The sequence below is a fragment of the Telmatherina bonti genome (genome assembly GCF_933228915.1).
Source record: "Telmatherina bonti genome assembly, chromosome: 23".
Classification (NCBI taxonomy): Eukaryota; Metazoa; Chordata; class Actinopteri; order Atheriniformes; family Telmatherinidae; genus Telmatherina; species Telmatherina bonti.
In genome coordinates, this window is record NC_136632.1 from 10,434,251 (window position 1) to 10,685,622 (window position 251,372).

Below are 251,372 nucleotides of genomic sequence, written 5' to 3' on the forward strand. Positions count from 1 at the left end.
TGCAATGCACCAACTTTCTCAAAAAGACCAGCAACGTCTTCAACTATAGTACAACTACAATAGTAGTTGATAATTGAATAGCTCACCTTGTAGTTGTTGGCCTCCCTGTGTGCCTCCACCTCATTATCAGCTCTGATTGTGGTCTTTGAGGTGCCCTCATGCCACCCTTCTTCTCCACACCGTGAAGGAGTGGACCGGGCTGAGGTGCCATGTGCTCCTTGGGGGGAGAAAATTCCTTTAGTGAAGTCTTTAGTCTGTCTGCATTTCACTCTAAAACACGTTAGTTGATCCACATGCCAGGAAGCAGGAAGCTGTAAAAAGCAACACAATTGATCTTATTCACCTCTGTGGACAGCGAGGAAACATTTTGGCGTGTAGTGGCAGAAGTGGTGTGAGGCATCAGGGGACGGCGTCGCAATGCCCAGCTCTGGATGCTGGGGCCCAACACACAGCCTCTCATGCTGAGTTTGTAGTCGTGGAAAGCGATGATGATGCTCAGGATCCAAACAGTTCTCTGAATTATGAAATATAAAAGGTTAGGGTTGTGTATTCAAAATTAGCATAGCATATTTAATATGTTGAGGGTGACTGACATGCAGGACTAATGCCCTGCTGTGGAAATGTGTGTGACTAACAAAACTCTCATGAGCGTCATGCAATGTCCCCTCCATGCCGTCAACATCTGTCTGCCAGGACTGATCACATTTTCAATGCATTTCAACACCAGGATAAGAGATGCAAAAAATAAAAGCATGCTGGTTACTAAATGAAACCATGACTCTCAAAGTAGCTAATATGGTGTAAAAGGTTGGCTTAACTGAGGCAATAACTTTGGAATTTTACTAAAGAAAAAATATGTCAGTAGTTGTCTGATATCTAATAGCTTAAAGAGATTAAAGTGAAAAAAGAAAAATTCCAACAAGTCATCAAATGATCAAAACAACAGATTCAGATAAATTGAGGAAAACTAGTTTCAGAAATAAAGGCAAGGAGCTGCAGACAGGAGTTACTTTGTGTGAGCTTCTCATATCTGCACTTCTGCTACTCAACATGAGCAAAAACGGTGGTTAAAATGGTGTTTTATGGTCTAAAATAAATTCAAAACATTTCTTTTCAGGGAATAAAAATGCTTCTGATGAGTCTTAAATCCAACAAAGTTCAGATTTCAGCTGACAGGAGTAAAGCTTGGAAGCGCAGGTGGTATTAATGAACACGCTGAAGACAAGACACAGAAAAACATGGAAAAAGTGTTCATTTTGCTCTCACCTGTTGAATCAACCACGGATCTTTTGCGCAGGTTTTCTGCATCAGCAGGCGCGAGTGTGTGGGACATTTTGTCTGTTTAGTCCCAGAATAGTTGCTCTTACAGCATCATGTGTTCAGCGACACCTCACCTCCGTCTTTATGTGTGCTATGCAGCGACTGGCTGCTCATCACGGGGAACAATCAACAGAAGGGCGAGTGGAGACGGCGAGAGATAAAGTTCCAATCGCGTCATGTATAAATGCTGTATTTTAGAAAATGTATGCTTAAACTGAGTTTGGATTGTGAATATTGTTGTTTACATAATAAACTTTCTTTTTAAAATACTAAACAAAACATAAAAAAACAACTAAAATGAAACTTTTTAAAAAAAAAATAGCGCCCCTAGTGGCAAAATGCAGACACAGCAACAGTAACTCTTGTCAGCCGAGAGGTGGCGCTGTTGCAACCGTGAGACAAGAATACAGAAAACAAAGTATATATATATATATATATATATATATGTATATATATATATATATATATATATGTATATATATATATATATATATATATATATATATATATATATATATATATATATATATATATATAAAAATTATGTTATTATTATTATTATCAATAAAAGTGAACAGGTGATCAATGCAGGGGAATGGAGCATGCCATACACAGCTAGCAGTGTTGCATTTTCCACAGAAGCACACTAAGTTATCCAAGTTATACCTCACTATAAAGATAACTAATCAGGCTTTCCAACTTTGTATGATACAATTCCAAGTGGTATTCTTAGAAGGAAAAAATAATCAACCAAATCAAAATATATTCAAATCTTTTGTGCCGTTTATTTACAAACACACATACACTCACAGTCAGTGAGTGTATATATATACACACTCACAAACACACACACACACACACACACACACAAACACACACACACACACACACACACACAAGCACAGCTGCACAGTTAAGTTGACAACACTCCCTCCACCCTGTCAACCAGCTGGGGGAACATGCAATACAATAGTAAATCATTTGACATCATACACGCACAAAGTTAATTTCCAAGGTATAAAAATCCACTTAATACCTTCATCATTTTTGGACACAAACCACTATGGTGGAAGTAAGCTATGCAATATTGATATTGTTATACTGCCTACAGAGTGGTAGCTACCACCATAAATAATTCTTTCATACACATGTCCCTCAAATTTGACATATAGCCAAAATTTAATTGTGTTGCGTGAGAAGCAAAAAAACTCTTTACTCGTGCATCATTTCACCACAGTGAGTGTAAACCCACTCGACAATACTACAGAGACATTTGGGTTACAAAGAGACAGATTTATGTGAATAAACATTTTCCCCTTCCAAGTCCGCAGAAGATTTACATGATTTATAAATTTGTCCAAACTACAGCCACATTGTGGAATCTAAACAGGCTAAATATGCCACCCACCATGTTGGCAGAAAAAAAAGTGAAGGATCTAGAGTAAAAATGAGTGTAACGCCGAAGAAAACAATACAAAAGGTTGTTTTTTTCTTTTTCTTCAACTAAAGAAGTCCCACAGATATGAAGCGCAGTTTAGTCTGACTTTATACAATAACAGCAACAGTTCTTTAAAAAAATAAGCCTTATATAATATACATGGAGTAAGGAAGAAATATACAAGAAGGATTTGCAGAAAAGAGGATTCTGCTTAATGAGGCATTAAAGCCACATGCCCCCCCCCCCCCCCCCCCCCAAACCAAACAAACAAACTAAAACAAAGACAGCTGCATCATTGCACCAGGCAACAGAGTGAATAGAAAATATCAATATGTATTTCAGTAAATAACTGCCTTTTTTACCAAATATCTGTAAAATTGCGATGGAAAAGAGGGCATAGAAATGCTAGTTCAGGTAAAAACTGAATGAAATCATGAGTATGTGAAGTTGTGAAACTGAAATCTTCTGTCTCAGTGAGTCTAACAAATACTTAAAATCTTTCAGGCTTTGTTTTCGTGTGATATTAGTACGAAAAGGCACTAATGGTTACTTTGATTAGTTTCTAAATGGTATTGTGGAGAGAGGAAAAATAACATTTTTACAAAAATAATATATTACAGGAGAAAACTTGAGTTCAACAGCAAATATGGAAAACATTTCAAGATGAATTCACAGAGAAAGAACTCAAACATATTGAGGGCTGCATTTATTTTTGCATGTTGGTTAGTTGTAGGATGTGCATCTTCTTCTCAGTGGGATCCAGCCATCATACAAAGACTTGTTTTAATCTAGTAAAAATGATTTAAAAGTAAAAATTAGACTGGAGTCCATCCATAAAGTTGAAATACTAAATTTTTAAAAATGACGAAAATATATTGACCAAAATCTCCATGTTTTCCTTTATGACATCCAGAATTATTTGATTGTTACTGGGGGTGTTAATATGCTGAAACTGACACCAGCTGATGAACGTATTGACCTTTCAGTAAAAAAAGTAACAGTTGTTTCAAGCCTTGTATAGTTTAGCTGCCTTATCTGTTTTGTCATCATGGACTTGCACAAAAAAAAGGTTTAAAAAATAGATTTTTTTCATTAACTTAGTCACAACATATTTTTCCACCTTCACTCTTTAAAAAAGAAGCACAAAGAAATGAAAAGAAATTCAAAACTGACCATCTGTGTTTGAGCTTGACAACATCAGGAGTTTGGTGCACAATATTAAAAATCTGTGAAAGTATCCAGCACTTTTTTTTTGTTTTAGTTTGCTGTGTGTACCAAAAAGCTGTAAATCTGAGGAATTATTTTAGAAGTCTGAGTCGGCATCCATAAGCTCCGCCTCCATTAAATTGGTCCTGGAGTGGATGGGTCCATAGCCAGCCCTGCGGCCTGCCGGTACTCGAGCTACATGAGCCATTCTCTCTGAAAGCTCGTCTGGGAGATTCATCTCTCCTGGATAGAGTGAAGACCCACCAGGCTGCCAGTTGGAACCTGAGAGGCGGCAGCGTGGTCCGAGGCCCAGATCCTCTGGACGATCCATGCAGGTCATGGTGTCGGACTGCAGGCCGTTGCTACACCTGTTGTGGCTGCTGTAGCATTGCATGTAGGGACACCTCTCCTCACGGGACAGACGCTGTGGAGGTGGAAAGTCTGGACAAGAGCCTGGCAGGACTTCCTCCTCCATATTATGTCGCTGCCTCTGCTGCTCACACAGATTAGCGACTAGGCTCTGGTGGCAGGGCAGCTTGGGTAGCCGGGGCACTGAGCTGCGGCCAAACTCACGCTGCTGATGCATCTGGTGCTCCACCACCTCCTCGACCGGACGCACCTCCTTCCTCCTCTTTTTCTTCTTCCTTTTTCTCTTTATCATCTCGGGTGTGATCTCCGCTTCCACCATCCATAGCCTGTTCCTCTCCTCTGGAGGCGGCACTGTGAAAACATACAGCATGCATCATGAAGCCTAAAGGTGAAAGAGAAAAACCCATTAAGCCACAAGGTCTCACCTGGTGTACCAGTGGGAGTGACAGAAATGTCCTGAGGGAGGATGGCGCCACGTCTGGCCACCATCTTGGTCACATGCTGCGCCCATGCTGATGACATGTCATTGGATGGCTCATTTAGGTCAAAATTGATGCCAGCTTTAAAAGGAAAAGAAAAACACCTTTTAGTCTACTAAACTTTTCAACAGTGTCTTAATGGTAATGAAATGCTTTTGCATGGCAGCCTTACGCATATTATTATGCATAAGGCTATTATGGCTGCCATGCAAAAGCCAAAGTCGAGGCAGAAGCTCAGAGGGGAAGGAGCGTTTGCAGTTGCTGCTCCAAAACTGTGGAATTCTCTGCCGCTACAAAGTAGAGAAGCCACATCGCTGCCGACTTTTAAAACACGCCTAAAGACCCATTTTTATGATCTGGCATTTTATTCAGTTTGCTTTTCTATTCTCTCTTATGTACTGCTTTATTGTTTTTGTTTGAATGTTTTAATTTCTTTTACTTTTGATTGCTTTTATTGTTTTATCTTTTATTCCCTTAACTTTTATTGTTATAATCTCACTGCGTGTCTTTACTGTTCATCACTTTGTTGCAGCTGGCGTTGTGTGAAAGTCTCATATAAATAAAATTAAGTTGAGTTATCAACTTTCAAATAGACTAAGTTAAAAAAGAATTTCCAGAAAAAAGTGAGTTTTGCTCCCATAACCAAAACCAATAAAGGTTCAAATAGACATAGTAACCATTTCCCATGGATTAAACAGGTACTGTAACGAAAATTATAAGCATACTATAGAAGCCAATTGTTTGACTGTAATTCACCTCATTGCCGTTATGGGAATTCCGTATTGTCACAGGTGACGTGCATATGTATATAAGGGAAGCCATAACTGGGTCATCAGATGTTTGGCCCCATAGGGCAAAGCGGTTTTGACCATGCAAGGGTGTGAGTTAATGTATTTGTTTGCTACAATGACGACTGAACCTGCAACTAAAAGAATCCTAGTGGAAAATCAGTTATCGACAGTGTATGATGAAGAGGTGTGTCAAACTACTCCTGGGTCAAGGAATCTCAGTAACTTAGTATAGACTTAGCTCCTTCAATAATTACAATAATCTGTATGTTATTAACATGCAACTGGATCGTCACTAACAAGCGTGCTACCGAGACACTTGCAGTTACACATTTTTGTCACAAGATGGAGCTGTACAAACTAAAAATGCCTTCCATCAATAGTGATCACTATAAACTCACAAAGAAATGAATAAATAATGAATCATGTTATCAGTTCAACCCTCTATAATCAGAACAGTTTCTAATGACTTCTCAAGTACTGACCCACAGGTCCATCATGGGACACAGTGTGCATGCTGAAGGACAGCTCCTTCTCTGGGTCCTTGTGGAGCTCCTTCCTCATCGCAAACGCCTTGGCTATCATCTTGCTCTTCTTTATCCTTTTGGGTTCGTTGTCACTGCGACCGATGATCCTGGCAAAGACACAAAGGGAGAGACACAGCTGTAGACTTCCTGTCACTGAGGATCCTCAATCAATGACAAAAGATGGTTGGATTAACTCTGGTTCAGTAAAATCATGTTTACAGGATTAGACACTGCAAAGTGAAACACAGAAACACGACAGGCTGAAAGCCTAAATAGAAATCTTTACATTTTTCCCCCCAAAACAGTTGATTTTATCCCGAAAGATATGTCTTATTGCCATTTTCTGTTTGCTTACTTGCACCAGGTGCGTTTCCAGATGAGGATGGTGGCTTTGGTCCAGACCCAGGTGCTCATCGCGATTCCAGTTCCGAACATGGAGAACAGGTTAATCTTCTCCACCAACAAGCTGGGACGGTTTTTGATAATGCATTCTGGGATGGGCTTGTTTGTCCGAGAGGCAATCGTCACATTGGCTTCACACCTGTTAAAAGGATCACAGAAATCATCAGTCTATGACTGAAACAAGCCATATAACTAAAGGCCCATTCAGTCCCTGGGTCTGCTGAACAAGAAGGTCTTTTACGCATCAGGGTGGGAGAAGGTGGTTTACATTTTTGTGGTTATTTTAATTCCAATCCAGCCAGAGTCAACACTGCGGGGAAATAAGGCCTCATTCACTTGCCATTAGCTGAGCTGTTAAGCAGCGGTTTGGTGCCCCAACAGCATCAGTTTGTGGATTTCTCTGAGTGACTGCATGCAAGTGGTGAACCTAAAAAAGCGACCCTAACAGCAGAACTGACTTGTGAAGTAGTTTGGAAGTAAACAGGTGTATTTGTCTGCCTTAATCTGATTAACAAAGTTGCACAGAAATTCCTGAACAAAAGATTTGTGTTTTATCTTCACCAGGTCCGAAGACTCGTTTCCATATCCACAAACTTCCAGCAAGGAAGCAAGTAAGAAGCATATTAACTTCAGATAAACAGTTCAACACCACTCCAGAAGCTGCTAAACCAGGGGTGCCCAAAGTGGGGTCCGCGGGACAAAATCGGCCGCCTGCACTTTGCTTTGGGCCTGCTAGTCGTTGTTTATACACCCTATAGAGTTTGAAGAAAATACTTTCAGTGTCATGAAATTGAATAAGACCAGACTCAGAGGGACCCTGACACCTCAATGACATCCTCTACTTGTCAGTGATCCAGGTGCAACCTAACATGGAGAGACCGGTAATGTCCAAAGATCAACTTCATGTGCCCCACTAAGCATCAGCAACTTGCCTTATTCAACATGTACTGTTTCTTGTTGTTGACATGTTGCACTTTGTTGCCGTTTAGTGGCTATAATTATTGTTTCTTGCCCTTTTAACTATGGCTTTATTGTTCCATTGCTACATTGATTATTTATGTAACATTTTATCTGTCCAGATCTGAAAGAATATACTGTATTAATTATTGGACAATAATTAAAATAACTCCACGCATTTACTTGTGTTTCATCCTTAAAGCTGCAGTGTTTGGCCCGTGGCTCACTGGATCATTTTCAGTTTGGCTCTTGGAGGCAAAAAGTTTGGGCACCCCTGTGCTAAACCTTCTTTAGGATTTTTCATAAGCAAAATAGGACTTGGGTGCAACAATAGGACAAGCTTATAGAGTTTTTAAATATGCAGTCTGATCCTAGCTATAAATCTGAATAAGTCTGTCCTGACAAGCTGATCTGGAACGGAGAGTTCAAGGAAATTTCTCTTAGAACTCACAAATCACGCTGCAAATGTTTCACCCATAACCATAAATCTTTCAGAGATCACATTGTCCCCATGAGATGACAATTAGATCCAAATAAACTGCTAAGCTAACTCTTGTTGCATATTTGCATTTGTGCACTTGTACACTGTCCCCTTTGTGAATGAATAAATTAATTTAAAATCCAATTACTCTCTGAACTAATCCCAGAAATGGGGGGTTTGGATGTTGCAAATCATAAGATGTCTGCCTAAAAACTTACAGCACATATTCTCTGAAGCTCCTCTCCCATTCAGCCTGGTTGAAGAAGTCGTAAAAATGGCAGCCGAAGGTGATGAGAACAAAGCCAAAGGCGAGGAATCCAAATATACCTAATGTTCAGAAATAAACCAGCACATAACACAACATATTACACATCCTCCCCGTCTCTAAACGGGACTGGATTACATCATGAGTTAAGGAGTAAAACTATTGTAATATAAGTATATTTATATTTCTCCTTCAGTTTTTGTCAATTCAAAGACATGACCAAGGTATGTCAAGTCAAAAAGATGCAGCTCATCCTGTGCATTTGCTGGTGTAAACAGGAAATTCTTGTCATCATATCATATGGAGCCATTACTGGTGTTTACATTCTTTGCTCTTTTTGCCAGCAGCTACAAGCAAAACATCTGATATCCATGACAAGTAGTTAAGCTCACGTTGCAGCTCAGATGCGGTAAGAAGAAGCGGTAAGGCAGATGACAAAACTCACCAAGCCTCAGCATGGTCTCGTTGATTTTACTGGCTGCTTTCTCACTTAACAGTCCTGGGTGGTTGCTCTTGATGGAAAATAACGTCATAACACCTAAAAAAAAGAATAAAAAAATATAAATGCATACGGCATGGTTAAAATTTGACCATAATTTAAAGTATAAACTCACCCCGAATGAGGAAGTAGCCGCCGACAACAAGCACCACTCCAATGGGCGCCAGTACAAATCCAGCGCGGTACCTGTAGTTCTTGTAGCCGACAAAACAAATCCCACTCACTGAGTCTCCATCCACCTTCAGAGCACCAAACATGAGAAACATGAGTTTAATGAGGTGGGAAACTACTATTTTATCCATCTAATAAATGTCAGAGGCTTGTTCCACACCTCAGCGATGGCCAGGATGGCCACTGTCAGGACAAAGGGGATGGACCAGGTGACCATATGGAAGTAGGAGGTTCGACCAGACAGCGGCTGGTGAGTGGTTCCCAAGGCTTTGAAGGACGTGTGCCAGGCATAAGTCAGCATGACAAACCAAATCACACCTGACATCAGGGAGTAGTAGACGATAATGAAGATGGTGACGCATGAAAGCGTTTCCGAGGAGCTGCAGAGAGAAAAGCAACAGAGAAGGAAATGACGACTTCATGTTTTGCTTACGCTGAGCAGCAAATGCAAAGTCTTTCCACTCACGAGGGCTCTCCGAGTCGCATGGTGTTGTCGCTCTTGCACACTATCTCTTTGCGTGCACCATCCAGGAACTGAGCCAGCCAGCCAATGCTGCCCACAAAGAAGCAGGCATTGATGTAGAAGAGAATGACAGCCGGGTAGCGGTTGGAGTTTTTCCAGTCAGCGAGAAATGTGGCCTGAAAAAGACAGAGAAGAGAGATGGTGGACGAAATTAATCATGTCGGTGAGAATATGATCATGCCAACTTAAAAAAAAAAAGCTGCTTCTGACCCATTGACAGAAAATCATTGGCATTTTTTCCCCGGTCCCATCGTTGAACCAGCCTCATAAAATTTGACTCAATAGATTTAGTAGAGTTTTACTGATAATCAGGTGAAAAAAGAGCGACACCACGCTCCCTCCTCTCATACAACTGGTAGAAGAATTGTTGATGATGTATTCACGTCTCACCAGAGTGAAGAAGGTGCAAAGGAGGGTGATGGTGCCAAAGTAAGCAATGTAGGCATGCATATCACTGTGCTCCTCTTCGGTGAATAAGGGGTTGTCACACTGGATACCGCAACCCTCCACATCCTTGTACCAACTTGACTGAATGTCCGTCTTCACCAGGGGAGCTTCACACTGGCCTGATGTGTTGAACTTCAGCTTCTGCACTTCATTCTGATCACAGAAGATGCAAAGTAAGTGATATGTAAGCTCATGGCTAGTAGGAGCATCAGTGAAATGTTCAAGTTTATTTAAGTGAAATTATGAAATGATCTGTTTATGGACAGTTGGAAAATGCTAAAACTTTTGTTTTCAAGCTAGCAGGGCAAAGTATTTGCTCTTTGCCCTGACCTTACACCTTGACCTCTAGCAGTGGCTAGAGAACAGAGATCAACAAACAAACTGTTAGTCGTACCGAACAGCCCACAGGGAATTTGTCACATTTTAGGAAGCTGGGCCAGCCTCTCTCCTGATCCACGATGCTGCATGGCCGACGTGTTGCCAGACACAAGCTTTGGCTGGGCAACTCAACACGGCCATTCTCACATTTGGGCATATAGACGGCACAGAGCAATGGCTGGATGACCGACCAACAGCGTGGGGCGTTCCGCAAACCTGGGAAACATAGAATTACGTTATGAGTTGGATCTAACAGCTGATGGTGGAAATCTGGAAGCATGAAGGTCGACAAATGCACCTAAAGAGCGGTCAAAACATAAAACATGTGGTTTAATGACTGATTAGTTGCTGTTTGTATGATGGCAACGGATCAATTTATCTCCCAACTAAGATTACAAAATACATACAATCCAAGGGTAGCACATAAATAATTATCATCCTCAGGAGATTTTTCATTAGTTTAGAGACTTTTTAAAAATGCCTTTAAATATGGAAAATGGTATCAGTTATGATATTTCAATGGGGATTCTTGTTTTGAAGAATCAAAACTTGATTAGTTAAAAGCCAACAGCTATAAAGGAGGAAACTCTTACATCCTTCAACTATGTAATAGTGCTAAAAAAAAATTACGGTTACAACAAATTTAGCTTTGAAATTAAATTTTAATCCAATCACAGAGGTGTGTCAACATTGTCACATAACCTAAAAGTAAAAAATAAAGGAAAGAAATCTCCACTGTATACCAGTAAAAGTGAAAACAGGGGCTTTCCTCTTGTTAGGAAGAGCTCACAATGATTTTACAGTTAATCACCAGACTAATTTCCTTCTCTAACTGTGAAAACACAGGAAGACAGTAAAATTACTCAAAATATTTATTACAAAATGTACTTTTATGCCTACTTTATCATTAGAGGATAAAGGACCGCAAAGTTCCCTCTTAGATGAAGTGAAAGTGACATAACATGACAAAACTTCATTACAGCCTGCACTGACAAAGAAAACTAAACTAAATGTAATTCATTAATGGCTGTTTCCCCTCCTAAGTGATAAGTTATATTGATCCCTCCTTACAAAATGAATGAGGTCATTGTAAAGCAGCCAGCATCTTGCAGGTTAATGATGAGGTTTTCCCAAAGTGGGAATCTTCTTGCGGAACATCTAAAAACAGTGAGACTATTGTTTCCATTATAACGCCTTTAAACAATCCCATTTGTTATCTTAATGGGTTTTAACCCAAATTTCATGAGGTTTTCTTGCAATATCTATCCCCCATAGTATTTAAGACTTCTCATCACAGGTCATTATTACACTAATTACCCTCTTATTACACCATAATGACAATACTTTATTAGATTCATCCAGTTTGCTCAAGTAAATTGGGTTCTGATTTATATTTGGCATCACAGTGCAGATTATTAGACTGTTTAGGGAGTTTTGTGGTCTTCTTTATCCCACAATTTCTTACCAGACCACATGGTCAGCTTTTCGAAAGCTTCTTCTTGGGAGCTGGAATCCTCAGCCAGGATCAGAGAAGTGTGTGTGTACGGTAAGGGAGACCCCAAACATGTGTTGTATTTCAGCGCCTCGCAAGTAGTTGTTTTCTTGCAGCTGTCTTCAAATATCGTCCCGTTTGGAGACAACACGGCCCCGCAGCCTGAGAGCCAGGCAGCCCAGACGCAAAGCATCCTGTAAAATCCAACAAAGGGGCTCCCAGCCTGGGAAGACATCTTGAAAGAGGGGGGGATCAGCTGTGTTGGATATTACTTTTAATTCTTAAAGACTCCGTTTTGTTACTTTGAACTAATCCTGGAAAAGATGGGTCCGTTCTGAGATTTAGAAGAAGTTTCCAAACGCAGCATGATGAGGGAAAGTTGCAGAGTGCGTCAAAGTTTTCTCGCAGTCTTCCCAAACTTTTTTCATTCCGCGCTGCTCGTCAGGTCCCCACAGGATCAACCCAGATTCCTTCATTATCCAGACTACAAGCAGCCTGGAAAAGTGTGCTCAAGTACAGAAAAGGTGGACTGAAATCCGTAAAACCATATATAGTACTCTTTCGAGGCGTTGAAGCAAACGCGTAAGGGAGAAAGTTGCAGCTTCGCCCTCCCCCCACTTCCAAAAAAAAAAAACCTTGAAAAAGTCTGGATCTCTGTAATAGGATCTCTGGTTCACATGCGCCACCCCTTCTTTTTTTTCTTTCTTTTTTTTTTATATGCCTATGTGTAGAAAAATGAGATGAGAAATGTTCCTATGTCGCTCCGCTTGTCCCATGTTGCGTGTTTTTCCCTCCTCAGTGTTCCTGAGTGATGCATTCCCGTGATTTGCAGCTCGGTGTCTGGTTGTTTTTTTTTTGTCTCTGGTATGCACATGGTGGGGGAAAGCCAGAGCAACAAAACCTCCCTTCCCATCCCCCCGCTGCAAGTGGAAGAATGTGCCTTATAGCAGACCCTTTCAAAGTTTCTCATCTCAAGGACCCTGCAAAACAACAATGGACCCTAATCTGACAGGTTTGCTCTAATAGTTTGTGTTGATGAACGCAACAAAGTGACCTCACAGCAATATGTCAAGATATATAGTTTTTAATTTTATTTTATGCACACATAAGAAGCTAAAAGCCCTTTAGGTCTTCTGAGAACTGTTGAACCACATAAAAAAACAGCCAATATCCACAAGACGTGTGTAAATCAGTATAATTTTGATATTAGAACACAAAAAAAGTGTCACGTGTTGAAAGTGAGATATTTGACTTTATCAGCACCTCTGAAAGAGTTTAAACAAGGCAACAAAAGATTGGAAAAGTAATTGGTACTAAAAGGAAACATGAAGAAACACTCAACAACTCAAGTTAAATGGCAACAGGTGAGTGACATGCTTGGACACAAATAGAGTCTTTCAGAAGTAATAATGAGCTGAAGCTTTATGGACAAAATGTGTGGAGCAATTTTACATGGCAGCAAGTTCAATCATCACACACACCAGCAATTATTAAAATTCAATGCAGTCATCTTGAGATAATCATTTAGTTATTGTTATATCAGAATCACAAAAGCTCAAATGAATTTCCATTGAGAACATTGCCATAGATCACATGAGTAGGAGTGAGTGTGTGCAGGGGAGGCAAAGGCTGAGGGCAGCAGTTAATAACTCCAAATCATGTTAAATTACTTTCCTATGGGACGTTCATAATAGCCTCTACTTCCTCCTCAAGGTGGCTGCACAAAACTACGTCTGAAATAAAATTGTAACTCAGAAAAATAGCTAAAATCACATTGTTTTATAACACATCCAACATGATTTCTTTATAGACCTTTATGCTTATGAAGAAGAAGAAGAAGTTCTGTAACAGAACAAATGACCACATTTGGTGTTGTTGTCATGGCATTGATTCAAAGGTACACTTGCGGTATTTGTGTGCATGATGATTTTTGTTTTCTTGCCTGCTGTTCTGAGAGTAAAACGAGGTCAACTGTCTTGTAAGTGTGAGTGCGTGTGTGTATGTGTGTGTCTGGGCTTCTTTAACATGGAGCAACATGGCCCGCCTGAGTGAGTCAGAAGCTTAAAAAAAAAAGGGGGGGGGGAATAAAAAGGACCACACACAGAGCCCTGGTCTCCAGACCCACACACACGTCAAATCATATTCACTACGATGAAAGACTCTAACAGAGATGCATGTCTTTTTAACATCAGTTTCTCTTTCTAAAACAACATTTTCCTCTTGTGAATGATCAGACTGGTGATTCAGAACATTCTGGTTGGTCTTAGCAGCAGCTCAGCCAGGAGGAGTTGCACCGCAGCTGTAAAGTAACAGACAAATGTCATGTTTAGATTGAAGACTTGCGTCACACGTTCGGGACTGTTTCTGCTCCCAAAAGATTACGAGCATCAGGTTTCAGGCTGAAAGCTTTTTCATTTGCTGGGAGAAGAGATGGGGAGCTTGGGTGATTTATGGTTCACAGTTGAACTTCCATTACTGATGAGGGAAACAAATAGAATCCTTTCTATTTTTTGACACATCTGTTTTCCTGTGTTACACAAGAAAATGAGTTTGCAGTAAGATGCTTAATATATCATCCCTGACAAACACATGAGCAAGAATATGAAGTATGTGTGCTTTGGAAAACATTTATTTGCAATGGCAGCATGTTAAAACCACCCACTCCACCAAATTCTGTTGATCTGCAGCCACACAGGCAGTCAGCTGGCTGAAATGTGAGTAATGACATAATGTGCAATGTAAGGTTCTGATGGGATAACCAAACTAATACAGAAGGTTAAAATACCAGTGTAAACTATTCAGGGATTAATTGGCCCCGAGATGCAAAAACACATGAACATAAAGAAAAACTGTGCAACACTTGGCAAAATGTAAAAATGCAACAGAATAAAAGCATCACAAAAGACAACCAATAAAACAGAAAACACTTGTATATGGATCGCAACAAAACACTTCAATAAGAAAAATAAATTCTAGCACACTATTAGAAAACAGAAAGTACATGAAGCATAAAAAGAACAAACATTTAAAAATATTTTACAAAAGAAATCCAAACAAAAATACTTGATGTTTTACAAATACAAAGCAGAAAAACATTCCAGAAATTATTTGTGGCTTTTTTGTTTTGGTTGAATGAAACGCTGATTTTTAATTTTCTTTCTTTAAAATATTTGTTTTGCTCTGTTTGTGTTTTCTCCACTGTTTGTTTAGCACCTTGTGGTCAATTCAATTCAATACTTTATTAGGTCCCCGTAGGGCAATTTGTGTGCAGCCAGTAGCATAAAAGTGCAATCAGTCAACAACAACAAACAATAAAAATAATAAAATAATAAAAGGCAAGTTAAATAACAGTGGAAACACGGTAAGATGAGAACATCACAGCACATGAAGCGACGCCAAAAGTAGCAAATTAACAACTATGATTCATTTAAAAATCCAATGGCTCTTGGGATGAAGGAGTTTCTGACTCTATTAGTTTTAAACTTAGGCACGCAATATCTCCTGCCTGAGCGCAATGGCTGAAACTGCCTGTGCAGAGGATGGGCAGGATCTGCAAGGATTTTCTTTGCCTTGCATACAGCCCTGCATTTGTAAAGATCCCACAAATCACTTAAATGACAGCCAGTAATTTTACTGCACTCTTTAACTATGCTTTGTAAGCGGTTTCGATTTTTAAGATTTAACATGCCAAACCAGCAAAGAAAAGCAAAGGTAAGAGTTGACTCCACAAAACAGGAATAAAACATTTTCATAAAAACATTGTCAACGTTAAAAAATCTCAATTTACGAAGGAAGTGCATTTTCTGGTGAGCTTTACTACAGACAGCATCAACCTGGGTGTCGAATGTTAATTTACTGTCCAGTACTGTTCCCAAGTACTTGTACTGATGCACCACCTCAACTACCTGTCCATTTATCAGGGCAGGAGGGAGGGCAGGAGTGGATTTCCTAAAATCTATCAACAATTCTTTTGTCTTTGACACATTTATGTGCAGGAAAGAAGACTGACACCACTCAAGAAAGTCAGTCAAGACAGGGCCATGATCAAGAACATCACCAGAGACCAGGGAAACTATGACAGAATCATCAGCAAACTTAATGACATGGCGGTTCTCATGGAGGCTTTGGCACATATTTGTGTACAATACAAACAACAAGGGAGACAAAATGCAACCCTGAGGTGCACCAGTGGAGGAAACCAGAGAGTCAGACAGAATGCTGTTGACTCTAACTTGCTGAGTCCTGCATGTTAGAAAGTCAATTAGCCATAGAATCAAAGTTCCATCCACATTCATATATTTAAGTCTCTCTGCCAGTAGATGTGGCTGAATTGAGTTGAAGGCTGAGGAAAAGTCAATGAAGAGCAGCCGCACTAACGTCCTTGCACCTTCGAGATGACTGAGTGTCAAATTTAGGAGGGTAGCGATTGCATCATCTACTCCTCTACCTGGCCGATAAGCAAATTGGAATGGGTCAAGGATTGGATTGACACAACTCAGCAATTCAGACTTAACTACTTTTTCAAGGGCTTTCATGACCAGAGATGTAAGCGCGATGGGCCTGAAATCATTAAGTTCTTTAGGTGACTTGACTTTTGAAACAGGAACGATGACGGATTTTTTCCACAGGGCAGGTATCTGACAGAGGTCAACATGGATTTTATTTTACACAATATGATTTTAACTTTGCAACAAGGATGAGACCTAGTATTGAAATCTAGAGAAAACAGAAACCTGTAGCAGATAAAAGTCTTAAAATATGACACAGTATGAATCGTAGATTCATGTAAAGAAACACTTTCTCTTGCTTTTTTCTTAATTCATATAAATGAAACCATTAATACAGTGAATGAAAAACAAATTCAAAATTTGCATGAGTGTTTCAACGATACATAAACAGATAAAAAAAAAAAACATGTTTAAAATTCTTTCATTTTGTCTTGATAAATAATTAGGGGTGGGAAAATCTAATAAAAAAACTGAATATCGGTAATTTTGCTTCACAATTTCAAAATAGATTTTGTTACAAAAAATACAAAATACCTTTTTGATTTATTTACATTTAGCCGTAAAATTCATTATTTATATTTTATTACTCTGTTATTCCAATATTACATTTTTATGTATTCAGTACAATCCAGTGCATCGCTTCTTGACACCATTGACAAAAAAAAAAAAAAAAAAAAAAAAAGAGATTTAAAAAAAAAGGTTTTGTAATAAAAAGTTTATTTTAAAACCTTATTAATTGTCCAGAATGTGGCGGCAGAGTTTCATTTCCCCATCAGAGCCTTTTTAGCGATCCATTTTCATCTCCATTGAAAACATGTTGTCATTTCTCACCACATCTTTGTTAAAAAACTGAATTTATCTCATCAGAAAATGAACGTGGATCAGCTCCAAGGGTCACTGCGGTGTCTAACGTTGTAGTTCTGCAGCTCAATCTGGTCTTTTATCTGATTTATCAATATCTGGCACAAAAGCATGCCAACCAGCTGCAAAAGAGTAACACAGCAGAGGATAAACATCTTGCTACAGCAATAAACCTCTACTCCCATGATGTTTGGTGTGCACCAGTAGTTACCTGTGGAATTGCCAGTCCCAGTGCAATACCTCCCAGTAAGAACAGATTGCTGTGGATCCAGTTAACCAGCTTGTCTATGCAGCCATTGGTGTAGATGTGGTTTCCAGCTAGCTGGTACTCCAAGTTCTGCACATCCTGGCCACACATGGTGTTGATGACCTGCAGGTGAAACCAATACAAGAAAAACACATTAAAAAACAAAAGAAAAACAAAGCAGACTATTATTGGTTACTGAGGTCTCACAGAAAGGCCACCTCATCTTTGTTTTTTATGCAACAGGAGAATGGGACAGAGCAGCGCTCTCTGCTGGGGTTGTCCTTGGAGCAGTTGAAGTACATGTTCTGGGTCCAGTCAGTGTATGTCACAGCACCACAGCAGCTAAACTGGAAAAAAAAAGTTGTTTAGGTAACTACTCTTCTGGCACTTGTTATGAATAAATGTGGTCTGCATTTGGATCAAATTCTTACCTCCTTCTGCCCAAAGTCAATCAGGTTTTGCAGATCAATATCATCTCTGTAGTGGACGATGGCATCGTTGATTATCTCGGTTACTTTTTGTCTTGCCTTTAAAGAGCATTTCAAAAGCAGTAAGTTCACAAATTCTTAATCTTCCAAGTTTAATTACACATAATCATCCTAAATAAGAAACCCTGATCCAACTCTGCTGCAGTTATACAGACAATAAACAGCAGGGGGCAGCGTTTCCATTATCTACTGGTACATCCAGGACCATCCACTTCCAATTTAATAACCCTCCAAGATCATGCTGTACTCGCTTGCAAATAAATATGAATATATTTATCTCTAAAAACGTTGGAAACTTTGGCGTTCCTTCATTTTTACTACTCATCTAATGCAATTCAAGGTGGTAGTCTGGTTTCACCAGGATGGACGAGTCGGCAATCCATCACAGGTCCAACACAGACACAACAAACAACAGTGCATGCTCACACTCACTTCTATGGTCAATTAATCATGATTAATTAATCTAACATACATGTTTTCACCTACAGGAGGAAGTTGGAGTACCTGGAAAGAACTCACACAGACACTCAAGTTTCCCACTCAAAATTCAAACCAGGAAACTTTTTTGCCTTTTACTGTAAAACAATCAGCAACAGCTATTTAGTTGAAGATTTTCCTGGAATTAACATGGATCTTTAGTGCTAATTTCAATCCCAACTAGTGGAAAATGCACTATTGCAAAGTTTACGTAAAATATTCAAAGGGACAAATTCAGTTAAATTTACTCAGAGAAAGAATCAATTCCTGAATTTAGTTCAAAACAAACAAGGAACAATATTCATCATAAGAACTACAACAAAACTATCAGCAAAATAAAGGCAAATAAAATCCCATTACAACCATTAGCTGTATGTTTGCATTTACACCATCAGATTACTCTTGTCAAGTCAAAAAGCCCTTCTCAGCCAGCTCGGACAGGTAGATCCTGCTAACAGGATGCTGATGATGTCATCTGATTACCTTATCTGAAAAGATGAAGCCCAGGATACCAGCAGCCAGCTGCAGTATGAAGATCACGGTCAGAGAGACACAGAACTGGAAAAAAAAATGGGGTGGTGTGACAGCTGCTTAAAACCAGTCTGTTTTACAAATAACAGACTCAACTGATGCTAAACATTACAACTAAAGAATATAACCGTATGACTGGTACTTCATAATATCCTGCACTGCTGGAGCACTAGCAATTATAAGGAGTAAATATATATGTTGTTTTAGAAAAATAAATCCTGTTACTATCTGCAGGAGGCAGATGTTTTCCCGTAGGGAGCCCACACAGCCAAAGAAGGTGATGACAAACATGAGGACCCCCACGACCATCAGCATAATGGCAGGGTCCACTGACAGGCACGCCAGAGCCGTCTCTGAAGCAGAAAAGAAAGGAGCTCTTCAGAAACTGGTGTGGAAAGACTCCATTTTTTTTTTTGGAAATGGAGTTACTAATGAAACTACATGAGCAAACAAATGCATTGTGCTGATAAGTGATGTAACTCCCAGTTTCTAAATGTAAGGAGAAATCATTTACCTGCATGTTTTATTACGCGGGCATACACACCAATTGCAACCATTACCAGGGAGATTATCTGAGAAGCAAGGGAAACAGTGTTCTTTTTTAAAATATTATAAATAAGACACAAAGTGGAAATATTACTCATCACTAAGCTGAGGAGGTTTTTCTTCTGTGTTCCTACATGAGGGACTGTCACCATTCAAAAGAAGATTCATAAGTCAGATTTTGCTTTAACAACAGAATAGAGCAAATATTCATTCTAAGTCCAGTATCAAATAATACAACCACAACATTACTATTACTGATTAAGTTATTTCAAGTAGTTTTCTACATACTCTGCTTTTATTCAACTAAATCAACCTGACAGCAATCTACACCCTTCTCTTGAAAAACAGACTCTTTCATTCGGATGTCCTTTCCGAGTCTCAACGGAATAATAGGTAGGCCTCAGAAACTCTTCCCACCCTGAATGAAATGGATCCAGTTTCCACAGATGCTGCACCCTCATGAGGTGGGAGGGGAAGCTACATTGGTCTACCTTGTTTTGCAAAGGTTTAGTTTTGTGAACAAACTAAAATGGGACTCATGAATTAGAGGCTCTGTTCTCATTCACAGATATTTTGCTTGATCTTAAACTGAGTGGTCAATAATCACCATGGTTTACAATGAAATCAAAAGATAATCTTGAACATAAAAGAATCAAATATGCAGTAATAATCATTTGTGTGAAATACAGAACTCACTGTAGCTCAAGGCAACAGAAATGACAACACATTCCACACTGCAGAGCTTCAAGTTCCCACACAGCCTCATCATGTTTGTACATGGCTGAAGGTCATGCAGGAACACTCATGCAAGTTTGCATCCAGAAACTATTAAAGGTTTAGTCATAAACAACTCTACAAAAGAATTTCTGAGATAAAAGCTGTCAAATCTGATTTTCAGTGTCTTACATTCACATTTTATGGTAAAGTAAAACACACAAAAGGTCTTTTTTTTTTAAGCTTCAGCAACTTTAATCACCTCTAAAAATGCTTTAAGAAATCTCCTTTTGTTAGTCAGCTGGCCCTGAAAGCCACTAAGCTGAACTTTGGTTTGCTGACTACTTGCTGCTGAGGTGTGCCCAAACTTTTAGCTGAGTTTGTGTTCACTTTACCAAAAAGCTGCACAATCATCATGTTCTAGTGAGTGACGAAATGTTCTAGTAAAACAGAATAATGTTATGTAGTTTTGTTATGTAAATCAAATGAAAAAGTTTAAATGAAATATATATTATTTATTAGTAATATCATCCAGATGATGTGCCTCTATAACACATTTAACAGGTGTGAAATCTCACACACATCTGCACCGTCATGGATGAAGGTTTTTACATGAACTTTGTCCACCTCGTTTCTCTGAACTCTGTGGCGATCAGGTTAAAAAGCAACTAAACCCAACAAAGAAGTGAATGCTCCTGACAAACACAGACCGCATATGACTGATATGTTTGGGGACATAATCAGGAGACATAATCCACCCCCCCAAAGTGTTAAACTTTGTGAAGGACAGCTCAAGTTAATCACACAAAAATACACGACACTAACAGTAAATCAAATAAACTGTGATTACTACTCACCCAGAATAAAAAATTAAAGATAAACAGCAGGTATTTCACAACTGGACTAACAAACGAGAATTCCGCGTCGGATCCAGGTGCTTTCCTGCGACTTCTTCCCATGGCGATCACCAAGAGAAAAAGCCTTTTCCAAGTTTGCGGAGAAGTTTGTAAGACTGAGCCTAGTCAGCACCTGAAGCTCGCCAACATGATATGATGAAGAGGGAGAATCGCTGCTTTGATCGAGGAGTGCAAACATTGCCGTCACAATGAGCAGCAACTGCGTGCGTGGAAACTGGGTGTTACCTTTACGGTCTCGCGCCTTAACTATTGATACAAACACTATTGAAACATATGATACAAGTTGCTGCAGGGGCCCCATTTGATTCCAGGATTTATCGTCAGTGTGTTCTTTTTATTTTTATTAGTTGTTTCTTACTTTTTTCACTTGAATTTTTCATGGGACAAAATTACAATGGTACTTTTAAAAAAAAAATAAAATTTTTTTTTATACAGGTTCCCCTTTTAAAACGCTGTCAGGGCAAGTCTAGAAAGATCTTAATAGCTGGGGTGGTGGCATTTATTTTTAATGACAGGCATGTATTAATGGCAACTTTTTAAAAAGGTGGTTTTAGATTTTAGAAAATAATTAACTGATCATTTATTTTTAAAGTTTGTCCATTTGTGAAGTAACTAAAGTCTCATGTAATAAGTAGAGAAGAAATAGTAAAAACAAACAGTCAAATATATAAACATACTTTGTAGCAGTTGTTTACTTAGAATTGGGATATTTTCGTATTGTATGGATTTAACCATTGTTTTACAAAGAATAATACTTATTAACACACACATACATGCACACACACACACACACACACGCACACACACACACACACAACTTAACTGGAGAAAAATCACATTTTATTATTGTTTATTTGGCATTACTGGCTGTTAAACTTTGCACAGCTGTCAAATCTGGTAGTCTTATACCATTTACACCCTTTTGATTATGGTTTGTACAAACAGCTTTTATCAGCCACACAGGTATTTGAAGATATTATGTTGTATGAATGGTGCACAATGATCTAGAATCTAGTGCTGTCTATGTTTAATAACATATCGAAGTACCATAGACTACATGCTGCATTCACTTACACTTAGGTATCTAAGTTTCACTCAGTTAAAATTCAGTGTACACTAGAAATTGATTAAAATTTGAATGTCTAAAGTTGGAGTGGTACCTGGTATGCCACCCCAGGCTTTAGAGGTGGCCTTTGTACAACCTGGTCACAATTGTGGCCCTGCCCTCGGACATTTGTCTCATTTTTAAGAAAGCCTTGTCAGCTTCAGTGTAAGAAAATTACTTTTTGTTAAGTTCACGAACAGAGATGACAGTAAAATTATTTGAATCCAAACATGACTTATGGCTTCAATGCATGGATAATATGTTAACATATAAAAGGTCTAATGCAGGGAGTAGGTAGATAAGATTTCTAAATCTGTGCATAGACCGCAATGAACAGCAATAGCTGCAGGAATGATCAACAATAATCTTATTGTAATGTAGACGCTTTTAAATCCAGGTTAAAAACATCTTTTCTTACACGCCTATGCCTGAAATAGGCAGGGTAACTTTTAATTGATCCTGCTTTTAATTTATTTTCATATAATTGATCATTTATTGTTAGTTTTGCTATTTATTTTTGTCTTTCATGCTTCTTTACACCATCTGTAATGCTTTTAATGTTTCACATGAAGCACTTTCAATGGTCTTGTACATGAAAGGTGATATAAAATAAACTCGCCTTGCCTTATTGCTCCATCCTCAAACAAGTGAAGAGATTGAGCAGACACTTTCATGATATCCTCATAATTAAGGAAAGGCATGAAGATTGGACAAAAAGCCATTTTCTAGCATTAGAAAACTAGCAGAATTTATTTCAAATTTTAATATATTTAAAAAGGCAATCAAGATGGACACTATTTGTGAGACCCACGTATTGGTCACAGGCTTAGAAGAGTCTATTTTGAGCAGAAGTGATGCAAAGCTCTCTTAGAACATTCTCCATATGCAGCAACATCTTTTTAAAATCTCCTATTGTAAAGATGGGAAAACAGTGTGGAAAAACTCCAAAGACTATTCTGTGTCGATGTTGGACTGCAACACTAACAAAACAGCATTCTGAGAAAGAATTGCATATTTTGACATTGTATTTCTCCTCTGAGTCACAAAATAATCTTTGTGTTTGAACCATAGACCGTAAATGAAGTATCTATATATAGTCTCTGGTTTGAACCCATAAACTGTATATAAAAAGAGTTTGAACCACAAACTATGTAAGTAGAACTAAAGGCTCCAAATTTTATTTTGAAGGACATCGGAAATGGCACGACATTTTCATAACATCCGACTCTAACCGGAAGTAATTTGCCAACACTGGAAAATGCCCAGTTTTATGATTGTCTTCTAGGCTTTCAAAACTTATTTGAACGATTAAAATGGCTGGGATTACCAAAGGTTTGTGCAGCTGCGCATGTGCTACCACCAATAGTGGCTTTTTAAATGAATATTACAACTGTTAAAACACATTGGCCACAAAGCTAACATTAGCTTGTCTGTACCACGTTTAGATCTGCACTGGATTGATCCCCCGTTTGTTTTCTACATTTGTTTCATCCTTTTATAACAAAACGCCTGTCTGGTGTCGTCCACAGGCTCTCTTCTTCCTACAGCCTCTCTACAGCTGCTTGTTCCTCCAGTGAGAGTCATGTCAGCCTTCGTCTGGCAGGTGGTGCAGCAGCACAGCGTGTTGCAGTTCGACAAGCTGCTGGATTTCATCAGCTTGGTCACTGAGATGGTTCCCGAGCTTCTGAGTCCGACCCAGAAAGCTCAGCTTGTTCTGGGTCTGAGAGCAAGGGTGAGGAGTTTTACAGTGACCTCAGACATCTCATGCTCATTGGGGTTCATTGGGTTACAAATGAATGTGTAATGGAGTAAACAAATTGATAATGTGGATAGAGGTATACTAGAAAATTTGAATAGATAAGCAAATATATAGGTTGATATCCAATTATAAGTAAGCGTATTTTTTGTGAATGCATAGTTTATATCACTGTTTCTCAAATGGGGGTACTTCAAGGCATTCCAGGGGGTACGTTTAATTTTTTTTTTTTAAACATGTTTTTTTTTTTTTTTTTAAATGTTTTATTTAAAACATCCTTAGATAAAATAATATAAATGTAATATCATAAAAATATTTAATATATTCCAATAAATGCTAGTGTACATTCATAAACTGAATTTACATTTAGATTTACACAGTTTCATTCCTCCCAAAAATCCCACATTTCGACGTGACTTGAACCCCACTGTCGCCTTGACAACGCAAACAATGGAGTCTTGGTTGAAGCGTATGGTAAATATGTGCAAAACACAACTAAAGTTTAAAAGGCCAAACACAAATGATAAAATGCTGTATTTCATGTTTTTTCTGAACCAAAAGTACTTTTCACTTGTTGGGGGGTACTTGGCTGAAAAAATATTTTACAAGGTGTACTGTGTTGCAAAAAGGTTGAGAACCGGTGCTTTATATGATACGATATAACATGAATGGACATGACATGCATGCATTTCGTGTGTAAAAATGGATGTTAAGAGATGGATTTGAATATGTAAATTGCTTGTATTCTAGGAGTGAACTGAAGTGCTGATGTGCTGTGTAACTATTTACAAGTTTTTGTTTTGGTGTTATAATTGTGCCGGACCCCAGGAAGAATAGCTGTAGCTTGCTACAGCTAATGGGGATCCTAAATAAACTAAACTAAACTGATTGTAGGGCTGGCTCAGATAGAGAGATGTAGGTTTTGTCAACCATTTGCATCTGACCTTCTTTAAATTGGTCAAACTATTATAGTTTATTTTAAATATGTGTCATATCTGCAAAAACAACCTTTATGGATGTGAATAAGCATGAAATAATAAACATAAAGAACCAGTCAAGAACCTTTCAGTCTATATGTAAAACGATTTACCTACAAAGTTTAGATTTAACAAAACCTCCATGATGCACCTGTCAGTGATGAATTTATATTTTTTGTGTTGTCTTATATGGATTGTAATGAATACCACAAACAAGTCAATCTGCAAATCAGTCTGTGAGAACTTATTCTCATGAATTGATCAATACATATTTCACTACTTAGCAATAATCAAAGATCAAAATTATCAATGATAGTTTAATTTCAGTTTAATTTAAAGTGTTCCCCCATTTATACAATACCAATTTTTTAAACATTTACGTTATGGTTAGTTAAAGTTTTAATAATTTGAAAAGGGCACCAGACACCAGTTTAACTATAATGTAAACCTCAAAAATGTACTATTAAATTAATCACTGAGAAAGGCTGAAAGTCGCTCTCTTAGTTTTATATTATTTTTGGCTTTAATGGCAGAATTAGAAGATAAAACGATTATTAATCTTTCCATTGGATGTAACTGTAGAGATACTCTTAATTTATTCATTTTTGTCACTTGGATACAAGTGTTTTCAACCCACTTTGTTTTCCCGTCCTTATTTCACCTTCCTCCAATCTTTGCTTTATTGCAGTTGGTTCTGGAGCTGTGTCGTGGTGATGGTTTTACCAACCTGAAGGCCATTCAGAGTCACTTGGATAAAATCCACACATGCAATTCTGAACTGAGCGCCAGTGATCAGATGGTGAGGTTTTATAAACAAAAAAAAAAATCTTTTTTGAATTTAAAGCCCTCGTTATGGAAGGATTTTTATCCTTTCTCAACTTCACTGTGTTCACTTCTTGACAGGAAAGTGCTGATCTGCTGAAGACCTTCTACAGCAACTTTGCCAGCCTGGTGCAGAACCTTTTGAGTGTTCCCTTTGAAAAGGAGTTCTTCTTCCAAGTGAGTGACTGTGTTTTTAATGCCAGTAGATAAATTACTTTTTTGCAAAAAAAAGGCAAAGATTCAATTTTGATGACTTTAAACACAAAGTCAGAGGTCACTCAGAGTGCATCTTCTCTTGGCTGCTTCCGTTTGCTCATTTTTTCTACTAAATGTAAAACATTCAGTTTTTTCCCCACTTCCTTTTGGTGGAAGAAGTGAGGAACTTTGTGTGTATTTTACAAACCCTGCAGCATTATCTTTCATCTTATAAAGACAACCTGTGTTCATCCCTTCTGCTGATCTGGATGTGTCTGTAGGAGGTTTTTCCTGAGAAGTATGGCTCCGCCTACAATCAACAGATCCAGCAACTTGTGTCTTTGTTCCTGTCCAGACTGGAGCAGCTGCTGCCCATACCAGACCTCCAGCAGGTATTCCAGCAAGTCACATATCTGTGCACTGCTGGCTAAGATTATTTACTCTTCTGTACACAGAAAAAACTTATTAACTGGCAGTATTTTTGTTTTGTTCAATACAATTCTTATATATATAAAATTTAAAGAATATTCTGCAAGGGTTAAGAGTTACAGTGACCTGAGACGTCCCATGCTTGTTCATTAAACAATGTGATTACATAAAAAGGACATCGTGTCTTAGATGTTGAATTGTGCAGTTGTTTGGATCTTTTGTTGTCAGTGTGAAATGTTAGAAGACAGTACTCTTTTCCACTTTAAGGGCCTGTCTGTGTGCGTTACTGACCAGCCTGCATACTTTGTGGTGTTTTTCTGTCTCAGACAACAGCTTGGCTCACTGAAACCTTTGCGTCAGAAGAGTTTGGACTCTACATGTCTAGCCCAGAAACTCTGAAAACTTTGCTCCTTCATCAGAGAGAGCAGAGAACCCTGAGCTCAGGTGGGAACCAAGATCTTTCTCTCTTTTCTTACTAAGGAGACAAGAACATGCCATGGATAACGTGCTCAAATTCTTTCTCCATCACAGCACCATCAAGCAATGAGGAGGACGTCATCTTTTCCACGCTCGCCCTTTCTACTCATCGTGGAGCGGGGAGATACGGTGACCTGTACAGTGAGTGTGATGATGATGATGAGAAGGAATATGACAGTAATGAAGACTCATTGGCACTGGAAGGTTTGGAAGAAGACTCAAGGCAGAGTTTAGATGAGGCCTCAGCTGACGGGGTACCAAAAGAGAAATCAGGTCAGTCACATATCAGAATCATTCAGCATCCAGAAATCTTACCACACTCATTTGTTGCGTTCTGTTTTCAGGTCGGCTATCTTACTCATTAACCTGTCCTCGGTGTCCATTCACTCACCGTACGAAGAGGAAGGTTCAGGAACACATGAAGAACGAGCACCACATGACACCTCGCATTCAGAAGAAATCTTTAACAAACGCGACAAAGACGACTCAGCAGAAACGTCAAACTCTGAAGGCCGAGAAGAAGAAACGATGTGACTCAGATAAACTGAAGCGATGCAAACAGAAAGATGGGAAAAAAGTGCAACAAAGGCTGAAGGACAACCTAGAAAACAAGAAAGGACGGAGACAGAAACAGCCTGCAGGAGAAGATAAACGCTTCCTGAGCACACGACTTGTGAACAAAAACTTCCCAGAGGAAGAAACCAGATGCCCAACATGCGAGAAGGTTTTTGAACATCCAAATCAGCTGAAGACCCACTTGAAGTTCCACAGCTTCCGCTACCGGTGCAGCCAGTGTGAGAAGGGATTTACCAGTCAGTCAGGGTATTATCAGCACCAGAGGCTTCACAAAAAAGGTCGGAGATTCACCTGCAAACAGTGCGACAAGGGATTCCTCTGCAGTTATTCACTCAAACAGCATGAACGCCTTCACAACGGTCCCACCAATTTGTGCAACATCTGCGGGAAAAACTTCAGCAAAAATGGCTTCATAAGACACATGCAGATGCACCGGGGGGAGAGGAATTACCTGTGCACCACCTGCGGGAAGTCATTTTTGTCCTCAGGGGAGCTGCTTCTGCACAATCGCTCCCACACAGGCGAGTTGCCGTACACCTGCGAGCAATGCGGGAAGGGTTTCTCCTGCAAGAGTCATCTAAACGTGCACTTACGCTCGCACACAGGAGAGCGTCCGTATCTCTGCTCAGAATGTCTCAAACGTTTCCTCACTCTGAACTGTTTGAAGAGACACATGCTGAGCCACAACGGGGTGAAGCCTTTTAAGTGTTCAGACTGTGGGAGAGAATTTTCCCAGCAGGGGAATTTGAAGAGACATATGACGACTCATAAAACTGACACATAGTGTGTTTTCCTCTTCCTCACAAAGCTGAGTCTGGCTGTAAATACTGAGTGTATTTGGTAATTCTTTTTATTTGATCTTTGATAAATAAAAAAAAAAATACATGGAAACATGCTTTTTTATTGTGTGGATTTATCTAATTATTTTATGAAAAGAAATGTTTCATACAAATGACACACAAATGAGTTTGGCAAAAAAAAAGTTGGGTCATTCGGCTGGAAAAGGTTCAACCAGTCCACAGTCAGGTTGTGTCCAAATGATGGAAATTTAAAACCTTTATCCAACTTATAGAAATGGTTGAACAAGAATGAAAAATATTTATGAACAGGTGATGTTACATTAACCTGTACACGAGAGGAATGTTGAAAAACATTGCATTCCTGCAGAGGAGCCATGCTGGTGAAACATGGTGATGTGGTGTCAGTGTCATGGTTTGGGCCTGTTGTGTTACATCTGAGGTAAAACTTCTGGCTCATCTGTATGATTTGAACCTGGATACACCCTTGTAACTAAAGTGAAATAAATGATTCCCAAGCCTTGGTAGAATTATTTTAACATCTGACGCGCAGCCTCACCTTTCAGCTGCACATGAAGATTCCTTTTACCTCATCTGGTTAAGGCTAGAAATAAAGTCAGTGTGAAAAAAACTGCTTGGTTCTTTTATATGTAGATGATTCTGTTAAAAGATCAGAACAAATCCTAATTATTGCATGCTTGCTTTGTTAAGGAGCTGCTGAAAATCAATAAATTCAGGATCTGACTCTAAATTAATCCACAAATACACTAATGTTGCACATCAACTAACCACTCCCTGCACAAAGACATCCTTTTTATGTTAACCATTAACTTATTGAGTTTATTGATTCAACACTGAAATCTGATTACCAACAGACATCTGATCAAGTTAGGTAACTGTGCAACAGAACTTTTGTATTTTTCAAGTTTTGTTTTGTAAAACTAATCTGATAAGTGCAGAATTTGCACTGTGTCTTTTCAATTAATTTGCATTGTTAAGCATATATAAACAAAAAACCCTCTTGCAGAAAGATTAAAATATTTAGATCAAGATTCATCTTTTTAGATGAATGCAGATGTTCAGAGTTTCAGGGAAACATGTTTTGACTCCACACCTGAATTTGGGGAATATTAAAATTAAAGGCCACGGTAAGTGTAACTGTGTAAATATGAAATCAGAGAGTGCTCCATGCAGCCAGAGGCCACAGTGACGAAGGTGAGGTAACTCTTTCAAACTCAGAGTCTTTGTTTAATTCAGACAGGGCTTATTTGCTTTTAATTCAGAACAGTAAAACAAGAAAACTTTGTCTTTATTATACCTTTATGGATGGAAATTATTCACAGAAATATAGCAGATAGCCCATTCTTTCTTCTTAGTAACAACCAAAAAATAAATTGTATAAACTTTTTATATTGTGCCTGGCTGAAAGCAGCGTAGTCCTGTGATGCGATATAAAAACCTTTAAAAAAAATTGACATTATCGCCTTCATTTACCAACAGTGATGTATTTTCTTAAAGAAAGGGTCCCGTTGCAGACCTTCCATTAAAACCTCTAGTTCTGTGAGCCACTGGGAGCTTTAGAGCTGTACAATAATTATGTTTTGTGATGCAGGACCCACAAATTTATACATTGACTAAACCTAAATGAGCAGTTTATTTAGCCCTGTCAGCTACCTGACCATGTGGGAAGGTGAAATATTCCGGTTTAGCTCTGGTTCAGGACGCTGCTTCAGGTGAAACCGATTAACACAGTTGGAAATCATTGATAATCATGCTGGCAGTCTTTATTGGCTATTGACTGCTATATGCCAGCTTAAATCAAGTCTGCACATAGAAGGTAACCAAGGTGACCCGTTATGGCGTAGTGAAGTTGCCACATTGGTGCATTTAACTTTTATCATTTATATTCACAAAGCATATTTGTAGTTTTTATGCTCTGATGGTTTATAATGCATCCACTATTAGCTGGCAGCTGCCATAAATAATATTTGTGTGAGAAGAAAGTGGAAACAGCAGCTGGACCTGCAGACTTTGCTCTTAAGATTGTGAGAAAGAGTGAAAAACACAGCTGTAGGAAATGCAATTTATTTGCAATTTTTTAATAACATCATTCCTCAGATAAAAATGCAATGTTACAGGAATATACATCAGATATTAATTTAAAACTTGCTTTCAAGGGACCATACAGTCTAAATATACTTTTTCCTTTTTTATTTACTGGTAGCGTGCGTTATAAGCAAGACAGACTCTGTCACCAATGACAGACTGACAAGTTACAGATACAAACTGTACATGACGTATTTACAAATCAACTTTTTGTTTGGTTTTTCGTTTCACTTTTTATTGAAAATAGGAGTAGAAAAAGTGATTGAATTTAATATTCTGATTTATTTAATTGTATTCTTTCCCTTTCTAAAATCTAAAATGAAATTAATGAACAAATAAGGAGAAAAAAAATCAAGAAATCTGTTTTAGAAAAATGAAAAAGAAGGAAAGAAGAGTGTGTCGACTCTGAGACCATGCAGTCCTCACCGAGGAGACAAATGGTAACCGGGGGAGCCAAATGATGTTGGGCCTGTGTCACTTAGCAACCTTAAAACCAATGAAATTCCTCCTGCAGTGGAGGGGGCGTGGCTCATATTAAAGAACCCAGTTACAAAATGGCCACCTGCCTCCACAGCTACTGCAAGCACAATAACACACTAATTCATTAGTTTGACCATAAATAGTGCTGTCATTAAGTACTACATTTAACAGTAGCATCACTACTAATATTACAACAAATTGGTCTCTGTGTGAACACCTCCCTCCAAAGAAAAGGATTAAAGACAGACGTCTCCCTGACGTGAAACAACAAAAACGAACTGCTCAGTCCTGTCAAAGGCCCTTTAACACTTTGCATGAGTTGTGACTGAAGACAACACACGAGCTCATTAAACACCACTGATGAACAGAAAACAGAGCCACAGAGCTCTGACATTTACTCCACCGATGAAGAAACAGAGACGCTCTGGTTGAACACAGCTGCGTGTGAAACTGTGCATCTCCTGCTGCTCAATACAAGAAGGAACTAATAGAAGAAAACATGTTGATGCTCTCATTCTTTAAAGCCGCATTTGCTCACACAGACATGCAAGACGCATTCGTTTCTAACTCTGTGCTTTAGAAAGGACAAACCACTTCTGGATCACGTTTGGCAAAGAGTTGAATCCTTCTGTGTCTATACTGGTCAACATGGCGAAATACTTTCTTCTTCTTCCATTAACAGCTGCTAAAAAGTAAAAAAAAAAAAAAAAAAAAAAAAAAGGCCAAATATAAAGCCAATTCTAAACTTTAGAAATCAGTAACAGTGTTACTGTGTCCTACATTCAGGGGGATGAATTTCTCATTCGCGGTGCAGTGTAAGAAACAAAGTGGAGGCAGAGGTGGGCAGAGACATTCATGGTTCTGATGAGGACCGGCTGTTCCAAGACTAGAACCACTGCGTCATCAAGCTGCTGCCACACCTCCAGATCCATTTGTGGAATTACATCCAAAGAAAGTCACTGTTAGAAACACTTAAGCATTAAAACTGGCCATGGGCGTGGCACTCCTCTCTTAAGAAAAAAAATAAAAAAATCACAAGCTTGGTGTGAACACTGTGGGATCTCCGCTATGGGGTCGGTTATAACGTTTGCATAACGATAAAGAACAAGTTTATCACTAGGCTTTCAAGGAACTATCAAAACAGTCTTTCTAAGTATTCACATAAAGGTGCTGCCGTGTGTGCTGCTACACAATGAGTGCATTATATATAGCTATTCTATATGATAGTTCTAAACCTACCGGGCAAGAAAATTTCAGATCTATCAGATCAATCAATCAATCTTTAAAAAAAACAACCCCCCCCCCCCCCCCCCCCCCCCCCCCCCCCCCCCCAAAAAAAAACAAGGAGGACACTCCTCATCATCAACTTCTGATCTATTCAGTGAAGTCTTAACATGCTGCTATGACAACGGTCAGGGCGAAATTCTCGTAAAGACAATAATACAGCTGTCTGAGTTCCAATAAACCAATTAACTAAATAATCAATTTTCCGCTTGTAAATAGAATGTGCATATTGTTTTTAATGCCAGTGTCCTCACAAAGCCTACAAATGTCATCCTAAACTAATCCTAGAACCCATCCAATGCTCTGCTCTCGCACCTTCTTTGTAGTGTTTTATATGAAAATGACAACTGTGCACAAGCAACAAACAAACCTTCGCAAAAAGGAAACTTATATGTGATTATCTCTAAACCCTAATGGAAGTCTCTTGTAGAAACCAGTATTCATAATACCTTTCCTCTTGGTCAAATAAAGAAAATACCAGCACATGTAGTTTCATCAGTGTTAATAGCATTGCACCTAAAAACCTGATCTGGACATGTTTTTGTTTAAAAAATAAAGTTCTTCAAGCCCTCTTGCAACATCCCATATCCAGCTGTCATTTAATACATCGTTTAGATATATTTCTATTATTTAATATCTAAAATAGAGGATTTATCAACCTGTATTTAATAATAATAATAATAATAATAATAATAATAATAATTATATATATATATATATATATATATATATATATATATATATATATATATATATATATATATATATATATATATATATATATATATGTAGACCGTCTTTTTTCTGTTCTCTTTCCAAAAGCCTTCATCACGATTGAGGTGAAAAATAACATCTGTACTACGGAAAAACGAAGAGGTGATTGTGTTTCCCCAGAAAGAAGAGAATCAATGCTTTATGTAGACTTCTTCATCAACATGCTATGCTAACTTTACCTAGAAAATATAATAAAATCTATATTCAAAATAGTCATCTTAAAATACTTTTGTCAAGATCAAATATGATCAACAAATATTTTAATTTACAAGAAAATATAAGGAGCTTCATTAGCGACAATGAGATGAGGCCTCAATCTCTCTGATCTGGCAAAGCACTCAAATCTGTGTTTAGTTTAGATCAGCACACAACTCTAGTTATTTTAAATGGCATGTGTGTGTACAACATTAAACAGTTCAAATCTTACTAATGTACAGCAGCACCTGTGCAGCATCCCGACCATTTGTGGCACCTCACTGTATCACATCATGCAAAATGTTAATGCGTTCAAGTAAAGTTTGCCAAAAGAAATTCAGCTTAAAAGATAGTTCTGGGTTAAATCCAAGAGATTTTCCTCTTCCTTTTTTTTTTTTGCATAAACATGGAAAATACCCCTTTAAACACATTTGAAATAAATGACCACACTGCTCGCTGCACATGTGAAGTTTTAAGTGTTAATAAGATTTAACATCATCACATCTTGTTGATGCACAAATAAAATAGCCAGATGCTGAACTACTTCTTGCTTCCTTGTCTGCATAAAATGCAGGTAAATCATTTTCTCCACACAAATGTAGTTGAAATCCTCCAAATTCTGTATTAAGTAAAGTAAAAAAAAAAAAAAAGCTACACAATTTTAACGACTCAAAGCAAATAGATCTAGTCCTTTATAGGTTCAGTTTTTGGTTTGTTGCTATAATAATGTGTGTTTTTCTAAGTGTACAGTGTGTTTTGCTGATGTAGGACTAGTTCTAGAGAGACTCATCTCTCGGTGCTACAGTAGGAGTATGACCAGACTGATCTGCTCTGACAGGCTGCTGGTAGGTTGACATGTTTCAGAACAAACACAAGCAAAAGCATGTCAGACTTCCGATCTGTCTACAGCATCATTTTAATGATCTGAAAAAGCAACCTCTCATCTCTGGAGCCATAAATCTCTAGCGGTTTTACTCTCCTGATAATTATAATTGTTAAAAATGGACAAAAAAAAAATCCCCAAAGCTGCCAATGATCCAATCTTTGTATGAAATATACCAAAAGCCACTTGTGTATATTTCATAAGCTAAAACAAGGAGAGCTTTTAAATAAAAAAGGAAAAGAAAAAAAAACTCCTTTTGGCTGCCAATACAGTCCATTGGGACAGACTGTCCCTCTGCAAGTAGGCCTATATAACAAATGTCCAATACTTCACAAACTACATTCCCAAATAAGTGTCCACCTTGTTCCACCACATTCTGGTGATTAAATATTATATATTCATATATATATATATATATATATATATATATATATATATATATATATATATATATATATATATATATATATATATATATATATATATATATATATATCTTGCTTTATATAGTATATAAAAATATACAATCATTAGCTAGAGGTGAGACAAAAGATATCAGTTACACAGGACCAATACTTCATATCTCGAAAGAGAGAAACCCATGCACATGAAACATTGCTTGAATATATAATTCACCATGTCAGAACGCAAACCACCCTAAAATCCAAGAATGATGAAATAAGATCTTTAACAATCCCCTCAAATACTCTTCATCTAACAACCCCAAGGTTGAGTTCTTCCCATTGTCATCAACCGCCATAAAGATTGTCATCCGTCCGTCAAAGCATAAGCCTCTATTACTTTAATCTCTTCTTTCTACTGATGAAATGACTCGGTTTTGAACTCTTTGCTGCAGAGGGAGTGGTTTTTACTTTGATTAGCTGGGGGTAGAGATACAGGAAAGCAGCCTGATAAGTATCTGCAGCACAGGTACACAAAAACAAACCTTAGTAAAAACATCTGCAGAAATAATGTCACGTTAATGAAACAGCTCCATGGTCTTAACTTGCTGCACACTGGTTAACCGGTACACAAGGACAAACAATGATCAATGATTTAAGTAGCTAATAATCCTATACTTGTACCACAAACTGGTCAAATGAGCTGTTTGGATGAACTAGAACTGACAGGGTTAACATAAAACTTTGTGAGCTTTAGAGTCCTTTTCACAGAAACAACTCCAGCTGGTTCGTCTTCTACTCATAAGCAGAGGTCAGGGACAATATGGCAACACACAGGTATGTTTTAGTGACAGATGTATAACCTTGGGAGTAAACACACTCAATTTATTGTGTGTCTCATAATTTGATAATCTGTCCCTTTCAGGGTTTTAAAATCAGAAAAGAAATAAAAGCCAATAAGACACAAGATATTCAAAATCCTCTTCCAAATGCTCCTCTGCTGCTGTAAAGTTTAATATTTATCAAAAGAAGATATACTGACTTTAATCACTGTATGTACATAAATAGAAAAAGCTACTCGGTAATAACGTGATATGGTACTTAACCTGGTCGGAATAAAACGGCAAAACCTGCAACGCTCAATCAACGTGAACCTCATGCAATACTGATGGTACACCCACAGAAGTCAACCCATTAAAAACTGGTGTAAAAGGATGCTGTCAAAAAGTATTGAGACAGGAAGAAAACACAGTTGCCACTTGGTTTGGCCACGAATTTAAGAAAAAAAGAAAAAAAAAATTCACTGGCCCTCCACTGTCTGCAAGGTTATCCACCAAGTGGTTGTAACTGTCTCAATAACCGTTTGACAAACACCCCGGTACGAATAAGATCAACAAATACATCTTTACCATACTGCACTGTCATGTACCTGATTTCAAGTATGTTAGGTTTTTCTGCTGTGGAAACCACTGAGTTTACTTGTCACAAAAAAACAAAACTAAAACAAAACAAAACAAAAAAAAAGACTTCATGAAGCAGATTTTTATTTCTTTTTTTTTTTCCACTCTCACAAGTATTTTCACTCTGGGAACCTACACAGTCGTAGTTATTGCATTGTTTTTGCATATCTCGTGGGCTGCAGGATTACACCCACTCATGTTATGACACTGCAGCAAAACACCTCATAGTTCATGCTAACCTGCAAATCACACAAAAAAAATTTCCACACGGGGGCACCACAGGGCTGTGAATCTCTCTCAGGGGCCAGACCCAGGAACTGCAAACGACATGCAAGCGGTTCTGACACAAAGGGGTTACTTTGTGTACATCTGTAATATGTATATGAACTTCAGTTCGGATGAAAGAAGTGAATGATTTGAATGAAACTATATTGTTTGTAATTGATAGAAAACTTTGTGGAGACTTTACAGTCCTAATTTTACTTCAGCCAGTTCTCAGAGTGGTATTTCTCTGCAGCCACTGACAGTCATTCATTTCATGGTTTTTATTTTGCTTTGAATGAGTAACTTGAGTCTAAACTGAGATAAAAATGAAGTAACTTGAATACAAAATCTACAATTTAGATGAAACTATGTTTATATTTGAGAATTTTTTGCAGAATAGTCTTCATATTTAACATGAATTATGTCAGAGAGGAATCCAGACTGCCTTTTAAATTCAAGTTTACCAGATCGCATCCTGGCTGATCCATCTAAGTGTTGAAATAAATGCAATAACGTAAACTGCGCTACCTCCCACACATGCCTAAACTTGCCCCATACACCCAAATCTGCATCTCTAGGGTTTAGATTTTTAGCTAAAATTATAACCTGAACCTTTTGCGATCCATTTACCACAAAATAGTCTGGTAGCGTATATTATTTATTTGTTTTAATACAGAGTCGGAGCCTTAGAGCAAGTAAAAGAGATGCTGAGGGATTTATGGATGGGCTTGGGAGCCGTAAGCCAAAACTACACAAAAGAAGAACCGCACTGCCACTTAGACATATTTAAAATTCACATTTAGATTGCATAATAACATCAGAAGTCTGGTACTGGCACAGGATGCAGAGTGTATGGCAGTGTGTTTATGCATACATTTCCTTGCCACGAACTGGCTCTGCTTTAAATTAACACAGGAATTAAAGTTGAACAGAAATGGCTGATAAAAGGAAATAGCATTATTTTCTTTATATTCTCATTCATCCCAGAGGGAAATGGAATTAACTAAAACAGAGAGATCAGATCATTTTATTTGTGATAGCGTTTCTTCATGGGGGCTTTCGGTTTGTTTTAAATTATATTTTTCTTTCGTTGTAAAAATGTGTCTCTAAAATGTGCCTTTCACCTGCAAAAAAAGATACAATTTTCTTAGAACTTATAAGAGAGAACACTGTTATCATATCAAAACATCAAGATGAATTTCTTACAGCTTCTGCTGTTTTAACATACTGAGATGCATTTACATATGGAGCATTAACACTTTCCTTCTTCCTGGTTGTTTCTACTTTATACTGGCCACAAAATCAATCATGTTCATCCAAATTTTTTACAATTTCTAAATAGCTGAGGTGATTATTTGAGTTTTAAATAAAGCAAAACTGTCAGCTTGATAACGTGGAACTGCATACAGATGATGCCACTGTGAAAGCAGGAAAGCTTTTTGGAGAGAAGGTAAAACCTGTGATCTGGACAGACGGAGGCTTGGACATCATACCTTGCTGTGGTCTTATCTAAAAAAAATCTGGACTAAAAAAAAGAAAATTCTTAGACTGCTACTTAAAACAACCCGATGAAACTTTCCCTCCAAGCTGCCAGTTTTCTGATTCTCATGCAATTATTTATCACCTTAACCAAACCCTTATCATGTCTACTTATTAATAGCCAGCCAATCCAATTCATACTTTTTATAAGACACACAAAGTCCATTCTGCTTTTTCTAATTGGTGCAAAGAGATTCAAAACTAATCATAACATGTTCTGTGGTACGATGAGAGGTGATTCAGAAGTCTTGCAGCATCAATAGACCAGCCCTAATAATTCATTTAGGAGTTTAAACCTCCATTAAAAGATGACATTATGTGGTACGGGTGCAGTACAGCCAAGCGATCTGTGCGCCACGCTCCTCCTTCAGTTCTTCCGCAAAGCATTCCTATGGCAGTAAGACTTTTAGTGCTTTTATCATCTAGAGCAACCACTCGGCACGAATCAGAAAGGCAGCAGTTACCGAAAGACCAAAATGCACAAGAGTACCCCTCCCCCTGACCTCGCTGGAGACCTTACGCCTAACTATGTCTCAACTTGGACGTGGATGAAGAAACATTATGCGATGGCTAGTGTTGAAACACAGAGTGGCTTCTCACGCTGCAGCTTGGCTGGAAAGTAAAAACTGTGCTAAAGAAATCACAAAGCTTTGGAAGCATGCCTGTCCACGGTAACCCTGTGTTAAGGAGGCCCATTGTTACACACACACGCACGCTCTTTGCACGCTCACACCACACAAAACATCATACTTGTAATGCTACCTTAATTTACTTTCTAAGCTTATAATCAGCTTTTTAGAATACACAAGGAACCACTCACACACACATACACACACGCATTCTCTCACAATTTTTTCTCTTCTGGGAAAAATAAATAAATAAATAGATACAATCTGTAAAAGGTGCATACCAATAGAGAGAACCCTCCCCTCCCCTTTAGATACACACACTCGCGCGCATTCATCCTGTACTAAAACGCAGACACGCATCTGCACGCACAAATATAGTTATACACTTGCACGCAGACACTACGCCCTGCTTCAATACTTAAAACATCTTAAAATACTCCTAAAATAAACCAAGCAAAAATACATTTATAAGACCAGCACCCCGATTGTGCAAACAAATCAAGGATAAATTAAATCGATAAGGTCATGAATATAAAACAAAATAGTCATGGCTAGCCAGTTTAGCACAATATCGAACTGTTAAATACATAGTGGGCGTGGTCTGTAGAAAGAGTATGTGGCAGCAAATCCAATAGGATTCCAGGCTGAGAGGAAGAGGAGGGTCTTGGAGAAGGAAGTGAGGTTGACTGATGGCAGATCCAGTATGGACCTGAGTCTTATCTTTTCAGTCATCACTCCCTGTCTCTCTGCCACCCTGCCGTCTAAGTTGCCCTGCATGACGAACTCGTGCCTCCTCAAGGGCAGGAAAAGAAAAACAGACAAGAAAATAAAACACCAGTAAAAGGAGAGGGATGGTAAAATAGCCAAAGGGGGGGGGGGGGGGGGGGGGGGGGGAGGATAGAGGAAGGGGTGAGAAACGGTGAGGTATGAGGCAGAGAAAGGAGCTGGTTGTCTCTACGTAGCCACCAAACGCTCCTCTCACCTCCTGTGTGGGGTAGCAAGCGGGCCAAACAAGTAAAAAGTGATGGAGGTGGTGAAACCACATCAAGGTGCCAGGCGAGGTCAGCTTGTCTCTTGCTGGAGTCTTACTGACCAGCAGAAAAAAAAAAAAAATCAAAAAGCTGGCTAGCTTCCTGTTGGCCAGAGAGTATGTTTCTGCTCTGGCTGTTCCACCATCCCTCAGATCCTTCCCCCCTCGGCTGGGGTTGACGTGTCATCTTAATCCCACCCCCAGGCTGGCAGGGATGTGCTCCAAGGTTCCGTAGCTTTGGAAGAGGAGGATAAAAGAGATTTCAAACAGAGTTTTTCTTGCCTCTGTTCGACAATACAGCGCTTCGTCATCAGTGAACCAAGACGGAGGAGTTGACCTCTGACCTCGAGTGGGTGTGGTCAGATGGGAATCCTTAACTGACCTCTCCACAAGCTGGTCTGCTGTCCCCTACCTGGCATTATGGCGGCCAGACAAACAACAAAAACACTCCACCAAAGTAGGCATAGGACATGAAAACATAATGTACCATGTGATTAGCAGAGAATCCGGAAAAGGACTTCCTGTGTTTGTTGTTTCCCGTCTACATTTTTCCTTCAATCCGTCCTTTGTGAATTTTTTTTTTTGCTTGTCTCTACTTTTCTGTACTTCACAATTTGAGGACATGAGAAAACTGTGAGGCACTTTAGAGCCACACTCAGACACGTGTGGAGAACACACACATACACATACAAATTGAGAAAGTCATACAGAAACACACACCGCACACACACACACACACACAAGCACTCGGTCAGATATCATCTGGTATACTTTACAACAAACATTCACACACATTCTAACTCACCAACAAACCAACAAGGTCAGAACCATGTGTTGAAGGTTGCATCACTGGCCGCCATTGTCCAGAGCGACAGTGTGTTTAAGTGAGTGTGTGACGTGTGGGGACAGACAGAGCCAGCCGCGGCACTGTTAACCAGCACTGACGTACGTCAGTCTCTGATGATGTCAGAGGGGCCAGTCCATTGACCGAACTCGTTCAGGTGACACCTACAAGCTCGTCACACATTCTATATCTTCGTCCTCCAAAAGCCCGCTGTTTCTCTGTTGCACTTCTGCAATCACAACTGAACTCCTGTTGTGCTCCTCTTCCCCTCCACCTGCCTCTTCCTCCTCCTCCTCTCTACCTCTTTCCCTGGCTAGCAGCTCCTGCCGCTCCTCTATTGAAGATGGTCCATGGACAGCGCCTCTGCTTCCTCCAGCTTCTGCCCCACTTTCGCTCGGACTCAAGCCCACCACTCGGTCCCTGTGTGTTGCTGCTGCTGCTGCTGCTGCTGCTGCTGCTGTGTGGAAGGGCAGGAGGTTGCCGTTGGGGCTGTGCTGAGAGGTGGAAGAAGTACTGGGTGGGGTGTTTGTGGTGGCATTGCCGTTGAGAATGTTGTTGGCGGCCTGCTCCATCTCCTCAATAGTCATGTCACAGGCATCAGCCAACTCGGCTTTGGTCACCTCAATGAATGACGGGTCCTGGGCGAAATGACCCAAACCTTCTGATATCAGAACCTTAAGGAAATGGATAAGAAGAACAGAGAGACAGGAGTTAAAGAGAATCCCTTTCTGCTCAGTATGTTGCTGACTGCAGCGTAAGGATAAAGTAGTGCTCCAAACTGTACACACATACATGTAGATTATAGGACACTTACCGCTTCCACCAGACTGCCTGCACTTCCATGAGACAGTGAGCTGGGGTCTTTTCCCAGAAGTGAGGGCACTGTGAGTGATACCGGCCGTGGTGCTCTTTGACTGGATACCGACGTGCTGGGACTGGGTGCCCGGCTGTTCCCGTTACTGTCGCTGTACCTGGGAGACGAGACATGAGCTTATTGTATCAAGCAAACTCTCACTCAGATAACTGTAGCAGCTTTTTTATTTCAAGGCACTTATTCTCACCAGGGTCCGCAGTTGACTGAGGGCAAGCTGGTATTGAGCTTTTCATGGGAGCTGGAGCCCTCTAGCCTCAGAGAGGGAACTCGCTGGTAAGAGGCATCACTGCAGTGAGCTGTAAATACAAAGACAAGATGAGAAATTTATGCCTGAATGGAAAATAACAAAACTTTCAACCATTACTTGATAAGTGCAGGTGTAAATGTGCTTGCTGAGAAAATGTGAGTTGATTTTTTTTCACATCTTTGGCATCTGATGTGTGGCATGGATGGGTTATACCGGTGGGGCTGGCTGGAGGCGTAGAGCACAGCCGGCTGAAGAGGGTCGGCGAGTGACTCCTTCTCAGTAAAGGACTCAAACCTGCCACTGCCAGGGCCTGGAAGGAGGGCAGGCAGACGGTTACTGGATGTCTGCTGAAGAAGGTTCAGAGTTTAACCACATATCAAGTATTTAAATGTAAGTTTACCACCTGGTGATGTACAAGATGTAAGGGTACAGTCGTCTTCTGGGAGATGTCTGGCCTTGACTGTCTCCTGAGACACTCCAGATGGAAGGATGATCTTCGTCCTGATAAATTAAACACAATAAGGTACAAATATGTTCACCACAGATCCTAAAATGGAATGGATTGGTGTAAAGAAAGGCTTTTATTTGTGTATTTGCGTCTACTAACCCAGAGAGGTTGGGCAGAAAAAGACTCGTCGTGGAGACTGCCGTCCACCGCCTCCTCTTCTGTCCTCTACTTCTTCTGCTTCCTCCATGGGAGTCAGCTGTTTACACGTGTCATCATGATACACCAACCTAAAAAATGGACAAAAACATGCAAAAACAAATCAGAAAAACCAACTAACTGAATTGATAAAAGTTTGGGGTGAAGAAGAAATTCTGAGATTTTTTTTTTCAGCAGTACATGTCGGAGGAAAGCGAGTGGTCTTCGTCGTGGTACTCCCTGTCGTCACCATAACTCTCATCGTATGTCTCCTCTGTTGACCCCTCCCCTCTCCGGATGATTGGCAGATGACTGTCACTTGAGTCCGAGCTACAGATAAACAGGCAAACGACCAAAGAAACGAGCAAACAAACAGAAACACAAAATTAACATACGACACACGACGGATGGAGGAACATGTAGACAATTAGTCAAACTGATGTCAACACAGAAAAAAAGCAGCTGATTAGCAAAAAGTCAGCGAGGAGCTGAGAAAGAGACTGCAAAACCCACGGAGGCGTCACTACTATGAATAGGAACTAGAGAAAGACTGAGTAGAAGCAGGCGGAGATTGCAGCAAAATGGTGACAAGCTTTAAAGGCAACATAAGGAATATGACAAACGATAGACAGACTGAAGTTCAGACATCTTTCAAAAAACAAAGAAGAGGACGAAGTAATGAAACACTCTTTGAACTTAGCTAATACCCAGGGATCAGAAGCCTTCCTTTATCACCTGCCAACATGAGTTGAAGTAGCCTTCAAATTTCCCTGTGAGGTTTCTGGAAGGGAATCAGCTTCAACTTGTCAGCATTACACTAATGTTTTCACCAAACAGCTAAAAAAAAGCTCTGCCACTTTGCATCCCAAAGATGTCTTCGCAACAGTCACATCTATTTCATACTCCGGACTGAAGCTTGAAGGAATCATTCAGACATTTGAATTTTAGTCTTTTCTTCTTCACCAGATTGTCTGATTACTATGAAGACTTTGGAAAAACCACGTTTTAAATAAATAGACATAAAAAAAAAAGAAGCTTGCAGTACCTGTTATACTTAAAAGATAAACTCCAAATACACTAAATATCATCCCATATTTCAGGACAGGAAAGCTTAAATTACTGGTGAAGAAAATCAATAAAATGTCAAAACGCCATGATGTTCCTTTAATCAGCCTTTTAAGGGCTCCACAGCAAATTCTGGGTTAGAGTGGTTTTTATTTAAAACCTAACATGGACTGTTTGTGATACCTCTGACCACGCCAAGATAAACTTATTGTATACAAAGAGCATAATAAAGCTTATACTTTGCATGTAGTGGATTACCTAATACTCGATCATGTATTGTCTTAAACAAGCGGAAGTGATTGAGTACACCTCTCCAACAACAACCCATTAATTAGGGACATGCAGTACAAGCTAGTAAAGACAGTAACTAACATTTAAACCTCATAAGGATAAAAAAAAAAACCTTGTTAAAGGCTTTTCTAGTCTTTATTAATAGTGCTTTAAAAAAAAAAAAGAATTTAAGAGTAGGCAACCCAGTTGTCATAATAACTTGTCATGGAAGTACGCATTAAGCCCAAACACACAGCAAGTTTCCCAGGAATTAAGACTGAAGAAGACAAGATGTTGCTCTGGACCAAGTACTGGACAGACAACCAAAGAGACCAAATCACTTTATTCACTATATCACCAAAAGTATTCGCTCATCTGCCGTTACATGGATGTGAACTGAAGTGACATCCCTATCTTAATCCATAGGGTTTAATTCGATGTCGGCCAACCCTTTGAAGTTATAACAGCTTCATGTTTTCTAGAAAAACTTTCCACAAGGTTTCACAGTGTTTATGGGAGTTTCTCACCACTCTTCCAAAAGCCCATTTGTGAAGTCAGAGACTGATGCTGAACAATAAGACCTGGCTCGCAGTATCCACTCTAATTCACCCTAAGGGTGTTTTATCCTGTTGAGATCAGGACCCTGTGCAGGTCGGTCAAGTTCCTACACACACATCCATGTCTTTTTGGGGCTTGCTTTGTGTCCTCATGTGCAGTCATGTTGGAACAGAAAGGAACTGTGACCAAACTGTCTCCATTAAGTTTGGAACATGGAATTATCCAAAAGCTCTGAGTTTACTGAAGCATTCAGAGTCCTTCTCACTGGAACTAAGGGTCTGAGCCCAGCTACTAAGAACAACCCCACATCATCATCCTCCCTCCATCAAACTTCACACTTGGCACATTACCATTGTCCTGGCAACTGCCAAACCCAGACTTGTCCACCAGATTACCAGACGGAGAACCATGATTTGTCACTCCAGAGAATGGTTTCACCACTGCATCTGGTGCTTTTTAGTGCACTTGGTGACATGTGGCTCGGGTGCTCCAGCTTCGCCATGGAAACCCAACCAGGAAGCAGTCTGTGGGGGGAGTAAAGCGATCTAGGCACTGTTGTGGAGCTAATCTGAAGACCACAGGAAGTTTTGAGGTCTGTAGCCATTGAAAGTTGGCGTCCTCTGCACACTGTGCACCTCAGCATCCGCTGACTTGACATGACAACCACTTCTCGGCTGAGCTGCTGATATAATACCACTGACATTTGCGTGTGGAGTCTTTAGTAGAAAGGAAGTTTCATGAGTGAGCTTGTTGCTCAGGTAAGCACCCTACCAGGTTATCACACGCCGTCATCATGGTGGAATTCAGTGACCTCCTCAGAGTGACTCATTCTTTCACGAATGTTTGTAGAGGCCGTCTGCATGCCTAGGTGCTTGATTTTATACACCTGTGGCCTTGGAAGTTATAGAAATACCTGAATTGAATTATTTGGATGGATGAGTGAATACTTTTGGCAATTTAGTATATGAAACACAGCAGCGCTCCCACAACACATTATTCACAGCGTGCATTTTATCTGCATTTTCCGGTTACGCCGCAAACAAACTGAGCCTTTATGATATGTCAGCAGCAGGTTAAATATGAGTTTTCAGACGTTTGTGCAGGCTAGGGCTTTTGTGTAGATGAGGGACAAGCGGTGGATGTTTGGTCTAACCCAGAGCTGCCATAATATACAATATAAGAGCAGCAACAGAAGCCCTTGATAGGAGAAGTTTGGCCAGCTTGCACCAAACAGTCTATCTTTGGCTTTGGCAGCAGCATGAAGCTGGATTTTTGCTATAGCAACTGAAGCATTATATGCATAGCAACAAGTGCCACCTCTGCACCTTGACAGCTATGCTATTTTATACAGCATCATGAGTTCATTTTGCACACACTGGGGAACTAAGTGAACACACACACATTCTCTCTCTGTCCCCTGGTAACATACCGCATGAGGGTGTCAAAAAACATCCTGCTTGCCACCAGAAATAAAAGACAAGGAGAGAAAGTAGGTAGTAAAAAGAAAGGGAAGGAAATAGTGGAATCATTTATGTCCATTAGGAAATGTATTATGTCAACTTTTTAAATGTTGAAAAGAGGAAAAGAACAGTTATGAAGTAGGAAGAGTATCTAAAGTTAGAAAATAATCAATCATTCCAAAGCAATACTTGCATAAAGGAAACCCCAGTTTTAACACTGTAGAAGAGGCTGCTCAGTGTGCACTTACCTCTTCGGAGGGAAGCACCATGCAGACCTTGGCAGAAGGATGGGGGTGAGCGGCTGCCCAGTGTGCCCGTCCACAGTGCTTATAGATGGGCTTGGGAATCGACTGATACCCTGGGTTGTCACCCCAGCCATGCCGGTGTTGTTGGCATTGTTGATGTTGGCATTGGAGCCCGATGAGGAGTAAGACGAAGGGGTAAAGGTGGTTGAGTCCATCAGCTTCTCGTGAGATGGGCTCTCGCCTTCACAAGGGGAACCTTTCTGGCTGATGTGCAACGGACGCTGGGTTGTGAAGGACTGTGGGAAGGAGCCACGGCCATCGCTCTGGTTGTAGTAGCTGACATGGTTGCCAAATAAGCCACCAGTACGCTAAGGAGCAAAACGAAAGGGAAAAAGATGGAGGATTAAGGCAGGAAGCAGTTTAAGTAAAGTTCAAGTTAAGGTATCTTTCAGGTCACAGCACTCAACAGCCACATTCACTGCTTGCATAAACTAAATCACAAAATGCAAAGCAAAGGCATTTTGTCATTATCTGAACTGATTTTTTCAAAGAAAAAAATGTAGAAAAAAGACCTAAGAGACCTGAAAAAGGTTAAGCACCAATCAGGTAACTCACTGTGCTTAGCACAACGAGTTAATGTGGAGAAAATGCAGCAAATAAAACATTGCATTTGAAAGCTGCAATGATGGATGGGGAAAATGGGAGGCTGATCAACTCACCCACTTGGCATTAGCGTGGAAGCATCCTTGTGCTTCAGGCTCGACGTGAAAGTGCTCACTTGATGTGGTTTCACTGTGATTTCATTTGTTTTAAATATAAATACGTCTGTACTTTAACTACAAACTGATTAATAATTTGATGACCACTTTCAAAATTGTATCTCAGCATCTGCATTAACACGCAGCCAGGCTTGTAGTGGAACATGCAGTATTTAATTATCTTCTAGACTTGGAGCACATGCAAGCATGTTCATGTGTTGGCATGGAGCTTCAAGCTGGTGCTGATCTGCAGTTTCTCTCGCTTTCTCTCTCTCTCTCTCTCTCTCTCTGGAGAGTGACTGAGGGTGTGTGTATCCAACCTTTACCCTGAAGATATCATCCTCAGATGCTGCTGACACAGGCTCCTTTAGGCCTTTATCCAGCTCCTCCTCCACGTTCAGGTCTCCAGAGATGGCCCTTCTAATCTCTGGACCGATGTCATGCAATGTCCGCAGGCCCGCCTACACGGATCAAATGCCATTGTGTGTTCATGTTTGGTTATGGCCTATTAGATTAACCTTTGTCTTCTAGATGTCCTGACACCATCAACAATACGCCACATTTACCTGCAGAGAGAGGGCAGTTTTGGGTGGCACTTTTCCCACCAGTCCTTGCTCTTTCCTCTTCTTAAATTTGCGGAAATATTCCTGGATGAGGAAGGTAGCGTAGAACTTCCCGACTGTTACCTCATCATCTGCAAACAATGATGTTATTTTAACTAAGAATTAGAAAAATAATGCAGCACAGTATATTTTTGGAAAAGGAGGTTTGAGTCATGATGTAACAGGTTCGCTGTGTTGGAGAGTAAACATACCACCAGCAGGAGGCACTACTTGATCCAAAAGCTTCATGCTGGTTCTCTTCCAGATCTTTTTCACAATTGCCCTCAGTTCCTCATTAGCTTGCTCCAGGTTGCCTGCACATGCAACACACAGCATATACACTGAGATTTATAGTTGGGGGGATTAAAATGAACAGCCTTGAGCTAATAAATGGAAAATTTCCATGATTAGAGAAGCTGTACTGCAAATGGAAAGTCAAGTTTGATTACACCAATATAAATCTGGATGGGAAAACTCCTTTCCATCTCACTCCCACTACCACAATACCCTTAAACCTTAATTATGTCACTTAATTCCCTCCTAGGTAAACCTATTTTATTCACACCATGGCAAGCCTGTTCATGTGAAGCTTGTGTTTGTGCATCTGTATTTAAGTTTTTACCTTCTGTCTTTATCCTGAGTGCGGTTCTGACCAAGGCAAACAGTGTGGCGTTGAACATCACTGTTCCATCGCTGTTCAGTGGCATGTTCATCGACACCAAACGCTACATGAGGGGGAAACACATATACATGAACTCACACAACACAAACACTCAAAGTGATGCATGATCACACAAATGACTGAATTTTCCACATTTAAAGATGGTAAATTTCTTCCACATCTGCCAACCTACACTGGTAACCAGTAGTTTGCTGGAAAACAAGCAGTAAGAAGCATATCCCTCTTCACTGAGTCATAGTGGAGAGTGTCCATTTGCTTCACATTATAATAATTCAAAGTAAGTACAAAAAATACTATTGTGATGGTTCGTAGTCTTCAAACCATGTTGAGGAATATTTAAGACTTTATTGCATATTTTTCTTTACCTTGCAAGCCACCCTGTGTGGACAAAGCTTTCCAAACCCGAGAGGAGGCTGGATTCTCCGCAGCAGAGTGACCACATCAAGGTGTTTTATCCTCCCTCTGAAAGGAGAACAGAGGTCACATTGTAGAGTCTAAAGCCACATCATGCTGATGAAATATTTTGTCTCTGCTCTGCAAACTTACTTAGCTTCTGGGTCATATTCTGCCCAGATCCTCTTGAATTCGTCAAGATGATGTGGTCCCAGAATCGACCAATCACGTGTCAAGTAGTCAAAGTTGTCCATGATTACAGCCACAAACAGGTTGATGATCTGTAGATCAGCAGGAGTCAGTTACTGTACTTTAAAACTGCATCTGATAATAGTTACAACCTGCAACATCATACACTGTTGAAGGAGAATTAATGTGTGTTATTGTGTGATAATTAATAAGTCAAAGCTTCATTTTTCTTTTTCACATACTCACCAGAAAGGCACAAAGCATGTAGAAGCTGACGAAGTAAATGATGGCAAATTGGCTGCCACAGTCCTCATTGGATGTGTTGCTTTCATTAGTCGACCCTTTTTCGCAAGGTCGATTGGGTGAACACGCCAGCATGATCTCCTGCCACGCCTCACCTGTTGCACATCTGACACACAGAAGCATGCAAACCCAGATGCACAAAACAAACACACAAAAGCACACATGCATAAAGAAATACATATATGTGGATGTATGCATCAAGGCATACATGCAGGAAGTAACACACACACAGTTACAAAGACAAAGAGAGGAGGACACAAGTGTAAACAGTTAGTGTGGCAAATAAAAACTCAGATCCTATACAATGAATTTACAGGGCAACGATAAAGTAAAAACAAACTAACATATTCCTTAGTGTCACGGTAGCATTAACGTGCTCAAACTACACTGCCTTCCATTCTGAATACTTCACTGAAAGCAAGCCAAAGAGTTTGCAAATTAAGTTTCAACTCCTTACTGGATCACAGCGATCTCACACAACAAAATAAAACTGATGTCTTGATAATTCAGGTATTTATGAAGTAGGATGTGTTTCTGAATGGAAGCTCAATACTACAATATGTTCCATGCAAGGGTCTGTCTTGCATATAGAGCAGATAAAACTAGAACTTTTATAAATGGTGTTCTTGGAAAATGATAAAAAAAAAAAAACAGATTAGAAAAAGACTGCAAGTTTTCCTGCAAATCGGTTGCCACATTTTTTTCAATAATTTTGTTGTTGTACAAACAAACCAAAAGAAAAAATACGTAACGGTAAAAGGATGGCAGACATATGATTTTAATATGTACGCCAGGTAATATGTACAATTCCATCCTTGTCATTTTTGCTCCCCTGCATGGAATCTTACCATCATATCAACCACACGGCTCAGAGAGGTTTGTGGGTGGGGGTCTCCCTTCACAGCTGTGCAGAAGGTGTCCTCCTCAGCTGGATCATAGTTTTGTTTGAAATAAAGCCTTAACATACCCTACATTACATGTCCCTTTTGCAAATTCATTTAATAAAATGTTTCAGTGTTTGTTGAAAACTGCTAAAGTGTTAGCTCTTCTGTTGAGTCACGTCACAAAATCAGATAAGTTTACATTTATAAATAAACCAACAGCTGACATAAACTGTCAGTGAGAGTGGAAACGATACTCATATCTTTATTCATATTAGAAAATAAGAAATAAAAAGCTGACTTGAAAAAGGAGCAGGAGGAAAATGTTAATATAGAAAAAGAAGAAAAGCAGGAGCAGAATGCTGAAGAGCAGAAAATGTCTGGCTTAATGGAATCATCAAAGACTGGTGGAAAAAAAAAAGATGAAAGTGAAGGATAATGATGTTAAATAAGGGCAGTGATCTTCCTCACCTGAAGAGTAGCAGCACTGCCTGAGGGAACGTCTGGAAATTGTTGTTCCTGTTGATTTGCGTATGGTCCCGCAGCGCTATCTTACCAAACATCTGCACAGGAGGTGGGGAGTAGTCACAGCACACAGCAAATAATGTCAGCATTGGCAAGAGGCAGTCAGTTAGAATTAGAGGCCAGCTGTCTTCAGTAAATCACATATATCTCCCACTCATGGTCAATGGAAGGAACCATACAACAGCTTGGAGAAGAGAGAGTGACAGGCAGAGGCAAAGACCAACAATCACTAGAAAACAGCAACAGGAGGAAGAAAAGTGGGTGAGAAAAGGAGGACGAGACCAAACAGGAACTCTGCATGACAAGACTCCAGGAGGGTAGACGTGGGACGAAGGCTTGCTATAGGAGAGAGAACAAGAAGACAACTACAAACAGGGAGGGAAACAACAGGATGAGACAACAGCTTACCTGCATGCCGATGACAGCGTATATGAAGAATAGCATCACTATAAGCAGAGCTACGTAGGGCAGAGCCTGAAGAGAGGAGAGACGCATCAGTGACAAGTCATCTGGAGTCATATTCAGCACCAAGCCTGGAGTCCATTTACTGTCACTTGAATCGCAATCATCCAACTATTTTTTTTAACAAACAAATTGTTGTTTAAATGAGCAATTCATTTCATATTTGCATTTTTTTATGTTTTTGTCACCTTGACAAAACAGTAGCAACTGGTAATTTAATTAACTGCTGCTTCAGGAAGTGAAAGTAAATGGATCTGAAGTCCTGTGAGGCACAACACCAAAAACAACTCAGCATAAATCATCTGACTTTAGAGTGAATAAAAGCACAAACTGGTCTCTGGTTTTAGGCAGGAGACCAGTGCTGACATGAACCAAACAACTGTGGGAAACTTTGTAGAGCTGAGCTTGTCTGATATTGCTTCTGAGCCCAAGAGAGTGGGGCAAAATCATGGTACATTAATGAAACATGTCAAATTGGGTTAACTGTTAACACTGTATTTATTAAGCCTGCTTAGGTAAAAGTCAACAAAAGTTGATATTCATCTGAATTACTTTTTAAATGATCATACTGGCCCAGCTCAACTAACAAAAGAAGGAGAGAAGATTCTTTTCATCAACCTACAACTCTCTATCAAATGATTTAATGTTTTGGTGGAGTGCTTTGTTCAACTTTTCTGCTGCTTAACTTGTCTACAGGGAATGGTGAGCTCTAAGGGTTAGTAGAAGGGTGTGTGAAAGTAAAAAGAATAAAGAGAGAAAATGAGAGTGAAGAGAGATTGAGAGGAACAAGCAGAAGAAAAGTATTTTTAGTTACTCCTTGTTTCCTAACTTCACTGCTCTACTTTTCTCCCCGTCTCCACAGTGAGACTCATAAACCATCTCTCCATTATCTCACACTATCGCCTCTTTTTGACAAACTTTGAGTACAAGAAGGAGCTAAATAGCATAGAAGGAAAAGGTGGTTTATGAGGCTTCCACAGTGAATTTACACGAAGGACATTTACAGTACTGCTCAAAAGTTTGGGATCACTTTCCTAATAAATCCAATGAGAAAGTGATCCCAAACCTTTGAGCGGTAGTGTAAACTCTGTGTTTTATGTAAAAATAGAAACTAAAATGATCAATATTAGATAAGAATATACCAGGTTAATTAAACATCTTTGTGCAAAGTGTGGAATTGAACATTTACAACTTAAAATAACTTTTTTCCAAGTCTGGATAATAAAGTATTTAATGAATGAAAACTACTGCCTCTAAGGAGGAGAAATCTAGGTCAGATCAGAGCTAAAACTGCACTTCCCCTCTTCCCCTCCTGTCCTGTGTAAACCCAACTCCCTGCACTCGCATGTAGTGTCCGGTTCTCCCCTCACTTGGAAAGATTTGATGAAGGTCCACAGCAGGGTCCGAATCCCTTCCCCGCGAGACAGCAGCTTCACCAGCCTCATCACGCGGAACAGCCGGAAGAAGGTGATGGAGATCCTGGCGTTCTCTTCAGAGTTCTGCAGTCCCTTTTGGTGGGGTTTGGTGTTTTTTTATGTTTAGAATAAAAAAAAACACAGGACGCAAGGGAACACATGCAGATAGGTAAGGAAGGGCAGGACACACGCACACACACAACCATACACATACAACACACAAACACACACACAGGTATAGATGATAATCATACACACAAACACGCATATGCACACAGACATATGCAGAAATGAAGACATAAATTATTTTATATATATTCCCATCCACACATAGAAATGGATGTAAATATGTATAACATCAAACATACACACACAAAGATACACACACACACACACACACATACTGAGTTAATAAAAGGAAATCAGCGTCCTACAAAATCCCATCAAAATCAACTGACAAAAGATATCTGGGAGAGAATCGGGCAGTCATGCTTATTTTTGACTTCATAGAAAAATCACATGGCAACAAGGAATCCAACAAACCTCTGAGCCTCTTTCTACTTTCCCTTCTGCACCTTGCAATCAAACATCTCAGGCGTCTTAAAGCTATCTGCTGTTACTGCTTCCAGTTCCTGTCACACGCTGATATGACTGTATTTTCACTGCATTTTCTAGTTCAATCCTTGCACGCATATATTGCAAGCATACGCTTCAAGAAACATTTAATAATGTACAAATCATATTGTCTCACAAAGCTGAAGAATTTTCTTTTTTGGGCCAAACCCCAAAGACACAGAGCAAAAAATTAGAGACTACATGTCGTAATGCAGGTAGGGAACTTGTTAGTCTGTCGCAGAGACAACTGGTCACCAGGAAAAACAACCTAAAGATAACATCAAGATAACAAAATTACTGCCAAATGCAGTTACTGTCATGTAAGTAAACATCAAATCAACACCATCTGATGATTAAACTTCATGAAACTCCTGCAATCTTTTCCATCTGCAGAGTGTCTTACATCTACTGTACAAAACTTTGCCATTATACAATCTATTATTTGTCTTGCTTTCAGCGTTTTGCTCTACATCTAAAGTACATTTTTGCAAACTTCCTGCTGCCAGCAGTCACTCACAGGAAAGAACGCTACAATGAAATATTTAGCCATCAAGTTAAGTGCTATTCTAATACAGATTTATTTATTCATGCTGCTCCTGGTTGCTTTCTGGGACAAAAAAAGGAAACATCAGTTGTGTACAACATGATGCCGCTAATACACCAGGAATATAGTACATATATGTACCCAGTTAGGACTAGAAACTGGACATGCAAATTATGCACAAACTATCTACATTTATCACCCAAGTACACCTGTGTAGTACAGTGAATAAACCTGAAAGCATTCAACAAGACATCTTAGCAGTCCTAGCTTGCCTGACCTCTGAGTCTGTTTAGCCATGTGAGTTTTTCTAAGAAGCCATGGATTCTTTAAGTTAATCCCACAGAGAATACACATTGAGCTCCGACAAAGAGCGTGCCATTCTCCACATATCTTAATGCAGTTTGGGAAAATATATCTCACACTTTTGTTTTACTTCTAACACTGATCTAAATTATTTCTGAAATGTTACGTAAATAGTTATGTAAATAGTAATGAAACAGGATGGCGGGGAATTTTGTTTTTTTCCTTGTCTATTATTGACATGACACTTCCAAGCATGAGTTGTCCCAAACTCCACCGACAGATATGTTAAACATGGCATGTCCTTCTGAGGAGTGGAAATCAGTTCTGCACTTCAAGTAATACCACAACTGGACTCCAGTGGGCATCACTGCACCGTTAAGAGAAAGAGGGCAGTGAGCAGAAGAGGAACAGTGACAGAAAGTGTGACAGAGAGGAAGAAAGACAGACTGAGGATGAAGACTTTCAAATAATACAAGAAAAATATACTAATTTGTAAACAGACATGTAGACAGATAGACAGATAGACAGATAGATAGATAGATAGATAGATAGATAGATAGATAGATAGATAGATAGATAGATAGATAGATAGATAGATAGATAGATAGATAGATAGATAGCAACCAGTGAAGACGAGTGGAAGAAACAGAGTCAGCGTAACCATGATGGCTTGTACCAGTGTGTCAAAGCACGGAAGATATTACACCCATAAGGAAAGGGGGCAAGTCATGAAGAGGGTGGGAGGCAGCGGGTGTCATGGCAACAACAATAGCCACTCCAGGAAAGTCACAAGACTCTGTTACACTAAGCCTGCAAAGTGCAGTGTCCTTCACTAAAGACAGACACACACATATATAAAAAGCATATATATATATATATATAAATGAAGATGTAAACAAACACACGGCAACAACATAAATAAAACTCTGAGCATGCTGCAGAAGATCACAGCACGAGCGACAGAAGGGAGATGACAAGTCCAATGGAAAGCCAAAAGTTTTGGATCATACCGTGGATGGCATAGCAGAAGGAGGGATGGAAGGATGGAGGGATGGAAGGATGGTGGAGGAGGTAGGGAGGCGGACGAGGTTACCGTCGGGGCGTACCATTGGCCTTACCACAGGGGGGTGAGAGGAAGAAGAGGAGGAAGAGGAGGACGAAGAGGAGGAGGACGAGGACGAGGAGGAGTCAGCTGGCTTTAAGGAAAGGCAACAAAGATCAGCACCAGAGTAGCGCCTTCATGTGTCTGTGTGTTTATGTGCATGTGTGAAAGCTTGGCACCAGCCAAGACAAAAAGAACCTACAGAGCACCGGGTGTAGTAAAAGTTCAGCCCTGACATGCTAGTGACAAATGTTGTTTCATCTGAGCAGAAATCTGTGTGATGGCATCCTCTGCCATTGCAACAATAAGCTGAATCACTTCATGTGTGACAAGTGGAAGAATGACATACTTTAGACCTGTGTGGTCTTTATCTGTCTAACCTTAATAAACAAACAAACAAATAAAAAAGCAAGCAGTGGAAAGAACTGTGTGTTTTTGTGGGTCAATATCTTGAGTCATGGGTCTGTGCACATAATGGGGCGCCTCTGCAGCTGTCTGTTTCTTTCTGCCAACTGAAGCTACATGACACAAACTGTATCCTCTATTACTGCATCTATTCTTTGACCTAAAAATAGCTCAAATCAAACAGGAATTAAAATGGCTTGTACTAAGTGTACACTCGTGCTGAGGTGTAAACAACTGTGTCTATGATTTCATTGATCTTTAGGTCAAAGAAGTGGAAAAAAATCCAGATCAGTTCCTTTGATGACTACAATGATATGGGATGATTTTACATGTTGGAGCCCACACGCGTCTAAAAACCACATTCTATAGTGAGACACCAAGCACTCATCCCTACCATTGTAGGATTTTAAAACCCTGAAAGTGATTGATTAACTCAAAGTTCAATCTATGACTAAGGAGCTGTATACGCTGCAGTGGTACTGGCCCTGTTAGAATACCTGGCCACAAAATAAATGCATCATTGCTTCCTGTCTTCGCCTGGAACAAAGTAGGTCAGATGTACTTTGAAGAAAGGAGAATAAAGAAACGTGGAAAGAAGCAGAAAAAAAAGAAAGGAGAATGACTTTGAGGAATAAAAGAGATACTGAGGAAGAAGATCCAGATAAGGAAAAGAGGGAATGAAAAGTGAGAACAGAAGAAAGAGAAGAGAAAAGCAAAGAAGGAAGGAATGATGCATTAAAAGGGATTTTAACTGGGCCATACACATACTTTTATAAGCATGGATGTACACAAATCAGAGTTGAAATCAAAACAACTTTGTATTACAACCCTTTACTCTGCACACATTTCTAACAAGCAGAATCCGAACAGATTACCTTCTGCTGATGTGTTGAGAAATCTTGTAAAGCGAATATGCTGTTTGTTTGGTGAGTGAAGGGATGTGTACTGTATGTATTGATTAAAAAAGTATAATAGTGAGGGGAAGGAAAGTTGAAGGGAAGGGAGGGAAGAAGGATGGGAGGGACTGAAGGGAGGGGTTTTGACAAATAGGAAAAATGAAGGAACAGTTTGGGGAAGGAGGATTCTCTGATTGGAATTAATTTTGAGCTAAGTATCAAATAAGATATAGAAAAATATCAGTTTGAGTATAAAACCAGCATGTTGAATGTGTTCATCATTAAATGGCAACTAAAACTAATAAAGTATTTCTATCCTTATTATAAACTGATCCCATTTGCATGATGTGTCATTTTAACCAAAACAGATTCAGTGGAAAAACAAAAGAATGAATATCGTAGTCCTTTTAGGCTGAACCACAGTGCAGATGTGAGTTTCTCTTTTAGCTGCTTAACAAAGCTCTTCTCTCACATTGCACGTAATTTTTTCAAGCAAAAATTTCAACAGTTCAGTCAGTTCAATGGGTAACATGAGTATCACGAAGACATTCGTACTCCACGTATCAGGATCTTTTTATTTCTCAGTTCTGATCTGTAAATTGCAATTTGTAAACTATGACACAGTAAAAAAAAATCCACCAGAACTAATATGAAAGCTCATTTAACAAAATGTAGAATTTATTTGCAAATCTTCTTGAAAGAGAGACCCATGTTACCCAGCTTGCATGTCAGGTGAGCAAGCTGCACCGCAAACCAATGAGAAGAGACAGTAACAGAGAGAGAGATAAACATCCATAAAAGAAGAGTAAAGCTAACTGAAAAGTCCAGTAAGAGAAGGAGAAAGGTCAGGAGAAGAGGAGGCATTCCGAAAAGAGAGGAGAAATAGATGCAATCCATACTGGCATCGTCTGCAAGACACCGGTCCGAGCAAACCACTACCCATCTGTTCATACTTGCTCTACTCAAACCAAACTAAAAGGTAAAAATAAAACCATACAAGGTTTAAGAAGCACCCGCAAGTTGCTGGGGGGGAATTCGAGACCCAGGATATCACTTTCTGTCACAACAAAAAATATTAATGCAGCTAATTGTGAGTCAACAAGCACCCGGCAGAGCAGCAAAGCAGGTGCAGTCAGGTGGGATATTTTGGCCAGGTAATGTTTACTGAAGTCAAAGTGATAACATTTTAAAAGCTAACCGGTCACAGCACTGCACCAGTAACAAGGTGGTAGCTGGTTAACTTTATACAACAGTCTAATTACTGTACTGATCAGCAGAGTTGTGTGACTGATGAACTGCAGTGACAGGCTAAAATGTAAAATGTCACAAAAACAGGGTCCCGGTTCAAAAACAGTCAAGAGTTCTCTAAAGATTGAAGTGCGGAGGGTTTCTTAAAAAAGAAAGAAGAAGAACAGAAGAACAAAGTAACATGGGCATCTCATCACCCAAAAAAAACATCATCCAACTACCAGGGGAGAAGAAAAAAAAACAAAGCAAAAGAAAAAGATTGGGGCATGCGTTTAGTTTAGAGGTGAGAAAAAACATAATGGCTCATTCATTTAAAGAAAATCAGTCCGTTGCTGAACAAATCAATCAAACCCAAAGCAAACTCCAAACCAAAGTGTGCAGTGCCACATCAGAGAATTGTATAGATGACAAAGGTGTATATCGCAGACTGAGGGAACCTCTTTAATCATTTTACATTTTCTATATCATCAATTTTTCATAACCGTTTATGGATAAAGTTCTTTATATATTTATTTATTGGTTGCTTGGCACCGTGCTTATGCAAAATGACAGTTTATAAAATTTGTTAGCTACATATTCTTCTTTAAAAATGGAATAAAACATGCACAGTAATATCAAGGAACACTTCAGGAATTAACCAGTTGCTTTTACAAGCAGCTCTGTCAGCCTCTCATGGGCACAAATGGACTTCCTTTGTAAAAGCATGAGAACAAGTGCCAAACGCATACACCCCTGGGATAAACCAACCTTATTTGTATTCCTGACCACTGTTGTCTGAGGTGAAACACACTGCATTTCAGCACAGGGGGATATAGCACATTCTCTACCAGCTTTACATCCTCAAACCAACTAAATTCTGGGAGTTTGGGATGATTTTTGTCCCACAGCTTAAGATGCATGGTCAGCCTGGTTACATCTTAATTTAGACTTAAAAGTGGAAACCTCAAAAAATGACTACATGGGTCGAATGTTTATGCAGTTAATAACAACTTATAATTACATGGAAGAAAAAGCAACTATCTAACTGTGAGATCAACTGCAAGTGTTAAAATGGCATCCATTACTGCTGCAGGGACATTATTAAATGCCTGCTCTTTTAGATTAACCTGTACAAGTGATGCTTGCTGGTGCCAAAACCCAACCAGGAAAAACTAAAAGCATGTTAGTAAAGTATTACTATGCAACTGATTTAAACATAACCAAGAGTGGAAAAATCCCTCTAATATCTTCTGGTTGGGAGGACAACATGTTTGTGTTTTCTTCAGGAACATTTTTGGCTTCTTCTTTCACTTTATGTTAGAAAACAGCACCAAAGCTGGATAAACATGTAGACCGGGATCCTCAGTCCTGGCCCTCGAGGGCCAGTGTCCTGCATGCTTTTCAAGTGTCCCTGCTGCAACACACATGATTCAAGTCAGTGTGTGTTTAGCAGACATGTACAGATCTTGTCTGAGTCTGTCTCAGGTATTTTCCAGCAGAGACACTTGGAAAACCTGCAGGACACCGGCTCTCGAGGACCAGGATTAAGGATCCCTGATGTAAATCATGAAAACATTAATTATATCCTAGCAGGAACACAAAGGCATTATATTCTAGAAGCTATCTATTGAAAGATCAGAGACAGTCGGGTTTATATGCTCTGCAGAAACCAAACAGGCCAGGTCTGCAGCCTTTAAGCTGTCATACAGATAATATATCAATTAACACAGACACATAAAAGACGACATTCTGTCCCTTCAGGACTTTTACCCAGATATTTGCTATTTGAAACACAATGTGTTAAAGCTGGAAACCAGCTCATCTAATGGAATTTATATATATTCTTTAATAAAAGAAAAATAACCTCATTCAAGAACAACAGAAAAAAAAGCTGCAGCATACGGATCTTTGACCAGTTTGATCAAAATATGGAAATATTGTTTTCTTCACAGCTAAATAAACTCCATCAAGTGTTTGTTGTTTTGTTGTCTTGTTTTAAAACTGTCCAAAGAGCACTCTCAATACCACAAGACTAAAACAGGCAAAGTGTAAATACGATACACTCAACATTTGACTTGTGTTTGGGCTATTCATTCTCATTCAGTCCCTTGCTGACCACAGGTTGATAATAAATGAATTCATACATACATTTACATAAATTTCATGGGCGCTGAGTAAATCCATTTATTGATTAAATTCTTCCTCATTAATGCATATTGTGAGAAAAGCACCTTGTGTTTTCTCATCTGTGCTTAAAGTTTTCTGATTTCTGGCGATTTATTAACTGAGGGTGTTTTTGACCCTTGGGTTAAAACAGCACTCTGAAAAAATGAGGAAGTCTGGGTTTGATGTTCTCCAAGGTTACATCCAATAGCAGGCCTGGATATACCACCTTTGTATCTGTCATGCTATACAGGTTCCATCATGCCAGAGGAAGGCTTCGTATCCTCCGTGGCACTGATGACAGAACAAATAATGTGGAACCAAACCAAGTGCTGTGTAAATGCAAATGCACGAGTCTCTGATGCTACTGATGCTCAGCAGACCGAGGCGTATATACCGATCTTAAGCTGTTTCAAATATTTAGATATCCAAACAAAACACTTGTAGATAAAAAAAGAAAAAAGTTTGTTTTATGCTGATGTGTGAAAACTGACAGGATGCAGGCATGAGAAAGAGAGAAATCTCAGAATAAAGAGGTTAAGGATGCAAGCTGTTTTTATAACCTCTTGTTATAATGGCTAAAACAAAGCAGTTGTGTTACCACAAGTTGTTCAGATGTTGGGAAGGAAGCACAACTCTTTTGCACATGTTAAATTACTCAAAGCCTCCAGAGGCAACAGTTGTCTGGCTTGATTTTGCCACATCTGGTTGTTTTATCTGCCAGACTTATTCAGCCATTTCTTCACTCCAAATACTGTGCAGACGAAGTTTCTCAATCATTTGAAAGCATGCGAGATGGGTATCAGCACTCGGTCTGTTTGTGTGTGTGGGAATGGCAGATCAGGCAGGAAGGAAGGGAGGGAGTTGGACTACTTACGTTAACCTCAGTGATTGCTATGTCAACAATGCTACCCACAACTATCAAGGCATCAAATGTGTTCCATGCATCAACAAAATAATGCTGCATTTGGGTGGAAAGGAAACAAAAGAAAACAAAAAAAAAACAAAAAAGGACAGAACAGAAGAAAAAAAAAAGGACAGAACATAAGACATTTAAAAAATGGAAACGACAAGAACAACAAAAAAGATAAAAATCAAAGGAGAGAGGAGAAAAATAAGATAAAAAACATTACATACATGAGCACTGGAGGTTTTAGTAGGAGGAGAGAGGGAAGTAATCAACAAAATTAAATGAGAAATAAAAGAAAAGAAGGGGCAGTCTGAAAGAGATGGACAGCAGAGGAGGAGCAGCAGCAACCAGTCATGCTTGTCCATGAGAGGAAATGTCAACAAGAACAACAGTACAGAACAAATTGCAACAAAATCACAACAACAACTAAAACGTGCCCACTGCTGGTTAAAAAGCTGTGTAAGGCTGTTTGTGATTGGTCAGTGAGTTAGTTCAGTTAGTTCAGGGATTAAACTGGAGTTTATGTCACAGTGCAGCCGAAAAAAACAAAAACAAAAAAAACAAAATGAAAGAAGAAAATCAAGAAACATTTCAGATTCTGTGAAGAATAAGAAAGAAGGACGCAATTTAGAGAGCCTTCAAAGCTAAACCCTGCCTGTGGACTCTCCACTTTCTGTGAAACCTGGGAAACAGCACTCTCTCTTGCTCAGGAGCCCTCTACGTTGGGGGCAGGTGAGGGGGAATGTCCCCCTGAGTGTCAGTGGCCATCTTGGATTTAAGGAAGAAGGGGAGAGGAGAAGGAAGAGGAAAGAGAAAGAGGAGGCTGACAAAGGAGCCAGAAAGATGAGGAGGAAACGCAGCACAACACAGAGGAGCCATAAAGGAAGGAGAGCGGAGGAAGGATAGAGAAACGAGAAGAAACACAAGACTGAGACAGAGGAGGTAAAGACAAGGAGAGTGAAAGGGGGGGTCGTACTTACGTTGATTTCACTGAGAATGACGTCTATTATGCTGCCAATTACGATGAGGAAATCAAACACATTCCAGGGATCACTAAAGTACCCCTACACAGGATGAGGTGAGCAAGAGGAGGAGGGTGAAAAAGGTAGGTTAGAAGGAAAGCAACATCTGCTGCCACTTCGCAGCCCCCATTAAGGTGGTATGAGACTGTACAGCGCACACACAGACACATGGGAAAAAAAAAAAAATCAAGAGTTTCCACTCTGTTATCTGTTCATCAAGTACAGTAAATTCCTGGCTCTGTTGAGGATGGTGTGTTCGACTGGTGTTAGTTAAGCTTTCCACTCAGTCAGGCTTTTTCTGCAGTGGTGGACACACCGCACCTTGCTCACTTAACCTCTTGTGGCCAATTCACTATCTGTGTTCATGCAGAGGAAACATTTATGCTAAATATCCACATAAATTTAGAAATTTTCTTTCCTGCTGCACAGTAACAGCTTCATTAATCTCTTGGCAAGTTAGCAAATATCTTAAAAAACTGCCCTCATACAGGATCCAACACGTCACCATGCTGGTTAAGTTATTCATGTCCCTCAAAATAGCTTTCTAATCAGATCAGAGTCTATCAGATCAGAGTACAACGTATCATTGCTTACTGACACATTTTTTCTGCCAACTACGGTAATAAGCCAGCAGATAGATGTAAAACCTGTAAAAATACACAAAATACTAAGGCGTGCACATGTCCCTTATAGCTGTTTGCATCTACTTGTAAACTGGCAGCTGGAAGAGGATGGTGTGAGAAGATCAATCATCCTGATCTGTTTTAAGCAGCATCATCTGTCAACAGTAGCTGAAGTAATTTATCTACACAGTGACATTATGCACATATTGCATATTACCCCTGGGTACCGTAGCCATAATAAAGCTGATTTCAGTCTTAGGAATATTAATACAGATCCAGAGTTAAAAAATTAGTAAAAGAAGGTTTTGTATTAGTGCCCAAATGCTGAAGTATGGGTTGGTTATATCAGACAATCTAAGCATATCATAGGCACACATGACTTTAAAAACAATGAGGAAAAAATAAGAAAAATTACCACAAACTTAACTTTTTATAAGCTAATCAACCATCAAACATTTCAAAAGGTAAAAAAACATGAAGGCGTCCACACGACTGCTTTCACTGCTGCAATAAAGAAGCCTGTCAAAGATTAGAAACTTAACAGACAAAAACATTAAACACAGAGCAAATTAAACAGGAGTGACGGACAAAAAGAAGGCTTGTCAGGTGGTCCCTTCTGTGTGACGGCTGTTTAAGAAAAAGTTTTATTGAGGGTAAGTCAAACCACGCACAGGAAGACATTTTCTTCCCATTGTGTGGAATGACTTGGGAACGGGCTGCCATGCTGCACTACAGAATTGTAGAAAGAAACTTTGTTTTTTTATCTCATAAAGATTCAGAACTCTGTTGGAAAAACCTTGACTTGCTCACCTCTCAAAAAAAAAGGGATACAACACTGCATCCATAATGCAGCGCAGCATGATGTACATTCCCAAGTCTTCCAAGTTAATTACTCTAACTGTGAGCAGTGGTGCTGAAAATACAGTAAAGCTTGAATGATGCCACTCAAACTAAGTGCTTTAAATAGTTCATTAATCTAAGAAGTTATTGCAATAAAAGCATATTTCATTCATGCCAATAACAGCACATTGTACAGAACATCATTTGGATCCTGGAGATAAACCAAGAAACAAAGAGATTTAGTTTTTTAGACAAAGTTACAAACTTTAATGCTGGGTGTGCAAGTAACACTAATAAACTTCAAAAGGTTTTCAACAATTAATATTAAATGTGAAGAAAAATACTACAAACACTAAAAGTTTTATTTCTATCTCCACAGGTAGGTGGGTTGAAGTGAAAGTTCAGACTAAATTGTAATGTATTGATATAAAACATAAAGTCTAAAGGTGAGTGGTGCTGCTGTTGCTATGGATCCTGCAGTGAAGGCTATAAAAAGAGAAAAATTACCTCCAGCAGGCAACTCAAGTTCACATTCATAATTCTCCTGCTCACTTGAGTACATTAAAGAAGTCAGACAGATAGCTGAAGTTTAAACATTTTAAGTCTTTTTTTCATGCAAGACCACCAATGACTGGAAAAAAAGTAAAATATGATGTTAAGTTGTCTATTTTTTATCTAAAGTTTCTTTTAAAGAATGAAACAGTCTGTTGCTGTTCAAATAGATGACACAAAGGGAGATTATTAGCTTGGGCTGATAAACCTCATGCAACTACATTGCAACAGCAGCAGTGCAACAAAAAAATCCAGGAAGATTAAACCACATGATTCAGAAAAATAATTATATGTGAAATTATCATGGGAAAAAAATCAAAATTCAATATAACAGCAGCAATCGGTCAACTTTCATTTATGCAGTTAACAGCCTGACTTGTTTTAGCATCATCTACAAAATCAACAAATTTCTGCGAAGCAGATATACTGTACCTACCCTGGGTTTGAAGGCGATCAGTTTAAGGATCATCTCTACAGTGAACAATCCAGTGAAGAGCATGTTGAGGATGTTCATTGCATCATTGAAATTTTTGGTCTGTCCATGATGCTGAAACAAACAAACAAATAAACAGAAATTCCATAATTCCCATAAAGAGTTCACGTTTTTTGGAAGCTTGTCCTTTGCACAATAATTCCTCTTTTCGTTTGAGTGCAAAGCAGCCGTGTTAGTTTATTCCTGAACATGTGTGACTCACCTGCATGGCCAGACAGATGGTGTTGAGAAGGATGAGTGTGAACATCAGGTACTCAAAGTAAGTGGAGTTGACCACATACCACACCTTGTACTGGTAAGGGTTCTTGGGGATGTAGCGACGCAGAGGACGTGCCTTCAGGGCATATTCCACACACTGCCGCTGTGACACACATCCACACAGGTGAGCATACACAAACCCTGGCTTCTGTCTAACATACGTCAGCTGAGTTCTTAACCCCACAGCTTTCTGTGTGTGGGGATCTGAAATGACGTAGAATTGCCTTCCAAATGACTGAAAATTTCTGAATTTCTATGCAGGAAAGTGGCAGAACAAACAGGTGATCCTTCTCTAGTTTCAGCTTACGTCATTTCTAAGCAGCTGCAGCTCTCTCAAGGCTGTACTGAAATAGTTCTGTCCTAAAAATCTTATTCAGCCTTCCTAGAACTATCCATGTCTGCCTGACCTCCATTCCTCTGTCAAACTTTCAGTGCTGCTAAAAAAAAAATCAGACTAAAAATCTCCTTTACTGACACAAAAACATTACCTGGTTCTTGTCCAGCTCACAGTTCTTATATTCTTGCTCTCCCTGCTCCTGGAATGTGACGATGACGAAACCGACGAAGATGTTCATCATGAAAAAGGCAATAATGATGATGTAGATGATGAAGAAGATGGAGATGACCACGCGGTAGTTGTAGATGGGCCCAACATCTTCAGTGTGTGAGTCTATGGCTCGGTACAGCAACCTGACAGAGAGGAGGGTAGAGTGACAGGAAAAGGGAAGGGCAAAAAAACCAATCATTAAAAATGGAGGGATAGAAGCAGAGAAGGTGCATATTGATTGTATTTGCTTGTGGATACACACCCTGGCCAGCCCTCAAATGTGGATACAGCAAACAGAGCCATCATTCCTTGCAGAACATCATCAAAGTTGAAATCACTGTTGTCCCACACCCTCGGGGCTCTTTCAGGCTTCGCAACGTCACCATCTTTATACATGATGTAGGATCCCCTTTAACACAAAAGCACACACGCACACACACACACACACATATGACTTTGTCTGGTAGTTTAAAAGTAAGGGAACGGATAACAGGCTCTGAGTGGGTGGATCTATTACCTGCACTCTGCCTGAGTCTGTTTAGAGCTGTCCGTGCAGAAGAAGAACTTCCCCTGATGAAAAGACGTAACCGATGTCAACTCACAAAAGCAGTAAAAAAAAGTCTTTATTTCTTTCAGTCTGGTCCTTTTTTCTTTTACCTTAAAGAGCTGCACTCCAATACAGGCGAACATGAACTGGAGCAACGTGGTGACGATTACAATGTTGCCGATGGTCCTGATGGCCACAAACACACACTGCACTACATGCTGTAAGACACACCAAAGATGACAGTGAATGTACAGCAGCTTTGATAAAAGGTGTGTATTTCATGTTTTAATCAAACAAGAGGAATGTGTGAACCTTCAACCCTTTGGCTCTGTTGATGGCTCTCAGTGGTCTCAGCACCCGCAGGACTCTCAGGATCTTTACCACATTAATGGCACTGGACCTGAAAGACACCAGAGAATAAACTACTAACCAGTCAACCAGCCTGAACACCACTAACTTATACATGAAAGAAAGAAAAGAAGTTTAGTTGCCAGAGTTTAAGACAAGAAAATTCATATAACAAACAAACAGGATCTTGACATAATTTAAACGGACGACTAAATATGTCAACATTTGGACTCAACAAGACAAATGATGCAAAATAAAGAAACATTTACAAAGAAAATACATTTTTAAGTAATGTTGTCAAGCCTATATTTTTTCCTGTTTCTACTTACGTGTATGCTAAAAAAAATACTAAAGCATAGCAAACTATGATGAATATTTTTATGGATTTAATTGAATTTCATCACTATTTTCTCCCTTTAGCTTATCATTTTACAGAAACAACAACTTAAAGAACCTATAATATAATATTGTTTTAAAAAAGGGTCATGGTCATGTAAATTCTTCATCAATGTTAAATCTATTAAATCATTAGTTGTCAACATTACAAATCCTTTTCAAATATTCTCCTCAACATAAATGATCAGATTTATGTATATGTTTATGTACTATAGTAGAACACACAACACACAAGTACATAAAATACATGGAGAGCTTCACAAAAGTACAACACAGACAAAAATTAAGACATGAACTGACATTTACAGGCAAACAGAGAAATACTGTGCTGTAAGAGAGTGTCAGTACAAGCCATCAATCAAACTGTGGAACCCTTAAAAAAAAGACGTTTTGTCACATACTAACGAAAAACATCAAATTAACACCTTGACATTTTGAATTTAATAATCACTGATTGGAAAAAGTTGGAACTTTAGTTCTGTGATCTGAACTTGGCTTCAGGGGATGATTATTACACCCTAAAGTTGGCACATTACCAATGTGCTAAATATCTCACTCCATTCCTTTCTGCATGAAAAGACAAAAAGCCTGCTGCTCAGATAAATGAAGAACAAACACAGATACTTTTTCCACTGTGTGACAAAGCCAGAATAAAACAAATAGATTCAAAATGTCAACGTATGTTATTCAAAGGGTGACATTTTAGGTGGTTAAGGGAGTGATTTAAAGGAAAACATTATTTGGAAAAGAGAAAAGAGGGAGAACACCCGTTGTGCAACTCTTTACAGGAGAAGGAAAAGTTTAAAGGCAGTTAAAGGTAGTTCCTCGTGGAGTGGGATGTTATCAGCCACATATCACAGTCAAACTAGCTGTGACCAGATGTTCTAGTTGTAGTACAATTCACACAAAAGTCAAATGCAATTAAGTTGTATGTATTGTTGAAACGAGGCCTCGGTTGACAGGGCTGACAGGAAAGAGAAACACTATTTACCAACCACCTGATGACAAGAAGTACTCTATCCATCTATAAGAAAACAAAAATAAATACGAAGTCATAAGATATGGATTTTTATATTGGTCAGGTTGCTACTGCAGCCATATTTCATGCTGAGATTTTTCCTAGATAATAATATATAATATATAAATATATAGTATAAATATACATGTATGTAAAATTTCCTTTTTTTATGAACCCTGCATGTTTTTGGTCTGTTTCTATGTGTTAACATAGATGTTTCTTTTTATAGTACATTATAATTTGGTAGCAACATAAACAAAAGTGCCTCAGAGAAAAGTGTGCTAGTTAAATGAATAAAACACCATCACAAGTAATTTAACTGTGATACATTCAAGAAAAATCCCACACACTCACTTGTTACCTTTAACAGGCAAAAACCACTGAGTTTTAGCATTCACGTGTAATTTCTATAAGCCAGGAGAGTTCCATTAATCCAGAAATATGAGAAATGAATTTGACCTATTAACTGGATATGAAAGGTGACAGGAGAATTGCAGACCCATTTATCCAAGACCCAATGAAACTTATTTTATAGTTTAAAACCAATTATGCTGCCATCTGTGAAGTGACATTTTGGCATGAATCTATCACAAAAGCACACTACTTGTTCATGATGGGAAATCATCTCTTTAATGTCAGAACGGTAAAATGCCATAAAACTGGGCATTTCCACAGATTACAGATTTGGTTTCTTTTAATATTGTTCTGATTGCGGCTTTGACTAAACTCTCCAAGACCATAGAAATATCAAATCAAAACAGTGACAGCTTTTCACGGTTAAGGTGAAGGTCTGTTAAAGGGGTTATTAATAACAGAGTCATATGGACTTACGTCGAGAAGTCTAGTCTATTAAGCATTAGAGACAGAGAGTGTAGTATAGCATATTAAACATCACAAATGTCACAGCAGTTTAAGGAGTTATTTGCCACAAGAAGCAGAAAACATTTTTATTAAACATGACAAAGAACAAAACAATTAGCAGTGATGTAGCGTAAAGTTGGTGAGTACTGAGAAGTGTGAAGCGTGGGACAATTTCCAAACACACATCTTTCTAGTTGTTAGAACTTGAGTGTATGTGAACTTCAGCTCACGTAGTAGCCTCTATTTGTGTAAACTATTTGGGGTTTTAAGTAAAAATAATACAGTTATGCTATTAATAATATTTGGATTTTCACCAAATCCTGCTGGAGGCATATGTGCTTAAATTTCAGATAAAAGGCTTATGTAGGGAATTAGAAGACTGTAACACATGCAGGAAAATTAACATAGTGTTGCACTCACTGTATTCCAGATGAGATGAGGGACACACTGACCACCACCAAGTCCAATATGTTGAAATAGTTTCTACAGAATGAACCTTTATGAAGGAAGGCTCCATAAGCTGTCATCTGCAAATAAACGCAGCTTTTAGTACGACACTAATGATGAACCATGATTGTATCATCATATCATCATAAACATGACCCACTACCTTGAGAATGATTTCTATGGTGAAGAGCCCGGTGAAGACGTGATCAGCATAGCCCAGGATCTGAAAAGCAACAAGGATCACATTTACTTACAGCTGACTCTTTCTGGACAAATAAACCCACACCGTGTGATTCCTGGTATTTGCAGAAATGCTTTTATCCAACATTGTTCCGTGACATTTTCCGTTTGTTAATGGTCAGAAAATAGAGGCGTTACATTATCAGCTGTGACTGAGTTTACATGCAAGTGTTTTACGCAAATAAAATACATAAAGAAACTGACGTTCAGTAAAGTTGTATAATCTTAAAAACCTGCGACATTTGTGTTTAGTTGACTTTTTTTTTTTTTTTTTTGCTATAACAAAGCTTCTTGGCACTAAATCTTATAATCATAGAAAGCCTGCATTAGTGGGATAAGCAGCAAAGTTGAGAATGTGGATTATGGCTTAAATTAGGTCTGTTTGGTCGAGAAAATGTAGACACTTTTTCTTTTGAAAGGAGCAACTCACGTACTCAGCTCTACTGTTCATCCCACAAATGCATTTTCCTTACAAACGTGACACAGTTTAAAAGGAAAAAAACAGAGGACAAGTGATATGGATGTGGTCATTCCACCACAGAGAAAAAGCATCACGGAGTGAAAACAAAGTACAATAAAAAATTATTGCATTACCCCAGTAAAACCACACACTACCCGGAGATAGTTACTTATACATGAAAAAGCTAAAATACCCACAGGAAAGAAGAATCAGGTCACCTGGGTGATGGCCTGTTTACTAGGTGAAAAACATACTCTGGTGAAACAGGAAAACATTTTGTCATATGAAGAAAATAAAACCAAACATTGAGGAAAATGTGAAAAAGAAACAAAAGTGAAATCAGAATGAGAGAATTTAACACTGACTATGTCTCATCACTGCAAACGACAAAAACCACATCTTGAACTGGACAGAAACCAAAGTCATTTGTTGAGAAAGCTACAAGTACCACAGCTAGATCATGGAAGCAATGGAGCAATGGAGACCATTAATAAGATGAGGGATCCTGCAGGTAATACATGATACCATGCTTCACAATTCACCAGGATGTAGGGGGGCGTAGTTGTCCTCCACTGCCTGACAAACTTCAGTAAGAACAGCTGATATGACCCTTAACAGAAACACCATGTAATCCTTCGAAAGACGGAAGTAAATAAGAAGAAATTCTTGCTTTACAACATAAAATCTGAACATAACTGAATAAGTTTAGAGACAGTACAAACCAGGGAAATAATCACGGTTTCTGAAGGTGTGAGATTGGCAAATTTTATCTCAAAGCCATGCACGAACAATTAAACAATTTTTAATCAGCTTTCTGACAGAGAAAGCAAACATTGTGCCCTGTCTTTCCATTAAACTAGAGTTCAATTAAAGCTATGAATACTAAATTAATAATCCATTGCAGGTATGTCCTTCATATGTCCAAACAGTAAATCTTTTGTGGTTTTACAGTTTATGCTTGAAGTTCTGTCTTTGATGCCATCTCACACAATTTTACACTTGGAGCAAAAACGCAGTGTGTCACCACTGTATGTAAAGTCTCTGAATAAAACAAATACATTTTCTTGTTGACAGAAGCAGATGTTCTTTTGGTATAAGTACTGAAATATGATGTGTCACATCTGAATAAAGAAAGCAAAAGAGTTAAAAAGACACTAATCTTAATACAAAGATAACAATAGCTGCCAAAAGAAATCTTATTAAGTAGAACAGGCTAGTAATATTAGGCTTGATTCTATATGTTTCATTCAACTATAATCCATTTAGTTAAGAATAAATGTGTGGGCAGCTAATGATGGCTAAAAAGTCCCCAGTCAGCTTTAATGTGATGTAGCCCACATTTGGCTTCATGTCTACAGTGTTGATCCAAACCACAATGGAAAAACTAAAAATTAAAAATCCAATCACTAACAAAAGAAAAAAAATAATTAAAAAGCCAAAACACAGATTATCTTTGTCTATTCATCTGTTTACTACAGTTTATATTTCAGAGTGTGTTACCTGGTTTCTGAAGGAGTCATTCTTGACTGGATCCTCTGCTGCCAGACTGATGCTACTGAGCAAGATGAAGAAGAGGATGAGGTTTGTAAAGATGTTATGGTTGACGATCTTGTGGCACAGAACCCTGAATCTATAAAAGAAGAGCGAGAGTAAGAGAATCTTGTGTAAATCTTTAAATCACATGAATATTTCAACAATCACAGCAGGAGGAGGCAGAGGACAGGAAAAAAAAAAGCAGACAGGAAAAGAGGCTGGAGAGGAAGGTGAGGAGCAGAACTGCTGTTTACTTGTTGGTGTGGCTGAAGACGAAGAAAGCGCGGGCCTCAGGCATGGGAACAGCCTTCTCCTTCAGCTGGATGTCAGAGAGTGGCCGCGGCCTTGGGCCCACTGGCATTTCTGGCTCATCTTCATCATCATCTCCTGATGGGGAGGATGGAGAAGTAGAGAGAGAAGGAGACAAAGAAAATAAAGAAAAGGAATATAATTTTAAGCACAATTTATCTCTTTAAAACACAGATGATGACCACTGACGTGCATCTGCATGTTAGAAATGCTATGTTATGAGCTTTATATTAAGAGATAGCAACATAAAAACAAGAAAGAGTGCATTTGGATAAAACTTTTTAGTTTAAAGTTCTCGTTTTGATTTGTTGATCCATCTGATGTTTGTGTGTTTTACCTATGTAATCATTTGCAGGATATGGGTTCTTCTCTTCGCTCTCATCTCCACAGCAGTCGTCCATGTTGATCTGCACACAGTAAATATTCATCTTATTCATCAGCTGTTTAATTTTAGCACACTTACTCAAACCTTTGGCTTTCGTCCTTCTCTGGCCACATCAACATGTACCTTAGTAGCAGTGTTGGTCTCTCCATCAGAGGTAATAGACTTCAGCTCTATCTTCTCACTCTTCTTTTCCTCTATAGGCGGCTTCTCGTTGTCATGGCGTTTCTCTGGACTGGCAAGCCTTGTGAAAGATGGAGGTTTTAACTTTTATTGTCTTTAACTTGCTCTTAACTCGAACACATTTACCCGCATGTTAAAACACTGATTTCCACTGAATTTCACATAAATTCACACGAGAAGGCTAAAATAAAGAAACACAGTGAATAAGTGAATTCCAGTCAGGAAGGGAAGCTGTGCTGATATGATCAAACCCAAAGGAAAACGGGCAGGGAAATGAATGTTTTCCATTACGCTGTGTCCTCAAATCGATACAGGTTGAAACCAAGAGGGAAACATAATGATTTGTTCCCCTGACGGGAACACTATCTTCCCTGGCTGCACTAAAATCTCACATAATTATTGCAGACAAATTACTTTTATAGACGCTAAAAATACCCTATAAATTTGTTTTAGAGAAAAAGCGAAGCAGGGAATTGTCAGCCAGTCTTAAAATCTAAAGAACACTATCATTATTGTTAGACTATTTTACTGCTTAGATTTCAAGGTACTGCTTCCTTAATCTATCTGAAAGAAATACTGACTATGGGGGATGTTGAAGGCTTAAGGTCTTCTTCAGAGCTGTTCAGCCCTTTTCCTTCCCTTTTACAACCTTTTTTGGTGTTCGCAAGATTAAAAATGTTTTCTCCTTCGTTGCCCTTTGCGTGTTCACTGCCTGCTCCCCTCAATAAATTTTTCTCTGCTTTACCTGGCCAGTTTTTTCCTCTCTTTTGCCTCCTCTTCTTCTTTCTGGGCTGATGTCAGGCTCTCAGCATCTGCCAGATTGTCTACAGCAATGGCCAAGAAGACATTCAGCAGGATATCTGTTCAGAGCATTGAAGTTAAGGATACAGCCGACCAATTATATTAAACTGCACGTCAGAGGAGCCACAAACCATCTCAACAGACTAAAAAAACAAACAAACAAAAAAAAACCACCAATAACTTTTAATACAGTGAAGATGCTGTCCTCTTACCTACTACAGATAAAAAAATTATGTATACTTTAATAAAGAAAATCCCAGTCAGAAAATAAAAAAACTTGTATTATTGTTAGTTGTTGCCTCTTCTGTGTGTATTTAATGTGAACATCTGCTGTTAAAGGATACAGTTTCCGCATATGAAGAGGATGATGAAGTAGATGCAGACCAACATGCCAGGAAAAGATGGACCACCATATGCCATGATGCCATCATACATCACAGAGTTCCAGTCCTCTCCTGTCAGAATCTGTGGAGAAGGAAAGAAAATAATCTGATTAATCATTTCATAAATAAATTGCATTGTCATTTTGTGAAAAAAAAGAGAATTGAACACAAGATAAACTGCTACTGGGCGATGAATTGTTTCACTGTCATTACCTGAAACACAGTGAGAAGAGACTGGGGAAAGTTGTCAAAGGTACTCCGTCGGGTCTCGTCAAAGTTGAATTTCCCCCCAAAGAGCTGCATGCCCAGCAGGGAGAAGATAATGATGAAGAGGAAGAGCAGGAGCAGCAGGGAGGCAATGGAGCGAACAGAATTGAGCAGGGACGCCACCAAGTTGGACAGAGAGTTCCAGTATCTGCAGGAAGGAAGCCAAGTTAAACTCTATCAAAGCACATTTATGTCCTCAAAAATTTGTTGTTTTTTGTTTGCCATCAAAACCATTCATTACTAACCTATTATAATTGCATACAGCATTTAACATGAATGCAGAAAAGGTCGTAAAATCATTGTAACCTGGTTATTTTGAAGATTCGGAGCAGGCGTACGCAGCGTAACACAGAGATGCCGAGAGGAGACATGATCTTTGTTTCAACCAGAATTGTCTCAAGAATTCCTCCACACACCACGAAGCTGTCAAACCGGTTGAAGAGGGAAACAAAGTATGCCTGTGGAGAGCAAAGAGCAGTTAAAGCAGTGAGCTCTCAGGAAATATGTAGAGTTTATGCTGCATTTTGCAAAAGTATTGAGCCACCTCTTATTGTGTTGTGGAAATAAATGTGAGGACTTATTACAATATGTGCAACAAGAAAACATAAAGTAAAAGTCCAGCCATGTTTTCGGATCTACCTGTGCATTTGGAACAAGTGTTAACACTAACAGGCTCAACTACCTTGCAGTGGTGCTGAGCTAATCAAATTCAACTGGTTTAGTGACTGGTTGGAACAGCTGCCATTTTTTACTTCATGGCACCTGGACTATATACACCTCTGCTAGAAAAGTACAGACCTCCACCAAGCAGCTCATTTCCACCCATACTGTCTGTAGCCTCCAAGGCTTTTCCAGGAGGAATAAAACAACTTTTATTTCCCTTTTCTTTTTCTCCTTGGCTGGATTAAATTATGGGCTCTTGATCTCCTCTTGCAGTCAGAGGGGTGTCATCCTAGAGGACTGGAGAAAATGACCTTTTTGACCCGAAAGAGGAGGACGGCTTCGGGTGTATTAGTTTTCTTTTCTCTCCCCCCCCCCCCAGATAAACACACAATTCACATTTACCTCCAGATTTCTCTTTCAGGACCTCCTGCAGACCCCAAACCAGATGGTCTGAACAAAACCTCTAACACAGTTTACAGTCCCTTAGGTCAATAGATACGGAATGTCACATCGAACTAAGCAACTGGCCCTTGTCAAAATGACACCTTTACACCTCCAGATAAGACTCAATGGCGCCAGGAGAGAGACCCGGCAACTCTGCTTTGATCCTCCCCGAATATACATTCTGGGTGACAGATCCACCCCTCTACCCACAGGAAGAAACTCCAGATGCACTTCTTTGTGTCTTCTTTAAATTTCCTTTCACTAACTGGTTTAATGTAGCCTACATGATTTTTGTTGATAGGTTTGACTGAAGTTTCCCTTTTTATTCATTCTCATATGTGATTTAAATCCTTGAACTGATCACACATCAGAATCAATCATGAACACTTTACTACATAATGTTGGTTATATCTTTCCAAGTTTGGAACCCCTGTTAAGCAAATAATAGGAATGGATAAGAATGTAACTCTCTTTCAGGATTCATCGGCTGAGGAAGACAAGTCATGCCAATGGATTAATCCACACTTGATAAGAAATATGTGAAATATGCAACAATTGGGTTTCATGTGTAAAAGTATTACTATTGGTAAATGTTCCCTTTTCAAGCAAACAAAACATCTGCATGAGTCCCCAGAATGTTGATTGCCATGCTTAAAGCTAGGAAACAAAGTTAATAATTTGATTATCATGATCATGTTAATGAAATGGGAGAAAGGAACCAGGGCCCGCAGTGAAATAAGACCTGAATCACTCCTACCCTCTTGGTTAACAATCAAAGCTGACCTGATTGGGTAAGACTGACCAGCCTTCTGACTATTAGTGGTTTGTGATTGGTCAGGACCTAGGAGGAAGGGTCCAGTTAAATGGACCCGCGCTCTGGACTTCGTGGGTTTTTTGTCCTCCCTTGTCTTCTCTCTCGGCCCTTGACTCTCGATCGCCGTGATTCTTGTACTTTGACTTAATTTCGTTGCCCTCTCGCAACTTTCCGCTGTACGCAGCTGTTTCTTTGCTCTCATAAGTTTACTCCATCTCTCTTCTTTTGTGCGCGTAAGATCTTAACGAGATAAGTTCGAACAGAAAAGTAATATTTGTGTTGAAGGCGAAACAAGCCTTGTTTAAGTTTACCCAACGAACATTTTTATTTTTCCTTTTTGAGATCAGTAATTCACCAGAACCGCAGTTCCACTAATTTTTGCGTCTGTACAAGTACTGCCTACCCTCAGACAGTACGCGTGGAACACAACCATTGGAATAATTTGAGTACGAGAAACACCGCCCTTGGTTCTGGGATTCTGCTGGACAGAGATCCCAACCCGTTCATCAGAGCAGCTCCAGACCTACTTCTCCCGACGCCAGAAGGTCCATTTCCCGGAGACTTGCAGTCCAGGACAGAACCACCCGGTCCGCCGGCTCCATCAACTGACCCAGCGGGAAAAAGTAGGATCTTCATAGCGCTTTGATATCACTTGTGGTGTTCAACAGTACATCAAATTTAACCAAAGTATAAATTTGAATTCTCATCCAAACACAATATCACTAAGTATAATTTTAACAAAGATTTAAGTGAAATAACGATACCGATTTAATTGCTTCAATTCCAACCAGTTCCTTTCTGCCCCATTTCATTCAATTCATTTTTACCTCTCATTATTACTGTCATAAATGAAAATCCCTGTAAACAAATTCACTTGACCATCTCACCAATAACCTCTCCATCATTGCTCATTTTCACTGCTGTATGTTTACCATCATTGTAATAAATATGTATAATCAATTCATCCGTTCTTGTCATAATTTCTGAATGTACAATTTCTGGTTCATTCGTTCTGAGAATTTACTACTTTAAGTGAGACTGTGTTTATTGAATTAAGTATATTTCAGGTTTTCTCATCCTCCTGAATCTTAAGTTAAGTAAAAGTGATGAGTGGTGCTCCGAGGTAATTAAAATTTAATAAGTAGTAATTGATAGAGGCATAGTTTTACTACACTGTCATTGCCACCCTATAGTCCTACATTTATGTTATATGGATCCACTATTAGGTTCTAAAATCACTGATAATAAATCCACAGTGTCTTTGCTATATTGTGAGATTTGTTGCATGTTTATATCTTTATTTGTTCTCTTGCAGTGATGAAAATTCCCAAGATCCCCTGCTTTTTCCTGTTTTGGAAGTTAGTATCCAGATCTATCTTTGATATTTTGTAAAACCCGTTGGGAACCTCTCCTGTATTTTTGGCCGAGTACCTTGACCATTTATTGTGGAGTTATATGCATATATTCTGCAAATATCATCATGATAAAGAATTTGTCAAAAGCTTCCTGAATCCAGATTATGATCCAGATCATGACCAAAATTTAACTGAATCTAAGTTAGTAAACTTAAAAATCCCTAACCCAGTGTTTTTTGTGTATAGTTGCAAACAGAGAGACAGAAAGATAAAATGCTGGCAAAAACATAAAACCTCCTTTGCAGAAATAATAAAAATACATGAAAATGCACTATTTAAGGCTAAATAAGTGTCTTTATTATTTAACTAGCCTGAAAATGATCCCACACTACTCTATCACATTAAGGTTTAGGCTCTTACGAGGATTATTTACGTTGCACAGATCTGTTGCTATTGTTTTATTTGGCCAGATCTTGTGATGTGTGACATACTTAAGCCCTTTCTCCCAGTTTCCCTTCCTCATGAATGACTTCTATCAGGTACACTTCCATAGAAACCATTACTGATTAGGTGAACAGTGAATGTATCAATACAAATGTCCGATCCATCTCTTCTTACCTGGGTCAGATGTTCATTTTTTATTTATTTTTTTTCATATTCTGTAGGAAATCACATACTAAACATACTGCTTGTCTGTTACTGCTCTGGAGACAGCTTTCTTCTTTTGTCCTCAAATTCTTCCCTTTTCTCAATCCATTTAACGTCTTCATTATCACTGGGTCGCCGGTGATGATGAAGATGTTTATCATCATCCGGTGGTAATGAAGAGGTTAAGGACACACTGCAAAGATGTGCCAAGTTTATAGCCAACAGCTTTTTGGGAATCACCTTGTTGATGCAAAAGTAGACCCTTACTTTCAAAATTTACAAGAAAATCTGGCTCCATGGAAGCAAATCATAACTAAACAAGATTTGGCTCAAGACTTCTGCACAGAACTGTATTTCACTTATGAATCATAACATTTTCAAAATGCTTATTGCATTACATAATGACATGAACTCATTTGCTTCTCACCTGTAGCCCGAGACTGTACATCTTCAACAGCATCTCACCAGTGAAGAGTGCTAGTAAAACTTTGTTGGCTATATCTATGGAGAAATTAAATAAATATTTAAAAAAATAAACAACATCAGGTTGGAATGAAAATAAAAAAGGCAACCATGCGGGATCAGAAATACAAAATTTGTGAGAAGGTCAACAATTTAGTCCATTTCCCACATAAGTGTGAGATGTACCTTGTACATCTGTTAGCCACTGAGGTTGCCGGTGATGTTCAGAGGCAATGGTCAGAGTGTTGAGGAAGACGAGGAAGATGACTAGCCAATAGAAAACCTGGGATTTGACTGCTGCACGACACTTCCTTCTGAACAGCCTGTTCCACCTCCGAGAGTAGCGACTGCGAAGGAAGGACAGATTGAGAGGTAAAAATAGATATAAAAGAAGCAAGTATAGGGGAATAAAGAAACCGTTTAGGGAAGTTTAAGTGACAGTGGGATAGTTTGGAAGGAAAGGATGGAAAGACAGAGGGAGAGAACAGAAAGGCATTAAAGTCAAATGAGAAAGAAAATAAGAATGTAGGAGTGAACACCTACCAGAGGAGAAGAAAAACGTAAAAATAAAAAGATTTACATCAACAAATGAACAGAGTTAAAGGTGAATAGTGGAGGAAAAAGAAGAAAAAAAGAGTCAGTCAGTGTTGAACAAACTGATGACATCAGCTCTGAGTCCGTGTTTTTCTCTTGTTTTAGAGCAGAGCTGTGGAACCGTTAGTCATCCTCAAAGGCGTTTAACACCAACGGGAAGCCAACACGAAGCACTTTGCTGTTCACTGAGTTATGCATCCTAACATTTGCTCTTTAAAAAGATGTTTGAAGGTACAATTTAAAGTAAAATGTGCTCTATTGTGATCCACACCTCCAGCAAATCACATCAAGAATACCATTTTAAAATGACAAAAGAGCCAAACGTGGTCAAGTTCAATATGTTGCTCAGTGTTGAGCTTAACAAGCTACTCTGCACGTTCCTGCTCTCTGCTATCAAAAAGTTATTGTTTCTAGTAATTGCTTCACACCCCGTAGTCCCATCTTGGTACATCTCTCGCTTCAAAACATTGTTTTATTATTATTATCTTTTTTTTTTGATGTACCAACAATTTAACAACTCTTTTTCATAAATGTCCTCTTGTGAGTAAGTTGCATGAAAACAACTGAAAGCAACAACCTGAGCTGTTGTTGCTCTAGCAGTAGTGAAAGTAGTGAAACATGACTTTAAATAACAGTTTGACATCCACATGCTGCTCATAAATTATACTATATCGTAAAAATATAGTACTTCCTAACTTCAAAAATAACATGGAAATAATATTAGAAAATAAAGTAAGCATCAAATTTCTGGACAAGGTAAGAAGGAGGTGATCATTTTAATTAAACTACATAAATATAAGATGGTAATAGTTGATAGTCATCAGACAGCATCATTTTACTCCTGAGTAAACACTGTTTCACGTAACATGTCTGTATTAATACAGAGATGTATCCCCGATTTGTGCTTGACCAATCGTCTTTGACAACAGATGCATGACGCGATTCTTCTTCCACCTCATCTGTCAATCAAAGTGTTGAACACGGCTTTTTTCTTTCTTTCTTTCAGTCAATACAAAAATAGCCTCGTCCTCCGTTTGTGTGAGAGCTGTTTAGTGTCAGTTATGGCACACGGCGGCTTCTGCCATGATGCTCACACTCAGTGTTACACGAGACATGACTCACAACACTACGCAAGCAGATCTGGGTTCTGACACCATTTCCTTACTTTACAGACAACATCTGCTAAAAGGAACACAAATTTGTACAGAAGTAGTAGGATGCTAAATTTTTTTTACCCATCAGATGATTCAGAGTCATCAAAATCATAATGGAGAAAAGTCTCATTTTGGAAGTTTTACAATGCTGAACTATATATTAGGCTTTGTCTGAGTTGCTTGCATATGCTTGTACACAAACACACAAGCAGCATCTGTATAAATAGCACTGGATTAGAGACATTGTAGCAGATGAACTGGAAGACTACAGTAAACATGTACTAACCTGAACTTGGATTTGGAGATCCTAATTCTGGAACACAGAAAACAAAATGGATTATACATAAACACATAACACACACATAGACTGGTACACACGACAGGGGTGATTTGAGGAGGATAAAGGGGGAAAAACTTCCCTCATTATCGCAGACATGTGGAGAAACATGTTTCTCGACCAACCTGCATGCATTATGTTTGCACCTTTAGGGACCATTTGTTTTTCTGCTCAAGTTTTTAATAAAATCTTGCAGATGCTCAAAGAACATGTTTGTCCATTTTAATGCACCACTGACAACAGTTTTGTATACAAAATAACAACATGAACATTGTTCACTTTTCTTGTGAACAGATCACCCCCTTTAAACACATATATGCATACAGTGGCATCCAGTCAAAAGAAGACACAGTTAGTTTGGGTTTCCTCTAATCAATCTATCCTGGTGTCAAAAAACACAACTCATTAATGGGAAAGAATGTCTGTTGATTGTTCACCACTGTAAGAGCAAGAGGTACAAGACGGAGAACTGAGGACAAGAGATTATGGATGACATTTTGAGAGAAGAGACAAGGAGAGAAGAGGAAAGGAGAAGACAGAAGAGACGAGGAGAGGACAGAAGAGAAGAGAAGAGAAAGGAAGATAATAGAAGAAAAGAGAAGAGAAGAGAAGAAAAGAAAAGATGAGAAAAGAAAAGAGAAGAAAAGAGAAGGGAAGAGAAGAAAAGAGAAGAGAAGTGAAGTATTTTTCCTAGAAATCTAAATTCATTAAAGCATTTAAAATCATGTAATTTGTCGCAATAAATCTGGCTGAATGTGTGACTTTAGAGAAGAGAAGAATAAAATAAAAGAAAAGAGAAGAGAAGAGGAGAGAAGAGACGAGAAGAGAAGAGAAGAAAAGAGAAGGGAAGATAAGTAAAGAAAAGAGAAGAGAAGAAAAGAGAAGGGAAGATAAGAAAAGAAAAGAGAAGAGAAGAAAAGAGAAGGGAAGATAAGAAAAGAAAAGAGAAGAGAAGAGAAGAGAAGAAGAAAAGAGACGATAAGAAAAGAGAAGAGAAGAAAAGAAAAAAGAAGAGGAGAAGAGAAGAGAAGATAAGAAAGGAAAAGAGAAGAAAAGAGAAGGGAAGATAAGAAAAGAAATGAGAAGAGAAGAAAAGAAAAGAGAAGAGAAGTAAAGAGAAGAGAAAAGAGAGAAGAGAAGAAAAGAGAAGGGAAGATAAGAAAAGAAAAGAGAAGGGAAAATAAGAAAAGAAAAGAGAAGAAAAGAGAAGAGAAGAGAAAAGAGAGAAGAGAAGAAAAGAGAAGGGAAGATAAGAAAAGAAAAGAGAAGAAAAGAGAAGAGAAGAAAGGAAGAAGTATTTTCCCTAGAAATCTAAATTCATTAAAGCATTTAAAATCATGTAATCTGTTGCGATAAATTTGGCTGAATGTGTGACTTTAGTTTTTAAGGGCATTTAAATCTCCCAATAGCTTTACTTGACTACATGCAAAAAAAATAAATAAATAAAACACCAAAAACAAAACAACTCTTGCAGCATTGAATCTTCTTGAGAGGTATGGTAATCATTGAATTGTGTTTTGCAGATAAAGTGACTGACTGGCTGACCACACAGCTGACTGAAGCAATGAAATGTGTCACTGACGGCCTGAAAGAAAAAGAAAGTGAGTGACTGGCTGGATATGGGACCTGACAGTACATACATCTCTTCTCCGCATGTGCCCGTCTCAATTAAGAGATTAGCAGGTGCTGAAGTAGCTGGTGTCCCGGGGTGTGCTTCCACAGTGATTGGATGAAAAACCACTAAACACCAAAAGTCTGACTCCTACAGTAGTACGTAAAAACTTTCACATAGAAAGAGACAGACGTAAGACTTTCTTGTCCTTAAGAAGACTCCCCACAACATCCCAAGAAGGAGTACAGTTTCCATGAAGTTTACAGAACCAGTCACTAAAAGTATGCTTTTATATATGCTTAAATGCAGCTTATCTTAACAGATGCTCTGACTGCTTTGTCATACATACCAGTGAAGTCATTTTGGTGATACATATCGTATTTCAGATGCAGACTTACATCTAACATATGTTTTTGTTTGACAGGGTACAAATAAATACAAACACCATAAAAAAGACAAAATAACTTATGGACAGATAAACAACAGCGTGCCAACCAACTGTATTTTCTGCCCCTGTGGTCAACAGTTTTGTTTTTTTCCCAATACAGCTTGAAATTGTAACTTTCTTCTGTTCTGCTTTGTTCAGAGTGATGAACAGCTTTGTATGTGGGTGTTTGCTTGTGCGTACTGAAGTAGCGGCCCGCTGGGGTCACGTCTCCTTTGAGGCCTTGAGTCTAAGAGAGAAAGCAACTCACTTGTTTGAATAATGTAAAAAAAAAAAAAAAAGAAAGCAGTGGGAGATCAGGAGTGGGTGAGTCAGCTGTTTGTGTGCTCCCACAGGAAGGGAAGAAAGCATTATACCAGCAAACACATGAAGGGCAGAAAGACACAGGAAACAGAATCAGAGAGGCATGAAAGAGGAAGAAAGCTGGATTGTGATTCGACATATTTCAGATCCACATCAGATAAGGTAACAAGAAACCAAAATCCAGATCGAAAACAAAATATGGATATGATTGTGTGATTAAGCAACTACCCTTTTAATGCTTTTTAGTCGTATGGAAGAAGTCATTTCCACATGTAGGAACAATGCATGTGCTGACCTATCTTTTCAGACATCCCCAACTTCACTTAAAGTTCTACCTGTGAGTGTATTCACAACCTACGGTCACTCCACTGCAACAACCTTTGGGGCATGAATGCCTGCAAATCTCAGAGAGTTTGATGAGGTGGAGGGTGGCTTAGATAGATCAATGGATAGAGGCAAGAGGAGCCACTCGGACTGTGGCTCACACTGCAGGACTAATAGGGAGAAAAACAGAGGCTCATCCATGAGAACAGCAGAAGGGGGCTGAGGGAGCTCAGGCAGCAGATGAGGTGTGTAAGTGAGAATGGGTGAGGTATACTCACGCTAGCCTGGTGCAGCAGGTCTCCCCCTCCACGTCTCCCCCGGGGGCATTGTCTGTGTTGACTGATTCATTCTCACTGGCTGGCATGCTCACTATGAGAAAGGTGTGAAGAGGAAAAAAAAAAGAGAAAAAGGCAAATTATTAAGTAATAAAAGGAAAATTAGTTGTGCATCTCAATGGAGCAGAATTTTACTTTTTGCCCAGGTATTTATAAAACTGTAGACTTTAAGTGTGCTAAAAGACACTTGAAAACTACATGCTACTGCATTCAGTTCTCTTTACTGAAGCAATGCACGGACCAGTGAGTAAAAAACTTAATTCTGGTTTCTTGAAGATAATTTACCTAACTTGTCTTAAACCCACTTCTACAACTGCTGACACAGGGAGCCCATGAAATCACTGCAAATATTGCACAAATTGCCTAAACTAATGACATATTAGAAATAATTATCAGTGCTGGATCCGAGGACAAAACATCTTAAACAGCTGTTTGAAAGGGTTTTGATTTCTGAAGGATTACTCAACAAAACTTGTTTGTGACGATAACTCCTCATGGAGATTTTATGAGTATGGAAACATCTGCAGATTTTAGTTTTGGGTCTACAGACACTACAGGAGACGTTGCATGCCCATTGGAGGCATGGGTTTCTTTTTGCAGATGTGTGGTGGAAATCTCTCCCAGACCAATTTTTCTTAGTTTATAAATCCACATGGAGAGTGCCAATGTGTCACCTACAGACATGTGTGACGGATGATGTTCAAAGGTAGAAGGAAGGATGAATACTGAGAGAATGGCCGAAGAGATTGTAATATGATTAATACGAATTGGTGGGTAAGAATGAAAGTGTTTAAAAAGGGGGGGAAAGGGAAGCTGACTGGAAAATATTGAAGAAGGATTGATGGAGAAAATAATGTAAGCACTTAGATGGTGGAAGATAGAGCGAGAGAAAAGGAAGAATGTAGGGTTGGCTGGGCGACAGACTGATAGGAGATGATCCATTGGTTTTTATTGCATCTGTCAGTATTTGCTTGCTGGCGGGAATGAGATGCATTCCCTTTACTTTCACCTGAAACACTTACTGTAATCCCTGCTGGGTACCTGAACCTGACTTCACATGCATTTGGTGTTCGTTTGTTGTGCTCTTTTTTCTTTTCTTTTTTCTTTTTAAGCTACCATTCTTCTAACCCCATGTATCTCACTGGTATTTCTTTGAGACTATCTCATGTTAAACATAGAAATTGAAATAATGTTTTGTTTTATTTAATGGCTTGTAATTGCTTGACTACCATCATATCTGACAGCATTTTATGATACTGAGCAGCGTCAGTCCACTGTATTTTGACACATGGGTTATTCATGAATTAGCTCAGTGTTGTAAAGATCATGACAGTCTCTTTGAACATTTCAGCAACAAATGTGAAGCTGGATGCTTTCTCACCTCGGCACGTGCCACCTACTACTATGTTACTTGGTTAAAAGCACTTAAGGCCCTCCAGTCTCTCCTAAGGCTACATCCTTTCAAAAAACGTACGACATCAGCGCGGTGCCCTCCCCTCAATAGAGTTCTGAACTAGTTTAATACCTATTGTTAGAGCAAACCCCAAAGACCTGAGACACAGGGACAAGGAATGAGATGAAGGAAAAGGAACACAGAGAGTAGGAGGGAGAGAAATGACTAGAGGGAATGAAAATACATGATGGCAACAATGATCACATTTTTTTTCAGAAGAAAAGGGATGTTAGTTTAGTGTTCTGATGCTAAATATCTATTAATAGTGCAATCTCTAAAAAATAAGTAAAGCTCACTGTTGTACAGTTCCTGTACACAACTCTTCTGTACTAAAAGCACGGTACAAATACAAATAAACCAAAAAATATTTAAGCATGTTTAAAGTTAATGAACAATGGCAGTAGAAAGCATGAATAAATAAAAATGAAAAGGATCTGACTGAATTAGCGTCAATTCTTCTTCTCTAAAATTAATTGACAGAATATATGGGCGCAACAGCAGTCCTCAATAATTTCCTATAGTCGTCTAAAAGTTACTTCCATCTGAAGTCTCACTTAAAGGTTTGCAGGCAGCTGTGTTGCATTAGCTGATTTGATATTTTGTGAAAGGTTCTCCAAGTTTTTAAAATCAGACCTGTCTTCTGTGTTTTAAATAGTTTTCCATGTTTAAATGTTTGCTGTTTGTTTGTTTCAGATTGTTTTCCTCTGATCAGAAGATGCAAAGCAGACAACATATGATAGCGATTTTACCATGTGTAACTGTGAACATTCATGTCTCCTTGGTTGAACAGCTCATTCTCAGACAACTGTCTTTGCTTTCCTCTGGATGTTCAAAGTTTAAAAGCAACAAAGACTTTAATTATCTTTAAACATTGTTCTGTTATAAGAGGTTTTTAAAAAGGTCTGTGTTCATTGCAGGTGTGCAGCAACTTTTAGGTCAAATTTGAAGTCTTTCTTGGTTTTTCCTGCGTCATATAGTCTGACTTAAATCAAGATCTTTGATTAAAACTTTCACTGCACTGTAACTTCATTTCATATTAATCTTATACAATTTCTTCTTTGAATAAACAGAAATATTATTTGTGTGTAATTGTATGTTTTGATATTGATTTAATTTGTAGTAAGTTGAACAATTTGAATACATTTTCCTTACTTTTATCATATATGAAAAACAAACAAAAAACTGATGTATTTTTATCCATTAAAACCATAATTTACAAAATAATTCTGAGCCAAAAAAAAAAAATCTAAAAAAAAAACCTAAAAAAATATCTATTTTTTAGGTATACCTACAATCCTACAAAATTGGTTCATTGGTACTTATTTCTGGGGCCATTTTAAATTCTGTGCTTACAGTGGAGCGTAACAGTCTAACTAGGATTGTACATACTCCATTTGTTAGCAAGTTGATAGATCTTTATGCCTATGTCTACTTCCTATGTTTTTCTAATACATCCAATGAAATTACATAAAAGTGAAAGAAAGACTCCAACCCAAACTTCAATATGATGTAAAAAGGTTGGAACTACACTGCACTGTGAGCCATTTCTCTTGCAGTTGATTAAAATGACTGGAAACCGTTTGTTTGGCAGCTGAAGTTGACATCCAAGACATGCTCCCCCAGCAAAGATAACTACCCTCCATTCAGTCAAGCACCTGGGAAAAGTTTTTAAAAAGGCTCATATTCCATTTTTAGTCTTATTTCTCATATATATTTTATCATAAGAGCTTGCAGTGATGCAGGGGGGACTTTAGGGAAAGGAATCTGAAACAACAAGAAGAGGATTGTGTCATCACAAATATAAATAACATATTTTGTCGTCACGTTCAGTATTTAAACATATTAAAAGTTTCTTTCTGTGGTGACATTTTCCTCTTGTTATTTTTTTCAGACAAGTCAAGCAGTTGCACATTGTTTCCTTTCCTACAAAAAGAATAGTTTCATCTCAACATGGTAAAGCTGTTTTCTCTCCCTGCTTCCTTTCTCCACATGCTAATACTTTCAATTAGACATAATTAAAGGTTAAAGGCCAAAAAGCATTTTTAGAGGTGGTAACGCAATAAAGACATGTAATTTTGCCTGCAGCCGGGACAGTAATTGGGAGCAAAATTTCATGTCTTCACTATAAAAGAATATTGAGATGATCATTTAATGGCAGCGGTTCAAAAGAAGAAAGAAGCACAAAGAGAAAATACAATTTTACAGTGTTGAGATTCTGTTGCTATCCACTAAAGGAACTGAAGCCCGAGAAGGTGCAGAGAAAGATGCTTGCTCCAGTGGAAGGGGAGTGGATAAACAGGAGAGGAAGAAAGGCAAAAAAAAAGAAAAAGGAAACAGGTATAGGCGCAGAAAGGAGCAGAGAGGTTGCAGTCTGCTTGCAGTTAGGAATCCAGTAAATCTTTCACTAGTGCTGGACCATGCAGACAGACGCACACGCCTTACGAAGGAAAGCCGCATTTTTCTTCACGGCTCCACGTAGAGACAGAAAATGATGGCTTTTACCTGGGGACAGAGAGCACGCCTCAGCGAGAAACAACACACACACACACATTTACGTATGGCCACATGTTGAGCACGCTCAGAGCACACGACAACAGTAGGAAAATGCACATATATATTACATGTACAGAGTTCATTCTGGCCCAGGAACCTGTGGAAAAGAAAGGATTTTTTTCTGCAATAAACAACTCCATGCAGTCACACCCTCATTACTTCAACTACAAGTTTAATTTATATTACCGTCCTTATCGCCATAAAAAGCCTTGCAGACAGCATCATTCTTGCACCATTTAGTCTTTTGATCTCTGTTGAATGTATTGGCTTAGACATCTGAATCTTAGAAAGTTTGTGATCAACCTTGTCCGTACACATTTCAAGTTGCCATTTTGCTTTTTTGTTTCTAGACTAAAATATTTCCAAATTAGTGACATTTGCAATAATCTACTTTAGCAGAGGCAGCTCATTCCCCATTCGAATTGTCGGTGAAGGTGTTCGGGAAAGTTGGGTCCAAACTAGACACTCTGAATAAAGAACTCAATAAAATAAAATTATTTTTATATACAACTTCTAATATTTTATTAACTCGTTCTTTATCAACATATTTGGTTTGGCTTAAACCTGCATCATGAGATTTAATAGACTCAAATACATACATGAATACAGTTGGAACCATTTGTAAAAGAAAAAAAAAACACAGGCAAACACACACTATCCTGAGTGTCAACAGAGTGACAGAACAAAGCAAATGTTCTGATCTTACAAATGTATCCAAGAGAGAGACACACTGCAGAAAAATGATGACATGTGATCTTCACTAACACACAAATTCAAAAATCTGATACCATTTCCTCAGAATTGAGTATCCAATCAGCTAAGTCCAACAAAACACCTTTGGGATATTATAAGACAAAAGTTTGGATCACCCCAGAGAGCTGCTACTAACAGCTAAAGTCTCTTAAAAATGTCAGATAACCTCTCTAGAAATGTATGCAACTCTTGCACCCTGCATCCTGAACAGTGAAACTGTTCTAAAAAAGGAAATTGGACATATTAAATAGTAATATAAAAATAAAAGAACAAATAAACAGAAGTAAGATCAACTAACCTGTGTTTTTATGCTCTTAAGTACTGCTTCCCTCCTACTCTCAGTTCTCTCACATACTGTATTTTAATACAGCTGAACACCAGATGAGGCTGTTCTTATTTACTTATAATCATCACGCAAAAACAAGAGTGCTAATAAAAAACATTCAGATCACATGATCAAGACATTATCTAAAAGAAATAAATCACAAAAAATACTGGCTGTTTTTACATCTACAGCACCCAGAACATTTAAAAGGCCCAGGGTTTTCATCAGGGAGATAAAAGCTTATTTCAGGACTGGGCCATAGGCCTTGCTTCATCCAGATACACACCTCTTGTTTCATTTATTCATCTTTAATTATCTCTTCTCACAGTGGACATGTGTCCTCCTTGCTGAGTGGGGTTCAGTTGTGAAGTTATGTTTATAGTCACAACTTCTTTTGTTCCTCTGCTTGTGGGGAGCTGCTTTTACAAGCTGAGGTGGTGTCTGGCACAAGAGGCAAAAATCAAAATACTTGGCAAATCTGAAAACTTGAATTCTGCAAGCCCTAAAGGGCCTGTGTGATCTCAAGCAGAGGTATTTTCAGGGGTAAAGTTTGTCCTTCAGAACTCTGTAAAGGCCCTGTTCCCCACACTGAACGTGAAAGGGGTTGAGAAAAGGAGCTACTTAAAGCTCTGGACCCTGGAAAAAGGTTCATGTCGGCAAAAAGCAGCTGTAGATAAGCAGCAAATGGGGATATTATTTCAAACGACGGCTCACCACTGTGTAAAGAGCAAGCTATGCACGGTGCAAACTTACACAGAGACTCACAAAGATGGTCTTCACATGGACAAGTCCATTACACCATATGTTATCATTATACTTCTTTGGGACTAAAGATGGAGAGATAGATTACTGGTATGACATGTTAGCATGGTGAAATACTACGGACACACATGCTTTCAGCTTTGTCTTGTCTTAGTTTATCCTTTCTATCTTCTTCACTACTGTCATAGTCTCCTATCACTTCCTAGGACAAGTGTGCTGTGCATGCACCAGCCTATGCAAAATGTCCTGGGCAGCAGGGACAAACCGCTCTCATTCATCTTCCCACAGGAGGATCCATCCAATGAGGAGAGGGAGGCAGAGCAATTGAAAGAGCGAGACTATATTTTTTTTTCCACTTTCACAAATGGAGGAATGATTGATCTGTCCCACAGAAAACTCTGGATCATCGGTATGCATCATTTTGTCACATCATTGACACTTAATGGCCGAAGAAATGCCATTTAATATACATAATCTCTCAACTGACTGATCCTAAGAGTTTTAGTGTCTTCATATCATTATAAATCTGGCAAAGTTCCTGGATTTACAAAAACAGATTTACATGTATTCATTTAGGAGTAGTAACAGGTGAGGACAGGTGCTTTTTTCCATGTGAACTGGGGAAGTTCGCCAATAGATTTTTTTTCTCTCTTGGTGGTTGTCCGTGTTTCTCAGAAACAAGACTGGAAAGACTTTAGTTAAAGTCACGGCAGGCTGTGTGCAAAACGTATATACAACAGTGCCTCTGCACATTCAGTCTTCATTATTCATTCATTCAAAATGTAAGTAAGTTGGTCTCCAAATAACTATAAAACAAGTCATAGTACTATATACTTTTTTACTGTCCTGTCTCATTCTGTATTTAGTGTCTTGGTGTGACATTTCCACATTAACCGCAGCTCAGGCATGGGGAGACAGGTGCCATGTGTGGCTGCCTCTCGCTGGAGGAGTTGTGGAGAGAGACAAGGTGTTAATTTGTGCATGTACATGTCTGTCAAAACACAAGTGCAAATATTCCTAAGGGTATATACCTAAAGTGTGTATGTTTACATAGTTGCAGGATTGTCTGTGTGAAAGTGTGCACCCAGAGGCTATTAGCTGTAGTCTGACACATTCGACTAATATCTAAACAGGTTTAAAACCTCTAGAGGATTCTCAACTAAAGCAAGCAGGTAGTACTAATATCTTCTGAGTCCACCGGTCATCCTGCTGGTAAGTCAGCTGCTCATTTACTGACTGTGCCCTGTGAGCAAGACCGCACTGAGCCCAAACAACAGATGTGGCACAGACTTGGGCAAATCCATTTCCATGCACAGCTGTTCCCAAAAATTTCTGTTGCGTTTAACATAATTTATCCTCAGGTGCAGCCATTCCTCCGAGCCTCCCACAAAAATACCCAGTTTCCTAATCAAATATCCCTACCAACAAATCATATATCATACTCATACACATATGCCTCACACTGTGGTACATCATCATGACAGACTTTCCTCTATTGATAGAAACACATACACACATGTAACATACTGTAGTACTCACGGTTTCTGGGTTTGTCATCATCTAAGCCCTCCTCTTCATTCTCTGGGTCAATGTCTTCCGCCTGAGTGATCCAGTCTAAATAGCCCTACATTTGTACACACATGCACACACAGAGAAGAGCAGCAGTGATTGGTAAACACTAATGAAAGCTGTTAGAGTTCTTACAACCAAAACAAACTACAGTAATTAGTGCATACATGCCCCTGTTCAGTGTTTTATTAATGACACATTTGACCATTTACTTTGTCGAAAAGGGTTCTTGTACTTTATCCTGATACCCAACACTTACAGAAGATGCAAGAACATACAATCATAGCTTAAATAGTAGCCCTGACTCAATGTCTTCATTTAATGATGATCAATTTTATCTTGAACACAGATGCATAAAGCACACTACCTTGAGGTCTTCCTCCAGTTGCTGTTTTTCTCTGAGTTTCTGGAAGTCACCACGAGCCTTAGCTTTCTCTCTCTCCTTGGAAAACTCTCTGGGAGGGGGGGTGAGGGCATGGAAAAAAGCATGGGGAGGGAGAAAGACAAGAAACAGGGGAAAGAATCTGAAAATCTATACGTATAGTTGTGCCAAACACCACATTATTGTAATAGCAACGAACATTCAACTTTAAGAAATGAAGGAAATCCTGCAAAGAGAAAAAAGGTAAAGAGAGAAAAGTCTTGCCAAAGAGGAAGGATGCTGGTGTGAAAATGAAGATGAAAAACTGGTGCTTTTAGTTTCCCTAAATGCCAGTTCTGAAGCATAACCTCGAAAAGAAGAAAGGACTTTGCTTGAATATTTAACCAACAGAACTTGGAGGTCACTTCCTCTCTGCAGTGCATCAGTTCTGTCTCCAAAGCTCCTTTCTGCAGACCAGCCTGTCACACATGCACATATGTCCCAGTAACTGTAGCAGTGATCAACACCAGTTAAAGACCTCAGCTCTGACAAGTTTTCCCTCCATCACGGTGGCTTCTTGCAAATCAAATTAAGAGCAATGAGTGAAACCAGATTAACTTGACTTTTTTCACAGTCTCTTCCTCATGAATTTCAGCGTGGACAAAATAAAAGTTTCAGATGATGTGACAACATTTTAAAATGTTTATGATGAGTTTATTATGTGGCACAATTTTACATAGTCCAAGTCAGCTTAATATTCATGCTAATGTTTTATAAAAAAAAAAAAGCGTCAACATGAATCTTATTGACCGTGGTAAATACTGAATTATTACTTTTTTTTTATAAAACACATTTTTATTTGCACTATAGACTATACTTTTCTTACTAGTTATATTTTATACACAATCTAAAGTAACAGCCTGCCTGTGTAGGGATGTACCACTTCTACTATCGACAGTCTGGACACCCTACATCACCGAGCTTCTGACCTTTTGTCTGCTAAATCAATATCTCAGACATAATCTTATTTATAGCTTTTATTTTGTCTCCGTTTAATAACATAAAACTCTTCATTAGGAAAGTTTTTACTCAATCCAATTCCAAAGAAAACAGTACATTGCCAAAAAAACAGCAGGAAACATGCATGTGTAAAATGTGAGACAACAGTGATATATTTAGTACCATTACATAAAATTCATTGTGTGCATATGTTTCTACAGTCTGTCTGAAAGAAAAAGAAATGATGTGGACATAGAGTTAAGTTAGTGTTATTATTATCATACTTATGTGGGCTTACGTTGTTTTATAATCCAAGAATCCACAGAAATGATCACTTGTAATGCTTCTGTTAAAACACTTTAAAACCTTTACTTATATGAGTATTAGGGGTGGGAAATCAAATTGAGAAAATCAAATATCTGAATTTTTTTCTTCACAATTTTAACATCAGGTCTTTTGTTAAAACATCGATTTTTTTTCCAAATAAAGACAAATAATCCATTACAAAATATTTGTCATTTTTATTGCTTTTATGGATCTTTTTACTTGTTTTCTTGGGCAGCTTAGCAGCATAATGATGGTCATGCTACTGTGTTGTTTTTTCTTAATTAAAAAATAAAAAGACTAGCAAAAAAAGTTTTGTACATTTCTTTTGCTTTGTTTTTAGTCTACAAAAATCACCAATATTGATGAATTGTGAGAATCGCAATTTAAATTAAATCAGCACCCAAAAAAATCAGAATCTGCTTAAACAACTAAAAAAACAAACAAAAAAAACCCCAAAAAACTGGTGGATTTTGTGGGTTACATGGTCAAAGAGGAAATTCCTATAATTATTAAGACAATTAAAACTAGAACATTGGGTGTGAGAAATAGTGAACTTTTCTCCAAGTGTCATAGCAGAAAATAGAAGGGATAGAAGGGGGGTTTGGAACGTAATTAAAATTCACATTTTAATATCCACTGAAATATTAACTACAGCAAAAGCCTCATAGCCTGCACGTATTTACTAAACCTGCCTTGGAAAATATATGTTTCTTGATAATCTGCTTTCTTGTTCATTGCAGGCTTTGGTTTGATCAGCCACTTGAGACTTTTTGAAGCTTACAAATCTCCAAAAGTTCCCCATGAAGGTTTCAGGTTTAGTTTTTAAATCATTGCTCAGATATTATGCAATTCTTTCCAAAAGCTATAGGTCTGAACTTAATTTTAGTGTGTCACTCTGTGAAATTTAGAGGAATGATGGGAGCCCAGATGGAGCTACAGGGCGCACACTCAAACACCCAACAGAGATCAATGAGCATTAGGACAACCTGCTATTGTCTCGCTTGTCAGAACATTAGCAGGAGACCCAGTCCTATTGATCTGTGTTTGTGTGTTTCAGTGTGCCAACACAGTTTATGTGAAGCTGACTGCAGCTACGAGTGCCGAACTCAGAGCCTTCACGCTTATTTTTTCCTTCTCACTGCCTCACCTTTATGTCCTAAATCACATTTCATCCCCCGAAGCCGACCCATCTCTCTATTCCTTCAATTTACATATTACATCAAAATCTGACAAACAGAGTCACACCCTGTGTTTGTGTCCCCACATCTGTAGCTCTCCATGTTCCTGTTTAGCCATTAGTTATTATGCCAATCTGAGACCCACAAGCACACACCATGGAGGAATCGGTTGGTAAAAGGTCAGGTTGTGTAGTGTGCTGACAGCATCATTAGTCAGAAGTCAGACAAAGAGGCAGACAGGCAAACCTCCCCAAGCTGTTTGGACCAGATAGACCTCTATTACTTTTTACCACAATGATACTGCCACATCACCAAATGTAACGAATCAGTCAGGTCAGTCAGTCAACTCACACTGACCTTAAAGTGTACACTGGCAACATCGCTGTACTTCAGAACACAGAAAAAATCAAAGTATCAGGCATTTATTTATGGTGTATCTTAAGCTTCTTCGTCCTTTCCAGAGTCCTTGGAGCAGTCTACTTTTATTTGTTTCCTGCTCTTCTCAATTTATGTAATAATTCCTTTTGTTTAAATGGGATGATAGCGTGTTTTGCAACCACAGCAGTGCTGAGAACGCAGCTTTTCATGATCGTAGTACTATTCTTCAGAAGCAGAAGTGTAGCCTTGTAGTTACAGAGACACAATACCCCAAAGGTCTCAATGGTCTTGGAGCCAGATGCTCTAATAATTTCACTACAGTCAGCTAAAATGTACGTGTGCATTGCTCACTTGGAAGAGCTCCAAGATCTGTGACAACACAAGTGTCTGCAAATGTTACTATATGGGAACACATTTTCATACATGCTTTGTACTCATCCAGCATAAATGCTAGCACATGCAGGAAAAAGACAGGAGAAATAAATAAAGATTTTCTTTTGAGCAAGGAGACCAGGTGCATAACTCTCCAAGAACAGTGACAAGAGGAAAAAGAAAAGTTAGTTTCCAATCATCTTTGACCCTTCCCTTACCCGCTCAACACCCCTAGAACCAAGTTTAGCACAAAGAAGGATCCGATGATGATTAAGGTGACAAAATACACCCAGGGCCACTTGTAACCTACTGCATCATTCACCTAGGAGATGGAGGGGTAGAAGAGAGGGACCGCAGAGGGGAGAAACGACAAAAGAGTGAGTAGAGATGGGTGGGATTGTGAGAACAGAAACAAAAGTGAAGATGGAGCAAAGAGTAAACAGAGGGAGAAATGGGAGGGATGGAGGGAAGGAGTTAGATCTCTGAATACTCCAAATTGATGCCGTCTTCAAGGTTGGCTTCATATGTGCAGGAGTAGTTTTCAAACAATATATGTAAAAAAATAACATGAAAGATGTTTATTTCATCTCACAAGCTGCCCTTTGGAAAGAGCGATGATCGTGTGAAGATATGAAACCGTTTTTATGACAGTGTAGCTGAAATGATAAGGGTGAGTACATGTTTAATGTAAAAAGAGAAGTGTAAGTTCAAGAGCATTTGCACTCAAATCCGCCTATTTCAGGCTTAATCTCTGTGGGGAAAACAAATCATTTTGTTAGACACATGAACAGACTGTGCAGCAAGACTCCCCAGGACTGGATATAATTACACTCTTCATGATAAAATGTTATCTCTTCATGACTTTATGCTTTCCAAATAATTCAATTTATGGAGCAAAAACACAAAAGGCTGAGTTTATGTGTAATTAAATTAGTGGAGTTTCATAGCTAATTTGATATAATTTTTTAAATCTTAAATTTAATCTTGATGTAACTATTTATTATTATCTGTGTTATGATTATCAAGCTGTTTTTCAATATAAAAATCTCTTTTTTTTCCCGCAGGAGATCTGGAAACTCTTAAAAACTGAATGTTTTTGTGGAAAAAAATTAATTCTATTCTTAGTGCGGTCTTTTATCCCATAATGTCCATCTTTAATGCCACATTTCTTCCAGACTCCACTCTGGCCTCAGAAGAAATTCTTTTTTACTTGTGTTCCTCCTGTTGTGCAAGACTTTTTTAGTGTTCTACCTCAACGGCTGGCCTGAGGGGTGAATTATTTATACCCCCCATGAGTCCCTGCAGACCGGGAGGTGGTTGCACTAAAACAGCGCAGAGCGTGGTAAAAAAGCACCCAGCTGGCCTGGTGGAGCGGCACTTATTGAAACAAAACACACTCATAAACAAAAACTGCAAACCATCCCACTAGCATACACACTGTACGCACGTGTGTAAATGTCAAGAGATGAATTTCAATTTTTACATGAAAAAAGCAAAAAGAGACAACACACTTAAACACACAGTTATGACCTTTAAATTCCACTGGGTGTTTATGTACAAAGCACTTACTTCAGTTTGAAGCAATAAAAAGTTTACTTTGTTTTCAATCAAAAATCGCTGGGAAGATGAAATTCAAGCAACGCTTTGGGACACGGGTGGGTTTGTGTCCATCTGTCCATCACTGACATGCTATGACAGGACGTGGACCCATGTGGCTTCTTGACATGCACATTAAAGATAGGACTATGGTCCATTTTTGCCATTTCCAGATACAGTATGTGTGTGTTGGTGCATGAAGCTTGTGACAAAGGACTGACTGAGTGAAACACAAAGCAGAAAGAGTGAAAGATTTTGTTCACTTCATTAATTGTCAGTTGATCTTTTATTTGAGGACAACGGACATTTACCTACACTTTTCCTGCTCATCTGACAAGTTGACAGTTTTCCATGGACGGCTCTTAGTGGAATTCAGTTTCCTCTGCGTGCCACATGGCTGAATCTTGATAAAATACTTTATATGTGCTTTATTTTACCATAATTTTGCACTAATATATAATTAGGTTTCATTAAACTATAAACCCCTCTCATAATAATTATGTCCTACATATTGTAATTCCTTGTGGGAGTCTTGATACATGGTCAGTTATCCAGTTATCACATTTAAAACAGTACAGTCACGTCACAAACAACACGCATACGTACACACATGACAACAGCATAAGCTCTTACCCGCTCAACACTCCCAGAACGAGATTGAGAACGAAAAAAGAGCCGAAGATGACAAGAGAGACAAAATAGACCCATGGCAGCTCATAGCCCATAGCATCCTGCATCTGAGAGAGAGAAGAGGCAGAGGAAAGATGGAAAAGGAGAAAAGGATGGGATTAACAGGCAGATGGAGGGTCAGGTGGTGGAGAGAGGAGAGATGAGGGAGGTTTTACAAAGGGGTTGATGAGAAGAATGGAGAATGACGAATAAGGGAGTGAATGGGGTGACAGAGGAAGAACAAGGCAAGAAGTGTTAGAAAAGGCAAAAAGAACATGGCAGGAAGAAAACAAGACCAAAGCAGTGCATGTTAAAAAGAACAGCAGCTAACCTGGCGGAGCAAAGCAGAAGTGAATGATTAACTGTGTGAAAGAATCCTTTTGTCTGACTTTGGAGGATTTATCATTGATGGTCCACCACCAAGGACACCAAACATTTGCTGCTGGAGCCAAATATAAAATCTCATTTCTTGATCAAGCAAGTTTAAAAAATGACTCAGCCCTTTGAAGAAAAGCTGTCTTGGAAAATCACTCTCAGTCATTTCTTTATAGAGAAACATGTTTCACATGTATTCAGATATGTCATCCAGGACTGACCAAACAGGGGCAGACCATGTGGCTGACATAAAGGGGAAAATCAGACAGAGATTGATTATGCAATGTCTTTTCTGAAATACCCTCATTAGCCTCTTTGTAAGATAAATGTCAAGCTTTTAAGCTAAATTTCAGATCTGCCAATTACATGCCCGGCATTCAACATGGAAACCGGTTATCTTTTGCGTGACTTTCCAGATTCCTGAGATGCAGCAGGTATAATTTCCAATAAAGTGTTGCGTTTATTTATGTGTGTATTGGAGGTTTAAGTTACCAGAAAAGCAGTAGAAGAGGTGTAGAGCTGTGTTGAGCTGTCAAGCCATTTGCTCCATGTGTATACATGTGCACATACAAACCCCCTACACACACATTTACATTCACAAGCTATGAAGAGCTAAATGTCACTGAAAAACTGTCCAAACTATCTTTTAAAAATCAAAGGAAATGCATTTAATATCACCACATGAGTGCTTTAAAGTTAATACTCCATTAAACAGCTTTCTGTGAGGATTGTAATGGGTCACAGTCGTGTGGAAATCCTGCTGAGTTAATATTAACTTGCATACATCTTCTCTGACAAAGCAACATAAAGCAAAGTAACATAAAAATCTTTAGATAAATCCCAATTTAAATTTGGCTAATATTTAATCTATCACACAAGTTGGTTTTAACACTGCATGAATGAGAACAGGACATTAAGTCTATTCCTGTGCTTATAAATCTGCAGGTATTTTGTGTAATTTTTTTAAATAACTTTTTTCTCAAAAGCAGGTGTGTGTGAGACGCTGCTGTTACAGACAGTACATTGGCTACATTGCACACACACATACACGCACACATACACACAGTTGTGGTATCCGACTCACCCAGTACAGCACGTCTGTCCAGCCTTCCATAGTGATGCACTGGAACACTGTTAACATGGCGAAGGCAAAGTTGTCAAAGTTGGTGATGCCGTCGTTCGGGCCCTCCCATCCCATCTGGCACAGCGTTCCATTCTGCGAACAGTGTCGACCATAAGCACCATCTGGTGCGCATGGTGCTGGTTTTTCCTCTGCATTGGTGCCTATGAGGAAAGGGAGATGTTCACCAACACAGAAACATGACTTTTGTCTGGGATCTCTTCAACTTTATACTTAATTTTGACAAACTCTTATTTATTTTTTATGTGAAACAACTAAACTCTACTTTAATTAAAAAAATTGGTGTTGCTACAGATTCTTGTATAGGGTCAAAAGCTGCACCTGGACAAGGTTAAACCAAGCGGCAGCTTCAGGTGGTTAAAAGGGAAGCCTATGCGGAAGTTCCCCCCTCTCCCGCTAGGCGCACCAAAACAGAGCACACCCTCCATCCCATGTTCAAAACGCAAAGTTCACAGCAGAAATAAACCTATTTACAGCTTGGTACAAAAAAACATTTCGGTTTTAATAGGCCATGTTTACCTTTATGACAACTGAGGATGGAGTGAATTTTCTTTCATTTATAATCAATTTCATCTAAAACTTTAGTATAATTATGATCAATTTGCTTTTGATTGACAGGTACCCAATGTCCCTCTACAAGAGGGCAGACTGTAGCACAACAACGTGATTTAGCCTGCCTACCTTTGTTAGCACGTTAGCTCCCGTTAGCTCTGGGTTAGCTCGGTTAGCGCTTAGCTACAGGCAGTTTCGAAGCTTGATAGATGTCAATCAGCCACTGTCATGATCACAGCCACAGCCACCCTTGCCCATTTTTGTATTTTCCAGGAGATAAAGCTGCCACATTGCTGCCAAAATGACGACGGTAGAAACCGCCCAATAAGCCTTTTTTCTGTTCTTCAAAAACGGGTGCCATCCTGGAAGCTCTGTCCATCTTTTGGAACAGTCTTATGCGTTATTCAGTCTTAACGAACACCAAACAAAGCAACTACAAAACAATCTATGTGAAAAAGTGTTAAACTAATTATACAAAATAAGCTCTCTAGGGCAATTTATAGAAGCGCTTTGTAACACCACTTAGGCTGTGCAGAATAATGCATCTCATGGGAGCAATAACACCACCATAATAATGCTCAGGTCCATTTGTACCTGATGCCCTTGATGGAAACTGTTTTAGTCATTCAATCATTTATGAAAGCTGCTGTTTTATTAATTGCTCAAATCATTTATGTCTAAAAACAATCAATTACAGTGTTAATAATTTATTTAGGTCATAATGTGATTGTTAAAGTTGTACATTCTGTTTTCATCTTTGTACATCTTAAAAATTGGAGCGTCTGGTTATTAAGGCTTTCTTTTAAGAAATGAAGTACAACATGCCCGTGCATGTGTGGGATCGCTCATGCTCACATAAATTCATTTTCTATGTCTCTTCTGTTATTTTTGTATGTACATACGTGTATGGTTGTTCACGCAGGTCTTGTGCATCTTGCCCATGAAGAGCTCCAGGCCGATGATGGCATAGATGATGATGACGAAGAGGACCAGCAGGGCAATGTGGAGCAGAGGAACCATGGCTTTGATTATGGAGTTCAACACTACCTGTAAACCTATAGCACACACACACATTCACAGCTGTTAAAAATATGCCCAAGATTAGTAACATACAACCACGTGAAAACAGAGTACACATTCTGTTAATACACAAGTTTTATGCATTGAGATATAATAAAAAAAAAGTAATCTTATATTGAAAATGTAAGATTTTCAATATTTAAAAAAAAATTAACTAAAAAATAACTATGATCATAATCAGATAGTTTTTTTTTTTAAACATGTAGGTTCCAGTCTGTCCATATTTGATGTGTTATTAAATTTCAAGTTTAATTAATGACAAAGACCCTTCTTAAATGTTTGCCTGTAAAAAAAAAGTGCTTTTTGTCATTTGTCATTAATTAAACTTTAATAACACATCAAATATGAACAGACTGGAACCTACATGTTCAAAAAAAATTCTAATTATGATTGTAGTTATTTCATTAGTTCATTTATTTTGAAAATATTGAAAATCTTACATACTCCACCTTTAAGGTAAATACAGTCTCTGATGATGAACAATATAACAATCAACAAAAACTACAACAAAGTGAAGAGGTAGTGTACATCCTCCGACTCGGTAGCTTGTAGATCTACTAGTAGCACCAATACACTGTAATAATCATATTCTTCCACTGTTGGCCCGCTAAGTTTTACATTATTTCAGTTTGTGGACCTTGTTTAACCCATTATTTTACTTTGATCTTTAAAGCCTCGCTGCAGCATTGTAATCAGGTTGAGATCTGGACTTTGACAGAGCCATTATCACACTTTGATTCTTCTCTTTTTCAGGTATTCCTTTGTAGATTTGCCGCCATGTTTGACACCACTGTCATACTGCATGAAGCGATTTCAGTATAGCTTAAGCTGTCAGACAGCAGGCCTCTGGAATATTTTGCAATATAAAGGAGGTCATGGCCAGCTCAATGAGTGCAGGGTCCTCTGATCCTGTGGCTACAAAACAAGCCCAAATGATCAGCTCTCCATCACACCACATATGTGGTGTTTCTGTTGATTTTTTTAAACCAAACTTGGTGCTGTGCATTATGTCCAAAACTTTCTGGTCTCCTCTGTCCAAAAGGTATTATTAGACTTGTCTTCAGCTTTGTTCCAGTTTAACTCAGAAATCTGAAGCAGTGCTACCACATGTTCTTCACAAAGGAGCAGTATTCTCCAGCTACCAATCCAAACATCATGTCCTTGTACAACAGAATTAATGAAGGTAATAATTTGCCCCAAAATTATTAAGACACCGGTGATCAATATTTAAGGATCAAATCATTTTCTCAGATCACTTCATTCATAATTAATGTGTAATTTATCTTTAATATTTTCAAATAAGAGGTCTATAATTCTCCTGTTTAATGCAGCTGTAACAAATAGTTTCCTGTAAATAATATGAAATTATACCTTAAAAATGTGAAAGTAATGTTATTTGTATTGTATTTGATCAGAATACATTTTACTCCTTGTACTAATAAAAAGAAAACACACATTTTATGTAGCTCAAATAAAGCAGTTTGACCTGAATTAGCGTAGTTGTCGTCTGCACTTATTTGGATTAAGGAATCTTCTTACTGGACTGGTTCGGAGACTTGTTGATTTAGTTACATGCCACAGGACTTTTTTTCTGTTGTGACAAATTAAAATCTTTTGTAACTGCACATCTTGGACAAACTGTTTGGTTAAAGATTTCGTGTACGCGTGGTTGGTTTTTTGTAAATAATACACTTTACAGGACATAAGCATCAGTGACTCTTGAAGCAGTCTGTAAATATGTTATTGATGAGTTGCCATGACATAAACAGGCCAGAAATGTTAAACAGGATCTCGTCTACAGAACGTGTACTACAGCAAATCCTAAACACCAAACCAGAGATCCAGCTGTGCCAAACACACACACACACACAGGTACAGGTGCACACTTGCACCTCTTTCATCTGCAATATCTGCTCTTTTAGTGTCATCTGCCAGTTTAGATTATTGATTTCTGTGGTCAAAGACAGACAGACCAACAGAGAACTCATCTACTGCTCATATTGTCCACATTTTTTTAAATAGGACAAGAGAACTTTGTGTGTGTTAGTGTACTCTGACCATGGTATGGAACATCAAAAACCAATAACAGGTCCAATATGTGCTTCATTTTCTCTGTCACCATACCCAATAACCATTCACACCTGATCCCCAGAGCATCCTCTCCGTTTTGTTTCATAGTACTTACTTGGTACTCCAGAGACCAGTCTTAGGGGTCTGAGTACTCTGAATGCCCTCAGAGCTTTGACATCAAAGCCCGCTGCCTTCCCACCAATAGGAGTGGCCCCATCCCCCTTTGTGGCCTGCTCCAAAATTGCACTGAATAACCTGGAAAGACAGAATGTGTTTATTTTAGTAACCATCATTTTCATAATGACATCCGATCCAATCTGAGAGAAAACAACAAAAAAAGTACAGGTAAAAAAAAAAGTACTGATCTGATCCATTTAAGTAAACTTTGTCAGAATCTTGCCTTTGTAAATTTAAAAAACTATTTAACTTAAAAGATCAAAATTCAGGTCACAGTAGAAATGAAAACTGTTAAATAACTTCCTGCTGCAGAACAATAGAAAGTGTTTTAACTGCTCACTCTGACTTTTACTGATAAGGACATGCAAAGCTTCTGGCTTTAATAATTTGACAGCCAGGTGACCAGGAGACTGATGTCTGTGGAGAAGGAAACTGTCTGTATATGTTTTGGTTTTTCTTTCCAATTGTGTGTTTGTATATTAAAAACAAATTGAAATTTAGAAATATATAACAGCATGTGAAGTTTTGCTGTATTTAAGAGCTGTAAGTAGAAAAACTGCACATGATGAATGTCACACTTCAATGTTCAAAGCTTAATGGAAATTAATGACTTTTTGGTAGATATATATCCTTTTTAAAGTTATGCACAGATGTATAAAGTAAGGGGTGGCATAAATGAACAAGTGGCAAATATATGCAAACACCTATGCACATGTCTATCATTGTAATTTTAGTCTATGACAGTCTGATATAAAGTGATTGTTATGTTTAGAGCATGCAAACTTTCTGTTCTTGGTTTATTCTATGTACATACTTTACCCTCTGGTTGAACAGAAGCGTAAGCATCGTAAGCCATTACAACTGCAAGCTAAACTAAATTGCTCTCCTTGTACTTAATGCTCATATATCTGGAAATGAGGTAATTAAGAATCACTTCATCTGACAAAGACATTTATCTGCAAATGATGGTTGTCAAAGTGAGTCAAAAGTGCATAAAAGCATAGATATAATTTTCAATCAAGTGATGTTGCCCTGTATATGAAGTTGCTTTTTGTGAGCTATTATCCTTTTTGTTATTATTTACAGGCATCTCTTTGGAGCAAGTGGCTGACAAGCTAGAATAAATGCACATCCAGCTGAGCTTATCACTCTGCCCTTCTTCTTTCTGGCTCGAGATCCTTTAGAAATCACCAGCTAGCGTGGCTCAAAGGCCAGTCAGTGGCGCGTTAGTCATGGAGAATTATCAATTAGCACAGATGAAATGGCCACTTGAAAAGGCCTCTCAAAACATATCGCCCTCTCTCCCTCTCACTCTCTCTCAGCCTCTCTATTTCCCACTACCTCCCTCTCGATTTGATTAACTCTCCATGTCTGGTTGGAAGCACGCCTTTCAAATAGAGTATGACAGCCACGTCAAGGATCTACAATTCTGCACCACCAGCATTTTATCTCAGTGATAATTACAGCTTTTGTGTAGCACTACGCAATGGCCTGTGTACATGTAAAGCTAAAGAAAGCACCAACTGCTTACGTTTATGAAGAGAAAAGAAGCTGTGAAGTATTAAAGATGCAAGATAAAGATGTAGATATAGATAAACTTATTTATCTTAAATTTTTTTGGAAACAGACTTTATGGAAATGAATGTTCAACTACAGATTATTTAAAAAATATATATTACTTTAATATTATTTTATATTATTTTTAACCTATCTCAATATTATTTTATATTATTTTTAACCTATCTTGTGCTTCCACAATTGATGCATGTGAGAGTAAAGAAAAAAAAATTATATATATGCTCACACATGCAAAAGTGTACGGAACTTTATTTAATAACCTCTTAGGTATGTGTCAGGAAGAGTGTCCTTTAGCAGTTGTGTGCATGCATGCTTGTGTGCATGTGTGTGTGTTTGAGGGTGCATGTGTCCCTGAGGCGGCTTGGCACCAGGTACATGCTCCCTCACCCATATGGTGAATATTCCAGAGGGAGCAAACTCTTGTCACTTCTCATCTATACACACACACTGGTGGTTAGACATGCACGTACACAAAGATGAGCACTCAGTCATGCGCACAGGGATATGCAGCTCTGTCACAGCTGAAAATCTCCTCACTGGACGAGAGACTTGTGCATGCATTGTGCGTTTGTGATTCACAACCTAATTAATGAATTTTTTTTTCTAATACTATAGTTCACTAATAGCTATATTCAAATGACAAACTGTGTGAAGGGAAATCTTATTACATTTAATGCATAATTTTTAATACTTTACCACCTTTTCTTGAATTCATGCAGACGCTGGTTCTTGTCATACTTTCAAACAAACGACTAACACTAAAATTTATCACTTTTAAAATATGAAATGGTTTATAATTTTTGGATGGAAGGGAGGAAATATAAAAGTAGTTAGAGGGGACATTGGTTCAACCAGAAAAGCAAGCTGCCATTCCCCAGAAATGTGTGTGAATAAGAAAAAGACAAAGTGATGCTGCTGAATCTTGAGCCGCAGCTTTTATCTGACCTCCTGAACTCCCTCTAGCAGCGTTGCAAGGAAAAGAAAATCCACTCAAAGGGATCAATAACATATTTCTGCACATTAAATGATGCCACATCACAACAAAAGCCACAGTTAAAGAGATAGAGACAGAAACAGAGAGAGACAGGGAGTAGATAGCAGGAGTAGTAAAGGTTGTGTTTATGCCAGGGGCACTGGCACCATGTTGTTAGCCAATGGTGTGTGTTGGTGTGTGTTTTTATGGGGTGAATCCAAACGTGTACAGTTAGGGCTGGCTGATGTGTGGGAACACTTGACTGGCAATGAACAGGACTCTGAGTGTGTGTGGTGCCTTCCTTCAGGCTGAAGGCTGCTTTCTTGCTGGCTTTCGCATGCACACGCGCGCACACACACACACACACACACATGCACACACGCACACACGCACACACAGTCAATTAGACCATTTATATAGCATTAATGTAACTGTCAGGTCCACTGGCTGCAGCGCCATTACCGCTCACAAAGCTGTTCTCAAAGCACAGCTGGCAGGCAGAGCATGCATGAAGGTAAAAACGTGCGTGAGGAGAGCACGCACGCACACAAACACACGCACGTATCTTAAAGCAGAGGATTTCAGAAGCATGGCCACGTTGCTGAGTTGCAGATTAAGAAAAATAGTGCGGGGTTTTGCTATCAGTATCATACAAGCTAATCAGTTTAAGCTTCACCCATCTTTTACAAGCCAAAGTTCATAGAGGTTTTAAATAGATTATTTGGCTTTTCTTTTTCTTTGTGTGAAGTATTTCTTACAAGTCAGTTTCTTACCTGCAGCGGCAAGAGAGTTGACAACGTGGAGGAACTGTGACGAGGCAACTAAGCTACATGTTAACGACATACGAGCCTCAAAAGGCCGAGTTTCTTCCATCTAAAACAACTCAAACCGAAAATATACAAACATAATAAATAGTGCATTTTACACCTCTTCATTTTGAAATAAGACAGTTTCTTATTTTGTCACTATTTACCGAAGAGTGTGGAGTGTTTCTACGCCTCGTCACAACCAACGTAGTCGCTAAGTTAAGTATCCTTCTGCTGGTCAATTGACTCCATCAGTTGCGTCAATACTTTTTTTGGGCAACAAAAGGTTTCCTTTCACAAATATATAGAAAATATTTTAACAGGATTTGTAAATGTTCTTACTCTTATGTCGTAGATATAGTGCGTATTTAGAAATAAGTCCAAAACAATTGTTTTATCTACAGGCGATTAGCAGTGGAGCAGTAACACGGCACGATGCAGCCATAAAACTATGTTTGTTGCACATGTGAGCATTTCAAGCTATGACTTATTTTAAATGTTGAAAAACTCATAATATCCTTTTAAGGATGATTCATTTATATCTAAATTTCATTCAAAGTTTGCATAGAATAGTAGTAAATACTTCAGAAATGATTTACTATGTGCAAAAATAAACTCATTTCTGGAAATCTGTAAAATTATGGGTAAATTAAGTTACATACTCTTGAATAATAAAACCTCAATTTAAGTAATTTCTTCAATAAAACTAAAGTGAAAAATACTTAATTTTTGCACACTACAGTAATTACAGTAATTTAAAAATATATGTATCCCAATTGTCAGACAGGGTATTAGTTGTCTTGTATGTATTTTGTTAACAACGATGGAATATGATTAATTGAATCCCTGATATTGATGTTGAAAGTGATGTCAGGTCACACTTGAAATCAGACTGAGAAATGCAGCTAAGCAGGACTTGCCATCTTTGTTTCATTTGTCAAGCTTTATAAAATAAAGCTGACAATCATATTTCATAATTTCATTCTTTTTGCCTATTTCAGTTTACTCACCCTACAACTACGATAATGAAATCAAGCAGATTCCAGCCATTCCTCAGGTAGGCGTTGGGGTGGAAGAGCAGACCGTAGGCTATTACCTTCAGAAACGCCTCTACCGTGAAGATGATGAGGAACAGATACTCCACACGCTCCTGCAGAGACACAAAAGGGACACCTTAATCCATTCTTTTAGAACAGCATCATTGTAGGACATGATCAGAGAAAAATAATATTAAAGTAAATGAATGACAGATTGAGATAATTGTTGCTGTTTAACTTTATGACAGAGGAAGGTTAAATAAACACTAAGTGCTATTATAAACATACAGATAATATAATTTCTTTTTCCTACATCACCCCATGTGACATTTCCATGAGTACCTGTATAGTGTCCACTGTTGAGTTTAACAACTTGGACAAGATTTTTATCTTATTGTGTATGAAGCTTTTGGTGTTTTGTGTGTATGTGTGTGTGGGCATTTAATTATTTCTGTGTGAACATCATTTGTCTAATTTGTAGTCGTGTACACAGTCAAAGTGTTTTGATTATTTAATCAGGGCTGCTCTGTCCAACAAGGCCAATGTCACACAGATGCAAACACACGCAAGCAGCATTTCTACAGTTTGTTGTTATAGTGACAACCTCCTGCCAAGGGTCCTGGGAAATGTCCTGACATGACTTTGAAAATGCAGACTCATCTAACTTTGTGACATTTTGGTTGTGCTGTAAGGAGTTAATTCATCATCCACCCAATCGTCTGTCATATCTGCTCTTTAATGTAGTTGAGAAATAAAATGAGATAAAAGAAATGTGCAAAAATATTTATCCTTTGCTTCTTTGCACACACTAAATCTCCATATTCAGAGGCATTTCATGTCCTTTGAGGAACAAATAAACTGTATTTAGCTGAGTCTATCAATCTGTCAATCCATGTCAGCTCTTGATCTCTGTCTTGTTCCCACTGTTTTCCCATGAACACACATGCTTAGGGGGGCAGGGGTTTGGGACAGAAGGCCAGCCAGGTCTCCATAGGCTATAGCCTCATCCCCTGGGAAGAAGCAGTTGAACCTGAAACTGGATGGACATGGCCTTTGTTTGTGTTCAAGTTTGTTAAATTAGCTTAACAAGTTTATACACTTGGCAAAAAATCAAATCAATAGAAATTTTGATAGCAGATCAGAATGCATCTAAGCATTCAATAAGCAATGTCTAAATATTCAAATAGAATATAAACAGGTTATGTTATATCAATCCTCTTAGTTAAACAGGACAAAAAAAACAAAAAAACAACAACAATAAAACACTGATAATGCTTGTGCACTGCAAGAAAAATGCAGCTTTTAAATTAAAGCAATTGCTTAGCTGAATAAAAAAAATAGGAATATTAAATGAAAACATTTAAGCATGATTAGCAAATTAAATTGCTGACTATCATAACATTGACTTTCTTCAAATGTTTTTATTAAAAAGATCAGTATTTAAGCTAATAGGAAATGTTAGTTTTCTAAAAGCTTCTGGATACAGTTGCTCCGTGAAGATTATCTATTTATGCTGCTGTGTGTTTAAAGCAGAAGCAGCTAAACAAACAATCCCTCAGCACACAGCAAGACTGAGTCACACTACCATGAAGCCAGTTACACTCACGCACATTTATACAGATGTAACTGGGACTATTACAGTCACATGCACCTTGCTCTCTGCGCTGTGTTTAGTAATACTTTGGTTTTTCATGATGTAAAAGCAGTTTGCCACATCAGAAATGCTTTATGAACCAAAGCTGACATCAGATTACAACTGATAGATATTTGTAGGCATTTCAGGCTCAGATTTTTTGTCCTTAACAAAGCAAATCTCATTTCAAGTGAAAGTTTGAGGTCTTTTCCAATATTTACATATAGAAGCATTCAGCTGAAACGTGACATGAATTAAAAAGTGGGAGTTTTATACACTTTGAAAGACATATAAATGGAAGCCTTTATTAAACTTCTGCATTTGCTCTCTTCCCAGCTAGTCTCTTCTCATTTCAGTGCAAGTCCATTCATCTTTTTGCACAGAAGAATCCAGCTTAAAGATATAGATCAAGATTTTTTTTACTATTCACATTCGCCTTCATTTTTTATCTGTGTGAATGCATATTTCAGATTCACAATCTGCAGCACTGATTTTATTGTTAATATTCATCATTTATTCTGTAGGCCTTATAATATTGGCAATATGTGCAGAAGTAATTCATTTCACAAGTACGCGAACACACGCACACACACGCTCATACACACACTTGTCCTCCCTCTTACAAAACCTCTCCATCACTCTCTCATGCTCTCAAACACACAGATACACACAACCAAGCTATGTATCTGCTGGTGACAGGCAGACAGTGCAGCGCTCAGAAGAATAAAACAAAGAAAAACATCTGGTAGGAACAGCTTATCCTGACACACACAAACACACACTTCCCTTCCTCTTTTCATTCCATTCATACAGACCCATAAAGGGCAAAATCCATAAGGGGCACAGCTAATTTGGTTAGTTGCGGGAATGAAATGAGAGATAAAAGATGAGAGACTGAGAGTGAAGAGGAGAGAGTGCGAGTCGGAGAGAGGTAGACTAAAGAGGAGGAGAGAGAAAGAGAGAGAGAGGAAAAGTAGGCAGACAAAATGACCGAAAGGTGAGTTTGTGGGAGAAATAATTCAGTTAACTGTGATAGGTCAACCAAACCACCTATCCATCAACTAGACCAATCAGATTATAGTATTGACATTCTACCATACAGCGGGCAATGCTTCCATTTGCAATGACCTTCTGTGTTTGTGTGTGCTGCAAGACAGGATTAGCCATTAAGCTGCTTTTGAAAGATCCCACAGATACATCATAGTCTGCGTGTAGTGTGTGTGTAACTTTTATGTACGCTGAACAATCTAAACCGGATACTCAACCATAAGAACACAAAGCTGTAAGAGCATGTCAAAGAAACAGTTTTACTCCAAAAACCTGCTTATTCAACAATCCACAGCTCGTAAATGTTAGAGCTAAATACTACAGCTAATTTAATCAGTTTATTATTACAGAAAATACATCCAACTATCTATAACTGATTAATTGTAACTAACCAGGGAAGTATAATCTGCAAACCTGACAATTAATACTAAATATGAGGCCTTAATGAAGAGGAAAGTCTTTATACTATTTACTCATAATTGGAGACAGAATTTCACTTCAACAATAAAGAACAAAGATCTATCACAGCCACAGGGACCTATTGCTGCATTATACTGGCACAATTATTTTGGTCATACTGGGATGGCATTATACACATCAGAAAATCTTCATTTGCATTTTAATGCCTGTTCTCTACCAATGTTAACACTGAATGTTGTGATTTCTAGTTGGTCAAGTTACCTTTTCATACATTTGTAAGTTGCTTATTTTGAAATCTTTTCGACAATGTATTCAGATAAGAGCTCTAACCCCCCAGTGCAACAAAAAGGACTGGAGGGATATTGCTGGTACTTTTTCAGAGAAATGCTTTCTTGACAAAAGTTGCTATAAAAGTCTGAAAAGCTGCTTTATATTGTTATATGTGATGTTGCCAGCAAGTTTTGTTCAGTTCATGATCAAATATTAATTTTTTGTACATGTGTATGTGTGTGCGTGGCTGTGCATTAACAAGGGAGAAGACAGTGCAACAAGTCTGTGCAAGGAGACAGAAAGAACGTCTAATGTCTGAACATGCTGGTCTACAGTAACATATTATTGATTCATTTTTGGGGTAAATTAGAAAATACATAAGGGAATGGCGCTAGACATAAAGTTAATACTGAGCTGCTCAGGATTGACTGAATAAATATCAAAGTATTTATGCTGTGTGGGAAACACTGTGGAAAAGAAGGTCAAACAAAGATGCTCTAAGATCTTCTCTTGCTCTGATTGCTCTGTAAGTTTTCTGAATGACTTTTGATGTGATGCTTTGACAGTTTCATTGTTAGCTATTTCAGTGTAAATTGTCTTTGTTCCCTGTGTATGCTCTATAAATGTAGTGTACCTGTACTCATAAATATTTGTATGCATTATTTGAAATCTACCTCCCACCCAACAGAACCTGAGGTAGTTTTCTGCTTAACATGTGATTAAGCTTAGTAGAAAATTAATGGATGGATATTTGCATTTACACATGTATTTCTTACATATGATAGGAGTAATGTTTATTTAGTGTTAAAAAAGATTAGATAATTTAATACAAAGAGTTAAAGGGTTAAATTCTACAAGAGTTTTCCATCATTCCTTATAATTTAACTACTTAAAACTGAGGTGGGTACTGTTGCTCAGACATTTTTTTTTTTTACTCTGGGTGAAGTGGTTCCCCGTCCTGATAGTAGTCTATATATTTTGTCATCATGAACAATAAGAAACATAGTTAGACCCCTCAGTTTACTGTAAATCTGTAAAAACTCTGACCAATCCAAACGTTCGGACCGAAATGAAGTTGTTCATTTCTTATATTTTGTAAGCTTCTTCTCCCGATTCCCCTAGTGCCCCTCCCAGTGCATACCTGATAGCCACACCCTGCATATAAACAGTGTGTTAGGATGAAAATACAAAGTAGTGAAGAAGAAACTCGGAAGGCAAACATGGCTGAGAAAATGGAGGAAGGATTTCCTCGACCCGACTCAGTTTATTTGCTTCCTCCTGCTAAACAGCCAAGAAAGGAAATTGTTGGTGGAAAAAGCTGCGGATAAAAAAGCCTTGGATCACACAAGGAGCAGAACCAGAGGGGGAGGAGCCAAGACAGGGTGCCACTTTCACATCTTGTTAGCTCCCCAACATTACCTACTCCAGCTTTAAGAAGACTGAATCTGCAAACTTCTCTCTCACCATCTCATTTTTCCAGCCTCACCCTCTTTATCCTTTAGTGTGCTGCAGCAGGTTGTCGTCTGACCCTGCTTGTTTTGAGTGAAGGTGTGTGTGTCACCTGGGACACATCATAAGTTTATTGTAGGGTTGGGGACGATGACTCAGGTGAACTGGACGGGGGAAAGCCGGAGAAAACTATCAATTTTGGGCAAGAACCGTTCTTCCTTTGCAACTCATGTGAGGCTAGAACTTAATAATAATAAAAAGAGGCAGATTTGTTAAATTGGCAGATAACTCTTCCCACTGAGTAAAGTTACATTACACTGTCATCTCCTCCTGTCTTACTCCTTGTCTCACAGTTCTTTTTAACTCTCTCTCTCTCTCATCCCTCTCCTCTGTCTTCACCTTCTCTTTCTTTCTTCCCCTCATCTGTCTTTCCTCAATCTCCGTGGGTACCAACCAGAAGTTACCATAGAGACCAGGATGGGTTCTGATGTTACCATGGAAACTGAAGGGTACAGCAGCAGCGGCAGCAGTAGACTTCTTTTACACACAAACACACACATACAAATGTACCCCCACACACGTGCACACGCGGATGACACTGATCGGTGCTGTACCAAGAATATCCTCAGCACATAGTTCTAATTACTACTCTACTGTCAGCATAGGCTTCCTTTTCTGTGTGTATGTGTGCAGATGTGTATACAAATAACAAAGTGTGTTCATGCACATTTGTGGAAATGTGTGGTTTTGTTCTTGTGCCTGCAACAGTCATCCTAATCCACCACTTGTTTGCCACTTACCACTTGTCACCAGTTCACTGTACTGAGTTTAGTCTGCTATGAAAGATTGTCACTTTGTTACCAGATCCTGTTAGTTGTGAGTAACTGTTCGAGAAGCAGGTTCCACAACTCAAAGGTAACATGCCATGTCATTGTTAACCCTCAAAACTTGAGCAAAGGCAATTCGACTTATTTTTCTAAAGTGATTTTTTAACTTAGAGATCGGGGGAAACATTTTTAAGCACAATGACACATGAGTCTTAAGAAAACCTTGACCTGGGTGAATAAGAATCTAGACAGGCAGCTGTGGTCCTTTAGAACCACTGTGCAGGTTTTAGATGCCCCTCAGCTCTAACACACATAATTAAAAGTAAATGGATGCAAAAGCTTGACAACAAGCTTTATTGTCAAAACATGAGAGTTGCCCACCCCTGATATACACCAATGCATCTTCTGTGCTGCTGCCTGCTCTGTCTTCACACACCTTTACACAACAGCACCCTCATCAGAATGCTATTTGTCAATTTCAAATGCATGACTAATACTGATTCCCTCATAAAATAATTTGAAAACTGAATGTTTTCTAACTACATTTTGGGCATTATTACTTCAGGGAGTTCAGTTTGGCAGTCACGGCTCACCCCACTCTGGTGCACCTGCGCCCTGCAGAGTTGCATGCTCTGCCTTGTCATTCACTCATCCAAAACTCTTCCAAACTTCTACAGAGACAGCATTAGTAGCATCTTAATTGGAAAAATGCCAATTTGATTTCTAATTCTCCCAGTCCAACAGGGGAAAGCTCAGTGGTAGGGGAGTGAAACTGCCCAGAAATTTTCTAAAAACATCAGAGACTTTGCTGAGGTGTCAGCAGATAGCAGAGGGCACCTAAAGTCCTTCCAGGCCACAGCCTGCAAGGGAGGCTGTTTACTATATTTATTATAGTTATCATGACTCAGTATCTGCAAAAATGTCTCCATGCATGTTCAGCAACACAAATCCTATACTGCTTATATCTGCCTGCTAATCAACCTGCAAAGCCATGTTATATCCTTAACTTAATATCATTGACTTCTTCACATCTTATTTAATTAACTAAATTTTAGGGTTAAGTTGAGCTTTTTTAAATTAAATAACTTGTAATCAAAGCCAACGACACTCAAAAGAACAGTGATAGATTAATAATGTCTTACCATCTGTGACTGTCTGAAAACATAACAGCCCTCCTGAGAGTTGATCACAGCTAACAGCCATAAAGAAGAAAACTCAATTCTCCATCCTTACATTTTGCCCTTCGCTAAGGACACTGAGCACACACAGCTTTTCATAGTCAGTCAAGAGGATGACACTCACCTCTCTCAACAAAACCTGCTATTGAAGATGTGTTGAGAAAGGCTCTTAAAGTCATATTTCATTTTGATAGTGCTTTGGGTTATAAACCAGATGTATTGTCAGTCATCTTTGTCAGCTTCTCTGCTTTGCGAGTGGAGAACGGAAAAGTCTTTTTTTCCTCCTCTCTCCATTCACCCGAAGTGCCTGGTGAAACAGGTCTCAAAGCATAAATAAAGGATAAATAAACAGGCAAAAGTATTTTCTGGCATACTCCACAGTTTTAAGGGCCAAACAACATCTCTGCAAACTTTATAGCAGGAAGTGAAAACCGACAGGTTCTACCGTGAGTTCAACATTGCTTTATAATCTCTGTAATTGTATGTAGTGCTGAAATGGAGCATGAATGCTCATTTAACATTTACTACATCAATAAAGGATTAAACAAGGGAGGAGGAAAAAACGTGACAAACAAAGGTCTGCATTTAAAACTATTCAGTCAGGAAGGTCTGATATAAAATAAAGGACAATAAACACCTCTCAAACTGATAAAACATAAAATAAATGACTTTTTTTAAGGTTGCATCAATTGAGAAAAGGCTTAACTTTGGCCTGGAGACAAGTTGAAAGAAGCTTGCTCTGACAACACAATCAGTCTGTTTGTTGAATTTATGCAAAATGAACTATTTTACTTGTTTTTTTTTTTTACTTAAAAAAAACTGGCAATGTCATTGTTCATCTTGAAGAAAACCTTGGAAAACCTTAGCTTTATCTCACTCAAACAGTTTAGCAGAAAATAAGATGTCGCAATTTCATCAGCATAACAGTGAAACAAGTATTTCAGGTTATGACTGGGCCCAGTGACAGCCTGTACAAAGAAAACAGGACAGGGACAAGCATGGAGCCTTGTGGTACAGCACAGACAAGTGAGGGACATTATGAAAAAAACCTCATCAGTCATAAACGACGAGCTTCTGGCTTTCAAACACAACCCAAACCAATTTAAGACAGAGCCACAAATGCCCACATAAGGGAGAAATAAGGACTGTGCAGTTCACCATACAAATGCTGTGGGAGATCATTTACAGAACATTTACTGCAGCATCAGTCGCTGAGGTTGAGCTGAACTTTAAAAAACAGCTGAGTCTGTGTCTGTGTCAAGATCTGGACACTGGCAGGAAGCCCTAAACAAATGATCAAGTTAATTAAATAGCACAAAGATTCATACATACATTGAATAACCTTCTCAACTGAGAGATGATGATTAGAAAACAAAAACTAAAATTCACACAAATTAGGACTAAAAGTAGAATAATGAAAATATTTAGAGAAAAGTGAGATAGACAAGAGAAAGAAGGGAACATAAAAGCTGGAAAGACAAGCAGTTGGGAAATGGAGTGAATGGGGGAACCTACCCCTTAAACAAAAACAAAGGAGCATTAATCATCCGTCATAGACAGCCAGCACTGCAGGTATGTATATTAGATTGTGTGCATATATATATCAATGTGTGCATATGTTAAAAAATATCTGAGGGAGGTAATTGGTTTCCCTGAGAAGGGAGAAGAAGAAAAGAAAAGTTGAAAGAAAAATACTAAAATATCTAGTTCATAGGAGGGGGGTAATAATAAAAAAAAAAAAAAAGCTGTGATAAAACAGTATACAAAAAAGTCGTGATGCTGTGTAAAATGCTAAGTTTATTACTTTTAAATATCATAAACCAATACTTCATTCAATGTAGAATTTAGTCATTTTTCATTTAATGACCTTTTGTTTAAAATGAGACATTTTTTACTCATCATTAACTTGATGGCAGCAACATGCATCAAAAACACTGGAGGGCAACAAATAGCTTGAGTGCTAAAATGAAATACTTACATGAACATGTTGTAACACATTAGTGCACTAGCAGCGTTAACTAATTTTTTCATCTGATTAAAACTTGCATTAATGTGGTTCATGTAAACACAACCTGTACCAGAAAAAGATAATTCACTGTACCATCTACAAATACAGTTAATGTAAAGAAAATAATACAGAAATTCTACCATTTTTTGTCAACCAAAGCAAATTTAAAATGGACCAACCAAAGCGGAAAACTGTTTTGTGCTCAGTTAACCCGTTTGGGCCTAATCCAGACTACACTTGGCATTTCCAGATCAATTACGGCACTGCCAAGTGTCGTTTTTACTCGATGTGGAGTCATGTCACTTGCCTGCTTGGCTATAGATTATGGCAAAAGTCTTTGTGGAGGTCATCCGGCTGAGTTTCAAACTCTCACAAGGAGTCAGCGGCATAAGTCAAGGTAAAATATGGGACATACAAAACAGCAGATGTGGGCAAAGACTGAGCCAAACATTTTTTTGCTTTTTCTACATGGGCAGATGAATCAAAATATAAAAAGTAAGACCTGGAGATGTTGAGTATCTAAAATCCCATCAAACGTTCCTCTTCCAAAAGTCCAGCCACTGGTCCTCTAAGTTGTCATTAAGAAGTAGGGGTGCAACTTAGAGGTAAGCACGACCCTGTCCCATGTTTTTATGAAACCTGTTACATCTACCAAATTCAAAATGACCTGTCATATTTCAATAAATAGTAAAATATCTAACTTTCAAAACATTAGCTTAGTGTTTTTGCTTAATCATGAATTAATAATTGGGTTGTAAGATTTACAAAACATTAAGTTCTTTTCTGTAAAAATGATATATTATTTCACTGTTTCTGTATTCAGTACATCTGAGATCATACATCATGCATCATATGTAGATACTGCTGCCATAACCGTGTATACAAAACATGCATAATTAACTAAATAAGTAATTATTGGGAAAAATAAAGGATTATGAGCAATGGAAACTGTTTGCTGTATATGACTCTGCAGGTTGAAATGATTAGTTATCAAACCAAATTATTTCTGTTTTTATTATTTCTATTTTTTACAAAGTAGCTCAACACAGAAAAGTACGTTTCCTCCTCTGTTTTCATCCATCCCTGCCTTCCAGCAAACATACTCCCTTATGTCTTTTCAGCTGTAACTAACTTCCTCTGCAGCTCTGCATTCTGTTGTGTGTGTTGTCTGACTTATCACGACTTTCCTGCTTCACCACACCAGGAAACAGATGCTGCACACACACATATACACACATACAGACACATGTAAACCCACTATCCAAAACTTCAGTTAGTTATTCACCTGTATTCGTGCCCCTTTTCATCACATTTAACTCGTAAACATTTGGAAAGGTAAAATTGCAGGAAAACTCAAGTAGCATGCAGATGCACAGACCACTGCGGAGCAGCCAGATTGCTGTCGCAGACATATAAACTAAAAGAGTGGATAGATTACTATACTCCATAACTTACCGTATGACTCATAATGCATGTGTCTGTGTGTGTGAGTCATATAATATGCCTCTTGGGCTGATCGTGCAGTGGTGACTGAGAAGATAGACACTGCAAGGTGGTGGAGCTGGACAAGAAAACATGGTCATTCATCATAAATTTCATAGTTACAATGTGACTGTGGCAGTTTTATTCCTTTAAATAAATAAATAAACCAACAATTTTCAATACAACTGTCACCTTTGTCACCTTTTGACTTGGTTTTTTTTTTCATTTATTGCACTTTCCCAATCTGTTAATCTTACAAAGCTTTTGCTACAGAGGGTTTGATGGCAGGTAGTTAGGTAAACAATAATGTTTTTTATATAACTAGTTCCCATAATCACTAATAATTAAAAGAGTTTAAACAAAAATGGAAAAAAACACGATGAATAAATGAAGACCCAAAGTGGAACAATGACATTAAATACTCTAATAAAAAGGAAAACAATGCAGAGCCAAGGGGGTGGGATTAGGAGTACACTTGAAAGCCCCCAAAATTTAGAGAATAAATAAGTACATTCAGCTAATAAGTAGTATCAACTGTGCCATGGGGAACCCATAAGAAATATAGCAGCAAAGATTTGCTGGAATCACCATGAAATATTGATTCACAACTTGTGAATCAGAGTTACTTGCACGTTCTGCTTGTTGGAAGCATGTTTCTGCAAGACAACAAATAAAACACACCATCAGTCTCCCTCTCTCGTTCTGATGTTGAATAGCTGCTATCAGAACCAAACACACCACTCTATTTCCCCGCAGAGAGCTGGTGAAGCCATGTCTGCAAATGTAGGTTTGTTAAGAATTGCTCCATCATTCTCCCTCTGGTTAATGTCCACTGGAGCGAGACCAGAGAACAACACAGAGAAAATGTAGAAACAGAGATACAATGGGAAAATACTGACATGTGTGTCGGTTTGTGTGTCAGAGAAAAGGGAAAAAACACACCAGTGAAGTGTGAATACAATGACATCTGTTGCTTTAAGAGGCTGGAAAATGATACATAAAGCCCTTCCCAGATTTACAGAGATGCATTAATGGGTTCATCAGTCTGGCAAAGGGATGGCGTTCAGTAATTCACACATTTGTCATTGCTGTTACTTTTCTTCAGGCTTAATTCGGGCATCCATGTTTGAGTGAGAGGAAGGAACAATAATGTGTGAGCAATATTTGCAAAGTGCACAAAACTGGGCACTTCCATAAAGAGGAACATAAAAGTCTGTAAAGAGTCACAGTTTTCTTGTAACATTATTTTATATTTGATTAGCATGCCAAGTGTGCAATGGTTATTTAAAACATAGTAGTTCTGAAGGAAGCAAAATATTTCTTTTCTTACTGAGTTTTAAGTTTGAGTCTAGTTTTGTGGGATTGCAAAATAAAATAGTTATTTCACCTCATCTGATCTTTTTCCTGTCACTGCTATCTGTCAGACGAGGAACCACATCACCAAACAAACTTTGTAAGTCCATCTGGAGTTAATGATTTCTTATAACAAAGTATTGGTTTTCCACAATAATTCATATCAAGCTAACAAACGTGTATTATTGTGCTACAACAAGGGTGGATGCTGATAACCGCCACACTGAGATTAACTGATATAAGCTGCAGTACAGACACCGAATCACAGTTTTCTTTGTCCATGTGACTCAGACACTAGAAAAATAACAACTCTGCTGCAGCTTTTTATCGATGAAGAGAAATTGGACAGTACTGTTATTTCTTAATTTAATAACACTCTTTAACGGTAAATCTGCTGCAGTTCACACTTGTGCTCATTGAAAAAGATGTGTAACTATTAGATGTGATTAATCACATTAGTCCAACAGAAAGGCACCAGAGGGGTGATTCACGTGACACTGACATGCTCAGTTGCCACTAGATTAATGGAGCACAATCAATATCTCAATGACGCTTAATTTATTTCTAATCTTAGATCTAATCAATGGCAATATCCACAGAATACAACAGAGTTTTAACAACAAAAGGTCTTAATGGACTTACATGTGCATTTTAAAACATGTTCTCAGTTCATTAGATACTCATTTAATGAGCCATCTACTCAGCAGGTACCACACCTTGCAAAGAGGTAGGCAGAAAAGTCTGTTATGACTTCTAAGTACCACAGGAAAACTATATATCCACAATTCAAGGCAAAGGAGCCAGTTGTGATCAAAACAACCTACAAAACCAAGTTCTGTTGTGGTTCTGGCAAAACAGCAAGATACTTTTCAATTTTAGACAACAATGTTATTTGTTTGGGGTCTTAGGTAACTTCCAACCTTAAAATATCCTGGTTGTGCCTAATACTGATCCTTATATGATAACAGCTGACACTGTGCATGCATTGACTCATGAAACACTTACACATTTGGATGATGTTATTGCACTTTTTTTCCTCTCTAAACATTCAGTTACAGCAGGAAGAGGAAAAAAAACCTAACAGCTACAACACTCTGGCTCCTTTCTCATATCAGAGTCCATTTCTCTCAGCTGAAACCGAGGAACTCTCTGTACAGTAAGATACAGTATGATGACTTGAAATTGAAATCCAATTTGTGAGAAAACCCAGCATCTTACCCTCTGACCTAACAAATCCTTCCTGATGAAATATGATTAAAAGGAAGGAAGCTTGTGTCGTTCTTCTTCTGGTACCATAGCAATGTCACCATGACATCCAAACAGGATTAGCTGCTAACACCCACTCCCCTGCTGTTACCATAGTAGCACTGTTGAAACTGCGACCCACAAGCTATAAAAAGACTAACTTAACTCCAAGAAAGAGAAAAGTAAAACAGAAAAAGAGTGTAATTAAGGACTGATTATCACCTCATCTCCTCTTGATAGCTATCATTGTCTTTATTTACTTATGTTTCATAAAACTACTTGACAGCTTTACTGATGAATTAAAATGACAGCAAGAGTGACAGCGGAAAAAAAACCTAAAGACTTAAAAGAAAGGAAAAAATAGTTAAAAATCAAGATGGAGGAGAGGAAATATATTTTTAGACTAAATGCCTAAAGTAAAGTCCTTGGGTTTGGATTCTGGCCTCTGATTCACTTCATTGTCTTTCCCCACATTAATGTCTCTTGTTTTTACTCTGTCATATTCTGCGTGACTGCAGGGCTGCAAAAAATATGTCTCATTATTAATAAATGTTTCCGATATGTCAAATCTGGTGGGCTGATTTCCAGTGACAACATAGTGTAGTAAGTTTTCAGACTCATCATCATGCACTGAATCTACCAATGAAAAGAGTAAAGTACATTGAAAGTAAGTGTTTTAAATTCAATGTAAATCATTTCTGATGTTTCTAATAGCTTCAATTAAACTGAAGGTGGTTGTTTGGCGATATGAGAAACAGCTTTAGGGTTATGTAGAGGAGGAGGAAAAGGCCAAAATACAGAAAAGATAGATATAAGGAAAGGTTTCTGCTATAAATGTAAAAGGTTAAAACAAGATAATCTTGGAAATTATTTATCCACAATTCTCCTGCAGAGTAAATCTAACATCACAATTACTTTTAATTATATTATATATCAGAATTGTTTTTTATTTATTTTCTATTCTGTCTCTGAGTAACTCATTAAATGCGTACATTTTCATTTTCACTCCTACGAATATTCTATTTTATATTATAGTTATCTATTTAACTTGAATAAAACAATTTGAATAGTTTATTTTTGTATCATTAAAATTTTTTTAATTGGCAGCAGACAGATTGGCAGCAGATAATCGGATGATGTGCAAAGATCCTGAAGGGAAAAAGTGAACCTGCAGTGCATCACATAGTTTATGCAGAGCATCGAAGTTGCACATGCTCTCAGCTGACTAACTTTATTTAAATCGACAAGCTTCCTCTCTTTCTTCTCTGATCATCCTGCCTTGCTTAATCATTACACTTATTCTTCAGCATATTTCTGTTAAGAGTTTATATTAAACTTAACTTGTTATATTCTGCATCTCTGCTACCTTCTCTGCTAACATCAGAAGGTTTTACTGTTATCTGCAGAGCCTTTTTGCAAGCTGCATATTACATAAAGATAAAACATAACAATATAAAACTAGGCAATATAACTGCTATACCACGGATACTTCTTACTCTTCTTTCCCCTCAAATTATGGAAAGGTTTTCAGTAATGAAGGCAAACAAAAATGTAAAATATGTTTTATTCTGTGGTGTTTGCGTGTACTGTATGCATGCCTGAAATCAAAGACAAAACATAGCACACACACACACACACACACTCACCACCTACACTTTTCCTTTCAGCTCAGTGGGGAGCGCAATGGATGTGGCTTGTGGCCCAGTACAGACATGGCCATAATTAACAACATGAAAGACATGCAGACACACGGACATCACATACATAACACGCTATCTCAGACCACACAGAAATTCAGCTCCCACGTTCAACAGTCAGCGTACTTAAAGGAAACGTCGGCTTATGTGGGTTAAGCAGGTGAAGCAAAATGAAAACTGCATCAGCTGGAAAAAATGGATTTTATGAATTATTTTGGGGAATGTTTGAACCATCCCCAGCATTGCCCCCTTTACAAACTTCAGTAACAGTAGTGGCAAAGCATTGCAAACAAAAACACAGCACGTGGTCAGCTGTTGGTCTGCGGTGATCAGTGATGCAACTTGTAGGTGATTTCTGTGGAGTGGTGAAGAAGACAGCTTGGTGTTGAGTGTGATGTTTGTGGAAAAAAACATTAATAGCTGGTTTGTGTGTTTACTGATTCAGCTAGTACAACAGCAGAAAACGGCACACCTGTTTGGTTTACTTTATGACTGCATGTGTGATCACATTTTTAAGTGCCTATACACTGATTTTATAATCTATGTGCACGCCTAAAGAATTCCAACCTTTCTGCATCACATGTTTACATATAAATGTCAGATAGTGTAACATTCTTGCTTGAATCTCATACATGTGCATGTATGGTACTATCCAGACGTTTAGACACACCTATAGATTGTAATTTAATAGATAATAGTGTGGTAGTGTGTCTGTCTGCTTGCAATTATTCCGTTTTATTCATTACTCGACATTCACTTTACTTTAGAAGTCATTAGAACGACACACCCTGTTCTTCGTGTTGGGCACTGGGAGGTGAACAAACTAATACAGAAGCCTTGATTAAAACACTGTACAAACACTCTGGCGCATCCTCACAATTCCTACATGTCGCTGTAATTTCACTTCCTAAAATGTTGTGGATTTATGAAAAGACAATGTAAAACCTAAAAAAAGATACAGGCTTTCTTCTTGTTGGGTGTAGGGCTGAAATCAGACGTGTCCTGAGCATCATTGTTCTTTACAAACTAATGACAGTTAGGCTGAAGGATAAAATGCAAATAAAAACATGTATTTTTAAGAGCAATATAACTTTATTGCATATAAAAGACAGCAAAGATGTATAAAGTGTTGAAACAGAGAATTTTTGGTTTTTTTTAATCTGCTCATTTTAAATTTGACATTGTCAGACATTAAAATAAATAAACATACAATCATAGTCTGTTGGTAAATAAGTATGTATAAAAGATTGTTGCAGAGACACCTGATCTCTCACAATTATTAAATTTATCATTCCATAATACTGTGGGGGAAAATTGTTACATAATTTATATTAAGTTAAATTTTTCAACACCTGCTGCACAAAATGACAAGATGAACAAGAACAGGGAGATTTGTATTAAAAAACACATTATGTTGTGATCTCTGCAGGGTCATAAATACGTCTGAAAAAATACTCTCACTGAATTTAGTTCGTATTTCATCTATGAATTATTCTTAAGTGGTATATGTAAGAAACATGCATTTATAATTACATTAACATTTAAAACATTTTGTCATACTCTTCATCTAAATACATCTAAAGTGAATATCGATGTAAGCTGTAAATAATTTAGTTTGATTTTTTATAGGATGCAAACATCATGCAGGCTGTTTTGGAAACAGACTTGTATGTCTGTATAATGAAAGCTGAGTCAAACTTGCAGTTTACACCTAAATCAGTTGCTTTATAAGAAGGTAAAAAAGACAGAACATATAAAGAAATGAAAGGAAAGTCACTTGAGATGTTGACATGAAGCAATATTGATTTGAAAACAACTGCTGCAATTAAATGAACCATTTGAATAATCCATCTATTGCTTGTGTATACTCGTTTATTTACATCCAGGGTCACGGGGGGCTGGGACTACTCCAAGCTGCTATCAAGTGAGAGGTGTGGTACAGCCTGGATCAGTTGCCAGTCAATTACAGAGTCAACACAGATACACAAGCAGCCACTCACCCTCCAAACCCCACAAGTAACCTAGTTTTTAGCCTGTGATAGGATAACAGAGTATTCAGAGTGAATCTATGCATGAATTTGTTAAAGAACTATGCAAACTGCCCAAGAAATACCACCATCACAGCTCAAACCAGGAATCTTCCTCTTTTTCAAGATGCCTTTACTTTAGCTGTCACATATTCCACATATATCAATCATATGTTTACCAACAATTTCAAGTCTAATTCTGGATGTTTATTATCATTATTAATAATATTATTATTATTATTATTATTATGCTATCAACACTGGCAATAAGTTTCTCTGAAACAGATTATTCTTTTTAATCAAAGGATGTAAAATTATCCTAAAGTCTTGGATAAGAATGGGTTCTGACAGCCCATGTTTCTCTTTCTTTTTTTAAATTTAACTTAATTTAATTTTATTTAATTATTTTGTTTTGTGAAATTCCTAATAAATAGCTATTTAAAGTCAAAACCCAAAACAAAGCAACACAGCCATATAACACACGATTACTGATAGAGAGATGATCAGATGTTTATGTTTTTCTCCATTTCTGGCCACATGGACATAAAACCTCTGCATAAAGACACAATTCTTTTCTTGTTCACCTCCATTAAAACTTTCTTTAGAAACTTTCTCTGTAATGCCTTTGCTTTTGTGCAACACTGTCTGTGCGTCTTCACGAGTGACTTGTGAAAGCTGGGTTTGCACGCCAGCATTAGCTTTTGATTGAATCATTAGGATTAGCTCAGCTCTGGACCCCGTGTGAGCGTGGGTCTACCAGTGACTGTGTGAGAGTTGGCCTCTCATTAACCATCCACCCAGTGTTGCAATGTAAACTCCCGCTGAGTCTGGCGTGTTGACCAGCTCTCACATTCCATCCCTTCATCATTTGTATCTTCTGCTTGACTTTTCTGAGCAGTTTCTCACTTGCGATGCTTAATCGCTTAAGATGCTTAATAATAATAACAATAATAATAACAATAATAATAACAATAATAATAATAATAATAATAATAATAATAATAATAATAATATAATAAATGCACATTTATCCAGCTTATTCTGATTTTCTCAGCATCTTTAAGAACTGTAAACATTTTAGATCTAGTTAGAAATAAGAAAATAAGAAACCAAATCATGGCACTGAAAATGATTTATGTTTAGATTTATATGAGAGCAGACTACACATACACTACACATTTATTGACTACACATAGAAACTATGTGTAGTCAATAAAAAATAAGTATGACAGTGAAAATTAAACAGCAGCACACTGTAAAAGCTTTGTTTTATTTTGAAGTGTAGTAAGGTAGGCTACAGCACTTATATTTAATCAACGGTTGAGTTGGTTTGATGTTCAAAGCCATTGATCCTGAGTTTGTTACAGTCATTATGAGTCACTGATCTGGAATGCTGGTGAACAAGCCTGGAATGGACTGACTTTTGCATATTGCTTTGTGTTTATCAATGTGTCTTGAAATTTCCATCTCTGAGTGAATGGAACAAGATTTCTGAGTAAAAGCTCTGAAAAGTCTTCGATTTTGCTTAAGATTCCATCTGCAAAATGTCACTGTTTTTATGAATATCGTCAGAGCAATAACATTAGTGAGTCACAGTTTATGCAAGAATGCTTTGCAAAATATTTTTTTTTGGAGTTTTGGACAGTATGTGAAGTTGATTCCTTAACAGGATATATCTATATTATTGCATACTGTATTTGCAAAATGACTAGGCTGTTGCAGTTTACAGATGTTTTATCAAGTCTCTATTCCTGTGATGTTTGGCATTCAATTATTTGCAGGGAATCTTTTCAATTTTAGAAGTTTATTCTCACTAAAAACTGTGCCAACATGCTTTCAGTGTGTTGTTATCATTCCAGCTTGCAAGACTGCTTTGTGATCATGTGGCATGGCCATTGTAAGTGCTGTTACATTAGATATGAGCTTGTTGTTGCATCATGAATAGAATAGAACTATTTCACATTTCATGTTCTGTTTGTGATTTCTATGGCATGTATGTGAGAAGCCATTACAGAGATTCTAGGGTCACATTTACCCCTACATTGCCTCAGTCAGGCAGGCTTTAGCAGCTTGAAAGTAGATGCTCCCCAGTTTAACCTGCAGCTATGTGCCCGTCACACTAAGGATTAATGTCAGTGACAATCAATAGGTATTGAACATCAATGGAAACTCATATATTAGACCAGGGGTGTCCGAAGTCGGTCCTCGAGGGCCGTTGCCCTGCAGGTTTTTGATGCATCCCTGTTCCAACACAGCTGGTTTCTAGTAAATGGTTACAGCAGCCAATGAAGTTCTGCACAATGAGGGATATATGGAAAACCTGCAGGACTTTGGCCCTCAAGGACCGGAGCTGGGCACCCCTGTATTAGACAAATCTGCATGTTGCCTTGCAGCTGCAGCTTGTCTTACAAAAACTGATCTTGTTAGTGGAAATATCAAAAGGATGAGGGTCAAATCAAGAATACATGTACTCCCATGTTATATCCATGTGTGTGCAACAATATGTTCCAAATACTGGCATGACAGTTTAAAAGAGCTAATCAATCTGTTTAGAAAAACTTGTTAACAACATTTTGATCATCAGTGAAAAAATTCAAGATACATAGCTGCTTTACAGCTTCTCTGACATTAGGACCGGGCTGCTGGTGTGTATGTAAACCTAGTCAATTAGCTTGGTTGGGTTGCTTCCCATGTAAGACTTTGGAGATCAGCTTGTCACCATAGCAACCTGAACCTGCTTTATTCATAGGAAAAACATCTGTAGGACAAAGAGTCCTGATGGTTTGCTAGAGGGTGATGTCACAAGGTTGACCAGACACAGAGACACGCCTCTGGAGAGAGGACATGCTGTACTCGTCTGGACACAATGACATACAAAAATATACGGACTTGGTCATACGAGCACAGAGCCATGGCCAGATATGGACATGTCCCAACAAAGTAACATGTAGAGAGATTGTAAAAAAGAACCTGCCCTTCAGTCTGTACTTATATGTGAGGACAAATCAATGAGAAACACTGAAGAGGAGGAAAGAAACAAGAGCAACAGAAAGAAAAAGCGGGCTTAAAATGAGGACAAGATGTATAAACTGAGACAGAAAAAAAAGAAATGAAATGTTGGGGAGCAACCAAAGAGCACAGGCCTAAAGGATAGGAGGGTTTATGACAACTTTAGATATGTTACATGGACTTATTACGTGTAGCATAACATTAGCAAAGGATGTTACCCTTATCTTTGATATTAGCATCCATCTGACTTTGGGATTAGTATCAGTAAATCAAGGAGCTCTCAGAGTCATTAGCATTCAAATAATGTTTTTAATCATCACCTCTTGCTGTCTTTCTCTGTTCCCTGTCTGTCCTTCAATACAACACTTCTACCTCATAAATCTTATTCTCATTCTACTGCCTGCCCTTGTACTGTATCCCATCTGAGCTTTTTTAACCGTGCTGACAGCCTTATATCCATGAGGAAAAACAGCCTTTTTAAATTTTCTTTCCTATTACAAAATTTCCCCAACCTTTCTTTGTATCTTTCAGCTTATCTGCCCAACATATTCACCTATATATACGCCAGCTTCTCCTTACATCCTTCCTTCCCCCCTTTTCCTCCAGAGCATGCCCATTAGTTCTGCTTGCTTGGTGTTCGATGGAGCCTGTCCGCCACGCCGGCCCCCTCAGAGATGCCGTTGAAGCTGCCATGGAACCTGTGATTCATCAATCTTCCTACAGCTGGCAGGAATAACTGACCCAAGGGGCAAGGTCTCTGCTGGCCACCTGGAGCCAAGATGGCTTTCAGGGCAGGAGAAGCAAGGAGAGGACAGGCAGGCAGATAAGGGTGTTTACAATTAAAAAGAAGAAACAGATTAATACAAAGAGGCGGAGCATAGAAGAGCAGGTGCTTGTGGAACATGCATTACAGGGGTGTTTGTGTAGTGATAAGCCTTGAAGATCACCTGCTTTTTCTCTACTTATTCCAAAGACAAACACTTTACTGTTGTTTTATTAAGCGACCATCTCTCATGTGTGTGTGTGTGTGTGTGTGTGTGTGTGTGTGTGTGTGTGTGTGTGTGTGTGTCAGAGAAAACAAGACACAAATGTGATGCTAGATAAGAGATTTCATGGTATTGCTGATGCACTAAACGTGCACCAAGGTTAATAACAGTTGGACAAACTGATTTATTGGGGTTCATATAAAACTCCAACATATCTTTACGCACACACAACAACCATACACACAAGCCAGCTGCAGAGAAACACAACTCGAGTCCACTTAAACTGCGAAAAAAACATAAGAAAATAGATATGTAATGCAGAAAATATGAGGATGAGCAGTGTTTTTGTCAGTAAAGCTGTGAAAGAAAATAGAAAATGTGCCAGCAAGCTTCATTGATTCCTTTGCCTGAAGCTTACTCTTTGAATGCAGATTTGCTTAAATTGTTTGTGCCAAAAATACTGATTCTGGCACTGAAATTAAAAAAAAAAAAAAAAAAAAAAAGAATCTGTATCTGGTCAGATTGTTATCACATCAGACTCCTTCTACAACCTGGTTTCAACATCATGTTGTCACATTACACTCCCAGCTAACCACAGGCCTTTGTGTTTGGCCTCGTAGCAGTGTGACTGAAGAAGAAGAGGTTAATTGTCTTGCTGAAGGGGCCCTCAATCACACAGAGGAAAGATTTAGTTTGTAGCATGGTGCAGACTGGGCTTTCACAGCTGGTACACCTGATCCAGTCTGACTAAGAAATTTCAGCCCCATCACTGTTAATTGATTTCCATACAACCAGAAAACCCCTTTAAGTTGTAGCTTGTGGTTTCACAAGGAAATATTTAAGAACACATTCATACCTGAGAGGCCAGGGACTCGGTTCAATTGGGTGAGGAATTCCCAAAATGTGTCTTCTTTTATTTTGGGTTAACTTTCATCCTGCACTTTACTCAAGTGGAGCAAAACACCTCAGCCATGTCACACAGTTACAACAGCTGCTCACTAGGGGGTGACATTTCACGAAATGACCACCAACCCAGAAGAAAGAAAAAGAAAATTAAGCTCAATACCTGACCAAGGCCAAACGCGGCTCTTTTCCTGCAACTAAACAATGGAGCAACAACACATTTATTGAGTCTTACGGTTTCCATTTTGACATTGGTGTCAAGACCAAATGCAGTTTTCACAAGAATCTGTCCAGCAGGAGAGGCAGCGAGTGTTCTGACATGTTGCGCTATGTCGCATTCTGCGTCACTTCCTGTCTTTGGTCTACTGGATAGTCTGCCAGTGCACCAGGACAGAATTCACTTGCATGACAACCAAAGTTCACTTCTTTGTTCAGCACCAAAGTCTGAATGTGTGTTCATACTGCTCCAAATGGACTGGACTGGAAGCAGACCAAACAATGCATCCTAACTGTCTTTTTCTGCAAGTGAAACTTTTCAAAGCACGTCCTTTAAAATGTTCAGCACGAACTACAGTGGTCATAGTTAATAAATGTATAGTTACAGTTTTGGGATTTGTGTTTATTGATATTTAGGTTGTCATTAAGTAAAAAGACAAACCAAATTCAGGAAAGCACATCAATAAAAACATGCATACCCACACATACAAGTCTGCATGAGGACACCATTATGAGACACACACATAAAGAAGTGAGCAGTAGAACTGGAGCTTATTTCATACAAGTGGAAGGGGCTAACAATGGGTTGCAAGACCTGAGGGATGCACAGTTTCACACATACAAATAGACTCTGTCTCTTGCTTTCCTCCTCCCCCTGTGGGCAGGGACTCACAGTACATTCTGGGCTCTTGTTCAAAGCTTAGCAGGATTAGCGCCATGATCTTGCCACTTTTCAAAATATATATTTTCATGTTTGTAAAGTGGAATATCAGCTCTATGAAAAAGCTTTACGGTGTCTTCATCTCTTGGGAAGCTTTTAATGTACTATAGATATACACATGTACACTTTTCTTCTGCACTGCAAAAAATAAAGTAGATAAGTTTGCAAACACTTTATCTTGGCTTTTACTTTGGCTGTTCATTTATTTCTTGTTTTTTCTGGGGGCCTGTTAAAACTATTCTGAAAGCTAATATACAAGGAAATATACTGATTTGTTGTGCGTGTGTGACTTTTAGGGAATAATCTGTTGAAAATTTAACCTGCCCTGTGATGGACTGGACACATGTCCAGGGTGTCCCCTGCCTCTCGCCCAAAGGCTCCTAGGATCGGCTCCAGCTCCCCACGACCCTTAATTTAATTAAGCGTCTCTGATAATGAATGAATGAATGAATGAATGAATGAATGAATGAATGAAATTGAATCTCTAAATTCAACTGAATAATCATTTTTAACACAACTCACTAATGTATTTTGGACTCAAGAAAGATAAATGTCAAAGACTGTTAGAGTAGCATGCTAATGCTAATAATTTCAGAATTAGATTTTAGCACATGAGTGTCTAATCTAATCTAATCTAATCTAATCTAATCTAATCTAATCTAATCTAATCTAAATTGTATTGCATACAATCACTGCATTTTCTCTCAGTTTTTATTTTCAATACATCTTGAAATAAAAAACTTTCTTCTTCTTTCTCGCAGACAGTCACACCTCAGGAACACACGCATATGTGGTAAAAACCTTTAACTGCGCTGAGCTCACTGCAGGTCGTTTTAAACAGCCTCCTTGGAGAAGGTTAACTTCGCCTTTTAAAACCAGCGCGGTTGATTTGTGACTCTCCTGTGATTTGGTAGGGCTCAGTTTCAGTCAAGCAAGCAGTAGCAAGATGTCTCTGCCCCATGTTATTTTGCATTTCATACACTTTGTGTCATTTTACTCCTCCCTCCATAGTCTCACACTATTATACATCTTGAAGCTATCAGCGTGTTGGCAGCGAGAAAACAGACAGAAAACACAGCACGTGGAGAGAGCATACCCACAATTCCACTGCTGTGCCCGACACATATACACACACTGACACACACACGTGTCTATAATTCCATTGTGTTAACTAGCTGGCAGAAAGCCAAGTTTAGTGTTTCCAAGGTAACAAGTTAGTAAATTTAGCCATATTTGTTGTGCATTGTCAGTGTGGATGTGTGAGTATGAATTCTCAGTAAACAATATTTAGGACACATGTAAAACTGTTGCTTTGTCCTGTCTGTCTGTAGTTGCAGCTCTAGCTTCAACAGGGTGTCACAAACTATTGTTTATGTTTGTGCAAATAAAAACCGGCACATAAACGATGGGATGTTGGTTTAAGGTATATTATTGCTTATCTCCCAGATAGTACTACAAATTCAACCTATATCTCAGTAAGATGGAAAGATCTATTGTCATTATTGCATTTTTAGTTCATGACAGTGGTTTATCTTTATGGACACAATATATTTAAAAAGACTGAAAGTAACGCTACTAACACTAAGGAGACTAAAAAATCTCTCTCTCTCTCAGCCAAGCTAAGTGAAAACCCCCAAACTAGTGCAATTGTATTTAAGAATGACTAATTGTTTTATCATTTACTTGACCACAACCTTTCCCATGCAAATATAACAAGCTGCCTCCTCCAAATTTCCACTCTCACTTAGCTTAAAACCAAAACGTGTGCACAATGATGCAATGGTACTGCTTTGAAACTAAATCCACAGTCAACAAAGTTCCTTCAAATGCAAACAGTCATTTTTCAGAAGCTAAGCTCCCGAAGATAAACAGCTGAGGCCATTAAACCACATCGTGGTGGTGAATGAATCGCAATCGTGAGTGAATCGCAAACATGTAAATAGTGATGGAAATATGACATGTCTGTTTCCATGATTCAGTTACACAACAAAATTATTAGCTTAAACAACTTCAAGCAGATAGTATTTCTTCAGTGTGACAAATTGCACAGCCTTCAAATGTTATATCATGTTTTAGTTCAAAACAGTTGAGCGCTGTTTTTTTCTTTCTTTCACAACAATAAGGCAAGATGTTGCAGAGAGAGGAAGAGGGAGGATGCGAATGAGAGGGAGAGGAAGAATGAGAGGTGTGTCGAGCTGATAAAGGAGTTAATGGCCAAAGAAGTCAACAAGTTTCAAAAGAAATCAGAGCAACCTGAGTTGATCCTGTCATCAAACATGGGCAATTTGAGGGCTGGACAATGAATGCCCCTCAACTTAAACTGCTGTTTCACTGTTGCCTCTGTCATCTGGACAGAGGCAAAGGAAAATCAAAGCTATGATAAATGAAGAGCAGATCCAACTGCTTTTCCTGGCCTGTGAGTGTGCATGTGCATATAAGTTTCCAAATGTGTTCAATTATTGGTGAATCAAGTTCACGGTATGGTCAGCCAATTGAAAGAGAGTCCAGCAGACGTGTGTGTGTGTATCAAAGTGTGTGAGCATATTTAAAACCTTAAACCGTCTTTGTTTCCCCAAGTAGTAATAGAATTAAAGAGTCTCTACTGGAAAGTTTGGGACATTCTCAAAACAGGAATTGTCCTTTTCTTCCTTATTTCTACAACACACACACACACACACACACACACACACACACACACACACACACACACACACACACACACACACACACACACACACACACACACACACACACACAAAGTCCTCTCTCACTTGCACACATTTGGAATTAAACTACATTTATCAGGTCTTAGGCTCCCACAAGCATAGATGCGGCAGGCTATTATGTTGAACACTAAGGAAAAAGCAAACATTTCACAGTGTGTACAGTGTATTCAAAGATTAAGGCAACAGAAGAATGTACACACTTTATTTCCACTAAAGATGCATGGGATGTGAGTACATTGCATTATAATGTATCTACTCTGCAGAATGTCATATCCTGTAGATACATCACTCTTGAATCAGAGCTGTGGTTGCTTCTCATCAACCTTCCAGAAATCCACGGAACCTCTTTTTGTGTGTTTGTGAGTATGCAAGTGTGTATACACCTGTGTGCGAGAGTGTGCATGCACCATGTCCTGCCCTGCCCAGCTGTCTACCCTCTGATTTCATTTGCATATACAGGCAACAAGGAAAGCATGTGTCTGTACTCAAAGCAAAGTCTGCTTCCATTACTTGAATTTTTTCCTTTGCATCAGAGCAACCAGAAGAAAATGTGACGACAAAAAGGAGGGTATTTTTTAAAGAAAAAAGGGAAAAGGAGAGAATGATGAAAGAGAAGAAAACACAGCTGATGTTTCCTGCTAAAATATTCAGATTACTGCCGCATGATGCATCATCCTGTCCTACGCATGCATGTGCACTTGCACGCTCCGACATGTACACACAAACACACACACACACACACACACACACACACACACACACACACACACACACACACACACACACACACACACACACAGACGCAGGAGCCATTCCCAGCCCCTCTACTCAGTTCCCCACAGAGGAACATGCAGAAGCTGGCAGCCATTTTTGACCACGATGAACTTCCTGTTCACTTGCTTTTCTGACTCATGGTTGGTTAATAATTCAACATAAGGAATACGAAGGGAAAGTCAGGAGAAGGAGCATGTTTTGCTGCTGATTGTTTTGAAGACTAAATCATCTCAGCCTTCTCAAGATGGTAAAATATTGTTAAAAACAGTTCAAACGGAGTAAAAATACGAATTAGCAAGATGAAAATCTTAGAAAATCAGTAGTCGGAGGCATTTACATTTAAGAAAACCACATTAGAGCTGATGAGTTGAGATAAGCACATAAAATAACAAGCTCTAGTATAAAAAAAAACATTGTGTGCTGAGAAGTTTCATCATCTTATCTCGAACTGGTGGTCCAGTAAACAAAATGTTGAAAGCTTCTGTCAAGCCAAGCAGATAGAAAGAAGGAAGTGGAAGAGAGATAAGAAATTGATCAGTAAGGCTTTGACTGACAAAGCTTAGACAGGAACATAATAAATCTGTTGCAAGGACCAGTCCTGTGTGTTAAGTCACAGTAGCAACTCATAGTAAATACCCTAATTCAGTGTTTTAACATGCATTTTTCTGAAACACCGTCAAAACGGTGCTTTAAGACGCGACAGAAATTTATCTTTCAGCGATGTGGTCTCAACAAGTCATTTAAAAATTTTGATTTATAAGGTCTTTTAAGGGTAACACATGCAGTGCAAGCTGTTTATTTCAGCCTATAATGATCATCACAGCTTGTACTGTCACACTTGTCACACCTCAGCTCTGCTAGCAGACATGGCTGAAAGTACTAAATCTATCTGTAAATGTTAAGGGCATTCCAGAGTGAACAGTAACCAATACAAGCACAAAACATATTCCCAATAGTTAATGGTATTGTGTCCTCAATAAACAAAAACACAAACACCTGTTTACCAGCAGATCCTTTTTGTTGCGCTCTCCTGTTACACTGCATGTTTTCCATTACAGATCAACTCCTCTTGACTGTACAGTCAATGCTGACCATACTTCCTTTCTTCCTCTACTGCTCCAGATAGTGATCCCTCAATCCAGGTGGGATCACCCGATAATCATAGTGGTGCCCTGTGAAACTGCTGTGATAGATACGGCACACCAAAATGTAGCATGTGTGTAACTCTGCTGTTGAACAGTGGAGGTGTGTGACCAGTTCTACAAAAGTGGGGGACCTCTTTTTTGAGTACAACTGGAGAGTAAATACTAAATAACACACACGCTAATGTGCCATTTGTTGGATATTACACATTAACACCATGTGCACTGACTTGCAAACAGCTGTATTGTTAAAGAAAGAAGTAAACAAAGTAGAGGTATAAAATTCAGTGAAAAAACACAACCCTGCCGTCATTATATGTTTGTTTGGTCCTACTGTATGTACTCACTATCCTGGCCTGAACAACAACTACAAAAACAAAACACTTTTCTATCACCTTCAGCATATTTTGAATATCATCTTTATGCATTTAAAACTTTACAAGGTAGTGATAGCATTTATAGCTTTCCAGATGTCTGTTTTGCCTGTAGTTCAGACTATTGACTGTTTACTTTTGATCATTTAACCCCATAAAACCAAATGTATGATATTTGACACATACAGTTTCTGAGACATTTTGCATCAACTAATGGTAGAAATTTTAATTAAAACCCTGTTGTAAATGATGAGACACTGGTCTCCTGCACCCTGGTGGATAGCATCTTTGATCACATGGTAAATAAAACTTGTGGCTAAATTGAATCAAAAATCGAAAATCTGGATTTTTTTGCTTTACAATTTAGAAATTGATATTTGTTAAAAAATCTTTTTTTTTCAAATAAATAAAAATAACCCATTCTAAAATTTTTTGTCATTTTTATTGTTTTTATTGATCTTTGTACTTGTCTTCTTGGGCATTATAGCAGCAGAGTGATGGTCTGGCTTATTTTGTTGTTTTTTCCTAATTGAAATCAAGAGAGATGACAAGCAAAAAAAAAAAAAAAAAAAAAAAAAAAAAAATGTATACATTTATTTTGTTTTTAATCTGCAAAAATTTGCAATATCAAAGGATTGTAAGAATCGCAATTTAAATTGAATTGGCACCCAAAAAAATCGGAATCGAATCGGGACAAAAGCATATCGTCACAGCCCTAGTAAATACAGTGAATGGTGAAAATACCCCGAAATAAATTGTTAATATTTTTTTTTTCAAAAGTTTGTTTGAGGGTAAAATAAAGACTTCAGTAGAAAAAGACTTTTCTTCATAGTTGTTCTTAGTTTGGGTTTTAAAGAGTTAAGTCTTTCCCTATCCATTATAAGGTGTGTTTTCTTATTCCTGAGTTGTTTGTATGTATTTTTGTGTCATACGTGTGCTTCATCTTAACTGTTATCTCGTCAGTCTTTCTCCGACAAATTTGTGATGACAGTGGATTGCTGTGGCGCAGGATCAATTTTCAGTCGGCAGACATGAAATACATACTCACACACAGCAGCTTGATGGAGCACAGCATGTTGAATATTACAAGACACACAGAGGACAAATTGCAAGCCTAAATGATATAAATGATTAAAAGAACCCTATAGGATGCATGTTGAGTTAAAGACAGTAGAAAACATTATGTAAAAATAAACAAACATGCTGCAAACACACACTCACACAGTCCACTGCAGCTGTGACAGTGTCCCTCTAGAGACAAAGTGTGTCCAATCCTTTCTGTCTATCTAGGTCAGCCTCATATAAAACCCTGTATACCTCTCTCTCCATCTCTTTTTCTTTTTTTCCCCCTTCTCTGTCTCAACTTCTGGTTTCATTCTTTCTTCTTCTGCGTTTTTCCAAAGAGCGCAGTCAGTCTTTCTTTTTTCATAGTGTGTTTGTGTGTGTGTATTTGTGTGTCTATCAGAAAGGCAGCCAACAGTTTAAGCAGAGTTCCATTTATTCTCCTGCCAGAGGATAAGGTTGCACTTTTAGGGAAGGAAAAATAACTTAACACAGAAATAAAGCATAAAAATGTCCTCATGTTTATATGAAAAGTGTGAGAACCTTGTTGATCAAAGAAACTTTGTTGTATTTGAGCACCAAGACTTCCATTGAAAAACAAAATAAACAAAATTGGATATTCAGATTCTTAAAGATGAACTTCACTCTGGGTTTTCAACTTGCTATATGAGTCATCCTGGATGCTTTTGTAAAGTTTTCCTTGTTTCTCTGACAGAAGATGTACATACTACAAATGACACAAAGTGAGTCTACTTTGTCAAAATGTTGGTGCAGGGTACATTTATATAACAGGACATGAAGTTTTTTATGCCCACTGGGCAAAACAGTCAGAAGTCAAAGCAAGTGACAGTAAATCAGAGCTGATGGAACAACTGGTCCCACACAGGGTCACTGTTCACACAGCTCAGTGCACTACAAAGACTCAGAGACACACACATTTACAAATGTCACACCTTGAAGCATTCAAGCAATTACAGGGGTTTGAAAGGCTAAAACTGATGTTGTTTCCAAGAAGAATTTGTCACTCTGTTGAGGAAAATGAGTGTGTTTGGTTTACATCAGGTAGCCTGCATTTTTGTATTTGAAATGTCTGTGAAGAGCAGCACTGTGTGTCTGTGTATATTTATGGTCAAGTGTATTTGCAGTTTTTAGTTTTTATTTTTTTAACGTGATAATTGTGGATTTGTGGGGAATCAATTTGTTGCCATGAAGCAAACAAACTTCTCTTTCCTGGAATGTTTTCACTTTAGACAAATACCAAGACATTATTTGATAAATGCAAAATTTAAAAGCATTTAAACAAATATGGCATGATATTTTTCTAAAAAAAAAACATTTTAGGATGACAGTCATATATGAACATTTTAACGGGCTGAAATGCAACACAGCCGCTGAAACCATAGCAGGAAGGAACGATAAGAAAAAGTTTAGAATAAATGCATAAATTAGTGCGTTAAAGTAAATATGTGTTGTAGATGCATCAGTGGCTGTTAGAAATCATTTCAATGATTAAGACAAAACACAAAAGTAAATAAATTAGTGGGTTAAGAGACATCTAGACCCAAAAAATTAAATGTGAAAGACTGAAGGCGGCCCGTGATTTGAACAAATTTTATATATATAAATATATTAAAAAAATGTCAATAAATGTACACCTCATTTGATTTGCTATGATGTACACAAAAACTGCAGACGACAACATAGAAAATAAGAAACTTAACAAAACTTTAAGAAATGCAGATGGGGGATAACATTGTTTAACATTGTCTTTTCTTTAAATATATATTTTTTTATCTTTAAAGAGAGCAGATTGATCAGAAGAGTAAATGTGGATCTATCATTTCAGGACCTTATCCAGAGCAGGTTAGGTTTCCAGGTGATAAAAAAAAAACACAAAAAAAAACAAAAAAACAGTTTACTTTAGTCCCAGAATTAAGAAAAATGGGAAATTGTTGTAATTATCAAACCTTTCAAAGTTCATTTAAAAAGCTGTGAACCTGACCTGTCATTTGATAAACTCTACCTGGATAAATGGAGCAGATTTCAGGTCTGGAGTGGCTTTCTACCAGAAGGACTATTCATTTTCTTTCTAAATTCAAAAACCATCATGATGAAATCATTGGAGAGCAAGCGGAGAGGTCCATTTGGCTAGCAGCCTAGACAGATGGACTACAACACCAGGCTAGGACAACAACAGGCCTTCAGGAGCGTTCAGGCGAAGCACAGACATATACCACATGCAAAACACACACACCACAGGGAGATGGCCAATCATATCGACTTCTCTGCCAAGGTCAGGGACCAGCTGAGACTGAAAGACGCAGGCAGTGTGAGTGAGTGAGTGTGTGTGAGGGTTTTCTATATTTCTTTTGAATATGATTGTAAAGCTAAAAAGTTGTCAATGTAAAAATAAAAACTTTGCTTTCTGCCTGAATGGTATCATCATCACAAAGCATACAAAGTCATTTTAAATATTTTAGGTATGAAGAAAAAGTATTTTAATTTCTTTACTTGTGTCTCCGTCCACTGCTTTTCCATGTACAGCTTTGTTAAAAACCTTTTTTCTTAACCTATTAATACAATTTTATGTGTTTAAGAACGAGGTAAATTATAAAAAGCCACTGAGGACTGGTGAGAATTTGACTCATTACGGTTATACGAGAGCACAAAGTGCCTTTCACTCACATGCCATTAAAACTGTTGGAGATAATTCATCCACAATTAGCCTCTCTGAGATATGAAGTCCAGTTAAAGAGCATGCAATAGCAGATAAAGCCACTCGGAGCTGAAGCCACATTACACGCAAATCTGATCCTGCTTAAGCACGGCGAGTCACGGATGCTCTTAATAGTACCACTACTACATCACAAGTGCTGGAACGATGTTTCTCTTTGCAATTCACAGAAATAATCCTCTCCAATTGACTAACAAACACTTAATGACAATTATGGAAGCAGTGGAAGTGGTTACCACCCCCCACTCATCTTTTTAAAAAAAACTCAGACCACTTCAGGGGCATGACTGACAATTACTCTTTGTTACTGCCTGACTATTTTTAATTAATTAATGAATGAATGAATTAATTAGTCTATAAACATCAGATACAATTGTTTAGTATCAACCCCAATGCAAAAACATACACTATTTTCCTTAACTACAACAGCAAAATGATTTACCTAATAGAACAATGATGCCTTTAGTGAGTGTAAAACTAAATCTGGTCGCACAGCTTTACATGCGCAGAGACGAGACAATCTCTTCTATCTCTCTTTGCTTTTGACTCATTAAAATGTCATCGTGAAGAGACGCTCCCTCTCTTTCTCGCTCTCAGTCTTCGTGTCACTTGTTCGCCTTCTTTCTCCAAACATGGTAAACAGAACAGAGCTGCACCACCACGGTCTGAGAATATATGTGTGTGTGTGAAGCTGCTGAGTGGTAGATAAACATCTCTCTCTGCTTCCCTGCTCACTGCAACTAAACCCATCTTCCTTACAGCCAATCTCTTTCCTGCAACAAAAAACTTAAGTGTGCAACTTACAGAAGGAAATCATGTCTTTTGAATATCGGCTAAGAAAAAAAAATTCATGTGTATTTCTCAGAAAACTGATTTGAAAAACAGACTATCATTATCTTAAAAACCAAGCAGGCAAGCTGGTGTGTAATCTTACATTAGAGGGCAGAAGCTGAATCAATTATGGGCTTTGATAGTTATGAGAAAATCACAAAGTCAACCATCAATAAATCTGTATAATAAGCTGAACTCATTCTCGGATGTCTGGATGTTGTGTAAATTCTAAAACTACGGGAATGATCAGCTGATCAGTAAGCTGTACAAATGTAGCACATATAAAGACAGAAAGATTCGTTTATAAGAACATTTTTACTTCACAAACAAACAAAAACTAACTGTTTAACATTTTGAGATGTTTAGTAATTTACAAGCACAAAGAATTTAGGGATTTTCTAAATAAAGAGTGACATAATTGAAAGATTAAGATAATGCGAGCGTGTCTCTGGAAAAAGGCTGAAAACAAAAGTGAATGGTCATGATCTCTGGGCCTTCAGGCAGCACTGGGATAAAAAAAAAAAAAAAAAAAACAATTCTGCAACTCATTTTATGAGCTCAGAAAACTTCTGAAAGCTACTGAAAGTAAAGACAAACTGTCCCAAGTGTTGGATCATTTGAATACTTATCTAATAAAAGTAAACTAAATTGGGTATTGGGTGATACAAACTGGCCCCAGGTAACATTCATCCCACTAGTGATAGATAGGGTTGTATGTTAATATCAGCTGAGAAAATACTTTTTTATACACATGACTGTAACACTATCAAACTTCCAAAAATTGAACTTCTTCAGAAATTATTATTATTATTATTATTATTATTATTATTATTATTATTATTATTATTATTATTATTATTTTAAGACATTAAAATTTAAGTTTGGCCCCTAAACCAGAAAAAACAATCAGATGTCCCCACAATATGATGTAATTTTATTTAGGATTAATAACTTGACTGTCAGCTGTTATTCCGTTATGCTGATGGCACATTTTCTTTCTTTCTTCCTATTTTTTAAAAACATATTCACAAAAAATACTGAATTATTCTGTACTATTTATGTGGTTAAGCATGGGTATCAGTATGTATTTGCTACATGCTCTCTGTGTGTACCAGTTGTCACATACATACTTCCATCTCTGCAATTGTGGGGCTACTAAGTGCCATCACCAAGGAAACCAGCCTGTTGCCAGGTAGCAACGCAGAGAGACAGAGAGAGACAGAGAAACAGAGAAGAAACAAGACATATAATTGAAAGAATAAAAGAAAATTAGAAGTGAAGGACTGTCTGAAAATGTGAAGCTTATTTGCTCCTTAAAAGATACTTTTAAACTTACTTTTTAAACAGTCTGCTTTGAGACATGATGAAGTTGTTTATCTTTTCTTTAGGTTTTTGGCCTTTTTAGAAAAGTTTCTCCCTGTGGGGTTCTACATTTTGTGTTTTTGGTGATGCTTGTGTACAATAGAGCTGACAATATGCTAGTAAGTGAGTTCATCTCTTCGGAGGGTAAATTAAGAGGTATTAACCAGATGAAACGGACACCTGCAGACTTAATCTGTCTGCCTTCCCTTTTTTGTCACGATTTCTAAAGTTTGCAAGGTCTATAGCCAATAAATTCCTTCAAAAGCTGTGTGACAGTTTATCTTTGGAATTAAATCTGACTTCCAGGTTGCTTTAGTATTAAAACTACATTAGTTTAACACAGCAAAAGCTCAGATCACAGAGCTTAACTATTAGCAATGGAGGCTCACCCTGTCAGTCTGTCAGCCTTATAGGATATCATCAGACGAATACGGTGTGGTGAAGATGGTGCTGTGCTTGCAATGGGATTATCTCACAGCACCTCTATAAGCTTCGCTGATCTTTAAACACTTCCAAACATATGTTTACTTGCTCAGATGGGGCAGCAGATACTGGGATACAAGAAAGAAAGGAACTGTTGCGTGTAAACCACATTGTTGGTTTGCGTTACTTCATGTCAGGAAAAAATAAACACATACTAGAAGAAATCAAAATTTCGTTCAGTTTAATTTCAATGTGATACATGAGTTGAAGAATAGCAACAATAGCCCACAATGTATCCTAAAACCTCAAGCCTTAGTGCCATCTTTCAAGAGACAACCAATTGTCAAACATAGGGGATCAACCATTGAGCTACCAAAACATGACACAGCGGATTTAGACTTTTAATATGACACAGCATGTTTACACTGCAGTAGAGCACAGAGAGAAGGAGGGAGGGGACCCACCAGTGAATTTAAGATGGCATTTTAATTAGATCAGGGAGCAGGCAGGGAGAGAAGTAAAAAGATAAGAAGCAAAATGAAGAGGGGATAGGAGCAGGAGGAGAGAGAAGAGATGGAGCCTGCTTTCAACTTTATATTACCCTGTTAGCCTTTGGCTATATAATTAGTGGAAAAATCATATCTTTTCAGAGCTCTGCGATTATCAGTTGTAACATTGTATTGGACCAAACAGTTTTTTTTTTTATTTTTATTTCAAGCATCTCAAATTATTTGTACAATTTCTTAAGAAAAATAAACTAAAACACAAAATTCTGAAGCCGTCGGGGCAATGATAAATCAGTGGTGGTGCTCTGTAGTGTTGACTACAAGACGTGTGGATAGAAAACACATCTTTAATCACATTTTCCTTTTACACCATCAGATCAAACCTGACCACTGACTCTTAGACAGCTTCATTGATTTGATTCTCAGATGAAGTACATCGCCACATCCCACTAGCAGGAGAGTCAAGTGAGGACCCTGCACAGACGGAGGGAATATGTTTCTTGGCCAACAGAGGAGCATTCCCTCAAGATGCTCCCATGCAGCTGGCTGCCTGTTTTAGCTGCTGGCCCACAACATGACTCTGGATAACCAGAAAAAAAAAAATGAACGAGTGGATACACTTTAGCTAAGAATTGACACACCCATACACACATGACATTATTAGCAAAAGCTTCCTATTTAACTAAGAAAGTATAACTTTTTTTCTCCTAACTTTCATCATGTGAAGGAATACTATCTATAGCAGAGGTCTCTAACTCGGTCCTACGAGGTCCGCAATCCAGCAGCTTTTCCATGTATCCTTTCTCCAACACAGCTGATTAAAATTACTGCTTGTTTGTGCAGAATCTGATAGGCTGTTTGATCCATGTAATTTGATTCAGGTGTGTTGAAGCAGAAATACCTGCTGGATTGCTGTTACAGTCACAATTTTTCAGACTAAAACCACAGATGAATGAACAGCCTGCACCTTGGTCTCTTGTCTTGCTAGAAATTAGTAGAAAATGCACTAAATGTTGTTTATAACGTTTTGTATGATGTTCTAAATGTGGTAAGGAGGTGCTTCTTCACATAACTAACAAGCTAAACGCTTAAAATGATCTAAATGTAACCCCAGAGGGCTTAGACCTCTTGTATATAAATACTACCTTTAAATTTGCAATCAGAAAATAAACCCACATAAGCAACTATACAGATAATGCAGAATTTTCACACAAAAAAAATGACTGAACAAAAGCAAATTGATCAAAAGATCTCCCAACAAAGAATAATTATTTGTCAAAAGAAAATAATGCCTTTTGTAATGCTTTAGTTTTAACTACATTAGACATCTCAGTACTTCAGTTCCATCATCATTTTATGATCAGCAGAAAACACCTCACTGTAGTTAGATAGAAGAAAACATCCAAAGAGCATTAAAAAAAAAAAGAGGGTCACACTGAAACGAAGTCTAGAACAAAGACACAAACAGAAATATCCGAATATGGTCATCGATGAAGCACAAGTTGCCTGGCAACCAAAAAGTTTGGCTTGAGTCTCACTGTCAAGTCATTAAGGTTGTGAAACAAACCGTATCCTTTTATAACTTCAGTGAGATCAGAAGAAATATGGAGATCACTGCAAAGCAACTCCACACAGTGAGGAACCTGGACTGCTTTTAGGATAACACACAACAGCTCATTAAAAAGACAACAGTAAAGAACATGATGCTTTGGACGATGTTTGTTCTGTGGACACAATGTCGCACAAAAAAGATCACTAATACATATTTACCCTTACAACCTACTTTTAAAAGTTCTTTGACTAGCTGGAGATAAGAAACACCTTTATTTCTTCATATTCCATCTTGTGTGATTGGCCAATAAGTTTCAGAAATATCAGATTCTTTGATGATCAGATTTACTCACAAGAGCATGATGGTTATCATTGTATATAATGATGCAATCACACACTAATATGCTTTCAGCCTGGAAATGGACACCAAGCTTGCAGTTTGCTCAGGCGCTTTGGTTAATCCTCGCTCCTGAGATAAGGCAGAATAATAGAGCCACCTTTCTCTTTAGAGCATGAAGTGCACTGCACCTCCTTCAGGGTATTCACACATTCAAACCTCACAGATCAAAAACTCAAGTGGCTAAAACTTGTTACAACTCCAATAACATCTCGATCCATTTGTGTGCACAATGAGTTACATATTCCTCAGCACAACAAGTCATCTTCTGAACTGGACAAAAACCACAGCGGTCATCCGTTAGCTGAACAAGCAGGACCATTCACAATGTACACCATAAAGCAGAGTAAAGCAGCTGTTGTGTCTTGTGCCAGATAAGGTGTTTTGGTCATTAATGTGTCATATGTTCGTTAATTCTACTAATTAAGTCTTCAAGTCCTGTAACCTTTGTTTTTTTTTTTTGCTTGGGGGTATTACAAAAGCAATATTAAAAAAATATGTTAACCTCAAATCTAAGTAGATCTGACTAATTTCATTAATATTCACGTGCAAGGGTCAGATGGAGATTTGCTTGTAGGACAGTGGTGATGCATCCCATAACGGTAGGGGGAGCCCTAAAGCAAAGCCTTGGCAGACTGTCAAGTGCAGGGGTTTTAAACGCTGGTTCTTGAGGGTTACTGTCCTGCAGGTTTTAGGAGCTCCATCACACCTGTTCCAGTGAAATGGATCAAAAGTCCTGTTCTACATGCTAACCTATTAGTGTGAGTCGGGTGTGTTGAGGGGAAAGGTCTAAAACAGGCAGGAGAGTTCAACGATTCGGGTTTGAGATGTCTGCTACAGTGAGTACAAATGACAAGAAATTGTTTAAATACATTGTAAATCAGAACGAGTCAAGATCTTTTTGGTAATGATAAGTACTTTTTTCAGTTGATGTTTTTATTGTCAGTTGTTACAAGTTTATAGACAATTTCTGATCCAACTTGGATTATATTTAAAAATACTTAATACTTCAATAATCACTCTGAACTGTTTCAAGTTACATAACATGCACTTTTTAAAGCTTGCTCTATAATATCTCAATCATCCTAATCTGATCATCTTAACCTCCCTCATTTCCTCTTTCTCATCTAATATCTAGTTCCCAAAATTCAGCGATGTACTATCTGCATGCCATTCTTTAACTCTCCCACACACATCAAAGTCTTAGTCAGGCACTTGGTGATGCTAACAGCTAATTGCTAACATGTGACGCTATGTGCTGTTTAACCTTCATAATGAGGAGCTGTGAATATGTGCAGGAGAACAGCTCCAGCAAGTAAAATGCATTGGTTTATGCTGCAAATGTATTTGAAGAAAATCCTTGTGGGTTGAGTCTTCTTTATGGAACCATAGTGAAATACAGGTTTTGCACTGTAAGCCAGACGGCAGCATAGCTCTGAAAGTGTGACAAATTTCAGAGATCCACCTAAAGAGTCGGTTACTACTAAACTATAATGCATTTTAGAGTGGAAAATAAGCAGTAATATGTTTAAATAGGAGGTTACCCATGTTTCTTTTGGGCTTATGGGAAACAAAACTGCATCGTAGACCTTTGGTTACTTCTTTCATGTGAACTCAAACATCTGAATGACACTCTTTCTTCATGCAGGTCCTGGTTTGAAGCGCAGTCCTTACAGACCTACAGCTGGCTCCTCGTGCAGCTAACACAATAAAAAATTTACTACAGGAAAACTGGGAGACTAAACATATTTTCAACCCCCCACCCAACATCTGTTCTGCAAGCATGGTCAGTTGGTTGCATGTTGCAGTTTTTTTGTTTTGTTTTTTTTAAATCTTTTTCCCTTCTTTTTCATTGAGTAAATGTTTGCATGCCAGTGCTGTGCTCAGCTTAGAAGTGAAACGCTCTGTGGGCACTTAAAAGCCTTTTATATAAAGTAAAATCTATTATTCACAGCAGTTAATAAGAGAGCGCTTTTGCTATATGTGTCTGTGTTTGTGTATTTGAACGAACTTTTTTGCACACTCAGTAGGCCTCTGTGAAATGAACTCAGCTAAATGTGTGGGTAGTGCACATCCAAAATATGCCAAAATCTGCTGCATTATTCATCTGTTGGTATTCACTCTGACACCTGATTCGCACCTAATTGTTGGACAGACATATTGAAATGGAATTCTGCAGCCACTGGCAATCCCTGACCTTCCCACTCCGACTCTCTACAGACAGGGTTGCATCAGATGACCTGCATAATTTGGGAGTGGAGAAGATGCTGCAGACTTTAACGCAACTGAACACTTGTGGAGTCAGCTTTGGTATGCTGTAAACGCCAATATGACCAACACAACCATGCTGGTTGACCTTCAACAAAACCTGGTTGAAGAATGGGATGCCATCGGAGTGCAAAATGTGGCCAGGCTGGTGACCAGTTTGAGGAGGAGGTGCCAAGCTGCTGTGGCGGTGCATATCTTCTACACACTGAAGTCCCAGAGAATGTAAAATGACTGAAGTGCAAAAATGGCCAATATGTGTTGTTTTTTTCATTATAACTGTCAGAGAGTGCAATCTTCAAATCCACCAAGCAACTCAAAACTTGAGTGAATATGAAGAGGTGAATATTGCAGGGGCTTTCTGCATATTATCTGCATTTTGGGGGACACCATTCAACTCCCAACTCAGCTTTATTTATAAAGCACTTTAACAAACAAAAAGTAGCAACAAAGTGCTAAAAATTGTTTTCACAACATCAAAAAATTTGAAAAACAGCTGCTACAACATGCTAACTTGTTTTTGATTCCACAAAAGCAGGATCCTTACAAGTTAAACCTCGTAGAGCTTATTTCATGAGATGAAAAATGCACATATTATGAGAAAATATCAGGATTTGATCTGTTAAACTGAAGTCGTCAGCTTTTAGTTCAGCTCAGTTTGAACAGAGATTAATTCTTTTAATGTGGGTTACTCAAGAAAGTATTGCAGCGCACTCATGATATAATGACAGTCCACTGTGTGAAATGCTGTTTCTTTCCACTGATCAAGTCTTTTCAAAGCCTAAACCTCTGGTGGCTAAAGAAACCCAACCAATGGTTTCACATCTGCAAAGCATTCAAACCGTGTAAAAGGTATAAAAACAATGGTGTCTATCTGGACTTCAGAGTAAAGCTCATCCAAATTATTAATGAGATACACACATGCATGTCACAAGAGCAACAGAGTCTCTGTCAAATTCTGACAAATCATAAAGACACCAGTTCTGGTGACAAACCTCTCTGTTAGCCCTGTGCTACCTTGCAACAAAAGTGCTCCAAAGAATCCTTATCGAATTAATCACTGCATCCACAGAGGTACCAGCTTTTATTTGTGGTCTTTGAGGTTTCCCTGTTCACTTCTAAGCCACACTTGCACAGATTTTTTCCACTTTGTATATCTTTCTTTCCCTATCTCCTCTTCTCTATTTTCTCTGCATTTTTGACTGATCTTGCTTTTAGTTAATTAATTTATGATTTTTTTTTTTTTTTTGCTATTTGTTGTTGTCTTTTGTGCTTCTTCACACCATCTGCAATGTTTTGGATGTTTTATGTGAAGCACTTTGAATCATCTTGTACATGAGAGGTTCTATACAAATAAACTTGCCTTGCCTTCCATCTCCACTTCATCACTCTTGCATTTATCTGACACTTTACCCATCTCCAAACTTTTCTAATATCCCAGCTCTTCCCTGTTTTTCCTTCATTATAACTTCTCTGTTCCTTTCTAGATCTCTCAACCTATCTTTTCCTCACCCCCCACCCTCTGTCTAATACTCTGTCACTCTTTCCATCCATTATTCATGGTGCAGTCACAGTCGGCATTAAAGGACCTTGCAATATTGCTACGGCAACAACGCAGCAGAAGCAGCCGCAATGGATCATGGGAAACTGGGTCACCTCCCAGGAGCGGGAGGGTGCAGGGGGTGCAACATAGGGAGGTCGTTGTCACACACACGTGTGTGTACACGCAAGTGGACACACCTGACAGTTCCCCTCTGAAGCAGTACTACTGGAAGAGGGAGGAATGAAACATGCTGAGGAGAGATATAATAAGTGTGATCATGTTCAGGCAAAATCACAGGTTAAAAACAGTGTGCATGAGCTTCATGGTTGAATAAGACAGACAAATGCACTTATCTTCTAATACTTATTCCCTTTGCTCACGCTGCACTGTGTAAATCATGCAATGTTAACTATGTTAACTTTCTTTGGCTGCACAGCATCAAACTGGAGTGCAGAAAACAAAGGACCGTTTTACCCAATGCTCATTCAGACTTAATATTCCAAAGCAATTTGTATAATTTTACACACAATATTGCTCAAACTCTAAATGTTGGATGACAGTTTCGTGCAAGTTTCACATAGCATCTGTTACAATTAATCCAATTTTGTTCTGTGGTAACATAGAGAAAAAGAAAGGCAACATTTCTAAAGCAAACTCCTCTCTGCAGTAGCTTGTTGGATATCATGTTACACAGCAAGTTGCCTACATGTATAAAATTACAAAACTGTTATTGCACATTTTGTTTTGTAAAATGAGGCATTTTCAGAGAAAAACAAAAATTACTCTGTAGTAACTTCTTCTGTGTAGCCCTGAAACATAGATGGGTTTGGAGGAATATAGAGAAATAACGCAACAAAAAACACCCTTTTCACCTTTTTTTTTTAGCAGCCGCAAGCAAGAAACGGACCTAAAGGAAGATCTGAAGCAACAAAACCTCCATCAGAACAAATCTGCCAAAAAGCTGTCCCAAATAATCACAACACCTCCTGCATCTTGTAGATCCTACACCACAACTTAGAAAGAGAAACCAATGTTCCTTTAAACCTTTTTGACACCTTTTCAGCGTCCCTGCTGTGGAGAAGTCTTCAAAGCTGCTAATAAAAGATTTTTAGGAAATGAAGACAGCTACAAACATGACACTGCATTATTAAAAAGTACATTCTTTTATCGTTCCGGCTGATTCAACTCTAAGAAGATTTCAGGGAAGAGGGGTTCTTGGAAGTTACAATTTACAGTATTGATCATGATAAATCTGTCTCCCATGAGCCTCTTAACAATGAATTATACAGCCCAGAGGCGAAACCTAACATCTTGATGTAAACGCACTATTAATCTTACAGTGAGTCATCATTTAAATAGAAAAAAAAAAACACTTGAGATCTTTCACAGCGTAGCAGGTGAGTCTTAATGACACATGGTCCATCTTCTTGATATTCAGCTGCAGCCCCTCTCTCACAAGATCTTTGAAAGCTTCTCCATCTCTGATGTACTTGACTTCATGAACACATTATTTATGGTCATTTTAGACTTATAGCGTGTGATTAACAAAAGAAAACAGCCTGTGTCTCCATTCACACCATTGTTATTAAAAAATGTTGTGTTCCACAAGCATGCATTAATACTTGCCATGGATTTCACATTTACACAAAAAATATACACCAAAAGAAGTCAGTCACATGTTGCTACCAAGGAGGAAAATGGAAACATCTGTTTCTATGGGAACCCAGTTCTTTGATGATGCAGGCAAGCACAAAAACCACACTCGGAAGTGAGCAGATGCACACATAAAAACACAGATCATACTGATATGCTTTCCTAACAGCTTCAACCCAGGTGGAAACATCTATGTAAACTATCACCTTGTGCATCTGTGTGTCTTTAAGAGCAAGGAGACAGAGAAAAGGAGAGAGGAATAGTCTACGGCTGGCGGATCTTAGACCAGATGGCTAAATGTCAGTGAATACCACACCAACATGACTGCTAGATCTCCCTGGCAGAAACAGGACATGGTGTTACACAGCATCACCTATTAATTTAGTGAGCAAGCTGAGGCATTGGCTCGAAAATGGATTTCAGATATCGTGCTTATTGTAGTTCATCTCAGAACTTTCAAAACACATCTGCCAACAAAAATGTGACTTTATAAATGTATGTAAATAATATTTGGAAGGGAAAAAATACAGTCTGGGTTTATTTTTGTGTGTGTGTGTTAGCTTTGCTTTGTTTATACAGTGAGTGTTACTATTTGAACCCATTTAGTTTATAGCAGGTGTGAAGTTTCCATTAGTCCTTTGGCAATTTCATACAAAAGTTAAGTTGAGGGTTAATATATACACACAGCTACACTGTGAAATACACCTGATTGAACTACCCACTTATCCTCTGTGTACAGTCCATTCTAATGTTTGCTATTGATACTATTTATGATGTGAATGTGTGTGTCATACCACAATACCAAAGACAGTGTGCATCTCCAAATAATGTGGTTTTGAAAGTGACTGAAGAAAACACGAAACAGGAAAGGAAGGCAATGGTCATGTAATGGGCATAACAAAATTACAGCCAGTGTTGGTTATGGAGAAAGAGATCATTTAGAACCTGTATTGTGCACATAAAACACGTGCACATGAGCTATGCTAAATGGTGTGCAGTTGACGTGATGGTTTTACATGACCGATGATAGACTGGTAAAGACTATAAGAGGGGATTACAAAGACAAAGCAGATGGGACTAGAACAGAATAAAGGAAAACAACCGGGGTGGTACAGAATAAGAAGGAGCCAGGATCATTTGCTCCTAACTGGCTGCTGGTCCTACAGTTAATGGTACTCATGATGTTGTCCTTTATAATTCAGCAGTACTGCAGCTACCTAGTGCTCAAATAGTTATGCAAACTTGCTTTTTTAAAGGTTAACTCATGTGTGCGTATGATTAGTCTACTGCACTATGTGTACAACATCTTCAGGAGACTATTCCATACTTGCTGATGTTTTTTATGGGTTAAGATTGGGAAATAAGTTTAAGCAGCATGAAATCCTCAATTTCTGCTAAACAGGTTTTTATGGATAAAATAATTGTTTACACCAACTGTTGTAACGGACTACTTTACTGGACCCTTGCTGATGTAACATAACTCTTTATGTTTACAGCACCATCTGTTTAGCTACAGTTATGACTGCAGCCTGAAATAATATAGCCTAGCCATCATTATTCAAATCTCAAGAATCGTAGCTTTGCAATTATGTATAGATCATTCCCATCTGTCATCATGTAAACAGTTATAAAAATAGCAATGTTTTTTCACAGTAATGATATGATGTTAACTGTTGTCATGTTGAGATATTCTCAATTTTTGCATTGCATCAATGTTTGCTGCATATGCATGTTTTTTTTTTTACTAACCTTTGACATAAATCCAGAACACCACATCCTGTCTGGTTTTCAACCAACACAAACAAGCTCATGTCACAAGCAAGCTCAGATGCTAATCACACTTCACTGGCTTCCGGTTGCAGCATGCATCAAATTTAAAGCTTTGCTTCTGGCTCACAAAACAATAACTCAAATGGCTCCTGTCTACCTTCACTCCTTAATCCAGACCTACACTCCCTCTCGACAGCTACGTTCCACCAGTGAAAGACGCCTCATGTTATCACCAACATGTGGGACTAAATCCTAAGACAGACTCCTTTCCTCTGTTGTGCCACAATGGTGGAATGACCTCCCAAACCCTGTCTGCTCTGCAGAGTCCTTGTCTCCTTTAAAGAGCAAGCTGAAGGCTCTTCAAGGAGCACTTCCACACTTACTTTAGTTATATTCATCAGATGAGTTGGAGAACTTAGCCCAGTTTTTTGCAACAAATATTATGGAATTTATTCTTTGCATTTTAACATAGGTAATATTGTGGGGTGGCAAGGGAGAAAAATAAAACAAAACAAACAAAAAAAGCCCGTAGCACTTCATGGAAGGACCTGCATCCTACTTTACAGTTCACCAGCACCTTCCTACGATGTGCTCTACTGTTTGATTTTGTGCATATGGTGTTCTCACTCATATGTAAGTCGCTTTGGATAAAAGCATCTGCTAAATTACTGTAGAATAGAATAGAATAGAACATAAAGAGGAAATACTTTCCACAGCTGAAGGTCCTATTTCCATGAACCAGCGACCTTCTTGCTGTGAGGCCACAGTGCTAACCACTATGCCACCGTGCAGCCCTGATTGTTACATTCAGTCCAGCTTTATTTGTATAGCGCCACTTCACAACGGTGTCACCTCAGGGCACTTTACAGACACATCAGTTTGTGCCACTTCATTAGAAATAGAATAGTTAAAGAGATGCAATACAACTTTTGGCCAGTAGGGGCACTAAACCTTTAACTCCCTACAGGCTACACAACACGTTTACATCATTAAATAGTCTCTATCCTTTTCCTAGAATAGTGGGTTTTTTAAAAAATATTTATATGAATGATAAGAAATGCATTTACTGCAAACAAATCAGCCCAACTTTTGAAAACTGTTTAGGGATTCATGTTAGCTTTAGCCAGTTAGTTTCAGCTAGCTGCATTTAGCTTCCACTAAGAAGCAAAATAAATATACAGATGTATACTGTGATATTCTTCCCCTTATCAGGGATTTACTGGCATTGTTTTGCATAAATGCCAGCTGAAAGATATGAAAAAGTTCATCCGATTTTGGAATATTTGCACAACAGGCAAAGAGCTAATGTACCAGTCTGATAACACAGAGGCAAACACAGAGTGGGTTTTGCATTCACACTGTTCTTTCGTCAGACTCCAACAGGTGAATTCTTTGCCAAGGTCAGCTTGTTCCTCTGGTCTTTCCTACTTTATCTTTCTGGCCTCCACAGTCACCGTTTTCACTTTGTTACTTTGTTCAGCAATGACAAACTATCATTCAAAGAAAAGGAAAAAGTAGCACAAAGCAGAGCCCTCTGCTTATAGAGGGGCAGCCATAAAGCAAAGTACTCCAGGTCCCATGATACACCTTATAAATCATCCATTATTATTCATATTAGACTAATGTTTTGGTCAAAAGTGACATAGTATCCTTTTAAGGAAAACCAACTGATTGCATATAATCGTGAGCATGCAAGAGGTGATGGTGGTTGTGACAATGTTGCAATATGTCTGTCAGCTGGCAGTTATAGATTTTTGTAAACCAGAAATTTTAGAAAATCATACAGGTCTTGAGCACCATCAACCATATATTTTAAAAAACATTGATGTCTCACCTGACCACATAAGTGCTGAACTGGCTTGGAAAGTCTAAAGTCTGCTATCAGCATCCTTCATTAGACACAGTTGACAGCAAATTAACAGTCATTCGATAGCAGCAGCTAGTTCTTTGCCACCCAACATGGCGGCGCAAACAACGTGATGTCACTGAGAATGGTCTCACACAGGGGTGAGCAACTCTGGTCCTCGAGAGTCACAGTCCTGCCGGTGTAAAAGAGTTTCCCTGCTGCAACACACCTGACACACATCAGACTTAATTAGAAGACTTGTGCAGAGCTTGGCATTAAACTCGGCATTGGCTAGTTTTCTTGAACAGAGCCTTAAAGCTTTACGTTCCGGACATTTGCCATTAATGCAAACACTGATAAGAATGTCCCTGACAGAAATGGGGACATTAAGACTGACACCGCTCCCTGTGGTGGGGTTGAACTATGAGTTGCAGTGATGGACAGAGACATTACTCTCTGGTCTCCCTATGTGCTTTGCGAGAGCTGTAATGTGGGTCGATGTGAGGCAGAGTTGGACTCTTTTAGCTCAGTAAAAATATCCTGCTCCATCTTCCTTCTCTCTCTCATTGCCTCAAACTAACACCTCTCACACTTTGTCACTAGGACATCTGGAGCCCAGTGCAAACATTTAGAAATGCACCTCCTTACTATTTAATCTCTTATCAGACTGTTGCATAATATTAATAGACAGTTCCTGGATATCAGGAAAAGTTCATTTTAGGTTGCTGGTGCTCACTTCACCTGATTTAACATTATTATGTAAAAAACTAACATGGAGGGGTGCTCCATGTTAGTTTGGCAAGTCAGATCTATTTGCATTGAAAATCAGTCCCTATTTATGTCTTCCTACACACATAAAATGAACATTATCACATACAATTGTATAAAAACTACTTGGTATTCATGTTATTCTGAAATTAAATTTGAATCTCAATAAAACATACAAATAAACTGTGGATAGGCCACAACCTTCTTTAAATAACATTCTATGGACAGACATCAAGACAACGTGCAACCGTCTGGGAATACAGTGCATCAGTTTGTATATAGATGATGAAATTAGGGTCATAAAAAAAGGACCGGCCTACAGTAAAAGGTCATGAAGTATCTGCCATCATGGAGTGGCCTGGCTGCCTCTGGTGTAGGAGAAGTAATAGCATTAGAAGATAGCCAAGGTTTTGAAGAGAGAAATCTATCCAGTATCAGAATGCAGAGCCTGAGATGAAGATATTATGTGTTACAGTAAGACAACAACCTTAAACGTACATCCAACAACTCAGAAGAATAGCAAAAAAAAAAAAAAAAACTGTGAACAGTTTTAAAATAGAAAAGGTATTTATAAAATAGTTGAGACACAAGACAATGACAACTCCCAGGGTAGACTGGAGTTCTGCAAATACCAAAGGAAGAGTATTGGGAAGTGAGAACTAAATTAATCTATAGAAACAGACAGTTTTTCCAAATTTCTATTCAAATGTTTTGATTATACAGAATAAAACTAGTTTATTTGCTGTTGTACACAATCTGATACTTTTTTTCTGCTACAATACAATCATGCACTACAATAATTTTGACATATTACACAGAAATAAACAGTGAATATACAGAAATGATTTTTGTTCGTTTTTTAAAAAATATTTTGTAAAAAGACCAAATAAAGAGTTCAGGTAAAAACATGGACTTTTTTCTCCCATTTTTACTTGGGTTTGTGTTTGAAAGGGTGAAAGAAAATGCTGTGATACTTCTTGGGAAAAACAACAACAAACCTTTCTTTCTTTGACAGAACACATGAGGTGTTCTGGTGAATTAGAAAATTTGTTTAGATAAAGAAGACAATACGCCACATAAAGTATTTTATAGTTGATCAACTTTTCAGGTCAATTCAAACCTCTGCAACTGATTAGAGAAATAGGGAAATGTTTTCATTACTGATTTTTAAACCCCCAATGCTAATTCACATGGAATCAATGATAACACTTGTTTCTTGTAATAAAAACATGGAAGAATCTCCAAGCAATGACTCCTCAAGCAAACACATCATTTAAACTGGTTGTACTAGAGGCCACATATTGTACTGAGGACTGACTGATGTGTGTTAAGACCTCATAAATGCAGTAATAAATCACATTATTCTGCCTACTTATATATATTTCATAATCAAATACTATGTCACTCATCTTAATAATCCTTTAAAAAACTAGTATGTTCTTATATAACTGTTCACTCATCAACATAAATCACTAGTTGCATAACATGCAACATCTGTAGCCTTATCCAGATGTATGCAAAGTGTCTTTTTTCCACTAAGACTATTTAGATGCCACAGTCACTACAAGAAACATGGAGCCAACCTGTTTAGATAAGTGATTGTACAGATCGTACTTCTCCAGCTATAAATAAATATTCCTAGCAACGAGTAGAGCAGCACCCATGGGAACAGCATGTTAACTTTATCCTTTACAGCAGAAACAAATGGGAAAGAGAGTGGTAAGCACCCTATAACACACACTATATAATATAAAGAGCAAGAGATGGATCATGGAACAACCTTAAGTCAGATAATTAGTTTAAAGAAATTTAATATAACTTAAAGGGTAAACAGGGAGCCCCAGCTCTGACGTAAAATGTTAACATTCAAGCGCACGAGATAAAGCGCCAGATAAACAAACATGATTCCTCTGGAGCAATAATTTCATTAATCTAAACCAAATGCAATGCATTTACAAAACCTCCCATCCTTTTTGTGTATTTACACAACATCAATGTGTATCATGTTACTTTTTTCATAGTAAAAAGAGATCTCAAGAATGTTTAAACTTGCCAAAAACTTTAATAGTTTAAACAGACATTTGTCTTCTGTAATAGAGTACATGTGAAGTGTTGTTGTTGTTAAGTAAGTTTAAAAGTCATACATAATCCTAACAAAATGCTTTGCATATCACTTTTCTGAAACACGTCCAACACAAAGCGCTTTACAAGAAGCGATGAGGTCATCTAGGTCAAAGTGATCTTTACTCGAACACAATAATAAAGATTGCCAAAGGAGGCATTTGATGGGAGATGTGCAGCTCTGTGGGTAATGATGGGAGCTCTAAATAGGAAGGTTCAACCTCACTTTGTCACCAGCTGTTATCTGGTGTACCTAGCTTTCTGCAAGTTAGCAAGGTAAAAAAAAAAACTAACCTGTTTGTTTGGGTTATCTGATGAGGTGAAAAATAACACAAAACACAAAAAATGCTCAACTAAATAAAAATATTTAATTTATGCATCAAAATTAAAGTTTTCTGTCCTGTTTCTAGAATACATGACAATTGAGCAATCGAGGAGTCAAAGTGACATTAAATTAATAGATGGAGTGCTTATGTGTATTAAATGAGTTAGACTTGACAGTACTGTGTATTGTGAAGGTGGGTTATCTAATTTCCAGCCACTGTTATTGGAATATACAGACACAGCTGCTGAATCTCCCTCTGTCTTTGAAAATTGCTTAAAAAAATATATATATATATATGTGTATGTATGTATGTATGCACGTGTGTGTGTGTGTGTGTGTGTGTGTGTGTGTTTTATGTGTTTCATTCAGATAAAAGTGCTCATTTCACATACTTTCTCCAGAACCAGCAGCTTATTATTCTATCACCAAACACCCTGACCCTTTCTGCTTATGCAGACATGCATACATACATCATAACTGTGAACAACTATGAACTCAGGTAAATACACTTTTATGAATGATGTGCAAGCAGATGCAATAAAAATGTTTTATAAACACAGAGAAATCATAAACGGCTGTCTGCACAAACACTGTATCACACTGACATTATGCCAGACTTCCATCGCTTTGAAAAACAGTGTGTGCGAGTAAATGTGCATGTGTTCACACCTTTTCTTTTCACCAGTCAGTATTTTATCTGCTGTGTTGTATTGATTAGCTCATAGGGATGGAAACATTATTTTATCAGTTTCAAAATATTTATAACGATCCCATGAGGATGGAGTAATGAAAAAGGGACAAGTGCATTAGTGACTGTAAAAGAAAGCAACTGGGGAGAAACTGGGAGAACAAAAGTAGAAGCAAAGTAAAATAGTTATTGCAATATATTCAGAGGGATCTTTACAGTTTCAGTCTAAATCAAAGTGCAGCACATATTTCCTTCCTGAGAGTGGAAATTCTCACACTTTGGTTCCTATCTGCCTTTCCTCTGTAACCAAGGGCAGATGAGGAGCATCACTACGGTTACCATATCCATGACAACCTCTCCTACTGCTATTATTGGTCATGTCGTCAAGGAGACAGAGCAGCACATTATGGGATGCAGACAGAAATAGAAAATCATGTACAGGAAGCAATTCAACAGATCTCTGGTATTACATAAGAGGGACTTGTGCAACTCTAACAGGGGGTGCCGTGTTGGTTCTAAAATTTAGATTCAGTCCCAGATATCGCAGGGTTAGAGGTAAGTATCAAGAGGATCAACAGGATACTGAACCACTGCAATGCTGCTGCTGTTTTGATTTTATCACTGAAAAAAACAAAACAAAACATAAGAAAACAAGCTTTAAGTTTGTCATTTGACTACAACCAAAAAAAATCAGGTTAAACAGGAAACAATATAAACAAACACACTAAACACACAAAATACTATAAAATGTGTAATATCCTTTTAAGTATTATACAACTTTCTAATCATGTAAATCTGATACTAGATATGCCTGGAGAGCTATTTGGTTTATTTGTGTGTCTTTTAGCAGAAATGTTACATTGTGAGTCAGATAAACCCATGATTTAACGACTGAAAGGATGATTTATTGTAAATAAAAAGAGGCACTGTTGCGGATTAAGAAACTGCAAGTAGTATGGATTCAAGCAGGCTTGAGTTTAACTTCTCTCTCATGATCCCAATTGAAAGAACTCAGTTTGCTTAATTGCAAATAAAATGTAAACATAATTGCTTGCATATCTAGCAGTGTATGATATATGATTGTTTTGATCATAATGGTCATGTTATGTATTAGTTATGAGGCATGCACTGTGCTGTAAAATAATTCAAACTAAGGAGGACCAATTCCACTTTAGAAATGCTCCAGTAGACGTACAAAGCACAATGCATTTATAATGAGCCATCAGCAACTTTATGTTGTTCGACCACACTGTGCCTTGGCTGTATTTAATATTCCAATGCATGCGCATGTTTTTCACTTACTCCCTGTCATTTGTTATTCTCTCTCTTTTTTTAAAGAAGGAAAACATATTTAAGTGCTGTGCCTGAACTAAACCAGCTCAGACATATGCTGTGATGTTAATGATCTTGACAGTTGCTTGTGTTTGCATCCTTCCTTTGCCAAAAATGACTTCTTTACTTTTACAGACTTACTTTGCTCAACCACTCCCAGGCAGACAAATAGTTAAACCATATATTTAAAACTCTGTCCATCTGCACACGGCTTCCTGTCTGTCAGAAGGTTTTAAAACTAATTGACCACAGCTGTGGTGGTGCTGAGTAACTTGTGCTCGGTGATATGGACGTCTGTGCTGTATCTGTTCATTAACTTGGGTGGTTGGGAGGGGGGGGGGGGGGGGGGGGGGCACCTGTACAGTCAAAAATAACCCTAAAAGAAATACAACAATAGTCTTTTGGATGCAGGCTTAACAAAGATGCAGCTAATTTATAGACTTTCTGACTTTCTGAAAGGCTGCACAATAAGAAGAAATCATTACAAAACATATCTTTAAAACAAATACAAAACATTTCTCAAAACTTAATGGGAAAACACAGAAAAGTGATTGAACTAATGTAAAAATACTGCATGTAAAATAATGCAAAAAACATTCAAATTGACACCTTTTGCAGGATTCCTCGAGTGACTCATTTACTTGCACTCATACTGTATCATTATGTAACACATCAGGCGCACAGTAAACAAATAGAAACAAATATTATGCTGCCCAAAACGATTCATGGACAGATAAAAGTAACAGAAATCTGAACATCATTCTATGAATGTGGATCTACTGAATGTCACACCACTTGTTTCTCTAAATAAGTAACAGAGCATGCATGTACATGCTTGCATGTGAATAGCTTCACATGGTGTAGCACTCCATGAACTCTCCAGAACAAGTGTGGCAAAATAATCCCAAGAAAGAAGGAAAGAAAGGGTCAAAGGCAGAGTGACAGATGTTTCATGGTCTCAGAGGGATTAGTGTCTCTCTCTCTTAATAATACACACTGGCACAGATCTCTAAGCTGGCACTTCGTCACACATATACACACACATTATAAACACATACCAAATGGAGCCTAAAATTCTGAGATCTTCTGGCTGTGAGACACTGGTTTGATTAGTTTAGGAAAGTAGAGTAATGATTTCTAGCATTGGAATTTTACAAAAACTACTTGATGACCAAGGTGTGGACTTAAATACTTTTCTTTACCCTTTTTTCCAGGTAAAATGCTTGTAAACCTTGGAAATTTGGAAAGCCTTTGGTTATCAAGCCTTTGGTTATCAGGCCCCCCTCTCTCATGGAATAAGCTCCCAGTTAGTGTTAGGGAAGCAGACACCCTCCCCACCTTTAAGACTAGGCTGAAGACTTATTTTTATGATAAGTCCTATAACTAGGGATGGTTAGCATCCCTTAGTTATGCTGCTATAGGTTTAGACTGCTGAGGGACATTTCCTGATATACTGAGCTTCTTTCTCTGTATCTCTCTCTTTTATTCCCCCCCCGCCCCCAATAACAGTGTTGCATCATTAACATGTATGTCTCATGTCTCAGCAGGTCTCCCTGGCCGGGAGTAGCAGTTCCTGTTGTCTGTCATCTATCTGTCCTCTTCCCCCCACACAGCAGAGGCAGATGGCTGCCTGTCCTTGAGCCGGGTTCTGCCGGAGGTTTCCTTCATTTTAAAAGGGAGTTTTTTCCTTCCCACAGTTGCCAGTGTGCTTGCTCAGGATGGGAGATTGAGTTGGACCTCCAACTCTGTTGGTTTCCTTATATAGGCTATTATGAATTGGCTTTTCATTATGTTTTTTTCTCTGTCTGTAAAGCGTCTTGAGATGGCATTGCCGTGATTTGACACTATATAAATAAAGTTGAAGTTGAAGATAAAGTTGAAACATAACTTGGCCTGACCTGACAAGCTTTTGGCTGTAATGCTGCTAGTGGACTGATCAGCCACTGAAATTGTAACATATGATTAAAAATCATACTAAATGCTGGTTAATATTACCACCACAAAGATGGATTCATGATATTATGTAGCTTGTATTGTATCCAATGAGGATTAAATAGCCATATATCAAATTCATGCGCTTATACTGAACATTTCATTAAGATCAGTGTTTTTGCAAGAAAGTATGTCCATAACCCAGCTGCAGTACAAACAGTTACAATAACAGTTAACAACAATACTGGAAACAACTGATATTTACCAACAAAATCGCCATTTCCTGAACAGGACAATCACAAACACTGTTTTTAAAAAAGCCCCTAAAAACTAAACCAAACAAATTTTTAAACATCAAACTTTAGCAACTGACTGTTCAGTGGTTACATGAACGTAACCCCACTTATGACACCAACATACCGCATTAAACTGCTACCTGCAGCAGCCGTGTGTTGGGTTTAAAATGACTTACAGAGCACTGCTAGCACATGGCAACTAGTCACACCTCATGAAGGAATTCATTTGCCTCATTAGCATGATTGTCTCAAAATGTCATGTAAGAATTATTGTCTGTTGCGTCTAGAAAAGTATCAGAAAGTTGACAATGCAGCAGTTTATTGTGGAAGGCTACAGAAAAGCTACTGTATGGTGGAACATGAAGGAGGATTTAGAGAAAAAATATACATGCTAAATCTGTTCGACAATGGATCTAAAAAACAGGTGAAACTTCAAGCAACTTGAAGATTTTGAACAACCATTATGTGACTTATTAGACACAGCCGTTAAAAACAGGAAGTCATCAGAGAAGACTGTCTCGTGAGTACGCTTTTGGTCTTGAATCATGTGCTGGCTCCCTTCAAGAACACCCAGTCATCACATTTTGAGTAGTCCTGCCATAAATGCACAGAGAGGATAGACAGCTTTTTGAGAACCAGTGAAAATCTAATGAGAAACCCACTAAGTTAATAAAGCATCTGGGTAGACATGTGAGAGCAGCAGCTTTAGAAACTGTGTTTGGTGTTGCTTGGCAATGAGTTTTTCTGCTTTACTAAGAAGAATATGTCACATTTAGTGATTTAGCCCATTAGACTAATGACATTTTGGGCTTGCATATCATTTAATTAAGCAAGTCAAATCAGTCTAACACAAGAGCTCACAGTGGAACATATATTCTTCTTCCCATAAAGAAATTTTGCTTTCCCACTGATCAAATGAACTCATTCAAGAGTCCTAATTTAGAATAACTAAAGCCAGTCATTTCTTTTAGGCTTCACACAAAGCATTACTATAAGACTATGTCGGAGTCAGTAATGCTAAAAAGAAGCTAGCATGCCAGGTAATTGTTCTCCTTATTTTTCTCCCGCACACCTAGTTTCTTGTCCTCCATGGTTATCTTCTTACACAATCTGTCTTTCAAACCATCTTTTTGAATGATCACATCTGTATTTTACCTTCATGAAACAGCAAAAGCATTGGGTAGATAGAAGGCAGCAAACCACACAGTGAAATCAGCCAACAATATGCAAATGTCACAAAGAGGAAAACACTGCTCATGTGCGGCTTCATAAATCCCATTCATTCTGAACAAGTTATAATCAGGATATTAAAAACAACCCATGCTAAGAGCATACTGCAGCCAACGGGTCAAACAGCTGTTTAAATCAGCAACCTTTAACCCAAACAGTGACTCCGAATGATATCCTTTACTCACCAGGTTGGAGTTGGTGGCATTTGAGTCATCCTCAGGGAAGGGGATGTAGACAGCTAAGGCCACACAGTTAGCGAAGATGGTCATCAGTATGATGATCTCAAATGGTCTGAGTCCAGGGTTAAGGAAAAACAAGGGGGAAAAACAGCTTGCAATACAAATATGACATAGAGAGTTTCATCTACATGACTGATTGATTAATATTAGCTTAGTTTGAGCTGTATTAGAGGGTCACTGGATTGGCATTTTTAAAATATAAACATTTTAAAATAAATAAAAACCTTTAGAAACATAAAAATAAAAAACTTTGGTTTCTGATTATCCTGAAATACTTCAAATCAGGGAAATTGTTTTAACAGATATATTTCTAGACAAACTAATTCTTACATAAGAAGGGGTGATATATACACAAACCACACAGCAAAAAGCACAAGCATGGTGCACACACACAGAGATCAAAGATTTTGAATTAGCTTTTTTGTTAACAATAAGACAAGTTGAGTAGCTAAGGAACCTCCTTGTGCGTACAGGAGGTGGTTAGAGGGACAGTGCATCTCCTAATATGGGTGTGTTAAGCGGCAGGCCTGTCGCGTGGAAGACGGGATGTGGACAGAGAGAGAGAGCAGGATGGAATGAAAGGAGAGACATGGAGGGTTTTTATTTGGAACGGTCCTTGAGAGGGGACTGACCTCATTATTTTGGGCCTCTGAGAGAAAGGGTGAACCGAGAGTGAAGAGATGGAGGCAGAGAAAGGGAGAGAATGTGAAGGAGAGACGGAGGAGGTCTGCTTTTCATCAACACAATTACAAACTGCTGCTGCTGTCACCTCCCTCTTCTTCTTGCCCTCCCCCTTTCTTTAATTCTTTCCTTCCTGGTGTACTTTTTCCTTTTTTCTTTCTGTCTTTTTTCTCTATCTTTTTCACTGAAAATTATTTTCCAAGTGTTTTTTTTTCTGAAACCCCTAAAATGCCAGTGTTTGACCTGGTACTGGCCTGGTGGACCCTCTCACTACCAGGACCCCCCAGTGGACCAATAAATAAAAAACTAGAATAATATTTTAAAAATAAATATTTTCCAAATACCAACCAGGAAATCAATACTTGAATAAAGTGTTTAGGGACTTTTTTTTTTTATTGCACTTTTCTGGAAGAAAGCACATCTTATCAGTTATTCTTTTCACCCTCTTGACCATCCTGACATTTGAGCTAAGTATGATCTTAATACATCAAACAGATTTATTTTAAAAAGTGTTTTACATGGCTTTCTAAAAAATAACACTGAATTCAACTTAACAAAATTAAAAAAAAAAAAAAAGGCTAAAATTTCTCATTATCTCAAAAGGATTTTGAAATTATTGAACATTTCCTAAATGTTTTTATTTAAAGATCTGTAGAGCAGTAGAAACATTGAAAACTCTTAAAAACTAATTAATTGTGTTTTACAAATGAAGCTGCTGAACAATTTTCCTTTAGTGTGCCTTAATGATACTGGCAGACTTATTGTGTGTTGTTCCACTACAGAAAACATGATGCCTACTATTAAGTTTAGAGCTCTGACTACTGTTTTAAGAGTGGATCTGCAGATGGAGAAAGAATTACAGGGAGGAAAAAAAACTTGCAATGTGTTGTTTATGTTTGGATTAAGTACTGACCCTTGAACAGTGTCAGCCACTAGATAATTCAGCTTATTCAGCCTGGGACCAAAATGCATCAAAATTAATCACTCACCCTGTACCAAGGCCTCATTAAACTCACTTAAGACATGTGGGGACCCACTGAAACACAAGCCTGTGACTCACTGTGGGTTCCTGACCCATAATTTAAAAGAAAAAACCTTGAGGTCTGCTTCTATCAACTCGATAATAAATCTTCTGTCTGCTGTGCTGCTGAGAGCAAAACAACAAATTGAGGTCTGAGCAAGGAATCAAATCCAGCTCTGAGTCTATTAATAATGAAAATTAACAGGCTCAACAACAGCAGCAGTATCTCCTCTTCAACAGCACGGAGAAGAGAAATATCAGCTGAATTTGGGATTTGTTAGACTTCAGCTATAAACTAACTGGTGGGACTGATTGTGATAATTGTATAAAAACAGCAGTTGGTTACATAACAATTAAATACACATTTGGATGCCTGTGTCTTGCTTATGGCTGAAGGAATACAGTATTCATTGTCTGGTTCATTTTTAAATGTGTTATTTTACCAAACCAACTGAATGTACTTAGGACATATTGTCACACTGGGATTGCATCCACACACACACCAGGAAGCAGTAATTTTCTTCAGCTAGTGGCTCATGCAAATATCTCATGTGGCTCATAATAACATAGATAATCTGTTATCTTGACAAACCGTGGGCATCCCGATATAATTACCAGGAGAAAAAAACTTGACGCTCTGCTTTGCTATGCTGAGAAGATTTTACAATTAATATTAAAATAAAAACATAAAAGTGTGTGTTCTTTGCATGCAGTCAGTGGCACTTTACTGAACAACCACTTATTTTGATTTCATCTGAGATGATATGGTTGGTGGGCATTTATTTGCCCCTGCTCTCTCTATGTCTCTCCCATTGACCTTCCAGTGTCCACATAATGCTCAAATGGTATAATTACCCAGCATGAGACGGGACCGGGTGCCTCAGTGCTTTCTCATCTGCATGTAGCTGTGTTTGTGTTCTTCAAAAGTGTTAATGTGTGTCCTCTAATCTGCCGGTGTATTTGTGCATTATGTGCGAGCTTTGACAGGCCCCATCGACCTGTTGAGAGCAGTAGCTGTTGTCATGGTAACAGAAGAAGAAAAGAGGAAGATTTTGGATCCGTTACCTCTAGAGAGTGAGGGGTACTGCATGATGTGCACACACTTATAACCTATTAAAACAGAATGAAACCATGTAGGTATAATTTTATATGTATAAAATTCATCGGCTAATGTTTGACATTTACCCAGCCTGCAGATACGAAGGATATCCCATAATACAACATTTGGATAAACAACGTAAGCAACAGATATACACTTTTTTTTGTTTTATTATTAATATAACTTTTCCAGATTTTTTTCTTTTGAGTCATTTTCCACAGCAGACCATGCTTACCATTCATGCATTTCTCTTCTAACTCCCTCACTCTTCTGTCCTTTTCTTCCTCCATACCCTTTGGATCTGTGTGAATGAATGATTCTGGGAATTGTGGGTAATGATCTGCAGAGTCATCAGTCACTAGCTTATATTGCTTAAATGACCCTGAGGGTTTATTCTTCCTCATTCCCATTAAATAGTTCTTTTTTTTTCTTTTTTCCCAGCTTATACACTACTGGAGCAAACGATTTAAGACTGGTGACTGACTATGACTCAGTAGCCTGACTAACTCTAATCCTGCGATCGGGGGAGCCAGGTGTGTGTGAATCACAGATGTATGACTGGCACCTGGTTAGCACCTTTTTGCATAAAAGAATGAAATTCTGGAGTGAATGGCGATCCCATATCTCCAGAATCTGAGGCTTAATGAAATCCTTGGGGAGGCGATGCCCTGCACACAGTCAGAATTACCTCCAGAATCTGGGGGTGGAGAGGATGAAATAACCTGCTGTGTGGCTTGAGTGTGTGTTCTAAAGCAACTAACACACCCATACTGGCTGATCTTCAGCTATTCCTGGTTGAGGAATGGGATGTCATCCCACAGCAAATTGTGATCAGGGACCAGCATGAGAAAGAGGCGCCAGGCTGTTGCAGCTACATATGTATCTTCCACATACTTTTTTTTCATCTGACTGTGGGAGAAAGCAATCATCCGATCCACCTAGCAACTTTAACAAGAGTGAATAACAACAGAAGAACACTGCAGAGGCTTTACAAGTTATACCTCACTGTTTAGACGACAAATCAGGCTTTCCAACAGTGTATTATAAAACCAGCTGGCATTTTTTAAAGGGAGAAATAATTGACCAAACATAAATTCCTTCACTTGTTGTGCGAAGTTTAGAAATGAATCCACTGGAAATATTCTGTTTAAATAGAAACAGGTATTTTCAACCTTTTAACAAAACTAAATTCTCTCTGTAAGATATATGCCATTGAACAAATTATCCAGATTAAACTGAGTTAGACTATTTTGCAGTGGCTTTCTAATAATTCTCATTTGTAATGATGTGACTAATAATTCTGATATGATTTATCACACAATATTCACAACAAATCTCTTGTCAGTGATGATTTAAAAGTGCAAACTGCAAACAACTTAGAAATAAAGTTATTTATAGATGAAAAAAAAAGAATGCTTTGTTTTTTATTTTGATTTATGTAGAAATGCATCAAAATGGTGACTGGAGCCTCCACAACCCTAAATTGCACTCAGCCTTATAGAAAGAGGATGGATGGATGGATGGATGGATGGATAATTTTCTAAACCAGCCCTCAGTAAATACCTTCATATTTCTCCTCACCAGTTCCCTCTCCTCTCCCCTCCGCTTGTATCTTCTATCATGATCCCTCCACAGTCTCCACCCACACCATCACTTTGTCCCCTCACTCATTATTTGCCCTCCACCTGCCATGTAATTTTTCTTGTTTACCTTTCCCATCTTCCCTCAATCCTTCACTCACTTCCTCCCTCTTCAGCCTCTCCGCTCCATTATCCCTGTTGATGCCTGCATCCTGCCCACATCCCTGCCCTTCTCATTTCCCTGGAAAGTCTTCCTCACCTTCTGTCTCTGAGAATGATGTGGGACAGGCTCCTCCCGGGGTGATGCTGATGGTGATCTGCACCTCTTATTGATTCCTTTGATTGCGACACTGACCATTTCTGCCACTCCTCACTTGTCCCTTTCTCTACAACCCTGAGGGAGAACTGAGCTGTTATGATTGTGAGCTTGAAAATAAAAAAAGGAAAAAAAAGAAAAGAAAGAGTTGAAAAAAAAAGAAAACAATGGAAGTGCAGCAGGAATGAAGGTTTGTACAAATAAAGAGAAACAGATTGTGAACTCCAAGCTGGATAGAGGGAGGAAAGCAGGAATGGATGCATGGATGGGTGTGGGGGAGGAAGATGAATGTCATCAGAAAGCGCTATGGGGGAAAGCTATATTAGAGAGAAGTGTGAAGGAGACATGAAAATAGCACAATTTGTATTATTCTCCTGTGAGAAAACATAAAAAAGACTGGGTTAGGACTGATATAAGAACGGAAGAGGGTATTAAGACGACCGAGTGAAGAAAAATCACACTTATTGAGCGTTAAAGGACAGAAGGGAGATTGATTAAAGTTCCCCACAGAGGGTGTTAACATCACTGAAGGAGGTGAGAAATAAAATATTTCCCTTGGTGTCCGACAATAAAACTCATCACTGCAACCTGAACATAAACCCACTCTGGAATGACTTCTTTGCCTTTTTTACTTTCCTACAGTAAAAAAGCTTTAAACTTGTTAAATTGATTATTTATCATGTTCACCCTTCTGTTTCTTCAGTGGCCTTGAAGTGGCCTTGAGTCTTTGGGCTGTGCAAGGACGTCGATATATTAGTTGCTTTCATTGTTTTCTCTTAGACACACTTGCTTTACAGTGCACACATTTCTGCCTTCCGATTATAACTTTAGTCTCCATATTTCTATAAATTCCACTTTGAGTCTGAACTCTTTATAAAGCGGCTTTCACTAAAGACGTGGAAGCGATCACAAAGTCTTCACATTTTAAAAATGATGATTGATCGTTGTTGTTGGACATATTTAGAATATAAATGTGAATCTTTACAGGGCAGACAAGAACAGTTACATGGATTTTTGTATAAGAAAATATATGGTTTTATAAGAAATAATGAGGACAATTTTGACCGGGGTACAAATACCACTGAGAACTAAAAGTACCTTTTCTATATGGAAACTGGTTTTCTATTGAAAGATGGATGTAAAAGAACAAACAAACAGAGGAGACTATAAAAGAAATACTTCATTATAGCTGATCAGAGGATACTTCCACTCTACGATGCTGATGCAGGCCCTGCGAATAGGGTTTTTGAGTGTGAGACAGAGTAGGGCCCGAGGCGGCCTTGTGGCTGTCGTTGTGGTCGGTTTCTTGGGTTTAGAGCTGTAGTGTTGTCTCTTCCTTTGCGTAGAGCTGGCCGTAGAGATGGGCCCACCCCCTCCCGACCCAAGTCCTGCCCCTCCACCTGATGCAGCATTGCCCATCATCTTCGCCTGCCGCGCAGCATCAATGGCCGCCTGCCAGCTCAGGGCTGCCCCTGGTGTTGGGATGTGCTCCGGAGCGAGGCCAACCACACCCACTCCGTGGTTAACCCTGCCCCCTCCGCCACTGTGGTCGTCATGGCCACTACCACTGTGCTCGTTCGTCAGGCCAGGGGGTTGGGGGCGAGGGAGGGAAGGAGGGGGAGAGTAGTCGGAGCCTGTAGTAAAGAGAAATGGGAAGGGGAAAAAACAGTGAGAAGACAAAAAGTTAGCCAATGACACACATTACTTAACATTAAAGTAATATGTCACTTCCCTGAATCAACATGTGATTCACTCCTTGATTAAATACATTGTACCGTGTTCCTTGAGGCTGAAACAGTGGTTTAATTTTCTGCTGTGGCAGTTTCATTTGTAAAATTCACAACTGTTTTAGCTGCTAAAATACCAGTGACTGAGCCGTGCTTTTCGTTTTTTAGATAACAATTTACAGAAAAAGACCTATAACCAATATACTCCCATTGTATGTTATATGATATTTAGCTTTCAACCATTTTTCTGTCCTTTGAATTCACCTTAATGAACATTACACTTTGTTGGAGTTTATCTCCTGTCAGTTTCTCTGCTTTGATTCCATGTCATTTTATGGCATCATTTCAGATTTTGGTGTCACTGGTGTGAAAATTCAGTCTGAAGCTTTGTATTCCAGAGTTGAGAAAACACATTTTTACCTTTCTGAGAGAAATTAAAGTGTATTTAGGGCTTAAAAAACATAAGGCTGGAGAGAATAAATAGATGTGACAAACTAAAAGATAAAAGAAAGTTAGAGAGCTATGAGAGGCAGAATTACAGTAATCTCTGGGAGATTACATTGTTTCACCCATACGAATGACAAGAAGACTGAGGAAAAGTAAGCGAGAGCGGATTATCCACACTGTACGCTTTGCCAGATTAAAGACAGTTAATATATCCTCTCAGCACCCCTTCCCTCTGAAATCTCAGTATGGATTCTGAAAATGTTAAAACCCTGTAATAGATTACACACTGAATTCATGTCATTCTTAGGATTATAGCTGTTCTTTTTTTTTTCAATTATTGCCAACACAAAAGCAAACTGGGCAAGCTCTCTTTTTTTTTTTTTTCTGTGAATAAAAAGGAAAATATCTTTGGAGCAAGACTGTACTGATGACATCAAACTACTTCAAAACCAGCAGAACAGTATTTGAGTAATCACTGAAATCTTAGTGTTTATTTAGACGCCATACTTGCATGAGCATTGCTTCACCTCAAAACTCGCCAACTAACTGAAAGGAGCCATGGATCAATATTGTCAGCACCGATGGAATGAAAACCTTTAAACTGAAAACTTCACAGAGGCCATGTGAAGTTAATCCAATCTGCATTGTTGCAACAGAAATAAGTAGAGAGAAAGACCAAGAAACTGGAAAATGGGAGAATGTGACATTACAGGGAGGAAGAATAAGATACTAATCGTTTGTGATTAGTACAAAGGTTAGCTAAATGGCATTTATAAAATTGACCAAAATCACTGAAATTAAATTACTTCAAATTCATTTTGACACATTTTCCAGGTATGGAGTCACACTGTGTGATGATAGCCTGGGGGAAGATTGTGAGCACTGATAGCAAAGAAAAACCGTAGGCGCCATAGCAGAAAGTAATACTGGATACCAAGCCAAAATTATATATATATATATATATATATATATATATATATATATATATATATATATATATATATATATATATATATATATATATATATATATATATATATATCTTTATATATATATATATATATATATATACATATATATATATATATATATATATATATATATATATATATTGTTACGGCTGCCTGTATTGTTTTTCAGTTTACTAATTCTGAACCTTCAGCTGGGATTCCTGCTCAAACACAACTCTGATTGCTGCCTCCTGGCTGGGATTGGTCCTTCATGTCACCTGCTCATCTCCACCCTGCCCATTGGATAATTGGAACTCCGGACTCAGCTGACTCCACTAATCACCAGGACTTAAAAGACACCAGGAGTCTTTCATTCAACGGCTACCACTGGCTCAGTCGTGGTCTGCCCTCAGCCTGTGTTGTGGCTCTAACGTGTTGTAGTTCTGGAAGGACTTTTTGACTTTGTATAAAATCCAGTCCTGTTATGTCTGTTAGTTTTTGTTTTGGAATAGTTAAACCAATGCTGTATTTTGTTGGATAACCACTTTACGGGCTTGTTTTGCTTTTGGTTTGGCTATTTTGAGGCCATTCCTGGCCTATTCTTGCCTTGTCTTCCTCCTTGGACAATAAATCTGTCTTGGTCCACATGTACACCTGGCCACAGGTTTTTCTTTTGTGCGGCTCAATTGCCCTAGCAGAGTCTGGGTCGTAACATATATATATATATATATATATATATATATATATATATATATATATATATATATATATATATATATATATATATATATATATATATATATAATTTTATAAGGTTAGTTTTATATATATATATAGTTATATATATATATATATATATATATATATAGTTAGATATATATATAACTATATATTCATATATATATATATATATATATATATATATATATATATATATATATATATATATATATATATATATATATATATGAATAATGTACATGTATATATAAAGCCAGCTTCCCCGCGACCCAAAATTGGATTAAGCGGTTCAGGAAATGAATGAATGAATATATATATATATATATATATATATATATATATATATATATATATATATATATATATAAGTTGTTATGTTTTCATAAAAGCATTTTTTTTGTTATTCATATCAGTGCAAATATGCAAGTTTTTAAAGTTTCACTGACCCACAGTAAGCGCAACCAACTTGACCATGCATATTATATTTATAGTGCTCACTATTGTATGTGTCAATACAAAATGTGACCAACTGAGCTTCAGCCAAGAGGGTGTGTTAAAATTAGTTGAAAACTGTTCAATAAGTGACATCTGGCAGCCGATATTAAATTGACTATCAAATAACTTTAACTCAGTTATAAGGGACAAGAGATAAGTGCATGCCACGCTAAAATTATCCTCTTGATCAAATCATTTGTACAAAACCAATTGTCATCTTAACAAATGTATTCATTGGAGTTCACATGTATAGATGAAGCTAAAATGTACTCAATAAACTGATGTCACTTTCCTTGAGCATTAAAATAAAAAATATTCCAGGTGTCATTTTGTAATATTAAATTTATCATGATGTTTTCTGAGTGTTTGGTTTTTCCTGTGGTATATATCATTTCACAATAATTTTTTTTTTAGCAAAACAAAAGACAAAATTTCAATGTTATAACAAGATCAATAACGAAACACTTTCATGATATGGTTCATAGTTAGATAATTTGAATCATTCAAAATGATTATGTACCAAAGCTAATTACAATGTAAGAGACACACTCTTGGTACACAGTTTGTAGCATCACTTGTCAACATAATCATCTCATTTTGACATCACAAATGTTTCATCTTGTCAGACTCTTGTCAGCTGCAGTCACTTTTTCAGCCAAACAATGTGACTGGTTTAAGACAAATTAATAGTTTAAGCTTTACCTAAGAAATTGTCACCTCACTTATCTAACATAACATCAACTAGCATCCTAACTGAAACAATGCTGAAACCACCGCACCCACATACTGTCTTTTGTAACAAGAAAAAAAAATATTCAGATCACTTACATGAATGAATATTTTGCTTTAAAGCATTTCACAACCACTGCTGCATGTAAACAGTCACACAAAAAGGTGGTCAGATCAAATCTCTAATATGTTAACTGAAGAATTACACCTGAAAAACTATATTTAACTTACAGGTTTTGTTCCATAATGTTGACTTGTTACTGTAGGATGAGTACAGGTGTTTCTAATAACTTTAATGAAGCCATAAAAACGTGAGAGCGAGCAAGCATACAGAAGACTTTAGCGAAACAAAAACAACTAATGCTGATCTATCGTCAGCTAATTACAGCTGAGCTTTTTATTTTGCAGAAGTACTTCAGTTTTTTTTATGTAACACTTCCTAAATACAGTATAATGAATAAGAAGTAACAAGTAATTGAAAATTTCGAACATTTTATCAAATTTTTCATTTGTCTCTTTTTAATATGGGACTTAAAAAGTGCATAGTTTAAAGTAGCACAGCATAAAAATATGAAGGTAAAAGCTGTTATGTCTATATCTCACACAAAGGGTTTAAAAATAAGCTTTTTAAAAATATTAGCTAACGTGTTTAAGCTACCTGCAGCTACGTACCTTAGCCACAGAGGCAATGGCACTCTACAAAAAGTAGCAAAGTTGTCCTAAAAAGAAAGTATTATAACAACTTAAATAGTATTTTATAGTGATTAGATGTACTATCACAACATCTGGTGGAAGAAACATTATTGAATACAAAAATTGGAGCAGGCTAAAATTGGATGCTAATATGTGCTACAGACAGCTAGCTTCTAACAGGTGAGCTAATTGCCCTCTCATTAGTAAATGTAAAACAGGTTCTGAGGTACATTTAAATTGTGATCTCCTACAATGAGTTCAGAGCAAGACATTTAACTAAGTTATGGAGCTATAGAGCAATGACATAGAGTAACAATTAAACTGAACTGCCATGAGAAACTCTTCAAATAAATGTACTGAATAAACAATACAAAATCTGCCCACAAGTACAGAACAACAGTGTGTTTTGAAGAGCAGTACAAACTACGAAGGTGTTTTTACATTTGCCAGGAGTGAAGTCACTATTCCACCATCCTTTCAGTTTAAAAGCATAAAGTTTCTTGTCATTGCTGGGCTATAGTGATGGTTTCTTAGGTTAAAAGTGTTAATTTCACAGTTTTCTGTGTATTTCTCAAGCAGCATACTAAGCAGCTAAGTTTACAAATATTGAACTATGCAGCATAAAACCTCACAGTATCTTCCTTTGCCTCTTCTACTTCATTCAGTCGTGTTAACAATGTCCCCTTACTGCTGCTACACACCGTATTTTATCTAGTCGCTCTAACAAACACAAACATTCAGTGCACAAACACACACACTGTCCCATAATCACTTTCAGCATATTGTACTTCTTGATCAGTTTATCTCACCCTGCCTGTCTGTCTCGCAGGGCATTTGTTCTGAAAGTGTTCATTTCTAAGTGTGCCTATGTGGTGTCTGAGCCAGTGTGTCAGGATTAAAGGACAGTAAAACTTTAATAATACAGAGCTCACTAATCTGTCTGTTGAGCTGCATGTCTGTACATGTCCTGTCCTTTCATGTGCATATTCCCACTTATGTCACTTTTGGTTTTTTGTGTGTGTTGCACCATAAACAGAGTGCTTGTATGATTGACTGTAATTCTGTTAGCAGCTCTCTATTATGTAGGAAGACACACAGCTTTCCATTGATGTGTGAATTTTGCTTGAGGAAAAGAAAAAGCTGAAAGGATGGAGGATGAGAAAGGCAGAGGATGAAGCGAGTTTTATAACAGCAGAAGAGAGGGGGCATAGAGTCGCGAGGAAGGCATCATAATAATAAATGGGACCAAAGAAATTAAATTTAGGACCAGCTGAAAATATGGAGTCAAAGACAGACTGATAAAATTGGCTGGAGGGCAAGGGTGCATAACCATGAGTGACATGACCTAAACTTATCATTTATCCATCTATCATATGACCAAGCAGTCAGCAGAACGTTATTCAAAACATCAGACTGTCTTGGCAGACTTGCCCTGTCTCTATCATCCATTATGCTTCTAAGTAAAAACAAACATTCACATGATGTTAAAGTAAACATGAAGCATCAGAACTGGCCTCCTTCTTCCAGCTCCATCAGGTCCATATTGGACATCGTTTTCCCCTTGTCACTTTCTTACTGGGATTTTCCACATTTGATCTTAGAATGGCTCTTTGGAGAGACTGGATCTGAACACGACAGGCAACCTTTTCTCCAGCCCTGCATCAGTGAGCTCTGGCCAATCTTGAGCCATCATATGTGCACCTGTTATTATTCCTCGGATTACTTCTGGTACATACAGTATCAAGCAGTGCATATTGGGAACATCCTGCATGCCTTGCTGTTTTGGATATGCTCTGACCCGGTCATGCAGCTGTCACTTGTCTCTTGTCAAGGATACTCAGATCCTTAGGCTTTGTCCATTCTGTTTATTAGGTCCCACAACTAGAAAGGTGCTATTGTAGCATTGTTGTTATTCATCACCTGCTATGCTTCTAATGTTGTCGCAACTGAGCATTTACTGTGTGATAATCAATTATTAAATGTTCAAAAGCTACAGCCTGGGAAACCTCCACATGATGCATTTAAATTGCAAGAATGCACAAGCACAAAACAGGATTCATTAAGCAAAGCCTCACAGACCGATGATAGATCAGACCTTGTGCATCAGGCCATGCATGGAAAGGCTGCCAGTATTCACTGTAGTCGAACTTCCAGTGAAGCCAGCTGAGCCAAACTTCACTGAGAGCTGAACTGCAGACTGTAATGAGCTGCGATACAAGCTAAAGTCAGCAGAGCTGTTATCTACTAAATGATAAAGACTAGAGACAGATGCTATCACTGCAACTCTAAGCACTCTGCCTCAAAATGTCATTGCTCCACTACGCATGCACACAATACAATTCTACAGATTGTACAGTGTAACATTGGTCACCAGTATCAGTAGGGTTCCTCTGCAAATTACAGCATTAGCGGAACAAAACGCTTTAAAAAGTCTCACGTTGCTCTGCTCCTTTTTAATTGTTTTGACCAGATAAGATACCAAGAGAAGGACCAGTCACCCTAAATAAGTCTGTTCCCCTCTGTGTGCCTGTCATTGTTCACTTATGTTCCCATTTTCTTACTCTCTCTCTTTTGTCTGCATCTGCTTTCCCTTCCCCTGTGTTTGTTTCAACAGGGATCAATTTGGTTGGACAGCAGAGGCGTAATTATCAGTCAATTAACTGATGATGACACCTGATCAGACACTAATTAATGAGGGACACACATGCAGACACACATTAATAAACTTCACAGGGGCTCTGATAGTGAAAAGAAAGAAACGTCGCTCAGGTCCATAAAACTGGGCCTAACCAATGGTCTCTTTTTCCAGTTCAGTGCAGTCATCTGCCAACCTAGCTAAATTGTCGTTACTTATAAAAGATGACCTCCTTTTGCTACTGTACCTATTTTTCCTCCTCCAGTCTACTTCTGCTCCTTCTTTTTCTCTGGCTTCCACATCATCATTGCCAAATAATTCATCCTCCCCTCTTCTACATCTCACCCCATCCTCCATGTTTCTCCCGTCCATCCTTCCCTCTTAGCACAGCTTCTCCTTACCCTATACCCTCTTCTTCATCCTCCTTTCTCTCTAATCCATACAGCTGTCACTCCCTTCATTGACTCTCTAGATCAGACAAGTTCATTTTCAGTTGCACCCTTCCTCCTTTCTCCATTAATCTACTTCCTCATCTCCCCATTTTTCTTTATCTACCTTGCTTTGCTGCTTCTCACCCTTTCTCCCATCACTTCATCCGCTGTCATTTTCAAATAGCTGGCAATTATTCTCTTCCCTTTGCTTTTACGCAGGAATAAGCCTGAGAAAATGCTCATCTACAGCATTATTATTCAGAACTCGTAATCCATAATTCAAACTCAAATTTAATCTCAGACATTTAGAAAACAAAGGTTAAATAGGTAAAGTCTTGATTTCATTTTTGTCATGAAACTTTCCAGGTTTTCCAGTATTTTAATGACTTGTGCATGACATTCTCCTTTGCTTACCTCTAATTGTAACTATCATCAAAATGTGTGAATGTAATGATAGTTTCATCCACAAACATTCACTAATTCTGATGCACATTTGCAAAATCAAAAGCAGAGCATGTGTGTATATCAGCTTCAAGTCTGCACATACATGAATTTGCAGTCTGCATCGCCTTTTTCTGATTTTCTGCAAATGTGTAAATGACTCATTTGTCTTTCTAGCTTTGTCCATATGTGCATATGATATGGCCAAGTAAACACACCACACACCCACCACCTCTCATTGAAAGACATGTTATTCACACCTGCTTTCTTTGATCTACTATCATACCCCCAACAGATGCTCACAATATGCGCTGACCTAAGTAGCATGGGCATGATATAAATGCAATTTAACAGGAAGTAAATAGGAAGTGGCATGTCATCTACTTGTATCAGACCAACAGGCTTGAAAGAGGAGACATCAGGAAAAGAAAATATTCTGAGTATTTGTCATACCAGTATAGAATACACAGTATGGTTATTAACCAATATATGTGTTGCTTTACACTAATTTTGTGCAACAACGTATTTGTGCCCTTCCTGTGGCAGCTGTACTGCACAAGCTTAAAAAAAATCTTATATTAATGTGTTCATGAAACTGAAAGCTACTATCTGCTCTCAAAGGTGATGTGAAGGGGAAATTAGAAAGTGTGTGTGCTTGTACACTCTCTATATATGTAATATATTTGACAAATAAATGCAGAAGGGGTGTGCATGTATGAAATATGTTCCCATGCTCCATATTCAGCAGCACATTGTTCACTGTCATTTGGACTCTTCCAGTTTATTATCAAAAACCAAAACCAAAAATCAAAAAAAGTGTCAATCATGGCTCTGAGGAAGCAATTGGTTCTTGTCTTTGTGCTCCCAGGAGGTCAGGGACTGCATGCGTGTTTGAAGCAAAGGGTAACAATAGGACTCAAAATGAATTTGCAGTCAAAAAAATAATATGAGGGTGGTTAGTGAAGCATTTTCCCCCTTTAACACGTGATTTACATCCTTCCATCCAGTTTGTGTAACCTGTTCATATGTGTTATAAGTGTAGGAACATATCTCTGCATGTGCTGAAGTGTCTCAAAAGATTCTACCCACCAAAGTGAGGGTAATTAAAACAGAGCAAAGAGTAATGGTAAATTAAAATCTTTCCAAGTAACCTGCATTTTATTTTAGCGTTAAATATAGTGTTAATATATATATGCATATTGTTTATGTATTTAGAAATATGTGTGACAATATGGGAGACAATTAAAATAACTGCAGTTTGTGAACTAATTGCTTAGCTTAGCCAAGCATATAGACTACAAATAAATGCAATAGCACATCCTGCATATTAGCACCACTTTAAATCATTAACATCACATCTTTATTCAGTTTTATGCATTCAAATAATTCAAGGGTGACAGAATTATATATTCATACCAACAAGCATGGGTAATTTGGGATGGGGTGGTTTGAATGAATAAGTAAAGTTATTTGGCCAGACCCATTGCTGTTAGGGATAAACTGGACAGGTGTCCCTTTTCTTGCATATCTTGAAATCATGAACAGACATGCAACAGTGATGTCTCACTTTAAGTCTTACATTAGTCATGTCACACCCTAACATTTTAAAACAGCCAATCTGATCCACGTGATGAATGCATAAAGACAAACAGAGTCATGATTAATTTTCTTCTTTAAACAACTCAAATAAAAAAATTTAAAAAAAACAATCTAATAGTTAATAAATGGTGGAAATTGAAGTAATTCGTTGATTGATGACAAGTGCCAGCACAGGCATCAGCATCCCTCCCTGAAACACAAGGAGTTGGGATAGCCACAAGCGATGGATGTGGGGGTGATGGACATGAGACAAACTAATGGAGAAAAAGGCACAAAAAAAAAAAAAAAACCCAGAAAGAAAACGCCGCAGGGAGCAAAGGGAGATAACAAGAATAAGGAAAACTGATAAGTATATATGCATAAGTGGAAGAGAAGGAGAAGTAAGAGGAGGAAGGCTTGTTCATGCTGCGCCTCCATGTCGACCTCACATACACACAGATTCACACACACAGTGCAGGCAGCAGATATTAATAACTTCTTATTAATATTCATCTGCAGTGGGGAGATGTGAGGGTAGAGTAACCCAGATACCAAACGTCTCTCTACAGAAGTCTCTCTTTGTACGTTGCTATTTACATCTAATGTTCATTGCTGTCTTAGTAATGTACATATTAACCATTTAGGTGACACTATTATCTAATTCAGTTTGACTAAAAGGGTTTAAATAGCGCCTTTTTTTTTTTTTAACCTTAAGGACTTCATGACACCCACAACAACTCCTTAGTGGACAATGTAAACGCTTAAACAAGTGAATATGTTGTGTTATTTTAGTAATAGCTTGAAAGTATTTGATAATCCGAGAAATTTAACTCTGAACTGTTTTTTTTTTCATCTCTTCTCCACCTTCTTAACTGTTCAGAAAGTGCACTCATCAAAAGTGAAGTAATTGCATATTATAGTTGTTCCGAATGGAAGCCTGCACCTTGGCAAAGGTCATATGATGCAAAACCCACTGAGACACACAAGACCACCTGTGCAGTGGAGAATGAAGCCCTGCCTGGAACACTGAACATTTTACTGTTTGAACAAACATCATATTGTCAGGAGCAGTCATAACTTTCCAATTCAGTTAAGATTAAGAGACTTTATTGTCATTGTAAACTTACAATGAGATGTTGATAGAGAAGGTCCAATAGCAGCAACAATAATTATAAAAAACAAAAACAAAAACAAAAGAAATAAAATAATGCTAGAAGCGAGATGAGCACATGCTTAAGACTTTGAAGACTAGTGACAATTGTACACACAACATGCTGCAGTAGATCTGGCCCTTTGTGCACTGTCTGCATGGTTTCATCTAAAGAATACAGCATATTCTTACTAACGGCTTTCAACTCTGTACAACACAACCTTAGACTACAAATATTAAACAATTTTCAGTTAGTTTATCACTGGTTTGATTCTTGTATTTGCTAAACAACTCCGACAACATTCCTCATCTGAAGATCCAGGAACAAGTCTCCAAAGCTTTCAGATGTTTACACAGTTATTAACAGAGAATGAATAACACACAGTAGTAAACTTGGCCTGTTAGTTCCTGTTATTAAGACATTTTGCTACCATGAAATACATTTTAATTCAAATGTGCTTCACTTTGAACATTTCATATGCTTTGAATGTTCAATTGAGAATTCAATATTGATTTTATGAGATTTGGAAATAATTGCATTCCTCTTTCGTGGAATTGGGCTACTATTTTTATTGATTCTATAGCTTCATGTGAGAATATCACAGATATCTAAAGATTGTCAAGTACCTGCATGCAACATTAACATTTTAAAACCAAATAATTATGTGTCTGATCTATCTCTCACTTCATCAATACGTTTTAACAACTATTTTCATCATAATGAACTGCCATGTTTGTTTATAGTCACTGCTTTTTCTGACATTTTCTGAACAAAGGCACAAGAGTTTGTTGTTTACGTCAAAAACCAAATGACTAGTAGAGCTGGCCCGCCAGCATAAATGGGCCTTCAGACCTGCAGTAAGGAGCTCATGAGGAGTGGAGTTAGCAAGTCCTGCTTTAGACAGAAGTATTATGCATAAAGGATTTAATAGTTTAAGATAGGATATTGAATACAGAAATGTTTAAGGTTTAAAGCGTGTGTAAGTCACAAGTAACAGTTGGCAGCGACTTCTGCTTCTTCCATCAATTTCAGCTTTGTCCTGTCCCACAGTTTAACAGAATGACTGACTGACAGATACACAAGGAGCATAGAAAGCATACCTCTGCATCAGCTCCAGCCTGAATGGAGAAACACTTAACATCAGGCTTAATGTTTTAAACATCCTAAGAAACAGTATGTTCCTAATACGCCCTGTCCTTGATACAAGCCATCCTTTAAAGAACAAACTGTATTAAGAGCATTTGTTTGAAAGAAAACTACCTTAAAAGTACATAAAAGTTCATGCCTATAACTCATTTTGTTCTTCTGGTGCAACACAGTGATCATGCTTTCCATTTTTTTTGGACTTATGTACTGTATGTACTGTCTATCTGTGGGACCCTATTTCCAAACCTGTCAAACAGCCAGCTTGCAATTTCCTTGGTGTCAAAGAAAAGAAGAAAATGCACTGTGTATTTTCACATCAGTACCAACACTATAACCCCACTTTCAGTATGCTTTTTTTGTTTGTTTGTTTTTAATTTTTTTTGTTTTGCGTTTTTTAGTTACTGCAGCCAGCTTGAAGTCTTTTCCAAGTATGCCAGCAGGACTCACCAGCCAGACTCTTTTAAGAAGCATGCAGCTGCGAACAAAGCTTGTTGCTACCAGATGCTAGAAGTTTGACAAGATGTGACTGTGGAGTGTTTAGAGTGGGACTTGGAACTGCTTTAAATGCTGCAGTCAAAGATAAGGAAAATCGGTGGACACAGTGATTCACTAACACTCCCCTTATGCCCTTGAGCAAGGAATGTAGCCCTGATTTGCTTCAGCAGTGAGCAGTTGGATACTGTGGTTTTACTGGGCAGCTGCCATGAGGGAGTGTGTATGGAGCTTTATTAATGTGAACCACTGCACTGATGGAAATGTACTTAACATTTTTAAAGACACTGATCCTGCAGTGATGTAACCAGAAAATGTTAAAGTTTCAAGAGTATGTTGAGAGCAAACCTTTCTCAGAATGACTGTGAAGTAAAGGTTTTCTTGATTCTTATCAGAGCCGCTACTGAAAACTTGTGAAATATTTTGCTAACAGTTTGTTAACAGATGGCAAATTGTGCTTATAGTATTATTTCATAAGCTGAATGTAATATGTTCATTTACAGAGTGTGTTTTTTATTTCAGTAAGCTGGTTTGGATTCTCAGGAGGTCAGAGTCCTCTGAGAATCTGCTCTTGAACTTTTAACAGGCACAGCTGGAAAAGTCTGTTTGCATAACTCTGCCACTTTTGTAACACAACACCATCCATTAATTTTTTTTTAAAAGAAAATCTGTAATATTATCAATCAAATTGACAATTCTTTTGCTTATTTTTCAGAAAAAAACATGCACCCTATTCATTTTGCGTTAGCCCTTTAAATGACTTGGTAAGCTCTACAAACAGACCCACCTGGACCCAACTGCTCTCCACAGATACAATCAAACATAAGTCAAGTCAAGACCAAACTTTCATTCACATCAGCCAAACCATCGCTGTTTTTTTCTGCTCAAGAATTATGTCCCATTTAAATACCTTACCAAAAAAAATGTCATATGAAGATGTCTTTGCATCTTTCTGTTTTGGCCTTCTGTAACATCACTACAATACAGTCCGTTTGTACAACAGTCATTGCCAACATGGTGCTCATCTGATCAAGACCTTGTTGCTCATTTCACACTATTTCTTAAGAACCCTTTAAGCTAGGCCATGCTCAGAGATCATTAACTAAATTGGCGCTTTGAAGAAAATATCCAGAAAAAAACTAAAGTCCTGCGATGGACTGGCGAGCTGTCCAGGGTGTACCCTGCCTGTCGCCCAAAGCCGGCTGGGATAGGCTCCAGCTTCCCCGCGACCCTGAATTGGAATAAGCGGTTCGGAAAATGAATGAATGAATGAAAACTAAAGTCTTAAACTCTTTGTATTACATTCTCCTTGAATGTTTCATGCTCCAGTTTAAATTCCTAATCATTAAAGTCAACAGTTATATTGGACCACATGACTGTAGCTGTTAGCTCCTGGCCATTCTCACATAACATCATGTTCATTGGGGTTTTTTTTCTTTTTGTTTTCTATAAAGCCGCAATGCTGTGACAAAGTGTGCAGTCATGGGAATATGTTCAGTATCTTGGTGTTTGCAGGTGATTGTGGCAACACCTCAGCACTGTCTGCTCTCCCTTACAGACTTTACACACAGTTTTGTAACTGAATTTGTTTAGCTACAGTGATTTGTCTCAGTGTGTCACAAAGTCCTCTTTAAAGCTTCTCTTTGGTGTTTGTTTTCCCACTGACTCTACAAAATCTGCCCTGCTCTCTTGTAAACACAAAGGCCTCCAATGAAAATCTATTTCTCTATTTTTTCCATGCTTGTGTTGACAAATTGATTTGATTCCAATTTTACAATCAAAGCAGGGCTTGTTGAATACCAGCACCTTATTCAGATTAAATAATAACTGACAGTGCACTCACAATGCACAAGGGCAAAACTGGCTAATTTATTTCCAGTTTTTTACTGTATTTAAAAGAAAAGAACAGGTTTTAAGGTAATGAGATGGTATAAAATGTGTTGTTTAAAAGTTTCAGGTAGTTCAAGTAGAGGTATTACTGAAATACACATCAACAGTTTGAATCTAAAAATATTTACAAAAAAAGGATAAATACACATCATTGTAGTGCAAATCAAAAAGGTTATAATATAGTTATTATGAAATATGGTAGGGGTGAGTTGAGACGACGCCATTATAATGATGAACCAATAGTTGTCCTTAAGAGTCACTAATCCATTACTTGAGTGTGTGCACATTTGTATGAGTGCACATGGTCTCAGAGGAACAGATATATGGACTCAGAGAGAATCTGTGGTCCAAGGTCCAGTACAAGACACCAGGGAGCCATCAAGCCGAGCACATGTGTTGCAAAGCCAAAAAAAGGCATGTGTGCTTGTATCAGCGCATGCCTGTCATTTACTGACGCGCCTACAAAGCAATAAAATGCTAATGAATGTGTGCTCATAGTTTAGCTTCGACAGTCTGGCATCGGCACAGTCTCAGAGGGAGTGTTAAGTTTATGACTCAGGCTCTACCCATCCTGCACAGGAGATGTCAGGCTATAGGAACAGAGGTATGAACGCAGCACCTATCTAATACAGGTTGTGCAACAGCCCTTTCTGCAAAGACAAAGAGCAGAACGTTCAAAGTATTTACATCTTAAGCTGACATGGACGTGTAGAACACATTTGATCCCTTGATACATCATTCAGAGGGTCTGCCAAATAAATACAAAAGATTATAAAACACACTGCCTCTGGCCATCAAATGACGGGACACAACATCCCTTGTCTCACTCATTTCCTTTCATCTCTTTAATTTTAATATCCGATAAATACCAACGATGCCTGCTGGTTGCTGGGATGGGATCCAACTTCCCAGCAACCCTAAACCGGACTAGACGATATAGAAAATGAATGTATGCAATGTCTTCTGTTGCCTTTTGGCTATAACACTTAAGTTCCAGTTTTACCCCTTCTCCATCAAAAACAGTTCCAGTGCCCCTCCCAGAGCTGTCACCTTACCATGGTAGAGGGTTGTCCTGGGGTTCAGGGTATGGCCAAAAAGGGGTAAGAGCACTGGTGGGTTGGGTTGAGTTGTGTCGGGCTGAGGTGGGGAACTGCATCAGGCAAGGTTCAAAGGAGGGTTTGGGGGACTTGAATGTGTGTGTACATGGGGGAAACATTGCAATGGTTTTGGGCAAGTGGACTTGGGATTCAGGAGGGTAAGTAGCACCTTGAGCATAATGACAGCTGTTCTTGGCTCATTCTGCCTTGTGGGAGGGTCCTAGAAAATGAGAGTTCCTAATGTTGCCAGCCCATCAACTCGCCTTTCGCTTTGAGTTGCATTCATTTTAGTCTCACATCCCAATACCCCCACCCACCCCCCGTTACTCCCTCACTCCCACACTTGTAGGGTTTTGGGGAGCATGTGATGTGTGTTGCGTGATCAGTGGAGAAAAGGACAATCTATTTAACTTAATTTGCTGTCCTCTGTGGCTGCTTGCTCCTCAGTTTTAATTACCCTTAGTCACTACTACCATAGACTGTATATAAAGAGATGGACGGAGCCTCCGTGACATCACTCATAGGTTTCTGAAGAGCTGAATTGAAGCTCGGTGGGCGGTTCCTACCATCGCCATCTTGGCAGGGTTATACGTGTTGTCTCGATGGAAAATACATATATGGGCAAAGAAGTGGAGCTGAGAGGGGCGCTGTGAGCGTCATGGTGGATGATTGACATCGAGTGAACTCCAAGCTTTCTGTAGCTAAAAGCTAACCGAGCTAACTCGGAGCTAACAGGAGCTAACCAGCTAACGGAGGTAAGTCACGTTGCTAACCGACTAAAAACCGCGGTTGTTCTACGTTCTTCTTACTTGAAGGCAGAGATTGGTACCTGTCAATCAAAAGGACACGCCCCTAAATATGCCAAACTTCGAGATTAAATTACTTTTAAATGGGCGAGTTAGAAAAAATTCACTCCCCCCCACAGTTGTCATGAAGGTAAACCTGACCTATAAACCGAAAATGGATTTTTGAACCAGGCTGTAAACATGTTTATTTCTGCCGTGAAGTTGGCCTTTTTTAACATGGGAGTCTATGGGAGTTTGCTCTGTTTTGGACCCAGCCCCTAGTGGATGAAGGGGGAACTGCAGTTTTATGCACTTCCGCATAGGCTTCAGTTTTAACCGCCGGAGGTTGCCGCTTGACTACTACACAAGAAACACACCACAAAAACCTAGCTTGTTGGGCAGAGGTACCTCTTGTCAACAGCAAACAAGGCAAATGTTTGGGGCCCTGAGCCAGAAAGGGCCTCCAAAGTCCAACCAACTTTTAATTAAGACAGAGCAGTGACAATGTGGAAAGTTTGCAATGACAGTGGACAACAACTATAGAACTCCCTGAAGGGGCCCCACCTACACCTATCAGTCATGTCGTGAGCAGCTGTGCGTTATACAAGCAGTGGAGAGCAGGTCAACAAAAATGATTATTTTTCCATCTGGCACTGACAACAAAAGGTATGAAAAACAGGACAAGTAAAGAAGAAAAAGAAATAGGTAACCCGTGGTGATAATTCAGAAGCAGAATTTAGCTCAGAGCACCTTAGCCTGTCCTCCTGAGGACTTCCTGGGTTTCAGGAGGCTGAAAATGAAGAAACTGATAACTTGCATAATACCAAATCTAAGCTGTGGACTTATGATCAGCTGTAAAGCTAAAACTGTTACATGCTTTGAGTGTGTGGATGGAGGCTACTGTGTGCAAGTGGTGTTTATGTTTTATTTTCTGTCCACTAGGCTTCATGCTTCTGTAAACTATGTATGTACGCGCTGCATTACCTGTAAATAACAACAGTTTACTGGTCTATTCCCTCAGTCTTTTGGCTGGCTGTATTGCTAAAGGCAGCTGGCCCTGGGGGAGTCTGGGTCACTGCACCTTGTTATGGTTAGGGTCTAGAACTGGGGATTGCCCTCTGGCCAGGTCAGAAATTACATCTTGCTCAAGCAAAAGAGTTTAAATATCTTGGGGTCTTGTTTTCAAGTAAGGGAAGAATGGAGCGTGAAATTGTCAGGCGTTCACAGAAAATCTGGCGTTCACAGTGGTGCAGACTCTGCATCAGTCTGCCAAGGTAAAAAAGGAGCAGAGCCAAAGGAAGCTCTGATCTACAGTATATTCCTAACCTCACCTATAGTTACAAACTGTGAGAAGGGACTGAAAGAACAAGATCACAAACACAACTGTCCGTACTGAGTTTCCTCTATAGGGTGATTGGGCTAGTGAAAGGGGGAGAAGCTCGGTCATGCAGGAGGCAGGGTGCCCACTGGAGGTTGCCTGGGGATGTTTTCCAGCCATGTCTCACCAGGAGGAGGCCCAGAAGAAGACCCAGAACATACTGGAGGGACAATGGCCTGGAAACACCTCAGGATTCCCTCGGGGTGCTTTTAACTGGCTGGGACATGAGAAGTCTGGGTTTCTCTACTGAGGCAGATGCCCCCATGACTCACCCACATATAAGCAACAGTGAATAGATGGATGCAATTCCTGTGCAGTTTCAGATCTTGAACTCCAAATGAATTCTGGCTGTGAATTGGTTTGGTTTTCCATACGTGGAGAGTCATGGTAGCACCATGTCTTTTTAGTCTTATTCAATACATCTGACTAGCCTCTGTGCTTTAGATTTCTATAACGGACAGTTTTCTCCCAGAAAATAACAGATTATAGATGTCTTGTTTTCTTTGTAGCAGATATTTTAATGTCACACGTTTTAATAGTTGATGTTTGTGAAAGTTTGCCTCAACCCTGTATTTTTTTTTTATTTAAAATGCTAACCAGAGTTTATGAATGAATGAGTTTATACATGGAAGTTTTATAACTGTTTCTTGCAGGATCTATAAACCTCAGCTGACTTTATTAGAACAGTCAGCATAGTGAATTGATAAATTAATTACTCCATCTCTATACCATGGAGTGATTTTTGTTTGTAGATGTAACTAGAGACATGAAACATAAAACTCTTAAAGGAACATTAAGCTCATGGTCTTTCACTGCAGCTTCACATCCATGCTGACGCTCACTTCTTTTATTGTTGTACTGTCTGGATTTTTAAACATGGAGCTCATAAACATTGTGGTTGGTCTCCCTTCCCCCAGGCAAGGTGCTGGTTTTTCAGACCTGGGGGCAGTGAACGTTGAAAACCAGAAGAACAATCTAAAAGTTAGGTTTAGGCAGAAAAACATCTTTAACAACCAACTTCTGAAAAGCTTCCTCTGCAATGATTTGCCAGATGATACGTCAAGAGTATGTGAGTATGAGACAGCTGCTCACCATGTGTTTAAGGCATACAAAACCGTCTTTAAACTGGTGATAAGTAAATGTATGCACAGACAGTACAGCCAAATTAAGCATTTCTGGATCATGTGGTGCCTTATGTGGTAAGAATAACTTTTTTTTCTTTTATATTTGCAGAAAACAAAGTAAAACTGAAGGAAAGAGAAAAACCAACAGAGAAGTTTGGCCTTTTTAACTGATCTCATGTTTATAGTTTGTGTTTAGTTTGTGCTTAACTGTGTCAGAAACACCTCACAAAGCTTTAGAGTCTTATCTGTAATCTATTTTTGAAGAGTCAGATTATATTTTTATCTTTTATTGTGAGGCTGTCTCTTAAAATCAATATATTACACACACACACACATACACGCACACACACACATCAACAGAATCTGGTTTTGTTTCTCGTGAAAAAGAAAAGTAGGATTTTAGTTTCACTTATTTCAGTAAAAAAGATGCCATGTCAATTCCAGATATGCTATGCCAATTAACAGTGATATTTCTTATATCAGTGATGCTGTAGCCCATCTTGGATCATTTTTACTCGTGTCTGATGTCTAATTCTAAAAAAAAACTGAACAAAATACAGCAGATGCATGACAGATTTCTTGTGTAATTCCTCAACAAAAGTTTGACTGACAAATACAAAGCGTCTAATAGGTTTTCATTTTTGCAGATTTATAGTTCTGAGGCTTAGTGGATGCTTGGCTTATGGCTCAGCCCCTCCCTGCTCTTTACATCCCCCAGCCTACTGGGACATGTGAGGCCTGGGCAACAGAAGAAGAAATCAAACACCCCTTTGATGATAGTTTGGCTGCCTTGTGAAAAAGGCACAGTGTGTGTATGTGTGAGTTTCTGGTTATAAATACATCAGTAAGCTGAAGTGGAGCAAAAAGGACACTTTCTGTGGCAGAAACAACACACACACGTACCACCCACATTTCAGCTCACTCAGAAAAACGGTAGAAATGACACAACAAAATGTAGGTGATGATTATGAAGGGATTAGGAATGAGGATAGGAGGGGAGGAAAGAGAGGAAAGGAGGACATATGTTGAGTGGGTGGACAAGCAGGGAAGGCAGGGAAGGGGGTACGCCTGGCAAAAATCACACACACAAACACACATGCAAGTCTCTCCACCATCTGCAGGACTCCGTAGCCTGCCAGTTGTCCTCTCCAACCAAAAATCACAATATCTGATTCTTGCATGTTCCTCATTTCTCTCCTGTTCTCTGAACTGCTTCATGTCTCCTCTCCTCTGTAGAGACAGAAGGAAACTCTTGTGCAGAATAAATGTGTGCTTGCCTCCATGCCCAACTGTGTATGTGCATGTGTATTTTTCTCCTTTGTGTGCAGGGACCTCTCACGGCTACCATGAGCTAATGAGCTCCATTTAAATCCAGCCCCTCTGATCCTACCTCTCGCCCAGTTTCTCTGCCCTTGGGGCCGTTCTTTGCTCTGCCCTGGAAATTCTGGTGCGGCAGCGGCCATTTTGGCTCATTAGAAACAAGCTGCTGAACCAACACATACGTCTCACTGAATCAGTTTCAGACTAATGGATGACTGGTGTACTAGTGTGCTTATGAATGTGTGTGTTTGTGAATCTGATCATGCATATGACTAAATATTTGTGCTTGGTGTGTGTGTGTGTGTGTGTGTGTGTGTGTGTGTGTGTGTGAGTCTGAGAATACACGCTCTTGTGTGCATTTGTGTGTACTTGTTTGAGTATGTCTGAGGAATCACTAGCTTATGGATGAGTCATCCTCAAGCACTCCAGTAACATAATCTCTCTCCCTTTCTCTCTCGCTCTCTCTCTTTCTCTGTGTGTTTCTTTGCACATTTAACTTTTTATTTTTCTTGCTTTCATTCCCTCTCTCCCCTCTCTTGTCTGCCCTGTCTCATTCATGCGACTCTACCTTTAGTTTTAGGACTGTTACAGCAGTAACACCAGCAGTGTCATTTTTACACAGTCTATGTGCCAAAAACCTTCTCTCAATCACATATTTGCAGCAAAACACTTGAACAAACACTATGAATAGCATATGTGAACAAAAGGCTTATTTTACATTCTTATGTATTTTTCTTTATTTTATTTTTTTGCATATTTAAGATAGCTAGTCAACTTTTGACCTAAAGTGCTCCATGGATCATTTTTATCAAGCAGGTATTAAAAGTTCTAATACCTGCTTAAGCATATTAATTATAATATGTCAGACAAACTTGTTGTGTAAACTGCAAAATAGTATTAAATAAACCCCAGAAAAAAACAAGTCATCAAGAGTTACTGGTACCTTCTTACTTGTTGAAAGAAAAATACTTTTTTTGACATCTGTTGTATTTTTTTGTCAGCATTTAATGTGTTTCTTTGAAAATGTTTAGTGTTTGTACACATTCAATATACAGAACTGTATATATAGTTTTTGAGATGTAATGTTGTTATTTAGATAACCTTTCTGTGGCTCATATAACCAAAAAAGCTTGTAAAGATTAGAGCAGGGATCTCCAACTCTGGCCCTCAAAGGTTCTGGAGGTGTTTGGCGTTTCCCTGCTTCAACACGTCAATAATCCTGACAGTTATATGTCAAATAACAGAAATACTTTGGCAGGGTCCTGTATTGCCCACACTTCATAGCTCTGTTAGTGTACTGCTACATGGGCTATTGTGCTACAAATGTAAAAAAAAAAAAATAATAAAAAAATAAATAAATAAATAAATTAAATTAAATTAAATTAAATTAAATTAAATTAAATTAAATTAAATTAAATTAAATAGTCCCTGTGACCCTGGGTATATGGGATGTGAACTCAGAACCCTGTGGATATACACTGGGAACCCAAGCAAATGGGATACTGACACCTTAAGATTGATCATATCGCTTTGGTATGAGTATGCAAATAGTTTTATTTTGAAGGGACATTGTGAAACATTTTCTGTTGTTTACCATATGTGATATCGTTGATGTGTGATGACCTCCACTTATAATCTGACACATTCTCGTAAGCACAGAGTTTTAGATTTGTTTATGCGTAAGCTTGCAGAGAAACACCGTGACAGTCTGCCACCTTGAAACTACAGTTGCTGTTAAGAGACAAATAGCACCAAGGTGGAATAAGATGGCATTTTTCCTGCGAGCTAGCGCACAGTGATTGAGACGCTGGAGGTGAAGGTTAGTGAGAGAGGCTTCTTACTCCAGCAAGTTGGAAAATCTGTTCAGTTGTCATTTATATAAAGGATCATGCATATGCAGCAGCAGCATAGGGGCCATTTTCACCATCACCAAGAAAGACATAAAAGACATTTAACTCATTGGCTAGCAAAGGCCTCTTGCGGTTTGTGTGTATGGAAAACTGATTTGGCCAGGCACACGTCAAAATGCCTCTAAAATGTGGCCCCTGAGTTGGCATCCAGCACGTATACCCAACATGTTGTCAATGCATTGTGAATGAAGATGCCCCGACGCATGTACCCAGCCAAATGAGCTCCCCACATTCCACAGTTCCCAAAGATGAGCCAAAATGCTCCAAAACGAACAGGGTTCTCTGCTACAACAATGCCTATCAGCCAACGAGTTAAAAGGCAGTGTGACCAAAGCAGAGGGCCGACATGATGCTAGCCTTCCCCAGATGGAAGGAGCTTAAGAAGGAGAAAGCTTTTACAAGGCATGCTTCAGTTCTGTTCTCGAGTCATTTGGCAGATGATTTTACCCAAAGCGACCTACATTTGATAAATGAACAATTAACCTAACATGCATGTCTTGTGGGTGGGAGGAAGCTGGAGTACTTGGAGGAAACCCATGCAAACATGGGAAAAACATGCAAACTGTACACAGAAAAGCCAACATTCAAATCTCCCCCCCAGCTGAGACTGTGAGGCCATAGAGTTAACCACTATGCCGCCATTCTTGCAGCTTTCTCGACAAGTCAGTTAAACTGCCTAAATAAGCCTGAAGCTAACTTTATTTGTTGGATTTTCCTAAACAGTGTTGCTCTTTACCCTAGGCTGCTAAAATACATTCGACTCGTTGCCACAAAAGTGTTGAGTGGTTTTAGTAGCTTTCAAAGTTATGGTAAACGGCAGCTTTTTGTCACAGTAAATGCAGCTTACAAAGCCTTAACACCAGCTGTTAGTACAGCGTTACTGCGACTTAAAGCCGGTGTTTAAACCTCTTCATCTGAATAAAAACTCTGTGAAGATGACACGTTTTATCAGTGTTGTTGAGGCTTTTTGATGCGTGCCGACTACTGTTGTTGCAGTAGCTGTTTGTAAAAGCGAGGCGCTAGAATATATTATTCGTTTACAATTAGATGAGAGTAATTCTGACCCAATGCCCTTTAAGGGCTTACTATGTACCAAAATTTATCCAAAGAACAGATAAAAAGTGTATCCAATGTAAATTCTTTGACTGCCATCAGCAGTATAAGACAATATTAATGTTATTATTACCATTATTAGTAGTAGTTATATTAATTTTTAAGGACTTATGTTAGGGTTGACTATAACTAGTACTTCCCCAAACCTCCACTCCAGCTTCAACCCAACTTTCAAAGATGACTCAAGGCGGACTAAGTGGACTAAGCACTAAGCTTTCATTGGTTAATTTTGAATATAAACTTAAATATTTGCATTTTCCCACAACAGATCATTAGTTCACGAGTATTTGCCAGTTTGGCTAATGAATATATTTGAAATATTAAGTATTATGACCCTACCAATAATTGCATGACAGGTTGGCACATAATTTTAAACAATTGCATTGCCATGACCCCAAAAATAAGCATTAAGATGTTGCGGTTACATCACATATTTCTGTAATATCAGGTTGGATGTATCATGTAAATGGATAAAAAAAAATGACTTAAAATGCACATACACACAGATAATGAAACAGTTGATATGTAACAGTAAATGTGTTTTATAATGGTTTATTCATTACTTTTAGGCCTGTAGCAGTCAGTATTGTATTTAGTATTCTATCACTTTCAGACTTAGGCCACACTTGTAGCTGGATTTACTACCATTTCAGACAAAAAACTATAGATGAGTGGAAACATGGCTGATTGATTAAAGGATGATCGAAATAACACTGCTGCAACTGTGCAGCTATGTACAGATTTATGTATTGTTTTCTTTTTGTGGCCAGAAGCCTGCTGAACTTCGCCAATTGGTTTGCAAATCTGTTGTTTGCCTTTGCAGCCTTCATCACTGCAGATCAGGACTAACAAGTTCTCAAATGTAGTTTTACAAGTGTATGTGTAATGACAGTGTAGAAAGTGAAAGTTTATTGTAGGTATGTAAAAAGTCATCATAACTGACAGAACTAGACGACTCCAAAAGTCAAGTTATTCTTTGGGCACCATTGAAGCTTAAGCCGGCCCTGACAGCCTTGATAGTGAAATGTATGCATTCACATCATCCTAAAGGATGGCAGGTCCCCAAACAGTTCATGTGAAGAAGAAAACACCTCCCGTATTTCTACTTCAGAGAGTCAGCGCCTGTTTCTCAAACAGGTATGTACAGACTTGTGCAATTGCATATCTCACTGCAGAGTGAGCAGATCGTCTTGGTCTGAAAAGAGTCTATTTGGATCAAATTCAACACACACTGAGTTATGGGCTGAGGCAAACCACCCCCCGCTTGACAGCGTGTGTGTGTGTGTGTGTGTGTGTGTGTGTGTGCATGCGTTTTCACATTTTCACTGTGTTCTGTGACAAGAGAAGAAAGCCACAATGTGTCAGTATGAGTTGTGTTGCTAAGTGGTGAGGAGATTTGGGGTTTTAAATAAACAAGTGATCTCTCATTTACCGCTTATATGCAAGACTTTACTGTAACACGCACATACACACTGCAATCATGTATATGGATGCCAGCTCTTGTGAGTCATAAAGCTATTAGATCGCTAGCTAGCCATGAACAGACCTCCTTCTCTACCACATTCCTCGTTTCAATACCATCAAGTCCCATTATAAACATTTACGCTGAGGAGCCATCAGATCTCACACGGGAAGGTCTGTGTATGTGTGTTGAGTTTATTCTACTCTCTACTTTTGCATTCTTTCTTCCTCCTGGCTTGTCATGAGTTTGTCCTGTTGAAGCAAAGGGACAACTGATGAAACATACACGCACACTCAAATATTTCCTCAAACCACTCCCCAGCCAGACCAGGAGCGGTATCACTGGAATTTGAGACTTCCAGGCGAATAATCAGGAACACTGGGAAGCCATGTGGCAGTTTAAACTGGAAGTTTTCCCAGACTGAGAGGGGCGGGAAGGTGAGAGCAGGGACAAGGAAAACCTTAGACTACCGTGAAAGCATGAGCAATGGTTCATAAGAGCAAACAAAAGCACACAAAGGCAGAGAACATAAAGCTTTCTTTTTGCTACATCCAGCAGAGCACACCGTGGGCCCACATACAGTCTTTTTATGGTCTAATTGCTTTTCCACTGAAGATTCTTTTTTCTCCTCAGTTGATAAAGTACACCCAGAGATCAGTAGCAGTTTGACCTCTGTGTGTGTGTGTGTGTGCAACATGTATCTGTTCTGTCTCGCCTTGTTCTAAGGCTTAAGCACATCAAGTAAACGTTAGAGGAAGACATACGCTTGGTCAGCATCATCTCGACAGCAGTGTTAAGAGCTGGATGTGGTGCACACAGAAACCAACTCTCCTCCAATCTCTACACAAAAATTGATCTAATCCATTCAACAGCTCATGTGCCCGGCTTATAATGGTGTAACAACAAATACTAACCCATAACTCCCAGTGCAACCTTAAATTTATAAACCGGTGTTTTTTTTTTATCTCTCATCATCGTCAATATCTTGACTATTACTAGCGGGAAATGTGTGTTACTCACTTAATAAAAACACCTAAGTGGTTTCATACATATTATTACAGTGACATGATAAGCTATGAAGGAATAATATCAGCTGCTGAGTAGTTAACAGTCTGTCATATCAGATGCAGTTCATAAACCTTTAGCAAAAAGAAAACCCAAAACAAGATCCCAAACACAACAACATGCCATATATGTGCACCAAAAAGCAACTGAGTCCCTACTTTGAAGTCAAATTAAATTCAGTTCAATTAAATTCAATTAACTTATATTAATATGTCATGTGCCAGCAATAAAAAAAAAACCAGATATATTATGAGTGAACAATAGTTTTTGGTCCCTTTTAGGGTAACTCACCGGTTTGAAAGTAACAGCAGACAAATGCAAAGTGATGGAAAGACCAGGATAAAGACAAAAGGAAGAAAAAGACACGGATGACAGACCATAGAAAATGACACAAACAGGCAGTCTGGATAAAGAACAAGGAGAGGAGTGACAGAGAGACAGAAAGATTAAAAAGAGAGACTAAGTTTAGCTCTCCCCTGAGGACTCCTCTAAGGTTCCTCCTCTCCTCTCTTTCTTCCTGGCCTCCTCCCTTCTACAATCCATCACAAAATAATTAACTTGCTATAAGTGAAATTAATTCCACTAATTGGTTTTAAAGGTATTTTTGGAAAGGAAAAAGGGTGAGGTGAGAGAAAGTGTGAGTGTGTGTTTAGGTGTGTGTGTGTGAGAGAGGTGGTAGGGAAGTACATGGTACCTGTTCACCTATGTCAGAGCAGGGAGAATGTGACTCTGCCAGGCAGGAATTGAACTTAATTAACTTTCCTACCTGCTGACGAAAAGCTAGGAAGTTTAAAAGAAGGATGCTGACAATAAATATTATGAGATAAAATCTGGTTCTTTTGATGTTTGTTCTCCATTGTGTTCAAGCACATTTTCACAATGCACTGGGCGGCTGTGGCTTTTCAGTAAAGTGCATGTCTTTGAGTAGCTATCATCTGTTACTGAGGGAGAAAAAAGGCTTTAGTTTTGAGATGATTCTTGAGTGAATAAAGAAGAGAAAGTGACAGAAAATGCTTTTTAAGTAGCTTCAAAGCAAGAGTAAAATGTGAACTCACTGAAATAGCATCCGAAGTTGTCCAAATAGATATTTTTATCTTGCTTGTCCTTTCATATTTGACATTTTATTGATGCATTAGGGACACAAAATGGGAACACAAGAACAGCCCATCATCCTGAACACTCAAGCAGATCAGTCACTAAGCATGAAAAGGATGTTTAGGAAATTCAAACAGAAAGACAGAATAATTGTCTTATGCTGTCTAATAATAATTTACAGTAAATTTAAACACTTCATTGTTTTCATATCTATAAGTATTCAGATGCAAGGAAGTAATCCAACGTAGAGGTAATGGTCGGAGTGTGTCAGTGCGGACATGCCTGCCATTTCGTAAACCTTTTTTTCAGCTCAGGCAAGACCCAACAGCACCAGCTTTGGCGAGATCTGCTGGTCTCATGTCTCACATTTGCTCCGTAGTTCCATGGAGTCTTTGTGATATGATCTGTGGATGAGTGTAAGGCTGACTGTCGCAAACCTACCAAGTTGCTGACACCCTGTGGACCTCAAATTATGCACCCACTTTCTTTCTGCAGGCCTCTTGGACATGTAAGATAAGTAATCCAGCAAATTTATGACAAGACTACAGTCTGTGGAGCCATGCAGCAGTTGCCCGTGTACACACTCAGAGTTGAGCATACAGATCCTTCTGCAAACTTTGTTGTCTTTTCATATGTTTAACAATATTTCATGTGGGTGAAGTTGGTGCATCATGGCACAGAGACAAAGACAAACCAATCAGTGCTCTGATTATAAGACAAGGTTAGCTCAACTGCTTTAAGATGAAGCTTGGACTTTTGTTTAATTAAAAAATTTAAATAAAATAAATAAAACTTACAAAAATAGGTTTTGGTCCATTTGATTCACTGCTGCTTGCCTAAATGGTTTCAGATTTTGTGACACCAGGTGCTGAAGTATCAGATAATAAACAAACTATAACTGGAATTTTTTATTTCTTTCCATCTCATCATTTCACATAAAATCACAATGTTTAGGAGTTAACCTGGTGATGTTTGATGTGAATAACATTGCATAGATATGTAGCTTTTACAGGTTGTCAAACATCAAATTGTTCTACAGTAAATTTTTATTAACAGGTACAACAAATGTGAACAAATAAGTCAAACATTTAATAGACCAAGAAAACATGTTATGCAGCTTTATTGTAGCCGCCATCATCCCCACTGGGATGTGTTTTACATTAGCTTTCAATGTGTAGATGCACATCTCTGCTGCAAATATATACTCTGACAATAAAGTCAGTTTGCAAGCTGAGTTGTTTCAATTCAACACTCCTGCTCTTTTGCTATTTCTACTGAAGAACTGGAGAAGTAGCTGATTAGATTTTATTAGTGAGCAAATCGTCGCTGAAAACTTTCCCTGAATACTTTCACCTGTTCTGTTCACTTTTTATTGTTTAGCTTTTTTTCCTTTAAAACCAGATTGTCATTTCTGTCTGTCCTTTCTACTGAAGTCTTTGCTCTGTCTGTCTCTCATTCACTGCAACATACTCTCATGCTGGATTTCCCCTCACACGCACAGACTAATTACAGGAGGAGGAAAAAGCAAGACAAAAGAATAACAAAGCCCCTAATGGTGAGAGAAAGGAGGTGAGAGAAAGGGCAGGAAAAAGAGGAGAAAAAAAAAGAAAGGAGGAAAATGGGGGGGAGGGGTCCTTGGGGTGAACTATTCATCTTACACCATGACACCTGAGGGCAATCTACCTCTCTGTGAGTCACCACGATAAAGAGACGGGGAGTAGAGAGTGTGAGTCAGAGCTGCCCAGGAGGATATTAGCACCTATGTGTGTGCCTGTATGTGTGTCCTGTAGCGTATTGTCCCCTAAGCTGATCATGTGCCGCCTACATACGGAGATAATCTAAAGCGTAACTGGTGGCTGTCACTCACACACGCACACACACACGCATTCACAGAGTTTGTAATAAGCTAGGTCACCGCAGCATGCAGCGTAAGTCTTACTCACGCTGAGCCGCAGTCGTAAGCAGAGCTAGCATTAACCAGCAGGGGAATGAAAACACAAACACACACAACAAGCACACACAGAAAAAAAAAAACATGTTCTGCTTCTCAAACATTACGCATGCCATCTTTCCATTAGCTGTTATTAAATTAATGACTGCCATCATCCTCTTTGCCAGTAATATGGTATAATCTGCCGTCTCCAGTCAGCTCTCAGACCTCTCTAACTGTCAACTGGATCATCGACATTCATCAGCAACAAGACCTGCTGCTAGCTGAATTATCAAGCACACGCATTTCTAACATCCAAAATCTTGGTATTACTGAGCAAAAATCACTTCTGGAGCTGCTAACTGTTGGAGTTTATGATGGGCTTTGAAAAAGATTATGTAGCTTTAGGGGTATTTCAGTGCCACTTTAAGTAACACTGCCATGTTGCACAGCTGGTAATGGTCAGAATGGCAGGTCTGCACAGTTAGGCTGTTACTTTTAACAGGATAAAAACATCAGTCTACTTTGCTGGAACTCAAAGGACTCAGTCACCTCATGTCGGGTATTAATCTTGACCTAACATCTAATGCAATCATCAACATGTTCCTCAAGTACTGATAACATCACATTTTTTAGTAATCAAGATGCCATTTAAGGTAGTGTTGTCCTAAAAAGTTAGAAATAACTAATAATGTCTTTATTTAACCAAAAAACAAACAAAAAAAGACACTACACCTCCAAAGCACACACATTTACACTCACACAGATATTAAAGCCAAAGCTTCTCTGCAGTGTCTTGCTGAGATGCCGAAAAAAGATGAGAGGCTTTTTGATGTCTCTGTTTGTCTTTTGGCTTTTTTATATGCGCTCCACTTTCCCTGGCACCGAGCTTGACTTCCTACTGAAATTAACCAGGCAGACCAAAAATAATCCACCGCTTGAGAGGTAGAAACAGTGATGGGATGGAGGAGAGAGGGAAAGGGGGAAGCGAGAGAAAAGTGTAATGAAAAGAAGAAATGAAGAGGAGAAAAGAGTGTAGTAAAAAAAAAAAAAAAAAAAAGAACATAATGGAGAGAAGAAAATTTGGGAAATGAATGATGTGGACTGGAAGTATGAAGCAGAGAACAAAAAAGAAATGATGATGTGCAGCAGTGGCAGACTCTGTCCTGAGTGTGAATTTATGAGCATTCCTGTTTCCAGTTGCTTCACCTTTGAGTCCGTCTGCTGATGCATCTGAAACAATGCACACCCAGACAAGACACAGTAAAATATTTTTTCCAAATTAGGCATTCCCTTTTTTACAGAAGCTCCCTATCAGTGAGTGAAGCAGTCTGGTTAGCAAGACTATGCCAGAGGCTGAAGCACTTGGCTGCAAACTGGTGGATGGAAGTCTTTTCTGGAACCCACAAGATATGGCCATCAAGGATCTTGGGGTTGAGGCTGCCAAAAAGAGAAAAGACAGCCTGATGGTAAAAATGGCCATGTGATCTACATTCCAGCCTTTATTTTTGGTCATGAGTTTTTGGTTGGGACAGTAATTGGATAGAAGCAGTTTAAATTGGTTTAGTTTATGGGCCTTGCTCTAGAGATTAGGTAAGGAGCCAAGGTGGGACATCCAACACTGTCTTCTACCAGGCATAATAAAAACCTCTTTTGTGAAGGCATTGATATCTCATACATAAAAATAAGGTATTCTGTGGCTTTGTTGGGAATATTATCATGAGCCAAGAGCAAAAATTCTCATCATTATAAAGAATTTCCTTTGGGGCAAGCAACATTTGGTAGGCGGGGTGGTAACAGAAGATAATACAATGCTTCAGAGTATGACACTGAATTTAAATATAGTCTTTCTTGAGCTATATTTTTCTTACTTGTTGTTTTTCATCAGCTTTGTACTCAGTGCCTACAGTTTTGTTTATGTGCATGACAATATTCTGACTATATAGCATTCATCTCAATGTGACAGCAGGTTGTGCTGTTTATTTAAGCCATATAAGTTTGAATCTTCCATTTTACAAAAAGTCATCCAATGATTTATGTCCAAATGACTTCTCCCAATATGCAACTGGAACATGTTGCACCCACCGAAATTACATTTGCTTTACAATGTAAAGAAAGGTTTACATTGCAAAGCAAAGCTTAAATATCTCATTCCAAAAGCCGGCTGAGATACTGTGGATATCTGATATCTCTGGATTCCACATCTTAGAACAGGGGAGCCCAAGTTCTGTCCTCGAGACCTACCATCCTTCAACTTTTAGATGCATCTCTCCAACACACCGGAAACAAATAGGTGAATTCCCTCATCTGTTTGTCATTCAGCTCTGCAGATGCATGGTAATGAGTCATTCATCAGATTCAGGTGTGTTGGACAAGGGTTGTAACTAAATGCTGCTGGATGGTAGATCTCGAGGACTGAACTTGGGCACCCCTGCCAGACCAAGATACACAGTAAGGCACTCTGGTTTATGTAGTTGGTCAAGCAAAGCATTTATTGTGTGCAACTTTCTATTTAAAGGCAAAAGAAGTAATAAAAGAGAAGAGCAGTAACACACCACAACACACCTTTTCAGGTGAGGCTGAATGTCACCTTGAACAATGAACAGGCCGGCTGTGGTGATTTACAATGCATGGCTGGGCCTGTCGGTATGACCACTTTCTATTAACGCACCAAAATTACATCCACACATCAACCTAATAATGCATTCTGCTCACGGGCCCTGATGTACCGGTAAGCGAAGACAGTGACACACCGAAGCCAACGTGCACATATTTGTCTGCACAGTGTCCACACACACGCAAACAGCGATATTGTTGAGTGACAATCAAACAGAGTTTTCTCATAATTACGGGATTAATCAAGAAGTAATGAATGTGGAGTGGCTCCACATGGTGCTGATTAACACAGATGATAGGGGGACATGGGGAATACGCTGCATCTATCTTTCGTTAATACCGAACTGATAGCCAAAAGGAGAGGCATCCATGTTTGATTCTTACGGAGCTGGTAAGTGATCGACAGCGTTTGAGTGCATGTGTGTTGGCATGCGGTTAAACTGTTGCACAGTTAGAAGAAGTAAGCTGCTTTCAGCCTTAGTTTTATTTTAATCAAGCAACACTGTATGTGTGTGTGCATGTGTGTGCAATCACTTTCTCTCCCCAATTACGACTTTAATCCATCAACTGGTTGTTGCTATGGTGTTTCTCTGTCTAATCAAAGTTATGTTGGTGAGGCAAGTATCACAGGGTAACTACAAGTCTTTGATATGATGACCAAATGGATAATGGAAGTGGTGATTAAAAAAAAATCTGACAATTAATTTACAAAATGAAAAGCAGCCCAGTCTGTATGCTTTAAAACGGCTCATGAAATTTTTTCTATTGCTTTGGTTCTCGTTTGTGAATCAATCCTGTTCAAAAGGTTCAGAACCACTCAGCACCAAGTGGCTTTGGAAAGTGGGCTGACATGCAGCACAGGGCTGCTTAAGGAGCTTAAGCCTCTGTACACGCGGTGCCCACTCAACCAGTTGAGCTACCAGGCACCACAGACCTTAGTGCATTTTGTTGAAATGATCAAATATGTCATAATGATCAAACCTCATTATGATGTATGTTTACAACACCACTCAAAAATAGCCAATTTATTCTTACATACCTCTAAACTCAAATGTCTGCATTGAAAAAACCCGCAGGAGACATTGCAGAGTTGCTATGTTGTATAAAATGTGGACTGTACAGGAGTAAAAGATGTTTAATGGTGGAGTGAGCCTAAAGTCCCATACACCTGCACTTCTTTCCAACTTAAAGTTTTAGGCGGCTTGCCCTACTTGTCATTAAATTAGCTGCTTTTGGCTCCTACTGGTTTGAGCTAACTTTTTATCCACTTAACCACCCTTTAGCATTAGCGATGAAGGCTATGCATGCTAGGCTTTTTAAGGACTCTAAATCTACACATTTAAGTTCAATAGCAATCTGTTGGGGCTGAGAGGGATTCAGGTAGATAACGTATAAAAGATTTGTGAAATTTCCCCTATTTTCTGACTGAGAATTTGCTTCAAGCATGCTGAAATCCTCAAACTATAGTCCTGGATTTTAGAGCTGGTGTGTTGCATGCTAGCATGTTGTAAAACTGAATTAGGAAATGATTTGACATGCTCCTAGCTTAAAGATTCACCATGTTACATTCCAACCTGAAAACTCCTCATTCCAGACTCGTCTGATGGCACAGTGACATTTATCATGTAGATTTCTGGTTCTGTTGCCATCCAGCAGCATCCAGAGGCTGAGAAACCAAACTTCACAACTTTTTTTGAAGGGACTGTTACATTGCAGTGATTAGCAATTTAGCATTTAGCAATTAGCAATGATTGCAATTTTACTTTACTCACACATTCATTTTGAACATTTTGGCTGATTCAGAACAAAATACACAAGAAGAAATTATCAGAGGAAGAGAAGAACATAAAGAGAGAAGGGACAGAGCAAGCGAAAATGACACGAGTCAAGATAAGACGCTCTACCTGGCTGGAGTGAGCTTACAGTACAAGTAGGATGCAAGATGGATGCTAAATTAGCTGTTGATAGGAAGCAAGTCACTGAGAAAATCTGCAAAGCTTCCGTAGTGCCTCTACCTGTGAACTGTAAAAATGATTATTACCCTATTAATATATTTTAGAATAAAATTTCCCCTTTTAGTTTTCATTGATCGCAAACTTAAACATGTGGGATGAAGGTTGTGTATGTCCACACATCTGGAAGGCAGCACTTGTAATTATCTTTTGATCATTAGTTTTTGTTAAAACTGTGTTTCATGTTTTCAGCTTTAAAATGACTAAAACCCTGCAAGCAAATAGCTATTACACAGACATAAGACCTGGGTTCATATAAAGAAATTCAATTACACATTGCATGTGTGTGTGTGTGTGTGAGTGAGCACTTCAGTTTCTCACAGAGCTATTAAGAAATTAGGGCCAAGAACTAAAAATTAATCAAATTAGCACTTCACTTTTTGATAGAGTATATTAAACATCCTGATTGTCTTAATCGCATTAAACACTGTTTGCTGTCACTGTTTGTGCTTGTTTATCCTAAATAATGTCGCTCTCTCTCGCTCTCAATATTTTTTTTTTTCAATTTTATTTTCATTACCTTAAGGAGGCAGATCAGTTAAGACAGAAATCTGACACTTTGTAGCTAGCACCATTACCACTAATCCCAGAAGGGAATGCCATGACCAGAGGAGTGTAAGGAGGAGAAAGCAGACAATAAGCAGTGGGACCAGTGTTGCTTCCACACTGGGCCCAGTTGGAGTTAAAAAAGTTATCATGCCTGTCTCTTTATCATACCACTAAAACAACAGAGGCTTTTTAAAACCAAACACAAGTCTATATCTTAAACTGCTTAGTAGTAAAATGATGATGCTGGTGGGATTTTAGCCCACACAGTGGTGAAGTCTGCGCTGGAAACTGTATCCGCTGAGGCAACTATGGAAAGGGAAAACACTGCTATGTTGTAAAAGTACTTTTACTCAGAAAAAGCTTTTCAATCACCAAGAAAACATTTACGTTTTGAGCATTCTTGTTATACATTTGTCAAATTATTAATCTTTCATAATCTTCCTGGTGAAAGACTCTACAGTGAAAAGGCAGACGTTATTCTGTTTATCTCCATTTTTTTTAAAATAACTAAATCTGCAAATACTTGTGTTTTTTTGTTTTTTTTTTACTGAACAGTGATGCTATTGACTGCACTGTAATTGGCGCTATGGAGAACACACAGTTTCTTTTATCCAAATCACGTAAACACACACAAGGGGAGGGCATGGCATCTGTGATAATCAACCAATAAAAGCTTTCACTCTAAGGCAATTAGATGAAGATGGGAGGAATCAATAAAGTCTAATGTCATTTCAGCTGCATTTTGGAGTTCAGAATGCAATAGTTCTGATCTTAGCTGATAAACAGGCATTCCTAATGACATTTTCAGCTCATTCGGCTTCTAACAAATTTTGCATCTATGTTCACTTTTATGAAACCAGCCAGTGTTCAAACTTGGCCCGTTGTGAACACACGCAGCCAGTTTATATTAGTTGTCCAAATAAAAAAATAAAAACACATGACAACAGTGTCCCTCTAGCCATAAGGTTTAGTGGGATACAAATCTTCTAGTGTGAGTCCTCAACATGATGGAAGGGAAAAGAAGGAAGTGAGAAAACTAAGGTCAAGTAAGAGAGTGATAAGAGAAGTTCCACAATATCAAATCAATAATCTAAGTTTTACTCAAAGCCTAAAGGATACACAACACAAAGAAAACAAATAAAAAGAAGAACTCAATACAGTTCACTTTGCTACTGGGAAAACACTACTTCTGACCATTAAATGAAGATCAGGATATAGGTGGGAAAATGCAGAAGGCTGCGGTGTCAGTGAAACAGAACAGAGAACAGCTGCCTGTCTTTCTCTCTCTGTCTTACATCCATAAGTGGATTTATCATTTCCAGGCCCTGACCTGTCCTCCCCAACAGGACAGCCCTGCATGTACTCAGCCCTGCAAATTAATGCTAACCCTGACCATGAAAAGTCTTTGTGCAAATCGCAGAGCCTGTAGTATCATGGTGTCGCTATAAGGCTGCTAAACTTGTCAGGGTCTGGTAAATTCATACCCTGGACAAGGAACTGGTAATTATGTACTACATTTTCTCAGATTTTAGTCATTATTTTCTATCCGACATCATTTAATCTGAATTGGAATACTGATTTAGTAAATGAGCTCTGCCAGGTGGTTATTTCTGTGTATTTCATGCCAAAACTACCAAAATGAATTTTGCAACAATGCATATAATAACAAGATGCTCTCCCCTAGTGGCCCCTGTGGTTTTTAAAACTCTTTTTTTTTCCACACAGTAATAATTGAGCACTGCTTTTGCCTTTAGGGAGTTTCGCACCTCACTTTCACATCTATTTAATCAGAAGAGTTGTGTCATTATCAATTCCTTCCTTTCTTTAACACCCAGATGTGACATAGCCCACTTCATACAGTCTGTAATCTTTTCACCTTCTTCTCAATCTTTATAATCACTTTCATCTTCTTCCCCCTTTAGCCTCGTCTCTTCCTTCCCTCCATGTCTTCATTTTTGTCACTTAGCCTCACTGTTCTGTCCTTGTTTCTATTCAGCATCAGCTAATGCAGTGTCATGCTTCTCTGGGTGTTTTATGGTGTTTGTGTATTTGAGCCTGTATGACACAGGCAGCCTGAGGAAACTGGGGTGATTAAGTCTGATAGCCACCAGATGCCTGGCTTAGAGGGGGAGTCATACGCTTGCATTAACTTTAACATAGACAACAGACAGCAGTGACGCACTTGGACTCAGTGTGTGACAGGGTGAGTGAATGAAAGGAAAAGAGAAAAAGGAAGTGGCACATAAAGAGGATACAGCATGCTGAAAGGGGGAACAAACGTCCACAAGAGTGTACACTATGAATCTGCTTCACTGTTTACACTGGGCACCAACTCTGTTCCTCCTGAGCTTGTTTTTTGCAGAGCGAACAACACATGAGTGAAGGCAGATGACTGTCACATTTCTTCAAAATGGCTGGGATGTGACTTCAGATCAAAGCTTTGATTGGCCACATGCTGCAGATGTTGTTTGCTCTGTGGTATTTGTGTGTGCGTGTGTGTGGTAGGAGGGGGGTACAGATGCTGATGTTCGCTTTCCTGGACTGAGTGCACTGATTATCTGAGTCTATATCAGCATTTGTGTGCGCTCACATGGGTGCGTGGGTTGTGTGTGTTCATTGGAAACTCACTATCAGTCAACCCTATCAGATTTGGGCAGTCAACAACCAGCTGGATTTGACTGTGGAACTGGCTTGTGCTGCTTGTCATTAAATCCTCAGGCTCATTTAACAGCACAAAGCCAAAGAAAATTGCTATGTTTTCCTTTTATGCTTTTTTGTTCAGCAGAAAATGCATTTTATGACAGATACAAGTCTGACAAACACAATAGTTAACCGTTCATTTCCTGCTTAAGGAGCAGATTAATAACATCAATATTTACGGAAATTGCTGGTTAATAGATGTTGTTGTATCTTTGACAGAGTATTGGATTGCATTTGATCAGAGCTGGATCTAATGCCAAATCAGGAGTTTGGAGTTTTATATTAGTTCATTTAAAAATATATTATATGAATTTATTACTGACATACTATTCATATGTTTTACATGGTGGCTGCAGGGGAAGTCAGCTGCAGATCGATCCTCTGCACCTGGTTTCCTCCACATGCTGATGGAAACGGAGGCCAAATATTTCTTTGTTTGTTTCAGTATATTTGTTTCTTTTTTATACTTTGCCTCTAAAGGCCTAAAAGTAATCCAGAAGTCTTTTGGGAAGCTATCAGCTGGCTGTCCATGGGCCTTTTACCAAAGAGAGACTTCTGTCTTGTCCTGCAAAGTTTTCTAGTCTCTAAAAAATCCCTTAATTCGACTCAGTCATGGTAATTCCACGTGTCATCCATTTGAGAAGGATACAGACCTCTGTGTTTGTGGCAGTTTTAAATGCAGCAGAAGTTTCCTTGTACCCCAATAGGCAGGTCAACAGAAAATGTCCACTTAGTGATGGCTTGATTTTCTCTTGGACTTGGAACATTGACTGTGAGACCTCATAATGTTCAATGAATTGAATTAAATGCACATTAGGTAAATCCTGCATGGACCGCCAATGGATAATGGGAGGTGGGTGGGAGAGCTTTAAACTCTTCACTCTGTCATTGTGTGCTTTCATGTGTAAATAAATCAAGAGAAAATAACAACTGAATTCAGATTACTTCAGTAGTTATGCCAAAGTAGTAATATTTCTCAGCTAGTATTTTCCTGTTTAACCTTCCTCCAAAGCATGCTTTCCTTTCAATATTTTCATCAATTTTGCTGTTAGAAAGTATTAATAACAGTAAACAACGTGCTTTCTGACCAGAAATTATTAGAATTTTTTGAGGACTATATAAATGCACCTGCAGCTAATCACAATTTATGTGCAGTAGTATTTTTATTGTTTAAAGAGTCTGACTCCTGCTGTGAGAACATACCGTATTCAGGAAAACATGCTACTTGCAGAGCGAGGATGATTCTGAGACCATTACCCCCTGAAGAAAATATTCAGGTAAACCAGGTACCATTCCACCTGTGCAAAACACCAGTCCACCAAGTTCTTCAGCACCTGTGCTGTAATCAGCCTCACTGTGCTGAGACATGTTATCAGCACTGTCAAGACTCAGCTACCTGCTGTCACACTGAACTGGAAGCAAAGGCAATAACTAGAATTGGCTCAAATAAATGTGGATGAATGTGCATGTGCTGCTGGATTGTTGGATATTTTGTCAGCACAAGTAAAAGGTTTATTATTAATAAATTCACTGCCAGCAAGAAACTAGTCGATACCAAGCTACTGATAAAAAAATGTGCATATACCAGGGTGTACCCTGCCTCTAACCTGGTTACTGGTGGATGGATGATGGATGGATGGATAGATGGATGGATGGATGGATGGATGGATAGATGGATGGATGGATGATGGATGGATAGATGGATGGATGGATGGATGGATGGGTGGATGGATGCATGAATGGATGGATGGATGGATGGATGGATTAATGGATGCATACATGAATGGATGTATGCATCCATATTTTACTGACTTTCATCAATACAGAGTGACTGTTTATTTGATACTTTTGATACTTCTAACTGTGGTTCCATTTAATTTCCTCAGTAGGAATCAGGTCGCAGGTTTTCCCTCTCTATCTAGTTTGGAAGGTTTTGCAGAGACATGCAGGTGGGGTATGTGACAGACAGAAGCAGGTAAAGGTGTTGCCAGGTTTGTTAGAAGGCAGCATGTAGCTTCCTGCACTGTTAACAGAAACTGGCAGGAAGTTACAAATCACTTGCAGCAAAAAGAACAGGCACAGAAAAGCTTCCAACACCTCCATAATTACCAGAAATAGGAAGAAAGACTAGACGAAAAACAATACTTTATAATTACCAATCCTCTCAGATAAAAACCTTGCCATAAAGAAAAAAAAAAAAAAGGTATCAAACCCAGCGATATTTGCAGAATAAAGGGCTGATTCTGTCTAAATTGCCAGGTCACATGACTTTATATTGTAGAAATCTCTTGAGACTCTCCAGGCAGAAACACATCTATACACATATAAATTCCCAGATGCATCATCTAATCATGGAGCAACAAATGGATGAGAGGACAATATAGACACTAAAATGTCTGTTTGTGTATTAGTGGGTATGAAAAACACTGTGTACTCATGTGTTTGCACTTGTTCATATTAACTTATTACTCTGAGTGCACACGTGTGTGAGAGCAGAAAGGTGCAACATGGTTCCTTGTGCCAGATTTAATAATCCAACCCCCATAACTTGAATAGAATATTGATGGAGATGAAAATGGCCCCAAGCAGATCTATGCTTCATTAGTGGCGCCTAAAGAAGACGGAAACAGGAGAGTTCAAAGTAGTTAGATGAGGGTGAGAAGAAAAAAGGATGAGAAGTAGGTGGCAATGATAGTTTTGAGGCTGGGGAGAGATTCCGTGTAGACAGATACGTGGTCAGGACCTTTTAGTGTCACATTTTATTACGAAGTACCAATCTAGACGCATATTTCAGCGTGCAGAGAGTGCAATTGACTCCACCGGGAAGCCATTTTGAAAATGCCCCCAGGACAGCTTTGTTAGGTTAGCCACCCTTTTTTTTTCAAAAGAAGAGGAAGGGAACCTTTATTGCAAGTTGAGTTAGGTTGCCATAAAATAAGGTGCAGAAATTCGTTTTCCTCCCACCTTTGTACCTTCAGCGGACATATATTAAGATTTAAAGCATAAAGCTGCTCTAGATAGTGGGGCCAATGCTGTTATCACTTTTAGAATGGCAACCAAAAAATTTAAAACTCCCAGCAAATATGCAGCATTAATTTAGTTGAATAATTGTTAGCTTTAATAGTCATGGTTTTCGTCAACTACTAGTTTTTTTTTTTGTATCAAAATAGAGAGAAGAAACAAATGAAAAGTAATGCACAAGGGAAAAATGTGCAACTAAATGCTTTGTTTTATGCATGAATTAATGAAAATGAGTAGCAGTGCAGAAAGGTGGGATAAGTTTGGAAGACATTCAGTCTCTTATAATGACAAGTCACATATTTTTCAAAAAAGAGATTTTTAAAAACATTTTTTCATTCTCGTTTATGTCATAATCACAGAACATTTTATGTTCATAATTTAAGTTACGATTAAATTATAACTAAATCTAAATGGCATTTGAATCCTGATTTAGACTAAAACTAAATGTAATTTTTGTCATGTTCATTTTCAAACAGTGCATTTCAAGTCAAATTATCCTGTTTTCCAAAACTAAACCACTAACACTTTATAATATTGGTACAAATCATTTACTTAAGTAATGTGTAACTCATGATGAACTAATGCATTTAATATTGAAGACTTGATCAGAAATTCCTGTTGCTCATCACAAACTAATGATGATCTCAATGTTGACTCATGTGCTTACTTGATCCTTAATTCATCATCAATTAATGAACATCAGTTCACTGTTAATTCATCAATATGTTGACATATTTTCCATTTTAAATAGAAACGTATGATTTAATTCCCTGCTACTGATTTTCTTTTCACTTTTATTTCTGCAAGACACACTCAAAGAAGTTCATTTGGGTGAACATGGATGCAAAAGCGCTTTGAGTGACTATTAATAAAGGTTGATTGTAGGGAATTAAATTATATATTTGTATCTAAACCGCCTGATTTGTTGATATATTAATGAATTAACAGTGAACTAATGTTCATTAACTGATGATCAATTAGAGGTCAAGTAATCACATGAATCAACATTGAGATTATCATTAGTTCATGATGAGCAAAATGAATTACGCATTACTTAAGTATATGATTTCTACCAATATTGTCAGGCATGACCACTAAACCAAGTAGTGTTGTTGCCTAAATGTAACCAAATGACAGCTGAAAATAAAAACAATCCCAGTTTCTTGGACTAAAGTGGTGCGTTTTATTTTTCCACCACACCGTCCTCTGAAGACAAACTTTGTGTAGTTTTGTAAATCCTCACCGAGCAACATCGCTTGATTATTAGTTTGTTAGGGACCATGTGTAACAACATCATCGGAACATGCCTTCCATTTGCAGTCCCTTATAAAGAAGGATAACTAGCCGGTGCCCTGAGGAATGATGACAACATGATAGTGAGTTACGTGACAACTATGATAAGTGAGAAGAGGAAAGAAAGTGAACATATGAAGAGTGCTGCTAATCATGAGTTGACAGAAAACCTCAAAAAGGTGGTGGGAAGGATGTGGGATAGATAAAGATAAGAGGAAATCATTTCAGATTAGATGCGGTTAGTAAGAGCTTTTAGCAACTAATGGCTGTTGAATCACTCAGTGCATAACTGGCCGTAAAACAGTTCCAGTAACAAACATAAAAACACTTATGTCATTCTTTTCTTACAAAGTGATCATCCCTTGCTTTTGACCGCGGTGACCGTTTGCAGGATGAGCTGAACATCTTGTTGAAGATGCCATAATTCCAATGAATCAGCAAGGAAATAAAATCTTACTCCTCCTCTCCATGCCCCACCTCATCTGTGCCCCCACTGCACCCTCTCCCCTCGCCTCTTTCCCTGTCTCTGTTAGAACAGAGTGTTTGTTTAATGTGGTGTTGCCATGGTTACCTGTCTGCCACATTGAGGTAATGCTGTTAATCATCAACTTTATCACGCTGCGACCTGGATGCACATACACAGAAGACCGACTATGACATTTCGCACTGCTGAAGACAGAGCAGGAAGGTGCACCTAAAGACGTTAAACATTCACAGCGAAGAGGATGAGGTGAAGATTCATCAATGTGAGTGTGCTTTCTCAACCACCACCCCCCAAAAAACCAACATTAAAAACATCAATATCTTCTGTAAGTGCTCTCCTTATTCCTCTTTTTATCCATCCATCTCTCTTCATGAGCTTGCTGAATCTCTCTTGGTTGACATGACAACAGACAGACAATGTCGCGCCTCCTGTTCTGATGACATCACTACAGGCGCCAAGCCAATCCCCCCCCAAAACCTTTTTTTTTTTTTTTTATCGTCTTCTCTCTCTCTTTCCCTCTCCCTTTCTCTCTTTCTCCAGGACATATTGATCTCGAATACAAATCACAGATGCGACAAGGAGACAGGCCAGTATAAAAGGTAGAGAGGTGGAGCAGGGTGGTGAGAATAAGAGGTGGAGTGGGGGAAGAGAAGAAACGAATGCAAGAGGAAAGAAGGATGAAGACAAATAGTCTCACTTCCACCTTAACTACCACCACACCCATTATCTCCAGTCAGTTGTCTGTCTGTTCACTGGCGTTTTACATACTCAGGTACTTTGCTATAAACCACAGACACACATGTAGAGTTCAGTGTTGCCAAGCAGACAGGCTCACCTGAAAATGGTTTGGATTGTGGCTGGGTGTGATTGCAATATGGGAATTTATTTTCCATTGGAAGCTCTGCAAAGAACTTTTATGATAAAACTGCAAAAAGTCCTGGACATAAACTATGAATACATTTCAAAATGAATAGGTATATCTTGTACTTAAGCACAAATCCAGTCACTGCAGGGAAAAGCAGCATTAAGAAATTGTGCATTTGCTTCACCAGCTGCACAGTTCCCCAATAGCAGCAGCAGCAATGCCTGCAATACAAGGTTGTAGAGGTGGTCTTGTGGAAGTTATGGCTCTTTTGCACTGGAAACAGAAGTTAAACCCCTTGTTTCAGACCATGATGTTCTTATTGCATATCCTATTTAGGATAAAAGTGTTTTGCTACATTTAACAAAAAACTGTGATGGTTTCATCTCAGTTTGACCTGATAAACAACCTGAGGCAGGATCTGTCTCCCAGTAACCAAGTCAATAAGGGAGCCATTTGGCACTATTTCTGGTAGGTGGTACCATCAGACTCTAAACAGTTAAACCCTTTCTTGCTTCTGGACCTGGTTATAAACGCAGCATTGCAAATGGAAACACAGACATGCACACACACACTGTTAAAGGAGTCCTGTAACAAGCCTGTTTTAGCCATTATAACTCCAGAGTGTGAAAGTGAGTCTGGTCTTTTGGGAAGTGGACTGCTCTGTACAGACATACACGCTAACTCGCTCCCTCACACTCACACACACGCACACACATATATATACAGTGTAGTCTGTAGGGAAGTGGTCCATGGAGCACGCACATCAAGAATGGCCTAGATAGACAGAATGGCATGGGACACACACACACACACACACCATCCTCTCTTCAGCACACAGACATTCAAGGACACTCTCATGGCCCATATAGTTGGGTCATTTCATACCAGAACACCTTACTTTCATCTTAACATAAAAATAAAGGAAGATGGGGGTAAGATGACATACAAGGAGTGGAGAAGTGGAAATTAAACTACATGCTTGACTATTATCCTTAAAGGGTAACTTTAATGTTGCTTTAATGCATTTTAATACTTAATATCAACTTAATTATTCATTTATTTTCACATTGTCCATCAGTCTTTTAGATGGAGACGGTGGTGATTGAAAAACATGAAAATATTAGATCAGCAACAGTCAGGCTGCATGTTAGAAACTCCACAATGTATCACAGTGTCAGCTCACAATTAATAAAGCAGTTTTTGGTTCATTTTTTAACTTGGTACTAACAAGTTACAGAATATGAAATGACACAACATTAACACAAAAATAATCTTTCAAGTGTGTTGAGGCACAAATTAGACAGAAAAATAGAAGTCCTATATTTCTCACACTGTAAACTTATTGTCTTATTTCTAAAGTTGTAATTGCAAGGACCTTGTTACCATGGATACTACTTAACACAGCCAGTAACAATGGCATTTTTATCCAATTAATACAGGTCACATCTATAATGCTGCCTGTTATTTAAGGTTGTCTGCCCTGAATTTAAAGGGGCATTCCAACAATTTAACTCACATATAAGAAACCTCATAGGAGCCATGAAATCCTGTGTTAGGGAGGAATTTTCCATGCTGCTGCAAAACACTGACTTATTCAATGGCAGGAATTTAACTTGAACTTTTAGCATTCAATAAATGGCTTTTCATGAGTGACATTTACAGATTAGTGTCGTCAAACCTTGAGCTTTTCCAAACTTTTACATGAGGACATTATGAAGAATACAACAATGTAAAAATACTAGGTCTTCACTGAAATAGTAAAAAAAAAAAAAAACTTGATAAATGTAAAACAGCTTTTTGGAAACATCTTTTTTGGCAACGGCATTATACAAAACAAGATGGCATCTTTAGACCAGCTGCCCTTTGCCTACTCATGCTGAAGTGTTACTTAACCTTTTCAGTCTGTCTGTGCAGCTGCATAGTAGGAGAAGTAACACGGTGTCTCACGCCCCTGGCAACACAACAGGCTTTTCTAACCCATGATTCTTTGCTGCGAGAGGTGATCTGACAGCTTTCGGCCCAAGACAGACACACAATGGCATAGATGAAAATGCCCCCAAAAAATGAACATCTACACACACCCAGAGGCAGGAAAACACACACTGATACAAACAAACACACAGAAAGAGAGAGAGAAATGCATCACTCATTTCATTTAATCTGTCTTGCCTGGGTGCTGTCACCCAGCAGGGTGACGCTCAAAGCGAGGCATGTGTGTGTGTGTGTGTGTGTGTGTGTGTGTTTGTGTGTTTATGTGTGTTTATGTGTGTGGGTCTTGTTCTCTGTAGTGCAGCAATTCATCCCTGACAAGCCCACCACAGGCCTGACTAACGAGACTGCCGGAACTGAGAACCTGCAAAAAAAAAACAAAAAAACACGAGTGTACATCCTTTGTGCTTTAAACCTCACTTCCTAAGAGACAACCATGTCACAAAAAAAGGAAAGCTTCTGCAAGATTCATGCTCTTACTAGTGAGCAAGGAGCCTTTTGTGTCACGGGTTGTTAAGGGAGCTGTATGTGATGTTTTCACACACACACAGAAAACATCAATACAAGCTGCCTATATGGTGCCAGAAATTTTAAACTATTTTGTCCAATCAGCAAGAATCTATCCGGTGCGACAGACCCAGCTCCTTATCTCTAACAAATCTTTTAATCTATGTTGTGAACTACCGGGTCAGTGTTAGACCCAGAAGTACACATATGTGTGTATATCAGGGCATGTTTCCAAGAGTTGTGGAAAAGTTGGTGGCATCCCTTCAGACAGCCTGAGGGTGACTAGCATACATCTCCCTCTGTACATTTATTCCCTCTGCCACTCCTCTCTTTTTCTCCTTTGCTTCATGCTCTGAAATCAGACTCATCAAAAATAAATCACAACTAGATGGTACTCTGTCTTGTGGCGAGTGACTTTGCTGTGTGCCTCTCCAGAAGAATATGCATGGACCACTGCCGATGCGCGTAATGTATGTGATCTGTGTGTATTTAAAAAGTGTAGGATCAGTTCCAGTAGTAATGAGGACAGAAGTCTCAGTGTCCCGGCTGATCTTCAGCCCCAGAAGCCCGACCGTAAAACTGGAACTAAAGGGAAGACCTGCTCTCTTGTACTGTTTACTTTCACTGTCTGTGAACGATAAAGGCTTCAAGCTTTTATGTAACACACACAAGATGACTCACTGTAAAACTTAAAATCTCTTATTAGGCCAACACAGACAGCATTTGCAATGGTTCTACAAGTCTCTAAAGCAACAGCAGGAAACCAACCAACAGAAGGAAACACTGTTTTTTTCTAAAATATTTCAAGTTTATTACAGATTGGTTTTGTCCTGTATTGAGTTACTTTCTTATGTTTCTTCTTTAAATTGCAGAAATGCATGGTCATCATGCTGATTTATTGATTTACTTTTTTTTTACTCCCCTACAATTCACAATTGTTTACTTTTCTACTGCACTCTCACCTTCCGAGAGACTCCCATTCAAAAAGGACCAGCCACAGTCATGAAATACCTAGTGAGTAATGTTTTCTCCACAAGCTGTGTGACAGAAGTGATTCACTCCTTCTGGTTATTCTGTTCGTGCTCCTCCTGAAACTATTTTCCATGTCGACTGCTTAACACAAGCACTGATTGAAAAACAAGTGCATTGATCCATTCCTTGTGATCGAAGCTTCATTTCACCAACCATGAGGCTTCTTTTGAAATTTTTCCTTCTCCAATCTGTAAACAAATAAGCTAAACTTGGCCTGCACAGCATATTTGCACATGCCAGAAAGCGTGGGTGGATGTTTACTCCTGAAAAATGTAACCAAAACATTGAACTGTATGGTGCCGAGCATGTGCCTGCTGAAACATCTGTATTTGTTGTTTTTTCCTCTCATTAAGTTTTTCTTTTTCATTCCAAAGTTTGTCAAAGTTTGCAAAAATATCAAATTGAATCAAGTAAACAAATAAATTCAGAAATACAGTGGAATGTGGAAAAAGCAAGATACTATTTGGGCAAATTGAATTTCAATCTTTATAATTGTGCATGTTTTATCCCAAATACTGTGAATATGGTACACATTTATACACATTAAAGCACAATGACTATGTTTTTTTCTACAAGATTCTGGGTTTGATGACTATGTTTTTTTCTACAAGATTCTGGGTTTGATGACTATGTTTTTTTCTACAAGATTCTGGGTTTGATGTAAGTAAACACGGAATTTTCTGCTAAATTTAGAGCAGTATTGTTTTTTCATAGCATCATTGCTTTGGCCGGATATGTCTGGACTTCTCTTACTGTTTAATCTGTGCTTTGAAAAAAAAGTGATGTAATACAAATCCAAATTAGATTTGGTGATAATTAAATCAAAATCTAAAGAAAGTTGTGAAGCTGTTTTCCCATGTTGCCAGGTGAAGAGCCAAACAAAACCCAGCCTGGATTAAGCTCATTAGCTGAGAGCTTTGTTCAAAATGTTGTCATAACTATTTCATTTTAAAGACAACATGATGAAACTGTCATGGTGTGGGGGTTTTTTTTGGATAGTCTTGGTTCTGGTTTCCTGTTTTATTTTGTTTTTTTTTCCTGTTTAGTTCCCTTGTGTCTTATTTCCCGTTTTGCCATCCGTTCATTAGTTCACTTGGTTTTATTTAGTCCATTCACTCTACCTGTGTCTTCTGTTTCAGTGGGAATTTTCCTACTTGGTTTCAGTTCCCATTGTCTTTGTCTTGGTTTAATGTTGAATGTAAAAAGTAATGGCTGTATTCAGTCTTTTTAAAAACAGCTTAATTAAAGAGAAACGCACCGCGGGTTGATCAGCTTCAGTTAACAAAAAAAAATCTTTTTCCTCATCTGACTGGAAAAAAACCTCTTCTTTACTCTAAAATGTTCCACTTAGTTAGAGCTCTTCTTTAAAGAGAGCTCATCTGTTTGATAAATGGAGGACACCCTTTAGACAAACTGATATGTGTCAAGCTTTGCGTAACATAAACTCTGAATGGATGAGCGTCTGGCAGGAAGGGAAAGTTGATGGTGCTGCACGTTTAAAAATCTTCATCATCTATGTTGAACATCGCCCCCTGTTCTTCCACTGTGGTTTTTTTAAATGCAGCTCACTGATATTTTTGGTTGCATAACTGATGCCAAAGAGCCAAACTTTACATGCAACCAAAACCTGCTCTTACACACACACACACACACACACACAAGCACATCCAAGCCCATTGGGAAGTGTCCAGGACAAACAAGATCTGCTACTGCTGTGATGACACATTATTATCTCCATTCAACATGGGCTCAAAATGTTGTATTTGGGGAGTTTGATATTATCTTTTTTACTGATGTCCGATATACCGATTATTCCAACTCTTAATTTCTGATACTGATAGCAACCGATACCAATATTTTTGCAGCGATTTATGCTAAATAAACTAAAATATCTGGAAAACTATACATGACATCTCATATATTTTGTCATTTTGAGTTAGAGGAGATGTAACTGAAGAGCTTGATCTATAATATGTGCATGCTGTTTGAAAGTGTCAGCAAAAAGTAAAAACTAACAGCAACCACTTTTGATATTGCATTTAATGTTGACCCATAAGATCGATATGCTGATAATATTATCTCTAGTAATATCTACGTTTTTTGCATGAATCTTTTATTTATGGTTAACGAGTAATTGTTAATAATAGCAATTTATTAGCATAAAAAAAGCACATATTTTCTGATGAGCAATGAGTCGACCTCTCTTGCACATCCATGTACACTATGTGTTCGTGTGAATTTAGAAGACAGGTTGAATTATATGCTAGACTAAATACAACTGTGATTTTTACACAAGTTAGTCCTCATGTTTGAGTATGTTTGATCAAATTAATCTAAACTGTGCTAACACACTGTGAATAACCAGATTATGACCTGATAGATTGATTCCTCCTGTGTATATTCACACAACTGCACCCAAGATGGCAAAGAAGAAGAAGAGGGTTGGAAGAAAAAAGCAACGTAAAAGTAGACAAACCTAAAAGAGCAGCATGCATATTATGAACAGGCTTAAAAGACTGTCTTGCTTGATATGGTGCCATTTACTGTCAGTTATATAATTATAGTTATTATGGTCTGAAATGTAATGGATCAAAAAGCTGAATAACAACAAGCTGAAAGGAAGCAGCGATACAGTCGCACATAATTTTGGTCAATAAATTGATTTCCCTCCTCTACTTGTGTTCTCAGACATGGTGCATGCGTGTAATGACTGGTGAAAGTGCAGCGGCCAGCTACATTAATTACAATTAAACAAACTGATTGATTCTGTAATATCAAATTAAATGATCCTGTAATGGAATGCATCAATCTCTCCACCACTCCACTTCTTATCCCTGCTTACTTTAATTCAGGGTCGCCAGGGGAATGAAGCCAAACCCAGATGCTATAAGGTATCACACAAGGTACATCTTGGTACATCACACTCTTATGATCAATTTTGAATCATCAATTAATCTAAGGTACATGCTTTTGGACTGTAAGAGGAAGCTGGCATGCCTGCAGATGGTAAATGTCAAATAATCCCTTCTTTTTTTTATTTGACTTCTACTCAGATGGTGAAGGGTAAAGTGCATCATTCTACTGATATAAATGAAGTATAACTTCACATTATAGTTGTACTTTTCTTGACTACATGCGATGTGTTGATTTCTAACAGCGTGAGCAGTTTAATAGTTTGTCAAACTGCAGAGCACTCTGAAGTTTTGTATATTAGCTGAAAAGCACATTAACTTCAGCATTCTCCAGTGTCCAAGTGAAAAACAACTGGCACTTGTAAGAGCATGGGCTTGTGGTTAGTTCACTTTGGGTTGTACAGAGTTTTGTGTCCAGATCTTTTAGTCTGAACTCCCCATTGGGACAATAGATTGTAATGGTATCTAGTGCTTTTGTGGTTAGATCTGTTGCAAATGCAAAAAGCAGATGGATGGATTAATTCATGCAGGAAAGGAAATGCATGAAAAACACCAAGTGGGTGGATGAGTGATAGAAGGGTGGGGAGAAAACAAAGCAAATGACAGTATGCATAGGAAAAGAAGACGGGCAAGATGGGGTAAGTCAAGATATGCACAGTGTGCATGAATAATATAGATTCCTTTTTACTCTTGTCTTCCTTCACCCTTCAACCTGTCCTGTAACTTGGAAGAAGAATACACGTGCTTAAATGCACTTGTACTTTTTTTTTTTTCTTTGCTCTACATGGAAGCAATGTGGAGCAAGATGAGTGTGTACAGAAAGCGCAGCTGCTAAACACACACAGACCCCACTGTAGAAAAAGCACAGTGCACCTGAAACATACATTGTTATTTGTATGTTAGTGTTTTAGAGCAGAGTTCTGCTGTTTATGTGTGCACAAAATGTGTTAACTTTAAAGAATTGTAGCATTCCCCTTTGCCAGCTTGTGCACATGCACAGACAACAGTGTATTGAAACCTCAGCAGGTCCTGACTCCTAAGTATACTCACAACCTACAGCTAGTCACTCAAAGTGCCAAAACACATCAGAACAGGTGGTAAAAACCATATGACAGACACATGAAATTACTTTTGAACATTCAGTCTTGTTGCAGGACAGTTGCAAACGCTCCAGCTGCGCTGTATGCACCAGACTGCGAAAATCTGAATGTTCAGAAAGAGCTAAAGACAGAAAAAAGCACTGACTGTAAATGAAGCATTTGGAAGCAACCTCAGTACCAAACAATCAGATGATTAAAACTGTCTGCTCATTTTTGTAACGTCATTTTTGTAACTGAGGATAATCTGCAAACAATCTTCAAGAAAGTATCAAGGCTTATCAGCTCAAAACGTTTTTATCATGACTGCTGAACATCAACAGGATCCATATGAGTTTTGATGCAGTTAATCAAACTGACTGCTAAGTTATTTTGCCCTTGCATGTTCAAACACACGTGTGCATGCACAAACGGAGGCAGCCAGGCAGGGACGATACATGTGGCTTGCAAGTAAATTGCAACTCTTGGATTTTAAACACACACACAGTGCTGCAGGTGTTGGCATGCCCACCTGAAATGAAGACTGAGGCCCGATAGCACTAACAGCAGAGGACAGCCTCTGGATAGATTTCCGATACCCGACCAGAGGCTTAAGCAAGTCAGAGTCATGGATAATCCTCCCCCTTTCTCCACCTCCCCCTGCACTGCCACTTCCCTCCATCCCCCTTTCTCCCCTCACCTCTGTCACTTATTCTTTTCTCCCCCTGCTCCCTCTCTCCAACAGATCCTCCTTTTTCTGTGAACTGCTCACTTCCATTGCTTCCTGTCTGACCCTCTCCTTTCCACCTCTGCTTTCAACACTTTTTATCTTGTTCCTTTTAACGTCCCTTAATGTAAAATCTATTATTTTCTCCTCATGGTATTTGTGATATGAAGAGACTTTTCCCCCCGTTTTCCTTGCATCCATGTGGTTTTTTTTGCTCTCAGATGATGTTTTACGATGCAAGCAGATGTTGTTGAGTCACATCCTCAAGTTAACGCCTTGACACACCATGAGGCGCTGACATAAACTTCTTTAATGCTGATTGAACTTTAATCAACTTTAATCATCCTGCGATCCAGCTGCTATAACCTCACTTTGCCTCACACATCTTTAAAGATGCACACTGTAACTACTGTAAGCTAAAGCTGCAGCCCCCCCCCCCCCCCCCCCCGTTACTCTCTAGTTTTTCTCATGATTCATTTATAGAGAGAAATAACCATTTGCCAGTTTAAAAATATTGCAATATAGTCTCATCTTTGTCCCTAAATGGAGGCTTGTGAAACTTGAAAAAAACTGCAGCATTAAACCAGTTTTATTACAGATCTCTATTAGCATCTGCTTGGATGCTCCAAACGTGTGACTATCCAGTGTTCTACATCAGAGGACTGTGGTGCATTTTTATGTCTAACTTAAAACCAGTAAATGAATCTTGTACAAGTTCTTAGAAAACAAGCAGTTTCTGAAAATTTTGCTATGACTTCAACTTGTTTGTGCAACAACTAGCTTAGATAATGATGCTTGAATACCCCAATTTGCTTTGACATTAAGCATGCAAATGGATAGGTCAGTTTGTTTCACTGTTTCTCTGCCACATGGCTTCTAGTTAAACATACCTGGAAGTAACAATGAATGATTGTTTATTTTCTTTAAGTGTTCGCCACCCATTGTTGATCCTTTTTAACTTTTATCTTTGCTTGACATTATAATTTGTTGCCAGACCATGAAAAATGTCCTGTATGACGCAGGTTTTTCTTACTTATCGACTGGTTAAACTATAAAATGATAAACATGTTCATGGTTGTTACTGCATGTCTTTTGATTTGCCTTCAACGGAATCATTTTGCATTTCAGTGAGATAAACTGGCAGGTGTCCAGTACCCCGGGTGACCATCAGAAATCAATTACCATACCTAACAGAGGCATCATCATACCTGTGGCACAGTGCCCACAGGGAAAATTACTCACTGATTGCACCGCTGAGGGGGAAAAAAGCATGTGTGTGCATGTGCGTGAGTTTTCCAGCCCTGTGTACAACAGTGTGTGATTCCACATGTATTTAGAGTGAAGCCACACAACGTACAGTAAGAATATCAGTCTCCGTGTGTGTGTGTGTTTCCACTCGTGCATGCTCGATAGACTCATAAGAGTCGTAAGAATACGACTGTGCAGATGTATGACAGCTGGTTTATTCGGAGAACATGAGCATTCAGTGCAACAGTGTGTATCATAAACTCTGATTGAATTACAGTGCAGATGTAAAGATAGGATCTAATTGATGAAGGAGAGGATGTCAAGTACCAGTGGAGAAGCTTAGGTATCAGGAAGTGAAACATAAACCTTCAGGGTAAGGATATATTCTGCTTCCTGCATGATATTCTTTTGTAACTGCTTCCCTCGTGGATATTTTTGTCTTTTTTCCTTACTCAATACAGAGAAAAGGGGTCATGCTCAACACAAAGCAGCATCTTTCACTTGGCAAACACTCTGGTTTGGATAAAAACTTAACTGATTAAAATTTTCCACAGACAATTTTATTGTTCTTTTTTTCTTTTTTCCTATAGATTTACTTCCCACAGGTTCTATCCTCTTTCACTTGCAGGAAATTTTTGAGTCCCTATGACATATCCGCTTCCATCCCCTCCACCTTACATCAGAAAGCACAAGTACACATAAATGCCAACTGTAACTGTACATGGTGGCTGTGATCCAGTTCATACAAATGCAAATGCTTTTCCTTCCCAGAGTTAAGATAATTAAAATTCAACATTTAAGATAATTACTTGAGAAAATTACTAATGGCAATTTAATCTCAGAGCGTGTGTGTGTGTGTGTGTGTGTGTGTGTGTGTGTGTGTGTGTGTGTGTGTGTGTGTGTGTGTGTGTGTGTGTGTGTTGAAAAGCATCAGCTGTCATGCAGCTGTCAATAGACCAATAAAGACTGAACTGTCCATGGTGCTGAAAATGTCACCCAAACATGCAGCTTCAACACAAATTTCCTCACAATTCCCAAAGTGACTGGACCAAAGCTGTTAGAATAAAAGTAAGAACTGGAGGCTTCGCAAGATTTGCTTTTACTTGTTTAATAATAGTTATCTGGGAAAAGTTGGTGCCAAGTTTTACTTATTTTACAAGTAGATAAAGAATCAATCTCAGGGCTCAGAACATAAAACATATTAATTTCTCTGTAATGTTTGAATTCATGTTTTAGACTTTTTAGGGGGATCAAATGCAGCAACATATGGGGCAGTAAAAAGTGCAGAGTGGCACTGATCATGTCAAGACTGAGTCTCTAAACCACTTTATCATGAAAATAAAGTGTTGCTATGAAGACATATAAAAAATCAACCTGTTAGCCCTCAAAATCTATTTCTTTTTGTGACATCATGTGCTGTCTTTGATCTGGGTATGAGTCACTGGTGACTTTCATTTACAGGTTACAAAGGAATGGCAATGATGGTGATGATATCAGTGTCGATTATACAACAAGTCTGACAAGTGCAGGCAGAGCAGTCCAAAGGCTCCGAGGAACCCCTGGGCTTCACCTGCAAAGTGTCATTAATAATTATCCCTATGATGCCAAATTGGAGATTCGATGGACAAAATGACCACACAGTCAAATCCACGGGTGGACAAAAATTTCTAGAAACATTTTTTTAAAGTTGCTATAGATGGAGAAGCATGGTGAAGAAGACGTTGAAGATGGAAAAGCACGACAGAAAAGCACAAAGACGTATATATTTACAAAGTAACAGAAAGTTCTGAGGAAAAAATCTTGAATTATGACTTACAGACATGAAACGACAGGGAAGAATTACCCCAATAACACAGTAGGAGGGAAAGAGATGTGAAACTGTAACAAACTGACCAAAACAACCACAAATGAATGGAAAAAATAGGCCAAATCAGAGGTAACAAGACACAAACTATTACCAGAAAGTCACAATGACTACAAACATACAAACTAAAAAGAAAATTAAACTGATAGCTACAAACTACAGTTTTATATGCGTATGTATATAAAGGGCTTGTCTGAAGAGGCCCAGTGTATCTTTGTGCCTGAGGCTTATTGTTGGATGACATGTCCATAATGACATCTATCAGTCAGATGATAAAAAAAAAAAAAAAAAATCCTCTCTACTAATAGTTTTAGCTCGTGGTGACATCATGGTAACCAAGCAGCATCAGACTCGCCCCCTATTCCCTGTGTCCAACCAATGTATCAGAACCGTGCGATACTTTGGATGGCTGGAGGAACGTGCTCCTGCTTCTGCAGGTAACATCCATAACATCCAGCAGCCTGCGGAGAGTTGCTCCTCGGTGCAAACTGTTGGTAAAAGTGCCACACTGCGACACAAATGCACGCACACCCACATACAAACACACACACATCGCCACCCCTCTCCTCATCCCCTGTTGCTATGGAACCTGTCGCCAAGGCGGAGATGTATGTGGTTGTGATGGAGGTGGTTGATGAGGGCGAAGACAACGACGACGAGGATGAAGAGGGTTATGAGGATGATGATAGTGACTGAACACACAACCTGCTTGCTGAAAAGCACGGCTGGGCTGGTTTTAACCGAACGCTGTGCTGGGCTTTGCTCTCTGCAACGTGGGTGGAAGAAGCGACGCGTAATACTGCGCAATGCAAACAGACCCTTTCCACACTGTAAACCAGACTACGGCTCTGGATTTTTAAAGTCACTTTTTTGTCGTAGCTTGAAAAAAAAAAAAGACACTTCAGAAGTCGTGACGTTAAACTTGGGTCGTGTCTTGTGCGGAACAACCTACTGTCCTCGCTGCCGGTCCAAAAATATCTTACCATCAACCCAATTCTCAGCAGACAAACAAGTCCTGCAGGCCCCCCTACTGCCACCTGTCATCCATGCAGTTTCTGTTATTTAGCAGACATAAAAACTCTTCGGCAACCATGTGTTCAGATGTTAAACAAAAGCAAATCTCACATCTGCTTTTCCTCCTCCCTCCTCTCTTTTGGGTTATTCCCAAATAAAGCTGTGGGGATTCAAGATGTGTCAAAAAAAATCATTAGCACCCCGACACTTTCGATGTCATTTTCTGCAAGAAATGTTTCTCCACCAGTAATGTTCCCGCCTACAACTGCCTGTTGGCTCCATGCGACCACTGCCCACCTATTATACCACAGTTCTGGGATGGACAGGCCTGTCAAACCTTCAAAAAATAAAAAAGGCCTCATCCATTTGTGGTCGTGGCAACCTGCAGCCTTGCTATGGCACAAGTTCACTTTTCTGCACAGAACTGCTCCGGGGGAAGATGTGATAAACAAATTGAACACACTGGGAAAGTGAGAACTGCATCTAGCCATCTGTTGAAATAAGGAAAGTGCTAACATCCCTTTCCTTCCCACCCCCTCCCTCACTCCTCTTTCCCTATCCCATCCCCATTTCTAGACTATCACACTCCTCTCCTCTCCTCTCCCTCCCTCCTCCCCTTCCTTCTCCATGCACACTTGGATGTTTGTTAGTTTGTAATAAAATAGGCATAACATACCTTGATGGTTCTCAAGGGTGTCCTCGGGGATGTACATGTTTTTGCTTTCATTTACCATAAATGTAGTCCGGCGTTATCCTTATAGGTGAATGGAAAGAGAGGAAAAAGCTGGGGAGAAGAGGGGGGGAAATTAACAAGAGGGGAACAAAAGCCCCCCCTCCAAAAGAAAGAAATTAAAGAAGAGGGGGGAGAAAGAACTGTCTGACACGGACAGTTTTTTTGGGGGGTATTCCGTTATTTCTGTTTATGGGGAAGGTCTCTTCGGATGGAGTGAATATTACCTAATCCCCATGATGGAGGTAAAGGCGAGAAAAAAGAGGGAGCTTTTGGAGGAACCGGTTGGGAAAACGCACCGGTGCATCCCTCGGTACATCCGGGCCCTAGGCGAGAAACATGAGACCAGCACGGTGTTCGATTCAATTCACACCTTTCACCTTTTTCCTCTTTCTTCCTCAGCCTACCCTGGTTGTTGCAAAGAAGAAAAAAAAGGTTTCCAAAATGTTACAAAGCACGGGCGCTGTCAATGACGGTCGCAATGGAAGTGCGCAAAAGACGCATTCGTGCGCATCTTCAGCGTGTCAAAATGTGAGAGGATGAAGAAGAGGAGGTGGAGGTGGTGATGGGAGAGGAGAAGGAGGAGGAAGAGAAGATGAGGAAAATTAGGAGATGAAAAGAGTGTAAATATTCCATCACGGGCAGCTCGGGGTTAAATCTCCCAAAGGGTTGTCGGTTATTCCACGTATCTAAAGCAGAGTCCCTCCAAATAACAGAAGCCAGTCCGTCCTGTCTCATCCGGAGATTGGTTTCTCTGCCCTGATCCAGTCCATGATGGTCCGGCTGTGTGTCTCTGTGAGTCAGCCTGTGCGTCTGCCTGTCGTCTGTCTCACTGATCGGGAGTTGGATCTCTATCTTCTCTCTGCCTCTGCTGCCCCTGCAGCTCAGCTCTGCAGTGATACCGAGAGAGAGAAGGAGAGCGAGAGGTAGCCCCCCTCCCCAGTCAGTACATGTAGACGCTCTGACTGTTTCCAGATGTGTGCGCGCGCCTGTGTGCCAGAGAGCAAGAAGGGAGGGAAACTGTGTAGGCAGTAGTGGGGAACCGGGCGGCTGGCATCCAGATGAAGATGACGACGGTGATGATGAAGATGATGTTAGAAAGTGTTGTGAAAGGAAAGGAAGGTGGCTGGATTTTAAAAATGTGTCTTAATAGAGCTGAAAGATAAATAAATAATTTTAAAAAAAAGGTTGAAAAGAAAAGAGCTGAAAGATGTAAATGTGTGCAACACAAAGAAGGAGAAAGGAGAAAACGTGTGTGTGTGTGTGGGTGGGTGTGTGTGTGCGAGGGAAATAAAGTGGGATAATGATCCATGGCAGTCTCAAACTCTGCGAGACTCTAATTTGAGCAGGAACAAACAGATTTGAGACCTGTATATCTCATTGGTCCAAAGTCCCTTCACATCTGGACTCTTTCAGCTTCGTTCTTTTCTTTGGCCGAGGCTGTGTTTACACACTCGCTAAATAACTGGATTTTCAACTCTTTTATGACTCAACCTCTGATCATTTCACGGCTCTCTCAAACAGGAAGGAACCACAAGGTCAGTCATTTCTTAGATCTTTTGGTGTACTGTAAATGCAGAGAGAAGACATGCTCAGGAAGGTCAGCACTAAAAGACCGTATGTGTGCCCCCCCAACAAAAAAAGATGATTGGAATTTGATTATGGTTTTCCTCTCTCTCTCTTTTTTTGCCCCTCAGGAGCGGAGAGTGTGTTTCAACGTTACTCTCTATGATCAGAAACAAATTTGTCCTGGCCCTCGAGGCAATCTAAGTCATTTACTGGAGACATCGCCGCTTTTCTTAGGTAACACGATGATGAAGCAAAGCTCATTTTGGAGTAAAATGTCAAACAAAGTCAGCAACACCAGCTTTTAACTAAATAGTTCTCTTGCATGCTTTTATGACATTGAGTTATTTGGCTCTGTCATTCACACTGAGGCTTTTGGATTGGAGCTTGTTGCTAAAAGCACACAGACCCAAACTATACAAAAAAAAAGATGCCTTGTCTTTTTTGCACGCACTTACAAAACACAAATTATATGTTAATATTTCATATGAAACAATAGATTTTAGATGTCAAACTTGTAAAAAAAAAAAAAATGCATAGGAAGCCACTGCAGAACACAATAATGGAGCTCAGTAATGTATCAGGATGTACTGAAAACCAGCATCTCTAGATTCTAATCATGGTACTGGCCTTCCCATATAATTGTCTTTGACACTGAATACAAAGTTCACAATGTGCAGGCCTCACGTCAGTCTCGCTGCAGGCTATAATCAGGAGGTGAATCAGATGACTCAACTCAGCCTGCATTCATTTGTTCAGTGCTATAGTGCAAAATCACCACCCACCATTCTATAATAGTATAAAGCTTTTTGTCTGCAAGTGTCACTGTAGACATAGTAAAGACAAAAAGAAAACTCCGAAATGATTCTATTGATGGTTCTGACAACTGAACTGTCTGTTTTCAAAAGAACCTAAAGTGTTTTGTGATGCATATGTGGTTTTAATATACTGTATTTCAAGGGGAAGCATTGTTGCTGGCGATGATGAATGAGCAGAAACACTCCCAGAATTTCATATTGCCGACTGCTTCGTGTCTAGACTTGGGACATTAGTCAGTTTATGAAACAGATAAAACCGAATCCAACTGATTTTAATGTTAATATTAAAATTCTACTTATGTACTGATGTATCAGAGCAGATTAATGATACAGCGATATAGCAGCCAAGTGAAACACTGATTCTGTAGTTAGGTTAGGTTAGGTTAGGTTACAGTTAGGTAGTAGATGCAAAAAAAAGTTTGGGAAAAACACTACATCATGCATACACACAACAGAACTGGAAAAACAAACACACACAACAAGGTCTAATAAAAAGGAAAAGTTAGGATCAAATTCCATTTAAAACAAGACAACCTTAGAAAAATACATCACACAACTTGCAGCAATATTTCACAAAAACTGAAAATGTTTGACAATGCATGGAAAATAATGAAAAGGTAAAAAATAATGTTCTTGTTTGTTTATTTGCTTACCTTTGGTTTTGTTGTATGTTGTCAGATCTCCATTGTATCTTCTCGTATTTTGAATCATGTTTTTATTTCATTTGCTGTTTTCTTATGTAGGGTTTTGTGAAATAATGCTTCTGTTTGGTTTTTGCTTTTATTCAAATGTCATTGTGGTGTTGTCTCTGTTTGCTTGTTTGTTTGTGGGGTTTTGTTGTTGTTTTGTGTCCAGTGAGAGTTAACATAATGCTTGCTGTTTTTTTTAAACTTTTTTTTTATAGTTATAGTTATTATATTCTCTTTTTCTAAAGGATTCTCAGATATTTTATTTTATTTTATTTTGTTTTGTTTTGTTTTGTTTTGTTTACTTTTGTTTTGTTTTCATTTTGTTTCGTCTTTCAGTACTGAAGAACCTAATGGCTTGGAGGAGTAGACTACTTGTTCTACATAAACAGCCCCTTCTTTGAGTACCACATGTCACTGTTTCATCAGACTTTTGATTCTGATATATCAGTGCATAAGTATTTTTTTTCTTAAAGCTGATCAAAGTGGAGCCGGTTTTATCCACTCTATAAACTCTCTAATATTCCCCGTCTTAAGGTTTGGCCCCCTTCAAACAGTCACAAGATAAACCCCATACAAGGAGTCACAAGACATATCTGTGACTCTAATCTCTATTAACTTAACTGATTAACTAATTTGACAGTTTGGGGGCCTCATATGGTTGTTTATATGAAACCATTTGGTAAAATCCCACTTTCATGGAAATGCTGATAACCCATGGATGTAAGAAACTTGTAAAAGAGTCTGTTTGACTAAATATAAATCAGTAAAACACCTCAGTCTTCCATTTAACTTCTTAACTAATTTTCACAGAACCAGACAACAGTCTAATCATCAGTGGTAGTCATGAGACAAATGGGCAGTAAGGGACTTAATGGTAGAATGAATCTCTCCAGACGAGCCTCTGTTTGGTTTTGCTGGCCAGTGAGTGGAAGATAGACAGACAGGAAAGACTGGGAGAGGGAAGACTGGATGGAGGGCAGGTCGTGGGAACAGATACTTCTACCCAGGGGACACACAAACATGCAGACACACATACACAAATGTCCTCAGTAATTCAGCCTGCCTTCGGAGTATCCGCTCTATTTATGACTCTTCTATATTTGCAGTTCCAGACCCCCTTTGTATGTGTGAGTGTGTGTGACTCAAAAGCCCAGTTGGTCTCTGGGAATCAGACAAACATTCAGATGCTGGTGTCCCATGTGGGAAACAAACAACCTGCTGGGCAGTCAAAGGGGGATTCCTTCATAGAAGTAGAGCTGCTTTTATTCAGAAATGCAATTTCAACATTCATCAGTTTAATAATATCTGATCACAATCTATGACGGATCAATTATTATCATGTTCACATCATGAATTTCCTTTTTGTCAATTAAAAAGTGCACATTGTATTTAGTAGTTGAAAGTAAATAAGTACATAAATAACTATTCTAAAGCATGTTTTAGGGACATGTATTTCAATTTTATGGCACTTACCTTCTTAACTCCTCTGTGAGATAGCAGCCATCCCAAATGACTACAGTCTATCAACAAATGGCAATTATAGGCTGAGATACCAGTTAAATAGAAAGCTAACAATTATTACATTATTCCAAAAACCTCTGCACATCATAATCATCTAATCTACCCAGCTATCAGAAATCACACCGGCATCTTTTCTTGTTCTCTGCCTGAACTTATTTTAAATTTCCTTTCCATTTCCCTGTTTTTTCTTCTTAGACTTTATTTAAAAATTACTTTTATATGCAAAAAAAAAAAAAAAAAAAAAAAACTTTTATATGATCCTCTACTTCTTTAATGTGTACTCTCAAAACACCTCAAACATTTTCCAAAGCAAAATATTTTCCTTCTTTTCCTGTGACCTTTGACACTCTTCCTCTCCTTCCTGCTTTGTTATGTGCCAGGTTTTCTGTATAAATGGACCCAACACTCAAATAGAAAATTAAATCCATTTTAAGTGAGAAAAATCATAATTCACGAGATACTAATATACACACACTTTTTAGATAATATAATCCCATTTTTCCATTATGTTTTAAATGTCATTTCACAGTAAAAATGTCAAGTTTTTACTCTGGATTTCTACTTGTTATGACTTGTAATGGATTATTTTTACATAATTACACTGACACTTTGATTTAGCAGTCTGAAAACTTATTTTGATTTGCCACTGTGTTAAAAACACGTCTGTAAATTCAGAGTTAGACAAGGACTAAGATGACTAATATAAACTCTTCATCATCTGGAGCTCTTCCTGTTGGTAAACCCAGATGGAGCACTTCAGGCAAGCTATTTATCACCCATTTACCTTGGCTCTTTACCTTCAGGTGCAATGACTGTCCTGCAGCAGATCTGCAGCATGGATGTATGTGTGTGTATCCTCTATCCGTAGAGTAGAGTTTATTTTTTTATTTCTATACACACACTGTAAAAAGAGCATTTGAGAAATGCATTTCCCCAAAGCTATTATAACTGTGATGTTGTGAAATATGCAGCTCCTCTACTTACAACAGATCTTGTATAATTTTGGGTTCAGTGGTATTTTTTAGCATGGAAACTGCAAATACATATATCATAACAACAACAAGAGCTATGTTATAGAGCTAGCCTCCCCTTTGTAAATGACAACAAGCTGCCCTCTGGCTAAATCCTGCCTGTGAACCAGTGAAGCTTTTCTCTGTCAATAAAATACAAGCAATCAGTCTTAACCGAATGCTTATTGACAGCATTGATCTACGGATGGATAACTCATTAGTCCCGTCATTTACTAAACTCACACCCCGTGAAAACAAACACTGACAAACCACCCTGATAAATAATAATAATATGAAGAAAAACAGAGATAAGACAAGATAAAATAGACAACTATATAGATCTGTCACAAAACACACTGAGATTTTTTTTTTTTTTTATATTAACCCCTGAAAAGTAAGAAACAGGTTTTTAATCTGATCAAAGGAAAAGAAAAGACAGAAATAAAATCACTTCTTTCTCTTTGAAGCGCTTAAACTCAGATAAAATTTTAAGTTATCCTTTATTTTGTCGAGAATGTTAACGGATACTGATTCATTGTTGTGCATGTCAAAATTTCTAACACGATTCATTGAATACTGAAACATTCCAACCATTGCACCAAAGGCGATTGTTATGTCTCTCTACAAAACATTTATACAGCAGCCATCTTGGTTGTCATCTTTACTACACTGCATTTGCTATGACATCAGCACAGTTTTTGTGTTTTTTTCTGTCTAACATGGACCGGTGTCCAAGCTTTTACTGTTGGCCTGACCAGAAAATCTTCCTGAAGTTCACTTCAGCATGTCGTATTGATAAATTCAAAACACTTGGCTCAAATCTAGTTGAATGAAACCACTAATCCAAGACTAATTCATGCTCTTGATACTGACAGAGATGTTAACATCGCTTTCTCAGTAAGCAAATTATTGAAATGAATATTTATTACCAACAAACTTAGCAAACTTTCAAACATTAGTGAGGAAATGTTGGTGCCATTGATATGGAGCAAGAAATGTTAAAGTGAAAATGGAGTCATTATCAGGCACCCCAAATGTCTTGATGTGGATATTTCTGGTACAAATGTTAAGAGTCCAATTCCTGTGCCTGTTCTGTCCTTGAGGATTAATTTCAGGAAGGATGTCTCACATTTCTGAACCTTATGACTGGATTATTGCATACTGAAAAAAAAATTGTAGATGCATTCTGACACTGAAAGAAAAGGGATTTTTCCCACTGGCAATTATTTCTGAGCTGAGCAGGCCTTCTGAACTCTTACACAGAAAATAAATGCTCTTTAAAAAACACTGTTTTGCACTTACTTCTTGTGTAACTTAAAGGCAATTATAAATGCCAAAAAGCCTGGAGCATGAGGGTAAATGACAACTAAAATATGGAGCTGATCTTGTTTGGTTGTCATTTACCCTCTCTCCCCCTTTCCCTGTTGGGATTTAATGCGCCTTCATGTAGTATTGCAACGCATCCCTTTCATGCCCCCCAGTGGATCTAATGAGAAATGTAAGCTTGTCAGTGTCAGAGGACCAATGAATGTAAATAGTTGCACTTGCTGCTTGGTAGATGTAACATGAGCCCAAAAAACAAAAAGACAACAATTTTCTTAAGAAACATAATAAAAACGGAATACATTTGAAACAGTCAGCATTTACAATTGCTCAAATCAAACTACCTTATAAGAATGGTGGCAGCTGATTTTCTGTCAAAGTTTCAATCTAAAGCAAAACAGAAGGGTATGCTTTTATAACAATGGAGGGAAAATGTAAATTTTCATTTTGATACCAATAAAATAAATCTCTCTTAGCTATTACAAGTTTTCAAAAATACTACTAAACGAAATGTCCCAGCGCATAAGCATGAACGCGTGCATATTCACTGAGTTGGTTCAAGTTTATGGCTTTGTTACCATTATGTTTTTTTTTTTTTTTTTTTTTTTTTTTGTTTGTTTGGGGGGGGGGGGGGGGGGGGGGGTGTTTAATCCCTACGGCTGACATTTCAATCAATTTTTCAAAGTTGATTGATAAGGCTGAATCTCTGACCACGCTGTGCGACTACTCATGTCTAAGTTGTTTACAATTTCTTGGCTAAACATGGCCGCGCTGCAACTCTCTTGTAGAAGTTAGAGCTTGATAACATTTGGAAATTTTAACGTCTCTGGTCTTACTTTGACTCCACGGTTACTGAGTATCATCTGTTGTAACCGTACTGTCTGTCTCGTCTCTGGCTCAGTTTTTATAGATCTTCTTTGTGAGTCATTTGACACCGAAGCTAGTTAGCTACTAGCTAACTTCCCCATAGGGAACAATGACAGCGACTTCTTCTGGCAGCGCGAGTTGCCTTACTGCTAAAGGACTGGACATAAGTTTAGCTGCCTTGCAGCGACAAGACCCATACATTAATAACATTGTGGACGTGGCCAGCCAAGTGGCTCTCTACACTTATAACAACAGGGCAAATGAGTGGGTAAGTCTGAAGTTTAAAGAAAAAGATCGTGTGCTAACTTAGCTTAGCTTCATCCTGACAGGCGCGCAGTTGCTATAAATGTATTCTAGACTTAAATAATGACTTAAAATTTAAAATTGTAGTTGTGTATAGGGCATATTTATTTATTTTTATGACAAGATAAAAAGCAGACTACTTGTTTTATGTATTTCTCTGTCACACACAGGTTACAGCTGCTACTTCTTTGGGTACAAAACTGATAAATTTTTTTTAGTCTTGTTTACACCAATGGGGTTGCTTTATTGTTACTCTGATAATTGGACCTTTTTAATTTAATATTCCATAACAAGTGAAGTGTTTTAGTTCGGAAACCTGATGCAGTTTTTGCTTTCTTGACGAGGTTATGTGTGTGTGTGTGTGTGTTTCTAAAGGAGAAGACAGAAGTGGAAGGCACTCTTTTTATCTACACTAGGTAAGAATCTGTTGTCCTACAACTAAGTTTTTCTCATTACAAACTAAATGATTTGTAACTAATGTTCACAGAAATGTTCGACTTTGCTTGCTAGTTTGGTAGTTCACTGTTGACTTTAGAGCACATCTGTGGCCAGAAAAGAAATGCAAGTATTGTTTGCAGTATACCTCAGTCTTTTATTAATTCTCTTCACCCTTCTTTAAATTTCAGGCTGGCATCTCCCAGACATGGCTTCACCATTATGAATCGACTCAGCATGGAGAACCTGACAGAGCCCATCACAAAGGACCTTGACTTCCAGCTCCAGGACCCCTTCCTACTTTACCGTAATGCACGATGTAAGACAATACACACACACACACACACACACACACACACACACACACACACACACAAACTTCTGATGTCTGCTCCATGATTAATCAAAGTAATATTTATTAAGCTGAATCACAGATGACAGCACCTTAGTCTCATATTGTAATTGATGTTATTTACTCAGCAACATTGATGATGGCTAATTGTCTCACGAAAGCCCAAAACAATGAGAATTAGGAATAAGGAAATATGTCTTATTATCGAGTTTAAACCACAATTTGGGTTTGTATCATGAGAGCTCATGACTGGTGAGTTTTGTTTTACTACTTCACTGTACAACGGATAGGTACCAGAATGTGTTTTCTTGAGGAATATTTTCATTATATATGGAAAATGTGTTGAGAAAAAGGTTATGAGTGAAAAAAAACTGTTTAACTGAATGGCAAATGAAGCTTTGATATCTCTTTAATGCATCGTTTTCTGCATTGACAATAAAAACATTTGGGCTTTTTCAGTAATGATGGGAAATAGTAAGTAATTTATGGCTTCCTGTAATTCTTCTGATACTTAAATTCTTCTGATAGCTGAAAGAGATCATGCCAACACCCCCCCACCCACCCAGACACACACCCACCCAGACACACACACACACAAAATCTCAGAAAATAGAAGGTTAATTTATGGCCATAGGTTAAAAGTTGGATAAAAGATTAGCAAAGAGCAGTATATAGATCTTTTGAGTGGGAACCAGTACTACCATTTATGGAGCTAAGCAGAGGTATTTTTGTCTATTTTATCAGCCCTGACTCTGAAACCTACATAGAGCTTGCACACACACACAAACACACACACATTGTTAAGTGTGCCTGTGGGACAAGAGTCTGACAGCACTACAAAAGCAGCCAAAAGAGATTAGATACACCACAACAGGCTCTGATAATCTAAACACACACTTACTCAGAAGTCTTTGGCATACACACACACACACACACACACACACACACACACACACACACACATATAGACTCTCCCTGCCTCGCTCTCTGTTGGACTCCCAATCAGGCCAAGTAAAAGGCAGGTCGAATCAATCCTTTCCTTATGCATGCTTTGATCCTCATGCAGTTGTAGCTTTTTTTTATTTTAGCTGAAATATAGTCATCAATAAACATGTGTGAGGCTCAGTATAATACTGTGTATAACAACACTTTTTTAGACATTTTGCATCTGCTTTTAAGGCACGAAGAGCTCATTAAACATGATATGTGATCATACTGGCCCCCGGATTGGAGCATCATTAATGGAGAAGGAATTTTAAGTGTGAGGCTGACTCACTCATCGTGAGAAGATAGGAAATCTTAAAAACACAGAACCAGTAATCACAACATAGTTGATGACTATTTCCTGTAAAAATTGAAGCATGATCATGGGTTATCTAAGTTAAAGAGGGGTGGATACACATCAAACCAAATGGTTGCAACTAATGGAAGCTACCACTGATTGGTCAGATTTAAGGTTAATAAAACATCCAAAAACGGAGCCATGAATAATGGTTGTAATTAGAGTGATTTTTATCGTCATAGTTGCTGAGATTTGGTGTCTATTGCGGGACCTGAAATTAAAATCTTGACATGCACATGTATGGCAAGGTTTAGCCTGATTTAGATAAAAAATAAATAAATAAGTAAAAAAAACGGAGCAACTGACATTTACAGAGGACCGTTGCATCACGCTCTAGTATGGACCGCAGCACAAGCCCCCCCAATTAAAGTGCAAGCAAATGTTAACATTTAGAGAACTTTTGCAGGGAAATGCATCTTAGGTTACAGAAAATGTGTTTCCCTTGGCAAGCGTCAGATTCATAAGTTGTTGGCAAGGCAGCCAAACCCAGTGCATTATGACCTCTTGGTGGAGGGGTCGTGGAGTCTTATCATTAGACAAACATGTAGTCCTCAGTGCTGCTGTAACTTCCTGGAATGGCATTTGGCACAAAGTGGCACCCCAGGCTAAAAATAAATGTGGTGATATTGCACAGCACAGGGCAAGATTCAGGGAGGAGAAATTTAGCCTGTGAAAGATGTTATTTCCTTGTCCACAGGAGCCAGTAGAAGGCTTTTAACATTCCCTTCTGTAAGTGCTTAATGTCTGGTATCAGTTGCCCCATTATCATAAAGAGCTGGTCCCCTAACCTCAGGAGGAATGTCTTCATTTGTGTCTGTTGCTCAGGGATTTTTTTTTTATTTTTGTCATGAATCCAATCTTGATCTGTCTTGTGGAATATCCAATTAGATTTATTGTTTACTTGCAGCATATTTATATTTCTGACATTTTTCCCTGTCAGAGTTTGTATAATCAGCCATCATAGCAACACCGATGTGCATCTTAGCACAAGTGAAGCTCACTTGTTGCATACAGTTGTGGAAAAAAAATATTATACTATCTTTGTTTTCCAAACAAATGCGCCTTTAGTTGTGCATTAAAAATGAACATGAAATTTTGATAAACAAGGGGCCTTTACTGTTTTTTTATGTAATTAAAAGCTGGCCTCTGGTTAACATTAGTCATCTGTATGTATTGTGTAGGGACAGTCTTACCTCCAGGAGGGACATACGTGTATCCCAGGTCTTTCTCTGACACCAACAAGCCCTTAAATCGGACTTCGGGTTCCTCCTCCAGCCTTTCATGTTTATGTTTCCTTTGAAAGAGGCTTCTCAGCATGGTTTCACAGTCGGTGCTAATTGCCTTTTTCAGTCTTTCCACAACTTGCTTAGATTGATCTTGAGTTGCTGCTCCAGTTATTCCTTTTTTGATATAATGGTCAATGAAAACACCGCCAAAGGTGATGTGACGCTTCGTCGGATGAGATTTTTCCTTCCTCGGAGATAAAGGCGAACTGATGGCACTGTGTAAAAGTCCTTTCAGTCGAGTTAAGTGGTGCACATTCAGCTGTCACAGCCGTTTAGGTGCTGCCTCTTTTGACCCGGCATACAGCTGCAAAGGATACCTGCAGTTAAGTAGAGTTGTCACAGTAATATCTCCTTTGCTCAATGTTTCATTGGCTTTTAATCTCAGAATTTACTCCTCCCCACAATGTCGTGGATTCCATTCCCACAAATAAAGGCAGCGATGGCTACTTGCTTACAACAATAATTCCATGCAAGGATGTGTTTTACTGTTGGAGCACTCACCCCTGACAAACCTCCAGGAATCTACTTACTGGATAAAAGAAAGCAAAGCTACTCATCGTGACTGATATGTCAGCTTTCCTCACCAATGTGACCTCATACTGCAGTTAAACTGCTCATAATCCATCCTGGCTTGCTGCTGCTTATCTTTGTGACTGCATTTGTTACAATACTCAAACTAAACAAAATATGAAAAATGTTGTTAGCTGTCCCAGTGGTGAAGGGTTTGGGTCACTGAACAGCACAGTTAAGAGTCAAAGCGCATTTAAACTTCAGATATAAGTTGTTTTATACATACAAGTTCAGATAGTTAAAGAATGACTAAACCAGCTGCACATGCTCACTGTTTTCCCTGGTTCATCCAAGTCCCTGCAGGTTTAAGCTGCGGGTCACCTGCAGACTCCACTGGGTTGGTTATCTCTTGAGTTTTCCAACAAGGTTTGTTTAAACCAGACAAAAAAGTCTGTTTTAGTAGTCGCTGCGGTTTGGACGTCATCGCTCTTGCTGATTTTATCTTCCCACTCCTGCTGTTTAATTGAGTTCCCAGTCTAGTTGGTTCTGGACCTTGGCTGAGACGTGCATTTTAAATATCCCTGTCCCTCTGCCCCTCTTCCTTCAGTGTCCAGTGGCCAGACTGGAGCTCCCCCTCTTTTCTCTTCCTTGCTGTTTTTTGGTGGTACCGCTGGTTGTAGTTCTACTCCCGCCTTCCCTCTGTCAGTCTCACTCTTTCTCACCCCTCTGCCTGATGGAAATGGAGCATTTCTACAGGTTGGCAATTGTGGTAATCTCTTAAAAGCAACTTGCGCACCTTTTATCTTGTCCACTTAACTTTTGTCCTCTGGATTTCTCAGAGACGGGTCAGGTCAAAGACATGGTCTGCACTGTACAGATTCCTCCAGCCTTCTTTCTGTCCTTTCAGCTTAGCATTTTTCCTTTATTAGCAAAACTCAGTCTGTACAATATTTCTTGACAGCTAAAGAGCTCTGAGAACAAGATGTTCTGATTCTGATGGACTTGATAACATCTTCTCGAAGATGTGTCTTGTTCATTTTTCCTCAATTTTCCAGCTGTCTGGCTTCAGCTGTGTGAGTCTGTGTGTCGCTCAGTCTCTGTCAAACAGTCTCATCTCCATTGAGCACTAAGTGGCTCTGGCTCCACCAGTCAGTCTCCCACTACAGTTACTTATTTGGTAGAAGGCTGATTTTCCCAGGCTCAGTTTAACTCTGTGTGTCTCTGCCTCCCCCTCTCTGCCTTTTCCCCATCTACATTGACCCCTGTGGTCTGTGTGTTGGTGTGGGAATGTCTTCTGTATGTGTGGTAATCCACTGATATACACTTTTTGTTGTACAAATGTTGTCTTTTTTCCTTTTATCTTCTCTTTTTTTAATACTTTACATCTTTTTTGGGTGGTGGTGGTTTTTTATTTTTATTTTTTTCTTCTCAAAGTTGAAGTGGGTGTCTTGAAGCCTTAGATGGTTTTTTCCTGTGTTGTAAAGAGCCCTGTCAGCCCTGAATTACATATTTGCAACTTTTTTTTAAGCCACTTATATTTAAAAAGGATCTCATTCAGAAGGTCATTTAGGGTTTCTGTGGCATTATGAGATCATATTGGGATTATCCACATATCATATATTTATTTTTGAGTATGTTTTGGTATGTGGATTGGACTTATATGGCACTTTTCTAGTCATCTTTACTACTCTAAGCGCTTCAACACTACATGTCACATTCACCCGATTACTCAAACAGCACTTCTACATTTTTACTCTTATCTTTTACTTTATCACACTGACTCTTTTCCCGATAGACTCATTGGGGTTCAGTCTCTTGCCCAAGGACACCTTCAGCATGTAGTCAGGGAAAGCCTGGACATTAGGTTGGCAGGGCTGCTCTTCTGAGCTACAGCTGCCACTTGACATCATTTGACACTATTTTTACTGTCGCAAAAACTGGGAAGTTCAAACTTTTCTGCTTTGCTCTACTGATAATTTATAGAATTTATTTATATCAAATAATTTATTTAGCTTTTTCATTTGGGTATCAATCACCTTGCTAGCAGTTAAGATACTTTATCAATGTTGAGGCTTTTAAATTAAACCCAATTTAAACTCGCTACAGCATTATCCCTTAAAGAGAGCTCAGTACCACTGTTTGTGTTAAAATTGCTGACCAGGAAAATGTAAATAAATGTTAAATATACGCTTGAGAATAAAATCACTTGTCAACCATTGTTTTGTGAGTAAATTTCTAAATTGATGATTATAAGAAGATGTAAATTCCTAATTTAAAAAAGCAGCGAATGTGGTGTTTTGACCAAGAGGCTGTCAGATATTTCACTGAGAAAGTGTGGAATTGTGTCAGCTATGTGTGTGTGTGTGTATGTATTATAATATAATATAATATAATATAATATAATATAATATAATATAATATGTATATATTTATATAAAACATTCCAGTATACACTTGACAAAGGAGTAAAACTCCCTGTATATTAAAACTCTCTGTATATTGTTGTCAGACCAAATTATTACCAGTTGTGTAACTATGTGACCAATTTTCCCTTTCTGATCATACACATTTCAAGAGGCTCCTGGTGCCCATGTTTCAGTGCATAATGTCATTGTTGGCTTCTGCTCCCATTGGTCTGGCCTGGAAATGAGTCATTTCCAACCCTGAGTTCAGAACCAGACAGTAATTACATTTCAGTTGAGTGTGGTCTGAGGACAAAGCAGTCAAACTGAGCTACTGCATATCTGTGCATTTATTTGATTGTAAGGATATGGTAGCTCAACACTCATTTAGTTGTCTGCTGACCTTATCTGGGATCACATTACAGACCTGAATGGGCAGTGGTTAGATAATTATGGCAAACCATAGCATGTTTTTTGGGATGCTTATTATTTGTTTTAAAGTACAGTGTTGATTCCTGGCTCTCAACCCTTCTCTGTCTTCCTCCTACAGTGGTTATCCATGGGATTTGGTTTTATGATAAGCAGGACTGTCAACGCATTGCCCAGCGAATGAAAATGTAAGTAGTGAATTATATATTATCATCTGGAGTAGACAGCCTAATTTAATTCACCTTATTTAACCCAGGAAGTCCCATTGAGACACAGCATCTTTTCTGTGGAGTCTTGTTGATTTATAAAATAAATATGGGTTCAAAAGCAGATGTTCAACCCTTTTTAAAAAGCTGTCATTTAAGAGCATCAGATTAAAACAGTCCACACTTTCAGCCCATATTTAACTATACATCTATCACTTGAATATTCTTTAATTATTAGTCCAAATAACAAATATATTGTTGGTGTTATACATACAGGTGTTTGTTTATGAATTTCTCCATGCAGTCTGACCCAGCAGGAGCAGGTCCTGGCACAGTCCCAGGGTGGCTGGTTGTCTCCAGGTGGAGGAAGAGAAGTAGCTGCTGGTGGGGAAGGAAGAAAAGGAGGAGGGGGAAATAGTGAGGCAAAGGGAGTGGACATCATCCAGATGTTGACTAAAGCACGCACAGAGTATGACAAGGTAGAGTTGCCGTGTACTTCTACAAGTTGTGGAGAAAATAAAAACCAGTAGAACATTGTATTTCAATTATGGGTAATTCCATATTTCTATATTATTCATTCTAACTTGTAAGAGACACAGATTTATTTTTATTTATTAATTTTTTTTTAGTTTATCCTGTTTTTTTTCTCTGTTTCTGTGACAGTGTCGTATCAATTAGTCTCTTTATTTCTACGTATTCGTACACATCTGTATTGTGGCCTTCCTTTTTGTCTCAGGAAAAGGGCACTTCAGAGCCAAAAGAGATTGGTGGCATCAGTGTACTGTGTGGAAATCCTAACCTGATCAAACCAATACCAGTTAAACCAAACACACAGGTATAACTTCCACTTCCAATCAGTCCTGTTTTTTTTATTTACATTTTCTATTAAAAGGACACTAAAGGACATAAAAATTAGATTAACAATAAGCAGCATTTCTTTTATAACATACTTCTTTTTCTTTTTGCTATTATTTTATTGAATTGTGTGAAAATATTTTAATATATACATCTTTTAGATCCTCTGGTTGTCATCTCATGGCTGCCATTTGTTTCTGCTGTTTTGTCTCCGTCCTCATGCAGGACAGTGAAGGTGCAGAGCCCAAGGTGCTCTCTTTGGCCACTCTCTTTGGCTCTCAGCATCAACATCACCATCACCACTCCTCTAACCCGGTCCATCCCATGGCTGCTCCCACTTTGACAGGGAAACTTGCTCGCCCACCTGTAGCCCGCACTTTGACCTACGATGACACTGTAAACTCAAGCAGAAGCGTTCCCTCCACTGGAGGACATGTAGCCCTCATTGGAAGTTCAGATGAAGGTGTCAGGCCAATCATCAGGGAGGAAGGCAGAACTGATGTCATCATACAGCAGAGCCCCAGCATTGCGAGTCAGGAGCTAGCAAACCAGCCGCAGCACTGCCCAGCCATCGCAAAGCTCATGCAGGGACAAAAGGTTGTCGGGGGAGTGCTTCAGACTGTGTCCGAGTCCCCTGAGAACCGGCTGTGTGACAATGGGGTGCCACTAGAACATCACCACCACCACCACCATCTGTACCATCATCACCATCAGCAGCAGCACCACCACCATCACCACCAGCAGCAACAGCAGCTTCAGTCTGACCCAATAAAGCGACTTCTGCAGAGCCACCCACCCCCTCCACTCGCCACCACCTTTTCCTCCTCTGCTTCTCCCTGTTGCTCCAACCCTCCTGCTTTGCAACAGAACCCTCACCTCTCCTCCAAACCTGAAATCTCAGACTCTGTGTCATGTTCCCACCTGCAACCAAAGCAAGACCAGCAACTGCTTTTCAGCCTTTTGAAGACAGAAGCACAGCAGAACAGCCACGCCGCTTCATCTGCACTGGGAACAGGTGGGAAATCTTACTGGAATCAACCAATAACCAGAATAACCTCTTGTTTAATAAACAAACCACATACATAATAGGTCAATTAGATATTATGCAATTTGTAGTAATAGATTGTCAGTCTGTTGACCTTTTCCCTTACTAACATGCTTAGGTGCATAGGAAATAATTAACTATATTGAAGCAGCTAGCAGGGACTACATGTGTGTAATTGGAGGCTACATCCCTGCTGAAGCCAGCAGCTGGTCATATTGATAAGCCATCATTGGCGACTGAAGTGGCCAGTGGTGGTGTCACCCATTCATCATTCAACATACACTCATGTCTAACACAGCTGCTTATTGTTTAGGCACTGTTTGCATCTGAATTCAGTCAGCTAGCTAAAATGATTTACTACTTTGGCTGCTAATTTGCTGAAGATGGCTAGATTAGCTGCTGTGTAAGTGGCCTTCTTCTTCTTCTTGTCAGTATAACGGCAGATTCTACAGTATGCTACCACCACCAAATGTGACCTAGGTTGTTAATGTGTTCTGTGGCTTTTTTTCTTAAATTTATTTGATTACTATGAGGTCTCTGATGCAAAAGACATACTTCAATTCATTGTGACATGCTGGTAAAATTAAACAATCAAGAAGAAAGGGTCTAAATTATTTCTTTTATTGTTATATGTATTCTGCCTAGGTTTAAATAACAAACAAACACCAGAACAGCCCCTATTTTAAGAATAATTATAATAATTTAGTCCCTTATCATTTTTCATCAGGTCTGTCTTCCCAGATACAAGGTGTAGTGTCACCTCATGAGCTCCTAACAAAACTCCAGTTGGTCCAGCAGGAACAAAGCGTGAGTTCTCATGATCCACCTCGACCATATCCAGGTCTGGCACCTCGATTCCTGGGGCCCAGTAAGAATCAGAGTGCGAGCACGTCTTTAGGCACACTCCCATCCCCAACTGCAGCCACCCCAGGACAAAAAGCTGCACTGCAGTTTCAGGCAAGGATTTTTACTATTGGAGAAAAAAAAAAGTTTAATCAGCAACAGTGTACACAGTTTCTAACTGATTAATACATGAAAACTTTCAGAAGAGATCTAATAACTTTTGCTCTCTGTGCAGGTCATTTCCCCCCAGCGGATACCAGCTACGGTGGCCCCCACCCTGCTGCTTTCTCCCAGTGTGTTTGCTCAGACAAAGGCTAGCACTGGATTGCCAGCAGTTGCTCAGGAGAGCTGCTCTCCTGCCTCAACCGTGTCCAGACCTTTGCTTCAGAAGGAGGTCACCGTCCTTTCCCGAAGCCAGCTTCAAGCCACTCTGTTACACCTGATCCAGGTAAAATCCGAGTTTTATCAATGAGAAAGAAGGTCACTTCATTTTGACCATTTGCTGATTTTCAGGTTGTATATTTTCATCAGTGTAGTTAAGTTTTGCATCAGACTGAACACTTGACTCACCATCAACAATATCAGGTCCACCTTCCTGGTAGCAAGTTGAATCTTCTTTTTCGAGCTACCTAATTAGTTGGAGCATAAATTCAACAAGGTTTTTGAAACATTCGTCACTTATTTTCTTCTTTATGACATGTTGGCATCTCACAGTTGCGATAGATTCATCATTTGGGAATCCATGATCAGCATCTCTCGGTTTATCCCATCTCAAAGAGGGATTGAAGTCCGATACCTTTGGAGGCCACTGGAGTACAGTGAACTTAACCAGTTGGAGATGGTTTGAGCTTTGTGGCATGCTGCGTTGTCCTGTCAGAAGTAGTCAGCAGACTGTGCTCCTAAAGGGATAGACATGGATGGTAACAATTCTCAGGCAGGCTGGGGTGTTTAAAACATGGTCAGTTGGTACTTAGGGGCCCAAAATGTGGCTAAATATTTTCCACACCATTAGACCACCACTATTGGCCTTAACTGCTGATACAAGGCATGATGGAGTCATGATTTGATTTTGTTTCTACTAATTTTGACCCGATCATCTGAATGTTGCAGCTGAAATGGAGAATTGCCAGGCCAGGCAAGGTTTCCAATCTTTTGTTGCCTCATTATGAAATCTCCAGCCTGTTTGCTCCTTCTCCTCTGACATCAACAGGGCATTTTTATCCAGAAAACTGTGCTCACTTCATTTAGAATAATAAATATAGACCATTTTTTGTATATCCCTAGAGATGCTTAAGCATTAAAATTCCCAGTAGATCAGTCTTTAAAATCCTAAGACCACTGATGGCAAAAACCAGTTAATCAAAAGCAGGGTGGGAGATGTTTTACAGGAGCATTTTTACTATAACGCTTCGAATCTCTTTCACACCTTGTTTGCAGCCAATTAATTAAATGCTCTAAAATATTTAGTCACCTTTGGAACGGACAGGACTGAAAAAGCAGCATTGAATAATTTTAACCAGACCTTTCTAAGTGATTGGATGACAATATGTCTATCAGACTTCCATTAGTCCCTCCCTGCTCAACCCGTCGGGAACAGGCATTACGCGTTTTGTGCTTTGGAGGTGTGGCTTTTGAGGGACGTCTGAAGGGTTTGGACTTTTGAATGGTGTATTATTAAAATGTATCTTGCTCAAAACGTTTTTCCAGGAAATCCTACATTTGTAATCTCATTTCTTCCCCATTCTGATGCTTAGTTTGAACTTCAGCAAGTGGTCTTGACCATGTCAAATTTCCTATTTGCACTTTGTTGCTGCCATTTACTTGGTCAGTTAGTTATCTGTGATATCAAACAATTATTTGTAGCTAATAAAATGACCACGGAGTGTAAACTGTAATAAAAAAAGTGTGTGACCTACAGTGTTCAGTACTAAGTTTTGTACCTTTGTGTTTCAGACTGACAGCTCATTCTTGGACTCCATCTACGAAGTGTACATGAGCCGCTTTGCTAACAGCTCCAGCAACAAGTACTGATTACTCAAGACACATTCTGACAATTGATATGAATTTTTAAAATGAATGTCTTCATCTGAAGCAAACTCATGGTATCACCTCTGCACAGTCAGCCTGACTCTACATCTTCTTGACCAAGATTATTGTTGCAGAACCAAAAATAAATAAAATTCTAAAGATATTTTTCCATAGTAGGAATTCTCTACTTTTTAATTCTTTCAGTTTATTCCAAATCTCACATGTAGTTTGGAGGAAAGTGAAGCTTTACTGTCACGTTTTCTAAAATGTTTATTTTATGAATGGAAACTATTCTTTCTATCGATGTGCAGCAACGTTTGTTTTTTGTTTAGTATGGTTTTTTTTTTCTGCTCCCCTTCTAGCACCAGCAAACCTTCAGACTGAAGTCTTCTTAGTCTCCAAAGGAAAGTTCAAGCTTGGTTTGAGATATTTTAAGTTCTTGCAAACTAGAAGTTAAAATGCTATGTTGCCAGTTTTTCTTTGTCACCAGAAACCTTCAGGAAAAATGTCAGTATTTGATTCAACGAACTTTTTTTCCCTACATGTTTGTATTTGTTTGTGAAAAGTTGCAGCAGGGTTTGACCTCCATATTTATGATGTGTATTCCTTTCCAGTTGTCTTTAAGAGGAATTTATTTTCCCTCTTTTATTCAGATGAAAAAAGAAAATGACTGTATTGATCCATCTTGAAAAGACAAGAAATATGAAAGTAACAGTTAACCTAAACTACCTCACAGACAGCTAATTATGAGGTGTAGCTTTGTTTTTATCAATTTGTGTAACAATTTAAGTTGATAGTCTTTATCTAAAGGGATTTCTTGGTTAATGTTAAAATTTCACACCTGTCACTTGAACTAAGGTTTTTTTTTTAAAAAAAAACAGTAGTAGTTCTCTAAAACAAACAGCATACAGAAATCTCTGGGCATGATCAATATTTTTAGTTTAATTATTGTTAATAACAAAAGATCTAGCTAAATAAATGGTTATAATTCTTACATTCATAAAATATCAAATAAAAAAAAGGTATTTACCATTGTCTAATAAAAAAAAAAAGGTTTACAGATCTCAGGCTATTTCAACAACTGTAATTAAAGAGAGGTAGGTGAATTTAAACAGTTATTCCACTTTATAAAAAGTTGTTTTTGCATTCAGCGTCTTTTAGCTCAGCAGTAAAGTGTTTTCTTTTTTTTTTTCTTTTTTTTTTGTAGAAACATCCTGATTTTTTTTCCCCCCAGTTTGTCGTTTTTGCATTCCTTGTAGACTAAGCGTGCACATAGCCAGTCTGTACAGTAGCAACCAGACACCAGCAGCATCAAGCACAATATAAATAACAAAACAGAGAATATAATTTAATGAGAAAAAAAAAAAAAAGAAAAGCACTTTTTCCTATTTTTGTACTCAGGAAAAGAAAATTAGGCTTTTAATAACACAAAAAAGGCACATTGAAATTAAAGACAATTTTATTAGACATTGTATTGAGATGTGTTTGTTTTAATTCTGAAAATTACATCCAAATATTTTCTGTAATTTTTCTAATATGTGCTAAAATATTGAACTGTTTAGGAACATTTCTACCCAACTTTTCTCTTTTTGTTTGGAATATTTTTGCAGTTACATAAACTGGAATATATATTTCAACTGGCTATTAAATGTTGTAAAACCACATCTGTTGTTGTTTCACACATTTTAACATGTTCACTAATCATTACAAATGTGCTACCATTCCTGCTTTAATATCACTTTATGTCCTTTCTTTACAACAATTTCTAGTTTAACACAATTACCACTTTAGTTAATCTGTGTTTTTTACACAACCAGCACACTTGCCAAATCATTCCTATTAATAATAGTTTTTCACATGTTAAATTGCTCTTTTTGTTGGTATTAGTCACAAAATATAAGTCAGTTAGAAACATGTTGACATATAGATGTCAACTTTCTGTACACTTCTTAGCAAGCACAAAATAGTCAGGCTACCGTGTTGTGCTGTACAATTTTTTTGCCAAGAAAAACTTTATGCATAAAAGACTCTTCTTGATACTTAAGTACCATTTTATTTGGAATTTGTTTTTTTTCCCCTGTATTTACATATTAATGCTGAATCTAACAGAGTGGACTAAAAAGAAAGGGTGAATGGAAGAGAGGAGATCATTTAAAAAGACAGAAACCAAGCACATACAGAAAAAATGGGGCAACCAGCTGCTAGACCTAAAAGGAGACAAACATCCTGTATCACAGCAGACAATCACCAGGAGCACCTGCAGGACGACAAACAGCAAGTATGGATTTGATTTCACAGGACTGACACTCTCACATTTGGAAAATCTTTTACAGAACAGTCAGTGGGAAGCTCATTCAGCTGACCTGCAATGAATTTGTTCTGAGTAGTTCCTTTATTATTACCCCTTCATATGATCTACAGTTCATACATTAAGGCAGCATTATGCCAATAGCGGACTAGTTTTTTTTTTATTTTTTAAGAGGTGACTTGCAGCTGAAGAGAGCGATGTGACACTTTAAAATAGGTCAAGCAAATATGTTTCATGGTGAGTAGAATATAATAGACTAGAATAGAATAGTGATGACGATGGGTATGAGAAGAAAATCTTGGCTGTTACGTGAGACACTTTGGTAGCAGCATCTTCTCTAAGATGATAACATCTTTGGAGCCATCCCAAAAAGTGAAGGATATCAACTGTATAATGTATGAACTGCAGTCTAAAGTACTTAGGCCTGATTAAATATGTCAGAACATACACCTGGCGGTTTCTACTTTGTGATAGTTCTGTTTTCCTGTACATTATACACGTCCAGTTCCAGCCCTCTGTGTTTCTTCTTTCCCAATTCCCTCATTTTAGTAAAAACAGTATGTAGGATAGAGACATGTTTATTGGTCCCTGTTATATATATATAAATAAAATGTTTTGACACGAAGAAAAAAAACTGCTGAGAAATATATCATTTACTCTTTTTTTCCCCACTTGGCATCTGTCTCTATTTCTGTTTTTTTTTTTTTTGTCCATGAATATCGCTTATTTTCATCAGCGTTCTTAATGGCAGCTTTCTGGTAAAGTAATTAGAAGTAGGAAACCCTGCAAACAGTTAAGAGGAGATCCAGTCTTCAGCTTTGTTTCTTTTTCAACACTGGAGATAGGTAGCTTCCTCTCCTTCCCTTCCTTTCATTTCGCTTCCCTGTCTAGACCGACGCTGTGGCATCTGGCTCTGTACTTTACATAAAACTTTACATTGAAGGATTTTAGTTTTCAACCATCGAGGGTGAGTTTCAAAAAACAGTTTTAATTTTTTTTTTTTTTTAAATGCTTTAAAACATTTCCTGTCTAATATTCCAAATACTTTCTTTTCTTATGGGGAGATAGAAATACACACACACACACATATATATATTCTTCCAATGCGACTGAGGAGGTTCCACATCATTGGTTTAGCTGATGGAGCTATAAGTAAAGGCTGACTATTTGCTCTGGCTTAGGGTAATCAATGTATTCTAGCGTGTGTGTGTGTGTGTGTGTGTGTGTGTGTCCAGAGAGGTGGACTCCAACCCACTTTTGTTCCAGTGGTCTTCTCAGATGGATGAAGTCATGCACTCTTCCACATGAGATGGTTTAACTTTTTAATGGATTAAGTATGTTCCTTCTCTGTCTTGTTTTTTTTTTCTTTGTCTAATTTTCAAAGATATATTTTGATATTTCCATGACAGCTTTAAGTTGTAGGCGTCGGATTTGATCGGTCTCAGGTAGTGGAGCTGCTGGCGTCTAATACAAGTTGCATCTATAGTTCATCTCTTCAGGTGAGTAAATGAGTTAATTTCCTGTGTAAATATCTGTTGCAGCAGCTCCGGTGGGTTCCAGCTCTTTCTCATCCTGTTGGTATCTTGTAGTTTAGCTTCATAGCATGTTTTAGCTTCATAGGAAATTAATCTGGCTTTCCTTTTTATTTCTAGCTCATCTATTTCTCTTATTCATATTTTCATCACTTGAGATTTCAAGGTTTTGATCTTTTCAGAATGGCAGCTGTTCAGGTTACACAAGCCAATTTATCATATTATTTGTGGTACATAAACTCTGATACGTTGCAGGAAGAGGGACTAATACGTCATCCTCACCATGAGTGATATGGGTCAGTGGGGGAGTCCTACTTTTAGTGTGTTTGCATGAATAAACTTAGTTGTTTTTCCGTTTGCTGTTTTCCATCTGTGTGGGACTCAGTGTGTCAGCTGCTTGTCATTAAACTGATCCTGTCTGCATTCGCTGCAGCATTACTGCTTTTATGAGCATAGCCAGATTGTTTTATTGTATTCTTATTTCTGTAACAGCATGAACAGATGCTTTACTGTCTGCGTGTGTGCTTTTACAATACCGGATTAGATATTGTTTCCTATTTGTGCTGGTTAGCTCTGTTTGGCACTCATTGTGCGGGTGTATGTAATGCAGTGTGTTTGTGTCGCTTTTATGAAAGTAGCAGAAAACCAAGAGAGGGCAAATGACAAAATCATGCCCCTGACAAATACATTCTCACAGAAATGTACTTTGCAATCTCACATTGTGCAAATTTCTCTTCTGAATAATAATTTTAAGACCTTTTAGCTATGAGTTCAGTTTCATTTCTTGTCTATAACAGTTTTGGGCTACAAGTGGAAAATTCTGTCGCGTTTGAGGTGAGAAAAAAGGTAAAACTGCTGCTGTCTCAAAGGGAGTGATGGAATGTGAGTCAGGAAATGTCACTGTTGCTCTTTCTACATAATCCTAGGAAAAATAGAACCGAAGTTGAGCTGCCGAGTTGGGCTGAATGGTTAAAAAAAAAAAAAAAAAAAAAAAAAAAAGAAGTAGATAAGGTGTGTTCCTACACTTTTTTTTTTCCTAGAAACTCCCCTAATCACCACTGGATCTACACTAGTGCCGGTCCGAACTGATCAGGAACAAAGTACCCTCCCGCAAACACACACACACACTCACACACACATTAACAGATAATTACAATCCAACAGTAAAGAGAGCTGCCAAAACATCTGATTCTTTATACGAAGTGATTAAGGAAAAAAAAAAGAATAATACCAGAAAATATCTTAGATTATTATTGTTATAAACTTAGCATAAAATATTTAAATTGGTCCCTGGCTGATTATTTCTCTCCTTCAATAATAACATTTGGTATTGTGTTATACATTACCGGAAACCCCAGTGAGCAACACGGTTAAATGTTTTGTTCGTGCCCCCAAAATGTGACAAAATCCCCTGCAACATTCTCCTGTTAATGTTCACTAATTGCTTTCAGGTATAAAAGAAACAGAACACATATTGGCCATTTTTCCACTGTCAGGGACCTCCGTGTGATAAAAGATCCATAAACACAACAGCTTTGGACCTCATCATGACGCCGACAGCCTGGTCACATTTTACTGTGGGGGGGCGTCCCAGTCCTCACCCAGGAGTTGTTGAAGGTCAACCAGCTTGGTAAAGCAAGCCAAAGCTGTTCAATGGGTTTGAGGCATGTACTCATGGGAGGTTGTTCCTTCCTTTCTACTTCCAAATTCTGATGAGCGCTGCCGTGATCCTGGCTCTGTCAGGCCAAGTGTTGTAAGGACGAAGCTCGTATAGAAATTCTAGAAATATCTGGTCACCCCTGACTTCAGAATCTTGTTTGCATATTTCTATTAACTAGGTGCCAGTCGGGTGCTAGACATACATCTATGGCTGACATATACCTGGCAGCAGCTGAAGCTCAAAACAAGAGCGAATACCAGCGTTAGAACATTGCAGAAGATTTTGGTGCATTTTTTGGGGGCTTTAGCTAAACATTCAGCAACGTTGCTCATTCCACAGAATCATGACCTGTAAAAGTTATACCTCATTGTAAAGCTGACTAATCAGGCTTTCCAACAATGTTAATATAAAATCCTCTGGTATTATCGAAGGGGAGAAATAAGGAATCGCAAATATTGCCACTTTTTGCGCTAAGTTTATACATCAGACATTTTCACATGATTCCATTTTTCACTCAAATGTGATGAAGCACTGTTGAATTAAAAATATAATGTAGATGAATCAGTTGCATGTTAAATTAGTTGTTTTTTTTTAAGGCATCTGTAGGGCAATAAAAACCAACTAATACTTCAACATCAGTTTCACTTTAGATGATTAAAACGGCTTGTAGCATTGACGTGGAACCGCAGATGACCTGAGTCAGTAACACGAAAAAAAAGGATTTAAACAACGAACTACAGATGAAAGCACATTTTTAAATCTGCAAAAAGGGGCACATGTACAGAGCTGGTAGATTAAAGTTGCTGTCCGCTGTGCATGTGTGTGAGGCAGTGTTATTCCACTAGGGGTCTCAGTGTGTTTGCCCTGAAAGAGTGCGCTGGTTAAGTCTTCCTCCTCAATCACAACTATTCTTTCTTCTCCATACTTCCTTCCTCTCCTCTTCCTGCCATCAGCCCATTTCCGTTGTTACAATAGCTTATTATCCCTCCATCTGATGTTCTCAGTTAAAATAAACAGAGTAGTAATTGTAGAGTTATAGAGAAAGAAATGGATTTGAGAGAAGAGTGGGCAAAGACCAGGTGAAAGTCTGATGAGACATATTAATAAAAAACTAGACAGAAAAGCAGAGTGCAAAAGACACTGGGTCAAAGAGCGATTGTGAGAAGATAAAGGCAAGAGAGAAAGAGCAGGAGACAGTGTGAATGTGTCAGTAGAGCGTTGGAGGGAGAAAAGGAGGGATGGAGGGAGGAGGGGTTTAATCCTGCCTGGATTATGGTATAAACTGGTGCGGAAGAGGAGGAAGAGATACTCTAGAGAAAGAAAGTCCCACTATCTATCCAACCATCCTTATGTTAGTCCACTCATCCTGCACCCAGCACAGCCATGTGATACGTGTGAAGACGTAAGGTCAGCAGAAAGAGCAGAGGAAAAAACCTGAAGGAGCAGCATCTCCACTGGAAATCTGTGTTTCTGCTCTGGGAATATATCTGAAAATGACTGAATTTGCGTGAAGACTCAAGTTTACTGGGACGTCCTAAATTGTTGGTCACTCTACTTCCTTCCTGGTTTCCAAGAGAGGACGGATAAGAGAGAAGTGGATAATGGGAGTAACAGAAACAAGATTAGGAGCTCTGGACAGGGAGGTATAGGATGATGGCGAGACTCCATTGTGACCTCTTGCGCACAGAAGTGACCTTTGACACTGGAGACAAAAGCTTCGTAAACTATTCTGCATGCCGGAATATCCAGCTCAGCTGACATCAAATCATACAGTTTGATATTTCTATTCTTCACTGGTTAAATTTGAAGTTTCAGATCAACATGCCACTTTGAGCCTCAACAACATGATATAGTGAGTACCGTCAGTGCTTGTATAGTACTCAAGTCTTTTTTATTTTTCTAAATATAGCTTTCTTTCCAGTTAAATTGTTTTAGTCCTGGATCCATTAGGAAGAAATCACCATAGTCTTTCACTAGATTGCAACTCCTCAGTCCAATTAGTCTTTTTCTGTTCTTATCTGTTGTTATTTGTCTCTTCGCCTTTCAGGTTTAGTCAGTTCATGGATAAAAACAGTATTTTAGTTGTTTTTTAAAGTCTGGGAGAAAAATTTAAAAAAAATAGCTGGATTTTTTTTTTTTTTCTGTTTAGGTTTGGTAAGGTTACTCATGTGACCATGCTAGCTTCATGAACTAAAAAGCACAATTTTATAGTGTTGTTTTTAGAAATCACACATTTGTTGAACCTGTAACCAATATTGTTAAAGGGTTACATACTTAGCAAGAATGTTGTCACTTTTTTTTATTTATTTATTTGTTTTTTAAACAAGTTCTAAAAAAATGACAGTGTGACACTTAACCACCACTGAAGAGGAAGCCAAGTTAGCAGCTAGCTGGTGAGGAGACAGATGTATTAACGGCTAAAAAGCCTGAGCCGGACGTTTCCTTTGATTATATTAAAACATAATGTAGAATGCAGCTGTATCTGCTGTTAAGTAAATTAGCAACTGTTTGCAAGTAACTTATTGGCAGCAGAACAATGTACAAAGGATATTTGAGTGCTTTTTTTCTATTATTATTCTATTATTTCTATTATTATGTTTTAAAAGAAAATGGACTTTAAAAAGTGAGAGTTGCATGAAGAAGTGTGTGGTCCCTTTCCTGCAGTCAATGCAGACAGTTGCACCTGACAGTGGTCCATCTGACACAGCAGATGCCAATTGGTCTTGACGTTTTCTTTGTTTTCTGTTTTTTTTTAACATTTTCTTATTGTTTGAGTTTGCAGCAGTCGCTGGACTGATGCATATCGAAGCAGCAGCTGGGATGAGCCGCTGGAGTAGGGGAAACGCCGGGAATGCCATTAAATCGGACAGAAGTGGGCCACACAGAAGGAGGCTGATGATGCTTATGTGGATTATCCTCTCACTATGCCTGATGGCGGATGGACAGATGAAGATCCCACCAGAAACGTGAGCACACCAGCCATGGAATACCTTGACTTTTTTTTTTGGTTCTTTGTTTAGTTAGAGTCTAACATCAGTGTAAAGCCATATGGGGCTTGTTAAGAATGGGGGGGGGGGGGGGGGGGGGAACAACCAAACACACACATAAAAAAAGCATTGTTGTTTTTTTTTTTTATTCTACACACAATGAGGCCATATTGTTCGACCAATATAGTAATGGCTAGTTCAGTGTGTTTACCCTAGAAAGTCAATACAAGCACAATGCTTTAACACCATTATCAGTAAGTGCAAGTTTTTTGTTCTTTCCATACAAATTTGGCTGATTACTCAAAATATATTGGAGCCATTGGCCTCCTGTCAGGTCTAGCTACCTGCAAAACTATCTTAAGATCATTCTGTTGGTGCCGTACATAGAAAGGATGCAATTAGGTTTTAATAGCTGTGGTTAAAATTCTCATGAAATGGCACAGAAATTCTTCTTTTGCTTTCTCTTAACAGAGTAAAGGTTTACGTTCAGAATACATTGAGATTTATTACTTTTTCTTATCTGATCTTCTTTTATAATTCTTTGTAATTTATTCTTTAATATTTAATTGATAATAATGATTTTTAAAAATTGCCATTTCTCACCTTAAATTAGCCCTTTTTTTTATTTGTAATTAAATGTCAAATATGGCTTACATTTTTTTATTTAGTTATTTATTTTTACAATTAATGATACAAGCCCCATGTTTAAAAAACAGAAGTATACTTTTGTAACTACATAATGAAAAACTTGTATTGTGCTGAAATAAGGAAGAATAAAACTCCTATTACAGAATTGATTATTCAAAGTTCAGTAACCTCAATAGAGGTTTGGTCTTTCAACAGTAAAGATGTGATGAGACTGTTTACTTTGTGATAGAAAACTTTTGTAAATATAGAAGTACAACAGTTTAAGAATAACATTTCTTCTTTTCCGCATTTCATTATCTATGGTTCCTAATCTCATTAAAAGATTCAGACAATCCTGGCAGTTGGCATTTCCGGAGAGTCATGACTGAAAAACAATACTGAGTCACCTTGATGAGTCTGCTGTGGAAATCACACTGCCTGGCTTTCATTGTTGCCTCAAAAGAAACTATTGTCATAAGTTTGAGAAGTTAAGACTTACAGAAAAATAGATTTATTATAGCCCAAATGCCATTATTTTTTCTGAACCTGGGTGCATTTAGGATGGACTGAGTTAAAGTTAGCAAGCTGTGTGATGTGATGAATCAGTCATCTACCAGGCTAAAGAAAACAGGGACTAGTCAGACTGTTATCAGCACAATTTAAAAGCCACAACTTCTAAAAGTCTGGGATTACTCTGGAGCAAAGTACACATCAGTGCTGGTCGAGATGTTCAGGTTTTTGTGCTTTCCTGAACTTTTGCATGCTTTTGTTGGATTCTGCACATGTAACCATCATATTTTTGGAGATGGCGCTATGTCACATTTTTAATACAAATACATTCACATTAGAGATGTCTGATATCATCACCCCACTGATATTATCAGCCGATATAGGTATTTAAATGCAAAATAAAAAATCAGTGGCTTTTACTTTCTTCAATGACAAAAGTTTTACAAAATATGCACATTATATACACACATAAACACACGCACACACACACACATGTATGTGTGTGTGTATATATATATATATATATATATATATATATATATATATATATATATATATATACACATCAAACTCTTCAGTTGCGTCTCCTCTAATGCAAAACGACAAAATATAATAGATGTCACAAACTCGTTCCAAAAACATCCATATCGGCTGATATTGCTATCAGAAATTAAGAGTTGGGCAAAACTGTTATATTGGATATTGCTAAAAAAGCCAATATAGAACATCTCATCGAATCTCATCGAAAGCTGTCAACATCAGTTTACCTTTAACATTTTGGAAATTTAAAAATGGCTTTTGCCAAAATCTCACTACTATTCTAGTGTTTGCATTTTGTGGTTTGCTCTGTCAGGTAAGCAGACAGTTTTTCTCAGATGGACATAATAGAAATGACAAGCTGTGAGAAGCTCCAGGACCCAGCTGAAGCTCTTTTGCCTGTACAGCTTTTAAATGTCCTGCAGACTAAAAACACTTACAGATCGATATGATGCTCTCAGTCTACAAATGCCTGTTAACATGATGTTTGTGTGTGAGAGAGACCAAGAATAAATGTGTTCATAGGAACACAGGAATAAGTTATTACACATGCACTGAATAAATACTACTCATTAATTAGTAACATATCAGTGACACATACTTTCAGGCTTGCTGCATTATGAATCTGACAATGTTTTAGATGCAAAATAAACTTTCAAATTCCATATACAACTTAAAGGATGTTACTTGGCTGGCGTGAGTGAGGATTAAAGCTCTTTGAGACAGCAGAGTTAACAGGCTAACAAGCGTCACTGAACACATACTGTGTTACTTTGCCAGGGCAACCTTGGCAGCAGAGTCCCTGTGACCCCGGAAGTTAAAAGTATCATGACTGGAACTTTCCAGGTTGCAATGTCACTTAGTTGTCATGAGCAAACCAGATCAGAGATAATCCGCAGGTGGCACAGTCATTTGGTTGTTAGTGGTGTTACCTTGCAGCAAGAAGTGTCTCAGCCTGAGTCTTACATGGGATTTTTCTCTCTG

General features: G+C 38.5%; 7 protein-coding genes across 7 annotated transcripts in view; 3 read left to right on the forward strand and 4 right to left on the reverse strand.

The window, feature by feature from the left end:
- Positions 1-1,333, reverse strand: part of cax1 (cation/H+ exchanger protein 1) — a gene marked incomplete at both ends in the record, with an annotated part of 5,802 nt that extends 4,469 nt beyond the window's left edge. Inside the window, 3 exons of the mRNA XM_079263124.1 lie at positions 87-217; positions 344-514; positions 1,267-1,333. Coding sequence (XP_079119250.1) covers positions 87-217; positions 344-514; positions 1,267-1,333 — 369 coding nt within the window. The remainder of the gene's footprint in view (positions 1-86; positions 218-343; positions 515-1,266) is intronic.
- A 1,732-nt stretch (positions 1,334-3,065) lies between these two features.
- On the reverse strand, positions 3,066-11,977 carry smo (smoothened, frizzled class receptor; the record flags this gene model as incomplete). Its single annotated transcript, XM_079263590.1, is given in 14 exon segments — positions 3,066-4,684; positions 4,759-4,893; positions 6,086-6,234; positions 6,483-6,668; positions 8,186-8,294; positions 8,678-8,770; positions 8,847-8,970; positions 9,063-9,282; positions 9,369-9,541; positions 9,816-10,025; positions 10,267-10,466; positions 11,716-11,920; positions 11,922-11,953; positions 11,956-11,977. Coding segments are annotated over 14 exon segments (2,481 nt in total). The 3' UTR covers positions 3,066-4,061.
- A 5,154-nt stretch (positions 11,978-17,131) lies between these two features.
- Positions 17,132-21,073, reverse strand: tspan33a (tetraspanin 33a; the record flags this gene model as incomplete). Its single annotated transcript, XM_079263441.1, has 8 exons — positions 17,132-17,233; positions 17,323-17,481; positions 17,577-17,705; positions 17,790-17,885; positions 18,807-18,881; positions 19,080-19,207; positions 19,369-19,426; positions 20,972-21,073. 8 exons carry the CDS (start codon positions 21,071-21,073, stop codon positions 17,132-17,134), a joined length of 849 nt encoding a protein of 282 aa, XP_079119567.1.
- Positions 21,074-23,361: 2,288 nt separating this feature from the next.
- LOC306773682 (uncharacterized protein) lies at positions 23,362-28,152 on the forward strand (the record flags this gene model as incomplete). Its single annotated transcript, XM_079263567.1, has 8 exons — positions 23,362-23,468; positions 23,666-23,868; positions 25,558-25,668; positions 25,773-25,868; positions 26,168-26,278; positions 26,642-26,759; positions 26,847-27,065; positions 27,137-28,152. The coding sequence occupies exons 1-8, from the start codon at positions 23,450-23,452 to the stop codon at positions 28,150-28,152; spliced, it is 1,893 nt and encodes a 630-aa protein (XP_079119693.1). The 5' UTR covers positions 23,362-23,449.
- Positions 28,153-40,218: 12,066 nt separating this feature from the next.
- On the reverse strand, positions 40,219-231,940 carry cacna1c (calcium channel, voltage-dependent, L type, alpha 1C subunit; the record flags this gene model as incomplete). The annotated part of the gene is made up of 54 exons (XM_079263032.1): positions 40,219-40,728; positions 40,869-41,025; positions 41,116-41,224; positions 41,389-41,485; positions 41,579-41,676; positions 41,783-41,910; positions 42,020-42,148; positions 45,141-45,164; positions 45,420-45,784; positions 46,495-46,635; positions 46,741-46,868; positions 46,989-47,090; positions 47,399-47,501; positions 47,824-47,920; positions 48,005-48,132; positions 48,287-48,449; positions 49,696-49,787; positions 50,158-50,223; positions 51,582-51,719; positions 54,195-54,284; positions 59,759-59,842; positions 60,772-60,855; positions 63,265-63,375; positions 63,524-63,682; positions 64,068-64,269; positions 64,389-64,535; positions 64,644-64,696; positions 64,784-64,891; positions 64,986-65,073; positions 66,409-66,441; positions 67,717-67,823; positions 67,907-67,966; positions 69,944-70,073; positions 70,231-70,363; positions 70,623-70,692; positions 70,794-70,911; positions 71,596-71,710; positions 71,996-72,116; positions 72,248-72,449; positions 72,608-72,759; positions 76,653-76,726; positions 76,874-77,034; positions 78,722-78,748; positions 81,735-81,825; positions 89,177-89,261; positions 89,574-89,661; positions 95,051-95,154; positions 96,546-96,745; positions 98,057-98,209; positions 100,420-100,559; positions 104,849-104,988; positions 159,183-159,288; positions 165,138-165,567; positions 231,817-231,940. The coding sequence occupies 54 exons, from the start codon at positions 231,938-231,940 to the stop codon at positions 40,219-40,221; spliced, it is 7,065 nt and encodes a 2,354-aa protein (XP_079119158.1).
- Positions 228,098-241,797, forward strand: dcp1b (decapping mRNA 1B). Its single transcript, XM_079263033.1, has 10 exons — positions 228,098-228,459; positions 228,870-228,910; positions 229,121-229,248; positions 235,372-235,438; positions 235,761-235,935; positions 236,193-236,291; positions 236,537-237,326; positions 238,084-238,313; positions 238,435-238,647; positions 240,153-241,797. Exons 1-10 carry the CDS (start codon positions 228,301-228,303, stop codon positions 240,228-240,230), a joined length of 1,980 nt encoding a protein of 659 aa, XP_079119159.1. The 5' UTR covers positions 228,098-228,300; the 3' UTR covers positions 240,231-241,797.
- A 6,726-nt stretch (positions 241,798-248,523) lies between these two features.
- Positions 248,524-251,372, forward strand: part of cacna2d4a (calcium channel, voltage-dependent, alpha 2/delta subunit 4a) — a gene marked incomplete at both ends in the record, with an annotated part of 86,673 nt that continues 83,824 nt past the window's right edge. Inside the window, one exon of the mRNA XM_079262824.1 lies at positions 248,524-248,693. Coding sequence (XP_079118950.1) covers positions 248,524-248,693 — 170 coding nt within the window. The remainder of the gene's footprint in view (positions 248,694-251,372) is intronic.

Coding starts and splice junctions, on each gene's coding strand:
- dcp1b (XM_079263033.1), top strand. CDS start 228,301: ATGACAGCGACTTCTTCTGGCAGCGCGAGTTGCCTTACTGCTAAAGGA. Junction 235,439..235,760: donor ATTGCCCAGCGAATGAAAAT/GTAAGTAGTGAA, acceptor TTCTCCATGCAG/TCTGACCCAGCAGGAGCAGG. Junction 237,327..238,083: donor TTCATCTGCACTGGGAACAG/GTGGGAAATCTT, acceptor ATTTTTCATCAG/GTCTGTCTTCCCAGATACAA.